At 53.2% G+C, this 283,987-nt stretch overlaps 5 protein-coding genes and 1 long non-coding RNA gene across 7 annotated transcripts; 2 read left to right on the top strand and 4 right to left on the bottom strand.

Moving 5' to 3' along the window:
* The first annotated feature begins 530 nt into the window (after window positions 1-530).
* On the top strand, window positions 531-12,620 carry LRP3 (LDL receptor related protein 3). 2 transcript variants are annotated; one of them, XM_043599081.1, is made up of 7 exons: window positions 531-1,060; window positions 2,977-3,024; window positions 8,215-8,353; window positions 9,659-9,873; window positions 10,262-11,378; window positions 11,596-11,728; window positions 11,951-12,620. In XM_043599081.1, exons 1-7 carry the CDS (start codon window positions 988-990, stop codon window positions 12,443-12,445), a joined length of 2,220 nt encoding a protein of 739 aa, XP_043455016.1. In that variant the 5' UTR covers window positions 531-987; the 3' UTR covers window positions 12,446-12,620. The 2 variants fall into 2 exon arrangements, with proteins under 2 accessions (XP_043455016.1, XP_043455015.1); XM_043599080.1 differs by having other exon boundaries at window positions 534-1,060; window positions 11,970-12,620.
* Window positions 12,621-13,627: 1,007 nt separating this feature from the next.
* On the bottom strand, window positions 13,628-29,647 carry SLC7A10 (solute carrier family 7 member 10). Its single transcript, XM_043599082.1, has 11 exons — window positions 29,363-29,647; window positions 19,659-19,863; window positions 17,562-17,713; window positions 17,220-17,345; window positions 16,996-17,149; window positions 16,127-16,250; window positions 15,943-16,046; window positions 15,503-15,599; window positions 15,137-15,286; window positions 14,269-14,446; window positions 13,628-14,026 (listed from the first exon to the last, which is right to left on the bottom strand). The coding sequence occupies exons 1-11, from the start codon at window positions 29,643-29,645 to the stop codon at window positions 13,896-13,898; spliced, it is 1,704 nt and encodes a 567-aa protein (XP_043455017.1). The 5' UTR covers window positions 29,646-29,647; the 3' UTR covers window positions 13,628-13,895.
* A 6,160-nt stretch (window positions 29,648-35,807) lies between these two features.
* LOC122494137 lies at window positions 35,808-46,061 on the bottom strand. Its single transcript, XR_006300112.1, has 2 exons — window positions 45,795-46,061; window positions 35,808-42,672 (listed from the first exon to the last, which is right to left on the bottom strand). It is a non-coding gene; the product is annotated as an uncharacterized LOC122494137 (long non-coding RNA).
* A 41,804-nt stretch (window positions 46,062-87,865) lies between these two features.
* CEBPA (CCAAT enhancer binding protein alpha) lies at window positions 87,866-90,494 on the bottom strand. Its single transcript, XM_043599079.1, has one exon. The coding sequence runs from the start codon at window positions 90,348-90,350 to the stop codon at window positions 89,277-89,279; it is 1,074 nt and encodes a 357-aa protein (XP_043455014.1). The 5' UTR covers window positions 90,351-90,494; the 3' UTR covers window positions 87,866-89,276.
* A 59,839-nt stretch (window positions 90,495-150,333) lies between these two features.
* CEBPG (CCAAT enhancer binding protein gamma) lies at window positions 150,334-163,162 on the top strand. The gene is made up of 2 exons (XM_043599078.1): window positions 150,334-153,095; window positions 159,576-163,162. The coding sequence occupies exon 2, from the start codon at window positions 159,672-159,674 to the stop codon at window positions 160,113-160,115; it is 444 nt and encodes a 147-aa protein (XP_043455013.1). The 5' UTR covers window positions 150,334-153,095; window positions 159,576-159,671; the 3' UTR covers window positions 160,116-163,162.
* A 3,194-nt stretch (window positions 163,163-166,356) lies between these two features.
* Window positions 166,357-278,442, bottom strand: PEPD (peptidase D). Its single transcript, XM_043599077.1, has 15 exons — window positions 278,342-278,442; window positions 269,694-269,877; window positions 267,581-267,708; window positions 259,342-259,405; window positions 253,471-253,518; window positions 251,851-251,912; window positions 243,897-243,941; window positions 234,841-234,916; window positions 233,859-233,905; window positions 189,727-189,795; window positions 187,980-188,057; window positions 178,122-178,270; window positions 170,401-170,585; window positions 167,225-167,416; window positions 166,357-166,859 (listed from the first exon to the last, which is right to left on the bottom strand). The coding sequence occupies exons 1-15, from the start codon at window positions 278,356-278,358 to the stop codon at window positions 166,722-166,724; spliced, it is 1,482 nt and encodes a 493-aa protein (XP_043455012.1). The 5' UTR covers window positions 278,359-278,442; the 3' UTR covers window positions 166,357-166,721.
* Window positions 278,443-283,987: the final 5,545 nt, after the last annotated feature.

Here is a 283,987-nt window from a genome sequence, read left to right as displayed (position 1 = left end):
CAGCCCCAAGCCTGAGAAGCAAGCCTTCTTTCCATTCCCCAGGGCCTTGACCGGCTGATTAGGTGGTCTCGGGGTCCCCGGAAGGAAGGGGTGGTTTTCCAGAGGCCTGCTTGCTAGATGTTCCCCAGTATCTCTTCCCACGCCTTGCTCTGCACGGAAGGATTCATTGTAGGGACATGCCAGGGCCAGGTGGGCTATAGCAAACGAGGTGGCAGGTCAGAGGGGCAGGAACAGGGACACCTCACCGGGCAGACGGGCCTTAGCCCTGCGCCACCTCGCGCGGTCCTGCCCTCAGGTGCCCTCCCCTCCCCTGCAAGCGGCCCCGCGGGCTCCGGGAGGGACCAGTTCGTGGGCCCCAAGAGCGGGCCAGGCCAGAGCCGACCCGGCCCTGGCTCGAGGGCGGGGGGCGCCGACTGGCCGGGGCGGCCGCGCGGAGCTGTCCAGCACCGAGGCGGGGCGCGCGCCCCCGGCCCGCCCCGCCGCCTCCCCCGCCCGGCCAGCGCCACTGCGGCTCGGCGGGCGCGTCACGTGGCTGGCGCGGCGCGGCCTCCGGGCTCGGAGCGGGCGAGGGGCCGGCCGCGAGGACCCACAGACCCACGGACGCATCAGCGACGGCACCCGGCCGCGTGGGCCGGGGGCGCCGGGGCCGGGTGGGCTGCGCGCCGCGGGGCATGGGCGCGCCGGGGGCCCCCGGGCACAGGCCGGCGGCGGCGCGGCGCCGGGGGCGCGGGGGCAGCGGCGGGCGGGGGTCCTCCCTGGCGGCCGCCGCTGAGCCCCCGCGGGGCCCGTGACGCCGCGGCCGATGTGGCCCCGCGCGCGCTGCGGGCCTGCACCGCCGCCTCACAAAGACGCTGCCGGAGCCGGAGCCGCCGCCCGCACCCGGCCGGCAGCAGCCGCGGGAGCCCGAGCCGGAGCCGGAGCCGCAGCCGGAGCCGGAGCCGCAGCCGGGGGGGCAGGAGGCGGCGCCCGCGGGCGGCCGGCCCCGGCATGGAGAAGCGGGCGACCGCGGGGCCGGAGGGGGCGCCGGGCGCCCGGGCACAGCTCGCCGTCGTCTGCCTGGGTGAGTGGGCCGCGCAGGCCGGGTGGGTCCGCGCCCCCGCCTCGCAGCTCCGCGCCGCGCCCTGGGCGACCCCGGCCCCGCCGCTCCCCCGGGCTCCGGCCGGGGCTTCCCGGACGCGCCCTGCGCGAGCAGACGGCCCCCTGGATCCCCGGCCTGCTGGGGTGTCAGGCCTGGGTGGGGGGGCGACTCTGGCAGCCGAACCCCGGCTCCCGCCCGGCTCGGAACAGCGCGCGGATCCCGGGGCGCGGGGCTCCCGGGTGGTGCGGGCGGCCGGGGTTGGCAGGCAGCGGCTTTCCGCCCGGCCTGCCGGGGCTGGGGCCTCCGGAGCTGCGGACAAAGGCGAGGCGGGCGGGTCTGCGGCCGGTAGTCCCCAGAAGAAGGAACTGTTTCCTGCCGGGACTTGGGGCGGGGGCGGGTGCTAGCGGGAGCCGCGTTGAGGATGCCGGCGGGAGGCAGCTGGGAGAGTGACTCCTGTCTTCCCTTTGTGTCTCTTAGACCCAGCGGGGCAGGCCTGTTCAGCCCCGAGTGGTGTGTCTGGGGAGGACCCGGGGACCTGTCCAGGCCTGGCACCTGAGGGGGGCAGGGAGGGACTCCTGCCCTGTCCGGGAGTTTTTCTGTCCACCTTTCCACCGCCCTGTGTGGGGGAGAGGGAAAGAAAGGAGTTAAATCCTCAACCCACATGGCTCCTTTATTTACCATGAGGAGGAGGGAGGCCATTATCTGAGCTTGGGGTCATCAGGGGACACCCTATGGTGTCACTAGTGAAGATTCTGTAAGCCCTGTAGGTTTGCTGAAGCTACTGAAATGACATAGTAAAAAAGAAACCTGTCAGCGTTCAGCTGCACCCTCCTCTGCCCTTCAATAATCAGGGAGCTCTGAGTCTTCTGGAAGGCCCCTTGCCTCAGCTGTGTGAATGGCTAAGGGCTGGGACCCCACCCCTCCAAAGCGCCCACTCCCCAGTCTGTTAGTACCATGTGCTCTCTGGACTCTGAGCTGCTGGGTGCTGGGCTTCCCCCAGGGGGCCCTCCCTGCCCAGATGTGGCATGGGCTCTGCCTAGCAGAGCCTGGGTGTTTTCAGAGGGGGCATCTATCTGCCCCTGCTTCCTCACCAGTTGGGGGCTGACCTGGGCAGAGATGCTCTCTGCCTCCCTTGGCATCCTTGATGTTGGGGGAAGGGGCCATCCTGAACCCCGGGAAGCTGAGTTTGCCCATATTCCCCTCTTGGTCCTATATGCAACCTCTTGGTCCCCCTTGCAAGAAAGCAGTAGGTGAAAGCAAAGGACAAAGGCCATGCAGGTGGATACTTGAGGGGGTAGGTGGCAGATTTCTTTGCCTCTCTTCTCAAGGTCAGCATGGCACAGTGAGTGGACCGTGAATCCTGCTAACTGTGCATCCCTATAAAATGTGGTAATCAGAACTGCTTCTTCCTGCCCTGACTGCTGGTAGACCCCGTGGCTGGCAAGGCCCCTCAGAGTGAGGAAGCCCTTCCAAGTGGTAGGGGCCCCCTTGCAGGCAGAGCCCTTATCCAGGCTGAACCAGGGTGGTCCAGGCATGAATTCCCAAGCTGGACAGGGGAGACAGAAATACACCCCATCCTACAGGAGTTAGAATTCCCAGGCCTGGGGAGCAGCCAGAGTGCAGCCAACCTTGCACCCCACTCTCTTTGGCTGTGGGAGTGGGGGGTGGGTCCTGAGACCCTCTGTGGTCCTCCCCTCTGCCCATCCGGCAGGACCGGGTGGGAGTGGAAGTCTCTGTGGCAGCAGCACTCTGGGCCTTGCCCTGCGAGATGAAGAGAACCAGCCAGGGGTTTGGCCGTGTTGTCCTGTGCCCATCAAGGGCTGCTGTTGGCTCAGTGCAGGTGTCTGGGTCCCCAAGAGCCACTGCCCCCTACTGACTCCTCCCTGTATTTCCCACAGTGAACATCGTCCTCACTGGGCGGCTCAGCAGCGCAGTCCCTGCCTTAGGTGAGTAAGATGCTTCTCTCTTTCTTCCCTTCCTCCCTGTCCTTCTGGTTTAGTGACCTCTGAGGACAGGCCTTCAGGGCCTGTCCACCCCTGAGGTCAGCTGGCCTCTTTCAGCTTCAGTCCTTGGGCCTTTTTTCTGCATCACAAAGGAGCCGTTTGGCCCTGGGCAAGCTTACACCTCCTTGAGTCTCAGTTTCTCTTTTTAAAATGGATGCGATAACAGGATCTACCTCAGAGCCTGCTTATTAGGGTCAATGGGCAAATGAGGCAAGGTGCTCAGCATAGCAATGACACATGGTGGCTTAATGCCACTAGCAAACTGTCACAGGTCCAGTAGAATCGACAGATTGTGCTTCCTGTAGACTGTGGGGTTCCCTGAGGCCACAAGGCACCATGAGATGCTTGCCTGTTTTACAATTATACCTGGGATTGAATTTATAAAGGTATGAATGGGTGATGGCACAGAGAGGCCAATGCCATTGACAAATTTGTTACCTATGTGTCTTGAGAGGGGGGAAGTCAAGGCAGGGAAGGGGAAACAGCTCAGAATGGGCTAGTTTGAATGACTCTGGCAGGCTTGAGGCTACAGGGGTGGGGTCCAGTTGCCGGGTACCTGGTGCCAGGATCACCCAGAGCAGGGAAAATACTGACTTGGTTGTGAGTTAGAAAAGTAGGTGGCTCAGCCTGGGTTCAGCTGGTCTGTCTGGGCAAGACCAGCTTCAGGCCAGCTGGTGTGCAGGAGAGAGATGAACACTTTGGCTGATGTTTTGGCCCTGGGATTGGTGGTTGCCAAGTAGACCTACCGAACCTATGACACACGGTCAGAACTCCTCCTCCCTGCCTCCTCCTGTCCGAGTGGGTCCAGCCATCCACAGGCCATCTTTGTGCTCTGGCCCAATGCCAGGGCCAGCAAAGACTGTCAGGAGCAGGAGGGGAGACTGAGGCCATCAGGGTGTTTGCTCTTTGCTGAGGGGGCTGCTGCGGGGAAGCCCAGGCCCTCAGGGCCCTGGGGCCACCAGGGGGCATCTGAGGAGGGCCTTAGGGAGCTGGGGAGAATGTGTGGTCTCCAACGTGGGGGGTCGGTGACTCATTTGCTGTCTGCAGGGCTGCATAGTGGTTTGGAGGCACCTGGGATTTCTCGTTCTGCTCAGTGCCTCGTAGCAGAAAGCCACTGAGGCTGGCTCAGGGAGAGGGATCTCTGCTGGCCAGGGTCACTGGGATGGGGAGGCCCAGGGCCCACAGAGGCTGCTTTCAGAGGCCCATCTCTCAGATGTGGCTCCTCAGGATCCCTCCTGGTTCCCCCTGCACATCATCTCCTGCTCCCTGCTGTCTGGCCTCCTCTGCTGACACAGCTGGCCCGGGGCCCTGCCTTACTCAGCACCGAGCCAGCCCCAGTGCTGCCTGGTGTCCTGGCCCTCACCGCTAACTGCCCAGTCTCCCCATCCCAATTTTCCAGAGGAGGCTGACTGGCCCTGCCGGGGTCAGGGGTCTATGACCACGGTAGAGAGTGGGAGGGAGGGGGGGGAGGGGGGCCGGGTCTTACAGATTGTGAGCCCCAGGTGAGGCCTTCTGCTGCTATGGTGGGTGGGCATGTGACCTCAAACACATCTGCCACATGCCCGTGCCCCAGGTTTAGAACAGTGTTGCTATAGGGACAAGGTTCCCTCGTAGTGCCAGGGAGACAAAGACAGCCATCCAGGTCTGCACATTTGGTTGTTTTTAGCCAGGGTCCACATTGTTCTCAGCAGGCCCTCATTCCCCAGTTTCAGGGGCCGCGGTTCGCATCAAGGCGCCTATGCATGGCGCCCTGGGAGCCTGACTGCGTGGCGGCCTAGGTGGCCACAGGTGGCAGTCTGGGGCCCTAGCTCTCCTAGAGTCTAGCTCTGTCCCGCTAGCATTGCTAAGAGCATTGGAGAGCAGCTTCTGGCTGCCTGAGGCGACCACCCAGACACCCCTGAGGGCCCAGCTGGACTGCCTGGAAACCTCACGGGTGTTGGCCTCTCAGCCCCTGTCCTGCCGCAGGTCGTCACCTCCCGCACCCCGGACTCTGGGCTAGGCCGTGTGGCTGCCGTGGCGCCAGCTCCCTGACCTGGACAGCGTGTCCGGGCTGCCTTCCACTCCCCTGGCAGCTTCCCCGAGCACCGGGGTGGGGCCCCCAGCTCTCTGCTGTGCAGTTAGAGCAGGCAGGTTGTCTGGAGTATTGATTGCCTCTGGAAACCAGATCCGCAAATTGTGCTCTATCGGGCCTTGCTCATGCTTCCTCAAGAGCATTTCATGACTCTTTGGACCGGGAAAGAAGGACGCTCGCTGGTCTGAAAGTGCTCATTCATCCCTTGCCCCCCTGAGCAGGGCCACCCGGGCCTGAGGGCCGAGCGGTCTTCTTCCGGAGTGAACACGGGTCACCTCCATTTAAAGCTCAGACAGGCTTCTCTGCCCCGACACCGCACACCCTCTATCCTGCAAACGTACGGTCCTCCTAGCACCTGTCACTACCTGCCCATCATCACACACTCTGTGGGATCCTCACCCACGCAGGGCGTACCCCCACTCACCCCATCACATGAATATCTGCCTAGAGGCTGCCACTTTCCTAGAATTTCCCGACTACCTCTGAGACAAGCAGCACCCATGGGCTCCATTTTACTGATGGACAAGGTGAGGCCTAGGGTGGAATGGAGTGCCTGGCAATGTGGGCCCTGGAACTGGATTTGTGAGGCCTTTCCCCCACCTGTGCCCGGGTCCCGGGGTGGCTTGTTGGGGTGGGAGTGAGGCTGCCGTCATGCAGAGGCCTGGAGTTGGTTGTCTGAGCTGGTGGCAGCCTCCAGGCTCATGGCCAAGCAGCGTCCAGTCAGGAGGCCCTGACCAGAGCTCGCAGCTCCCTCTCTCTTGCTCCACGGTCACTGTGAGTGGGCCAGGCTGATGGCTGCAGAGGACATGAACTCTGTGCCCCCGCTTTGGAGAAGAGCAAACTGAGTGCTTTTGCTGCCGCCTAGGTGGGAATTTCTGGGCAGCCTTGGGGAGTGCTCAGGGGTAAGGCTGTGTGGGGGACATGCTGTCAGGGTCTTTGTTGAGAGGTAGGGCTGGGCTGGCTGCTGTCTAGTCATCTGCTCCTGACTTGACTGGTGGTTCCAGGGATAGGTTGCCTGCCTCTGGAAAGGAGGATAGACGTAGGTCTAGAGGAAGATTCTGGCTGAGGCAGGTGATGCCTGTAGAAGATGCACGGGCCTGGCTTTCTGCAACCACTGTGGGCGAGGACCCTGGCCTGAGTGTTTTGTCCCTGAGGAAGGCCTCCTGGCCAGGGTAGGTACAGACTAGGCCCTGCTTTGCTCCAGGCCCTGTCCCAGGTGCTGAGGGTCAAGGCAACAAAGGGTGGTTCCCACCCTGGCTGACGGAGTCTCCTGACTTCTCGTTAATCATGTGCTTTAGAGATTTGAGCCAGCCATACTAGGCTCTCCCTGCCTGTGAATCTCTTGTCCAGCACCATCCAGGAGGAGAAGCTTCTTCTGGTTTCATAGCCTCACACCTCCCAGGCCCCCTGGTCAGCACCCAGGGTCTCGGTGGGGGGGGGGGGCTCATCTGTCAGAGGGAAGGGGCCCTTGTCCTTCCCCTCCTGGGTGCTCTACCTATTAATCTACCTATTAAGCAGGTGCAATAATGCTCCTGCTTAATAGGTGAGAAATCTGAGGGTCAGGAAGGCTGGCCTTCCGGGCCACAGGTGAGTGCCAAGCAGAGAGGCCTGGCTGGTGCCTTGGTGACCAGGGACTATTGGGGCTCTGACGGCAGCCCAAGGGTGCCCAGCCGTGTTTTAGGGTTAAGTGTGGTGTTTCTCTTCTAGTCCTTTGAGGCTTTTGTGAGCTGTCTGTGGGGGTTTCCACTTCCCTGTCAGTCAGAGTACCAGATGACCTGGACCTCCAGGTCACAGTCCTATGAGCACGGGAGGCGGCTGGAGGCTTCCACTCTCCTTTCTGCAGCCGTGCAGTTTGGGGTCCCAAAGAGTCTTGTTAAGAGCCAGCAGAGAGACCCTGGTTTCTAGGGCGACAGTGGAAGGTGCCAGGCAGTGGGAGAGTGAGGAGGTGGTGTTACTGACCTCAGTTTCTCCATCTGTATAATGGGCCCTGCCTTTGCCACAGGTTTTTGTGAGGATCAGATGAGGTGGTGTGGTGGAGGGCTGCAGGGGCTGGGAGGGGTGGGTGTGGCCAAGTGCAGGGACCTTGCCTGACACCGGGGTCAGCTCTGCAGTCTTTAGGCTAGGCGGGCTCAGCTGGAAGCAGAGGCATGGATAATGAAGAGGGTGAAGTGAGGCTGGCAGGGCTGGGCGTGGTGACACTTTGCTTCATCATACTGGCTGGAATGATAACCCGCACTTGTCCCTGGTGCGTGGGTTTGCGGATGGCAGTGAGAGGCCGATCCTACCAGGGGACCAGGGTCGAGTCTGACTCCGCCACCTACTGCTGTGTGGCCACGGCAAGGTCACTTATCCTCTCTGAGCCTGTCTCCTTGTCTGGTTATGACACCTACCTCCAGTGGCTCCCCACTTACGCTCAGGATGAAACCCCAGTGCCATACAAGGTGTGAGCAGACTCAGCCTGTGTTTCCAGCCACATCTGGACACTGGCCTCCCTGCAGGCCTGTGTTATGATCTTTACTCCACCCAGAGATCAGCATGTCTGCTCTCCCGGCAGCCTCCATGGGGCAGGGCTTTTGACTGTCTTACTCAGCACACCTAGTACTTGTGCCGGGCACTTAGTAGCTACTCAGTAAATATGTGCTGGGTGAGCAAAGCCCCTCCCTTCCCAGGGCTGAGGCCTGTATTTATACCTACACCAGGGAGGGCAGGCAGGGAACCACAGCAGGACTGTCCACGCAGGCTGCACCCTGGAGGTGCCAAGGGGACTGCCGGTGGATTCATTCGCAGCCCTGCCGGGAGTGGGGAATGAGACCTGCACTCTGGTGCACGGGGCAGGGTTGGGAGCTGAGGCTGCCCCGAGTCCTTGTGCGTCCTTGGCCCTCCACACGGAATTCCAATGAAGTCTTGAGGTTGGCCTTGCCCTGGCCATGGCTACCCTCATCTGACTTGATCCCACCCTGGGGCAGGCCTGTGCTCAAGCCATGGGGGGGATCAAGTGGGCCTCCCACCTCACCTCCCACCCAAACGGGAGGCCAGCACTTCTCAGCCTCTTCTCCCGACAGCTGCCTGCAGCGGAAAGCTGGAACAGCACACGGAACGGCGGGGTGTCATCTACAGCCCAGCCTGGCCCCTCAACTACCCGCCGGGCACCAACTGCAGCTGGTACATCCAGGGTGACCGTGGGGATATGATCACCATCAGGTAAGGGGACCTAGGGCATCAGAGGGAGACTCCGTGGGCCTTACACAGGCTGAGTGTGTATGTGAAAGAGTGTGTGGGTGTGTGACGGTACATGCACGTGAGTGCATGTATGAACAGGCGTAGAGGGCATGTATGAGAGCACATGTATGAACAGGTACAGAGGGCAGCTGTGAGCAGATATGTGTGTAAGTTCATGTGTGTGGGCACGTGTGAGCATGTGAGCGTGCCCCGGGCTCTGTGGGTCCCTGCAGCTGGCTGCCTCTCCTGCTGGACTTCTGCGAGAGCCTCTCTCATGAGGAGTGGGGGCTGTCAATCACCTCAGCCTGGCCAGGGAGAGAAGCCCTGGGGACTGGTTGGCGTGGTCCAGCTGTCCCTGAGGTGGCAGAAGTGTCCTGCAGGTGGCTTGAGGCCAGGCTGGCATGGAGCCTAGAGCAGGGTTTTTCCCCCGGAGTCTGGGGGCAGTCTCGGCAGGAGAGGGAGCCAGGCAGGAGCCCGGTGCTGTAGCTGCAGGGATGTGCAGAGGGTGCTGGGATGAGGTGGCTAGACAGTGGAACTGAGGCTGAAACCCCTGGCCTGGGGTGGCCATGGGGTGTCTGGCTGGGGTGTCACTCTCCTACATGCCAAAGCCCAGCAGGCCCGGGTACTCCCTAGCTCCAAAGCACAGGGATGTGATGCGCACGATGGGGGTCTCTCCTGGTGGTCCTGCCAGTTTCCCTGTGGCCGCAGGGCCGTGGCTCTCAGGCACTCTTTCTTCAAAGACTCCACCCTTACTGGCCACTTCTAGGGTACTCCCTGGCCCTGTGGCCTGCTTGCCCTATAGCCTGGGTGGGAGGCCAGCTCCAGCGTTTCTCCCCAGGAGACAAGCTGTCACCCAGATGTAGGCTAGGCCAGCCCTGTGTGCGTGTGCCCCCTCACTGGATAAGCCTGTGAGTTTGTGCTAGGTCTGTCCCAGCAGACCCAGTGTGGGAGGGATCTGGACTCTTGGGTCTTGCCCTTGAAGAGACAGTGTCAGGGGAAGGAACTGACTCCCCCTCCACTTTGGCTTTGGGGTGGGCACTGTGTGTGCTGATGGAGGGCAGAAAGGTGAGGCCCTCCCAGAGCCTCAATGGGGATGTCCACGGTTGTTCTGATTCTTCATGCAGCTGCCCTCAGGCCCCTGGATGGTGGCTGGGGTCCCACTAAGAGGCCCAGCATGAAGGAGTAGAGGGACCAGTGTGGCTGGCCACCCTTGCCGTAAGCTCAGGTCTGTGGGCTCCCTGCCTGCCCGCCCACACCCACGGTCCTCCTTCCTCTCTGCCCCGGCAGTTTCCGCAACTTTGACGTGGAGGAGTCCCACCAGTGCTCCCTGGACTGGCTCATGCTGGGCCCAGCAGCCCCGCCCCGCCAGGAGGCCTTCCGGCTCTGTGGCTCTGCCATCCCGCCTGCCTTCATCTCTGCCCGGGACCACGTCTGGATCTTCTTCCACTCTGACGCCTCCAGCTCCGGCCAAGCCCAGGGCTTCCGTCTCTCGTACATCCGAGGTGATGCTGGCGGCATGGTGGGGCAGGGCACCACAGAGCCCCAGGGCTCCAAGGGCCCAGGCAGTACCCTCTCTTGGCCCACTCCCTGCAGGGTCTTCCCCAGCAGCCCAGTCAGTCGGGGGACTGGGACTGGTCAGCCCCTCGAGCTCCCTGACCCCACTTCATAGACTTGGCTAGAGTGAGTGGCTCACCCCTCACCCTTCGGTCAAGTCAGGGATGAGCCCACTCTGGCATTTGAGGGGTCTCTGCACCTCGGGTGGCCATGGAGAGGCCCTGCCACCCCGGGACAGGGGAACCACCCTACCTGCTCCTGGCGCCCGGTCCCACGCTGGAGGGAGGCTCTGCTCTCCCCTGACTGCCCCCTTCCCCCATGCTCTTCACCCCACAGGGAAGCTGGGCCAGGCGTCCTGCCAGGCAGACGAGTTCCGCTGTGATAACGGCAAGTGCCTGCCCGGGCCGTGGCAATGCAACACTGTGGACGAGTGTGGCGACGGCTCTGACGAGGGCAACTGCTCGGCGCCTGCCTCTGAGCCACCCGGCAGCCTGTGCCCGGGGGGCACCTTCCCCTGCAGCGGGGCGCGCTCCACGCGCTGCCTGCCCGCCGAGCGGCGCTGCGATGGCACCCAGGACTGCGGCGACGGCTCCGACGAGGCCGGCTGCCCCGACCTGGCGTGTGGCCGGCGGCTGGGCAGCTTCTACGGCTCCTTCGCCTCCCCGGACCTGTTTGGCGCAGCCCGTGGGCCCTCGGACCTTCACTGCACGTGGCTGGTGGACACGCAGGACCCGCGGCGCGTGCTGCTGCAGCTGGAGCTGCGGCTGGGCTACGACGACTACGTGCAGGTGTACGAGGGCCTGGGCGAGCGCGGGGACCGCCTGCTGCAGACGCTGTCCTACCGCAGCAACCACCGGCCCGTGAGCCTGGAGGCCGCCCAGGGCCGCCTCACCGTGGCCTACCACGCCCGCGCCCGCAGCGCTGGCCACGGCTTCAACGCCACCTATCAGGTGAAGGGCTACTGCCTCCCATGGGAGCAGCCGTGTGGGAGCAGCAGCGAGGGGGCCGCGGGGGACGCGGGCGAGCAGGGCTGCTTCTCGGAGCCGCAGCGCTGCGACGGCTGGTGGCACTGTGCCAGCGGCCGCGACGAGCAGGGCTGCCCCGCCTGCCCGCCCGACCAGTACCCCTGCGAGGGCGGCAGCGGCCTGTGCTACGCGCCCGCCGACCGCTGCAACAACCAGAAGAGCTGCCCCGACGGCGCCGACGAGAAGAACTGCTTCTCCTGCCAGCCCGGCACCTTCCACTGCGGCACCAACCTGTGCATCTTCGAGACGTGGCGCTGTGACGGCCAGGAGGACTGCCAGGACGGCAGCGACGAGCACGGCTGTCTGGCGGCGGTGCCGCGGAAGGTCATCACCGCCGCCCTCATCGGCAGCCTGGTGTGCGGCCTGCTGCTGGTCATCGCCCTGGGCTGCGCCTTCAAGCTCTACTCGCTGCGCACGCAGGAGTACAGGTGGGCGGGGCCGCGCCGCCGCAGTGGGAAGGGGCGGGGCTCCCTGCGCCGCGCTCCGCCGCGAGGGCTGCATCCCCAGTCTCAGGCCTCCGGCTGGTGGACTTCTCCTGTGCGTCCTGGGAGGTCAGAGTGGAGGGCTGGGGGCCCCGTGTGTGTCTGAAGGAGAGTGTGGTCCTGGCCAGCCCCGCCATGCTGCCCTCCTGCCCGCGACTTTCAGGGCCTTCGAGACCCAGATGACGCGCCTGGAGGCTGAGTTTGTGCGGCGGGAGGCACCCCCGTCCTATGGGCAGCTCATCGCGCAGGGCCTCATTCCGCCCGTGGAGGACTTTCCCGTCTACAGTGCGTCCCAGGTGAGCGCCAGAGGGTGAGATCCCGCCCCGGGCGGGGCTCCTGCTTGGACCTCAGAGAACGCCCAGACCGGGAGACTTAGGGGCCAGGTCGGACAGTGCATGGCCCAGGGGTCGAGGGAGGCGGAAGGTGAGGCCGGGGCAGGGTGATGTGGGGGGCCACCACGGCCACGTTGGGGAGAACGAGTTGGTCTCTTGGGGTCGTGCTGACCTCTGCCCTCTCAGCCACCGCCCCACCCTCCAGGCCTCGGTGCTACAGAACCTTCGCACAGCCATGCGGAGACAGATGCGCAGGCACGCCTCCCGCCGAGGGCCCTCCCGCCGCCGCCTCGGCCGCCTCTGGAACCGGCTCTTTCACCGGCCGCGGGCACCGCGGGGACAGATCCCACTGCTGACCGCTGCGCGCACCTCACAGACGGTGCTGGGGGACGGGCTCCTCCAGCCTGCACCGGGGACCACCCCAGATCCCCCAGCACCCCTCACGGACACAGGCAGTCCTGTAGTGGCTGGGGATGGGCCCCCCAGTGTCCCAGGCCATGCATCAGAGGCGGGATCTGCTGTGCCGCCCCCCTCGGGCCTGCGGGACCCAGAGTGCAGGCTGGGGGACAAGGACAGAAAGGCCTGCAGGGACTCTTTGGTGGACAGCCTGGCCCCTGCCGAAGCGCCTCGGGAGCCCTGCTCGGCCCAGGACCCTCACCCCCTGGCTCCCACTGCCAGTAGCACCCTGGGCCCCCACCCACCAGAGCCATTGGGTGTCTGCAGGAGTCCCCCACCACCCTGCTCCCCAACGTTGGAGGCCAGTGACGATGAGGCCCTGCTGGTCTGCTGACCTGCTGGACATGCTGGTGACCGCCACAGCCCCGCTTTGTAACCAGGGAATACACAGTCGTTTCTACCCTGCCTCCGCGTCCTTCTTTGTTGCAGAGAAGCCACCCAGAGGCCCAGCTAGCCTGCTGCATCGGCACCCCCAGCCCTGGTGGACACAGCGGGCCAGGGCTGTGGGGGTTTGAGCGAGGAGCGGGGTGGAGTGAGGAGCCCCTCTGCAGGCACCCTGGGGTCTCACTCTACCTCTTTCTCCATTCTGGGAATCTATTTCTGAAGAAGCAGGAGAGTTAGGGCAGGGCTCTCTGGAGTGTTCTCTGTGGCTTCTTGCTTCATTTACCCTCTAGGGTGCCAGAGCTGTGCTGGACTGAGCAGGGTTATGGGTGCCACAGACCTAGTCCATGGCGGGGCCCTCTGTCAGTGCTCAGCCCTCCCCATCCTCCCAGCCATCCCTAGAGGAGCAGGCTAGGAGGCTGCTGGCCCCAGCCTCATGCCTGTGGTGTCAGTACAGGCCCGGCCAGGCAGATGCCCTTTGCCCTCTGGCTGAGGGGTTAATCTCCTGGGCATGAGGGCAGGGCTGGGAATGTGGGCACAAGGTAGAGGAAACCCATGGTCTCTTGCAGGCCTTGAGGCCCCTGGGAGATGCTGCTGGATGCTTTCTCAGGTGACAGTGGCTGAGCACCAACTGACAGTGGCTAAATCCATCCCATCCTGCCGCAGGCTCTCAGTTTCCCCTGTAAATCAGGGTGAGGCCATGGGCTCTGAAGTCCTGTCAGTCACTCCACAGAGATTTATGGGGCTGAGGGAAAGGCAGTTCCAGCAGAAACACCCGGACTGACCTCGGCGGTTGAGCCTAGAGCTGGCGTTGCGGGTCCCGGGGAGGGGCGCACAAGGTGTTTCCCAACCCCGGTGTCCCTTTGGGTCAAGGCTGGCTCTGGACCCCACAAGGGAGAAAGGAAGTGCCTGGTTCAAGTGGCAGAGCCATAGGCCCCCTCCAGAGCCTGCTGGGGCACCTTCCTCAGCCAGCACCACACAAGCCTCACCGGGTCATGCCCACCAGGGACTCGCCTAAGACAAGCACACCGCCCACCAACCCTGTTTTATTCATAGACATTTCCAGGAAAGCGAGCAGGGCAGCACTGACAGGGAGCCCAGCCAATATCTCCAGGGCTCTCTCAGCACAGGACTCAAAGGAGTCAGATCTCTCTCTCTCTCTCTCTCTCTCTCTTTTTTTTCAGGACAAAACAAAAAAACAAAAAACAAAAAAAAAACCAACTTATTTTGCAAAAACACCTCCTCAATAAACAACATGTAAACAGAAACAGCTGCTTCAGGCTCCGCAAATGTCTCATTGCGTTTTCAAGGGCTTGTCCCTGGTGGGCAGTGGGGAGGGCTGGCACGGGCCATTTTCCTCTTCCTCAGGGGCTCCCTGGGGGTAGACCACAAAGCACAGCTCCTGGCCCCAGCGTGTCATGGATTCTGAGGACAGAGAGACAAACAAACAGATAGACCTTGGGATCCGACCCTGTGGGGCAGGGGTCCTCAGGGAGCCGCTCCCTTTGGGTGGATCCTGGACCCTGGGGCCACATCTTGGGGAGATGTTGGGTGGCGATTGGACCCCCTGTTGTCACCGCAACTGCTGGGAGGTCCTGCTCCAGGGCGAGTCCCTCACAGGTCACGTTTCCCGGCCCCACCACCTTGGGGAGGCTGCCTTGGCTCACCTGTGAGTCTGTGCACACACTTTGGTTTGCTTCTCCAGAACACTCCCAGGAAGAAAACAGGCACCCCCGTGAGGATGATGATGACGCCGACTCCACACACCATGGGCTCCGAGATGAAGCTGAAGACCAGCAGGAATGCCCAGAAAACCAAGTATGCGATGGGGACCAGGAGGTTCACCTGGGGGAGAGCGACGGGACTGCCAACGGAGGCGCAGGACCTTCCCTGGGCCCTCCTGCCCCACCGCCCCGGCAGGGGTGGGGGGAGGGGATCCCGAGGTGCCGCCCTTTCCTGGGAGCTGAGGCTTGAGGGTCCCCTACTCTGGCAGCAGCCAAACATGCTAGAAACAAACTCATGGGATGGCCGTTTTGCCAAATGGTTGAGGGTTTGTCAAAGTTTCGGTGGCTCTGAGTTCCATGCAGTAACTATGTGTTGCTGGTGTTGCTGGCTGCTTGCATTCGGCTGAAGGTCTCTCTCTCTACTCTCTCTCTCTCTCTCTCTCTCTCTCTCAGTGTTTCATGTTTTTTAGGCACTGAGCACTTCTCCAGCTCCAGGATTTATATGCAAACAGAATATTTGCATTTAGCTTGATTAAGGCTCTTCTGTCTTTGTGTGTGCTCATGGAATTCTGTGTCTTAGCCTCATTTTCCTGTCTGTAAACTGGGAGTATTCAAAGCACCCACCTTGTGGGGCTGTGATGAAGGCTGAATACATCAGCATACTTAAAGCCCTGAGCAGGGTGCAGCATGTGGCCAAAGCCAGAATACCTAATGCTGTCATCACTCCCACCCCCACCCCACACTCCCATGCTCAATGAGTGAAGGGGCGGCTCTGACAGCGCCGGCCAGCCCATCCTCCCCCAGGCCTCACCTTGATGGGCCTGTGGAGCGCTGGCCGCCTCCAGCGCAAAACGAGAAGGCCCAGGATGGTGACACCGTAGCAGAGGTAGTTGATGAAGGACACGTAGTTGATGAGCGTGTACGTGTCTCCCACAAGCATGATGACCGCTGTGGCCCCGCACTGGGAGAGGACCGGGCTGAGGGTGGCCTCCCACCTGCCTCCGTCAGCCCTGTGGGCTGTCCTGGGCCTGCCGGCTCAGGCCAGGAGGTTGGTGAGCCCCGGCCCTCCCCACTCCCTCCGTGGGCTGCCCCCCAGGGCCAGTGGGAATCCCTGCCAGTACCACACTGCTGGGTGGCCCCGGCTCCCCTCCCTGCCAGCCTTGGTCCCACAACTTACACAGACAAGGAGGGCAGGGATGGGTGTGCAGTGTCTGACATGGATCATAGCCAGCAGGCTGGGCAGGTGTCCCTCTCGGGCCCCAGAGAAGCACAGTCTGGGACAGAGATTGGTGGGGGCCATGAGCCCAGCCTAGGGCCCCCTACCAACCAGATCCCAGACCTCAGCTCCACACCTGAGGCCCCTCTTGAGCTGTCACCTCTGACCCCTGCTCTGGGTCCCAGCAGCCCCACTGGCCAGTTCTTCCCTGTCTAGCCCGCCTCCCTTTTGCTTGCTGTAGCTGAGTTGGGATCACATCTGTTACTGGGGAGTTCACTGTCCCAGCTTCAGGTGGGACCCACCTGGCAGGATTTGACTTCCTCTGGCCCCCAGTACTGATCACACACACCAGGGGGACCTGCCTTGCCTCACCTTGACCCCTCCCCACCCAGTCCAGTCACCTGGAGGAGGTGAACAGGTAGCCATTGATCCCTCCGAAAGTAGAAAGTGCCACGGAGACGGGCATGACCCAAGAAAAGTAGCCCAGCAGCTTCTCCCCGAAGGTCTGAGTGGACACAGAAAAGAGGTGGTGTGTGAGGCATGGCGGGACGGGCGGGAGCCGGGTACCAGTGGGACCCCACTCACCACGGCCACTGCGTTCGAGGCCAGCAGCTCCTGGGGGGACATGGCGGTGAAGTAGGCAACATTGGTGAAGGTGTACACAAAGGTCACCAGCGGGATGGAGATGACAATGGCACGAGGTAGGTTCCTGGGGGCAGTGGAGAAGTGTGTCAGCATCAGCCCTGGGGTGGGGGCTGGAAGATGGGGCCCAGGGACCCCAGCGAGGGAGGAGCTTTGAGTCTCCATCTCCTGGGTCTGCTGGGGGACTTGGGACAGATAAGGGGTAGCACTGCTGTCTCCCTGCCACCCCCCAGCCCCAGCTGGGACACGGGCTGGTGGGAGGAAGGGCAGATGGGGGAGGGGACACATCAAACCTTGAGGGGCAGGTCTAATGTCAGGACATAAAGAGAAAAGCGAATACAGGCAAAATCAGCCTTGAAGATCCCCAAATACCCCCGGGGCCCAGTCCCTAGACCTGGGGTCTCCTGGGACTCCCTATCAGCCCCAGCCCCCGCCCCAGCACAAACCCCTCTCTGTTGCCACCCTGGGTGAGTATCGGATGAGCCATGGGCTTTATCAGTAGGGACCGTGTTATGTGCACATGTGTAAGTTTTGGCCAAATGCAAATAGCTGGATCCATTTTCAGTGGGACAGTGATACTCAGTGTTTCTGAGGCCCGGCAAGGGGCCGTGACTCACCCACAGCCATGCAGAGCAGGGCCAGGCTGGAACAGTGTCCCGGCTGTCTTTCCAGAGCCATCCCCGTGGGGCAGCAGCATGGTCAGGCAGGTGACCAGACTGAGCCACAGGTGGCAGCAGGTCCGTGCAGAGAGGCTGCCTCTCCCATCGCCGCACCCCTCCCCTTCCCAGGGCCCGGCTGGGTGTCCTACTCACTTTCGAGGGTCAACCAGCTCCTCAGTGACGTAGTTGAGGAAGTTCCAGCCACTGAAGGCAAAGGAGCCCTGGAGGAAGGCCAGGGCCAGGTGACCCACGGAGGGTGTCATCCAGAAGTCAAAGGCATTGCTGGGTGTCAGCTCCTCAAAGTGTCCTGGGGGGTCCACAGGTCAAGGGTCAGTGTCCTCTCCCCACCCTGGTGCACGGCCCCACCCAGGCCCTACCTTGGAAGATCTGGACGAAGCCCACGCCAATGATGAGGGACAGGGCCAGCAGCTTCCCACCGGTGAAGATGTCCTGGATGCGTGTGGCCCAGCGCACGCTGGAGCTGTTCACCCATGTCAGGAGCACTGAGAGGGAAGGAGAGTGGGTGGGTGGGCCTCAGCCGAGTCCAGCCCAGGCTGTAGGAGGGCGGCATCCCCTGTAGCAGCTGGGGTGCCAGAAGCCCACCCCCTGAGGCTGAGCTCACAGGGGGCTGGAGGCTGGAGGCACCCCCCCCCCCACGCCCCCGTAGTCCTCCCACACACGGGCAGGGAGCATGGTGCGGCCCCAAGGTGGGCGCTCACTCAGGCAGGCCATAGAGAGTGCGCGGGAGGCAGCAGCTGGGGGGATGCAGTTGGGGAACACGGGCTGCAGCACGTAGTTAGAGAAGGTCATGGAGATGACAGCCAGGCTGGTTGGGTACATGATGAGGACCGCACTCCAGAGCAGCAGGAAGCTGGAATGAGTGAGGGCCTGCCTGGCACAGGCATCCCGCACCACCCCGCCTCCCCGCCACCTTGGCCGAGCAGGTGCAGGTGTGGGAGCAGGGCTGCACCCTGGGCCGTGGCACCCAAGGCTGGCACGGGCACTCAATGCCGGCTTCGGTCCAGGAAGGCAGGGCTGGCCCCGCTGGGGTCTCCACTCTATTAATGGACTGCTTCAACAGAGACAGCATTCAGCACAGTTAAACAGCTATGGGCTGCCCTTGGGCAGGTGTCCAAAAGGACTTGGGAACCAACCACCTTTCTAATGGCCATCTAGCCTCTGGTCACAGGCTGTTTTCCTGAGCCGGAGCTGTTCTGGAACCTTTAGTTACGGCTCCAGCTGGAGCTCTCAGCAGAGCCTATGGCTGCAGGTAGCTGGCTCTGAGCTGTGACCCCTGAGGGACCAGACCTTCCGAGGAGCTGTGGCTGGGGGTTGGGAACGATTTATGTCTCTTCTGTCCGAATCTCAGCACCGCAGGGTGCCCACATGGGAGCAGGGACTCTGCCCAGGCTATGAGGCCCAACCTATTCCAGGGGGGTCCTGCCTGCACTCAGGGGAGGGCCTGTCTCTGGGGATGCTCCTGGACCTTGAGGGTGGGGACTGCCTCATCCAGGGACACCACTGACCTCTGGACCACCATGCTCTGTAGATTCGTCTTGGTCCTCACCTTTACTCTGTGGCGTCTGCAACCCTAGAAGCTAGGTGCCCCTGGGGCAGGGTCTTGGGTCCTCCTCTCCCGCCCACCTTCTTCTGCTTTCTCAGGTCCCAGTTGCCTCCAAGAACCCTCTCCCCAGAGCAGAGAACTCATGGGCACACCCACAGGGGTGTGCATGCCCTGCCAGGGCCCCGTCTGCCACTACCCCATTAAAGGCTCTGGACCACATCCCTCAGGACCAAATTTTGCACACTTTAGCCTAGACTTTTCCTCTGGGATCCAGACAACTGCCCCACAAGGCCTGACTACATCATCTCCCCGGATATGCTGCAGACCCCACCAGCATGGCAGCCTACCCCCAACCTCCCCCTCCCGGGAACTGCCGTCAATGGAGCCCACCAGTGGGAAAGCGGGTGTCACCTCTGCCGTACCCACCTCTCCCTCATGCCACACTGGCCACCGCGTCTTCCACATTTAGGCTCCTACAAGGTTCTGGGATCTTCCTATGCCTTTATTCAGGCCCTTGGCATGGTTCAGCTGGACAACTACAATAGCTTTGACCCCCCACCCCACCCCCAGGCTCTCCCAGCGCCTCCAAGCCCCCACACCTACCATGGATCTGACCTGCCTCTGGCCACACCAGATAGTCGAGCACACCCTCCAAGCCTTGGTGCAAATGTGTTTTCCCTGGAAACCTTCTGAGGTGGTGACACCCATTCCCTTAGCTGCTGGGCCCCCCCAAGCACACCCTCAAAGCAAGGATCTAGGTCCTCATCAAGTGTAGAGGGGCTCTTTCCCTTCTGCACTGTGAATAACTTGAGGGCAGGAATGGATCTTTTTCTCTCTGGTCCTCAGCACATAGTAGGTGCTCAGCTAATGCTTACTGGTGCATAAAGGAATGCTGGGGAGCTCTTCAAAGGAGAGCTCTTGCAGGGCATTGATAGGAGTTATCATGCCCCCTGTCCCCCACCACACACATATGGGTTTACTAAAATCTAGGCTGTCCTTGCCTTATTGCTAGCCTCACCCAGGTGCAGAAATATTTGAAAGGAAGCACAGAGAGGTCAGGGGGCCAGCCGGAGTGTCCTGCCCACCCTGGCCTTGGAAGGCTCCCCAACACCCCCACCTCCTTCCCTCCATCCACCCCATGATCTCCCTGAGATGTGAGAAAAAGAGGAAACCAAAGTCCAGGGCCCCACTGGCCATCCATTCCGGATTGTCATGCCCTCCCCCACTGACCCCACGGGTGCCCCAGACTCACCCAGCCAGGCCCCCGAAGATCTCGGTGACATAGGCATAGTCCCCGCCAGACTTGGGGATGGCGACTCCCAGCTCCGCGTAACAGAGGGAACCCAGGGCAGTGACGCCTCCACCCAGGACCCAGACGAAGAGGGCCAGACCCACAGAGCCCGAGTGCTCCAGGACCCCCTTGGGGGAGATGAAAATGCCCGAGCCGATGATGTTCCCTGGGGTCGGGAGAGATGGGGAGGCATCAGGTCTGGGGTCCCCTTATCCCAGCCTTCTCCTCAGGCTTCCAGATGCTACAGTGAGGAAGGGAGCCTGGGCTGCTCCCTGGAGAAGGAGGAGGGGGAAGGTGAGCCTGGAGGCAAATGGATGCCACTGGGCACCTCAGACCTTGCAATCCCCACTCTGGGCTCATTATCCCCCCTTCTCCAGGCCTTGTCCTTGCAATTCAGGAGATGAGTCCTGTTCTGAGTTCCTCTGCACCCCCCACCCCCACCCCATTTACTCCTACCAGGCGGGGAAGCACAGGCGAGGAAGCTCCATCACCTGAGCGGTGGCAGACTGGCAGCCTTCCTGTGCATCCCCACAGGGCCCAGGCTCAGCCCCTTGGCCCTGGCCGAAGCCTCCAGACTTGTCAGCCTCCAACCTGCTGGCTAGAGCTGGCCTCCTAAAGCAAGACCTTGACCATGACACTGTCCTGCTACTTTCCCATTGGCCAAAATCCAAACTCATGGAGTAGCTCAGGGAGTGGCACCACCTCCACGAAGCCCTCCTTGACCATGCCGGTTTGGGGTCCTCCTCCCATGTCACAGTCCTGTCCTTCCCCAGACCTTGTCCCGTACTTTCTTTCTTTATCTTCTCTCTCCCCTTTCCTTAAAGGGAAACCTGCTCCCTGGGCTCGTCCCTGACCTAAGACCCAGACTGCGGACAAAGACTCTGAAGAGACCTTGTTTCCCGGCACTGTTAAAATGTGTCAGGTCCTGGGCAAGGGCCGGTGGGGTGAGGGGGAAGAACTGGTGCACTTTCAGGACCGGGGGTTGGTCAGCAGCCATCGCTGAAGGAATCGGGTGGGCAAGGGCAGGCTGGCAGAGACCCGGCCAGCCTGGGGTCTGGACACAGACCGCCTGTCCCTTGACACAGCCTACTGGTTGCAAAAGGAGTCGCTGCTCTAATCCCAGGGGAAAGCCCAGCTGACACTCAGGTCACCTTTCAAGATCCGTCTGTACAAGAGGCTTCGTGAGGATTCGGCAAGGAATCTAGGAAGCCCTCTGCTCACTTACAGCTGTATCCAGATGTACCTAGCATTTTTGGCGTGGTTCTGTGTACTCTCTGCAGCCGTACCTGCTTGGGTTCACCTCCAACTCCCGGTATGTAGTAAGTGCTCAATACACAGCTGTTGAGTAAACTAATGGATGAGTGAAAGCCCTGATGTCCAAAGTGGCACCAATACCTTGGCCTGAAAGACTGATTTTCTCATCTGTGAAGTGGGGCAGCTTTCTCTACTCGACTCTCCTGGAAGAGGAGGGGAGTGGCCAGCCTCTGAGGCTCAGAGGCCAGTGGAATCTGCCTTGGTCACAGAAGCCTGCCCTGCCCTTGGGGATGACTCTGAGTCTTGCGGAGTGTGGTGGGTGTCAGGGGGTGCTCTGTTGATTCATGGTGTCTGGGAACGCTCAATCAAAATGCTCAGAGGGCCAAGCTGTGGTCTGCAGAGCAGGTTCTCAGGATGAACAAGGCTCTGAATACCCACTGAGCTGTGAGCTCCCTGGCAGTTAGGGCAAAAAGGGCAATGTTCTGGGTGACCTGGGTCTCACCATCTGTGCAAATAAATTAGGTCACATCACTGGTGATTTGCACAAGGGCCTGCCCAAGAGGAAATAATCCCAGAATGCGCAGGCCACAAGAATAAAAAAGCAACCCTGCTAGGAGCTGGGGCTCAGCCCCTCAACAGGATCACCCCCACCTGCCAGGTCCTGTGGGACAGTGCACACCCATCAGGGCAGAGCCTGCCTGTTCCACCTGCCAGGCCCACAGGCGGGTCTGGCCAAGGACACAGCTGTGGCCACCAATCTGCATGCATTCCTTGTCCACGGTGCTACCCCCCACCCCGCCCCCAGCCGACACAGATTTCCAGTCTGGACGGCCACGGTGCCCCACTTGGTTTTCCAGTCACATCCCAGGAGCCCTAAATACATCCAGATAAGGACGAAAGAATTTCTGTCCCCCAGCCCCCAGAGGTAAGCTGTGCCCTCAGCCAGCTTCCAGGGGGAGAGGAGCCGCCTCCCTTATCTACCCGGGGGGCCTGGGGCCTGGGTCAGCTTTCTAAAGGGTCTTTGAGTTCGCTCTATCCGGCAGCAGGGCCTCTGTTCTCAGGACCTGGTGGAGTGGGATTTGCCAAAAGCCAGTGAGGTTGGAAGCCAGCGGGGGCTGGGTGGCCTTGGAAGGAGCTGGGTGCATTCAGGCTGGGGACATCCAGGGACCCGAGCAACCCAGCCCATGGGGACCCCAGCGCTCTATACAGTTCAGCACGGTAGGGTCTCATGGGCATAGCCCTTGGGAAGCTACACCTGGCATCTTGTCCTCCAAGGCTGGGGTCTGAAAAGGGACATATCACTAGCCTATGCTCAGTAGTGGGAGACTCCAATGCTGGCCCTGGGGGATGGGCCAGGGGATCATTTTGTTTGGACACATGGCCTCAGCCTACAGTGCAGGACTTCTTCCCACATGGCTCAACGGAACACGTGTGTCAGCTGGTGCCTCTGAGGTCTTTGCGGGCTTCTCCCTGTGGGCCTGGACAACCTCTAGCACCTTCCCCCGGGTTTGTGCTGGAAGGTGGCAGAAAACCCACTGAAGTCCACTGGCTGCTCTGGGCACCACATGGGCTGGGTGGGGCTCTGCAAGGATCCACAGGGGCTGTGGGCTTGGGTGGGCGGTAGAGGGCAAGGAGGAGGACGCTGGGGGCAGGGGTGGGGCCTCCAGCATCTGAATGATTCCAGGAGGCGTGCCGAAGGGACCACAGAGCTGTGAGGGATATGGCAGGGGTGCCTGCCCAGCCCTCCCAGTGGTGGTGGGTTCAGGCCTCCCTTCTCAGCCCTTGTGTTCAGGCCCAGCAGGATCAGCTTTGCTGGCCTCAGGACACAGTAGTGGACAAGCCCAGACCTTGGGGAAGCCTGCTCTGGAGAAAGAGGCGGAGGGGCAGGAAGCGGGGAGCACGGGCTGGGCAGGGAGAGACTACCATGCGCCTGGTCAGATGTCTGCTGACAGTGGGCTGGAGAAATGCAGCTTCCAGGGTCTCCACAGTCCCACCCACCCAGTGGGTCCTCACAGGGCCACAGCGCCAGCACAGGTGGGTGAGGATGTGAGTCCCCCACCAGGAAGCCCCCCTTCAGTCTCCTCCCGCCCCTCTTCCCTCAGCCCACACCGGGTGGCTTTTATCACATTAAGATGTTTGGCCTGATGGGGCTTACTCGGCTCCGTGGAGGAACGAAGAAAGGGCCATTGTTCTTCTGGCTGTTGCGGTGCGCGCTGACCTATTTTTGGGAGGCAGTGGCCGACCGTGGAGGTCGCAAGGGTGGACGGTGGAGGTCATGTTGGTGGAAAGAGCCAACTGTCCTCGGTGCGTGTGGGTGGAAGGTGCAGAGTCTGATTTGGGGAGGGGGACAGGGAGGTCCGGTCAGGCCAGGCTGCTGGCACCACCCCTCATCCCTAGAAACACTTTCAGGAGTCAGCTGTGTGACCTCAGGCTAGTGCTGCCCTTCTGGGCCTCAGTTTCCCCCTTCACCAGGTCAGGCCACTGAGCTAGGGGGCAGCAGAGGGCTGGCTCAACCCAGACTTTGGCAGAGGCGTTGCTGGGCAGGGTGGACACATCCCGCACATTTGCAAAGGCCTAAGGAAACACAGTCTGCTCGGGGGCCCATGTCCCTCACCGTGTCAGGTGTCTCCTCAGCTCGCTAGTTTCCCAGAAGCTGCAGGAAGCCCTCCCTGACCTTCCACTTTGGCCCCTACAACCTGGATCCTGCTCTACTCCCATGGTACACGGAGGATGGCCAGGAAGTGATTATTGGCTACCCTGCATGGGTCCTGAGTTCCCAGAGGGTAGGGTCTGTGATGAGAAGCCTCAGCCCCTCAAAAGGACAAAGAACCCACAGGGCCTAGGTCATCTTACATACGCCTTGCCTATCTGTGCCTCTTTTAGCGAGCAGGCTGACAATGGGGGTTCTTCCTGTCACACTGGCCTGCTGGCCTGACAGAGAACAGCTCTGGGGCTCCTGGGCCTGATCAGGGGCTGGCCATAGGCCAGACCTCCTTCCCTTGCTCTGGGCAACGAGTCTCAGCACCTCCCCGTTAGGATATGACCCATGAGGCCTCTGGGAAAGAGTTCCAAATTCCCTTCAGTAGGTCCCTGAGGCCACAGGCAGAGGCACTAATTGAGAATCCCCAGATCTGGGTTCGAATCCCAGATCCCTCTTGGTGGGAGGCTGTGGACAAGATACATCACCTCTCCAACCCTTCTTGGCTACAAAGTGGGGAGAAAAGGCAGTGATGCAGGCATGCCCCCACGCTGCTTCGCACATCAGAGGCCCCAGGAAGTGCTTATGGATCTCACTACTGTCATCAACCTTGAAGATACCCCAGGCCACCCAATCTGGCTTTTGGAGACCTGACCCCCATGGGACCTCTGTATGCTGGAGTCCGTAGCCAGAGCTCTGCTTTAGGGACCCTGCTGTCCCCCTGGGTGAAGCCCGTGACTCCAAACACAGGAATGTCCTTAATGAGCATGTGTCAGGCATCCCTCTGAGGAGGCCGAAGTGCCCATTGAGGTTCTTGGCAGAACTCCAGGGAGGTGAGTGGGGATGCCTCCAGGACATGTCTGGAATTGCCAAATGACTGGCGTGTACTTCCGGCCTAACCCACTTTCCTTTTAAGAGAGGGATGAGCAGAAGTGTGGAGCTCTCTCTGCCTGGCTCAGCCCAGCCCAACCCCACCTAAGAAGCCTCGCCTGTGCCCCATCTCCAGGCTGAGTCAAGGTCACCGATGAGCTCCACAACGCCGGATCCAGTCATGCACCCGCAAACCGCATCTTACCTGCCTCATCAGTGGCATCTGGCAAGTTAACCCCTTCCTCCAGCCTCAGCCTCCCGGCCCTCCTCCCACCTTGCTGGCTGCTCCTTCTGGACTCCTCTGCTGGTCCTTCTCTTTCCTGACTTCCAGATTTTGAGTGCCTGTGGCTCAGCCCCGGGGCCTTGGCCCCTTTCCTTCCACACTCCCTCCCTTGGAGACCTCATCCAGTCCCCTAGCTTCTGTTGGCAACTCCCACATTTTATGCCTACCATGGACCTCTTCCCTAAACTAAACCCGCATATCCAACTAATTACTCTACAAATAGGCATCTCAAATTTCCCATGGTCAAAATGAGATTCTGGACTTCCAACCCCTTTCCCTCAAGAACCTACTTCCCTCACAGTCTTTCCAGATCAGTACCTTGCAAACCTGGCTCCCAAAGGCTCAGGCCCGAACCTGATGTCACCCTTGACTCTTCTCCTTCTCCCACACCTCATATCTAGTTCATCCCAAATCCTTTGGCTCCACCTTCCAAACACATCCAGAACTGAACCTCCACTCAGCACCTCATTGCCACCACCCTGCTCTGAGCCACCACTATCTCTTACCCAAGTGACTCAGTACCCTCCTGACCAGGTTTCCTGCTTCTACCCCTGCTGCCCACAGCTTCTCCATAGTGAGCCCCATCTCATCCCATCCCATTCCATCCCATCCCACCCATCCTATCCCACCCCATATCCTATCCCATCCATCCCATCTCTTCCCATCCTCTCCCATATCCTACCCCATCCATCCTATCCCATCCCATCCATCCCACCCCATTCCATCCACCCCACCCCCTCCCATCCATCCCATCCCATATCCTATCACATCTCATCCCATATCTTACCCCATCCATCCCATCCCATCCTTCTCATCCCATTCCATCCTTTCCCATCCCATATCCTACTCCATCCATCCTATCCCATCCCACCCCATGTCATCTCATCCCATCCTGTCTTATCCCATCCCTCATCTGCTCAAAGCCCTCTCCTGTCTCACAAAGAGAAAAAGGCAAAGTTCTCACTGTAGCCGGGAAGGCCCACACAAATTGGGCCCCTCCCACTCCTGACTCATCTCCTACCTACAATCTTCCCCACCCCCTATCTTAACTTTGTCATCTTAGCACTTATCATTATCCCATTGGCCGAACATTCAGCTTGTTTATCATTTGCTCTTTCACTCCCATGCTGGAATGTCAGCTCCAAGAGGACAGGGCTTTTGTCTGTCCTATTCCCTGTTGTATCTCCAGCACCCAGAACAGTGTCTGGCATTGTTCTGTACCTAGATGAATGAGTGTGTCCAGTGCTGGCAGCCCCCCACCCCCCGTTGTAGCTTGAGCTGCCTTGGCCCCCAGTGGTGTCCCGAGCACCAAGAGCATCTGATCTGGGCTGGTTGCAGCCTCAGTCTGTTTCCTCATCTGTAAATCAGGGGTGTGAGACACAGACAAGCTCTTGTGTGGCTTTATGTCTCTTCAGGGTCCCTATGAGGAGGTGCTGGGCCTTTGCAGAGGGCCATCATCTGAGCGTACCAGCCACCACCAGCCCTGGGGACAACAGAAAGGGGCCTGGTCATGGTTGGATGAGCAGGAGATGGGGTTCATGAAGCAGGCCTCTGAGTCCCTGAACACTCCTGAGCCTGACACATAAACATGAGCATGGGCTGGATACCCGAGTCCAAGGGAGAGAGTGGAGGACAAAAAAGCCTGGTGAGCACACCCGAAGTGATTCCCACTCTGCTGGACCTGGGCATGCCCATTCCTTGGGTGTGGATCGGGAGAGGCAGCCGGCCAAGGTTCTTGAGTCAGGACAAGAGATTTTGTACATACAGTCCTGGGTGGGAGTGGGGAGTCCCGGGAGATTCCTTTGTCCATTTGTTCATCCATCCACCCATCCATCCATCCATCCATCCATCCATACATCATAAAGTGGGGGACTCGGGTAAATCCTCGGTAAATCCCGACCTTCTTCCGTCAAGGGCTCTGAATCTGGCTCCAGTTTTGCCCAGCACCAGCACAGTATGAAGAAGGGCACTGGATTAGAAGATTGGGTCCAAATCTGGTTCCAAGTCCCAAGTCTCCTGCCTGCAGAAGTGTCATTTAACTTCCAACCCCATTTCCTACATCTGTAGAATGGGTATAAACACTTTCATCTTGCAAGGTGGGCATGAGAATCAAGTGAGATAAAGGGGGAACACGATTTCATGATGTAGTAAGGGGTGTTTTTCAGGATGGGTATTAGACATGGTGGTGTCTTACATAGCCCCTGCTCCACTGGCTCACTTTCCCCCAGGCTGGCCTGTTCCCCTCCAGGTGTGCTTGCTGGGGCCAGGAGGTACTGTTCTAAACACACTTCGGGCGGAGTCTGACTCCAGCCCAGAGCCCTTCCATATCACTCCATTCCCGAAAGCTCCCACTCCTCAGCCTAGGACAGGGCAGAGGGTACAAGGAACGAGAATTATAGGATCTTCTGGAAGGGGCTATTTGAAGTTTTCGAGATAACAAGTGCAGGATCTGGTAACAAGAAAGACTGTGGAGTAGAATATAAAGGCCTCAAGACTTTTAAAGCTAAAATACGACACTCTGGAGACATTTTTCACTTTGACCAGGTGGCCCAGGGCAGGAAGGTGGGATCAGATGTGTGAGATAGACTCCACAGAACAGCATGGGGAGGGGGAGAGGGTGGGGTCTCCAGGGCATCAAGTGGGAAGAGCAGTGCAGACCCTGACTCAGCCACAGAGGCCACCTCCCTCATGTCCCGTCCCCTTCTGGTTCACATCCATTCTCTCCTCGTCTGTCTCCTGCCTTCTGGGACCCTTCACAGCTCCCCAAGCAGGGTCGTTGGACCACCAATGAGTGTCGCAGGTGGGGGTCAGGTCTTCTGGGTTCTCCTCCCGAGTCGGCCACCCTTGGCCAAGTCACCTCTTACCCCAGCTCAGTCTTCAAGGTCTGGAGACCAAGGGGGCAGTGGACCTGGAACAGCAGGAATGGACTGAAATGGGGTGGGGGGGGGGTGGACACCACAAGGGCAGAGCTGGGGTGCACGGAGCTATTCTTATGGGGTCCGTCCTGCAGAAGACATGTGACAGTGGAGGAGGCCTCCTCTGGTCCCACTGCCACCACCAGGGTCCTCTTTCGAGGAGAGAGGAGCCAGCGGCCTCCACCTGCCCTGAAGTAGATAGGGTGCGGGAGGAGGCAGAGTAGGAATACAGCTCAAGGATGCCTGCTTAGCTGAGGTAGCCCAGGAAGAGCCGTGTCGCGCCCTGCACCTTCCTGGCACTGTAGCTGGCTCCAGACACAGCCAGCCTCTTGACTCCATCATGTGTGGGCCAGGCAAGACTCTACCCAGTATCCCGGCCAAATCCTTGGGACCAACACTTCCTCCCAGCAGCAGACAGTCAGGCAGGGACGTCCTAGGGCAACGAGGTCGCAGGAGCGGCTCCTGGAAGATTCCATTCCAGGGGAAAGGGGGTGAGATGGGGGAACTACCTCGACAGGGGTTACGTTCTGGGGCAACCTTCTGCGTGAGCGTGGGGATGGCCACGAACCAGATCCCAGCCCCAGTTCAGGAGCTCCCAGTGTGGGGGCAGCAGAGGAGGAGGTGAAGACTCCAGTCTGCCCTTCTGAGCCTCCAACTTTCTTCATCTTCAGGGGTCTGAGGATGGGTGGTGGGCAGGGGGGTACACAAGGCCTCCCTGGCTGGCGAGGGGGAGATCTGGCAGGCAGGATGAGGGCAGTCAAGACCCCCGTCATTCATCCCCCCACTCTGTCTCCTGGAACACATGGGATGGAACAGACTACTCCCAGGAGGGTCTCTGAGGCACTTGGTGTGGACACGGGCACAGGTCTAGTTTACCTAGTTCCTGAGCAGTGTTCACGACTTGGGCCTTGTCCCCTGAGCCCTCTGCTGATCCAGAAGTCCCCATGTGGGGGCAAGACACATGGACACATTCTCAGGTGGGATGCCCAGGAAGCAGGTGGCTTTTCTGCAGGCTTGGTATGCCCACCCCATCACTGGCCTTCCCAGTCACTGACTCTCCCCAGGGTCCTGCCACCAAACTCTGCAATAATTACATACTCTGAACCTATTTCCCCACTGGGCTGGCTCTACCTGTCCAGTCTACGCACAGGGAATCCTGCTTTTGAATAAATCACCCACACTGTATGGCACCTGGGTCCCACACACAGTAGGGGCTCAGCTTGAGCCACAGCCCAGAACTTGGGGCCTTAACCTGGGTCAACTTATCCAGTCCCCGTACTTACAAGGCTCCTGCACCCAAGGCAGGATTACAGTCACCTCCATTTCATAGATGAGAAAACTGAGGGCAATTGCCCTTGCTGAAACCACAGCAAATTAAAGGCAGGAGGGGGATTCCCAGGGGTGGATGGGACCTGTACCTCCCTCAGGTGCAAACATTTGGGGCTCCAGGAGAGGTGGGAACAAGAAGTCTTACTGCCACCGTGTGAGGGGTGACACCACAGGTGCTCTGGGCATCTCCTCACGCGTCCCACGGTCGCAGATCATAGGGGCGCCGGGAGCGGGGTGCTCCTTGTTTCGGGCGGCAGTGCGCCCCAAGCCTTTGGCCCTGCCACGCCAGGCACCCGCCCGCCCGGGCCCCGCTCACCGATGATGATGGTGCAGGCGCTCACCAGCCCGATCTCCTTCTTGAGCGCCACCCGCTCCGAGGCGCCGGGGCCCGGGCCCGGGCCGGGGGAGGGCGAGGGTGCAGGGCCGGGGTTCCCGCGCCCGCTCGGCTGCTGCGTGTGGCCGGCCATGTCGCTGTCCCGCCGCGTCCCCGCTCCCCGCGCTGCCCAGTGTGTCCGACCGGCCGCCAGTCCGTCGGTCCGTCCGTCTGTCCGTGCGCTCGCGGCCTTCGCAGCCCGGACAGCGCCCACAGGCGGGCGCATGCGCTGGCGCGGGGCCCGGGCCCTGGGCCCCCGGCTGCGGGGGCCAGGGAGGGGCGGAAGGAGGACCGGTCGGCAGCCCCCTCCCCCACCTTCCTTAAAGGGAACTGCCCCCACCCCCCTGCCTGGGAAGGAAGGAGAGGACTTGGAGCAGACCTGGGAAGAACTTTCCAGTTGAACGAAGGAAGAGGCCCTCCCACTGCCGGAGTTACATCCAGTCGTGGGGTGAGAGTGGCGGAGCAGAGCTCAAAGGCAAGACTGTCCCTGCCCTCAACGAGACTGAGGAAGTTGGCAAAAATAATAGCTGTGTGTTTACTGGGACCCTCTGTGTGCCAGCGCTTCCATACTCCTTGAATCCTGGCACAGACCCCGAGTGCCCGCCTCCAGGGAGAAGGGTGGAGGTTGGGTCCATTCTACAGGTGGAAGTTGAGGCCCAGAGATGCGTGAGAAGCATCACTGAGCAAGTGGCAGGGCCCAGACGCAAAGCCTTTCTGATGCTTCCTTGGCCTCCGGGTGGTGATGGCAGGGTATGAGATACAGCTCTAGGGGGGATGGGGCTGCGTCCAGGAAGCCCTCGGAGGGTCAGGAGACCCTAAGCACCCACCATCAAAAGTCTGGCCTCCAACCCTCATCCAGAGCCTTGAGAGAATCCCGGAAGAGGTTCTGCCCTAACCTCCCCACCTCCCCGCCCCCGCCCCGCCCGGCTGGGCTCTGGGCTGTGTCTGGCAAGTTCCATCTGCAGATTGCTGGTCACAGGTGAGAGTGGAGGCTAGGGGGACTAGAACTCAGGGCTTTGGCGAAGGAAGGGCCCCCGCAGTCCAGGCCCGCTCAAGGAGATGGGGCCACCTCAACTGGCCAGGAGACACGGAGAAGGGGGCTGTGGCTCCTGAGGACGTGGAGGAGGTCGGGCGTGCAGGGTCCCAAAGAGGCTGCCTCCTCCCGGAAGCCGTCAGGGCTGTGCAGCCCCGGACCGCGGGGCAGACGGAAGGGGGGCCGCGTCGGGGGCCACCGGGGCGGCGGGCGGGGCGAGCTTGGCACTGCGCGGCCGGCGGCGGAACAGCTTTTGTCCTTTCCTGGCGGCCGCCGCGCCGCGCCGTCCCCTGCATGTGGATGAGGTCGCGCCGGGCGCCCCGTCCTTCCCCCCGCCCGCGGCTTGCGGGGGCCCCGCCCGAGTCCGACGGCCGCCCGGCGGTCCGGCGGTGGGGCGGGGGCTGGGGCCGGGGTCTGGGCTGCGGGCGGAGCAACGAGGTGCGAGCGTGGCGGTGCAGGGAGTTTGGCCGCCGAGGAGGGACCTTCGAAGTGGGGGGGAGGGGGGGCGGGGATCTGGGAGTAGGGAGCGGGAGGACCCTGGGTGGAGTGCTGGGGGGACGCGGAGGGGGAGGCCACCGGCGAAGCTTCAGCCTTCGCGCTCCCGTCGTCGGAGTCCCGCATTCTTGGCGCCCTCTGCCTCCCGCCCGAGAGACGCGTTCAGCAGCCGGCTTTCTTAAAGGAGCCTCGCGCAGGGGGCGGGACAGGGGTTCAGAGGACTCCTGGATGTAGTGGAGTAGGATGGGAAGCCGGGGTGTCGACCTGCTGGTCTGACCCTCCCCACCCAGTTGCCTTTGCAACACTAGGGTCTGCTGAGAGAGGGTCCAGCCAGGGCTAGTGCACTTAGGGATTGGCCTGAGCCTCACCCGGGAGCCTGGAGCAGGCTCCTGAAACGTGGAATGCATGTGTTTGAAGAGAAGGGGTGACTTTAGGGTACTGGTAGGATGGAATTTGCATGTTACTGTCCAGACCCACAGTTCAAGAGGACATTTTAGTGGAATCGAACTAGAATCGCAAGCCCCAGCGCAAATAAAAAGTTGGCAAGATTGGTCAGTGAGTACTTTCCCACATTAACAGAGAAAAAGAAAGAAAACCATGAGATCCTTTCAATAGATTCGGAAAACAATCATCCATGATTTAAACAAACAAAAAACTCTTAGCAGATTATAAAAAGAAGAGAATGTACTTCATCTGATAAATGTTTCTACCCCAAACCCAAAGCCCTCAAAGGAACAAACAAACAAACAAAACCCCCAACCTGACAGCTAACATCACATTAAATGGTTAAATGTTGAATGCTTTTCCACTGAGACTGGAAATGTGGAAGAATGTTAGCACTCATCAGTTCTGTAGAACACTGCACTAGAGGTCCTAGCCAGTGCAATAAGGCAAGAAAAAGAAGTAAAAAGGCTCACCTTTTAGTTAACCACAATTTAGAACAATGATAACGCCAAATGCTTGTGAGGATGTGGAACAACAGGAACACTTACTTATTCACTGCTTGTGAGGATGGAAAATGATATAGCCACTTTGGAAGACAGTCTGGCAGTTTTTCAAAAAAAAGATTCTTTAAATTAACATTTATTCATTTTTGAGTGTGAGAGAGACAGAGTGTGAGCAGGGGAGGGGCAGAGAGAGGGGGAGACACAGAATCTGAAGCAGCCTCCAGGCTCTGAGCTGTCAGCACAGAGCCTGACGTGGGGATCGAACTCACAGACCGCGAGATCATGACCTGAGCCGAAGTTGGACTCTCAACTGACCGAAACACCCAGGTGCCTTGGCGGTTTCTTACAAAACATATTCTTAGCATAGAACCCAGCAATCATACGCCTTGGTATTTACCCAAAGGAATTACAAACTTATATCCCCACAAAAACCTGTGCATAGATGTTTATAACAGCTTTTTTCCTAAGTGGCAAAACTTGGAAGTAACCAGGATGTCCTTCAGTAGGTGAATGGATCAATAAATTGTGGTACATCCACCCAGTAAAATAATACTCAGAGCTAAGAAGAAATGAGCTATGAAACTATGAAAAAACAGAAAAAAACATAAATGCATGTTACTAAGTGAAAGAAGCTAATCCAGAAAGAAATAAAAAGGTATGAAGATAGGAAAGGAATACATAAAATATATGATACAGTGGGTAATATATACATATATATGTGTGTGTGTGTGTGTGTGTGTGTGTGTATATATATGTAAAGCTAGTTAATTTAGTAAAGTTGCTGGATACTAGTCCAATATATAAAAACTAATTGTATTTCTGTGTACCAGCAACAATTAGAAAATAAACTCATAATAGCGTAAAGACCAAATACCTAAATCTAGTGCGTCATGTGTGCAATTTCTATACAGAAAACTATAAAACATTACTGAGAGAAATTGTAAAAGAGATAAATTAATTGAGGAGTATACTCTGTTCATGGATTAGAATTTAAGATGTTGGTTTTCTTCGTGTTGATCTATAGAGTTGATATATAGATCCAAAACACATTAACCCCAATGGTTTGTTTTTTTGTTTTGTTTTTGTTTGCTTGGATTTTTTTGAGGGGGTGGGTGGAGGTGAAATTTGACAGGCTGATTCTAAAATATATACTAAGGAGGGGCACCTGGGTGGCTCAGTCAATTGAGTGTCCAACTTCAGCTCGGGTCATGATCTCACAGTTTGTGAGTTCGAGCCCCGCATCAGGCTCGTTGCTGTCAGCTCAGAGCCTGCTTAGGATCCTCTGTTCCCCTCTTTCTGCCTCTCCCCCATTTATTCTCTGTCTCTCAAAACTGAATAAACATTTATAATAAGATAAACTAAAATATAAGATAAAATAAAATATATATGAAGAAGAACAATGTGGAAGGATTTGCTACAGTTGAAAACAAGGATAAACAAATCAACCAGTGGAACAAAACAGGAACTGCTGAGATAAACCCATCCATCTATGGGCCCCTGGTGTATCACCACAAAGTTGACATCCCAGAGCAGTGGAGAAAGCACAGACTTTTCAATAAATGGTGCTGGGTCAATTGAGTATCCATAGTGAAAAAAATACTCTTCATCGCTACGTTATACCATATCCTAAAACCAAGTCCATGGATGTGCATGTGAAATGTATGTGTGAGAGATAAAACAACAAAGCACCTAGAAGAAGACTCAGGAGAGAATAGATTCACTTTCCTAAACAGGACACAGAAAGCACTATTGGTAAAAAAAAAAAAAAAAAAAAAAAAAAAGTGACAAATTGGACTCCATTAGAATTAGAAACTTCTGTTAATCAAAAGGCATGATTAAGGGGGGGGCCTAGGTCAGTTAAGCGTCTGACTCTCGATTTCGGCTCAGGTCATGATCTCAGGGTTGTGAGATCCAGCGGGCTCTGTGCTGGGCACAGAGCCTGCTTAAGATTCTGTCTCTCTCGGGGCTCCTGGGTGGCTCTGTGGGTTGAGCATTCGACTTCAGCTCAGGTCATGATCTCGTGGCCCATGAGTTCGAGCCCCACGTCAGGCTCTGGGCTGACAGCTCGGAGCCTGGAGCCCGCTTCGGATTCTGTGTCTCCCTTTCTCTCTGCCCCTCCCCTGCTCACGCTCTGTCTCTCTCTCTTTCTCTCTCTTTCAAAAATAAACATTAAAAAAAAAAAAAAAAGATTCTGTCTCTCTCTATCTGCCCCTCCCCCTGCCCCCTACTATCCCCACTTACACAAGTGCAAATGCACTCTCTCTCTCAAAAAGGCATGATTAAGAGAAGGGATAAGTAAGCCACATGTGAGAGGAGTCATTTCAATACACACATCTGATAAAGAGGTTTTATCTAAAAGAAATATGAAAGCTACTACAAATCAGTAGGAAGACTTTGAATAGGAGCTTCACAAGAGGATATCCGATTGGTTGGTAAACTCCTGAACAGGTGTGCAACCTTATTAGTCATCAGGGAAATGCCACCTAAAACCGGAACGAGGTACCACGGCACATTCACCGGAGCGTTTAAAATTGAACACCAGTGTTGGTGAGGGTGGGAGCAATGTCGGGGGGCTCCTGTGCAGGGCTGGAGGGAATGTGCACTGGTAATTTCCATCTGACCCCCCCCCCCCCCCGGCTGTATCTCCAAGTGCCCCTGGCCCAGCATCTTCATTTTGTATCAGATGCCTGTTGGGAACCACCTCAGACCCTCTAGCCTCACCTTGCTTGCTTTTTTTTCCCACTTCAAGTGCAACCTTCTGGCTCTTCCCATTACCCCCCCGGGGCTTCTCTGCTCCCCCTGAAGTGTGAGGTAATGAAGGACCAACCTGGCACCCACAGACTTGTAACCAAAGTGTTGGGCTTCCTTTTTGATGATGACAGATGGGAGCCAGTGGACAAATTCTTCCCATCCCTCATCCCAGATGGACAAATCATATCCTAAAGCCTCTTGTAAGAGGGTCCCATGGGCCCAGCAATCAGATGCTTCTGGTGCCGAGTGGTGGCCAACCCGGAAACTCATCCTCATGTTGGCCCTCTTGCCTTCCTCTCTCCTTTCCCCCCTCTCCCTTGACTCCCTGTGACTGCACCCCCTAATTAAGAAGTACCACCTGGGGTGCCTGGGTGGCTCGGTCGGTTGAATGTCCAACTTCAGCTCAGGTCATGATCTCACAGTTCGTGAGTTTGAGCCCCGCGTCGGGCTCGGTGCTGACAGCTCAGAGCCTGGAGCCTGCTTCGGATTCTGTGTCTCCCCCCTCTCTGTGCCCTCCCCACCCCTGCTCATGCTCTGTCTCTCTCTCTCTCAAAAATAAATAAACATTAAAAATTAAAAAAAAAAGATGTTTAAAAAAAAGAAGTACTACCTAAGCTTTGGCCTCAGACTCTGTTTCTGGAGGGCCTGGGCTGAGATGCACTCCCGGGTATATACCCAACAGAAATGATGTATAAATGCACTAAAAGACATCTACAATATTGTGGTCTCCATGGTAGCCCCAAACTGGAAACCCATATAACCATTGTCTGTAGAATGAATACATCAGAGTGTATTCAGATCCTGGAGGCAATGAACAAAGGAAGTGGGCACTGAACAAATGAACAAATAAACGAATTGCTACCATGCCACAACGTACAGAAATCTCATCAACATAACACTGAGCAAAAGAAGCTGAATGTGGTATTATGTTCTGGGGTGATTCCATTTACCTGAAGTTCTAAAACAGGCAAAATTAACGTACGCTGCTAAAAGTTAAGAGAGAGGTTACCCTTGGAGGTAAGGAGTGGAGGGGGGTAGGAGGGGGACCCTGGGGTGCTGGTCATGTTCTCCCGGTTTTGGATGCTGATCATAGAAGTATGTTCAGTTAGTGAAAACTTGTCAAGCGGAATACTTACGATTTCTGTGATTTTTTTTTTTTTTCTGTATGTAGGTTCCATTCACTTTAACAAGAGTAGGACATTAAACATGTGCTGGGCAGGTCCCCGGGTGGGACAGGATTTGCTTGGTGGGGCATGTGTTGCCTTGTAGGGTCCTTACCCACTCCCTCCTGTCTCCACTCCCAGAGCTCAGACTGTCCCCACAAGGGGGGGGGGATGTCTTCACCACCCCAGGCACCTGATGCTTTCCACCACCCACCCTTTCCTTAGGGCTGATGACAGCTTCTTTGCTACCCCAGGATTGCTCTAGAGTGCAAACCTAATCCCCTTCCCTATCCTCAACTGTCCCGGCTCAGTGCAGCCACGGTGGGGGTGGGAGGGTGGGGGTGGGGTGGGTGAGGGCCAACCCTTCCCAGTGATATCTCGGCAGGGAGACCATTTAACTAATGAGTCATGAGTCATTTAACATCCGTGAGGTTGAGGGAGGGGAGTGGCTCATGAGCCCTCAGTGCCCACAGCTGTATTGGGGGGCAGCATTGTCCAGACCCTGGGGTTCCTGGGCCCACTGGTCAGGAGAGAGAAATGGAGGCGAGGGGTGACTTTTGGGGGAGTCTGGGACTTTTGTGCCTTCCTGAGTCACCCTGTGTCCTTCCCTGGCCCCTTTACAAGCATGGCCTTGTGTACCTCCTGTTGGTGGTGGTGGGGGCGCTGTGGGAACCAGGAACGTTTGGAAACATGAAAAGTTGGGGTTTGGGCCTCTGCTCTGGAACTGGGCTCTCCTCTCCCTCCTGACGGTCCCAGACCTATCTTGCTGGCCAGCCAGGAGGCTGGGCACCCCTCTGGCCCTGGCCTTCACTCAAGGACACCTGCTATTCCAAAAGACGCCACCAGAGGGCAGCTTCCCTATCCCTGGTTTGAACCCCGGTGGCCTGCCTCTTTCTGATGTCAAGTGATCTACGCCTCTGCTGGACTGCGTCCTACGGGGTTGGAGAGGGCAGAACAGGCTTCCTCAGACCAGGACCAACCTCCTGGGACCACTGGAGTCATCTGGGAGGTAGAGAGTCCTTCCCAAGGGCTGCCCAGGCTCCCTCCTGCTGCTGCCTGAGTGGAGAAGCTTGCCTCCTGGCCTGAGAGACACAGGGGAGGCCCCCGGGCCTGTGGGTGCTGGCCTGGGTCAGGAAACTCATAGTGAAACCAGAGAGATCTTGTAGTGAAATTCATTCCGCGCAGCACACCTGCCTGGGGCGGGCCTGGGGAGGGACTGGAAGGCAGGAGAGCCGCCTGTGGTGGCGGTGTCGTGGGGAGGGCCCAGAGCCTTATCTGATGGGCCCCAGCCTTTCTCACAGCTCAGTGGAGCCGCCCTGACAGGCCGACCATGGCCCGGTGGGCAGGGGCTCTGCAGGCCCCGCGGGCCCAGGCGCCCCACCTGCCCAGTAGGCAGGGAGGCAGTGTGCCTGGGAAAGGCGCGGGCGGTGGAGTGGGTGCCACTGGAGTGGAGCGGGTGCCCAGGACGGCCCCTCGAGGCCCCGGTGTCTCAAAACACCAAGAAATGTCAATACCAGTTGCAAAAAAATTGGGGCAATCTAGGCGTGCCCTTCGAACAAACTCACACTTTTGATGTAAAAATGTGACTGCACGTCGCCTGGTACTGCTTGCATTTGAGAATGCATCAGCTCCTGGGACACGGCAGGAGGTCATTCCATGGGTGTGGACTGTCTTTAGTCCTGTGGGTGGCTTGGGGGCCATGTGTGGAACATCACTGGGGGACCACACAGATCTGAACGTGACGCCCTGGACAGGATGGCTCTTTGGCTGCCCCCCCGCCGCGCCGGACACACACACCTAGATCCCCCTCCTGTGGGGGTGCCCCCTGCGCTGACTGATGCCAGGGACGGTGGGGAGAACAGGGGGATCTGACTGCCTGGGGTTGTGGATGTGAGCTGCTCTGGAGAAATGGGGTCCCACTTCTCCAGGGATCCTGTCTGATAGGGCCTGCAGGGTCCCGGGTGTCCCCCAAAGGGTCTGAAGAGAAGCAATCTCAATGTCAGAGGGGTCTGCCCACCCTCAGCCCCTGGGCGCCCTCCTGAGACCGCCTCTGGGCACAAGGCACCAGCCACTCTGGGTGGGCTGGGCTGAGATCTGTCTCTGCTGCCCTGCTGCTCCCGAGCTGACAGCTGACGTGAGTCACGGGGTGGGGGGGGAGATGGGGGGGCGGGGGGGGTTGCTGGGAGCCTCCAGTCTACCCAGCACCATTGCCAAGGGCCCTTACATCTGTTGGAACTCTTTCCGAAGATGAAGATGGTGTGTTTTCTTGGGGTTCATCTTACAGAAGAGAGGAGTATAAAGTGAGGATTCTCAGGGCCTCAGTTTGCTCCAGCCTGACCTTGGGTGGGGGCACAGTTAGCCTAGCTAAGCCTGCCCAGGCTGTGGGAAAGGAACGGGCTGTTGTTTGGGGGAGATGTGGCAGGGCTGAGGGTCCCATGGGCAGCTTCCAAGTGGATCTTCCTTCACACCTGGGCCTCCTTCCCTTCCCTTATCCAGAGGACACCCTCCCTCTTCCGCTGAGGCAAAAACCTGGGGGGTCTCACCTCAACTCCTCCCTATGCCCTGCCTCCCGTGAGCACCTAAATCTGGTCAATCCAATCAGACCCATGGCCCCAATCTTATAATGTCTTCTTGCGAAAATAAACTTCACAGCCGATATAACTTACCTTCATAAGTTAAAAAATCGATACCGTGTTCTAACTTCGAAACCAGGGAGAAATAAAAGGAAAGTAATGAATAACTTCATAATGTGTATTCGATTATGAAAAATGCTTGGGTATGATCTCCAGAGGACTCAGACGCTGCTGGTGATGCAGGAGCTTCGCAGCTAGAGCTGCTGCAGACACAGACAGGGATTGGCACAGCCTCCCAGGCTCGGATGCCCGCGGAGGCCACTGCATCTTGGGGACGTGATTTTACAAACCGGGGAGCAACGCTTGGTAAATTTCCAAATGAAACAAGGTTCCATCTCCGCTAGGTTTTCATGCGTGTTGCATCCCTAAGAACTTCTGTGTTGGAAAGTGGAAGTAGCTTCCAGACTCCGATCAATACTAACAGAGTTTTCACCTACAGCAGGATTCCTCAGCCACGACGCTAGGGACAGGCTGCTGCACTGTAAGATGTTGGGCAGCGTCCCTGGCCTCCACCTGCTACATGCTGGTAGCACCCCCACCCAGGTTGTGACCATCAGAAACGTCCCCACACGTTGCCAAAGTTCCCCCAAGTGGCAAAATCACTCCCCCGTTAGGAACCCCTGACCCATCTGAGTGTCCAGTGGAATATTTGCACGCTGTGTGGGATGCGGGTCATCTTGCCGCGGGGCAGAACACTGCTCACATCCCAGGTCCCCACCGCCAATGCCTACAGCACCACCCCATTACCGCAGCACTCAGCGATTTCCCCTCCGTTTCTGAAATGCCTATGGGAGCAGCAAGCCACTGCTGAGAGCTTCTCACCTACCTGGTTCTCGAATCCAAGGCGGGGCGGGCGGGCAGCCATGCCCAGAAGCCCCTTCCTAGCACACTCTTAATACCTACTGTTCTGAATTCTCCCTGGGGCCCTGTCACCGCCCCTCGCTGGCCCCTGCAGGGCCATCTGGCCCATCCCCACCACAGCCCCCATTGTCTCCAGGCTCCAGCCTCTCCCGCCTCACCCCTGCTGCTGCTCCCTAATTCCAGCCTCCCCCTTCTCGTCTTTTCCTCACTCTTTTGCTCTGGGTTACCCTGGAGCTCCATTCAAGTCTGGAGGAGGTTTCTCTTCCAGAAGGAGGTGTCCTTCCTGGGGAGCCCTTCCTGAGCTGTCCCCTCCCCCGCATGGGCTGGGCCAGCATTTCCTTCCAGGTGTCCCAGTGCCCATGGGAGTATCCGGCCAGGCCACGTTTCTCCTCCGTCCCCCGCCCCCTCTCCACCACCTTCATCAGAGTCTGGCTCCAAGAAGGTGGCACGACTGAATCTGTGGTTCAGTTCAATTCTATTTTCATTCACGGAGGACTCCTGTACCCCCCCCCCCCCACAAATCTGAAGGGGGTTATGCTAAGGGGTAACCTCTCCTGGGCTACACCATTGAAGCAGAGCAGCTTGGGAGCGACCTGGAATCTCGTCCCCCTGCCCAGAGCTTCTGCCCCTTCTCCTGTAGAAATAGGGGGAGGGGCAGTAGGTGGACATTGGAATTTCTCCGGCCAAAAGTGCCAGGGAAAGACCTGCTCCAATCCAAGTGGAGCTGGGGCTGAGGGAAAGCACTAGGGAGGCAGAGGGGCACCCTGATTCCTACCAGGGAGGAGCCTTTAAGAGGCTGGCCTCCAGTCCAGCCTCTGGCATCTACCCTTTGTGGAGCCTGAACTCCCAGCTCCGGAGGTATTCTTGGGGCACAGAGCGTGGGCATGGGCAGTAGTCACAGGGACCTGGACTGGACTTTGCCTCATTTGTCCCTCCCCCCCACAACTCTGCATGCCCCTGACCCAGGTTCACACCACTCCTCAGCCCTGGGTCGCGACTCCATCCTGTCCTGTGGGTGTCCTGGCTGTTGGCACGCTTCCTCAGTGCCGTGCAGGGACGGGAGGCCAGGTTGGGGCGGGGGGGGCGGATCAGGGAGGGGTGCACAGGTGGACAAGGCCCCCTCCAAGCTGTCAGGGTTGCATGCATAGTGGTGAGCGACGTCTGGGTCCTGGGAGGAGGGAGGGAGAGACCCTGATCCCCAGAAGACTGGGAAGTGAACTCCTGTCTCTGTTAGCGTTTGCCAGGTCTCAGTGCCCCCAGCTGCGAAATGGGGAAAGTGACCCTTGTCCTCCTGTCCTGGTTGCTATTGGAGAAGACGGAGGGCATACCTGAAGTTGGTCTTTTCAGGCCCAGGGGGCTCTGGAGTCCCAGGCCCCAGGCAATGCCCTGTGCTCTGGGTCATGAGTGCCCCATGCCTCAGTTGGTTGGGCTGCCTACCAGGCCTTTCCCCCAGTTCCTCAGGCTCCTCTTGGTGACGCAGGCAGCTTGGCCCTGGCTTAGCTGAGGTTGCTTTTGGCTGATGTGGATGTACCCATTCCTGGGCCTGGCCTGGCTCCCACACCCCTTTCCCCTGCCCACTGTCCTCAAGAGTCTCCCCCCTCCCCCCACCGCCCGCCGCCTCATTCATGTGGGCTTTGCCTGTGAGCTGGCTCTTCCTAGGCTTCTAGCTAGGGTGCCAACCTCCTGGGTGCCAACCTCCTGGGTCCTTGCTGGTCCTCGACCTTGGTCTTGCGCTTCTGGTCCAGGTTTGTGAGGCCCAGTGGGAGGAGATGGGCAGAGAATCCAAGGTGTCATTGAGCCCTGCCCTCCACGCCTCCCTCCCCAGGGTGGACCAGCTGGTCATGACGCACCTGGGGGTGGGGGTGGGGCTGGCTGGCAGGAGCTGGTCTTGGCGGGCACTGGAGAAGGCCCTCTGCCCAGAGGGTCTCAAGGACACCCCCTTGGGCCCCTCGTAGCATTATCACCATGTGTGGGAGGGATGAGCCTTGAGAGAGGGTGTGAGAGTGACTGTGTGGGCGGGAGCCCCAGAGAGCCCGCTGGGGGGACGGGTCCGTGAGAATGTGAGTAGGTGGAGACCAAGGCCAGCGGTGCCCTTGCTATTTGGGACAGGTCCAGGGAAGGAGTTTTGGGATTGGGGACACAGTGCATCAGGAATACTGGCCACTAGGTGTCACCAGGAGCCCATGGGACAGAAGAAGCCTCCTGGTGAGTGGCCTGAGCCCTTGTCTTCCCAGGTGTGCCCACTCCCACCGGCAGGGGCACTCCCTGGTCTGTCTGAGCATCCACCAGCAGCACTGAGCTGGTGGGGAGGCGGTGCCCCATCCAAAAGGAGACATTTTGCACGGAGGCGGCCCGTCCTACCTCCCACCCACACAGACCCTGGCTGAGGACACAGCTGAGGGGGTGGGAAACAGCTCCTGGCCACCGGGCCCCCTCCTGGCCCTGCTGCTTTCTGCCGGCACCTCCAGGGGAGCCCTTTGACCTGCACCCTGGGCCTGCCTGCTTGCCTGGGGAAGGAGGAGGGTAGAGTCCCACTGGCACCTGCCCACCTCTGTCCCCACCCAGGCCCAGCTTGGCAACTGGATTCCCAAGGCCCCATTCAGCCTCCTTCAGACCCAGCCCCCACCCCCTTCCATGCACTCACCAATGCCCTTGCCCATGCATTCATGCAACGTCCAACAAGGACCTACTGTGTGCCCAGCTCTGGGGATCCAGCCACAAACAGGACAACTGGACTCCACCCTATGGAGCTTGCGAGCTGTAGAATATTAAAGTCGCCAAATAAATTAACCAGAGAATGTGTGATGGAGATGCTGTCACGTAGAAAATAAACCATGAAGTAACTGGGAGGGCTACTTTGGGGGGGGGGGTTATGAACAGGTAAAAAGGAGAATCAGTCATGTGAACATTCAGGACAGGCAGCTGGAACAGCATGTGCAAAGACCCTGAGGCAGGAAAAAGCCAAACCTGTTATCAGTGAAACACTGAGGCCTTGTGTAGGGAGGGTGCAAGGATAGAGATTGGAGGGTGGGAGGAAACAGACCAGAAAGAGCTTCAGACCACATTGCCTTCTTCTCCCCAAGGACACTCAATGGGGAGAGGTCTCAGGGGCTCTCCCTTCTGCAGGGTGGTGGAGCCTTCCTGCTGGAATGTGGCTGACGGGCCTGTTCTATTCAGAGCTCATGATGGCCACTGAAGAATAGGAGGGCCCTCATGGGGGACCTGAGAGGACCTGGCCCTCACATCCCCGTGGGCTGGGAAGCAGGTAAAACCCCAAGAGGGCCTTTCCCCATTGGTCGAGGGCTCCCCAGAGCAGGGCAGGGCAGGGCTGCTCTGTCTCAGTTCCCAGGCTCCTGGACACTCTTCTTGGCTGAGAACAAAAGGAGGGGGTAGGTCAGTCAGAGGGAAGGGCGCAGAGTTCCTGTCCTGAGTCTCTCCACCGCTCAACACCCTGTAGCGTCTCTGCACCCTTCGGAATAAATCCAAAGACCTTCCCATGGCAATAGCCTTATATGCGGTCCCCTAATCCGGCTTACCTCATCAACTGTTCTTGTCCCCTGCTTGGCTCCAGACCCATTGCTCCTTAAGCAGGCACACTGCTGCCTCGGGGCCCCTGTCCTTATTGTTCTCTCCGCTCGGAATGCTCTTCCCAAATATCCTTAGGGCTCATTTCCTCACCTCCCTCAGATGTGCTCACATATCACCTTCTCAGGAAGTTCTCTCTGTTCACGCCTTTGCAGAGCACATCCCCAACCCCCTCTGTACTTTCTGCCCACGATGTCTTGCTTCTCTCTCCCTGACCACCATCGGAAAGTCTGTATGTTTAACTTCTTTCCTTTTATTGCTGCCTCCCCCACTACCTGCACTAAACCGTAAGTAAGCTCAGTGATCTGTTTTGTTCACTGGATCCAGCCCACCCAGCACAGTGGCAGCACACGGCAATAAATACTTATCGAGGGAGTGAAGGAAGGAAGGAAGGAATGGATGAGATGAGTGGGACAAGCCTATCCCCATCCCTCCTGGCCGCCACCGGACATCCTTGGGTCTTACCCCCCATCCACCTCCAGCAGAGCCCCGAGGTCCCCAGGCTTTGTCATGCTGCCATGTCCTGCCATCAGCCCTGGAGGGAATTTTAGGGAGGTGGCCCCCATGAGGGGCTTCCAAGGACCAATCTAAGCTGGAAGTGGTGGGCCGGACTGGGGGCCGCAGTGGCAGAGCCACTGACCACGGCACATCTGTTTCTGCTTTATGCTCCTGTGAACCGCAAACCCCATTCAAGGGCTTCAGGCCCCCCTGCCTGGTGTGGACTGTGGGCGTCGTGATGTGCCCGACAGGTTGCATGGAGCCACCGGGGCACGTGGGAGGAGGCGGGAAACTTCACGGCGGGGAGGGACAGGCCACAGCTGTCCCGCGGGCTCTGGGGGTGGAGGCGGTGGACTCTCAGGGGGAGAAGCGCTTGTATCAGGGTCTCTCCAGGGCAAGGCCCCTGGGAGCTCCTCATACTCACGCCCTCTTACTGGAGGCTGTGAGTAAAAGGGCCCCACCAAAGGGCCAGGCCTCAGGGCACCCCAAGGCTGCTCAGCTCTGAGGTGGATGCCGTCCCTGTATAGGGCCTCTTTTGGTTTCCAAGAGGTATTGAAACCAGAACCAGCCCCCCCCCCCCCCAAAGTAATATTGAACGCCTAGCAGGAGATGATGGGTTGAAACTCAATGAATTGTTCTAAAAGAAGATCTGACTCCGGTACCTTCATAAACAGACTCCTAGAGCTGAAGGGTCAACATCTGGCCTAGGGATTTAAATATCTTTTTGGAGAAATGTCTTCACAAGCCCAATACTGAAAAACAATGCTCTTTTGGGGAGGAAGATGAGGCAGCACCAACTTTTGGGAACCCTTGGAGGGACCTGCGGGAACCCCAGGGGTTCCCTGGAACGTGGTTTGAAAATCAGATACACCCACCTACTGCTCACTGCGGTGAAGGGGGCCCTTCCCCCCCCCCACCCCCCCCACAATGGCTTGTAAAGCCAGTCTGCCGTGCCTCATGTTCCCAGTAGGGGTCACTGCTCGGAGGTGGTCCCAGCCAGGCCTGGTGGCAGCAAGGACAGCTCCAGACCCCAGTGGGCCACGGGCCTCAGCCTCGGTGCCAGTGACCTCTAGCCTAGGTATGCTCTGAGCCAGGGGCCACCACATGCCTTCCCAGCGGACAGAGCTGCCCTCTGGCCCTGCAGCCAGCTTGGCCAGGGCTGATCAGGAGCCCTCAGCTGTAGGACAGCCGCCAGGGCCGGGGCCATAGGGACTGGTAAGGGTTTCTGGCTAAGGCCGGACGAAGCCATTCCAAGGGACAGCTGGAGTGTCTCTCCAGTCAGCACCTGGAAGGAGGCCAGGCCAGCCTCGGGCTCGGGCCAGACACATGTGAGTACACTCACACACACACAGAATGTGCCCACATGTGCCCACAGTCGCATGGTTCACACATGGATGCCAGTGCACGTTCACACACATACTTGGTGCACGTAAACGCACCCACCCATAACATGGATACACACGAGCGTGGACTAACAAGCACGTGGATGTACGCACGTGCGGATACACATGCACGTGGACACAGGTGTGCCCGCCTCACTCTCTCCCCCCCCCCCCCCCACCGGGGCACGGATGGAGGAAACCCATTTGGGTCCAGTGTGTTCGGGGCGAGTTCAGCTGGGGGAGGTGGCCTTTCTCCCTCCAAGTCACGGCAGCGCCTCCTCTCCAGGCCAGCCTTGTCCCAGCCTGGACCCGTGGGTGGATGTGTGTGGGAGGAGTAAGGGGCAGCTGGGGTGTCTGGCGGCCTCTGGGACATCTCTCTGGGGTGGGAGGGAGCAGGAATTGCGCCTGTATCCCGGGGAAGTGAGCTGGGCATAGGGCCTGAGGCGGGAGTGGGGGGGGGGCGCTGCCTGACTCTGGAGGAGCTGTGCTCGCTGTCATTTTGGAGCATTCCAAACCCACTCCCTAGGGCAGGTAAGATGTGGGAGGCTTTGCGGTTCACTGGGTTACAACCCCCTCCTTTGGGAAATCAGCCCAGCCCTCAGCCGCCATCCTCTCCAAGGGGAGGTTGGGCTTATTGACTGTCATCTCAAATCTGAGAGGGCTTTGGGGGCTGGAGCACATGACCTCCTAGTCCTTGCTCTTCCCGGCCACACAGGCCTAGGCATGCTGGGCCATCAGCCCAAGGGCCATAACTGAAATCACCTATGGCATGACAATTGGTTCCCCCGCCCGTCGAGGGACCTAGAGCCATGAGATGGCGCTCTGTAGCCCCCCAGCCCCTCATCCCAAGGAGCCCACTCTGGGGTGGGCTCTCTTGAGTCCAGCTCGCTGAGCAGCAGCCCATGCCCACAGCCCTGGGCAGGGGACACAGTTCTGTCACCTCCCCCACCAGATCAATACCTCCGAGCCTGCTGTCAGCAAATCTTTGACCTCTGACCTGGCCACACAGTGTGACCCCTGAACCTACCGGTCTTTCCACCAATCCTTGTTCTGGTCTCTGGGGTGGCTGAGGAGAGGTGACTCTCGGCTACGGCCCCGGCTGTGAGGGGAAGGGAGTGTGTGGCTGTCAGCCTCCAAGGTCCAGCCTCTTCTCTTCACTCCACACTCAGGGCCCAAGTCAGCGGCCGCCCCTGGGGCCCTCCCTGGTAGGACCTCCCTGGCCGGCTAATAGGCTGGGCCTCGGAGCTGAATATGCCAGGCAGCCAAGGGCTGTGAATGAAGGATTTGGAGTCCCTTCTGGGTACCTTCTGGGGCTCAGGGCCCCTGGGAGGTCAGGGGAGGGACTCCGGGCATCCTATCTCCTATCTGAGGCCGGCAAAGGTGTCCCTCCCTACCGCCTCCCCCAAATTGCAATGCACCAGGCCAAGGGCCTGAGCCTCGGAACCTTATAGCATGGGTCTGGCTGAGAAGAACCTCCAGGATAGGGAGAGTGCAGCTGGGGATAGCATGTAGTTCCCATAACTCCCACAGCCGGGACACCAGCCACAAGTCTCTGGGGGACTGGAGGGCCCCTGTCTTCCTATACAGGGGTCCCCCTTCCTGCAGCCAGTCTCCCAGACCAATCTGGGTCCCAGCAGCCCTGACCTGAGAATGAGGAAGAAGCTGATCAGAGGCCCCCAAAGTGCTCCCTAGCCCCATCCCCTTCAGCTGGGCCAGGAGGGTCACTGCTCTGGCCTCCCTGTCCTGCCCGTCCAGCCTGTTCCAGCCCGTTGCCCCATTGAAATCCCCTGAACGACCCTGCAAAGCGATTTGGGGAATCCTGGGCTCCTACGTGGACACCAGTACCTGAGACTCTGGCCTCAGGAGGTCTGGCCAGGACAACAGGACCACCAGGTCACGCACCATGTCACCCTTACCTGGGTGCCTGTCTTTGGACCCGTGGGTGCCTCCACGCCGGCTCCTGCTTCTAAGAAGAGACCTCTCCCCCACACAGGTGTTCCGAGAGCCACGGGGCCCAGCACCCCTCTGTCCTGGGTCCGTCTGTGTCTGCAGCAGGGGGAGGGGGAACGGCCCAGAAGCTCCAGTGATGAGACGCCTCCCCCGTGCCTCCCCCCCACATACGCCAAGGTGAGGAAGAAGGTGGGTGAGGCAGAATGGACAGGGGCTCCCCACCAAGACGGGAAGGCAGCTGAGGAGTACTTGGAGGCATGAAGACATGCTGCCGATGAGGAAACCGAGGCTCAGAGAGACCGGAAGGGGAGTAGCCAGGAAGCGGGCTCAGGGTCAGGGAGTCCTCGTTTCTCCCCTGACTCCACTGGCCTCCCCCAAGACCCCCAGCAGGTGCCCTGGAGGAGGAATCCTGACCCACTGCAGGGCCCCCTCAGGCCCTGCCTATCTGCCTCCCTGGGCCACGTTCAGGAGCCGCAAGGGGCAGGCGTGTGGTCAGCAAGCCCTGAGGTCAGCGGGCGGGACAGGGGCATCCATAAGGCCCCAGCACGGCATTCTGAGGCCCTTAGCCACCCTGCTGCCCCATCCAGGCAGTTTTCTGAGCTGTCTGGGAGCCTCATTTCTTCTTTACTTGGGACCTGGGCCAGGCAGGTGGGAACAGCCATGGGGTCCGGGACTAGTGGCCGGGAAAAACAGCAGTGGAGGTCACCTGTGCCGAGCGGTCCCTCTTTGCCCGCCTTGGGCTAAGCCTGCTGCCCGGTGATCCCACCCAGGCCCAGGGAACTAAGTCTCAGAAAAAGGAGTGACAGCCCCCCTGGGAGATGGAGCTAGACTTGACCCCAAGGCTGGGAGTCGCAGGCCTGTGAATAAGAAATCCTGCCAGAAGTGCAGACTGAGCGATGAGGGTCGAGGGTCACAGGCTACTCTTCTCCCTGCTGGGGGCCCAGGACCTGCCTGGCCTGCAGAGAGGGGACACGCGCCCCAGCTTGCTGGGCCTTTGCGGCTTTGGACAATGTGTAGACAGAAGAAGAGTGGGGTGCAGGTAGTTCCAGAGCCCTGGTCCCTGAGGCATGCCCGGCCTGCCCTGCACCCCCGTGGGGACATAAGGACCGGGGACTCGGTGACCGCACAGGGGAGCCCAGGCTCTTCCTCATTCTAATGATCACCCCTGGGGCCCCTGCTGCTCCCTGCGGGGTCCCAGTGTTGGCACATGACATCCAGCCCAGAAGGTCAAACCCACACTCTGACATATCCACACAGACCCACACCTGTGGGGAGGGCCCCACACACACCACACATAGATACACATGTCACACTGACATGACCCGCAGACACACACAGACCAAGCTCTGACTCTGCCCACGTTTGTCACACACACACACAGGCTCACAGCAGCCAAGTCACCCTGCGGGATCCCTGGGGCCACACAGGTCCCCGTCCCAGAAGTTCCCAGCCCCCACTGGGCAGAACGTGGAGGTCAGAAAGGATGGGGTGTCCTGAGCTGAATGCCTGATGGGAGAAATTCAGAGGGAAAATGGGGGCTTCCGGGGGACCATGTCCCACAGGGTGTGGAGGAGGGGTGTCAGGGGCTTAAGGTGCCCTTTTGGGCGGGAGGCCTGGGGCTGTATCCCCCCCACAGCCTTCAGTCCCCCTACCTCCTGGGGACTGCCTTGAGGGGCCTCTCACCCCCTCCAGGGCCAAATACCTCTCCCTCCCCCGCGGGGGTGGGTGCGCACCACAAAGGCCGGTCTTTGATTCCACACGGACCCTTTCATGGCTGATCTGAGGTGACGTGGCTGACCAACCGGGCTCAGATGGAGGGGCCTGTATCTCGTGCGCGGAACAAGAGGCCTGGGCAAACACCCACCGTCTGCTTCTGGGCATGAAGAAAGCCTTTCCCAGACTCTGTGGCCAGGCCAGCCTTGGGTCCCGACCCTAAATTGGTGGAGATAGAGGTCCCTCTTGGAAGTCAGGGCCCCAGAGACCTCTGACCCACTGTCTCTGTCTGACATTCCATCCCTGGAGCCAGATTCTTCTGCTGTTAGTTACCCAAGGCTCCATTAAAATGTGAACGCCTCAAGGGCCATTCGGGAAGGGATTGAAGAGGGTGGGGGCGCTGAAGGCCAGTGGGGCCTGGTGTGGGCTGGTTCCCAGGAGGCGCTGGTTTTCATCAGTCCTCTGGGGGTCTTCCCAGAAGTCAGGCCTGGTGGGCAGTGGGATTCTGAAGCCTCAAGCCTGCTGTCCTCTCCTTGGCTGGGGCCCAGAATGGCAGTGACAGGTTTGCAGAAGGTGAAGCAGGAACTGGGCTCCAGCTAATGCGATATTTCCTGGGGTGGCCTCCCTGCCCCCCCCCAGCAGAGTAGGGCAGTTACTGCCCATTGAGGGTCACCACTGCCCGTGTCAGTCACTGCCAGCAGAGGGTCAGCAATGGCAATGGGGGCAGCCACTAGGTCTTTGGAGCAGGGAGCTGGACACACAAAGACAGCAAAGGCCTTCAGGGTTCCTGAGAGGAGACCCCTGCCGGGTCCAGGGTCCAGCCCTAAGGGATGCTGAAGGTGAGGGGGCCCTTCTCTTAAGAAGCCCCCAAGCCTGGGTCAGATCGGCCCCCAGCCCTCTTCCTGGCCAGCTGCCCCAAACTCTGGCCCTTCTAGAGGGTGGCGGGCCAGCTTGCCTGCATGGGAGTTATGTTCGCAGGCAGGATGGGATGAAAATAGGATGTGGTCTCCAGTGCCAGGTGGGTGCCGCCTGCCATTCTCCCCGGGTATGGGGGTGCCTGCTCCCACAGGGCCTGAGTCACCCACCAACGGCTGCTGGGGACCCTGTGTCCAGCCTCTGAGAAACATTGTGGGTTCTCCAGCCGGACGCCCCCAAGGCCGACTCAAAGGTCCACACGCTCTGGCCTTGGGTCCCAGTTGGTCTGCAGTCACCTCTTGAACCTTTCCTCTTTGGGGCACCCATTAGGAACCAGACTGTGCCAAAGGCACCTGCTACTGTTCCAGTTCATCTCCCCAGGATCCTTGCCAGGCAGGCCTGTGTTACAGGGGAGGAAGCCAAGGCCAGAGGTCGGCTCAGGGTCCCAGAGCCAATAACTGGCAGTTCCAGGACTCGAATGTAAGACCGTCTCAGCCAAGGATCCAATTGTTAGGAGGTTGAGGCCCAGCCCTGAGGGGTGATTCTTGAGCCAAGACTTGAATGACTGGAAGGAACCCACCAAGTCAATAGAAGGGGGCAGTGTGTACCAGGCAGAGGGAACAGCTGGGGCAAAGGCCCTGTGGCAGGGACAGGTTTGGAGTGTTTGAGGAATAGACAGGAGCCAGGTAACAGTGGTTCTAAGATGTAGGCCACATCTGCCAGATGACCTGAGTCATCTGAGTCCCTAGATCGAAGTGAGGTGGGTGTCTGTCCTCAACGCTGTGTTGTCACTTCCAGGTGCAGTCAGGAAAGATGTGCTGGACCTCACAGTGAGAGGACACTTCCTGCATCCAAAGATTGGTATGTCTTAGGATGAGGACATTTCCCCCACGTCTTCCCAGAGGACAGGCTGGAGACAACAGGAAGTGACGACAGGGGGACCAGACCACAATAGATGGCTGGCCCGTCATCCTCTGTGCTCCAGGCCAACCCACGGGACCCTCTGGCCCCCCGTCTCAGGCACTGAGATGAGAGCTTCTCAGAGCGGTTGGAACAATGGTAGGCGTTCTGGTTCTCCGGAGCCATCGGAACCTTTCTCTGACCAAGTGCAGCTGGAATGTGGCTGATCCCATGGACAGCCTCGGATACTGAGCAGTTCACACTTCCTGCCTGCCCACCAGGGAAAGGGAGCCATAGAGCTGGTGTGGGAAGCACAGGTGAGTTTCCACTAACCCAGGGTGGGTGTCTCATAGGGGAAGAGAACGTAGAAGTCCAGACAGAAATGACCTAAGATAGTTTATAAGGGAGTTCACAGGGAGAGAAGTTGTATCTGGTGAGGGGCTGGGGAAAACACACCAAAGAGGTAGCATCTGAGAGGGGAGCCTAAAGAATGGGTCAGGTGGAATTGAGGGAAAGGGTGGCTCTCCCCAGAAGCCAGCATGTCTCCAGGGATCAAAGGGTCATTTTGTAGCTTTTGACCCTACTAGCATGATCTTATCAGATCCCAGACACAGAGAGGCTTCTCGGGCTTCTCTTGGCCACTTTACCTAGTTCTTCTCTGGACTGTATCTCAGTCTCTGACCTTGGCTTTCACCACTTTCCTGTCTAAAGGATCCAAAGTGAAGCTACCCTGCAAAAGACCAGTCTGGCCCGGCCTGCACCACCACCCATGACTTGGTTTGAAGACTCCTGATCTAATGAAAGCTACTTTCTCACCACAGATCCTGAGTCATGCCCAATTCTTTATGCCACTCTAGTTTAGTAGAGTACAGGATTCTTGGTGGGAAGTTATTTCCCTGAGCACCTGGAAGACATAGTTCTCTAGTTCTCTGGTATCCATTGCCGCGGACGAGAAGTCTGTTGTCAGTCGAAATGTCACTCCTTTGTCATAATCCCTCATTTCTTCCTCATCCACAAACATACCTCGTTTTATTATCCCTCACTTTATTGCCCTTTGGAGATACTGGTTTTTTGTTTTTTGTTTTTTGTTTTTTGTTTTTTGTTTTTTTTTTTTTTTATAAACTGAAGGTTTGTAACAACCCTTCATTGAGTGGGTCTAACCGCCATTTTTCCAACAGCACTTGCTTACTTTGCATCTTTGTGTCACATTTTGGTAATTTTTGCAATGTTTCAAACTTTTTCATTATTATTATATTTGTTATGGTGATCAATGATTATGACTTCCTGAAAGGTCAGACGATAGTACACATTTTTTTTTAGTAATAAGGTATTTTTCTTAATTAAGGTATGTTCATTATTTTTTATTAAAAGTTTCTTTAGGTTTATTTATTTATTTTGAGAGACAGCAAGTGGAGGAGGGGCAGAGAGAGAGGGGAGAGAGAGAGAATCCCAAGAAGGCTCCGCACTTCCAGTGCAGAGCCCAATGAGGGGCTCGAACCCACAAAACTGCAAGACTATGACCTGAGCCGAAGTCAGACACTTATTTTTTAATTTTATTTTTAATTTTTAAAAATTTACATCCAAATTAGTTAGCATATAGTGCAACAATGATTTCAGGAGGAGATTCCTTAGTGCCCCTGACCCATTTAGCCCATCCCCCCCTCCCACAGCCCCTCCCGCAACCCTCAGTTTGTTCTCCATATTTATGAGTCTCTTCTGTTTTGTCCCCCTCCCTGTTTTTATATTATTTTTGTTTCCCTTCCCTTATGTTCCTCTGTTTTGTCTCTTAAAGTCCTCATATGAGTGAAGTCATATGATTTTTGTCTTTCTCTGATTTCACCTGGCATAATACCCTCTAGTTCCATCCACGTAGTTGCAAATGGCAAGATTTCATTCTTTTTGATTGCCGGGTAATACTCCATTGTATAGATATACCACATCTTCTTTATCCATTCATCCGTCGATGGACATTTGGGCTCCTTTCATACTTTGGCTATTGTCGATAGTGCTGCTATAAACATGGGGGTGCATGTGTCCCTTCGAAACAGCACACCTGTATCCCTTGGATAAATGCCTAGTAGTGCAATTGCTGGGTCATAGGGTAGTTCTATTTTTAGTTTTTTGAGGAACCTCCGTACTGTTTTCCAGCGTGGTTGCACCAGCTTGCATTCCCACGAAGTCAGACACTTAACCAACTGAATCACCAGGCACCCAGGTATGCACGTTTTTTAAAGACACAATACTATTGCACACTTAAGAGGCTATGCTACAGTAAAAACATACTATTATATACACACTGGGAAACCAAAACATTCATTTGACTGGCTTATTGCAATATTTGCTTTATTGCAGTATACTGCCATATCTCTGAGGTATGCTGTACTTTTAAGATTGTCCTTTTGTCTTTTGCGTTTTGTAGTTTTACTATGGTGTGAATTAATTTTTACTTATCATTCTTAGGACCCAATGTGAGGACTCATTCCTTAGTTCTGGAAATTTCTCAATCATTACATCTTGATTCTTTCCTGTTTTCACCCTGTGGAATTCTTATGATATGTATGTTAAATCTTCTTGGACCATTTTACTTTGTCCTCCAAGAAACTTTCAGTCTCATATTTTTTTATTTTTATATCTCTGTGCTGCATTTCATGAACTTTTCTTAGATGTGTTTTTTAATCCTCTCATCCACCACAACTAATTTGCTATGAATCCATCCACTGAGTATTTTACGTGGCAATGACTATTTTATTTCCTTAGAAATCTGTTTTTTATGTTTAGATAATATTTTGATTATGTTTTCTCCTCCCTCTTCTATCTCCTTGATAACTTAAAATATATATATTGTGTAGTCTTTTTCAAGTTGTTCTAATGCCTCTAAATCTAAGATCTCCTGCTGACATAGTGGCTTGCTTTTGGGGGTCATTCATAACCTCTTTTTATTGTGAGCTCATCTTCATTGGCAATCATTTCTTCCCGCTGTGGTAATTATTGGTAATTATCCTGGGCTGTGGAAGTGCCCATACGAGGTGAGTGGGAAGTAAGTTTCTTTCATGGTCCTGTATCTGCTTTTGTGTTATTTTCTAGGTTTGGGGTTCTAGAACCCCTGGATTGCATAATTTGAATCCTACATTTATTCATGGCTCTGGCTAGGGTTTTGCTTTCTCCAAGGTGGCTACTTTTTCCCACTCCAGAGGATGAAAAGCTTCATTGCACTGTCTTGGGTCAGCTTTGCAAGTCCCATTTGCATGGGACAGTCTTTCCAGGCCTGGAGCTTCATGGAAGGGCTCAGTTCCAGCTCACCACCGCAGGGAGTCCCAGGCACATATCCTATTCTTGTCTCCTGCCCCGATTCTGAGGTCTCTCCCAGTCTCTCTGTCCTATGACCCTAACTCAGTGCCTCCATGGTCCTAAGGTGACTCAGTTCATACCCCACGGTAGTACATCTTGACCTTCTCTTCAGTGAAACCTCCCAGCTTCACCAGGGGCTCCTCTCTCTGGCCCCGGTTTCTGTGGCACAGTTATGCCCAGAACCTCAGAGGGAGTCCTACAGCACAGATTCCTCAGACACACCCTCTCACTTCCAAGAACCCCAGACTCTGACCAGCTACCGTCACTTCAGTCCATGACCTTCTAGCACAAAACTGTAAAACAGGCCAGTTGAGCCCTTGAACTTTCTAGCCATGGCAGCCAGGGCCTTCCATTGTTCCTTTCTCAATGGTTCTTGACGTGAGACAATTTTGTCCTCCCAGGGAATATCTGGCAATATCTGAAGACGGTCTTGACTGTTGCGGCTGGTGGGGAAATGTTACTGGCATCTAGCGAAGAGAGGCCGGGGTTGCCGCTAAAGATTCTAGAAGGCACAGAACAGCCCCAACACATAGGCTCGGCCTAGAATGTCAATAGTGCTGCTGCTGAGGAACTTTGAAAGCTGCTTCTGCCCTTTCTTACAAGTGGGTCCTGAATCCTCAGGGCGGGAGCCCTATGTTCACTAAGGGATGAAGGCGGAGGGGAGCAGCCCGAGACCCTGGCCCCAGGGTATTCCCACCTTGGGGTTCAGAGGTGCCTCAGGACCTGCCGCAGGCTGAGAGTGCATCTATGGGAGGGTGAGTCTTATGGGAGCAGATGTGCGGACCGCTCCTGGCTGGCACACAGAGCCCCCTCTGGGCCGGGAGCTAGGGTGCGTCACACACACTCTGCCCTACCTGCCCACGAGGCCTCCTGCTTGGCTCCCTCCCCAGTGCAGCCTGCACGCGCTGGCCACACTTCCCTGTGTGATGTGGGGAGCAGGCATGCGGTCGTTGGAGCAGGCTAGGCCCTCCTGGGGCGGGTGAGGACATATCTCTGGTGCCATCTTTCCTGTTCTGATAAATAACTGATCTGTGGTTGAGGCAAGAAGGTCACCTCTGCCCAGGGAAGCTCAGGAACAAGCCACTTGTGACTGGTGGGAAGAACGTAGGGGTGGGGGCAGCGGGAAGTCTGCCTTCCCTGGCCACCAGGCTGCTGGGGGCAGATTTCAGAAAAGGGAAGTGCTGAGCTGGGGCAGCGCTTCCTGTGGTCGCCGGCAGTCAGGGCATCGGGGCGGGCATGGCAAATCAGAGGGGTGTCTGCCCTGCCCCAAGAGGAGGCGAGGTGAACCTTGCCTGGTCAGCAGGCCTGGGCCAGGAGGCCCCGGGCTGGGCACAGTCTGCTGCTGTCCTTCGCTTGTCCAGACTGGACGTCCTGGGGAGGGAGGGACTTACTGAAACACCATGGGCCCCGCAGGACCCCTGTTTGGGAGCCTCCCAGAGCTCCCCCAGGACTTGGTCATTTGCTCCCTCCCTCTCCTGATCTCTAGACACCGCCTGTCCTGTTCACACACCTATTCTTTCTGCCCATCTCTAGACACTTGAGGGAAGGTTCCCTGACCCCCTTCCCTCCTGGGAAGCTCTCAGCGCCTGGCCTGGCTGCTCTGGGGAACCCCCTTCTTCCCAGAAGGGACGCCCGAGCCCAGGAACCTGCACTGTGCCTCCGGTGCCCCGCAAATGGGCAGCTATCTGTACTTTCTGTCCCTTGTACAGATGGGAGGGGGTTAGAGCAGGGGCCTAGTTGCAAGGGAGGTGGTGGCCAGGCCTCCAGAGTTCCCGGAGCCCATCTTCCCTCTCCTGAGCATCACAGAGCAGGAGCCCAGGTGCTGAGCCCGGAGCAGCGCCTGGCCTGGGAAGGGAACAGGGGGAGACTGGCTGCCCTCCACGCCCAGCAGGGAGGGCTGCCGGCCCCCTGCTCACTGGTCCCTGACACCTTCCTCTGGCTTGAGTCCCAACCCGCCCCACCTTGGCTTTCCAGCCTCACTCTGGCCCCACCAGACCCCATCAGGATATAGATAAACCCAGGGGGTGGGAGCTACCCAGCCCCTTTGGCCCTGACTGAGCCCCGTGGGCAGGGAGCATGGCTCCCTCAGCCACCCCCTGGACCGTGCAGCCCACAGACCCAGCTGCCCCTCCTCTCCTCCTGAGGGTCTGAGAGCCGGGGCTCCCTGGGAGGTGAGAGTGGGGGTGTGGTGGGGTGTAGGGGATGGAGCTGCCACTCCTGCCTCCCAGGTCCTGGCAGGGTCGAGTCCACAAGACCAGCACCCTGCCCCACCCTGCTGTGCTCCGCCTCAGTCTCCCTCATGTGCTGTGCTCTGGGAGGACCAGGTCAGCCCTGCCCCCACGCCCTTGCTCTACCTTTGCCCCCCCTTTTCACCCTCCCCCTCTCTCTTGACCTCAGGTCACCTCTTCTCCCTTTCTCTGTCTCTCACACTGTCTCTTCTGTTTTCTCTTTAGTAAGTTCCTCCTGCCCCCGGGACCCCCAGCCCCACTCTGTATATATTTATACATCCGTCAGTCTGTCTGCCTGTTGCTTTCTGTGTTTCTCTCCCTCCTTATCTCTCTTTCCCATCACCCCACCCTGACCCTGGCTCTTCTGTGTCTGTCTCTATCTCCCTGTCTCCCTGTCTCTCCTCTCCCCCTGCCCTCTCTCCCTCCACACTCACCCTGTCCCTGATCTTCCTCAGTCTCTATTGTCCAGGGCCCCCCGCCCCCGATGCTCCCCCCCCCCCCCCCCCCCCCCCCCGTGGGCAGCTCGGCTCCAGGCTTGGCAGGACCTGCCAGGGCATTTCTTAGCTGCCCATGGGCCCTTATCCTGTTATCAGTTGGAAATGAATCAGAGATTAGGAAACGGGGGAGTGGGGGTGTTATCGCCCGGTACACACGGGGTTCTCAGCTAATCTCTGGCGGCCCCGGGTTCGAGAGGAAATGCAGTTGCAACACCGAGCCCTTCTTACCGTCACTGTCATGTCCGCTGCAAGGCTGTGGGGACATGAGGTTGGAGAGGGGAGAGGGAAAGGGCTGGGGCTCTAGCCCGCTGCAGGCGTGTGCACACTCACACCTGTGCATGTGTGCACACACACTCACAGGCAGGCACGCACAGGGGAGCCTCTTGGACCTTCGCACGCCTCACCCGTCACCAAGCCTTACACCTCACCCTCCCGTCGCCTCTGCAAGCCCATCCCGGGGCCCCGGCCGCTGTCACTGCTCACTGGGTGGCTGCTCAGGCCTTGTCCCTTACGCCCCAACCCCCTCTCCTCCTAGCAGGTGGAATGGCCCTATTATTAAACAGCCACGGCCCTATTATTAAACAGCCCTCTGGTGGTTCTCAGGATCAGTCGGCCGTTGTCACTGTGGCCTCCAGACGTGTGTGTCTAGCTCTTGCCCCCACTCTGTCCTCCCCCTGCCCCCACCCCTCCGCGCTTCAGCTGCCATTGTGCTGCCACCGCAGTCCCCTTACCACTCCTCAGCGCCCTGGCTTTTGTGCATGCTGTTCCCTCTGCCTGGAAAACTTTCTGCCACCTTCCACCAGCTGACACGCCCACAGCCGAGCCCACTCAGGTTTCGTGTGGCTTCCTTAGAGCACCGCAGGTCCCCATCAGGTCCCTTATCTCCGGGGCTCTGGCCCCTCACGCTCTGCCCTCATGGCATGGGTCTCCCTGTCCTCACTGAGACCAGCTCCTCCAGCTGGGATTCCTTGTTTCCTGTCCGCCTCCCTCCTGACTGTGGACAACGAGGCAGAGACCAAGTCCTCTGTCACCTGTCCAGTATCTGGCTTGGACCTGGCCCCACTAGGCGGTAGTGTGGACGGATGTGTAAACACACCCACCCAGAGACACGGACGCCCAGGCCTACACACAGAAACACACAAGCCTGTCCACACACGATGCACAGAGACTCCCACACAGATACTCGGGCAGACTCACAGACGGAAAGACGCACCACACGCCTGCTCTCCTCCAGGGGCTCAGCGCATCTCACCAGCTGGAGGGCATCCCTGTGACACGGCTCCTGTGTGCCCCTGCCCCTGCCCCTCGGGTACGACCCCCTGTCAGTGCAGACCTCCTGGACTCTGTTGCCCCTGGCCTTGGCTTCAGGGAACTCTTCCCGGGGTCCCAGGCTCCCTGGGGGCAGGATTCTCTGGGCCTTGGCAGAAGTCTAGCAGTGTAACTACTCATGACAAGTGGCTTTCAGGCCCAGTGCATGGTGTCCTGGCCAGCATTAGCTAGCACTGTGGTTAACGCAGCGGCACAGCATTAAGCACCTCTTGGATGGCATTTTAAAGAAAAGTTACAGCGCAGGGAAAGGATTGGATGAGCGCACACGAAGTTGAAGCTCGGTGTTCTTCCCACAACGTTTTGCTTTTGGATTCAGCGCTGAAGTTAGTGTGAGTCAGGGTGTCTCTCCCAGCCTCAGGGAGGTTCCAGCTGGAAACAGGCAGCTACGGTGGCAGGTGAGGGTGAGGAACCAGGCCTGGGAGAGGGACAGCGGGCTATGGAGGGGGCAGGCCCGCAGACAGAGTGGCTGGTGAGGACAGAAGGCAGCCCGGCCCAGAGGCGGCGCACCGAGGGACCTCACCTGTCTCCAGCTGGGGGCGGAGGTGGATGGGCTTCTGGCCGGGAGAAGCCAGACCAAGGGGTCTGCATTTCCTACAGAGGAACGGGGCTTTGAAGCTCCGAGGCAGCTTGTCATCCAAAGCACCTACGAGCAGCTTCTCTTGTTCAAAGATGGCTTTGGCCATCATCGCCACCCAGCTGAGAAAAGTGGTGAGTCCCTCCTCCGGGTTCTGCTCATCTCTGAGGGTCCCCTTATCAGGCCTCACTTGACGAGACCTTGCATTTCTGTTGTCACCAGGCCCTGAAAGAGGCGAACCAGAGACAGGTGCTCTGTCCACTGAGTCGGGGAGGCACGAGGGGACCCCTCTTTGACCTTTTTTAAAACTGAAAGGCATTTCCCCAGTTACTGACTCTCACCCCCTGCCAGCCACATACCGTCTTCCCCTGCAAAGGGTGTTCTCAAACGTTCCTTCCAAGGCAGCCCTAGCAGCTTCTGGGTCCCTCTATCCTGATTTCCAGTTTTCTTTATCAGGCCCACGCCTTGCCCTTCTCCCAGACCCCACATTTACAGACGCATTGGTGAGCACGGCGTGTTTTGGGTGAACGCGGGAGGGGTTGCCACGGCACCCAAGTCTCCTTGCACCATTTTCGTGTCCCCCTCGGGGGGCTGGTGGCTGGCCTGGCGTCTCTTGGATGGAAATACTGAAGAGTCCTCGGCTGATCTGAGAAACGTGAGAACAGGGCTGGGAAAATCGGCCGTTTTTGTGGTTTGGGGGTTTGAAGCAAGTTTCACAACTGATCTCCCAAGAACATGGTCCAGTCAGATGCTCTCCCCGCCCGGGGGCCCATTTCCCCGCTGGCTCCGGTGCTGACCGCCCGCCTGGCTGGGTCCAGAGGGGAGGGCCGGGGCAGAGGCAAGGGGCTTTGCCCGCCTGCCCACCCACTCCCCGCTTTCCTTCTTTGGAGGTTGAGCTCAAGGAGCTAGAAGATGGAGCCATTTTGGGGGTTCTTGTGGTTTCTGCCTCGTGCTTTGGCATCGGATGAGGTATCTACTCGGCACCCCCCACTTTCATCCTGGAAATATTTCTCAGGTGCCCCGGGGGCAGCTGTACCCTTAAAGCCTTCATTTGCGGGGACAAAAAGGCCAAGAAATTCTTCTGTTGCCATGCTCTTGGGCTTGAGCTGACGAACGGTGGTACTGGAGGAACCTACCATGGGGGTGCAGGGAGAGAGGCCCACTCGCCACGGGTTCCGATGCCTCCCCTGCAGAGCACCCAGCTGGGCCAGGGAAGGGGTCCTCAAGGCCTGGCCCTGCCTCCAAGCGGCCTGGCCCCCGGATTGTCCTTCCCCACTCTGGGAAGTCCCCAGCTCCCTCAGGCCAGCTGGGGCAGAACTGAAATTGGTGACATCTGCCGCTCTGGCCCCTTGGCTCCAGCCCCCGCCCACTCACCCCAGAGTCTCCCTGCAGGAGCCTCTGGACCCGGGAGGAACAACATGCCGAGCCCTCCCTGAGTGAGCACGGCTTCCTTGCCTTCCACAGCCCCCGCCCCAGCCTGGGCCCTGCGTGGGCAGGACGCTCCCCACTGCTGGTGGTTGGGGTGAGATTCTGTACTCACCATCCCCCTGTTCAGGGGCACAGTGGCCAGGGCCCCTGCATGTTTCTCAGACACCCCATTTCCCATGCCACATAGCAGAGGGGGAGACTAAGGCACCAGGTGGGGACGTTTCTGTTCCAGGACACAGTGGGAGGCAGTGGTGTGTAGGCGACAGAGCCCCGACATCCTGGCTCTGTCGAGGGGGCTGGGACCGTCCTGTGTGTAGTGACCAAGTCAGGGTGGGGCTGGCGATAGGGAAGCTGGGAAAACAGAGCCGGGGCTAGGAGTCACCAGACTTGCGGCCAGGGAGACAGGCCGTCGCGTGCTCCATCAGGGGAGTGGTCGGGTGGTCACGCGGACATGGTGGGTGGAGAAGAGTCAGGCCAGCCCCGTAGGGAGTCCTTCCTATATGACAACCCTCAGGGGCCAGGGAGAGGTGCATGGGCAGACACAAATGCCTGGATGAATGGGAAGTTTCCAGCGGACGCATGGAGCCCTCTCAACAGAACCAGATAAGCTGGGACAATTGAACACACCCAGAAGGACAATTAGCCAGCATCTGAGAAACCCTCAGCGAGTCTGTCCTTCGGGGGGGTGTGGCTATGCACAGACAAGGACCACAGTGCCGGGGTCAGGCAGAGATACGTAGCCACGGCTGCGTGTGGCAGGCCCAGGAAGGCTGGGGTGTTCTGGGTACATCTGCTGGGTGCCTGTGTCCCCTTCCCGTTCCCTATCCATATAGCCCCTCCCAGCTTCCTGTTTCTGTTTTGGGGCCACAGGAACTTCCTCTTCTCATCATGGTTCAAAATGGCTTGCTGGTCTCAGTTGGAGGCCCAGTAGGGGGGCTGGTCACCCCAACCCGAGACAGCTGCAGAGGGAGGGAGAGAGGGGCTCTGCACCCCTGTATGAGGCAGGGCCGTGGAGGTGTGAACTGGGTCTCTGACCAAGCCTCTTCAGCTCCTTGGATGGATGGAGCCTCTGGTGTGAGTGCTGCTCAAGGCCAAGGTGGGCTGGATCCCACTGGAGTGACCTTGAACAGTTGCTGTATCCCCTTCTTGCCTCAGACAGAGGACCTAGAGGATCTCATGCCCTTCCCTTCTCCCTGCTTCCTCCCGGGCGTACCGGAACTTGACCTGGGCACTCACGGGCGGTACCACACTGGTCCACAGTGCACCTGTACACCCACGTGCACGTGTGGCCCCACCAGGAGCCGAGCTGTGGTGGGAGCGTGGCCTGAGAGTGCCCCTGTGTGTGACTACCTTGGTGAGTGTGTGGGGGGTCCTGTGGAATACGCACGTGTGTGTGAGTGTGCAAGTCTCCCTGGGTGAGTTCGCCTTTGTGCACGTCTAGAGGGCACCGTCTCCTTCCTCCCAACCGGTGCCCTGAGCAGAGCTTGTCCCCTAAATGAAGCTGAGCTTTGTCCTGCCAAGTCACCGAGCCCACCCTGGGGGGGGGAGGGGGACAGGATGAGGGAGTGAGCTTTCCTGACCCTGGGGACTCCTTAGTCTGAGTCTAAGGTGGGTGTGGGGCCCAGTTCTGCACAGGGCCCAGGGCTTGGGAGGCAGCCACGAGGTGAGCCATGGGTGGGATGTGCTAGGGATGTGCCAGGGAGGGGCCACAGGGCAGTCCTCAAGCTGCTATTTTGATCCCCCAGGGACAGAGGAGCAGCCCCAGGCAGGCCTGGGTACTTGTGAACACCCAGGGTCTGCGGATGGGGGCAAATGTGAACAAGGCTGCTGAGAACCTACACTCACACCAACCTCCCTGCTCATCTAGCTGGTCCGGGATGAACCTGAGGATCCGTATGCTTCCTCCCAGAGGTGGGGGCCAGGGTCAAGGTCAGGACAGTGCTGCCTCCCCAGCACTGCTGTCCAGCATTTCCCGAGCATTCTCTAAGTGCCGGACACCTCCTTTAATGCCGGATGGCCATCATCGTCCCTCACAGGCGAGCAGCATGTTGCCAGGAGTCTGCGGTGTGGGGACCCAGAGCTGGGCAGCCACACACCAAACTCTGGGCCTGGCTGCCTTCCTCCCACAGGGAGGGGAACCCAAGAATCCGGGGTCACCGAGTCCCACTACTCAGCACCTGGTTTGCGCTCCCCATTAGCACTGAGGGGCAGCGGTAGAACAAACACTCACCGATTGTTTACACGGAGGGCTTGGGGCCATAATTAAGTCTCCACGAATCTGCCCTTTATCAGCCAGGTATCTCGAGCGCCTCCAAAGGGGAAACATCCCGGAGCATCTAACAAAAGAAAGTTGGATGGGTTTTCAGACTTTTTTAAACCCTGAAGAATAGGCCTTTGTTGCCAACTCCCCTCCTGTGGCAGCCTGCCTGGTCCCTGGAATCCCCTGGGCTGGGGGCAGGACCAGGTGGCCCCAGCCTCAGCAACCCCCACCCTGCTGAGCTGAGCCCCCAGACCTCACCCACCGGCGGTCTCCTCCAATTGCAGTGGTCCCCACGCTGGCTGTGGGCAGGGCGCCAGGAGTGGGATCCTGGGTTTGTCCCATCCTCTGCCCTCAGTGCCCCACCTCACCCTGCCAGATCCTGACATCCTTCCCTTGGCAGGCACCCTTGCCAGCCTGGAGCCACAGCCAGGCTGGTGATGAGGGGTGACCTCTGATGGCCCAAAGCCCCTGAGTTCCTGGCTCCCCACTACCCCCACTGGGTCTAGGCCTGTCATTCTCACCTTTGTTAAAGCTGTTTCCTCCACCTATAATCCTTTTTCCTGTTCCTGGCTTCCTAGCAAATTTCTATGGAAATTTTAAGACTTCGCTGGGGGTGGGGGGGGGGTGTGTGGGCGGCGGGGCGTGCCTGGGTGTCTCAGTCGGTTAAGCGTCTGACCTCAGCTCAGGTCCTGATCTCACGGTTTGTGGGTTTGAGCCCCGCATCGGGCTCTGTGCTGACAGCTCAGAGCCTGGAACCTGCTTCGGATTCTGTGTCTCCCTCTCTCTCTGCCCTCCCCCATTCACACTCTGTCTCTCTCTCCTTCAAAAATAAATACACATTAAAAAAAATTTAAAAAAAAAACTTAGCTGGGGCTTCATTCCTCCCAGGGAAGCTTCCATGCACTCCAGGCCAAGTTTCCTGTCCCTCCTCTGGGCTCCCTGTACTCTGCCCCTCACCCCCAAACAGTCTCATGCCCCTGGGTTCGTGTCCTTTGAGGGCAGATCCTGGGGCAGCCCCACGCCTGGCACAGAATAAGTGCTCAGTTCCTACTTACTGGAGCAAAGGAAGGACGGGCGAGAAGGGACAGCCACCTCACCCAGTGATGGACTGTCACCCTTGGAATCCTCTGAGGGCAGCGCTGTTCACCCCACTTCACAAAGTGGGAAACAGAGCGCTGGGAGCAGAGACGACTTTGCCCTCAGCCAGTTGGATGGTGGGTGAGAGTCCAGGCAGTGAGCAGGGAGCCTTTTCCGTAAAGGTCACATGGTAAATACTTCAGGCCTTTCAGTCACTGCTGTGGCTGTTCACCTGCCACTGCAGGGCGGGTTCAGCGAGACGGTACCTAAGTGGCCAGGTGTGGCTGTGTTCCAATAAAACTTTATTTATGAATTTCATATCATTTTTACGTGTCATGAGATACCCATTCTTCTTTTGACTTTTTCTAACCATTAGAAAATGTCAAAGTCAACCTTATCTCAGGCTGTGCAAAACCCGGTGGCAAGCCTGATTTGGTCTGGGACCCGTGGTCGGCTAATAATCCACGTTTCCCGGGTGAGGACCAAGGGTGCTTTTCCCAGCCTGTCTGAGACGGGCCTGGTCAGTCCTACTTGGGGCCCCCAGCTCAAACATGGTGTGTGCACAACAAATGGAGTGAACAAACAAATGAGTGAGCTAACTAACCTGCTATCTAACCAACTAACCAGTTAACTAAAGCTTTATCTCTTGGGCTCAGAGTTACTCCTTCCCATCTCTGGGCTTCTGTAGACCTGACTGACCCCTGTCCTCTGACCTATCTCATTGACCTCTTGCCCAACCCCACCTTTCCGACCTCTGGTCAGGCCCTCGTCAACCCTCAAGTAGTCCACGGTGGTGAGAACCTCAAGAGAAGCCCAGGGAGCGCCTAGAAGCTGGGAATGGGCACTCATTACTGCTGGGCTAAGGGTGTGGTCTCGGGGTCGTGTGTGCTGTGGGGGCTTTGAGGCTGGGACGGTGGGCCTTGTACCTTAGGGGAGTGGAAACATTGTCAGGGCAGACAGGACACATTCCAGGCATCAGAATGTTCTGGACAACGGTGCAGACATAGGAGCTGCCAGAGTATGGGACCACAGTAAATCCAGGAGACTAGATACAAGGGGTCCTCTCTGCACAGGCTGACGACAGTCAGTGCCAAGCCTAATCCCACCAGGAGCAAAGAGTGTGGGTCCAAATTCTAACTTTAGCCCTAACCCACTCAGCTGAGCCTGCCTGTCTGGTGTGAGTGAACCAGGAGGCTCCAGGAGGCCCCAGCACGCCTGGAACAGGCCTGCCCCCACATCTGACACGTGGCCATTCCTATCTCAGATTCAGGCATTTGAGTTCAGGATTACCCTCCATTCACTCACGCAACAAACACTGGTCACAACCACCACCAACCTGTCAGTCAGGCCCCTTCAGGTTGTGGATGATACAGGCAAGGTTCTCACCTCGTGGAACTAACAGGGAAGATACGTGATGAACAAGCAAGCAAGGCCAAGAGCAGGGCCATTTTGAAGAGCGTAAGGAGCCGGTAATGTAGCATGGGGCAATGTACCTGGGCAGTGACAGGGGATGCTTCAGGAGAGCCTCCCTGGGGAGGTAGCCGTAGGGCCTGGACCCAAAAGAGGCAAAGAGCCAGCCCAACAAAGATCCAGAGGGAACCACGGTGCAAAGTTCTGGAACAGGAGCAAGCTGCTTGAGCCACAGCCCCCAAGAAAGGGGCAGAGCAAAGAGCATGGTGGCGGGGGTGGGGGTGGGGGTGGGGGGGTAGTCAGGCCACATAGGACCTTCCGGGTTGCTGAGGGACGGGCAGCAGATCTAAAAGCCTGGAGAGCCTTTGAAGGGCTGGGCCAGCCTGGGAATGTGATCAGATTGATGTTTGCAAAGATTCCTGGATGTTGCCACTGTTGTATGAGGAGCTGAGGATGGGGACGCCAGGGCAAGACTCCTGTCCCCAAACGCAGCAGGAGGCTGGTGCGTGGATAGGAGTCTGGGTCCCTGAAGGGGAGTCAAGGGCCAGGTCTCCTGCTGGAGCAGGCGCAGAAGGCTGGGCAGGCCGTGGGCGGTGGGCAGGCCCTGAGACTGCTGCTCTTGGCCTGACTCTGGCGTTGGCTTGGCGTGCAGCCGCGGGGGAGCCGTGTGTGGGCACGTCCCGGGGCTGCCTGCCCGCCGCTCAGAGATAGGAGCCACAGGCAGACTGGCTCACCTGGGCCCGGCTCTCAGCACCAAGGAGGTGAGGTGGGTGCGGGGTGGAGGGGGCCTCCCTGGGCCCAGAAACCAGTCCAGAGGACGGAGAGCCCCTCCACCCTCACCAGGCCTTTGCTCTCCCATCCAAACACTCCGTATTGAGGGCCCACCATGCACCAGCCCCCGCCCCCGTCACAGGGCCCATCTAGCCTCACAGACCTACAGGAAGTGGGTATCTGCATCTGGTCCAAGGCCAGTCTGAGATGGGCACCCCTCACCCCCACAGCAGGGCCACAGGGACCTCCAACCCCGGCCCAGTCCTGGCCAGGCTGAGGGATGTCAGCAACTCCCTCTCCTCTTCCCAGTGCCTATCTTCCAGGGGCACCAGGACAACCTGGGCAGCATCTGGCCCCAAAGACAGAACCGGGTTTGAGGTTGGAGGACCCAGTCTTGGTCTCAGACTTCTGGGGGTGCCAGGAGTAGGCTCCGGGGTGCTGTGTGGATGGTGTCTACAACAGAGGGCACCAAGCAACGTGAAGGCCACAGCCTGGCAGAGCAAAGTATGCGCGTAGGTGGGTCCGTGTCTGCGTGCATGCGTGAGGGCACGGCTCAGGCAGTTCTGGGCCTCCCAGTGGTTCCTGGGAGCAGGAAGGCCTGTGTGTGCATGTGTCTGTGTGCATACGTGTGACTGTGAATGTGTACATGTGGGTACATGTGACGATGTGGGCGCTCGTGTGTGCGTGCCCCTCTGTGCCTGCGTGCGTGTGGGGGGCCAATGAGTATGCGTGCGTGCATACGTCCGTGTGTGCGCGTGTGACAACGGGTGTGCGATGAGCGTGCACACCTGTGTGCACATCTGTGCTTGTGAGCGTGTGTGCGTGTGGCCTGCTCTCCTGGGGCTGGGGTGGCCCCTCCGCTCCAAGAGCTCCGAGAGTTCCGGGGCCTGTTTTCCAGCTCCCTCACCCTCCTTCTCTGTGAGTGTTGACTCAGGGAGGGACAGGCAGCCTTCTTTCAGGATTTCCTGGTTGGGTAGAAGTGGTGCCTTGAAAAGGGAACAATTGTGTCCTGAGTGGACGTTGAAGGGTCTGGGTCGTGCAGTGCTCTGCGGTGCCCAAGGCCACGGGGCCGTGTGCCCACCTAGGCCGGGTTTCCAAAGGCGGCTACAGAAAGGCTTTCGCATGAGCAAGCCCACGGGACACGCTTCAAGCCTTTCGCTAATGCTCCCTGACCTGGGCCTCGTAGCTTGAGGGGGTCTGGGTCCGGAGGCCCCCGTTACAGCTGTGAAGGGGAGGCCAGCGCTCCCTGCGGACAGAAAGGCGTAAGCAAAAGAGGACCCTCCTACCTCCCCAGGCACTGGCTGCCCTGGTTCCCCCACCAGCCTCGGCCAGGTTATTCGGACCCTCTTGCCCTGCACGGGCCCCATCCCCCAAAGCCTCGGCAGATAACATGAAAATCTTTCCAGGCTGCTGGTGTCACTCTAAGAGTGAGTGAAAAGTCCAAGGAAGGCTCTGTCATGAGGAGGCCATCTGAAACACTGGCTCTTCCAGGAGGACCTGGAGCCTTGGCTCAACCGGGCGCTTGTGAGAAATGCAGAGTCCTGGGCTCTGTGGACCTGCTGAGCCAGCACCGGGGCTTCAACACGGTGCCCTGAGGAGCTGTGGAGCCCAACATTCCTAGTGTCCCCCCTCCAACCTCCTTCCCCCCCCCCCATCTTGGGTCAGGCTGAGGGCAAGGCTGCCCTGGGGCCGGGAAGCATTAGGGGTGGGGCTCCAGACCCGGAAGGGAACTGGAGAAGGTGGGCAGCCAGCCTGCCAGTGAGCCAGCCCTGGGAGAAGGCCTAATCTTCAGGACAAAGTGGGGATTTGCAGCCCAAAGGCTGCTAATAAGTTACAGCTCTTCTGTCAGCACCTGCTCTCTGGAGAGGGAAGAAACTGTCCCCAGGGCACAGGGAGCCGCCTGCCCTGCTCCTCTGGGAGGTGGTGGGAACCGGCGGATGGCTTGGAGTTCAGCTGTCCCTGAGCAGGGTCAGCACAAGCAATGGTCCCCATGGGGGGTCCCCAGAGAACTCGCAGTCCGGGCCCCCATGAGCTCAGGCCTGCGGTGCCCGTCCCCAACAGCACTGCCACCAAATCTCTCCCCTGCCAGCAAAACAGGCTTCCCCCTGACCCCTCGCATTCTCCTTCTGAAAGAGGTTTCCTCTGCCCTCTCCCACCGCAGCTGTGTGTGATAACCCAGACGCCGGGCTGTGGGAGGTGAACAGGAACCTGCCCCCCCGCCACCTTTGCCCGCCTTGGTGCCCCCAGGATCCGGGCACAGGCCTGCCCTGAGCTGGGAAGGAGGGCACAAGAGTCCCTGGGGGCTGCAGAGACTCAGTGCCTTGTGAGGCTGAGGCCAGGGGAGGGTTCCAGGGCTCTCCCTGCGCTGGGCAGCAGCGGGGATGGGGGTGGGGGTGGTGCCGGTCTCTGGCCCACACCACACTGAGCAGCCACGAGTTGGGAGGCCGTTAATAATTAACCCTGGGCCTGGGCCTTGACCTCGTGGGCCTCTGAGTAAACAGGACTTTCTGGCCAAGCGTCCGCAGCCTGCTGGAGCCTGCTGGGCCCCTCATGGCCTCTCTGCCCCTTGACCTTTTCGGGCTTTGTGGTCTAGGCCTCCTTCCCCCTCCTCAGTTGCCGAACTGGAGCAGTCTGCACGCGTGGGCCTCTCTGACCCTGCCCCAGGTCAACCTCCCACCTGTGCCCACCCCAGCACCTTTTCTGTCTGTACCCACCTCCCACCCCCAGCCTTGAAGGCCAGCATCTCTTCTTGGATGGAAATTTGCCAACAGAGTGTCTCAGCCAAGGTCTCGGCACAGCCCATCAATGCCGAACCTCTGTGGCCGGAGCGGGACTTGACGTCACTCTTATGGACTCTGATGTCTGGGCTATGCGTGATGTGTCAGACTCTGGGGCGGGGGGGGGGGGGGGGGCGGTGGGCAGGCCAGGTAAGTGGTTCCAGCTGCATGGAGCAGTCCTGGTGACAGTCAGGATCATCTGTCAAAGGCTCACATTCTAGCTCCAGTTTTACCCGAACTGGCTGTGTGACCCTTGGCCAGTGCCCTGACTCTCTGGGCCTCGGTTTCTCCATCTGTATAAGAAAAAAATGGACAGGTATCCCAGGGCTTGTCAGCTCCAGGATTCTGGACCGCATTTGGGCTTGGAGTGACTGAGGACAGGAACGGTGCATGTCCCATCCCACCCCAGGGACTCATGGACAGTCATCCGGTGGGCTCCTGCATTCCTGGCTGCCCAGCATCCACTTCCTGCCTCTAGGAAAGCCCCGGTGTTCCTTGGGGGAACCAGCCCTCGCCCTTTGTCAGGTCACATGGTTTGTTTAGGCAGGGCCACTATAGCCCGGGGCTCCAGAAGGGGGTCATGTGCCCTGCTCATGGCCAATGGGTGTCAGCCCTGAGACTTTTCCTGGAAATCCTGGGAAAAATTGTTTCCTTTGTCCAAAGTGGCAAAACGGGGGAATGTGAGCCAGTGGCTATGTCGCTGGGAGCCTGCCGGAAGGCAAAGGGACAGAAAGGGGGGCAGAGCTCATGCACGAGCACGGATTTCCACAGATGGACTCTTGCTGTGCTTGAAGCTGGTACCACCCTGGGCTTTGCCTTTACGAGACCTGTTAAGTCCTTTTCTGCTCAAACCAGCACTATACGGGTTTTCTTCTTCATTCACATATTCTCACACCCTGCTCAGACCACGCAGGGAAGGTGCCACAGACACACAATAGCCACAGGTACACGCACCGCTCACGTCTGCACGGAAAGTGTGAGTGAAGAACAGGGCCGGTGGGGAAGACAGCCTGGCTGCTGTGAGGGGCTTGAGGGGAGAATGAGTGAGCATGGAGAAGGGCTGGGCCAGGCCAGGTAGTGACCGGCAGAGGACTTGGGCCCCGGGGAGCCATTGAGAATTTTGGATGAGGGGATGGTGGGTAAATGGTTGTGGCTCACCGACAAGGGAACGGATGTGTTTGTGCTTATGTGCACACACACACACATGCACGCACACACACACACACACACTGACTTTTACAGGCAAGAAACATTCTGTGGTCCACCGTGGGAGCCCTTTGGGTCTGCTACTGCAGGGGCCTGGATCTGGTTCTGCACACGTGTGGATCAGGGGCCTCTGGTCAGTCGGGCTCTCCATCTACCTGGGACGATGTGGTTTCCGGGAAGCCAAGGAGAAGGGGGTGCCTCCTCTGCTCCACCATAGGGTAGGGGGCCATTGGGCCTCTGGAGGAGCAGAGGCTCAGCCCCACTGAAGCTCCTCAGGGCCCTCAAGGAGAGCTGGCCTCCTGGGCCTCCTGGGCCTCCTGGGCCTGGGCTCAGGGAGAGACCTCATCCTGGTGACCAGCCTGTCTCTACAACTGGCCAGTTGTGAGTCCCAGAGGCAGAGGGCTTCAGACGCACGTGCACACCATGCTTACCCGAGGACACACACACACATGAACACATAGGGCATAAAGATGATGCACTCTCGGATCACTACGGCTGTGAGCCCTGGGGTGGAGAGGTAGGGACCCTCTGGGTGGATGGGGAGTAGGGGCAATAAGCAGGGAACCCCCACCTGCAAGGCCTTGCCTGGCCCCTGGGGCTCCGGCCTGGGGAAAGCCTTCTTCACCAGCGGTGGGACCAGCTGGATCGGGGCTCTCGCCAAGCTGCTCTGCTGGCGCTTTCTCTGTTCCTCTTCCTTTCCCTGCCTTGGCCGTGGACTGTTTCAGCCCCTTCCCCATTTCTGCCTCCCGGCCCCTCCTCTCTCCAATGCTTTCATTTTGTCTCCTGGAAGGGGCCCCCAAGAGAGAGCGGCCAGGCTCAGAGCTCGAGCCCCGCGGTCATCTGCCCAGCCCTCCTCTTCAGCTGCTCCCTGCCCTGCTTCCCCACTCTGGACACAGCCCTCTCGTCCTTTGCCCTAGAACTGCCAGCACTCTGGTGGGGGGGCAGTGGCTGCAGGCCTGGCTCCTCCCCCAGCTGCTACAGCCCCTCTGCCCCCCTGGAGGCTGGCCATGGGGGCTGGGCCGTGGGGAGGCTGCAGAGCCAGGACACGTGTCCTGGCCCCACGCGGAACCCTTGCCCTGGCCACAGAGTCACACTGGTCAGGCCCAGCTCTGTCCCCTGAAATCCCTGGAGACGCAGGCAGCCATGGACTCCCCCCTACCTCCAGGTTAGGAAACTGAGCCTGGCTCGGAGCAGGAGGCGGGAGGAAGCAGGATGTGGAGGAACCCCCAGGAGAAGCAAGGTCCAGCCAGCCGTGAAGTGGGAAGATGTGCCCCACACCCTGTCATCCCTTCAGTGAGGCCTCAAGGAAGACCCGGCCCTGTAAGGGGGAGCAAGGGACCGTTTCATGGCTGTGGATCTTGCCAGAGTGAAAGCAGACACAGGGGCCTCCGTCAGGTGCAATGGGAAAAGCACCTTCCGCCCTGGGAGTCACTGTGCTCATTGCTGCCATCCTGGCCAGAGCTTGCTGGGGCCTGCCTCCAGGAAGCTCTCCTGGTCTGGACTAGAAGTGAGAAGAGCCCAAAGCAGCCGGTCTTCATTCTCCTTATGTTGAAAGTTGCAGGGACAGGACTGGGCCATCCATTCTGTCACCCAGCCTACCTGGGTCCCCGGGCTGGGCTGCCCAGTGGGGGCCAGGGCTGCGGTGGAGATGCCCTGACCGCACATCTCAAAACCTGGGGCAAGGCCCAGCTTGTGATCACTGATGGGCTGGCGTTTGAGCAAGTCCCCCAGAAAGAAGTCCTTGGGTCTAGGGCTGCCAGTGGCTATAGCAGACGACCCTGGGCAGTGTCAGGAGATGCCAGGAGCTGGAGAAAGGGTGGGTGGGGGCAGCGATCACTCTAACGTGGTGTCAAGCTGCCTGGGTTCACATCTGGCTGGGTGTCTGCTGGGTATTTTTCCCTCTTGAGTCTCAGCGGAAAATCTGGAGTGGGACTCTCCTCCCCAGATTGTGGGGTAATGTGGATAATACCCAGCGTGGCACACGCTTAGCCCTCGATCAACGTAGCCCATAGGCGGTTCAGGCCGACAGCCCTGGAGGACGGCGGAATCCAGGTCGTTTTGGACAAGGCCTGCCAACAGGCAAAGGGAAACACTCCTGACTAAATCTGCCTTCCTGGGCCCCAGCATCCTCAAGGCACAAATATGCATACACACACACATGCGCACACACACACAACTGGCTTCCCTCCCCAGGACCCAACCACCTGCTGGAAAACCAAGAGCTGCCTTTTCAAAATAATGATTAAGAATCAGCATTGACTATTCAAATTGAAACTCCCCAAACCCTTCTCTGGGGTACCCAGCTCCTCTGGAGCCTGTGGGTAAAAAGCTCTTACCATAGTGGAAAAAGTAGTCTGCCGAAACGGAAATCTTCCTCAATTTAGCTGAGTCATTTTCTCGTGGTTAAGGAAGTCCAGATCACCTCTGGCCCTTCCCCTGATGCCCATGGCCCAACCAGCCTAAAGGACCCCAATCCACACCCCCACCACATCTGTGCCTAGCTAACCCCAGGGCCCTCCCAGCAGAGCCCCTGGCAGGAAGATACCCCAGCCCTCCTGCTGCTTCCTGCAGCTACTTCCTGCTTCTGGGTGGGCGTCCGGAGCCCTGGAGAACCAGGAACCAGGGGGGCACCCCAGAGAGGACTGTGGGCCACAGTGGGGGAGAAGGGGGCAGACCCATGGCCTGGGCGGCTCCCAGGGGGCCGCGCTCTGGGTGCCCCCGGACCCACTGTCTTGGGCTTCAGTGGGGCTCCCTACAGCCAGGGATGGGGGTCTCATCCCGGATCTGAGGAGCCTGAGTCCAGGGGCTGACAGGTACCCAGTCAGGGTTTCCAGTTCAATGGAAGCTGGTGTTGGTTGGTGCCCCTGCCTGGCTGCAGGCTGTTGCCCCTCCCTTGGAGACTCCTAGGAAGCTTCCAGAGGCTGTTCTCTGGGAAGATGGAGGGTTGACGTGGGGGGGGGGCACCTTGGCGCAGCGGGGAAGGCCTTGAATGCACCAAACTGCGGTAGTTGTGCAGCAGGAAGAGGAGGCCAGCTCTGCGGATGATGTTTCCTCCTCGTGGCAGAAACCAGGGACCTCCTGGGATGGCCCTCTAGCTGAGCCCTGGGCTTCCCATCTGGGTGCTCTTCCTGGACCGACAGGGAGTCAGCAGGAACCTTGAGGCTGCCCACTTGTCTGCACCCAGCCTTCCCTCAGCTGACATGTGTCATGTGCCGTCTGGTGGCCGTCTGGTGCTCTGTGTCCTGCCTGAGAAGCGGGGACAGATATCCCTGGCCCAGGATTTCTGGGAAATTAAAGGAATGGTAGTAGGCAGTAGCCAGGAGGCCAAGCCCCAGTGTAGATGGCAGGCAGTGGACAATCCTGATGTATTTGGGGGATCAGAGGGTCCCAGGCGTAGTGAGACTAGGTGCCACTTCTTACCAACCTGGGGAGGAGCAGTGTAGCAGCAAGGACTGGGGGTCCATCCCAGCTGGGTGTCCGAGGTCACCCGGTGGAGGTCCCCTTAGGCGCGAGTGTCAGGGTGGATGGAGGGCAACCAGCTGACGTTACCTGCATTCTGGAAGCTGTGGGAAGGGACCCAGGCCTGGAAAGACTAGAAGGCCTGGAGTGGATGGTGGTGTTATTGGGGTCCACATGGGACCCCAAAACTGAAGGGCCAGGAGCACTGCAGCAGATACCAGGGAGGCCCCCCTCCCTAGAGGGCCCCTCGGTCCATCTCAGTGCCCAGCAGGCATCTGCTGGCCCGGCCCTGGGGGCTGTGTTGCCCAAAGTCACCTCACACCCACTTGGACCGGGTCCTCCCCCAGGGCTCTGGGAGCCAGTGTTTGGGAAATTAGGTGAGGGGGGCCTGGGACTAGGGTGAGGAAGGGAACTATTTATGGCTAAAAGTCATCTTGAAATTTTCAACATATTTTTTATTTTTCAAAACAAAAGCTGTACACGTGGGGTGGGAGGGGGGGTGAACCTAGCTTTGTGGGAAATGAGTCAGACAGCCATAAAATTGTGTTTTTCTGAGCCGAGGGGATTATTTTACATCTTGTGGCATGAACACACTGAAAGGAAGCCCTCGTCCTGGTCCCTGGCAGGCTTCCCTGCTTGCCAGCCTGGGCCTCCGCAGCTCCCTCCTCTCGTGAGCTGGGGACTGTCATCCTCCCAGAAGAGGTGAATGCTGTAGCTGCTTCCGAAGGCCTCGCTTCTCACCTCCTAAGCCTCTCCCTTCTCCCTCCCTAACCTACCCCCCATTCTTTTAGGCAGGAGCGAGGCCGTGAAGGGTGGTGGCCTCACAGTAGGTCCTGTCTTCACCATTTACAGTCTGAGAATCTGGCTAAGTCCAAAGGTCCTCGGAGAGCCTCCCACCCCTCATCTGGTGGCTGGCTGGTGTGGGACCACCTTCGGAGCAGCTGACAGGATACAAAGAGAGACTTAAGAGAGCACCTGCATACCATAGGTGCTCAGTAAAAGGCTTTCCTTCCCCACCGTCAAGCAGCATCCTTGAGCACAGGTGATGAGGGGCACCAGAGACAATCTGTTCCTTTGGGGGACTTTCCCAAGGCCAGAAGGACAGGAGTCCTTCCCTGTCACCAGCGTGCCCCACCCCCCACCCAGAGTCACTCCCCCCACCCCGGCTCTGGTCCCAGGCAGGGATCAGGAGGCAGAATCTCCATCCCAGGGGCTGGAGGATTCAGAAAGGTTAGGACCATAGAGTTCTGGGGACCCACTGGGGACAGGACCCTGGCTTCAGGTTATAGCTTTCAACCCCTTATCTCCTCCCAGGCAGGTGATGGTTGGGACTCGTCAGGAGAGGCTCTCCCTGGAGTCCCTCTGAAGTCTCTCACCTGTCCCTCGCAGCCCTGCCTCCACCGGCTGGAGCCACAGATCCCATGGACAGCCTGGGGCCCAGGAGACAGATGTCGTCCATGGGGAGAGACTGCTGGCAGCCTGGGGCAGGGCCAAAGTCAGGGAAAACAATGTGGGATCTGAATCACATTGACTGATTCCAGAAACCTACCACCTTCCTCCACCAGGATGGTGTGAGCCTGCTTTTTCTCCAGAAGCAATGGGAAAGAAGGTTCACTCTGTATAGATTCCATTTCTTCCCAGGCCAATGGCCAGTACATCAGACACCAGTTGTTTTGCCTGTCTCGTTTTCCCCAATTCCAGCCACGACACCCAGATTTTCCTTGGAGAACCTCCCCTCCACTCTCATTCTATGTGGTGGGCATACAGCTGACCCTCCTCTAAATTGCCTGCTGGGGAAGGAGGGCGGTGAGAACGGGACGCAGGATCGGCCTGTTGGCATCTTCCACCCTCCCAGGCACACTGGCTGGTTCAGTGATGAGCCTATCGTCCAACAGAATCCAATTCCAGGACTTTAGACGGAACCGTTCAGAAACAGAAGCTCCGTTCTGGGTTGCTGGGTGTCAGTTTGGAGGCCTTGAGTTACTGGGAACCTCCAGGCACTGGAGACTCAGAGACCGAGCCGGCACAAAGGATGGCTAAACAAGGAGTTGGAGTGACAGAGAATTCTCCATGACGGTGTCTGGCGGATGGATCCAGCCATGCCTGAAGCCACATCCCCTCGTGGTTTGTTTTGCTGATGGCACTCGGATCTATGCCTGAGTCCCGGGCACAGAGGCGGGAGCTTTGGTGAGATGTGCCAATATCATTTGTTTCTTTCTACTTAGGCCACTCAGGCTGGGATTCTGCAAGTGTGGGTAAGCCAGTTACCTAGGGCTGAGGCCTAACACACAGCTGGGCTCACTGACCACGGAAGCCTGGATATGTGGGTGAGAAGGGAGTCTGGGGGTGACCCACACTGACTGCAACCCCCTGAGGAGACCACCCTCAAGGGTGAATTTGGGAGCAGACTTCACGGGAAGGAGCTGATGATTTTCCAGTGACTAAATTAAGAGAAAGAACCAGCAGCACATTCTTTTGCCTTCATCTTTCCATCTGTATGATGGGCACCCTGAGCCATAGGGAATCGATTGGTTAATTTTGTGAGATGTTTGTCAGCATTTCTAATGCTGGAATGGAAGCTCCAGGAGGGCAGAAGTTTTGCCGAGTGTGGCTCAGCGCTGTGCCCTAGAGCTGAGGAGACCCCTGCTCCGGAAATATTTGGTGAACGAAGAAAAAGTCTGGTATTCTCACACTCCCCTGCTTGAAATCCTCCAATGCCTTCCCACTGTAGTTAGAGTGTATGAAATCTAGATTTCTTCCTGTGTCCTATGAGAAGGGTAACTGTGTCATTTATTAAGCCATCAGGGATGCTTTTTGTGAGTCAAAGGAATGCTATAAATGGTTATTCTGGAACAGTGGGAGTAAACGGAGCTTCTCGAGCAAACGGAGAAGCAAAGCTACCCCACTCCGAGGCCCCCAGGAGCTGGTCTCTGCCCCTCCCCCTCATCCAGCCACTCTGACCTTCCCCTGGGACTTTGCTCTGTTTCTCTGCCTGGAGAAGCCCTTCGGGTGCCTGGATCTTTCTCGTCACCTTGGTCTCCACCGGACACTGTCTCCTTAGGGGCCTTGCCTGACCACCCACCCGCCCAGGCAACCTCGCCAGGGGATCTGGGTTCATTTTCCTCCCTCGCAGCTCCTGTCTCCAAAGCGAAAGTGAAGGGAAGCAAACTTCCTCTCAAGAGGTGGGGAAGCGAAAGGCAGAAGAGAGGGAGGGAATGGAGCTTGGCAGACCAGCCGGGCCGGGGTCCTTCCCAGAACCACCCACAGCACGGGGCATCCCAGAAATCAGATGCTCTCTGACCTTAGTCACTCAGACACTTCTTTTAAGATGTGTTTGGAACTGGAGTTTGAATGTGGATGCTGGGGCAGGACCCCAGCAGACACACACCCGGATTGCGTGGCCAGACAGAAGACACCAGCTCTGTTTATAATGTTCCTAATTACCTCTGTCCTCCCTGATACTGGGGTTCTATAAAATTGTCACAGCCGTGTTTGTCATTTGGCTCTGGCTCGCTGTGCACACACGCGGGTGTTTGTTTACGGAACACAGACGGCAGCCGGGCCTTCATGTGGGCTCTGACACCACCCCTTTGGCTGCCACGAGGGACTGGCCCCCCTCCAGAGTTCCCAGACAGATTTGCTTCTCCGGATTCTTTAAAGCCAAAAAAAAAAAAAAAAAAAAAAAAAAAAAAAAGCCCTGAGTTTGATGATCAGGGTCCTGGCAGAAAACCAAACTTACCCCTGATGGCTCCAGTGAAGGGATGTTGACAAAGGAACTGTTTGTGGGGGTATGAGCAGGGTTGAGGGAATCGAGAAGAGATGCTGGGGTCCCTAGAGACTAGCCACAGCAGCAGCTGTCACCACTGAGGGGCTCAAGGGCAAAGTGAGAGCTAGTGCCACCAGAACCCCGTGAGAACTGGGCCCATGGAGGTCAGAGGGTAGGCTACCCAGCAGAGCCCGGAGCCCTGGGGGCATGTAGATGGGGCGCTGAAGCAAGCAGAGAGCAGGGAAGAAACGCCCAACCTCTCTCTTCTCCTCCCTCTGATCTGCTGGTGTCTACCATTGGCCAAAACCAACAGGGAGCCAGAGGCCTGGGAGGCCCTCGGTGTGGCCCACACGAGCCAGACTCCCAGGGCAGAGAAGAGGTATGGTGTGGATCCAGGGGCAAACAAAAAATAATCAGTATGGTTGGGTAACGCATTCTGGAATGCTTCTAGGGTGCAAAATCTTATCCTGTAAACATCTCTTGAGTCCCTCCACCTCTGTGCCACTAAGCCCCCTCACTGGCCTGACAAGTGCCCCGCTGCCCACTGTAACCCACCTGCCACACTTCAGCATAGTGATCCTAATGAGCAAACCCAACCGCAATGCTCTCTGTGACTACTGTTGCCCTTGGAATGTTGACCAAAGTCTGAAACCCTGCTCGTGAGAGCCTGACAGTCTGGCCCAGCTGACCTCCAGCATCACCTCTTGTCCTCCATCCCCGACCTTGCTTCACGCACTGTGGCCACACTGGACACTTAGCAACACCTAGAATGTCATGATCCTTCCCACTTCTGAGGTCTGTGTATGCTGCTCCCTCTGCCTGGCTTCCCTACTTACAAATCCCTTCAGGTCCTTCAGAGCTCAGCTTAGAAGTCATATTCCTAAGGACAACTTCCGTGAGTCCACAAAGTGGGCGAAGGCTCTTTCTCATCACCCCTGAACATCCTTGCTTCACAATATGCGTCCCAGCTGTAATTAACTAATCAATTGAGTAATTGTCTGTTTGTTGTCTGTCTCCTCAGAGAGCCCGAGAGTGCCCCAAGAGTCCACTTTGTCTGTCTGGTTTCCTTGTCTGCTTCAGCACCGTGCCTGGCACATAGTAGGTGTTCCACAAATACTCGCTGAGTGACTGAAGGGAGAACTTCCAGCTCCCAGTGATGGCAGGCTAGATTACTTGCACCTATCTTGCACTGAAATCAACTAAAAATGCTGCATAAATTTTTTAAAAATACGGTCAAAGCACAAAAGTGTTGCAGTATAAAAGGAATTTCCAGGCCAAAACCGAGGGGAAAAGGAATACAGACAGGTAAGCAAGAGGAAAAGCCACTTTTTTTCTTGAGGTATTTTCTGATCCCAGTGAAACTGAGTTCTATTTTGACAGCCTCATGGAATGAGAGAGATAGAAATCAAACCCCAGGGCACATACAGGTGGGGCATATAATAAGATACCATCCCACATTGATGTGGGACTCTAAAGGGTTACACCCTCGGGGTAAGGGTGAACCAGAAGTAGACCAGCTCTCACAGGATCTTGCAATCTAAATTCTCATCTGGATGGGTTAGGGAAACTCAAGCCGTAAGGTTGATTGAGGTGGTCCTCAATCAAAAAACCAGTATTCTTTAACATTTGGCAGGAGCAAGTAAAAATGCTCTCCAAGTAGGTGCTTTTGTCCTAAATTTCAAATTTTTCTTTCAGATAATTTTTTTTTCTAAAACAATGACCAGCACACAGTCAAATATGATCAGACACACAAGAAATATAAGACACTAAGAGTAAACATTAGAAGAATCAACAGAACACTGAAATAGACCCTTATGACTTCAAATTATTGACTATAAAAGAACTGTGCATCTAATGTTTAAAGAAATAAGACATGCTTAAAAATAACTGCTGGGGGTCCACCTGGGTGGCTCAGTCAGTTAAACATCTGACTCTTGATTTCAGCTCAGGTCATGATCTTGCAGTTTGTGGGTTCAAGCCCTGCACTGGGGCTCTCTGCTGGTGGTGCAGAGCTTGCTTCAGATCCTGTCTCCCTCTCTCTGCCCCTTCCCTGTTCATGCTCACCCTCTCCCTCTCAAAAATAAAATAAACATTACAAAAATAACTGCAGAGAATGGGAATTTATAAAAAGTGACATTGCAGTTCTGAAAAAAAGAATCAAGATGAATCTCTAGAAATGAGAACTACAATAACCACCATCAAAAACCCAATGAATGGATGTAACAGCAGAGTAAACACAGCTAAGAAGGGAATTGGGGAATGAGAAATGTCAGAAGAAATGATTACAAATACAGTGCATAGAGACAAAAAGAGAATATGGAAGAGACAGCATGAGATAAAGAGGAAGAGAAGGTCTAACATACGTTTAATGTTATCCCCAAGAGAGTAGAGAAAAGAATTGGAACGGAGGCAGTGGTTTAAGTGTTAACAGGTAAGAATGTTTTGGAACCGATGAATGGGATGCATTGAACCACTTAACGATCAGCTATGGCTTGGTGATAGAACTCCATGTTTCAGACAACCCAGAGCTCAAAAGATACTGATAGGAGATTCTAGACCCAGTCTGTTCTTGGCCAAGGGCCATGATGTCATACAATACCAAGATCAATGTAGCAAAGGACACAAGAATAGGGTGAAAACTCAACCCTTGCCTGTCTCTGCCTCTGCAGCTCACCCCCAGCAGCATCCTCCTGTTCTTTCTTCCTCCTGCAGGCCTTACTGCCCAGTTACTGGGAGAGAGCAGAATGCCATTCCCTAGGGTCCCTTCACGGTCAATTGGGGGTGCAGTGGCATGGCTAGGTGAGGTGATGGAGGCCTCTGTCCCACGCTGATTCAGTACTGATGGTGCCATCCTCCTCCCAGATACTGTGATTCTTCTCTCCTCTGTCCCTAGTCTCCTTGTTCTGTGGATGGGCTCCAGTCTTAGGTCTCGGGGAGACTTGGGAGAGACTTATTGACCAGATGGCTGATATAGTCTGGCCCTGGCTGGGGTGCCAGGATCTGAAAGAGGAGGGGATGCTAGAATGTCCCTTTGCAGCAGCTGAAGAAGGTTCAATGATGCCAGCACCACCTTAGTCCTCCAACATGGGCCGAGGAACACTAATGTTCCTGATTATCCAGCCCACCAGCACCACCTATGACCTGGATGGCAAGTTTCTAGAAGCTGGGCTCCAGAGACAGGAAAGGAATCACCCACGCCTGGGTCCTACAGCCCTCTGGCTTCTACCCCTGAGCTCTCTTGGGCAGGAGAGTGACCTGGCTGGCAGGCGGGTAGTTTGTTTCTGACTCACACTCCCCTCTTGGCTTCCAGGAGGCCTGGTCCAGGTCCTCCTCAGTGTGACTCGTCCTGGGATCAGGTTCTTGTGGTTGCTCTGTTCTGGAGGGACAGCCATTCATCATCTTGCCTCTGGGAATCCCGGCACACCTCTCAGACATGCTCAAACAGAGAGGCTGCCAAACCTGCGCCGGGTCACACAGCAGGTGTGTGGCGAGGCTGGGACACACACGGTCTCACGCCCCCGGTGGGTGGGAATGCAGGCCAAGCCCTTGTGTAACTAGCATCGGGACCTGAGTTCTGTGAGCAGCTCCACAGTGAAGGCTCACTGAGGCCCTGGTCCCGCCCTCGTCCCGCCCTCGTCCCGCCCTGGCCCTCTGGCATGTGCCAGACTCCCCCACCCCCAGCAGCAGGTGCCTCCAAACCTCTGTGCTGGGCAGGGAGGGGGAAGGGGGGTACCGGCCGCAAAGCCCTGAACTGCATCTCTCAGCCCATGACGAGTGAAGATGAGGGGAGTCATGTGGGCCCCCAAACCCGGCTCTGCAACGTCTCTGACACGCCAATCCAATTTCTGGAAATCTCCAAAATGTTCCAAACAATATGCAGCTGATTTAATTTTAAAAATTAAAAAACTAAAGGAAACTAAGTTGAGGAATGTTGGGTGGAGGCGGGGGAGGGGGGAGGGTGTCGTGGAATAAAGCCAAAGATGAGAGTCTTAGGAAAACACGAGGCTTTCACTCCCCTGGGTGGATTTGTGGGTGGAGAGGGTCAAACTATGCCACGGGTCGGGATGTGTAGGAGCCCAGGTGCTGATGTCGGCCCTGCCCTGGTCTTGTCGCTGGTCCTGAGAGTCAGGGCTCCTCAGCAAGCCCGGGGTGCAGCCGGTGAGGTAGGAGACCCGAGCGCGCTGCTCCCCTTTCTAGTTTGGCTCACACCCCCCAGGCAGCACTGCCCCACATAATTACATAAACTGCGCATCACTCAAGATGCTCATCGCGCCTCTGACACATTTCGGGCTGGGAGCCATCATCCCCACCTCCCCTCGGCTCAGGGGCCTGGCCATGACTCACATGCCTCCACCCCTCCCAGGTGAGACCGCTCCTCAAATAGAGGTCCAGCTTTGGTGAACTTGGGAATTGCTCTTGGAAGGACCCTTCTGGGCACAACGAACGCTCCTCCAGCCCAAGGCTCAGAATCAGCCCCAAGTTCAGACGCACACAGCACACCCCTGCAGCCATGCCCGCGCCCACACGGCACCACTCTCCCCGGGGGACGCCCGCGGCCCGTGACTGCCCTCTCTCCTTTCTGCTGCGCCGCACCAAGCCCAGCGGACTGACGACTTACGGCCTCCTGGCCTCCCTCAATACCCACTGCCCTCCCTTGGTTCTGCAAGTGGCATCCAACTGTTTCCTGTGCTTGAGCACGGAGGTGGGGTGCCCGAGAGCTGCCTGCCTTCCTTGCTTGAGGAGTTTGCTCATTAACTTGAGTTACTCTCATGTTGGCGTTCCTGGCAGCGAAGGGAAACGCAAGGCCGGTTTCCAGAGAGCTTTCCTGTTGGTGGCCCCAGCTCTGAGGAAGCTTGGTCAAGGCTGCCTCCCACCTGCCTCTGTGGCCCCTCCTCACCCCTCCAGGATCCCAGTCAGGTCTCCCCACAGGGCTGAGGGCAGCCCCTCTCCTCACTTCCTGGGCTCGAGCTAGTCAGAGCAAATGGGAGCTATTTGGCCCAAGTGCTGAGATGACCGAGTGGGGAAGAGAGGGCGGAAGAGGGGCAGGAGGTGTCTCCCCAACTCACACCACACATCCTTCTGCTCTCCTGCCACCAGCAAGGGGGAGGCAGGGCCACCTTACTCGCCGAGGTCCCAGATTTACAAATACAAGGGAGTTAATGGGGGGGGGGGCGCGCCTGGGTGGCTCAGTTGGTTGAGTGTCGACTCTTGATTTTGGCTCAGGTCATGATCTCATGGTTCGTGAGTTCGAGGTCGGAGCCTGCTAGGGGTTCTCTCTCTCCTTCCTTCTGCCCTTCCCTGCTCATGTTCTCTCTCTCTCTCTCTCAAAATAAACAAATAAACATTAAAAAAAAAAAGAAGGGAGTTAATGGGAGGCCTGTGAGGTTGCGAGGAGGGTTCTCTCACGATTTGGGGGAGGCTGATGCCCCAGTGAGAATGTTTTCACTGACCAGAAGTCCTCACTGAGGATTCTGCACTTGTATCAAGAAGCTTTTCCTAGGACAAGCACATGGGCACCTTTGTTGGCTCCAGAGCTCTCAGTGAAGGCGAATTTGACCACTGGACTCAGCCTTCAAGGTCACTGGCAGGAGGGCTGTGCGCAGTGGAGAAGTTCATTAAGCATTTTCTAAGCAGAGAAAAGGCATGGAGGGAAGGGCGTGGGGGAGGGGAACCGAAGCAACATTAAAATGGTTTCAATAATTTGGTTATTCTGGGTGCAAGGCTTCTGGCCTAATTATTCTGACGACTATCTCCTTCCGCGGGACTTTTCAGGGACCGGGGTGTGCCTTTCCCCACCCCCTCTGCCTCCTGCCCTAACACACAGTAATCTCGTTACCTTGAGCCAAATGTCTCACAAGCTTTGCCTGTTTACCTTTCACAACAACTGGATGACTGACGTGGTACTCGTTTTGCATACATTTTGCATAAAAGGAAACCGAAGCTCGGAGCAACAGACGCCACACAGTCAGTACCAGGCACAGCCAGGGCTCGGTGGGGGCCGGCCCCGCACGGCCCACCTGCCAGGGCCCAGCCTGCTCAGGGGATGGGAGAAAGAGGAAACATTTATCACCCGTGAACAAATGGCTTTCTTCCAGAATCCAGCTCTCTGCATCCCTCAGGCATGTAGCAGGCCAGGACGTCTGGGTCTGATACATCTGCTTTCGCGAAAACTGCTAGCCTACTACGTGCCGAGCTCTGCAGGAGAGCGTCAGAGGCTTTCAGCCCGCGCTCGCCGTCCTTGGTCCCAGGCGGGTGGCGCTTGCAATACTGAATCAGACGTATATTGAAGCATCACAGACACCAGTGTCTTCAAATTGTTCCGCGATAAATCCTTTGTCCCGTGGACTTCTGGGGTAAGGCCAAATTAAACTGCTGCCAGGTAGGGCTCATTCCCTATAAATCAGTGGGAATGTGGTCACACGAATTTTAAATATCAGATTAAAATCAAATTAGTGGGAAAATTTGGAACAAATTGCCTTCAAGTACAGTGAATGAGTCTATTTTTAAAATGTTGCCGCACCAGGCAAAAGAGTGAAGCAAACACATTTCCTAACAGCGAGTCGACACCGTGATGGGAGTGATTTGTCATGCTTAGTCACTGTAATTGCTGCAGCAAAACTGAGGAATCAAATAAAACGTGTTTGCAAATTGTAAATCACTCCGGGAGGCTACTTCAGACGGGTCCTAACCTGATGTTGAAGGTCACAGCACCTCCCTCTGGGGCAGGCAGACATCTCTCTGACACCACCTTGTCCCTATTCTCCGGGCAGGGGCTGCGCCTTGGGTCCAGCCGAGACCATCGCCCAATGTGCTGGAGAGAAGGGCCGCCATAAATCAGCTGTATGTCCTCACCAGCATGGGTTCCTGGGGGGCACCCAGAGAGCGCTTGGGCTGCCTCCAGAGGGAGGTGGGGGGGCTCCCTGAGGCCTCCACGGCTGGGCCGGGAAGTGACAAAGGCCGCTCGAGGAGAGCCTTTCTTTCTGGTGAGAGGTTGGCGGCTATTTGCCAAGGAGGAGAAATATCTTCAGATCTAGAAGGCTTGGGACAGGCTGTGATGGCTCCCTTCAGGCCGTCTGGGTCACTGGGTGACATGCTCTGGCCCTAGACCACCATGTTTGGCCACTGGTGTTCCCATCCTCCGACCAAAGTCCCTCAATATTGACTTTGCCAGTCATCCTGGAGTGGGGACATAAGGGGAGATGCAGAGAAACCCTCTTTGCTCCCCGTGCATCTGAGCAGCTCCGGCAGCCCTGGGACATATTGCCCTGCCTCTCCCCAACCCTCTCCTCTCTTCCAGAAAGCTGACCATCTCTTGGGGGCTGGCTAGTCCCTGCTTCTGGGGCTTAGCTAACCACCCAGAAGTGCTGAGGATTACCTAGAATCGGATAGTTTACCTTTTTTAGGCCTCTCGTTGCCTCCCATAATGGTGAATCCTGGTTCCTCAAGCCACCCAGTGGACTCTTGAATGGAAAGGAGGGGGTGAGGATGTTTGTTAAAGAAGCAGAGAGGTGAGTTGCAGAGAGATCCGTGCATTCAGACGCACGTGTTAAAGACGGGCTGCAGGCCAAACACGGGCCAAATTCAGCAGGAAGCCAAGAGAGGCAGGATCCCAGGCAAGTTCATGTAATTTGGTTTCAGGAGTTCATGGTGACCTTGGAGAGAACAGTTTCCCCGGAGGGTGAGGGTGATGGTGAAGGTAGAGGGTGGGGACAGGGAAGATGAAGGTCAGAGAATGGCTCTCTGGGTATATAAAAACCACAAAGGACTTTTTTTTTTTTTTTTTTTTTTTTTTTTTTTTTAACAAACCAATTTCCATCCCAACTTGATGGGTGTAAGAAAACTAACTACCTCTTTAAGCCCACCTCAGGTGGGCCTCCAACTATGGCCTGGAAAATGGGGATAAGGAAAGGTCCTACTTCTTGGTTCTGCCTAGAAAAGTCTTCAGAACAGCAGAAGATTCTTTTCCTGTGGTCTTTGCCCAGCCTCTCTGGGCTTCTCATGGCAGCTGGGCAGTGTGAACCCCTGTGCCCTGCTCCCCTATCAGTCATGCCTGCTTCTGAGAGTTTAGCTACTCTTCTTGCCCCAAGTGCCCACCCTCTCTGAAATCAAAGGGGAGCTCCCGGGGCTTAGGCCCCACGGGGTTCCTGACACAACCTTCTGCCGTTGTCAGGCATGGGCAGTGGGCTTGGGCGCCGTGAATAAAGAGAAAGGGCATCTTTGGAAGCTGTCACGCAGGGAGTCCTGCTCCTAGTGGGTGGGGCCAGAAGGCTAGAAAAATAATAAATAAAAACAAAAGTGAAGGGAAGCAAAGCTCTTGGGTGCCAGAATGGGGCTGGCTGAGGCTGTGGCTGCCTGAGTAATGGGTTCCACATTTGTCTGGCTCTGTCTGCAGCGACCAGGATTGAGGATGCACAGTGGGCCTTGCAGGGGGCTGGAGGGGATAGCCCAGCCGTGGCCAGATCTAGGCATGCCCTTGTGATGGCCCCATCCCGGGCTGGCCACGACGTGGCTGAAGCATTGCTGCGAGCTCACGCTCTTGAACCCCGGGCCTCCTTCCTACCCCCGCCTGCAGCTCCTGGGTCCCTGCCGGCCTGCACAGATTGTTCGCGTTATTAATGCCGTTTTCCCAGAGATTCCATCTGGCTTTTTAATTGCTCTGGGATGGGGCTAGGATGCTTTGATAGTGAATTGGTATCTTTCCTATGTCTCTGCTTACGTCAAATGCTCCATCCACAGAGAGGGGTTGGGGGAGGGGAGAAGGGGGGGGGCGCGTCAAGAGAAGGGAGATAGCATAATCTCTCACAGAGACCAGAAAGATCTTTCAAAGGTGCTAGCGGTTTAGTTCTATTTAAGGAAAAGAAGAGAAAGCCCTTCCCCCACCCACCAGCATAGGAACTAAACGGACGCAATAGCGCCACCTCCACCGCCAGCGCCGCCGTCCAGGCAAGGGGCCCTACCCCATGTGTGCAGAAAGTCTGCTGAGGAGCGACGTCGGGGTTTCTCCTCTCCCTTGACCGGCCTCCCTCTTTCTCTCCCCCCGGCCCCCCTCTCCTCCCATGAAATCAGCAGCGTCTAGAGGAGGCCTGGCAGGTTTGTGCCTGGGAAGGAGGGGGCGGAAGACCTGGGAGGGGCAGACACTCCTCACCAGTCCCAGTGGCTCATCACAGGTGTCAGGGCCAAACCCCACGTTCACAAATTCCCAGGAGATCCAGGAGATAAGGGTGACATCCACGACAGCCAGAGCTAAACCATTGGGAGGCATCTGGCAGCAAAGAAGGTGTGCCTCCCTCTCTCCCTTCTACCTTTGCTTCCTCCCTGGAGGCTGGTTCCCCTGAACAGTGCTCTCAAGGGGCCACCAGGCTCAGACGGCCCACCGAGGGGTGAGGCCCCTGCTACCTCTCGTGAAAAAGTACAAGGCAGGGGCATCTAGGTGTGTTGGATCGGGTCCATGGCCAGGTCTTAGATCAGACTGCTGCCTCCAGGAAGCCTTCCCTGGTGGCCTCTGTTCACACTCTGAGCTTCTCTTTATTGCACTTGTCACCCTGAAAACCCATCTTGGCGCCACAAGACTGTGAGCTCTGGAGAGCAGGAGCCAAGTCCTCCTGTTCCCAGCTGGGTGACCCATCCTCGGCCCAGGCTCTGGCACACAGCGGGCATCCAGTAATACTTGGGGTGTGTTCAGTGCCAGGCTCTTGGAGTGGCTCTTCAGGAAGGCTGCAGTCAGGAGGGGAACCATGGGGGCCCTGCAGGAAGCAGTGGGTGGCAAAGAGCAGCTCTTCCCCAGGCGCCTCTCTGGCCAGGCCCAGAGTGCATGCTGGGCAAGTTTACCCCACATCACCCCCTCCCCTTGGCTGGCTGCTCTGTCTCCCGGGGGGCCCCACTGGGGGCCCCACTGGCCCCATTCCTTTCCTCGGGTTAGCTTTGGTTGGATCCGTCCTGTCCCAGCAAAGTCTGCCCTGGACCTCAGGATCTACAGTGGGAGGGGTGCCCTTTAGTAGACTGACAGCTTTGAAAGAGGAAACCCCGGGATATGGGGCAGGGAGAGGGGAGAGGGACGAGAGAGCGCAGGAGGGGTGTCCCTCCCCTGCTCATCCTGGGATCTGTTCTGGGGGCAAAGGGGGAGGCTGAGGTTTGGCCCCCTCAAACAAGAAAAACTGGAATTAGCACTGAACTCGGAGAGGGTTTGCTGGGGCCTAGCAAGCTGTGGCCTGCCCTAGGCCTCTAGGCAGGCGGCCGGGCTCTGCCTCCTTGGTTCCCAGGGCGGTGGGGCAGGCAGCCGCCTCCACACTGGGCTCGTGGCCTTTTCTCTGCCAAGGGCGGCCATGGGCGAGGAGGCGGCAAGACACAGGACAGAGAGGGCGGGGGCTGGGGCCGGAAGGGGGCAAATCACCCCTGTTAACCACGCAGGCAGGTAAAGCTGGAGCTTTCAGAATTTAAAGAGAGTGTGTAATTTCTTGAAACTGTCCCAGCCCGCATCGGCATATATGGTGAGCTGCTCAAGTGAAGCCTCTTGGGGTGAAAACAGAAGGTAAAGAGGGTTTGCCTTTTACCCTCAGCGAGAGTAAACTCTGAAAGCTGTGGCTGCCTCCTGTGCTACTTCCTGCCAGGCCCTGTTCTACCAGGCGTGAGGGTGGGCCCTCCTTCTGTTGGCTGTTACTGCTGCTAAGGGGGTGCCAGGGTGCCTGTCCTCACAGGGCAGCCGTCTGAGTAGGGAACTGGCTCCAGGATGGGCACGGTGGGGGGAGGGTGGACACTGGGGCTGGCTCTTTGCCAGGTGGCGTGGGTGAGGGACCACACAGCCACTGCAGGGATGGCGTGGGCCCCCTCCCTGGGGTGGGTTGGGGCAGGGCAGGTATGGAAGAAGGGATGGAGGGGTGCTCGGCCTTCAGGCTGCCCTTCAGGGCCCTGCCGGGGTAGACTGCAGCCGCGTGACCCAGAGCAAGTGGGGAGGGGTAGAGGGGCCTACCCCTCGAGGCCTCTCCCTGCCTTCCCAGGGTCCTGCTGGTGGGCTAGGGCAGGCCAGGCATGAACAGGGCGGCTATAGAGCTAGGGCAGTAGGTGATCGAGAAGCAAATGTGGCCAAAGGACCCCTGGAGCCTGGAGCTACTGGGCCAGGCCTATTCAAGTCCCACAGAGCCTGTGGCAACTTCAGGCAGAAGGACCCTTCTCTGAGCCCCTCTGTTCCTCCCAGGGGCTGATCAGAGGCCACACCAAGGCCCTATGACCTCCCCCTCAACCTCTCCCCACCAGCCCCCAGGGGACTCTCTCTTCAGGCTTTGGGCTTTCTCGGCTTGGAGTCTATCCTCCTTCTGCCCTTTATTTGCCTGGGTTGGGAGAAGTCACCCCCTTAATGTAAAGAAGGGCTCAGGATGGGAGAGCTAATGAAAGGCAGGATCTCAGCCAGAGAATATGCCGTGATTATTTACAAATGTGACCTGGCCCACAGAAAACCTTGGAAGTAGCTTTTCTGGTTTTAAAAAGACACCAACATTTACTTTGATATGTTTATATTATAGATATAATACATAAAACATCTAGCATGAAACTCTGCGTTCTCCCCAAAGAAGAGAACCAAGCTGTCCTTCCCTGCTCCCAGCCCCGCCGATCTGTGCGTGCTGGCTGGAGGCCGCCTCCCTCCAGACCAGGAGCCAGGGCCTCTGGTGGGGGCAAGCCTGTGGGCAGCCCAGGCCAGAGGGGAGCGAGGCCCATAGCCCCACACCCCCTTCATCACCCCCCCCCCTCCCCGGGAAAGAGGAAGCCCACCTCACCTCTTTGGTTCCCTTGGGAGCAAAAGCAATCCCAAAAACCAAAAGGAAAGAGAGCCGCAGACCCTCCCTGCAGCTGCTGACAAAGAGTCTCATTTTGGCAAGTATCTGAGCAAAACCAAAACAAAACAAAAACCAAATAAAATGGTGGTTTAGCATAGACGTGCACATTCACATTGCTCAAGGCACCGCTGGGACACAGAGAGGCCAGATACAAGTGTTGATATCGGCTGATAAAGCAAAATATTTGGAAAGCTTCTCATAACTTCGGTCCCTCTGGGATGGACAGATTGTGCTTCATGTTTGTATGCAATGCTGGCAACATACAGTACAAGGCTGATGGTCCCAGTGTCCCTTCACCCCACCCCCACCCCCGACCAGATCTCTGGGTTTCCCTCTTCCACCAGGCCACCACTCCCATGAACACATGTCCTTACAGCTCACCCATGACCTAGCTTTCTGATCTGACTGGGGGCAGGGGGCTCCCACTGGTCACCTGGTGACCCCCCATCCCAGTGGGTTCTGCCCAGGGAAGCCCAGCCTGTCACAGGCTGGGAGATTAGAGGCAAGGAACTAGGGACCCTCCACCTTCATGTAGGACTAGGGGAACAACGTTCCAAGTCCCAGTATCTCCTCCCCTCCGAGGACAGGCATTGAGGAGCGGCTAGGGCTGGCTTGTTGGGATCCCTGCTCCCTGAACCTTTCTCCTGCCATAGGCCGCACATTGCCTTCTCTCATGGAGGCCTGCAGCCTCAGGAATGAGGCAGGAACCCTCCAAATAAAATGACAAGGCACGTATTTGCTCCACCTACTCGGTAGGAATCGGAGCGGTGAGTTTGCGTTTCCAAGGCACAAGGTTATTCCTTAATACTGGAGCTGCCGGGCTTCCGGCTGAGCCCCATGGCACTTCTCCTCTCCGGCAGGGAGAAACCACTGCCTGACCCCTCATCTTAGACGCACCGAATCTGGCGCAGAGGAAGGCAAGGGGCGCGCGCGGCAGGCCAGGCTTTCTGGCGGCACCGGAATCTCCTAGTCCCGGCCTGCGCCGCTGGGGCAGTCTTGAGATCCGGAGACCCGAAACCACTCCCTGGGTCCCAGCCAGCGGCCGGCCCAGGGCGGTCCCGCCGCCCCGCGTCTCACGCGCAGTTGCCCATGGCCTTGACCAGGGAGCTCTCGGGCAGCTGGCGGAAGATGCCCCGCAGCGTGTCCAGTTCGCGGCTCAGTTGTTCCACCCGCTTGCGCAGGCGGTCATTGTCACTGGTCAGCTCCAGCACCTTCTGCTGTGTCTCTACGTTGCGCTGCTTGGCCTTGTCCCGGCTCTTGCGCACCGCGATGTTGTTGCGCTCGCGCCGCACCCGGTACTCGTTGCTGTTCTTGTCCACCGACTTCTTGACTTTGCCCGCGCCGCCGCCGCCGCCGCCGCCCGCGCGGAGGTCGGGGTGCGCGGCCGCCAGCCCCTTGAGCGCGCCGCCGGGGCCTGGCAAGCCAGCGGCACCGAGAGCCGGTGCCGGGTGAGGGCTGGGCACGGGCGTGGGCGGCGGCGTGGGGTGGCCGGGCTGCAGGTGCATGGTGGTCTGGCCGCAGTGCGCGATCTGGAACTGCAGGTGAGGGGCGGCCAGGTGCGCGGGCGGTGGGTGCGGGTGCGGCGGCGGCGGCGGCGGCGGCGGCTGGTAGGGGAAGAGGCCGGCCAGCGCCAGCTGCTTCGCCTCGTCCTCCTCGCGCGGCTCCTGCTTGATCACCAGCGGTCGCAACGCCGGCGCCCCGACGCGCTCGTACAGGGGCTCCAGCCTGCCGTCCAGGTAGCCGGCCGCGGCGCAGCCGTAGCCAGGAGGGGGGCCGTGCGTCCCTCCCGGCATCGCGGCGCCGCCGGGCCCCCCGGGGGCGCCCGTGTAGTCAAAGTCACCGCCGCCGGCTCCTGCGGGGGCCGCAGCCGCCTTGGCCTTCTCCTGCTGCCGGCTGTGCTGGAACAGGTCGGCCAGGAACTCGTCGTTGAAGGCGGCCGGGTCGATGTAGGCGCTGATGTCGATGGACGTCTCGTGTTCGCAGATGCCGCCCAGCGGCTCTGGGGCGGCAGGTGGGGCGGGGGGCTGCGCGGAGCCCGCGCCCCGGGGAAAGCCGAAGGCGGCGCTGCTGGGCGCGTGCGGGGGACTCTGGAGGTGGCTGCTCATCGGGGGCCGCGGCTCTGCCTCGTAGAAGTCGGCCGACTCCATGGGGGAGCTACAGTCCTCCCGGCATGGCGAGCCTCGGCGGCCTCCAGCCTGCGCGGGGCGCCTATGCTGCTGCCGACCACCCGGAGCCCCGACTCCCTCGCGCCCGCGCAGCTCCCGGTCGCTAATGGCCAGGCGCGCTCGGGACCCGCATTTATACCAGGGCGGCCTTCGCCCTCTAGTGTCCGACGGCGGCGCGGCGCCTCCTGGGTCTTAGCGCCTGCCTTCCGGAGGGGGCGGTGAGTGGGGCCAGAGCGCAGCGCCGGCCAGGAGAGGCCCCGGCTCAACGCCCACTAACCCCCTGCCCCGCCAGCCGAACCCGGACGCGCGCATGATGCCCCACCCTGGGCCGAGTTGTCGCCCCCGCACGCACGTGGTCGGTGACGGGGCCCCCTCCTCTAGCTTCCCCGAGGCACCCACTTGCAGCCAACGGTCGGGGAGCCCGGGAGCACCGAGACGCTGCGCGGAGGAGGGGGGTGGGCTGGTGGAGGGCCACTCTTGGTCTCTGAGTTACTGTGGCGCGGACTCGCTTTAAAAGCTAGAAATCGTCCTTTTCGGGGCCGGAGTCTCTGCTAGGCTGCGGCGTGGAGAAGGGGCCGGGGGTGGGGGGTAGGGAACAGCTTGGGACGTACTGGCCCAGCGCATACAGCGGCATGGAGAGGCGGAGGGCAGCGTCCTGGAGCGTGGTGATTTTGTGTCTCTATCTCTGATCTCCTGATGACCCCACCGATTCCACGCCGAAATGCCTCCCTCCCGCTCCGCCTCTCGAAGCCCTCTGGGGTCCCAAGGGCTCTACCGCGCCGGGCACTAGGACCCCGCGGGGAGCGGAGGGAATGGGAGGCGGCTGCGGCCGCGGAGCCTGGAGGACCCGGCCGGTCCATCCGCTTGGGCTTGGAAAACTTTTTCTTTTTAATTACTTCTCCTAGCCGGAGCGCTAGGGTTGCTAGGCGCGGGGCTGGCGCTGCTACCCGGCTCTCGGCCGCCAATTTTTTTTTTTTTTTTTTTTCCTGCGGGACGGGCCGAGCTGGATTCCAGGGCTGGGGTACCGGGGCGGGGTGGGGCGCATAGAGGGAGGCGGAGAATTTGACTCCGGGACCGGGATCCCAAATCAGGATCAGAATCCACTGCAGCGTACCCCTCCCCATTCGGGTGGGCTCCAGGGCCGGAGCGGGGGTGTCAAAGGAGCCGGGGCCTCGGGAATCTTGGCGTCCGGGAGTCCCATCACCTACCGGGAAAACCCTACCGAGTGGTACGCAGGGCGCTGTGTTCCGGGGATCTTGGGGAACAAGGCGGCCAGGCCCCGGTGCCCCTTGGGCGCCTCCTCCGCATTCACTGCAGCCGAAGGAAGGGGTTTAAGGCAGCGCGTCTTCCAGCCACGTGGCGCCTCGCTGGTTCTATACCGGGATCGCCGGCGGGCCAGGGGCGCAGCCGGACTGCACTGGGAGCCTCCTGGGCCGGCAGTTCGCTCCTGCCTCTACCCCCCACCGCCCCTTAAGATTGTGCGCTGGAGCCCGACACCGTCTGGGTGTTGGTCGGAGGTGTCCCTGTTTGAGAAAAGCGGGGCTGCGCAGGTCAAGACCCCCTCGCAGACGGCGGCCTTCCAGAGCCTGGCAAGGCGCCAGAGCCCTCCCCGGAGCCCTCAAGGAGGCGCCCCACAAAAGCACAGCCGGCCCCGGGAGGCCAAGCTTCCACTGTGGTCACTGTAAAGAAGCAGCTTCGTCTGGGGAACACATACTGTGCTTTAATCAAGTTCCTATTCAACATATTCCCAATGATTAATGGCCCAACTGCTTCATTTTTTTGGTCCAGGGCTCATACACAAGATATTTTAAGCTTTTGGCCTGGGAGTAAAAGTAAATATATTAAATAAATAACCTCTGTGAGCCCGGAGCAGCTCTCTGGGCCAGAGGCAGGACCCATTTCTGCACCAGGCCCCTGAGGAGACCTGGAAGAAACCTGAACACATGCAGTGAGATTTTCAGTTTTTTTTGTTTTTTTTTTTCTGCAGTGAGTGCTAAAAATAACAGCCGGTGGCAGGGTAGCAGCAAAGCACAAGCTCCTGAGAGTGTCCTGTTCCTAGCATGGACACCTGGTCTACTGCGCAGGGTTGCTGTTTCCAGCACAGGCAGCAAGAATGTGACCTCTTAGGATGGGAGGAAACCACAGAGGCTTTCTGGACAGCAGAGGAATAAGGCCTGATCGATAAGGGCGTGTAGGGGTAACGGGGGCACCAAGTGGGGCCCACATCCAGTGCCACGGGTCCTCGCAGCGGAACCAGAATTCTCCCCAGGAGGCCTGCTCTGTGCAAGGTGCTCAGGGCCCCCGGATGAGTGAGAGGCGGCTCCTGCCCTCTCAGAGCTCTGGGCAGGAGATAGGTGGGCTCACAAGGTCTGCTCGGAGACAGTGGCCTTCCCACAGAACAGGTGACTCCAAAACAGCAGGGGATGGGAAAGGGACACCCTCCCCTGGTGAATATGGGGCTCATAGAGAAGCAGCAGCCACCTTTGTCTGGGGAGGTATTCTGGGCTAAATTGTGACCCCCCCCCCCATTCATATGTCGAAGCCCTATCCCCAGTGTGACTGTATTCTGAGATGCAGTTTTTTAGGAGGTAATAAGATTAAATGAAGTAAGGTTGGGGTTCTAATTTGATAGGCCTTATAAGAAAAGAAGGAAATCTCTCTCTCTCTCTCTGTCCCTTCCTGCCTCCCTTCCTCCCTCTGCCATGTGAGGACACAGGGAGAAGGCAGAGTGTGCAAGCCCGGAAGAGAGCTCTCACCAGAGTCCAACCATGGTAGCATCCTTGTCTGCAGCTTCCAGTCTCCAGAACTGTGAGAAAATGAATGGCTGTTGTTTAAGCCACACAGTCTGTGGTATTTTGTTACGGCACTTGTCTTACGAGCCAAGACAGGTGGTGAGAGAGGGTTTCATGCAGGAGTAGACCTTTGAGCTGCACCTTGAAGGATGAGCAGGAATTTGCTGGAAGGATGGGCAGACGGAACGGCAGGTGCAAAGGTGGAGAGGCTGCGAGTGAGTGCCTGGCATGTTCTGATAACAAAGGACAAGATGTGTGGCGGGCTGGAGTGCAGGGATTGCTGGGGAGGGGCCTAGATAAGGCTGGGTCCACAGACAGGGCTGGGTTCATGGCCAAGGCCACTCCCAGTGAAGGAGAGAGCCATCTCAAAGGCTTTGGCTGTCCAGCTTTTAGCAGGCAAGCAGTGTGATCCAATTTGAGTTCCTGAAAGGGCACTGTGGTAGAGGCTGGGCAGGGGAGGGCGGACCAGATGAAAAGCGATGGAGACCTGAGGCCCCAGGTGGGGGTGGAGGACAGGGACGGATTTGAATGTCAGGACTTGGGGTCTGGGTGGGGGCTGAATGCCTGGCTTTTGTCTGGGGGTACCATCCGCCGACATATGTAGCGCAGAGAAAATAGAGGATCTCCTCCAAGCCCCTTGGGGTCAGCTGCAGGACACCCGCCTGCCTGCTTTGTGGCTCTGGAGAAGAGGACAGTCGGCCAGGAACAGCCGCCAGGACCTACCTGCCATATTTTAGTTTTCCCTTTGAGGTCTAAGAGAACATCTAGGGGATGGAAGGAAGCGATTCGGGGGCAGGTAGTGGTCTGTGGGTGTGCGGTGCAGGAGTGTCCCGGAGCTGTCCAAGCCCTGATGCAAGAATGGGCTCTAGATCCTGGGTGAGACCCCGGGGTTGTGGAACCACTTTCCATGGGAGGTGCCCACGGCTGGCAGGGGGGTGTGGCCTGATAGGATGCGTGGGCAGTCAGCATTTGGCTGGACTCACTTGGGAGGGAGATGGCTGTGTGGCTCCCGCTCAACTGACATGGAGCCAGTAATAAGAGAAGCGCATAAATCCTCTCTCTGACCACCTTTACTACCCTTCTTTTTTGTCTTAATTTATGACACTTGGCAGTTCCCGAGGAGAGCCCTGAGGGAGAACTCTCCAAGTGCCTTGGCCTCAATGTGCTCAGCAGGCGGGGCCTCGGGACCGGGACCCACCCCAGGTCCCACAGGCTGCAGGCTCACCAGGGCCTGGCTTCTGCCACTGCAGGGGCCGGGGGAGAGGAGAGGCAGCTCTGGCTCTACTTTTTACAAAGGAGAAAATCAGCAACAGAAGTGAAAATGCATTTCATAGGTGTGAATTGTGCTCCAGCCAGCTCACAAGAGGGGGCTCTTCTGAGCTGGGGGAGGGCTGGTCCGGTGGGGAGAGGAGAGCTCCCACCTCCATGCATTGTGGTGCTGAGGGTTGGGTGCCCTGGGACGGAGCGTGATTCCAGGGTCATCCCCAGGGTTAACCATTCTGAGAAGACAAACGGAGGCCTGGGAAATTTTTTTGTTGTACTTTGATTCAACCTTCCTAATGCAATGCATACAAAAGAATTCGTATATAAGTTTGAGAGTTCATCAAATTCTGAAGAGCAAGACGGGAACCAACTTTAAGTTTTTTAGCTTTATCGAAAGCTTAATGGATAGGAGATTGGTCACTCCAAAGCAGGACTCATTAAGATAATAAATAAGGACTAAGAAAAGACAAAAGACAAGAACGCTACACTTTCCAGACGCGGTTTGTGCTCTGACTAGGGGGCATGGGAATCTCATACAATATGTCTAATACAGTGTTTTAATAAAATGCTCTTAAAGACCTTCCTAAAACTTAGACACACAAAACAGAATGCAAGTTACTTTTTATGATAAATGCACTGGCCGATGAGTTTTATACGAATTCATTTTTATGTTTTAGATATTGGTGGGTACAGCAGATGAACCCAATGAACAGTCGATCAAGAGTCTCGTGTTTCTTACCAATAGCCTCTGGACACTTGGGGAAACCATTTTTATTCCTCGGGTAGATTGTACATCCTAGCTCACCAGGAGGCCAGTTAAAACCTCTCACCCACCATTTGCTAGCTGAGTGATCTTGGGCAAGTTGAATTTCTCTGAGCCTCTGTCTTCTTTTCTGTAGACTGGGGGCAATAATTCACTATAGTGCATTCTCAGCTGGTTCTAGGGCAAAGGCACTTAGAAGTCATACAGAACATTACTGGGCATAATTAATCGCAATACCATGAACTAGAAATTCTTTAACTGTTAGGAAATGTCACTATATTATATGTGTACCATATAAAACCATAACCATGAGTACTCAGATCCATAAAAGGGCCCTACTGTCAGATTCATCAGAATCAACTGTTTCCAGTTTTCCCTGAAGTTTCACTTACTATCATGTACGTATGGATTTTTCCGCCTTGTTTGTTTATCTCAGTTGCTTGCAACTTACCAACAGATAAGCAGTAGCAGGCAGTAAAAAAATTTAGAAAAAGAAAACTGAGTCAAAAATGAAAATTCAGAGAATTCTATCCATTATCTTAATTTTGTTCAGCAAACCAAGGAAAGTCTTATATTCTGTTTTGTTAGAAAACTCCGTTGGTAGCTGATGGACCCCGGAACTCCCCATCCAGTATTTGGAGAACACTGCAGGAAGCAAGCAGTGGATGTGGGCAGGCCCATTGCACATTCTTGTGGGATCTGGGACAAGAATACAAATGGCAGTCCACATGCCATCTGTTTAAATACCAAAAGTTATCAGTCAAACGAACAGACTGGTAGATAAAATATGTTCTACCTTTCTGCCTTGACAAATAAGTCTTTGTCGTGTCCTGGAAGGCCAGGTTTGAATTTAGAAGTTGACTCTGGAACATGGTGCCGGGAGGGCCACCGCCTCCTTCTTCTCTTCCTTCCTGGTGCCATCCTCCACTGGAGGGGTCCTTAGTCAGGTGGGAGTAGGTTCCCAGCACAGGGCTCCAACACTGCCGTCCCCCCCTGAAAATTGCTGCCTTCCTGTCTCCCCTTGATGAGTGTGCCCACTGCTGAATGCCTGGTGAAAGGGCCCACGTAGGCCAAGGCAGCTGGCTCGGGGCTGTCTGGGCCTACTGTCTGCCCAGACAGTAGGCTCCTCACCCTGAGGGAAGGGAGCAGCAAGAGGAGGGCATGAGTGGGAGCCTCGTTCCTGAGTCTAAGAATGGTCCTGGGGGTCTGCCCGGCAGGGTCTCGGCACCGTGGAGGGGGCCACACTCATCCCACATGAGCAGGAGGGCAGTGATGCCCGTGCTCCCGGCCTTGTCTGGAGGCCCCTGGCTCGACTTCTGTGGGAAGACACGTCTGTCAGCAATAATTCCAACCTCGTGTCCCCAGTTCAGCCCTTTTCTCCCTCTCACCACAGACATCCTGGTTCCAGTGGCCCCCCAACCCCACCGCAGCAGCCTCTAACCGGTCTCCCTGCCACCCTCCCTACCTCCTTGACCCCCCAACTCTCCTCACAGAACAGCCGAGTTTCCCATTAGACGTGCACTCAGTCCATGACCCTCACCTCTGTCAACCCCTGTGACCACCCCCCCCCCCCCCCCCCCCCCCCCGCCTTCCAGGAGAAGATGTGCAGTGAATGTCCCAACGTGGCCGTGAGGCCCCGCATGATTCGGCCCTCACCTCTCTTAGGGCCTCGGACTCCTCACTCCTCCCCGCTCCCCAGCCTGCGGTGTGCCGAGCTTAGCATCTCCCAGCCTCCAGGCGCCTTGCGCTTTGCTCTGCCGGCTCCTTGGAAGCTCCTTCCTGATGTTGGAGCAATTCCTTCCCTGTCATCTCAGTCTCACAGTCTCACAGTCTCGCAGAGTCTCTCACATTCTCTCGCATTCCCCAAGAGCTTCCTCTGAGGCCCGAGTGGCACAGTAGCCACCCCTCCCCCATCACTCCTGAGGCCATTGTGCGTTCTATTTTCCTCCTAGCACTCTCTGGAAAATGGTCTTGTTTACTTATTTTACTTGTTCCCTGTCTGGCTTCCCCCAACCAGAATGCCAGCTCCACAAAGACAGGACCTTGTCTGTCCTGTTCTGCCTATTTCCAGAGCTACGACAGGCCTTGGCATATGGTAGAGCCTCAAATATTTGTCGAATGAACACAGAATGGATTCTATTCAAGAAAACTGCTACCCGGCCACCCTCCCAGAACTCAGTTCGTCCCCGAGCCTAGCAGAGCTGCTCAGGGGTGGCCCCGAAAGATGCTCGGGAAGACCCGACCCCCTAAGTTAGGGCTCCCCAAGGGCAGACCCATCCAGAGCCTCCTGAAGCCATGCCAGGCAGGACTGCCAGGGCCTGGAGAGTCCTCACAGTGCTTCTGGGCTAACTCATAAGAAGCCCCTTCAGGCAGATGTGGCCCCCAGGGGCTTGGCTGAGCAGAGAGTGCCTCTGCAGGGAGGAAAAATGGCCCCTTTCTCTGGAGAGATGTAGCCCAGCTAGGACACAAGGCTTGGTGCGGGGAGGCCTCCAGAACTGGGCTCGTTCGGGGAGTGCAAACCCTCAGTCCAGACGGCCTTGAAGCGCCCCTCTGCCTTGGCTGCAGAGAGCCCCTCTGCCTGTGGGGCACTGTTGGGAAGGTGCCCCAGGAGGGCAAGACTTCGTCCTTGGGCATGGCTGGACATCAGATCCACCGGAGAAAACGGGCCTTCCTCCCGGCAGGCTCCCATGGAAGGGAGGGGGTACTTCAGCAGGTGGACCTGCCGGAACCCCACTACTCAGGAGATGGGGTATGTTTCCCTCACACTTCTGTGCACCCACCATATTGGCCCCATTCCGTCTGGCTGATTCCAAGGATTTATGTCTTCGGGTGCATCTTCAAACCGAAACAAACAGTTAAAAAAGAGTTTGCAAACGTTACCATTCTTGACACCCAGGATTCACCCCTACCTGAAAAGAAGCAGGTTGGAGAACAGCATGTAGCTTCCCTTCTCTGGGGGAAAAAAAAAAATTATTAAAATATACATATAGTCAGTGTACAGAGAGAAGTTGGGAGAAATACACACCAAACTGTTAACAGTGGTGTTGCCTTTGTAGGACGAGAGAGAACTTGTTCTTTTTAATTTATACACTTGTGTATATTGGACTTTTTAAGCAGATGAGTATGTATCTATTACGTTTATAGTTTTATAAACTATAAAAATATTTTAAGTCACCTTAATTTTACAGTTTTATAATTTTTATAGTTTTACAAACTATAAAATGTTTTAAAGTCACCTTCATTTACTCTACAAATATATAATGCCACAATGGGTTGCATAGTTTCATAAAAAACTTCAAAATGCTTTTGAATGACCCTATTTTCCATGTTAAAACGTCCGAAAATGTGCCCTGAGAATAAATTGTTGTCTGACTTGTGAATTTGCTCATAGGGAGAATCTTACCTAGTCATAGCCACTGAATCACATTTAGTTCTATGTTTAACAAGTCAGCTTTATTTTAAATGAGAAAAGCTCAAGTATTTGTATATATAAAGAACTTCTACAAGTCAGTGTGAAAAAAAAATACCAATTCAAAAGAAAACGGGCATTTACAGAGAGTTTATAAATAAAAAAACCCAGCAAATGCAAATGAATTTTAAACATGTTTAAAAATGCCTATTCTCTGAATAAAAGATATACAAATTAAAACTACACTGGTCAGGTGGGTAAAGATAAAAACGTCTGATAATTTGCTATACAGATAAATGGCTAGAGCAAACAGGCAGGATTATATATTGATCCAGTCTCTCTGGAGAACAATTTAAAAATACCTATCTAGGGGCGCCTGGGTGGCGCAGTCGGTTAAGCGTCCGACTTCAGCCAGGTCAGGATCTCGCGGTCCGTGAGTTCGAGCCCCGCGTCAGGCTCTGGGCTGATGGCTTAGAGCCTGGAGCCTGTTTCCGATTCTGTGTCTCCCTCTCTCTCTGCCCCTCCCCCATTCATGCTCTGTCTCTCTCTGACCCAAAAATAAATAAACGTTGAAAAAATAAAATTAAAAAAAAAAAACCTATCTAAGTTGAAAGTGTCATTAGCCCTTCTCTTAACAATTCCCCTTACAGAAATGTAATCCCATAAACTCTCACGTGTACAAAAGAGTTACATACATGGGTATTGACCAAAGCACTATTTATAATTGCAAAAGGCTGGCTGAATGTCTGCCTGTTAATAGAAGACCGGATAAATAATCGTGGATAGCTGATTAATTATCCTCTGTGTCTTTGTGAAAAAGGATGAAAATCTATATGAACACATACGGAAAAAGCTCTGATATGTTCATTTACACACACACATATATATAATATATGCATATATAAAAATACATATATGCATACATAATATGTCAATATAAAATACACATACACACGTATATAAGTGTGTACATATGTATATATACAGTGCAGAAAACGTGTATAATATATCTCCATTTGTGTAAAAAGAAGCGGAAGGGCCTATACGTATGCTCATCTCTGTCTAGAACATCTCAGGAAGGGCACTTAGGCAGGAAAACTGGAGAAGGACTTGCAAGCAGGTTAGACATTTTTATTGTACATTAAGATATATAAATGAACTAAACAATAATTACCTCATAAGGAATTGGGGTTACTCCAAAAATTGCAAAACACGATTGCTGAATATTCCCCGAGAACACTAGTCTTGGGATAATATGAAGGGAGTGTAATTTAGTTTTTCTATAACTGAACAGGACCATATGACCATAAAAGCCCAAACTTTTCATTGCTGTCCCCAAGAAAATCTATAAACCGATCAGTTACAGTAAAATTCTTTCCTGCGACATGAACTCATTTACCCCAAATATGGGATTGAGCTTCCTGAGCATATTGATTTAAGCAGTTCAGGGACTGCGGGTGGGGCAGGGTTATCCCTTCCCATCCCTCCAATTGGTTCCGTCTCTGCCATTTTCAGTCAAAATTCCAAAGGTCACTTGGAAAGCACATAACCCACTAAGCTGTCCAGACACTCCCTTTTGGCTAGATAACCCCCCACGGCCCAGATCCCAGCTCAGTCTTGGGAACCAGGGGAGCGCTATTACAAAGCCTTGCTGCTTGGTCAATAACTTGGAGGTGACCCTGAACAAATTGAGAGTTTCAGCGAGTGTATCTTTAGAATCTGATTTTTATTATAATTGATTAGAAAAATCCAGCTTACATTCCAAATGCAGTCATTTTATCATAGTCAAGGTGCAATAACAGTTAAACAAAAGCCAGCGTGAGTCATGCTCCTATAAAACTGTCTGCTAGCAGAGTTTGGCTTTTCTCTAAACGAGGGAAACTCAAAGTCAGGCAGCATAGAAAGGGGTTGTTCTGGCCTCTTACTGGGAGAAATTATTATAAGAAAAGCAGGTCACACAGGATCTGCCCAGTGGCTCACTAACATGGAATGTGCACATTGATTGAATTCTTTGGTTGCCCAGCACCATTTGAACATCCTTCCAACATCCGGGGATGTCCCACCTCCCCACGCAGAAGCCAGAAACGCCCTCCTCCAGCTGGGATGAGGCATGTGAGGAAGAACTGACAACGTACACACTGACAAGAGCCGTTGGCACGACTGAGAGGTGTGTAGGAACAGGTGCTGCTGGCCTTCACTTTGGGAGAATGACCAAGAGTGTTTGGGGTGCTACACGTACGCAGGCTGGCCACACAGCCTCTACTCTGGATCCTCTGGTCTTCCTAGAGACGTTGCCAACTTCCTACCATTTTCTCGAACTCTTCTTTAACTTTATTCTCTTTAACTAGTTAGCATGGATTGTGTTGGTTTTGCCCAGCTGGGATAAGTCTCTGACTTGGATGACTAACGAGACCTGGGCCAAGATCAAAGTCACAGATGCCTCCTTCCACCTTCTCTCTCCAGCTATGGCTTGGTCCTGGTAACTTGCCCTCTTTGCAAGCGGGGTCTCATAGCCAGATGAACGAAAACATGCTGTGGAGTAAGGGGCTGGTTTGAATGCCACTCATGCACAGTGACTTTGACAAGCAGCTTCACCTTTCTTGCTCAGTTCTATCGTCTCTAAAATGGGGGTAATAAAGCCATCTTTGCCCCACAGAGGAGTTGTGAGGATTAAATACAATAACCCATTAATAGCTCTTAAGTGTTGAGGATTAACTTTACCCATAAGGGTACAAAATAAGACTAACATAGGGTGTTAGAAAATTCCCTATTATAAATCTTAAAAATCAAAATCCCTTAACAATGAGATCAGGATTCCTAGCATTTTTTTTTTTTCTGGCCAAAGACTTCTTTAGAATGAATCAACAAAAATAAAATGATGTATCCAACTAGAAGCTCTGGACAAAATCTAAAACTCAACTACCTGAAGATACTGGAGAATGAAAAAAGCAGGCAGATGCTGGGGGAAAGTCGACACTTAGAAGAAAAAACCATCACAGGGTGAATTTCTTTAAAAAGCATTTATTGAGCCTCAGGGCGCCTGGGTGGTTCATTTGGTTAAGTATCCAACTTCGGATCAGGTTGTGATCTCCTGGTTTGTGGGTTCGAGCCCAGTGTCGGGCTTTTTACTGACAGCTTGGAGCCTGCTTCAGATTTTGTGTCTCCCTCTCTCTCTGCGCCTCCCCTGCTCATATTCTCTCTCTCTCTCTCCATCAAAAATAAATAAACATTAAAAAAAAGATTTTTTTTAAAAGCATTTATCCTCGAGGCAGGCCCCAGTCTCTGCAGGCAGGGCAGCTAAAATTCTGATAGGAAATCTATCAGTATTACTGGCTTGATGAAGAACCAGAGGACACAGTTTAGGACAACCGCAGTTACTGGAAAGTGGGGAAAGAGTATCCAAGAAAGGGGAGGTGGTGCCCAAATTCTGTGCACAAATTCTACCCAAATCTCTGGTTGACTCCTAATCTGCACACGCATGGCACAGACACCAAGCAGCAGACAAGGCCACCCACCACAGAGGAGACAAAATTTACAGTGTGAATTCAGTCAAATTTACTGCATGGCAAAATCTGAATCAGCTTTTTTTTCCAGAGGAACATTACAGAATCCAGAGATTCTACAAAGCATCATTCACGATGTCTAGGATATAAAATATAATTTTCTAACCTTCCAGAAAAACAAGAAAACATCACTCATTCCAAGAACCCCCCCCCCCCCCCCCACACACACACAAAACAAAAAACACAACCAATGGAGACCAACCCTAACGTGATTCGGATACTGGAACAGCAGACAAGGATTTTAAAGTATGAACACTATGCCCAAGGATATATATATAGGAGATATGGTTGTCCATTAAGAGAATAATAGAAAATCTCAGCAGAATATAAATCATAAAAAAGAACCAAGTAGAAATCCTAGAAATGAAAAAGTCAGTATTAGAAATGAAAATTGCAATATCAGAAATTTAAAAATTCACTTGATGGCTCTAAAAGCAGAAAAGAGGACAAAATAAAGATTCAGTAAAATTAAAGATAGTTCAATAGAAGTTATCCAGCCTGAAGATCATACATATTTTTTTAAAAGACTGAAAAAAAATGAGCAGTTCCTAAAAGACCTGTGGGGTAATATCAAAAGATTTAACACACATGTAATTGGAGCCCTAGAAGGAGAGGAGAGAAAAAAATGGGACTGAAAATGCTTGAAGAAATAGTTGAAAGAAATGGCTAAGTTTGGCAAAGGCAAACGTTTATAGATTCAAAATGCTCAGGAAACTCCAAAGCAGGATCTTGAAAACAACAACATGCCTAGGGACGTTGTAGTCAAATTGCTGAAAACCGGATGAAAACAAAATCTTGAAAGTAGTCAGATAAGCCAAACCATAAGAGACTCTTAAAAACTGAGAACAAACTGAGGGTTGATGGGGGGTGGGAGGGAGGGGAGGGTGGGTGATGGGTATTGAGGAGGGCACCTTTTGGGATGAGCACTGGGTGTTGTATGGAAACCGATTTGACAATAAATTTCATACATTGAAAAAAAATGAAAAAAGATGACACATTACATTCAGGGAAACAAACACTCAAATGACCTTGGACTTCTATCAGAAACAAAGGAGACTGGAAGGCAGTGGAACAACATCTTTAAAGTACTGGTGGGAAAGAAGAAAAGGTCTACCCAGAAATCTAGATCTAGTGAATATATCCTTCAAGAATAAAGGTGAAATAAAGATATTTTTAGGTTAAAGAAAAGCTAAGAGGATTTGTCAGCAGCCAACCTGTACTGCAAGAAATGCTAAAGAAAGTTTGTCACACTGAAGGAAAGTGAAACCAGATGGAAACCCAGATCTTCAGGATGAAATGAATGTCATTGGGAATGATAAATATGTGGATAAATATAAAAGACGGTTTTTGTCCTTCATTTCTTTAAAATATAAATAATTGTTTAAAGCAAAAAAAACCCCATAACATGGTATTATGAGGTTTATAATGTATGTGGATGTAATAATTACAACAATTATAGCATAAAGTTTAGGGGCTATAAATGGACCTATATGATTGCAAGCTTTCTACATTTTATGTGAAGTGGTGCAATATAAATTCTTAGCAGACTATGAAAAACTGAGGATGTATATTGTAATCCTAGAGCAATAACTAAAAAGTAAAGCAAAAAGACATAGGTACAAAACCCAATAGGCAAGTTAAAATGGAATTCTAAAACATTCAGTTACTCAAAAGGAAGGAAGAGAAACAGAAAAAGAAATGGAAGGGGTGAGCAGAAAACAAATAGTAAAATTATAGGCTTAAATCTAACTATATAAATAATTATATTAAATAAAAAGGACTAGTATTCTAATTAAAAGGCAGAGGTTGTCAGAATGAATAAAAGTGCAAGGCCCAATTATATGCTGCCGAGGAGCAATGCGCTTTAAATATAAAGACTCAAACAGGTTGAAAAATCAATGGATGGGAAAAGATATATCATGTAAACCTTAAACATAAGAAGGTTAGAGTGATTATAAAAACATCAGTAAAATAGTATTAAAGGCAAAGAGTATTACCAGAAAAGGGGATGCTTCATAATGATATAAAGGTCAATACATTATAAAGATATGATTATCATAAATGTGTATGCACCTGATAACGGAGCCTCAAAATACATAAAGTAAAAATTGATAGAACAAAAGAATGTGACTGGAGGTTGAGAATAGGAGAAGATTTTTTAATTTCAATTTTATATACTTCTTATGGCTTAAATTTTAATACCAAATACATGTCTGTTCTATCATCATCATCACCATCATCATAGATTTCCAGATAGATGAAAGGGAAAGGCATTCTAGTAAAGGCCACACGTGTGCCACTGGAGGCATCAGGGTGGCTGGTGTACCTGGGGACTGTAGATTTCTGGCATGCCTGAAATATAGAGTTGGGTTGGTATTGCTGAGGAGGGATAAAAGATAAGCAGCAGATGAGTAGAAGCGAGACTTAGAAGAGCCTTATAAGTATATTAAGGAATTTGAGCTTTATCTTCATGGTCATGGATAGTCACTGAAGTGTTTTTCAAAAGAAGGCGAGAGAATCATGTTTGATTTTTAGACGGCTGATTCTGACTTAAAGTTGGAGGATACGTTAAAGGAGATCAGAGTAAAGGCAGAGTGGCTTCTGGAAGATGCTTCAGTAATGCAGATTAGAAATGCTATAGGCCTAAATTGTTCCACATAGATGGAGAAGGAAGTATTGTTTTGAAAGGTTCCATAGGAAGCAATAGAGTGAGAATTTGGCAATTCTGGATCCAGATGATGACACACACTGACATCTATGAACTCCTGAAGTTGTGTTATGAAGCCACTTGGTGAGTGCTACTTTATTCCCAGTTTCCCATGAAATAATAATAACATAGTAATTAATACACCATTTAAAAGGTTTATTTTATTCAACACAATCCCTATCAGAATCTCTGCTGGCTTCTTTGTAGAAATTGACATACTGATCCTAAAACTTATATGCAACTCAAGGAACCCAGAGTATCCCAAACAATCTTGAAAAGAAAAATAATATTTGGAGGACTTAACGCTGTCTAATTTCAAAATTTATTACAAAGCAAAAGTAATTGAGACAGTGAGGGTACTGGCATAAGGATAGACGGATCAATAGAATAAAATTAAGAGCCCAGAAATAAACCCATGTATCTATGGTAAGTCGATGTTTTGACAAGGGTGGCAAGACTATTCAGTGGGGGAGAGAATAGTCTCTTCAACAAATGGTGCTAGGACAGGTGGCTAATTACATGCAAAAGAATGAAGTCGGACCCCTACTTCATACTATATACAAATATTAACTCAAAACTGATCAAATACCTAAATGGAAGAGCAAAAACTATAAAAGGGAAACAAGAAAACACAGGAGTAAAGCTTGATGACCTTGGATTAGGCAGTGATTTCTCAGGACACTAAAAGCACAAGCAGCAAAAGAAACATTGGTAAATGTCACTTTATCACAATTAAAAACTTGTGTGCTTCAAATGACACTGTTAAGAAAGCACAAAGACAGCCTACACAATGGAGAAAATATGTGCAAATCATATCTCTGATAAGGGACTTATGTCTAGAATGAAAAAACTCTTAGAACTCAACAACAAAATTAATCCATTACAAATGGGCTAGTGATTGGAACAAATATTTCTCTAAAGATGGTATACAAATGGTCAATGTGTACATGAAAATGTGTTAAACATTACTGATGACTAGAGAAATACAAATAAAAACCTCAACAAGAAACCAGCTCACAAAAAAATATTAGGATGGCTATAATCAAAAGTCAGATAACGAGGGCTGGTGAGGATGTGGAGAACTTGGAATTCATACACTGCTGGTGGGGCAGCCACATTAGAAGACAGTCTGGTAGTTCTTCATAAACACAGATCTCCCATTTGACCCAGCAACTCCACACTTTGGTATATACCTAAGAAAAATAAAAACATATGTCCACACAAAACTTGTACATGGATATTCACAGTAGCATTATTTATAATCGCCCAAAGGTGTAACCAACCCAAATGCCCACCACCTGCTGAATGGTATAGACAAAGTGTGGTATATCCACACAATGGAATATTATTTGGCCATGCAAAGGAATGAAGTATTGACACATCTACTACACAGATGAACTTGGAAAATATTATGCTAACTGAAAGAAGCCAGTTACAAAAGACTGCATATTATATGATTCCATTTGTATGAAGTGTGCAGAATGGGGAACTCTATGGAGACACAAATCTATGGTTACCTAGGACTGGGAAGATAGGATGGGGGTAGGGGTGGTAGCCAAAGGGTGCATGGTTTTTTTGAGGCTGAAGAAAATGTTCTGTAATTGTGATGGTAGTTGCACAACTCTGTGAATATACTGGGAATCATCAAGCTGTACATTTTGAATGGGTGAATTGTGCGGTATGGGAATTACATCTCAATAAAGCAGCAATTGGTAAAATTACAGGACAAGAAAAACGTTCATTTTATCTGGAATTCTTAAAATTATGCAGCTAATAAATGTATATTTCACACTTAAGACTTCCAAAATAGAGCAGGATGTAAAGGGACAAAAAACTAAATTGCCATCTATCCCCCAATTCTAATCCTACTGCAGTGTTGAGCGGAAGTCACTGTTATCAGTTTAATGCAAATCCCTCTTCACATTTTTCTTTGTATTTGCATATGTATGAACATAAACAAGATATCGTTCACAATTTCATTCTGGAATTAAAAAATAAGAGCGCCGGGGCACCTGGGTGGCTCAGTCAGTTAAGCCTCTGACTCTTGATTTCCGCTCAGGTCTTGATACAAGGGTTGTGAGTTCAAGCCCCATGCTGGGCTCTGCGCTGGGCATGAAGCCTACTTAAATAAATAAATAAAAATTAAAAAAAAACAAACAAACAAGAGACTTCATGCTGTATTGTATCCATGTATTGTTCTGCTGCTTGCTATTTTCATTTAATGCTGTGTTTTGGGAATCCTTCCATGTCATTACGAATAGATCTTCCTTTTACAAAAATACTGCATAGTTTTTACATAGTATTGCGTCTGTAAAGATGTATGTAGGCTGAACTTCCAATACTTAATAATGGAAGTATTGGGCTGAAGGGTATGGGGTTTAAAATTTGGCAGCTACTGCAAATTATCCTCTAAAAAGCCTGTAAAATTTCCACCCACCCACCCATAGTGATTATATATGCCCTTCTCTACACCTATGCCAACAACGTGGCTATTGTTAGTACTTTCAAATTTTATTTGTTTGATATCTCATTGTTGTTTTCACTTCTGTTTTCCTGATTCCTTGTTTGGGTAAGGAATTTGAATTCCCTAATGTTTTCACCCTGAGTTATTTTTCTAAGATATTTTGTATATATTTTTCACATCCCTTTAAACAAATTTTTTAGCCTTCTTATTTATCCTGAATTTTCTTTTGTAAATAGCAAATGGGTTTTTCTTGACTGTAGTTCTCATCGATTTGCCTGATCTGAGAGCTGGAGAAAAGGAAAATGCAAAACTTCCATTATCAAGTATTCAGCCTACATACATCTTTACGGACGCAATACTATGTAAAAACTAGGCAGTATTTTTGTAAAAGGAAGATCTATTCATAATGACATGGAAGGATTTCCAGGCTTTTCATCAAAGCCAGTAAAAGGTTTTTAAAAATGAAAAAAAAGGGGGGGGGGTCGCCTGGGTGGCTCAGTCAGTTAAGGGTCCAACTCTTGATTTCGGCTCAGGTCATGATCTCACCGTTCGTGAGTTCAAGCCCCACTTGCTTGGAATTCGCTCTCTCCCCTCTCTCTCTGCCCCTACCACGCATGTGATTCTTGATCTCAGGGTAGTGAGTTTGAGACCCACGTTGGGTGCAAAGATGACTTAAATAAACAAAACCTTTTTTTAAAAAGACATTTTTTCTTATCTTTTTTCATTTTCATTTTTATTTTTATTTTTAAAGTTTATTTATTTTGAGAGAGAGAGAGAGAGCGCGCGCGTGGTAGGGGCAGAGAGAGAGGGGAAAGAGCGAATTCCAAGCAAGTGGGGCTTGAACTCACAAATGGTGAGATCATGACCTGAGCCGAAATCAAGAGTTGGACCCTTAACCGACTGAGCCACCCAGGCGACCCCCCCCCCCTTTTTTTTTCATTTTTAAAAACCTTTTACCGGCTTTGATGAAAAGCCTTTTATGTTGCTTTTACTTTTCTTCTCCCATTCTTTGCTCTCTGGGAATTAGAAATATGGAGAGTTTATATGTCATCTCTTCTTCTAGGATTATGATTACATTTTTAAAGTTTGTTTATTTGGGGCGCCTGGGTGGCTCAGTCGGTTGGGCGGCCGACTTCGGCTCAGGTCACGATCTCGCGGTCCGTGAGTTCGAGTCCCGCGTCGGGCTCTGGGCTGACGGCTCAGAGCCTGGAGCCTGCTTCCAATTCTGTGTCTCCCTCTCTCTCTGCCCCTCCCCCGTTCATGCTCTGTCTCTCTCTGTCTCAAAAACGAATAAAACGTTAAAAAAAATTAAAAAAAAAAAAGATAAAGTTTGTTTATTTTGAGAGAGACGGAGACAGTGTGAGTGGGGGAGGGGCAGAGAGAGACGGAGACAAGGAATCCCAAGCAGGCTCTGCACCGTCAGTGCAGAGGAGCCCCACGCGGGGCTGGAACCCAGGAAACCATGAGATCATGACCTGAGCGGAACCCACAAAACTGTGAGATCATGACCTGAGCTGAAACCAAGAGTCAGATGCTTAACCGGCTGAGCCTCCCAGGCGCCCCATGATTACATTTTTTAACACGCGTTTTCTCTCATGGTCTATATCCTCCCCTGAACAAGATGAAGAACTTACTGGGCTTTCACTTCCTTCCGCCCTCTCTTTCCCGCCATCTTTCATGTTTACACGATCTGTGCCTGAGTTTCAACTGTCTTGTAAAAAAACAGCCAGCAATGATTGGCATTTAATTATATGCACACCCTCTGCCCCCGATTCTTCGCTCGTCACTGGTTTTAGTATCTTTCTCGTGGGTTCATTTTCTCACTTGCTGGATTTCGCCTTCTGGCAAATTTTCAGGGTTGTCTGGGAGCGTAAACTTTACGAATCTTGGGATGACTTGAATACGTCTTTATTTTGTGCTCTCCATTTGAGTGCTGCTCAGCCTTGGTAGAGAGCTCTGGGTTCGAAAGCTGAACTCTTTCCAGAACTGCCGACGTGGTGGTTCACTGTCTGATGCCACCGTGTTGCCAGGGAGACACAAGGCTGAGACACGGTCATTCCTTTGTGGGGACTCTGGTAACCCCTCTCCCCCTGTCTCGTGGAGGATTTTCTCATTATTTTCGGTACTCTGAATTTCACGAGATGAGCTCTTTCTTCACTGTTCTTAGCAACCCAAGGACCATTTCCTCTCTTCGGCTCTGTGATTGCTTCTCTCCCAATCTCTCTCTCTCTCTCCATTCCTCTCCTGTTCCCCTTCCTGCGTCTTCACTCGGCCAGTGTCCCACTCTAGTCCCACGGGATGCAACCCTCTCACCTGCCTGCCACCTGATTGGCACCTGTCTTCCCCGTCCTTTGTGAGGACGCAGGTGGCCTCCTCCCGCCCAGGTCAAGGCCTTTCCTCCTGCTCTGGACCCATTGCCCTCTCCCGCTCAGGGGCCCGTCGGTGAGTGTCCAGGCCCAGGCTCATGCCCCCACTAAGGAAACCAAGAGCCTCTCTCTCTCTCTCTCTTTCCACCAGTTCCACGTCCGACCACCTCCCTATTTCTCAACCAAGTTTCTTGACAGCATTGTCTCCGTGAGCCCCCTCTTCTTCTTCATCTTTCATCAGTTTGCTCATGTGGTCAAGTCCACTCCCACAGCCCAGGCGCGTTCCTGAAGCCGGTCTGGGGGAGGTGCCTTCCGCCCCATGGGGCAGTCAGCCCTCCGTCCTCGCTGCGTTTCCTTCCTAGAAACACCTCCACCTTTTCTTGTTGGAACACTTTCTTCCTTCAGCTTCAATCTGCTGCTTCTCAGTCCTCTTTATGGGCTCCTCCTTTCTGAGGTCCCAGCCTCAGCCACCCCCTCTTCTCTCTCTGCACTCTTTTCCTGGGGGACGTCACCCTCTCCCCTGGCGTTAAGTGCCATCTGCGTCCTGTTGAGTTGCAGGTCTGTGTCTCCAGCCCAATGCCAAGTCTGAGCTCCGTCTTCCAGCATCTCACCTGTGCCTCTGGTTGTTTCTCAGGATCTCAGAGTTGACAGGTCTAAGACTGGACCTTGTTTTCTCTCCTTCTCTCCAAATTACTTAAGCCCAAATCCCAGGAGTCAATTCCCACATCTCCTTTTCTCTGACTGCTCCATGTCTGATCTCTTAGCATCATCTGTTGACGGTATTACCCTTCATTATGACTCAACATGTATGTATCAGGCTCTCCTTCTGCCCAAAGCCATTACCCTAGTCCAAACCTCCAGCTCTCACCAGGACCATCATATTCCCCTCGCTGGGCTCCTTGCTTCTGGTCCTGCTTCCCTATAATGCATCTTCCATCCAGCAGCTACAGAGCTCTTTCCAAAACACAATCCAGCTCACCGAGGTTATTTTGCACCTAAAATAAATCCTACAAAGTCTTCCGTAATCTGGCTCCTGCTCCACCTAATGGCATGTTCTGCCATCCCCCAGCCCTGTCCCCACACCTTCATTCACTCACTGTGGCTTTTTTTTTTTTTTACCTCCAGCCTTTCACAGCAGGTGCTGAAGCATCACTCCATTTGGCAGGGAATTTGACAGTTGAGGAGGAGATGGGGCACGGTGACTGAGGATGCGGCAAATTGGATGCATTCTCCCGTGACATGATGAAGGGTATTTAGTTTTCTGACTTAGGACTAAAAGGGGCCTGAGAGATCTATGCCGGAAAAGTCCTTGCAATACACATGGCAGGTGGAAGGTTAAGATCCACCATGTGCAAAGATCCTCAACTTGGGAGGAAAACCACAAACAACCCAATAGAAAAATGGGCAGGGGGCTCAACAAGCTTCTCACGGAAGAGGAATTCAAAGAGTCAGTAAACACGCAAAGAAACTGATGTATGTGTCTGTTTTCTAAGCCCATGAGATTGGCACAAATAACAGAGTGGTTGGCGAGAGTGTGTGAAATCAGACACTCTTGCACAGTGTTGGTAGCAACATGAACTGCAGCAATGCTCTGGGGGAAATAATCTGGCAATGTCTATTAAAATTAAAATGCATGTCCCTCTTGACCCAGAAATGACACTATTCGGAATCTATCGTGTAGGTATAACATTACCAGCCTGGAAGTATATTTACCCCAAGATGGCATTTTGGCAACTGTTTGTAATATCAAAAAATTAAAAGGGAGGTTAGAAAAAAGATTGCAACAAAATGGAAAATTGTTCACGGTATCAGGTTAAGTCAAATGGGAAGATATAAAATTAAGTGGACGTTACCACACATTTGCCAGCATGGACCGAGCATATGGACAAGAATATGTAGAAATATTGATTTAGATAGCCGGTGGGATTGTGGGGGATCTTTGCCCTAAATGTCTGTTGCTATTATACCATTGTTTTGCCAATAATGTAACTTTTTCAAAACACGTATGGTGAGTCCTGGAAGTGATGGTTGTTCGTGGGGTAAAGGTTAATTCGCCTCGAAGGCTGTTTTAAGGTTTTCGAGTTATTCTTTGGGAAGCCGTGAGTGGTGGACAGGGTTGGGGCTTGGGAGTGCTAGAGGTGGGTGTGGAGGCGGAGGGGGAGAAGGTGGAGGTTAGAGGCAGTCCAGGTGCTGGGGGGGTGGGGGGTGGGTGGCTGCCACTCTCTATTGGCTGGGTGAGGATCAGATCTGGGGCAGCAGAGAAGGAAGGCAGGAGGCTGATTCAGAAAGCCATTCAGAAGAAACCAGCCAACCAGGTAAGTGAAGAGAAAGAGAGAAGGCGCGAAGCCTCACGTGGGCAGGGGAAGTTTTTAAAGAGGTAGGGTGGGAGGAGGAACGTAAGAGTTCAATGTCAGACAGGCTGAATTTGAAATTCACGAGTTTTCTGAACTCCTTTTGGAACGGGGAAATGTTTTCTTTGAATGACAAAGTTTAATATATATATACTTTGAATATAAACTTTGAATGACAAAGTTTAATATATATATGCACAAATATATATACATATATATTTTATATAAAAGTTTAATATATATACACAAATATATATACATATATAAATATATATAAATAAATATATACATATATAAATATGTACAAATAAATATATATATTTAAATATATACATATTATATATACATATATATTTTTGTGTATATATATATTAAACTTTGTCATATATATATTTTGTCATATATATATATATATATTTGGGGAGCCAGAGACTTAACATTGTTCAATGATTTGATTGACCTGTAGAAAGATTGAACTTTCCCTCCAATGAGACAAACTACTTTCAGCAGAGAGGTTTCCAAAAATAGCACTTCCTCACTTTCTGGTACAGCTTTATCTTAGTTTTTCGGTCTAATATTGCACCCAGATTCTTCTTTTTGGATCTTTATAATATGACTAGCATATTACCCCTACTTAACACAATTCTTCAAAAAAAGAATTCCCTTGCTGGTGGTGCCCACTGAGTAGCTGTAAACAGTGGACACCAATGACCCAAACTACCCCTTGGAGCTTTCGTCTTTGCTATGGACCAATTCCTCCATTCTTTTAATAACTTTGGTTCCTCTTTACAGTCTGTCAGCCTATTCCCTACATACTTGTGGTAGAAAGTGGCTCTAGCTAAGCACTGTTTTCTGGGTGTGGTTCCTCTGCACTTCCCTCATCTGGGCGCCATGGTTCTTGGCGGCTCTTTCGGGTTCTCTGGCATGAGCGGGTCTGTGACCTTCTCCTGCAGGGCGCTCTTCAATTCCACCCACCAGCTGCGGCTACTTTCCATACCCTCTGCCACGGGTCACAGATTCACACCTTCCAAGTCAGTTGTGAGCGTTAAAGCATCCAAGATTGCCTGCTAGGGTGGCTATAGGAATTTAAAAAAGGAAAAGAGCAAGGGTCATCGAGGATGTAGTGAAATCGGAATGCTCACACATCACACTGCTGGGAATGCCGACGGGGGCAGCTGCGTGAAAGGCAGTGTGACGGTTCCCCAAAACATTAAAAACAGAATTACCGTATGATCCAACGATTCTACTTCCGGGTATATCATCGAAAGAATGGAAAGCAGGTCTCAAAGAGCTACTTCTACACCCGTATTCATAGCGACATTATTCATAATAGCCAAAATGTGGAAGCAAGCCAAGTAACCGTGTGCAGACTGTGGCATAGCCGTACAGTGGATTACTATTCAGCCTTAAAAAAGAAAGGAGATTCTGACACGTGCTGTAACCTGGATGAATCTTGAGGACGTAACGCTAAGCGACATAAGCCGGTCACAGAAAGATGAATGATGTGGGATTCCACCTCTAGGAGGTGCCGAGAGTCGTCGAAATCAGAGACACAGAAAACAGAAGGGTGGCTGTCAGGGGCTACAGGGAGGCTGGAGCGGAGAGTTGTTTAATGGGTATAGAGTTTCCGTTTTGCAAGATGCAAAGAGTTCTGGAGATGGGCTGCACAGCAGTGTGGATGAACTTAATACTACTGAATTCCATACTTCAAAATGGCAAAAATGGTAAATTTTATGTCAAGTGTCTTTTACCACAATCGACAACTTTTTGAAAAATTAACAAAAAAAAAAAAAAAAAAAAAGGAAAGAAGGAGTGGAGGAGCTAGGATCCAAATCCAGGTCACCCGATGACAATGCCTATTCTTAACACTAGGCTATGCTAGCCCTACAGGTAACCGGACCCATGTACCTCGGAAGGCAGGTTACCTGTCACCCACTCTTGTCAGAGCATGCCCTTGGAGGTGTCATTCCCCAACCCAAGCAGCTTATTGATGGATGCCTCCCATGTACATTCAGAGCCCCTTTTTCTTCACGACCCCTGCCCAGAGACGTTCTGGTAAACCCATATCTGTATGTCCATTTACCTTCTCAGGATCAGAGCCCCAGCAGCCAGCCGGCTGGGCCACCCTCAATCAGGATAACACAAGCAGTGCATCTTCTAACATATTAAAGCCTTGTGAGTAGACGACACACAGCCCCAAGACCCACCTCCCAGAATTCACCCACCTTTATTATTTGTGTGTTCATTTAGCTTCCTCGTGCCTGTAAGTTTCTTCTGAGATAATCATCTGTGCCCTGGGGACTCTTACCAGCCCTGTGTTCGTGAAAGCTTTTCTGCATGGGCCAAGAGTATTCTGCGCATTCTTTTTACCTTACGCATTCTTCGAAGGTAGGATCTTGTCTCGTACCTCCCACAATATTGCCACCATGTTTACACACATAACAGGCATCTTTAAGAGAACAACATAGAGATGTTTAAACTTGACAAGAGTAGAGAAAATAGAGAATATACTCATGTGCTCATCACACTGAGCCAACATTTTTATATTCTCGATACCTAACAAACATTTAAGAAACATACGTCATGAGATAATAGCATTGAATGGTTATAGTCCAAAAATTGAGAGTTTGAATTACAAGGAAGAGCTTCTTGGAAAAACTTCTTGGTAGGTACATTCAGCTTCTTGATAGGTGACACTATGGAATACACTATTTCTACATAGGTAGGCCAGATTTTACCTGTCTAAGATCATTTATACCTAATTCTGCCTAATGATAATCTGGAGATGGGCTAACTTACCTCTTAATGTATTTTCCCATTTCTAAGTCCAGAATGCCATAGGTTCTTTGTTTACAAGCAACAGAAACTGAGTCTGGTTAACTTAAACCAAACAATCTACTGAAAAGATTTGGAGAAGCTCATAGAACCCAAGGAAAAAACAGGATAACCTTGTAAAGGACAGCCAGCAGGGCAACTCCAGGGCTCCAGGGAGCAGGAACCCATTGGCAGTCTATCCTGGGTGCTGCTACTGTCCAGATGAATTAGCACCAGCCATTCTCGGCTTGTCACTCCTGTCACCGCTTGAATTCCCAAGAGACAACGTCCCCTTTTGAATTCCCAGCAGAGAATGTCGGTTGCTCTAACCTGGGCATGTGTCCAAGCACACGTTCGGTCAATCACCGTGATTCTCATTTGGCCAGGCCAGGCTGGTTCCCCAAAGAAGAATCTTGTACTGTTATCAAAAGAATCCATGAGAGATAACAAGGGTGATCAAAGTTCACCCAAAGACCCGCTAGCACTTTTCCTTGACCAAACCTTCCAGCTTGATGTCTTGTGAACTTGATTTGTCTTATGTGGCTCCAGATAGGGCTTTACTTTTTAAAATGTTAAGTAGTTTTTAACTAATCCCTAAGATACTATCACCCTCTGTGATATTGTCTCCCAGTCCCCTCCAACCTTTTGCAGAATAGCTAGTGTTCACAAGAGTATAAATCTGCCATTTTTATTTCCATTTCAGTTAATTTCACTTTATGTAATCAATAAATGCTTGGACTCTACACACAAGTAACTTTCTTTTGGCAAATTGCATTATGCTTTCCTAGTTAAAATTTTTTAAATGTGTATTCATTTTCGAAAGACAGAGAGAGACAGAGCACAAGCAGGGGTGGGGCGGAGAGAGAGGGGAACACAGAATCTGAAGCAGGCTCCAGGCTCTGAGCTGTCAGCACAGAGCCCGACGCAGGGCTCGAACTCACGATCATGACCTGAGCCGAAGTCAGACGTTCAACCGACTGAGCCACCCAGGCGCCCCTACATTATGCTTTCCTATTAATTTTTTTCTAATCTCAAAGTTGTCATCCTTATGTTCGACTCTTCTTTAGTAAGTGGTGGTCATGACACTGGGACTCCCCTATGAATTCAGTGATGCTCTGTTCAAAGACTACTACATGCAAGGTCCTAATATGAATACTTAATGAGGAAAAGTTCTGTAAAGTGAAGCATTCTTCTTATGCTTTGTTTCAAAAGGACTTACTCATATTTTATGCATTTTTTAAAGAATACATGAATAGAAATTTTAAGGAAAGGGGGTAGAAGAAATCGAATCGGTAGAATTACTGTAAAAATTTTCCATTTTCCTTTTCTATGTCATTACTATCCTGTACTTAGGTCCTTCAGCTGGTCTTTAAGTCAAAACCTTGTGGACTGGGTTGAATACACACCTTCGGTTATGATAAGCCTGTGTTTACCCCATCAATTAAAATTGGGATTGTCCCAAAGAAGATTCCAGGTTGCTGGTAGAATCTGTTCTTCAGAATCCCTTCCTCTTGTTTCGTTTCCTTTTTATCCCTTTTCTTTTTACTTTGAGAGGGTTTTTTTTTTTTCTCCTTCAAATCTTCTGGTTATAGACGTTCTTAGAAAACACTTGCTATATTTTCCTGGCTTTGGGCAAGGCACCTAAACTCACTCTGATCTTTCATTATTTTATTCAACACACTATGCTCACCATTTTCAGGATGGTCTCGAGTCCACCCGGGGTTCACAGAAATGCACAGCATTCAAGTGTGAGCTCCATGAGGGCTAAGTATACCATGCCATTGGAGAGAAAGATGGTTTCTTTCCTTTTTTACCTGAGAATCTTTTTTTTTTTTACCTGAGAGTCTTTTTTACCTGAGAATCTCTAGACAAATGGATAATTTTCATCAACAAATTATTTTTTTCTGCACATTTTCCAAGAGCCAGCTTCTCCCATTGTGCCGTCTACACCTTGGCTGATAGAGTTCTGTTCCTTAGCTGATGAATGCTTTCAGGAGCACAGGTCTGGGCCACTCTAGACCAGTGCTGTCCTATAGAAACAGAATGTTGCTAAGATAGTTTATAGTGCCCCCCACCAGTCTTACTGAGGTATAATTGACATATAACATTGTATAAGTTTAAACTGTACAACATGGTGATTTGATATGTATATGTTACGAAATTTCAGGTTTTTTTGTACAAAGTATTCAAAATCTGGTGTGCATTTTACACCGAGAACACATCTTAATTTAGACACTAAATTTTTATTGGAAATAACTGATCTGTATTTTAATGTCGTGAAAGTGACAGTTGAAAACAGGTTCACAAACCGACATGTTTAAAATGCCTCCAATCACTGAATCAGGTATTGGTTCTAAATTTTAAACATAAATTAAAGTGAAATAAAATTGAAAATGTGGCTCCTTAGTTTCAACGAGCTACACTTTTTAAAAAAAAGTTTATTTTTGAGAGTAGGGGAGGGGCGGGGGGGGGGGTACAGAGGATCCAAAGCAGGCTCTGCACTGACAGCAGAGGCCCCATGCAGGGCTCAAACTCACCAACTGCGAGGTGACCTGAGCTGAAGTCGGATGCTTAACCAACTGAGCCGCCTACCTGAGGGGGTCCTGAGCACCCCTCAATTAGCCATGCTTAAGTGCTGGTTTGGGGGATACTTATTACTCAAAGTATGGTCCAGGGACCTGCAGAAGTGGCATCACCTGGGACCTTTTTAGAGCTGTAGCCCCACTCTATCTCAGAAGCTAGTTCCCTAGCATTCAACGGCACATTAAAGCTTAAAAAGGTTACTCTAGACCCGGGTCAGTAAAATTTTCCCATGATGGGCCATACATTTGGGCTTTGTATACCACAGATAATCTCTCTTGCTTCTTCTTCTTTGATTGATTGATTTTTACAAACACTAAAAATGTAAAAATTATTCTTAGCCCATGGGCCAAATAAAAACAGGCTATAAGCCACACCTGGCAAAAACAAGCTGTAGGCCACATTTGACCCAATACAGGCCATAGTTTGCTAATCCTTATCTAGACCAAAATGGATAAAAGAACAAAAGAATCAGAAAAGAGTCTATTCTGGTGACCCAGTTACCTGGTATGTTCTCATCATAATAAACAAATGTAATTAAAAGGATATCATGAATTTTATAGAGCACATTTGCCATTCCCTATCCAAACATAAATATGTTACCCTTTGACCCACACATACCACTTTCAGACATCTTTTGTACAGAAAAAAATGCAATTATACACACACACACACACACAGCCACACACAACGTAGCAATTATATATGGTCAAAGATATCCATTGCAGCATTGTTTGTAGAAGCAAAATATTGGAAATATTGTAAATGTCCATCAACAAACATTCTAATAAGTTATGATGTCTCCGTTACCACAATACATGCTACAGTTGTTAGAAGAAATGCAGTTGATCTGCATAAAAGGACACGAGATTTGTCCAGGACATATTGCTAATCGAAAATAAAATTACAGAACAGCGTATTCTCGTCGTAAAAATTGAAGTACACATGTGCAAACCTGCACCCCCACAACCCAAATTAGTTCAGCGATTACCCCCATGGAGAGCTGGGATAAAGGGGCAGAAGGAACAGCGAACTTTCACTCTTTGCTTTATACCTGACTGTATTATATTAATAATTCAATAGGCATGCATTATTTCCGTAATAAAAGTATTTTTAAAAGGTGACTCTGATTTGAGGGCATATGCCACAAATACTTTATATTCTTTGTGGTTCTCCCTGTTTGTAGTAAAGCGTATGAGCATACACCTAAAAAATTAACCACGTCAGTCTTTTTCATTTCTGGTAATGCGGGTCAGACTCCCAGAGAGGAAGGAAGTTGAGATGAGCCCAACAGTCTGCAGCTCTTTTCTCCTTGAAGCATTTCCTGATTCGAAATCAAATGGAAGTGCGTACTGAAGTCACCTAGTCAATGACTAGGAATCTGGGAAACCAAGCGGAACTTTCGGCAGAATTTAAACTTTCCCTTGAAGTCTAGGAGGGGGCTACACTTGACAAAGTCTATACTGGAGACAGACACCCCTCTCAAAAAACTGAACACACACGTAGACATCTTTTAAACCCAAACTAGAGTAAGGTCATTAGCTCTCGCTCCACTTGCCTGCCAGGAGGTAAAATTAAGTCCTCTTGAAGCGTGGTAACATCTACCAGAGGGCCAAATTATCTGCATACTCTGTCATACGTAATAACTTGTGTCCAATCTAATATTGCCAGGATGTCAGGTGACAGTACGAAATGGCCAAAACTGAAAGAAAAATAGAGAGCAGATGGAAAAATAGACAATAATAAATAAAACTTAAAAATAAAAGAAAATAGTAGATGGGAAGTACCGTAAGCAGACCCTGAAGGGATCCATATACTGCAGTGATCAGAAATGGACTTTAAAATACTTGAGGGGCGCCTGGGTGGCGCAGTCGGTTAAGCGTCCGACTTCAGCCAGGTCATGATCTCGCGGTGCGTGAGTTCGAGCCCCGCGTCGGGCTCTGGGCCGATGGCTCAGAGCCTGGAGCCTGTTTCCGATTCTGTGTCTCCCTCTCTCTCTGCCCCTCCCCCGTTCATCCTCTGTCTCTCTCTGTCCCAAAAATAAATAAACGTTGAAAAAAAAAATTTTAAATACCTGATTGAAGGACTAGCTAGAATAAGGGAAAAAAAGGAAATTAAAGGTATAATTATAGAAAAAAAATAAGACTCTCATTATTTATAGACAACATGATGGTGTATGTAGGAAGTCCAAAAGAATATAGAGACAAACTACTAAAATTCGCATGTGAATTTAAAGAAAGTTACTAAATCAAGTTCAATATAAAATTTTTTTGTATGTGTCTCTCAGCAACAAACACATTTAAAATGTCACACGGAAGAGTATCATAACATCAAACTACCTGGAAATAAATCTAATGAAAGAGTCTAAGTGCTATAATATTACCCTAGCAACTACAAAACATTACTGAGAAAAATTTATAAAGGTCTAAATATATGAAAATATATGAGATGTTTATGGATTAGAAGACTCAACATAATAAACACTTAATTCTATCCTGTAGTAATCAATAAATTCAATGTCATGTCAGTTAAAATCCCAGATGTGTTCGTGTGCGTGTTTACTAAAATGGGTAGACTTATTCTAAAATTATATGGAAATCGTAGTCAAGGTAATTCTGAGAAAGAACAAAGCTAAGAACTTACATTATTAAACATCGAAACCTATTTAAAGCTATGTAAGCTGTAATTAAGAGAGTACGGTATTGGCACAAGGATGAATGAGCCGGTGGAAGACTATGTAGAATCCAGAAACAGCCACACATACCATTAACCGATTTATGACAAAGGCCGTATAAGAGTGCAGTGAGGAAACATATGACAACATATGACATTGACATTGAACCAATCAGGTATCTATACAGAAAAATATATATTCCTACTCCCCTGTCATCTTTTATCATGGTCAGTAAACATAGGAAAAGATGCCCAACTTCCTCCAATATCAATGATGACAACTGCCTTGGGAAAATAGCTTGGCAGCATCTGCTACGGTCGAACATACGAATACCTATGGCCCAGCAATTCTACTTCTAGAATTAGAAGAATTAGCAGAAATGCATGCAAATGTTCACCTAAAGGTACGTGCTAAACTATTTCCTAACAGCACTATCTGTAATAATGCCAAGCTGGAAACTACCAAACGCCCCTCGACCACTGCACGGATAAATCCGTGAAATACTCTATAGTGATAAGAATGAATTATGCATGTCTAGATAAACAACAGGGACAAATGTCACAAAAATAATATTGCACAAAAGAAGCCTGACACAAAAGAGGACATATATGATGGGTAGAGGCTAAGGTGGCCCTCAGTCATTTTTCTTTCTGGTATTTATGCCCTTGGTTAACTACTTCTCCCCTTCCCAAGTATGGACTGGACCTTGTGACTCGCTTTTTTTTTTTTTTTTTTTAAGTTTATTTCTTTTAAGAGAGACAAAGACAGTGCAAGTGGGAGAGGGGCAGAGAGAGAGAGACAGAATCCTAATGCAGGATTTGAACTCACGAAACCGTGAGATCACGACCTGGGCTGAAGCCAAGAGTCAGACACTTAACATACAGAGCCACACGGGCGCCCCACTTGTGACTCACTTCTATTGAATAAAATGTGACGAAAGTGATAAAAATGTCACTTTCGACATGAGGTTGCAAAAAACTTTGGCTTCTATCCTGGGCGTTCTCTTCATTTTCTCACTGCGAGGAAAGCTGTTGCCGTGTTGTGGGTTGTCCAGTGGAGAGGCTCATGTGGCAAGGAACTAAGGGGGGGGGTCTCAGTCCAACAGCTGAAGGATCTGAATCCTGTTAAAAATCTGCCACCGGACTTTGATCTTCTCCACGTTGAGCCTCCAGATGAGGCCACAGTCACGGCTGACAATCTGACTGTGAATTCAGGAGAGACCTTGGGTCAGAGCTATCCAGTCAAGCCACGTGTGGTTTTCTGACCCACGGAAACTGTGAAATCATAAGTGTTTGTTGCTTTAAGTGGCAAAATTCGGGGTTAATTTATCATACATGGGCTCAGTGACATGGGTTCCCACTCACCGGGGTCAAACTGGCTATGGCCACCACGGAGTGCCCAATCTGCCAGCAGCAGAAACTAACATGAGTCCCTGCTATGGCATTGTTCCCCAGGGAGGTCAGCCGGATACCTGATAGGTTGTTTTCATTGAAGAACTTCCAACGTGGAATTTTGTTCTTACCGGAGTAGACATTGTCTCTGGGAATCTGGATTTTCCTCCCCTGTGCACAAGGCTCCCACCAAAACTACCATCTGTGCACCAACAGAATTCACCATCACGGTATCCCACACAGAATTTCTTCAGATCTAAGAACTCACTTCACAGCAACAGAAGGGCAGCGGTGGGCCCGCGCTCATGGATGTCGCTGGTCTTAGCACGCTTCCCACCATCTCGAAGTAGCTGGTTTAGTAGATGGTGGAATGGCCTGTTGAAGGCTCAGTTACAACACCAGCTAGGTGGCAAATCTTGCAGGGCTGGGGCGAGGTTCTCAAGAAGAGTTTAAGTAGTGTGAATCAACATCCTATGCATGGTGCTGTTTCCTCTGCAGCCAGGATGCACAGGTCTAGGAATCAAGGGGAGGTGATGGGAGGGGCACCACTTACCTTTATCCCTGGTGACCCACTAGCAAAATGTTTGTTTCCTGCTCTTGCAAATGTACGTGCTGTTGGCCCAGAGGTCTTAGTTCCAAAGGGAGGAATGCTTCCACCAGAAGACACAATGATTCCATTGAACTGGACGTTAAGACTGCCACCTGGCCACTTTGGACTCCTTGTTCCTCTGAATCAACAGGCAAAGAAAGGAGTTACTGTGTTGGCTGGGGTGATTGATCTCGATCACCAGGGGGAAGTTGGACTGTACTCCACCAGGAGGTAAGGAAGAATATGTCTGGAATACAGGAGATCCCTTAGGGCATCTCTTAGTTACCCTGCCCTGTGATGAAGGTCAATGGAAAAGTACAACCCAATCCAGGCAGGATGATTAATGGCCCCGACCCTTCAGAAATGAAGGTTCGGGTCACCCCAGCAGGTAAAGACCCATGACCAGCTGAGGTGCTGAGCTGAAGGCAAAGGTAGGAGAAGGTAGTTATAAACACCAGCTATAACCATATAGCCGGTTACAGAAATGAGGACTGTCATTGTCCTGAGTATTTCCTCCTTATTTTGTTATGAATGTGTGTGTGCATGCATGTGTGTGTGTGTGTATAGAAAATGTCTTTCAAATGCCAAAATGTTTTTCTCCCTGTCTCATTCTCTTTAATGTAACATGAAGTATAGTGACTTTATACTATAGTACTTAAGTGCTGTTCATTTTATATCATAATATTTAAGTTACAGGATATCACAGAGAAGAGTAAACACCACTCAAGGACTTTACCTCCTCTTGTGGGAAAGGTGTTAATGTGTTTTCAGTTGTATGCAGAGTAGTTGCATCCTGTTAAGTGGATTTATGACCTTGTTATTGTCTTTATTCGGAGATTCACTATGGTATAAGATATGCCATAGGTCAGGTGCCAAGTTGACAAGGGGTAGGACCTGTGGTGGTTAATTTCATTGGAGAAGTATGGAGAGAGGGAAAACATAGAAGATGCAGAAAATAACGTGAAAGACATTTTGAAAACGTTTAACATCATATAATGGGGGCCCCAGAACAAGAGGAAAGAGTGGATTTCAAGCTGGCTAGATAAAAAGAAAGCCACGCCTAGGCACATCGTAGTGAAGATTCTAAAATTTACGATAACGAGAAATCTGAAAAGCGTCTGGAGAAAGAAAGACACCTTTGCCTCAAAAGGAACAGTAACATTGACAGCGCAGTTTTTGATAGTAAGAATAAAAGTCAGAAAAAAAAAACCCACGCAAGCATGAGAAAAATAGTTCCAGAGTCAAAGGTAGAAATTCAGGAAAGATTAAGGAGTGACAGAAAGAGAAAACGTGTGTGTATAGCTGAGTGAATGCTGGCTGCATAAAACAAAAATAACAATGACTGATGAGTTTTATATACATGTAGAATAAAAACATATGACAATACCACGAAAGATGGGAGGGGAATTCATCAGAGCAGACCTGAAACAAAGACCTGAATTTATGCAATTCATTCAGGGAACTTAACCCAGATAATATCACTGTGGGCCCGGCGAAGGGAGGTGGGGAAGGGAAGGGAACAAGAAGTGTGCAGAATCCAGCCATTTGTCACTATGAGTAATTGGAGCTGCATCCTGCTTGGACCAGAGGGGAACAGGCACCTCAGGGTTAATCCCACCAGAGGGGCAAAGACGCTATGATATTTGCCCACTGTCTCTGGTCAGTAATTGGTTGAGGGCTACCTCTAAGCACTTTGAACTTTCCTGCCACATGGAGTCTGCCCTGCATCCAGCATCCAAAACAAGCCCTCCAGCCAGGTTAAGTCCCAGAGGCTGGAGGCTGTACATGGAGCCAAGTAGGCATGGTAAGCACCGTGGACGTTTAGGTGGGCAGAGAAAGTTCTACAGGAAAAGAGGAGAGCTCGAAAATTCAAAATTTATTTTTAACCATCCAGGAAAACATAAGCAAACTAATTTACATTAGATTCTAATATAGAAGATGCATATCATAATCTTCAGATTTTTTTTTAATTTTTTTTCAATGTTTATTTATTTTTGGGACAGAGAGAGACAGAGCATGAACGGGGGAGGGGCAGAGAGAGAGGGAGACACAGAATCGGAAACAGGCTCCAGGCTCTGAGCCATCAGCCCAGAGCCTGACGCGGGGCTCGAACTCACAGACCGTGAGATCGTGACCTGGCTGAAGTCGGACTCTTAACTGACTGCGCCACCCAGGCGCCCCATAATCGTCAGATTTTAAAGAGTAAAATTATATGTATTTGGCAATAGACAATTCTGCAATATAGTAGAAGGGAAAATGGGTTGATAAAATGGATTCATCAAAAAGACGATTCTAAAAATTGAAAAGATGAACACGGAAGAATGGAATGATGGGGCGTCTGGGTGGCTCAGTTGGTTGAGTGTTGGACTCTTGATTTCAGCTCAGGTCATGATCCCAGAGTCATGGGATCGAGTCCTGAATCAGGCTCCGCGGTGAGCGTAGAGCCTGCTTAAGATCCTTTCTCTCTCTCTCTCTCTCTCTCCCTGTGTCCCTCATCCACTTGTGTTCTCTCTTTCTAAAAAAAAAAAAAAAAAAAAAAATGAAGAATGATGAATGGAGGGCACATACTTAATGGTAGATTTTAATCTTGATGCATCATGAATTGCAAAAACGTGAAAGGATTAAGTATTTCAATCAAAACACAAAGATGATCAGATTGAAAAATAAGGCACAGTACAACTAAATGCTGCTTACAAGAGACACACTTTCAATATAGAATCCAGAAAAACTGAAAATAAAAAGATGGGAAATACAGACACTGTAAACCTCAACCAAAACAAATTGGGTGCATCTTACTAATAACCCACAAAATAGATGCTAAGACAGGATGTATTTATTACTAGGGCAAAAGAGGGATAATGAGAAAAGAGATAGGACAATTTAAATTTGTGTGCATCGAATCACAAGCCTCAATATGTCTAAAGCAAATGAACCGAACAAAAAGGTGAGTCACATTCATTGTGAGAAAGTTTTAGCACATGTCTATCATTTTTTTATTTTATTTAAAAATTTTCTTTAACATTTATTTATTTTTGAGAGACAGAGAGAGGCAGAGCATGAGCAGGGGAGGGGGAGAGAGAGAGAGATACAGAATCCAAAGCAGGCTCCAGGCTCTGAGCTGTTTGTTAGCACAGAGCCCGATGCGGGGCTTGAACTCACGAACTGTGACACCATGACCTGAGCTGAAGTCGGACGCTCAACCGACTGCGCCACCCAGGCACCCCTAGAACATGTCTATCATTAACTGATAGGCAATACAGAACCAATAAGGACATGTAATATGTAAACAACAAGATTAACAAACTTAATCTAATTAGCACATATAAAATATTGCTTCCGATATCTGAAGCATACACATTCTTTTTTTTTTTTTAACGTTTATTTATTTTTAAGAGACAAAGAAAGACAGAAGGCAAACAAGAGAGGGACAGAGAGAGAGGGAGACACAGAATCTGAAGCAGACTCCAGGCTCTGAAGCGTCAGCACAGAGCCTGACATGGAGCTTGAACTCACGAGCCATGAGATCATGACCTGAGCCGAAGTTGGACATTAACCTAACCAACTGAGCCACCCAGGTGCCCCTGAAAAAATACACATTCTATTCAAGAACACTATAACATTTACCAAAATTAGCCAGACAGGAGATGTTTTCTTACTACAATGGAATTAAGCTAGAACTCAATAATAAGTAAAACAATGTCAAACCCCCACCCCCAAATGTTGGAAAGAAACACTTTTAAAAATTGAGTGCTTCGGGGCACCAGGGTGGCTCAGTCGACTTTGGCTCAGGTCATGACCTTGCGGTTTGTGAATTCCAACCTCATATCGGGTTCTGTGCCGACAACTTGGAGCCTGGAGCCTGCTTCAGATTCTGTGTCTCCCTCTCTCTGCCCCTCCCATGCTCATGCTCTGTCTCTGTCTCTCAAAAATAAATTTTAAAAAAAGTTTAAAAAACTTTTTAACAATCAATGAGTCAAAGAAGAAATTGCAATAAAAATTGGAAAATACTTTAAACAGAATGATGATAAAATTATGATGTAATAAAATGATTGGACAAAGATAAAACTGTGCTTTCTATATATAGCCTTACGTGTTTATGTTAGAAAAGAAGGCTGAAAATTAATGATAGAAGTATCCATTTCAAATGCTAGAAAAAGAACTGTACATAAACTCAAAGAAAGTACATGGAAAGAAATAATAAAGATTAGAATAGAAACAGTGACATTAAAAACACCTGTATATTAAAGAAAGATAAAAATTAGTTCTTTGAAAAGAATATTAAAACCTATAAACTCCTTGCAGGACTAATCAAGAAGAGAGAAAAATCACAAATTACCATCATGACAATGAATTTGGAACGTTAGATGAAGTTTCGGGAAAAAAAAAAACAACAAAAACCTTCCAAGAGTGACAAAGAAGGAAATAGAAAAAATCGGAATAATCTTGTATCTATTTAATAAATCAAATTCATGATTAAAAACCTTCCCACAAAGAAAACTCCAGGTCCAGATGGCTTTACTAGTGAATTCTACTAAACATTCAAGGAGAATAAATGTTATTTTCCAGGGACTACTTAAGGAGAAAGCACTTCCCAACTTGTTTTATGAGACGTCCCTCAGACTGAGGTCCACGGCCGTAACAACAATGGACACTGACCCTTCTCCCACCGAAGCTACTGTCAGCTTCTCAATGAGCTGCCTGCAGAAGGGTCTCACTGTTAAACCCAGCACAGCCTGCATTGCAGCCTGCTTCACCCTCCCCACTCCTGAGAAGGGTAAGCACCAGAGCACATTCACCTGATCAAAGCAAGAGCCACACTGTTAGGAAGACAAACCAGTAACCTTGACTCCAAAACTCACAAGGATATTATAAGAAAAGTATAAGCCAATCTCTTTCATAAGTTTAGGTGTAAAAATCTTGAACAAAATATTATTAAGCTAAATCCAGCAATATAGCAAAAGGATAACGTGTAATGGCCAAGATCTAAAGAAATGTAGGGATATACCATGTTCATGAATTGGAAAACCCAATTTTGTAAATGTTAATTCTCCTCCAGTTCAATGCAATCCAAATTAAAAAAAAAAGGTGTTTAGGGAAGTTGGTAAGCTGATTCTAAATTTACATAATACAAAGCGCTAAAAATAGCAGAGACGGCCTTGAGAAAGAATGAATTTGGAGGATTTATACTGCCAGGTAACAAGACTTACTATAATGATACAATGATATGATGGCATGATATTGACACAAAGATAGACCAACGAACAGGATAGACAGTCTGTAATTCCACACACACATAGATACATACTTCATGATAAACATGACAAATGCAGAGCTGTAAGGAAAGAATGGCTTTTGCAATAAGTGGTGCTAGATCAATTGGATATCTTCATAGGAAAAAAAATGAATCTTGACCATTACCCCAGGTCATATGTAAAAATGATTTCTTGTCATATTGGTGACCTAAATGTGAAAGTTAGAACCAACAATGCGTCTGGAAGAAAATACAGGAGAAGATCTACATTACCATGAGGCAGGCAAAGCTTTCCTAAACAGAACACAAAACATAAAATCGTGTTGGTTGTGTTGATAAATTGGATTATATTAAAACTAGGAACTTATCTTTATCAAAAGACACTCGTAAAAGAATAGTAAGGCAAGCCACAGAATGGGAGAAGATATTTGCTGACTTATGTCTGACAAAGGACTTACAAACAGGACACATACAGACCTCTCACAAATAAAAAAAAAAGACATCCCAGTAGAAAAAGATTTGGGTTGGCAGTTCATCAGAAGCTCTCCAAATGGTCAATAAACATGGAAAAGGTTGCTCTATTCTGTTAGGTGTCAGGGAAACGCAAATTAATAGGATAATGAATTATCACTGATTACCCCACTAAAACAAAAATGACCATACCACATGTTCGTGAAGATGTGGAATGGGGTGTATTCATTGGGTAGGGCTTCTGTAACCAAGTACTGCAGACTGAGTGGCTTAAGCAACAGAAATCTATTTCCTCACGATTTTGGAGTCTAGAAGTCCAAGATCAAGGTGTCAGCTGGTTGGCTTATGAGCACCTCTCTCCTTGGCTTCTAGGAACCATCTTCTCCCTGTGTCTTCACATGGTCTTCTTCAGTGTGTATCTGTGTCCTAATTGCCTTTTCTTATAAGGACAGTTGTCCTGGATCACAGGCCACTCTGATGACTACTTAATTACCTCTTTAAACACCCTGTCTCCAAATACAGTCACATTCTGAAGAACAGGGGAGTTAGGGCTTCAGCGTATGAATTTTAGGAGGATAGGATTCAGCCCAAAACCTGGAGCAGCTGACCCTCTCATGAACCGGGAGTGTGGGTTGATGTAACTTCTTTGGAAAATGGCTGGGCAACATCGACTAAAGCTGAAAGGCATACATATCCTGTTATGGTAAGATCCCCTCCCTAAGGAAAGAAAAAACCCCACAAAACCTCAAGGCAACCTGGCTATACACGTACATGACAACATCCCTCATGACCTTGTAACCTGAGACCACTTAATCAGACTGCATGCCTGTGGGTTACCACATATAGAAGACAGAGAAGTAGAAAATATATAAAAAAAACTACGCCACATGGCATTCGGGGCTCAGTTCTTCGGGTACGAACCCAACTGAACCATGCTGACAAGAATAAAGTTGCTTCCTGGGGGAAAAAAAAAGCCTCGGTGTCATGACTCTGTGTGAGAATCCTGCTACACTGTGTCCAGAGACGATTCCATTTCTAGGTGTACACGCAACAGAAATGCAGACACATGCGTAACAAAAGACATGTACAAGAAGGCTCATGAAGATAGTTGCCCCAAGTGGAGACAAACCAAATACCCAAACCAAATATTTATGAGTACGTAAAATCTGGCATGTTCACACAATAGAATTCTATAGAATAATAAAGATGAACTGTCTGTCGGTACTCCCAACATAGGTGAATCTCCTGAACATAATGTTGAGTGAAGGGAGCCAGACACGAAAGCATACATCCTGCACATTCTAGAGAATTGCGTTTACATCAAGTCCAAAAATAAGCAAAACTACTCCATGGGGTTCCAGGAGGAGGGAAGGAGAGTGACTGGGGGTCAGGAAACAGGAGCGGGCTTCTGTTCCTTGATCTGGGTGCTAACCTGGTACAATGTCATCGAGCTGGCCCTTAGGGTTTGTGCAGTTTTCCTTAGTATATCAGTTCATTAAAAAAGATAAAGCCCCTAACCCAGCCTGATAGTGGTCTGCAACTGATTTTAAAAAGCCATGTCTGGGGGTGCCTGGGTGGCTCAGTTGGTTAAGCACCAAAACTCTTGATTTTGGCTCAGGACATTATCTCAAGGTTTCTAAAGATCGAGCACCCCTGCTCCCACCGTGAGGCTCTGAGCAGACAGCGAGGACCCTGCTTGGAATTCTCTCTCTCCCTCTCTCTCTCTGCCTCTCCCCCATTCACGTGTGTGTGTGTGTGTGCACACGGGCACGTGTGCGTTCTCTCTCAAAATAAATAAATAAATAAATGGGAAAAAATTAAAATAAAATTAAAAGCCACCGTGTCAGAACAATCCCAGGATCCCTGTTTTCTGTCCATGCCAGGTGGAGGCCACCAGGATGGACTGGCATTATTCTCTCCTAGCTGCTGACACCACTTGTAATTCAGGTCCTCAGCAAGTTTGGGAAATTTCTCCCCAAAGACTACACCTCTCATGATCAAAGGAACATTACGTTGACTATTCTTAGAAAGAGGAGCTTAGATGAGGGAATACTTTTTATGATGGCATCGAGGAGGGATTCGGGAAAGAAAAGAGCTTGGGTAAACAAGACAGGAATCGAGTTCAACAAATTTACCCAGACAACGTCTTGATCCCCGAAGGATCTAAAACTCATTTTCAGCTCAGATCCCTCTTAAGGGCTTGGATTCTTTATTCCCAATTGATTATTCAGCTGAATTTGGGCATTAGGTGTCCCAAAGCTGGCTGAGTGTGCCATTTCCAAAGCCCTCTCTTCCCTGCCTCTTTCTGGGGCCACAGGGCGGAGCTGAGCACTGGGAGCTGAGGCTGTTAGTGTCTCTAGTTTTGATGTCACAGGATAAACAACAGCAACAACAACAAACCGAGCTAACTGGAGTTACCTTTAGAACACTTAAGATTTGGCATCTGTGTTCCTCATGTTGATTCTGGGAGGGTTCTATATCAAAACTAGAATTATTTTCATAATAATCTCGGTTTTATGAATATCCCAGTAATTGCAGGTGGGGATTTCCTTCTATGCTGGTGCCTCCTTGGCCCAAGGCCATGACTCTTGCTTTTCCAGGTTAAGGAGAGCAAAATCCTGGCAAGGGTCAAGGGTGCCTTTGGAAATAGGGATGATGGGTCCTAAACCCGTACAAGAGGACAATCTATTCCCAGGTGTATCCCACTCACTCTTGTTTGGACACCCTTTGGATCAACAGGCCCCTTGTAAAACAGAATTCATTACGTATGTAATTTGGGGGGGTTTACTTAAAATTTCAAAATTTTACAAAAATCTCCCCGCAGGAACAAATCTCATGTCAAGAGGCAGGAATGTGCTTTTTTCCTTAGTATAAGTCAGGCGGCCTCTCTGAGCACATATCCATATATAATCCTTGGGAGAGAGGGCTGGGAGGAAGGGGGAAGACATGTCCCCAAAGAATGACTATAATTACATCCACGATACCACGTCCTAAGAGGAAAAAACGAACCTGGCAGCTTTCAGAGTAATGTGACACCTGCAGAAAGCCATTCTAGATCATTGTTTTCTTTCGGCACATTTGGGGGGGGGGGGTTTGATTTTCTTGATTGATCTACACGTCTGCTCCCACATGGCCTTCTCACCCAGGCCCACCTTCACCATGCTACTTAAATGTACTCAGTGCCACAACGTTTCCTCCTTACGCTGTTCCTCTTCCCACCCACAGTATTTACCGCCTTTTACTACAGTGATGAATGTGACCCCAGGAAGGCAAGGGCCTCCTTCCGGATTGTACATACTGGTACATACTAAATGCCTAGGAGTGAGCCTTGCACACAACGAGTGCTCAGTAGATGCTTGCGGACAACTGGAGAATTCAGTACCTTCATTAACCGAGTGCCAAGCCTCCTCGTCTTCTTGCCTCATCTCAGACTGAAAGCTTTGATGAAAAACTCTTTGCTGGAAAGCAGAAATAGACCCATACATACAGAGAGCAAACTGATGGTGGCCAGAGGGGAAGGGCAGGAGGGGGGGGGGTGCGGACATGGGGAAGGGGATAGGAGATACAGGCTTTCCTTAATGAGATGAGTCAGTCACGGAGAACGGAAGGTACAGCATAGGGGACATAGCCAATGGTACTATAATGGTGTGGTGTGGTGACAGACGGTAGCTAGACCTGAGGTGACCATGGCATAACGTATCGATGTGTCCAATCACTATGCTGTATGCCTGAAACTAACATAACATTGTATGTCAATTGTACTTCAATGAAAGAAAGAAGTCTTTGTTGTTATCTAAAGGATATGGATATTTTCCAGATACAGGATCAGGTTGCACTTCCTCCCCTTTTCCAATATCTTTTAAAATATTTTTTTAATGTTTATTTATTTGTGTGTGTGTGTGTGTGTGTGAGAGAGAGAGAGAGAGAGAGAGAGAGAGAGAGAGAGAGGATCCAGAACGGGCTCCATGCTGACAGCAGCAGAGAGCCCAATGTGAGGCTCAAACTCATGAACCACGAGATCATGACCTGTGCTGAAGTCAGACTCTTAACCGGTTGAGCTGCCCAGGCACCCCTAAAATAAATTACTAATAAATGCTAATCTCATATTAAGGTATAAAAATCTGGAAATTAAAAAAAACCTTATGTATGTAATACATACATCCTCTGTGACGTAAAGCAAATTTGGGGTTAAACGAAGATTCTCTAAAGACGAGCTCAAAGACACAACACATTTGTCTTTAATCACGGCATGAAGTGTCTGTTTGAGGAACACCATATGAAACAGCCCATATCCAATTATCATTGTTAAAATTGTGCATTGGATGCCTGGTATGTGCCAGGCCTCACATTTTCCCAACACCCTTCAGGATAGATATTATCATCTATAGGTGAGGAAACTGAGGCCCCCAAAGAAGAAATAACGGGCCCAAGGTCACATGGATTTCAGACGATAATATGGTTTGTTCAACTCCAGGGTTTACCCGCAGACACTGGCTAGCTCTCCAGAAAAGCGCTCAATGCCCTTTCACGTGATATTCACATATGTCATTGGTTTCATATTCTTAGTCAACACATATGTTTTGAGTAATTGTTGTGTTCTCAGCACTGTGCGGGCTTCCTTGGAGATCACTGTAAGAAGCTTGCCATCTCGCTGGGAGGCACTCACGAACCCCGGGGAGACCATGTGAACGGATGGATGAGTGGGACCCACGTGGATGCTATAAGCGTTCTGAAGAGGGAGGAGCCCTCGTGGGCCGGGCTCCCAGCCTTAATCATGGGGTGCCCCTTTGCCATCTCGGCCAGGCAGGGCCATGGGTTGAGTTTGGAGCCCAGCTTCTATCCCCCCTTCACAGTGGCACCTCAATCCTCATGAGAAGTGACCTTTCCCACCGCTTGGTCTCTCCACGGGGGTGACCATAGGTCACTGCCTCCTGCTGAAATCCTTCCTCTCTTGGATACTGGCGGGGTGAGGGGGCATGGGACAGCTGACAGATCTTGAGTGAGTGACACAAGGATGGCAGGCCACCTGTAGGCAGCAATGACTGTGGTGGGTAGAAGTTAAACCCAACCAGCCACACCTTGATTGGCTGCTCCGGGGATGAAACAGTGACGCAGGCAACCCCTCTCCCCCGCCCCGCCTGAGAACAGGTTCATCCCCTATCAAGTCTGGGAGTCCACGAGATCTTCCCGCCAACCCCTTTGCAGTTGTCCTAAATTTATTGTCCATTCGTTACTGGAAAGGAGTATTTTTCCATTATCCTTTATCCTGAACTTAACATTGATGGATATGGTTCATGAAAAAGAACATTCTAGGGACGCCCATCACTGAATCAGAGGGTGAAGCCTGCTTTTAGGAAATTGTTGGTCACGTACTCAGATGCTTTCTCCATCAGTTGAAGTGTGTCCGATTCTTACTGAATAAAGCTGAGAAATTTCAGTGTTTTCTTTATTCCCCTGAAGTTACCTGAAGCTTGGTGAGCACGGAAGAAGCCACCAGGAGTCATGGAGTCATGAGGGCCCTCAGGCCCTCCAAGCGGACCGGGGCACTGGCTGAGGCGGCAAGGAAGGTAATGCCAGGGCCAGGGTGCAGGGGGGTGGGTGCTGCTCATCTTGCCCTGTCCGATGGTGCAGGGAGAGGCTTTCCTCTATTTTGGGCCCAGATCACAAGATCTTATCTGCAAAACCATGGCACTCTGCCTGGTCTTGAAACCATCAAAGAACTAAGCCCGGAATGACCCACTTACTGGGTGAATGAAGGCTGCTTGCCCTGGCACTGTTCATTACCTTCCACGGTGTGATGTGTTCATTCACAGAGTATATTTTCAGAGCACATCTGCCCCTTTAAACGCTCTGCACCCGTAACTACAGCGTGGAACTATAATTTGAATTCATCAAAGCCAATTATTCCAGTTCCTTTTTTTCAACTCAGAGTTTTTTCTTTTTTATTTTAAGTTGTCATGGGAAAATAATTCTTAATAAATCCCTTTAAGCACAGGCAACTAGGGCAATTACTGACATTTTAAGAATTATTGAAACATTTTAAGGTTTTATGATTTATGTTCCAAAAGACATAAGCAATCCTTTCTTCTTCTTCTTCTTCTTCTTTTTGGAAGAGCTTCAGTTAATTTCAAGGACAGACACTGGGCACACAGACTGTTCAAATCTAATTAATTATCTGGCTTTGCCCACAACAGTCACACCTTCAAAACATTGAGGTTGTAGCTAATCATCTGAAATTCTCCCACACTGAAATAATTGCACACACCCTTTTGGGTCATGACAGATATATGTACTGGGTGAATTACAAGAAGGAAAGGCACACCCCCAGAGAGAAATCAAGTTTTGTTTGTTAGTGACTCATCAATTTAGTCATGTATTAAATATTTAATATCTGATGTAAAACATTTAAATCCTGAGGTAGTACCTGGAAGCAAAAATATACAAGTCTGGGGGTGCCTGGGTGGCTCAGTCGGTTGAGCATCCAGCTCTTGATTTCAGCTCCAGTCATGATCCCAGGGTCATGGGATAGAGCCCTGCATTGGGGGTCCGTGCTGAGCATGGAGACTGCTTGGGATTCTCTCTCTCTCTCTCTCTCTCTCTCTCTCTCCTCTTCCTCCCCCTCTTCTGCCCTTCCCCCTGCTTGCATGCAGGTGCACGCAGGTTCTCTCTCTCTAAAATAAAAGGAAGAAAAAGAATACATAAGTTGGGTTATCCAACTGCATTAGTTTTTTATACCCTAAATTAGATTAGAAAATCCCACATCTGGGGAAAGCAATGCTGGAAAGGTCCCACGGATGGCATGACTCAGAAATCCATGGGTGACCAAACCCGGTGAGGCTGGATGGTGGGTTCCTTTCAGTTTCTGATCAACAGGAAGCTGAAGGCCAGTGACCATTGACCATCGAAGATATCTACCCTATGCCCAAATGGCATTCGCTTGGCGTTAATTTACTGCATTAGAATGTGCATCGAGAAACGAACAGTTTATGACTCATACTTGCATTTAACCTAAAAAATACTTTATTTTTCCATGCATCGAGACATTTTAGAAATAGAATAAGAGAAAAACAAAATTGACCGTGAAACCTAAAAACTAGAATGTGGCAGCCATACGTTAATCACTGGTGACAGCCAAGCCCTTCCAGTCTACCCTGTGAAAAGACAGTACACCAGGCTAAAAAATAATACCATAAATTCTGTCAGAGTCACAGCTGAGTGGTGGTATGTAGGTCTGGAGTACAAATACAAAAGTAAGTGCTAGAACAGGCCATGACATGCCACGTGCACTATCAGAGGCCTCTTTTCTTTGGCACAGAAGTTTGGAATCCACTGCTCCACGGAAAAAAAATGCCTGTCAATCCAAACTCTGGACACGGATACTGGATGCCAACTCAGTGATAACTTTCATGTGCGAATCAAGTGGTTTCTAAAAGTCAAGAGAGCTGTCCCTGTGAGGCTTAGATACTGCTGCCAAGGGGGCATCGTCCAGCCCTGTTTCCTACACCTGTCAGCTAGAATCAAGAGAAGCTGGTTTCCACTGACGAGGATGGTCAGGCAAGGGAGAGGTGAACAGCTAAGGTTAGGCATATTAATACAAAAGCTGGACATAGCAGGCAAAAGGCTGAGTTCCACCTGATTATCACTGATGATTCAGCAGAAATCAGTGTTTGGGTCCGCATGGCTGAAAATCTGCCATACTGTCTATAGGGCTTGGGACTGCCTAGGGCCCATCTTCCATTTTCCAGTGCATGGTGGGCCAGGAGGCCACCCCAGCACCAAGCCCTTCTGGTGGGGGGCCAGGGCAGTAGTTAACTCCATCTTCGAGTTGTTCCCCTAGTCCCAAAGTGCCCCAGCCTCTTGCCTTCACCTTTACAGCAATCAGAACTTCACACTAAGCAACCAGTTGTTGAAAAAAGGTTCATTTGTGGGAGGTCCTCAGTATCCTAGGATAAATAATACTACATGAACACGAGCGCGCGCGCGTGCGCACAGACACACACACACACACACACACACACAATTGGAGTGAATCTACTTAAGACAGGAACCAATATTTCATAATATAGTGAAAAAAGATATGATGGGGCTTTGCTTTGAAAATTAAACAAGCATTACAAAAGTCAATTTTATTTTACATTTCAGAAAACTTGGGGTATAATTGCAATTATGCACAGTTCTTAAAATGTTGATGGGGGAGGTTCCACTTATGGTGCGTGATGGTACTGTATGGATTTCCCCTTAGACTGTCTCAGCGTGATGACAAAGGGGGCACTTTATTACTTTTTCCCAAGAGCTTCCCTTTGCTTTAAACTCATTCTCTTCCATGCCAGTATTCTTTATCTCTCGGTTTCCCTTCCTCAGTTGGTAACCTGCCTGAATTTTGCCCCATCCACCCCGGTTGTGGACTCTGCTTGTGATACAATCAATATGGCTTTCACAGACTGTGTGAAATCTGGCCCTTTTCTGCAATGTCACATCATGTTAGATTTGTTGTATGTGTATACCAGTCCATTGCCAAGGAGACTGACCCTTCGAAATGGTCACACGAAAAACAAGATCACTCCCCTGCTGGGTCAGGAGATGTGTAAGGGAAAATTCATTTTAACCATGGCAAACTCATCATCCATGGCCATTCATATTTTCATGTCATGATTATCTTGGATTCTCTGAGCAACTTTGTAAATATCGGGCTTCGGATAAAGAAATCCCCCTTTACTTCCCAGAACTGAAAGATGACCCATTTATTCTTTTCCAACAATACAAGCCTAATCTTGAACCAAAGCCTAAAACCATAAATTTTCCTGAGTAACTAAAGCTTTGGCTCTATCATCAAAATTTATTATATACTGTTCTCATAATTATTTTCTAAGCATAACTGAAATTACCATTTTTTTATTATATCCAAAAGACATATTCTACCCAGAAGATTTTTTTAAAGACTATTTTTCTTTTGATTGGTAAGTTATTTGATTATTTTCCTGGTCCTTTTATTTAATATCTAGTTTTATTGCATTGTAGACAATAGAAGTTCTACTTTTTTGGAACATATTCACATTTACTTTATTGCCTAATGTAAATTTTTATGTGTGTGAATGCTTCATGGGTATTTGAAAAGAATGCGTGTTCTTTGACCAGTACAGCACTGATACATTTTATGTGTTAAATCACAGTTATATGTTGTTATTCAGCCTTCCATGTCTTTTTAAAATAACATACTTCTTGAGACACAATTCACATACCATCCCATTCACTGATTTGCGGTATATAATTCAAAGTTTTCTGGCATACTCACAAGGCTGTACAACAACCACCATATCCTAATTTTAACCCAACATCAAAATCTACTTCAGATTTATAATGACTTAGTCCCAATGAAATAGAGACATTTTAATCCTAAAAAGCTTCATTCTGTCCCCTCTTTATGCTATTATTATTGTAAATATTATGTCTTTATATGTTAAAAGCTCAATAATGCATTGTTAAAATTAATGCATTATGTTGTCTCATGCATTTGAAAGAAACAGAGAAGAAAGAAAGCAAGTACAGTTGACCCTTGAACAACTCAGGTTTGAACTGCACGGGTCCACTGATAGGCAGATTTTTTACAGTACAGTCCTGCAAATGTATTTTCTCCTCCTTATGATTTTCTTAATAACATTTTCTTTTCCCTAGCTTACTTTATTGTAAGGATATAGTATATAGAACATATAACATACAAAACATGTGTTAATCGATGGTATATGCTTTCAGTAAGGCTTCCGGGCAACAGTAGGCTATTAGTAGTTAAGTGTGAGAAGAATCCAAAGTTATATGCAGATTTCCAACTGCACTGGGGTCAGTGCCCCTCACCCCTGCATTGTTCAAGGGAAAGCTGTATATATTTGTAGAGTTGTTGTATTACCTTCTTACTTCCCCTTTCTGGTTCTCTTATTACTGTAAGATTTGGATTATCCCCTTGTGTCCTTTCCTTACCCCTATATAGCTTTGCTCCCACTTTCCCTATGTAAAGTTATTGTCAAGTATATTCTATTTCTATATCTTGTAGACCTAACAATACAATTATATACACATTGCTTTACAAATCAGTTTAGGGAAAACAGGAGAAGAAATATACAGTTATATGCTGTCTTTTGCAATTGCTGAGTAATTATCTTTACCAAGGCTCTGTGTGTGTGTGTGTGTGTGTGTGTGTGCACATGTGCACATTCAATTTACTGTGTGAAATCACTTACTTCTGCCTGAATGCTTTTTGTCAGCCAGGTGTGCTATCAACAAATTCTCTCAGGTTTTGTGTATCTGGGAATGTCTTTATTTTGTCTTCATTTTTTAAAGATAATTTTACTGGGTATAAGATTATTGTTTGACAATATTTTACTTTCAGCACTTCGAATATATCATCCCACTTATCTCCAGCTTCCACTCTTTCTGATTAAAACTCTGCTGCTAATCTTCCTAGGGACTCCTTGTACATGATGAGCTGTTTTCTTTTGTTGCTTTAATAATTTTATCTTTGTCTTTGTCCTGCAACTTTTTTACTCTGATGCGTCTGGGTGTGGATATCTTTATCATACTTGGGAGTTTGTTGAGCTTCCTGGCTACATAGATTCATGTCTTTCATCAAATTTGGGAAGTTTTAGCCATTGTTTTTACAAATACTTTTAACGTTTCTTTCTCTCTATTTCAGCAAATTCCTTTATGTGTATGTTGGTGCATATAATGCTGTCTCACATTTTCCCAAGACTCTGTTCATATTTTTGCTTTCTTCTTTATTATTATTATTTTCTTACTCTCTGTGGATAGATATTGATCTATCTTTAATTTTGCTGATTTGCTTCTGCCAGCTCAAATCTTTTGTTGAGCCTGCCTCTCTAGAGAAGTTTTTGTTTTGATGATTGTACTTCTCAACTCCAGAATTTCTGTGTTGCTGCTTAAGTAATTTTCTCTTTATTGCTGTTCTCTATTTGATGAGACATTGCTATCATCCTCTCCTTGAATTCTTTTTTTTAAAATTTTTTTAAATGCTTACTTATTTTTGAGAGAGAGACAGAGTGTGACTGGGGGAGGAGCAGAGACAGAATGGGGGACACAGAATACGAAGCAGGCTTCAGGCTCCGAGCTGTCAGCACGGAGCCCCACTCAGGGCTCGAACTCACAGACTGTGAGATCATGACCTGAGTTGAAGTTGGATGCCTAACCAACTGAGCCTTCCAGGAACCCCTCCTTGAATTCTTTAAGCATGATCTCCTTTAGGTCTTTGAACAGATTTATAATAACTGCTTTTAAGTTTTTGCCTATTTCACCATCTAGGCCCCTTCGTTTCTGTATCTTTTAAAATATTGATCTCCTTGACCTGTCCAAAAAACAAGAGGTGTACTAAAATATCCCACTAAAAATGTAGTTTTGGATTTTCCCCTTATATTTCTAACTTCTAGCTTTACAAATTTTGATCCTGTTACTGGGGGAAGAAAGCTTTTTCTTTTCATTTTGGTGTTTATTATTATTATTTTAATGTTTATTTATTTATTTTTAGAGAGGGGGAAGGGGCAGAGAGAGAGAGGGAAAGAGAGAATCCCAAGCAGGCTCTACACTGTCAGCGCAGAGCCCAGTGTGGGGCTTGAACTCATGAACCATGAGATCATGACCTGAGCTGAAATCAAGAGTCAGATGCTGAGCCAAGACTGAGCCACTCAGGCACCCCTCTATTTTGGTATTTTTAAACACTGAGCAGCTATAAATTAATATTTGACATAATGAATACCAGACTACGTACCCATCAAATTTAAGGAAAAGAACATTTTTTTTTTCTAATTTTTTCACTTTTTATTTGAAAGAACGATTTTGGAAAATTTATAATACCAGGTATAAAAACATTATTATGCTACCATAATATATCATCATGCTATTAGCACAAGCATAGACAAACAGACCGATGGAACACAACAGAGAGTCTGGAAATAAATCCACACATATACGGACACCTCATTAATAATAAAAGCGACACATGCCAAGTAGTAGATTTGATTTATAGAAGCTCATATATTAACAGTCATCCTGTGTGTGTTATATACGTTACAAATATTTTCTCCCGGTTTCTTTTCTTGGTTATACATTGTTTTGTGTTTGGTTTTTTTTAGTTTGTACGTGGTCAAATTTATTGATATTTTCTTTTTGGAATTCTAGGTCTCGTGAATTATTTAGGAGAAACTTCCCCAATCTGTGTACGTAGGAAAATATTTTACTCTATTGACCTGGAAAGTTTTTTCCAACACTTGGATCCTTGATTCGTCCAGAACTTCTTTTCTGAATAATGCGTGATAGGCACCTAACAAATACCAGTTGTCACTTCCACGTCTATTGGCTGATCCTTTTCTCCCCTCAGGAGCTTAAAGGGCCACATTTTTCATCTTCTAAATGCCCACATGTAACTGCTGCTTTGGGGTTTTCTATTCTGTTCCACTGGTCTATCCGTCTAGCCTTGGGCCAATATCACACTGTTTCAGTAGCTACGACTTAATGATATAGTTTGATTTTTTTTAGTAGGGCAATGTCTCTTCAGTACTTTTTCCTAAGCCTGTAGTGAATCCAGAGGGTACCGTCTAAGGTCTCCTGAGTCTAGATACACTGAGGCCAGGCAGAACACGTAGATTAGATTTAAGAGAAGTATCTTTGGTGCTGGCCTTCATAGCGATGTGGTCCCGCGCCCTCCCTTCCCCTCAGGGAACAGCTCCTGTCCGTCCTGTGTTTAAACATGCCTGTCCCTCTCGCTCTCTCACACACACACCCTCTCACTCCAGACTTCCCTGCAGCAATCCTGCCACCACCTCTTGCTCAAAGTCACACTTGTAGAAAAAAGTTGTCCAAACTCATCGTTCCTTCTCCTCCCACTCATTTCTCAGTCTGCTGCAAAAGTCACCTGTCACCTGTTTAATCTTTCCTAATATTCTTGCCTCTGATCTTGCTCTCCTTCGATCTGCTTCTCACTGTAGCAGCCAGAATAATCCTTTTAAGATGCAAATCTGGACACATTATCCCCTTCCTTGAAATGCTTTCATGACTTCTTATTAATCTCAAGATAAGATCCCGGGTGCCTGGGTGGCTCAGTCGTTAAGCGTCGGACTTCAGCTCAGGTCGTGATCTCAAGGTTCGTGGGTTCAAGCCCCACGTCAGGCTCTGTGCTGACAGCTCAGAGCCTGGAGCCTGCTTCGGATTCTGTGCCTCCCTCTCTCTCTGCCCTTTACCCACTCACTCTCTCTCTCTCTCATCTTAAAGATGAATAAGCATTAAAAATAATAATAATAATAAAAGATAAGACCCAAACTCCTTGGCAAGGCCTCCACCATCAGTCTCCTTCATCTCCTCAGCTTTCTCCAGCCCTGGACTCTGATCACATCTTGCTTCTCACTGTCCCTGAGATGCTCCCTGTGCCTCATCTGGTCTTTCATTCTGCACCGGTGCCCAGCTAACCCACACTGACCTCCTGCACTTCAGCGAGAAGATGGGAAGACTTCCCTGATCACCACTCCAAGACCAAGTGACGCCTCCTTTTTTGTGTCTCCCTGGCACCTCGTACTTGTCCCTTGTACTTATCTTTACCGTATCACACTGTTTATTTCTCTCTGCCTGCAGCAAGACTGAAAACTCTAGAGAGCAGGGATCATTTATTTCTTAACCACCATCTAATACCAACAACTAGCAAAGTGTTTAGCACATAGCAGGTGGACTACAGATATCAAAATAAATGAATAAATAACTCCTGTGATAGCTTGGAAGGTCAACATCATCTGTGACCTTTTTTTTTTTAAACTAAAGATGGTTCTGTATTTTTATTGTGGTGAAAAACACATACCATAAAAGTGTACCATCTTAACCATTTTTTTAAAGTTTTTATTTATTTATTTTGAGGGAGAGCAAGCACGAGTGGGGGAGGGGCAGAGAGAGAGAGGGAGAGAGAGAATCCCAAGTAGGCTCCCTGCTGACAATATGGAGCCTGAGGCAGGGCTCGAACCCACAAACCGTGAGATCATGACCTCAGCCAGAATCCAGAGTCGGACACTTAACGGACTGAGCCACCCAGGTGCCCCAGCCATCTTAACCATTTTTAAAGGCACAGTTGAGTGGGGTGAAAGAATATTTACATTGTTGCAGAATAGATCTCCAGAACTTCCTTACACAACAATTACTCTTTTTCCTCTCCTGCCAGCCCCTTGTAACCACTGCATTACAGTCCTGTATCTATGAATTTGACTCCTTTAGATACCTCATGCAGTGGGATTGTTCAGTATTTGTCATTTTGTGACAGACCTATTTCACTTAGCATCATAACTCCAAGTTTCAGCCATGTGGCATGTTTATAGGATTTTCCCTTTCTTTCTTCCTTTCTTTCTTTCTTTCTTTCTTCCTTTCTTTCTTTCTTTCTTTCTTCCTTTCTCTCAAGAGCAAGTGGGGGAGGGGCAAAGGGAGAGGGAGAGAGGGAATCTTAAGCAGGCTCCACACCAAGCACAGAGCCCGACTCAGGGCTTGATCATGACCTGAGCCAAAATCAAGAGCTGTACGCTTAAATGACTGAGCCACCCAGTTGCCCCTGGATTTCAAGGCTGCACAGTATTCTATCGTATAGATATAACACATTTTGTTTATCCATTTATCCCCTGGTGGATATTTGGTTTTCTCCCACCCATTGATGACTTTTTATGATTTTCTGCAGTATTTACAATTCTGTTTTTTAAAATAAGTTTCTGATCCTGCAACATTCAAATATAGTACTTCAGATAATATAAGCATACATATGCCTTCTAGATATACAAAAGGCTTTATTGAATATAATATTTTGTTATTGTTATAAAATTATTCATACTCTTTCTAATAAGAATATTATCATTATAATGCATATATTTTAATATATATTTCACTCTATAAATCCTTGTTAAAAACAAGAACAGTTATATAAGATTAGGTATCAGGGGCGCCTGGGTGGCTCAGTCAGTTGAGCGTCCGACTTCGGCTCAGGTCATGATCTCATGGTCAGTGGGTTCGAGCCCCGCATCAGGCTCTGTGCTGACAGCTCAGAGCCTGGAGCCCATTTCAGATTCTGTGTCTCCCTCTCTCTCTGCCCCTCCCCTGTTCATGCTCTGTCTCTCTCTGTCTCAAAAATAAATAAACGTTAAAAAAAAAAAAAAGATTAGGTATCAATCAGTTAAATTTACATAGAAGAGTGAATCTACAAAGATTTATCTTTATAAGGTCAATCTAACTTCTTAGAAGTATAAAATTCTTACCTGAGAATCTGCAACTATATATATAACTATAATATAAATATATAATATATAAATACGTGTATAGAAAATCATTCAATAATTGGGACATAATATCACATATGATATACAATACATTTGTAGATATCTTCCAAAGCTAAGTGTGTATCTCTTTTTGAAAGAAGGAACACACGTAATTAATCTTGATTTTGTTCAAACAACAGACAGCCCAGAGGAGAACATTTTTAATCAACACCTGAGATCAGGTGGGGAAGGATAGAGTTCCGTGCACTAATGGTCAAATTATAGTGCAATCCATACAAATAGGAATTCGGTTCCTCAAGGGATAAAAAGACAAAAGAAAGAAAGATGACTTAAAAAAAAATCCAGTCACAATCCTGTTCCTTTAAGGCAATTACCCACATTAGGCATATCTCTTTCCAAGCATCACCTTCATTTCTTCTTGTTGATTTTTGAGAATTTGGTCACCACTGGTTGGGGCTAATTCAAATGGACATTTAGATCAGTTCTTTATCTGCTGTTGTAAACAATGATGTAATGTACTTCCTTGTACCTTTGCATGCATGTGTAATGATATTCTTAGAATAAATGGCCAGGTCAAAGGGTATGTGCACCTCTAGGATTTTTATCGCAAATTGCCAAACGGCCTTCCAGAAAGATTTTTAAAAATTACTTTCCCACTGACCATATTTGAAGTGCCAACTTATCTTCTCACTAATGTGATTTATTAATATTCTTTTTGATTATTTATAATCACAGATAGACTATGATATCTCATTGATTTAATTTGCATTTGCTTAATAATAAGATATTTTTTCGTGTCTCAGGCCATCAGTATTTCTTGTGAAATGCTTGTTCATGTCACCTACCTTTGTTAATACCAGGGTGTTCATCTTCTGATGATTGATCTTCAAGTTTCTGGCATGATTAGGAAATTTATACCTTGTTATATGCTGCCAATACTGCTTCAGCTTCTCAGTGGTTACTAATTTTATTTATACTATTTTTTTATATCTGGAAGTTTTAACTATTTTGATAAATTTTGTCAATGGTTTTCTTTGTCTTTTTTTTTTTTTTTTTTTTGAACTGGGAGTCAACGTTAAGCAACCTCCATGTGGCGGGTGCCTGTCCCATAGGGAAGCAACTTGATGGCCTCTAAGAGAGCTTTGGGGCAGGAGCTGGGGGCTAATCAGGGAAATTTTTCTTGCTGTCTTTTGCGCTTTCAGAAAGTCTTACTTCCTGCTGGCTAATTGGCTCCTCTCTGGCAGCGATAACCAGTGATATCTGCCTAACAACGCAGTGGGTGGCACAGGTGGTGAGGGAGGGGTGCCTGTCTCTTCAGTACAATGGCTGCTTCTATTCCCGAACCCCCAGCAAAAGTTGATCTGACCATGGAACAAGGATCAAAATTAGAAAATTAACACTGACAAGGTCATAACTTTGGGCACTTGGTTAAGATAGTATCCTCCAGGTTTCTCCAATGTAAGGTTATTATTTTCCCCATTGTGATTAATAAGTATCTTGTGGGGAGGTACTTTGAGAATTGGCAAACATCTTGTTTCTCATTATATTTTCACCCATTGATTTTAACGTTCATTGATAATTCACTCCCACAATGGTTATTACGGTGGTGTTTGTCTAAAGGTGATTTGCTATTTCAATAATTCTTTCTACATTTACGAATTGGAATTTGCTGTAAGGAAGAGCTGTTTCTTTCCTGTGATTTATTTGGCTATTCAGTTATTTATTTATGTCAGTGTGAACCATAGCTACTTCGTTTACTCTGCAACTTATAATTCATTACTATTATTTATTTTGTTAGTCACGTGCCCCAGATTTGGCCATTGGGAAACTCCTTCAAATCAACTCCTATAATTCTTGTGATATATGTCTCCACCATTTTTTGAGCATTTCTTTACTTCCTGGCACTACAAGATGTTCCAGATTCTTCTTGAGTTTTCCCTGCCCAGTTCTAGAATCAACCACTTTACTGATGAACCCTAGTTCCTCTCCTTGAAGGAAGATATTTAGACACCATGATTTGGTCTCTAGGTGGGATCATTGCTACCAGGGTGTTTTTGTTTTTAGATCCTTTCAGTGGACAAGGCTAGAGAATATACATAACTATATTCTCACATACACCTATACACAACTGTATTTATTTCTAGATCCTTCAATCTGTATATATACTACAAATCATGAATTCATTCTGATAATCTCAGATTCCAGCCCCACACCAACCGGATTCATTCTAGCTTTCCTTTCCCCTTATTAGTAATTTCTTTCTCCAACGGTGAGAAATGTGCTCTTGTTATTCAAATGTATTTACGTGTTTGCTCAGTCCAAGCATGTACATAAAATAGTTTCACAACTGCTACCATGCCCCTTTGAAAAATTTAGCAACTAGTGCATATTATTTGCATACAGTTCTTTTTGTATTTAGCCTTATCCAAACAAAATACTACTTTCTAAAGTTATTCGGGTTAGTTCTTTTCTTTGCCACAGCATAGTTATGTTGTTCATTGGTAGTGCGGTTAGGTTCATTAGTTACCATTTGTATTTTACTTTGGGTTCTTCCCTCACCCTGTTTGGTGTTAACTATCTTTTTATTTCTAGGGCATGTGAAACTTTACCATGGTTCTCAGAATCAGAGCTATACAGAAAGGTACACTTACTCTCCCCCTCATCTATTCTACCCCTTTTCCAATTCCCATCCACCCTTGTAGATAATCCATCTCATTAGTTTCTGGTTTATTCGTCCTGTATTTCAATTGCATAAATGATCCCCTCCCTAATCTTGATGGCAAGTGGACAAATATCGTAGCCAAGGCTTAAAAGGACATGTCATTGAAGAGTACACATTTCTCAAGGTGGAAGGTGTGGGTCAGTTCAACAGGTAAGCTACTTAGACCAGAAGAGGTGCTAGGCAAGGGTGAGGAAACTCTAGGATGGGTGGTAGAGGAGGCAGGTGATGAACATTGATGTAGCTTTGAGGTCATCTGCAGCATTAGGAACTGTAAATCATCTACTACCTCTCTTCTGGAAAATTCTTCCAGAAAATGAGACCATCCAGAATCCTAGAGAAGCTATTCACAGGTGACATTAATATATTATTAGTAATAAGTGGATTCATGCCATGCAACAGGTGGACAATAGCAGGAGTCATGGTGAACTCCCAGGTTTCAGGTTCTCCATTCAAGACAGAGACACTCATTCCCCCGGCTGTGTTTTCTAAAGCCTCCTAAGTACCTGGCAGAGTGTTATGTACATAAAACAGAACCTTCCCTTTCTATAACAACAGAGTATAACAGACAAGACAATAGCTGAAGGCACAAGAGTGTGCATGTTACTATTACATCACATGCCACCGAGAAGAAAAAGGAGGGCCAGCGAGAACTTGAACGGCCAGCACAGTTGAGACGTGGCCTTGGGGCTTGAAGGGTGGGGAGGATTTGGACACATAGGACTGGGAAGGAAGGGCCCACTGGGTGGGAACCAAGATTAGGGGGCATTTCTAGCTCTCCTCCATCATTTTCCACTTCCCTTCCCCTTTGTTCTCTGCCCGAGACACACTCTGACCTCATAATCTGTTCTGGCTGCTGCACCTTTGGTTTCACCTATAGTTTAGCCATGAGAAATCCACAATTTTTTGAAAGGAAATGTACTATTCTGGCTCTCAAGTGTGTCTAGGCCCTCCCAGGTATAGGTTCATTTGGGTCTTTTTAACAGTAATAGAACAAATCTCCAACCTCCATCACCAAGATTTCTTAGCCAGCTCCCGGAACCTCACCATCAACATCTCCTATCATCAAAGTCTCTTGAAGGCAGGCCCTTGAGCACAGCCTCTGCTTCAGCCTCTTCTTTGCAGAGTTGATCCCACAGGCCAAGGGGCCTGAGTCCTGACCTTTACAAGAGCACAAATTCTAGAGGCATCAAAGTAGCTCCACTGGGCTGAAGAAATGGGGTCATTCATAGAGGTGGGGGGAAATGTTCCTCTCTTCATAAGGACTGTGAAATAGTGCTCGCCTTTCCAAATCCCAGATTTCCCCCCAGAAACCTTTGCAAAGAAAAAGGAAATGACAAATCCCGCCTTCCTCTTCCAGCCAAAACCTTGAGATTTGTGTGCATGGATGGATGCTACTGGCTCCACCCACCGAGCCCAGGCAAATCTGAATCCCAGTTTAGGATCACACAGGAACTGATTATTACTACAGGAATCTAAAAGAAAAGTAAAATGAAAATGGAAGAAACAATGACAAAGACCTAGCAGCGGACACAGATTCCTGATTCTAAGCCAAGGAATATGGCCTACAAGCCCACCTAGCCCGGCTTGTGCTTCCTCGACCTTATTCTTGTCTGTTGAGCACCAGCCCCCTGCCTCCCCAGCCCCAGCACCTTGCTCTGTAGGATGGCCAGCACTGGCACAGAGTGGGGACTCTTTATCACTAGAGACAGATGAGAAAGAGGGAGGAACGAGTCAATGAGGGCAACCGCATCCCTCTGTCTGGTGGCTTCTCAGCTCAGCCTTGCGGCTTCCAGTGATCCACCTGGCATCTGGACCTTAGCGTGGGGATGGGGCTTCCTCGCTAGCCCAAAGATGGCTCCCAAGGCTTCAGCATGATCTCGCAGACCGCAGCTGGTCTCCCTCCGCCTTGTCTTCCCTCTTTCCCACTTTCCTCCTCTCCTGGAGGAGCTCCTATAATTCTGTTGACCCTCTGGTTCCATTTCTCTGTACGTCTTGGGTTTGCCAAGCAAAAGCACAGTCACCATTAGTGGTCAAGGTAAGAAGTGGGGCTCAAGGATCTTCCACTGAGCTCAACTTCTTATCCATTTGGCTGAAGTCTGGGCTTAATCTGATGTTAATGTTTTCAAGTGTCCTGTTTTATGTTAATATTAATGCTGCAGTGTACCACAAATGCTTTTTTAAAAATCTAAATATTCTTTTTTTTAGGATAATTTTAGATTTAAAAATATTGAGAAGATAGGACTGAGATTTCCCATTTACTCTGAAGCCAGTTTCCCCTATGATTAACATCTTACATGAGTTTTTGTTATAACGAACCAATTTTGGCAAGTCAGCAAACAAATAAAGTACATACTTATTGGGATTTCCTTAATTTTTACCCAGTAGCCCTTTTTGGTTGCAGGATTCCATCTGGGATATCACGTTACATTTAGTTGTCATGTCTCCTTAGGATTCTCCAGGCGTCCTCTTTCCTTTTTTTTTTTTTTAATTTTTTTTAACGTTTATTTATTTTTGAGACAGAGAGAGACAGAGCATGAACAGGGGAGGAGCAGAGAGAGACGGAGACGCAGAATCTGAAACAGGCTCCAGGCTCTGAGCTGTCAGCACAGAGCCCGACGTGGGGCTCAAACTCACGGACCGTGAGATCATGACCTGAGCCGAAGTCGGACGCTTAACCGACCAAGCCACCCAGGCGCCCCTGACTTTCCTTGTTTTTTTGTGATGTTGGCAGTTTTGAGGAGTATTGCTTAGGTATTCTGTGGAATGCCCTTCTGTTGGAATTTGTCTGGTGTTTTTCTCACAGTTAGACTGAGGTCGTGAGGTCTGGGGAGGAAAATCGAAGAGGTCAAGTGCCATCTTCACCTCATTATACCAACAGAGCTTATGACCATTGATGTTGACCTTGGTCACCTGGCTGTAGTAGTGATTGTCAGCTCTCTTCGCTGTAAAGTTCCTCTTTATTTTTCCCTTTCATGCTCTACTTTCCAGAAGGAAGTCGTTGTGTGTAGCCCACTTAAGGTTTCGGGAGTTACACTCCACCATCTATGGGTGGAGTATTTCTGTAAATTATGTGGAATTCTTCTGCATGGGAGATTTGTCTCTTCTTTGACATTTATTTGCTCAATCACTTATTTATATCAACATAGATATTTATTTTATACTTTGGATTATAATCCAATACCACGTCATTTATTTTGCCACTCAAATTGGCATTGGGTCTCTTTGGGCACCGGGGGGGCCTCTTTCATTTGGCTCCTGTGACCTTTGACATACTATTGTGGAGTCAATGTTTGTGCCCTTCCCCATGCAAATGTTGGAACCCTGCAGATGTGATGGCATTTAGAAATTAGGAGAATTCCAAGGAGGCTCCATACTCAGTGCAGAGCCCAATGCAGGGCTTGATCCCATGACCATGAGATTGTGACCTGAGCTGAAACCAAGAGATGGCCACTCAACCGAATGAACCCAGGTGCCCCCGGCAGATGACATTCTTAAATGCACAAGTGACATATCTTAACTCACACGATAATGAAATCTGACATGTGGTAAAGTGCTTTATAATGGACATTCATACTATGTACTTACTAACTGTTCAAGTTTAAATTATGTCAGATTTTTCTCTTTTATGAACCAGGCCGGTTATGAAAGTTAGGGTGTCCTAAGGATAGGGAGCATATCACATGGGAAAGAACGTAGCAGTCAGCCTGAGTGACTAAGGCTCCATCAGAGTGACCACAGTTTGATCTGCCATTTGAAGTGGATATTGATGGATTTGTCTGCTCACCACTCCTTTTCCCCAAAGGAAGTGCCTCTTCCACTCCCTCCAGAGCCATCATGTTAGTACATTGTGACCTGTTCCTGGCCATTTGATTATTCCAGGGATAAGCACTAGACCCAGCTGGGCCAATTCCAGAGTCCTTACTTAAGACTTTTGTAACAGGAACTTAAAAAGAGAGTTGGCTTTATTTTAGTGACCAAAACTGTGGACATTGAGGCTGTCAGTGATCAGGTGAAGAAAGCTGGTGTGCAAGCAGGAAGAATAATAAAACCAACAGGCACACACATACACACACACACACACACACACACACAGAAAGACAGAGACAGAAATGAAGACATTTGATTATTTGAGTTCTTGATTCTGATATGGCATGGGTATTTCATGAAGTATGCCCTCAAATCTTTAACCAAGTCCTTCTTTATGCTCAGGCTAGTCAGGGATGGTTTTCAGTTACTTTCAATCAAAAGAGCCCTTACCAATGCGGAATGATTGACAATCACTGTCATATTATTGCTAATATACCATGATAAATATCTACTGAGATGCAACCCGGTGACATTGTTTCAATATTCAAAATACAGATATGACCCAGATCTCCTATCAAAGACGGTTAATTTTGTATATTATTTTTCAGAAAGTTTCCAAATATAAATCTATGATAAGTACTTAAGTATTATCATAACTACTTAAGACACATTTTCGATAAATGCTAAAGTTTACATAGCAAACTTTTATTGATCTGGCTTTCTAAACAATAAGAGATTTGAAATTATTAAAATTGTCCTCACTCTACTTTATGGAAACTAATGAACTAAGATGTGGTAACTAAGGAAAAAAACATTCTAAACAACACCTTTTGGGATACACTATAGAGTCAACATCAGCACCTTTGATAGTATGTGTATGTCAGTGACTGAATCATCAAAGCTGTAATAAGCACAGCTTGACCTTGTTTTGAACTGTATTTTAGTGTACTATAATTCTACACTGTAACTTGATAATTCATCATGGTAATAATAGCTACCCTGTACCAGACAGGCACTGTTCTAGGGGCCAAACACATACTAACTTTTTAACCCCCACAGCAATCTTATTGGGTAGATACTGTTGTTATGCCCATTTACAGGTGATGGAGAGGTTACGTAATTTACCCAAGGTCACACAACCATTAAGAGGGGAAGCACAGGGCGAACCCGTCAGGTAACTAAGATAGTTAATCACAGTCGCTCTCAGGTAAATAGCGTAATCAACTAACAAGACATCCTACTTCTAAGGTCCTTTAGAGGAGATTTTAATGTACTACTTGCTTACAAATTCTTTGGATTTGTAGACTACGACTTGGGTATCAGTGAGGCAGAGCTCTGTGCAGGAGATCTTTTGTTATGAGAGCTTAGGGCTCTGTGACTTGGAAGAAAGCCCCACGGTGGATCTCAAGCCAGAGACAGCCTCCACCAGGCTCTGTTCGTTTCCTCACGGTGAGAGCAAATCTTTCCAAGGCCTTCCATCTCTCCTAGGGTAGAAATCAGAACCTTTCCTGGGCCACAGGCTTTATCAATCTCACCAGTCTCCACTGGGACACTGTGCGTCAGCCACTCTGGCCTCACACTTCTCCCATCATAAAACCTTTAGAGAAGACATTCCCTCTGATTGGTCCATCCTCTTCATCCACACCCCACAGCCAAATCCAACTCGTCTTTCAGGCCTTCCCTGCCCCACAGACCACATTTGGTTCCTTTCTTTTGATCTCACAGCATCTTATTGATGAAAATAGCAACAGAAAAATTGTGTAAGTACTGAATGTCTGTCTCCTTGGCTGTGAGTGGGAACTTCATGTAGGCAAGGGCTATGTTTTGCTTGTTCGTTGCTGAATCCCCATCACTTAGCCCACAGCTTAGCACGTAGTTGGCACCAAATAAATACTTGTAAACTAAGGAGACTTTCCAGCCGCCACCTGAAGAGGAAATAAATATTAGAGTCTCCTTGGCATTGACAAGACCTGCTCTGCTGAGTGTGGAAGAAGGCCTGCCCAGAGAATGCTAGAGCAGCTTGGCCGAGTGGTGAGCAAGCCACAGGAAAATGAGTATATCTATAAAAAAAATTTTCCCTGTGTAACTTGCGATTGACAAATGGTGAGGGTAAAAATTATGATTTTTGTGAGCAATGCAACAATCCAGTGTTCATAGTGCTAACATCTCAATCAAAGAAATTTCAAATCAGAACACTGAGGGTCAAAGTAAAAGAAACAGTGGTTTTGGTGATACTGTGTCTTGCCTACCGAGGATGGTTCTATGGTTATCGCTGTTCACTTTTAGTTGCAGCACTTTTTTTTATCTTTATGTTTTTTTCAAAGGTTTTATCATCTCTTTAACTGATTCCTCGAAACAATCTTGTGCGGAGAGCCGGTGCCATGGCCTGGGCGATGAAGAAATGTTTCCTCTTTCAAAGACTCTTATTTTTTGGACGATAAGAATTGCTAAAGAGGAAGCAATCAAACCTATCGCGCTGGCTCTGCCCTCCGCCCAGCGCGCTGCTTCCTGGTTTTAAAACGCTTTCAGATCCTCCTGTGAAGTGTCTTGGTTACGTTAAACTGGACTGCCCCGCGTTTTTTGAGATCCCGTCTCTCATCCTGTTCACCTGGCACACGGCACACGGGAATCGATCGCGGAAATCGTTCCCTGGTGACAACGAACCTCGGTCTGCCGCGCTGACCAATGTGATATCAGCACTACCCCTACGCTGGGAAAACGCCACTTCACTCGCTTCCCCGGCAAGCTTGCAGCTGCCGTCAGTGCTGCGAAGTCCTGCCCTGTCCTCCAAGCTCCGTCGGGCGCCGGGCGTCCCGGGAGGGCGTCTCGGGGGCCGCTCTGGGGACCGTTCAGGCGAGGGGCGCCCAGAGGGCCTCCCAGAGGACTCGGCGAAACCCAGGCGAACGTCGGTGACTCAAAAACACCTCAGGAAGTCGTGCTTCCCAAAGACAGGTGCTGCCTTCGCAAGGCTACAGCTCCCCAGCGCCTCCAGCTCTCACAGATCTTCTCTCGCCTCTGGTTTCCCACAGCCCGGGGCCGCCGCTCCGCGCGAACAGCGAAGGATGCGGGCGGTGCCAGGAGCTGCTGGCCTACCCCCGCCACACCCTCCGGCCTCGCAGCGGCGCGGCCAACGCCTCCGCCACGTGCCCGCCTCCCGCAGCCAGGACGCCCGCGATTGGCTGGCGGCGCTGCCCGTCGTGAGGGGAGGGCGCGGCGCCCGCAGGCCGGCGCGCCTATTGGTCGTGGCGGCGGCGGCAGCGCGCGCGGTCGGCGTGAGGAGGGGAAGCCGGTGGCGGCGGCGGCGGCGGCGGCGGAACGGGCGGAGGCTGCCGGTTTCGTAACCGTCGCTCCTCCTCGCTGGCTCGCGGGCTGCGAGGCCTGGGTCCGTCGGGCCGCGCCGCGCGGGGCCGCTCGGAGTGGAGGCCGCCTGGGGGCGGGCGGGCTGGAGGCGCAGGTAAGGAGGCCGCGGGCGGGCGGGATGAGGGAAGAGGAGGAGGCCGCAGCGGAGCCGGCCGCTCGCGTGGGCGCCGGCCGGGCCCGAGGAACCTCGGCCCGGCCTGAGGAGGCCGGCTCGCCGGGAAGGCCCCGCGCGGCCCGCGGCGCGGGCGGCGGCCCCGCGCGGCGTCTGATGCAACCTGCCGGCAACACCCGGCGGGGCCGCTGAGCTCATCCCTGGCCGTGGCCCAGGGCCGCGGCGCCGCCCGCCGACCCCCGCGCTCCTCCCGGGCGCCCCTCGCTGCCGGCCCGGGACAGGACGGGGCGGGGGACGAGGTGTGCCCCCTCCGGAACCCGGCCTCTTTTGGGGAAACGGGCATTGGTGACAAGCTAGGCTCGTATTGGCCCCCGGGGATAAAGGGTGTTCCCAGAATAGCAAGAGGAGGACCGTGCCTTACCGTAGCGCCACTTCGGAAATTGCCCGCCCCTCCAGAACTGCTTGGCGAGGGGTAGACGAGACTTCTGTTCAGAAGTTAGGAGGGTGATAAAGTGGGCAGGGAAGGCGGCTGATTTTTATTGAATACACGACTTTACAGAAATGATCCTGCGCTTACTTAGGGAGCTGTAATTTGAATATCCTGCAGTTCACTGCTGAATATAGGTTAGACGAACGGGCAGCAACCACGAGTTGAATAGAATAGAGAAGGGCAAGGAATGAAGCGCTTCATTAGCATGTTGGAGGGAACACAGTAAAGAAAATCGCTAGCAGAGGTGTCTAGATGAACGGAATGGAAATGCATGTTTGGGGGGAAGGATAATCTGTTCTTCCAAGGAGGCTTGTATGTTTTCATTTTTGAGAAGGTTTGTTTCGTTTTCCTTTTGTCTGAGGTTTGTGCTGTAATCTGGCACCTTAAAATGTGTCAGTTTCAGAAAGGTTTTAAGGTTAGTGGGTTACACAAAAATTGGTAGTTTTCTCTCCCGAGCCTGCACTCAGGGAATCCTTACGTGAAGAGATTGTCCTAAATTCAGATAGGATATGCGACTCCCAAATAAATTTTGGAAAGAAAATACTACAGGGGTTTGCTTTCCTAAGAACTTGTGCCTCTAAAAGTTCTTGATATTGAAAAGTTAAAATCTGGTCACTGTTACCACTTGATTAGTATTTGGCATGAGCTATTCTTAAAGTCGGTTCTCTGTTTCTGGAAACACTTACTGTAAACATGGCTAAATAATTACAGGATGCTAGTGAGCTGAAGAATTTCTCAGTTTCTTGATTTCCTGCTTCTGGTGGGTCTACTTGGCTTAATCAGTCGTTTGTAAATACCTGCCTAAAAAACAGGTGAAAACAAAATTTCATTTTTTTCATAATATCCTTTAAATTCTCAAGAGCACATCATTGACTGTCAGCGGTTGTCTGATCTTGGAGAGGTGGGTTCGTCTGCAGGGATCTGAACAGCACATGGTGAGACCCTGGTAAAGACAACTAGGACCTCATGGGGCTGAATTAGGTCTTAGGGTCTAGGATTGCCTCACCTGATCACAGTAATGTAAATATAGGTAGCCACAATTCCAAATTTATTGGGTATTCTTGGGAGGGAGTGCTTCCATGGGTTCTTGTAGGTACATTGGTTTCCTACCTTTTTGGCTTTCCAGCCCTGTTGGTTAACAAAAAAATTTTTTTAAGCATGATTTCCTAATAGAGGTATATTTATAAACAATGTGTGTACTTTTTTTTTTGTATGTTGTAAACCATAACAGAAGTAGATTAAAAAGGTAACGTTAAAAAAAAAGACAAGTGAACATACATTTGCTCCATACTCTAGTGGACTGCTTATGTACCCCCAAACGGATGTACCCTCCTTCGTGGACCCTGTTTTGGGTCATGAAGCAAGCAGTGGCAACTAAATAGAAATCCTGCTCCTTTGGGCATGTATGGGCTTCGCTTACCTTTACATCTCTTGCAGTATGGAGTTGTCAGACCCTGGCAACAGATGCCTAAGAACTTGAGATTATTAATTGGAACACATAACTGGGCTAAGTAGAAAAGCAAGTTCTCAACTGAAATAAAGCAAAGACCAGACTAGAAATGATGTTCACTGCATAGACTGGGTACTCAAAGGAGCAAGTGGAATTATATTTTTATTTTCATGTACACCTTTAAGAAAGACCAAGAACCTAAGGAAGTAAGGCCATAATATCTTAACACTCCTGATTTAATTGTGATTGTTTTAAGAGATTCCAGTACTAGAGAACCTATCTCATTTCTGTAGATGATGTTTATAAAATAAATATTTTCTTTTAGCCTCTGAGCCAGTATTTGACAAATGTTTCCCCTTTTTAAAATTATTTTCATTTTATTTTATTCCTTTTTATTATTTAAAAAAACTTTTTTAATGTTTATTTATTTTTGAGAGAGAGAGAGAGAGAGAATCCAAAGCAGGCTCCAGGTTCTGAGCTGTCAGCACAGAGCCCAATGAAGGGCTTGAACTCATGAACTGTGAGATCATGACCTGAGCGGAAGTCGGACGCTTGGTATGGTTTACAACAGACAAAAAAAACCGACTGAGCCACCCAGGCGCCCCTCATCATATTTATTTTAGAGAGAGAGTGAAAGTGGGGGAGTGGGGAGAAGGGAGAGGGAGGGGGGGAGGGAAGGAGAGAGAGAGAATATGAATGAATGAATGAATGAATGAATGAATCTTAAGCAGGCTCTACACTGAGCGTGGAGCCTGATACAGGGCTCGATCCCATGACTCTGGGGTTAAGACCTGAACTGAAATCAAGAGTGGGACGCTCAATCGGCTGAGCCAGCCAGGAGCCCCTCGACAGATATTTCTTGGGCCCCACCACTATATGGCTCACCCTGCACTACTAGATGCTGAGCGTGTGGACACGAAGACAGATCGCTGCCTCTAGCTTAGTCTCCAGGGAGAGCTGGCATTGACAGAGAAACTGGGGGAACCACCTGGACAGCAGTACAAAGAAAAGAGAATGCAGGACCATTTAGGGGGTTGATAGTGGTTCAGTGTTGTTGAGGTGTGAAGTGTAAGGGAGCAAGGGCTGGAGAGAGAGTTGATACCTTCAATCTGATCCTACACACTGGAGCAGGTTGGAGTGTTCGATTGCTCTGGAGGCAGTGGTTGGAGGGATCACAGCTAACCCAGAGGAGACCAGTGCCCCTTGAGAGATGATGTCAGCCTGAGGTAATTAATTCTGTGGTATTCGGATGGAGAAGGTGGTGGGTTGTAAGTTTTTGGGAGCTGGGTGGGTAGCCTTGTCACATACCAGTGATAGTAAAGGTTTGGTGTCAGGGAGAAACATCTATGAGTGTTTTGGAGTGTGGACATTCACTGAGGAGATTGGAGTTAAAAGTTTATTTTGGGGGGCATGGGGAGGAATATCTGGTTGTACGTATGTGAAAAAAGATGACAGGAGGATTAGGAAAATTCTTGATAAGTTTATTTTCCCAAATGAAACTTGAGAGAAATTTGTTTTACTCATTCTGGCTGCTCTGTGTTTTCAGTGTGTTGCTGATTTGAATGAACACTCCTTGAATTAAAAAATTTGAATTAAAAAAAAAATGCACCTCCTCATTGTGAATCTGCAGCAGTGGCTCTCACACTTCATCACTTCAGGGTCCCGTTGAAACAGGATTGCCTGGGCCTATTCCTGAAGCTCCCAATCCTTCTGTCTGGGCAGCCCGAGAATTTGCATTTCTCACAAGTTCCCAAATGCTGCTGCTGCTGGTCCGCACTTTGAGAATAACTGCTCAGTTTTTCTGCTCCTCCCTGCTCGAATGATTCACATGTAAGGAAGTAAGGCGCCGCCCTGCTTCCTGTAGAATGAACTTTGGAATAGTATTTGTCTACGCAGGAGCCAGACTTTCATTTGGGATTGAATATCCAGGTTTGAAATAAACTAGTATTTTTTTGCCCATCGTAGGTGCTCAATAAGTGTTTGTGGAAGGAACAAGAGTGTAAGTGACAGTGTAAACTGGGCAACTTTTGGAGGCAGCTATTTTGCTTGTGTAAAAACAGTTGATACTCTGGAGTCAGCTTTTTTGGACCACTTGGCTCTGACCCCCTTTACTTGATTCATTTTCCTTAATGGATATTTTTTTCACTTAAACTTTCTTGGCTTTGGTTGAGGAACTTTAAAACAACAACATTTTTAAAGTTCTTAATATTTCTAAGTTTCCCTTGCTTACGTTTTTACCAATTTGATAATTACTCTTTGTTTTTCAAGCCAAAGGGCACATTTTCGAAGTCCCCCCTAGTATGTTCAGCCTACTGTGTTCAGCCCCTCTACTGTGAGTCAGACTGAGGTAAAAAGAGCTCTTCTCTATTCCTGTATCTCTGGGTACCAAAATGGACATGAACGTCACTGAATTTGGAACCGGTGTTAAAATCTTTTAGTGATTTGGGCATAAAAAGCCAAGCATAAGGCAGGAAGAAAAGACTTTTTAGTACTGAAGTTCATGGTATGTTTTCAGAGTCCGAAGGCATCTTACCATTCTACATCCCTCATTTGCAGATGGGGAAATCAAGGCCCCAAGAAGGAAAGGATATAGGTTCCGAGCAAAAGAGGGGAGCCAGAGCCAAGACAGTATTGACCTGCTTCCTCCTGGTCTGTACTTCTTTGGATCATTCTTATCTTTGTGTTGTCTATAGATTAGTTTTAAAGATTAAAAACATAATCGGCATATGAAAAGTTAAAAAGTTAAAGAAGATGACCATGATTATGATAGTTGAAACAATCCCAGGAGAAGTGTTAAACACGTTTTTAAAAATTGACTAAAATATTATGCCCACTTTACATCAAATAAGCAATAATGTTGATGGCCACTAACACTTTTAGTGCTAAGGTGGCTCAAATTAATACTGAACTGCCACTGTTTAACTGGAAGAAAAATAGGCAACATAGTAAATTATCAAAGGAGATTGTGAAATGTCCACTACTGAAGATAGACTTGGAGTAGATATCGTCCATGGTTTGGAAGGAAGCTTTCTTTTTTGCCTTATATTGGAGTGAGAACAGATGGCTCACTAGCTCAGGGCTGCCTGCATGGCTTTGGAGACCATTGAAAGTAAGGATATAGCGACTTTCTAAAAGGAAAGATTTTTAAAAAGCAGGCCAGTAAACAGTGTTTTATACGGAAATGCCCAGCTAAAAGTTTGGGTGAAGCTTCTGGTGTTTACTAACTGAGCTTAAGAACTATGAGATGTACTCATTTGAGGCATTTCAGAATTCTGGCCCCAGGTTTTTTCCACTGATGTAGTTTTGGCAGTTTTGTGAAAAGAAGACAGGATAGTTTTATGGTTCATAACATCGCTTTCTGAATTTCCAAGAGTAATTCGATTTCTTGCTGGACGTGGCTCAGCAGCTTAGTCAGTTTGTCTTGAAGTGGCCTCAGGATAGGATAGGTATCCTTTTGACACCTCTTGAGGCAATTGTAGAGGCCTAGTTGGACTCACAGTCATCCACACACGACCAGTTTCCGAAACTGTGGCTTCATTTCTACGGGCGGCACTGCCGTGGCACTTGGAGTCGGCGTTTCCCCTGAGCCCCTTCTTCAGTGGGCCGTGGGTGTGGGCACTGCCGCTGCTCGGCCTCTGTCTGGCCTCAGCCCCAGGCTTGCTCTGCCTTGGATGCATCTTTAAGGCTTTTATGTCTCTCGTTGCGGTTCAGGTTGCCCATGTTTAGATGTGTTTATTACGTCAAGAAGAAAAAAAGCACTGTTAGAAGAAGCATGGTGGGGTGGGACAGCAGACTGGGTGTCTCAGAGCTCCTAAGTCTAGGATCCAAGAAACAAACTTAGGAAATCTATGTAAACTACTTCTCTTTGAGGCACTAAATAAATAAATAAATAAATAAATAAATAAATAAATAAATAAATAAAAACAAGCCAACACCGCCCGCCCCCGCTTTTCAGAATATCCCATAAAGATGTACTCTGGGAGGAGAGGCAAGTCCTCGATGACTCCGTCCCTGTATGTCGGCATCAGGAGTGTGCAGCGACCCTGATGAGTAGTGGGGACCGGGCGCTGCGCTGCAGTACGCTCGTTTGACGTGAGCGGACAATCGAAACTTTTCTCCCCTTCTTTGCAGGTGTCTCTTCTATCATAATTGAAGTCAGGTTTTCCATGTTTAACCCAAACATCTCATTTCTCTCTGGCAGATTGCCAAGTGCTATTAGTTCATATGTGCTACCTAATTAGCGGTATTCTTTTGTTTTTCCTTCCATTTTTGATAACAGTCACAGATGGGTAGTACCCTCAGGGGTTCAGGTGGGCTGGATTTGGCCTTATGGTGCTTCTGTACTAACTCACCTTTCTAAATTAAATGATTTAGACTTCTGAAACATTGGAACAGTTGGCAGTTGCTGTAGACTTTTCTCAGCATAATCAATTAATGTTGGCCTGCTGTTAGGTACTTGCAAGTTTAATCTCATTTGATCTTGTCATTTCAAACATTTTAATGCAATTTATTTTTTAACTAGGTACATGTGAAGATTTCTTGGCAGCTTAGTGTGGAAACCGTTGATCACCTTGCCCTCATTTCTACCTGTTCCGTGTCAGCAAGAGAGCGTGCCCAAATGAGCAAGATAGCACAGCAGAACAGCACTCCTGGAATAAGTGTTATTCATACTCAGGCTCATGCCAGCGGCTTACAGCAGGTTCCTCAGCTGGTGCCTGCCGGCTCTGGGGGAGGGGGCAAAGCCGCGCCTCCGAGCAAGCAAAGCAAAAAGAGCTCGCCCATGGATCGAAACAGTGATGAGTATCGGCAGCGCAGAGAGAGGAACAACATGGCTGTGAAAAAGAGCCGGTTGAAAAGCAAGCAGAAGGCACAGGATACACTGCAGAGGGTGAATCAGCTCAAAGAAGAGAATGAACGGTTGGAAGCAAAAATTAAATTGCTGACTAAGGAATTAAGCGTACTGAAAGACTTGTTTCTTGAGCACGCACACAACCTTGCAGATAACGTGCAACCCGGTGGCACTGAAAATACAACAACAACTCCTGATAATGCAGGACAGTAGACCTCACCCCTTCCAAGTTCACGGTTTGTGGCTTGAACGTTAAAGGTGTGACTACCTACACCACTCGTATCAATGGCCGAACGTTGTCTTGTTCCATTATTCAAAGATCCATTGAAGGTTGTTTTCTAGGATCAGCACTGAAGAGTTGATTAGCTAAAAATGTTAGCCATGTAATTTGAATATCTAGTTTTAAATGATACGGATTTTTTTGTGGGGATAAAACAAAGTTTTAAGGTATATGGTAAAAAAAAAAAAAAAAAATCCTGGACCTCGATGTTCTTAATAAATCCTCACTTCCCAAGAAATGCTTCTTTTCTAGGTTGATAAAAGGAACAGGGAACCGGCAGGTCCTGCAGGAGGTTCTTGGTTTTATTGGAGATGGTTAATTGGACTAAGAAAGTTGAATGCCATTTGGTTGATCTATTTGTGATTTTTTTTTTTTTTCTAAATTATGTACTAAAATTCCTTAGGGCTATAGAAATCAATCACTTTGTGATTTGGAGTGATTCTATGTATAGCATAACCCTCGTTTTAGCAGAATTAGTATTGTTTCCCCAACAAGTACAAGTTTCTGAATAGCAATGCCATGTTAAATAAGCCCCATTGTGTTTTAAAGGCAGTATACAGCCAGTTGGCTTAAAAATACAAATAATTAGGAGGTGAATAGGTTTTTTAAAAATAAGAGTAAAGCATATTAGAATTATGCTTTTGGGACACCTTTGGGTCATTGGATTGGTGTTATTTTGTTTTCTAACAACAACAATAAACCAAAAGACAGCTCTGGTTTAGAGAAACTTGTGCACCAAAATTTTTGTTTCTGTAGATGCTAGTCAAGTAAGCATTTTTAAGTTACCATTTTGACAGCCAGGTTAGTAGACAGAATGCCTTGTTTACCGATTGAGATTTAGGTAGTTTCTTTTATGTCCAAATATCTGCAATAGGGCCATGATTTTTAAAGGCAGAAATGTCTTGGTAAGGATCATTTGGCATTTGATCCTAACCAGGTGATTATCAGAAAAATACATCATCAACTCTAGGCCATCTCCCCAAATAGTATAGTCTAAGAAAACTTGAAAATGTAAGGTTTAACCTTTAATTTATTTCACATAAATACATCTTTTTATATTGTTCTTGTGACATTTCTTTTTCTAGTTAGTGGGCTATTCTAGACTTTTTGTACCACTGCTTCTGTTTGTTTATTTGTATGCTTTGTGTCCCATAAATTATTTTAGAAAGAAAATACTGATAAAACTCAGGATATTGACATTTTTGTCGAGACTAAAAAATGGCGATTACTAAAGTTGGGGAATCTTTAGAGTTTGGTTTGTATCAGTGTTGGTAGTTTTGATCGTCCGTGTTGATTTCTCTTCTTTTTTCTTTCTTTTTTTTTTTTAGCACAATTCTAGCTCAGATTTGTTGGTGTGTGTGTGTCGGTGTGTGTGTGTCAGTATCAGTCTAGGCTGGTGACAAGAGTCTGAGTCACCTCTGAGTCACCTCTGGTTAAAACATTTGTGTTACCAGGTATCTCATTTGAACATGGTCACCTTTTGGCCACATTGTTGTTTTGCGCTAGGACTTGGAACAGTTTAACCAGGATGTAATTCAGGTCGCACCCTTAGGTTGGTCTGTGCTCTTTTGGGCAGGCGAAGATAGCATGGTGACCTGCGATTCAACAGAGCCATCACTGTGTCCATGGAGCCTCTTCCGCATGTGACTAGGACCCAGTGCTGTTCCAGGAGAGCCACCGTCCCCGGAGGCTTCACTCCCTGGACAGCCAGGAGACAGGATCGGGGTTTCTATTAGGGTCCAACCCCAATGTACTTTGGCTGGAGTATCAGTGTACTTACAGGTTGATGGATTTTTTTTTTTTTTTTTTTTTGCCTAACTAGGAGATAGCCCCAGAATCCTACTGAATCTTTAATAGCTGACCCACGTTCTATAATTAACCTTATTAGAGGTACAGTTAGGCCACTTGAATCTTTAAGCACCTAGAAAGGTGTTACATTAAATCTCTTGTTTACTAAAAACTGTGTTTCAGAAGTTGATGTCCCTATGGAATTTATGGTTACCAATTATATGGATTGAGTTAACTTGGAAAAAGAAGTTGTAGGGAAATCATCAGGGGTGTGCACTTGATATTTCAAATCAGAACACAAGATTGAAACTTTTGGAAAAATTGACTCAAGCTTTCCTGTTACCTATGCAAACAAGAACTTTAGCACAAACAGTCATTTATTCGTAGAACAAAAATGTTAACCGTTGTCTTGACTGTCTTACTGAAGTGTTTGGGATTGAAAGTTTTTAGTTTGATAGATTCCTTAGTGTAAAATTGAGGGAAACCAAGTATGGGGAATGGGTACGTTTAGAGCTTTGGGAATTGTAAAATGACTTTTGTAACTTTTGTTCTGTAGGCTACATATGAACCGTTAGGATTTGATCTGCCTTTGCAGGCGGGTCCAGTGGTTTAGGAATTAGGCTTTCGTGTAAATTTCTAGCTGCGTCTGAGTCTCCGGAGATAGGCGCTCTCTGGCCGGTGTTGGCTGCAGGTGGGGAGATCGGAGCTCTTCTGCTGTCTGGCCCCTTTCAGTTATTGGGATGTGAGCTTAGATACTTAGGATTCTTACTAAGAAGTGGTAAGACGTTAACAGCATATGACCAGATTTTTGAAATTCGGGTCATGAGTGTGAAATTCTGAAATTTATGTTTAAAAAAAGGTAGTATGTGCAATTTAATAATTGGTATTAAAAGAAATCAGCTTTTGATGTTTCTTAATCCTCATTAGAGGCTTGAAACTTTGTACCTGAACCACCCAGTTAGCACTCAGAGTGCTTTTTGATGCCTTAGAAATAGGAAGCAATTTTTTGTTTGACAAAAGCTAGGGAGGAGAAAGTTCATTCTATAGCTGTTAGATCTGCCTCTCAGGAAAAAGCCCTTAACTTGTTCTTTTGTTCCTGGCTTTCCTCAGTTTGTGAGATTACTCTATTTTTTTAAATATAATTTTATTTCTTTCAATGAATATGAAATAAAAACACACTTTGGAATAATGACTGCATTTCACTGTGGGTTTCTTTATGTTCGATACCAGGGAAGTAGTCCAGGTGTTGGCTCTTCAGAGCAGGCGGAGCCGTCTCTCCCGTTTCCAGCCCAGGGCAGGGGTGAAGGCAGGGGAGCGTGGGGGACAAGCAGGGGTGCTTCTGTCCAAGCCTAGATTTCCCTGAATGGCCAGGAACATCATCTCCTGCGAAGATGGAGCGCCTCTCTAGTCACATGCTTTGTCGCGTGGTCTAATCCCCGCGAGTCTGCTAGACTAGGGGAGGCCGAGCTGGCGTTTCCTGCGCAGACACCTGGTGTCTCGGTGTGTGGTTCCCATTCACACGGTGGTAGGAGGTTCGTTCTTCAGGCTCTGAGGTGGACGGGGATGTCTTTCCCCTAACAGTGCAATTTGTGGTACGTACACCATCTTCATTTACTGGTGCCAGCGTCTACAAAAGTGAATAAATACTGAATCCGTGCTGACTTGAGTGTCTCAAGGGAAGATGTCATTTAGATACGTCTGTGATCCTTCAGCTATTCTCAGGTCTTGGGAAATAGGTTTCCACTCGCTGCCTCTTAATGAAAATTGTAGTGCAGTAATTATTTCTGTGGGTAGGACGTCCTGTCTTGAGGAGTTTTATATAGAGGTGATCTGTTTTTTAATAAAAGCACTTTTGGACCTGCTCGGTCAGTGTGTAGAGTCCATATGGCTTTTACTTGTCTTCAGACCACCAATCCTGAATGTTCTTTCACTGCCACACCCACTCCTCGAAGAGCTCTAGGCCTGCAAGGTAGGCAGGGGTGCCCCGGGGGGCTGGGGTTGCAGAACTGGGCTTCGAGGCAAAGGGGGTTGTGCTGGTTTGTAGCTCAGATAACTGGGTCTGGCCACACCCTCTGAAGCAGCTGTTAGAGCCAGGTGCCTTCCCACATCCCCGCCTCTCAGTCCTACCCCCTAAATGTGCCTCTTGAACCTGTCTGCTCCCCTCCCCTCCCCCGCCTTCTGCAGAGCCATCATCCGCTCCTGTCTGAACTTTGTCTCCTTGGACCATTGCATGCTCTCCAGAACCTTCTGTCATTCCCCACTGCACCCAGTGAGGCCCGGTCTCCCTGCGACGTGGCTCCATTTGGTCTTGTTGACTTAACATCCCTCCATTTTCTAGCCCTCGTTTCTTTGCTGCGGCTGCAGGGCTTTTCCAAGCTCTCTTTACTCCTTGGGACAGCTCAGGTCTGGATGCCTCCTCTTTGCCTTGCTTTTCAGTTTGAACCCTTCCTATCTCAGCCCCATCCTGGCTTTCTAGACAAGGTCAGTCCTGTTACTTCCCTTCATGGCACTTTTCAGTGTATAAGGTCATGTATTTGCAGCCTCCTTGGGATTCTCTCTCCCTCTCTGCCCCTCCCCCGCTCGTGCGTACTCTCTCAAAATAAACTTAAAAAAAAAAAGATAATATATTTGTGCTTGTTTGTTCAAGGCGGCGAAGTTTCTCAGTAAACTACAGGCTCGGAGAGCAGGGAATCATGTTTTTATACTACACTGGCACATAGTGGATGTTCAATTATTTATTGAATGAATACCTAGACCCTTCCAGGGTTTCAGAAAGCCTTGTTTAGTGCTGTTCAGCTTTCTGGAAGGGTCTCTAATGTATTTCTGAAGCTGTATGGATTTTTGCAGAGGTTTGGAGACTTGAGTTGGGTGCTCCCTCCAGAACACGGGGTGGAGGGGAGATCTGTTGCCGCCCCCACCCTCCCCCCTGAGCCCTGCACCAGCAGAGAATGCCCTTTGCCTTACTGACCTGGGCAAAAGCAGTCATACTATGCTCCCAGTGCCCCTCTTGGACAAAGAACATTCAGTGACTGAGATTTTTCTTTATGCTTTTTACCTTCTTGAGAATCATGGGAAATGGGCAGTTTGGAGAGGAGATGTCCCAAGGAAAGGAAGGACAAAGATATATAATACACTCAGCTATGTTTTTTAATGAACACCAACTAAACTATCCATTTTCAGTTTCCACCTAACTGCCACTGATTCTGTCCTGGCGGTGGGCAAATTGAAACCCTGTATGCCACAATGTGTCACAGGTACAGCTGGGCTGGAGAAACGTTTGGTGAACTCAAACTCCTGACACTCAAGACTGTCGTTACTCAAACCGCTCAGCGTCACCAAGAACTTAGGGGCTGTCTGTGCACCAGCAGAAAACCTGAAAAAATGGTGGTTACAGATCTGAGAAGCAGGGTGCCTGGGTGGCTCAGTCGGCTAAGCATCTGACTCTCGGTTTTGGCTCAGGTCACGGTTGGTGAGTTCGAGCCCCACATTGGGCTCTGCGCGGATAGCATGGGGCCTGCTTGGGACTCCCTCTCCCTCCCTCTCTGCTCCTCTCCAGCTCACACACAAGATAAACTTAAGAAAAAAAAAAACCTCTGAGAAGCAAACAGGAAAAATGGTTTCGTTTTAACTTGGTCACTTCACGAGCACTTTTGCGTGCCTGTCGCAGGAAGAAATCATCTGTACTAAACGCTTCAGTGACTTTTCAAGGCATCTAGCTTGGGCCACAGAGTTTTCCACCCCATGGTGGTTTCACCTCTGGTGTCCTGTCTTCTCATGTGCCCTTCATCTTGGCTTGGAAACTCCTGGATGACGGCACCGTGAGGAGACAAACCTGGACCGGTTTGGCACAGAATCCCCCAGCCCCGGGTTCTGCGGGAGTGCGGAGCTGGGCCAGCAGAGGTAAGGACAGGCATTCTGCCCTCGGCAGGGACCAGGCCCCGCCGGCCTTGAAGTCTCCTTGCCGGAGAGGAATCTGGCCCGTGGGTTTACGCTTAGGGAAGACGTGGTCTCAGCAAACACGGAGGCCACGAGAAAGCTCACCTCTGCCGTGGAGCTGAGCTGGGGGGCAGTGTCTCTCGGGCAGATGCCGGCTTGGCCAGCACGTCCGGTGTGAAAAGGAAGTCAAAGCAGGGAATCTCTGCAAGTCTCAAGTTTTAACTATGCCTTAAGTGCCCCCTTCAGAAACGCAGCTTTGAGGCCGTAGCCGTATCAGAAAGGCTTCTTCCTCTACCGCTTCACCTTCTCCCGTGCAAAGGCACGTGGAGGCCGGCTCCAGCTACGCGCCCAGCACCCGGCGCTCTGCACCGTCAGCGCCCACGTCCTAGGTCCGGCCACGCGTGCTCATCTGCAAAGGGAGAAAGGACAGAGGGAGCCGCGCACAAAGGCCCATTTTTGGAAACTTTTTATTGCAAGTTCCATTCTGCATATTGATTTTTGAGAGAAAACACTGGAAATGGATCTTCCCTGAGCAGAGGAATACAAACGACAGCAAGACACATTTTAGTTGCTATTAAAGAACAGAACTGTTTTCCATTAGCATTTCAAAAGCCACTGTCATTCAAGCAAAGTAATAGCAGACTGAGGTGTGATCTTGCAGAAGGTTAAGAAAGATTTTCCCCCGAGGAAACAGCATGATCAAACACGGACCCAGCCACGTGATTTCCTAGCGCCCATCTGGCCGCCGGAGGGCCCGTCGTGAAGAAAGGTTGCCAGGCTGGGTCCCTGGTCCCACTGGGTGCTCCCAGCTGGCTCTATTTGGGGCCAGAGAAGGGAATAAAGGCCTTGTCGCTGCCTGCCATGCACGCTTCGATCTCCTCCACTGTGCGGGGCACACAGGTCAGCAGTTCCATGCCGCTGTCGGTCACCACGACGTCCTCCTCGATACGGACCTGGCTCGGAACGGCAGACACTCAGTATTCCTGAGCTTGGCCTCGTGCACCAGATTAGAGGGTCAGAGGGGCCCCTTCTCAGGAGCGGTCTGTCCTGCCCCTGACGGAAGGGGCTGGCCTCCGGGCTTCCGGGGGAGGCCGCGGAGGGGAAGGCTCCTCCCATAGGGCCATCTGCTCCTGCCACCTGCCCACCCCGTCTGCGACAGACCAGGAGAAAGGACGGGCCCGGGTCCTTGTCAAGTGAGGAAGCGAAGATCATCCCTCCTCCCGCTAGGGCTCCTGTGTCAGGACAAAGAGGTGACCCGCGGCAGCGTGCGCTAGGGGCATGTTCTGGAATCAGAGACCCGGGGCCTGTGGGCACTCACCCCGCCAAATCCGCGGAAGCGCTGCAGGACCTCACGGTTGAAGAAGCAGGCGCGGGCCGGGTCCGCCAGGGCCTCGTCCAGGAGGTGGTCAATGAAGTAGATGCCCGGCTCCACGGTGAGCACCATGCCGGGCTCCAGGTGCCGAGTGGTGCGCAGGCTGCGCAGGCCGGGCTCATCGATGCGCTCCACGCCCTGCGCGGACAGGAAGGCCACGGGGGCCTGAGGAGGGCTGGCTCCACCCCGAGCGTCTGCGCTCCCCGGAGCTGCGAGGGAGGCTTTGTGCTCCGGAGGGGCTCTGGCCCAGGCTGCCCCTTGCTGGGCCGTGCCCCGAGCGCTTCGGTAAGACCCTCTACTCCCCGCAGACTCTGCCCGCCCCCCCCCCCCCAATACCCCCGGAAGCGCCTGCGGGAGCCCCGGGGACAACCGGCGCGCACACACCCAGGGCCGCCCGCCCGTGCTGGCCGTTCGGCCGCCTGGGGTCCGGCTGCCCTCACGCAGGCCTCTCCTCGCCAGAGGAACGGCAGAAGCCAAACTCCTGAAGCCAAAAAAGCTCTTAGGGAGGCTGCGAGGCTTCCCGTGCCACATCTTTTCCTTCCAGGCGGCTCACTTGGAAAGCGGCCCCGGCGGTGCTGGGCGCTGCTCCCCCAGGCCCAGGTCTCCCGTGTGGCCTTCCAGGAGGGGGGCCAGGTGCCGTCAGCAGGACGGCCCCACGCACATGCTCAGATGCACGTGGAGGAGGCCACGTGGGCGCCCCTAAGGAACGGCTGCCCGCCTCCCTGCAGAGGCACCCTCTCCCCACAAACGCACACCTGGCCCGGGCCTCTCGACTCTCACGGCGTAGCCAACACCCGTGTCCCTGGGTCCCTGAGGCCAGGGCCAGGGAGCAAGCGGGCAGCGAGCAAGCTCTGGGGCCGGGCTGTGGGCTTGCCCCGCCCCGCCTGCGGCTCTTCCCTGGAAGCCCAGCTGCTGGACACGGAGCTGTCATTTCTGACTGTTTAGGGGCCAAGAACATCAGACTTCAATTAGCGGTTCATGTAAGGTAACCAGAAACAGGCTGGCTCGGCCTCCACAGCTGGGCACAGCAGGGAAGGCTGTGACCGGGATTCCACGAGGGTGGGGACAGAAATGCGTGTGCAGCCACTCTGGCATGAGCTGGGCTGGGGCGGAGGTGATGAGGGGACGTTAAGGCACTGTGACCCCTGATGAGTCATGCTTTGGGTACAGATGCCTATCTGGTGTGGTACCGGGTCCCGTGACACTTTTTGCCCGGATGGGCTGGCGACACGGAAGGGCCCAGCCTGGAATGTCGGTCCCCGTGCTCAGGTGAGAGGTGCTTGCAGGGCAGGGCCTTCTGCCACCTGAAGTCTGTGGCTGCCCCCGGGCACCCTCTCCGTCCCTCACCTTTGTGCCACCCGAGCACCTATCCCTTTCCCTCCACTCCAAGGGCGGCAAAGCCAGGGCCCTGGCAGAGGCAGAAACCTGGCCAGGTCGTGTCTCCCCGTCCTCCTTTGGTCACTGTGTGCCCGCACCGAGCCACTCTGTGGGTGTGCCCAGGGGAGGGGCCGTCTACGCAGGCCTCCGGAAAATTCCAGGACCACCACCCAGACTGCAGGTGAGGGGGGGAAGGGACCCTGGGGGCAGGAGACTATGCTGGCCCCGACCTCTACCCCTTCAGAGCACTGGCTCTCAGGAGTCTCTCCACAAGAACGCCCGTCCGAGCGGGGCCGGGAGAAGCATGGGGGCTGGGCAGGGGAGAGCAGGCCCCACGAAGGGGAGAGGCCGAAGCCCCGGCCCCTCCAGCCCAGGGACCCGAGCCTTGTGGGGAGCGGGGGCGCCTGCCCGTGCCGCACCCACACCGGCTTCCGCTGGGGCAGAGGGCTGGATGGGGCCTCCGCTTTGACTGGGCTCTGAGCAGAGGGGACCCAGATGTGTCTGCAGGCCTGAAATAAAACAAATGACTTTTATAGGAAAAGCCATATTTTTTCTACAATGTTTATCTGTCAAAAGAATAGACTCTGTGAGCACAAAGGGCTGCTTACTGGAAAAGATAAAAGCAGTTTGCTGCCAATTTTCTCTGGTGGAAAAAAAGAGTCCTGGCGACTAATGAATAACGAACCTCAGTTAACAATGTCTGGAAGGCTCTGCTCTTGGCTCCCTGTACACAGTGTGATGGATAGAAATTAGGAAATTAAAACTGATTTTGTTTCTCCAAATTTAACTGTTTACACTTGAGGAAAAAATAATTGAATAATAATGCTTCTCTTGAGCAATTTTTCCCCCCAAAAATCGTTCTTGGTGCTTTCAAAATACCCTGCAGCCAACAGGCCAAGCCTAGTCTTGGCTAACTGGCTGGTGGGCCCCAGGGTGTGCACCGATTGCATAATCAGCCCCCTGCACCTTGGGCACCGGGCCAGGCGGCAGGGCCGGGCTCACCCCCACCCACCCGGGGCCCGGAAAGACCGCAGCCACCTGCCGGGCAGGGCCTCCCCAAGGCTGGCTGCAGGCACCCTCTGGGTGGTCCTTTCGAGACTCGGTTGGTAGGAGGGGGAGGGGAAAGCCTCGTCTGGAAATGCCCACGGAAGCCTCCCTCCCCTGCCAAGGGTGCCTCGAGCGCCTGCAGATGAGGAGGCCACGGGGTGTGCTGGCCCAGGGGCTGGGTCTGCTGCTGGGCTTGTGAGGGGTGCTGGGCTCTGCTAGTCCCTGGAAGGCCCAGGGCCAGCCATGGTGCCTCACCACCCCCACCGAAAGAAGCCAGAGGCAGGGGACAAAAGGGCCGCAGCACCAGCCCCATCACTAAGAGCCAGCTCTGGGGTGCCCACTGCTCTCTGGGGACCCCGCGTGCTGCACACTGGCCACCTCCCACCCTTCGGGGCAACTGTCACCCCCAAGCGCACAGCCTGGGGCTCACCAGGCAGGGCACACCCACCTGGCACTAGGTCCTGAGGTGGCAGCCACCAGGGGAGGCACACTCCGGGAAATACCCCACAGGGCCTGAACCAGGACCAACCAATGGGTGGAGGGACAGGAGGGGTGGGGGGCCTTGTGGGACCCCATTCCTCCTTCTCTAGCCGGTCCCACTACACCGCAGCTGATCCCAGAGCCCCGACCCACTGTGGGCAAGGGCCAGCTCAGCTACCGCTCACGGGCAGGCCCCTGGCTGACGTGTCCACACTGACCTCGGGGTAGCCTCCCACGTCGTGCACGTCAATGCCCAGGAAGTGGCCGAGCCCGTGAGGCATGAACACAGCTCCCAGGTGGGCCTGGACCATGGCGTCGACGCTACCGCTCAGGACTCCGATGCGGGCCAGCTCCTCCAGGTGGATGCGGTCAGCCAGGCGGTGCATGTCAGGCCACCAGACCCCTGCGGTTCCAAAGGAGGCTGCAATGAGCTGCGGGGACTGGCGGTCTGGCTGGGGCTCCCCAAGGGAAAGTTTGGGGGACACGTGGAGCCCTTGCACTGGCTGAGGCAAGAAGGCCGGAAGTGAGTGGTGAGGGTGCCGCAGCTGGGGACCCCGAGACCCTTCCTCTGTCTCCGTTGTGCCCTCAGGGGCAGGCTCCTGTCACCCGTGGCCGGGCGTCCAGCTTAGGTCTACTCCCCAGCCCGTGGCGTGTCTGCCCGCGGCCAGTGCCTGCTTCCGGGGCCAGCGAGTCCAGGAAGGTTCCTGAGCATCAGGAGGAGAAAAGCACATGTCCCCCACAGATGTGGGGCTGCCTCAGTGAGCCCCAAATCAAAGCTCAGGGCCTCAGGCTGCGGGGCGAGGGCATGGCTGCACACCCCCAGGCGGGGCTGAATCACCCCTGGAGCCACTGTGGGGAGCAAAGGTTTTGGGGTGAAGGTGCAGCTAGCACGAGCTAGCACGGCCTCGTGGGCTGGCCGGCAGGGGTCTGTGGCTCCGCCTGCCATGAGCCAGGGTTGTCCGTCTCCACGGCAGCCCAGACATCCAGGCCCCAGACTGCTAATCCAACTCATCTTTGCCCCACGCTTCTGGGGCAAAGGTCACCGGGGAGAGCATGTCCCCAGGCACTGAGTTTCGAGGCAAGCAAGCTCAGGGGCTCTGTCCAAGGTTCTCAGGCAGCCACCCTCAAACGGCCTTGGCCATCGCGGGGGTACGCCGGCCCTCCCCACTGGGCTGGCGGGGTCCCACTCCAACCTCACTCCAGGGCACTGGGCACTCCACCTAAGTACCACACAAGGACTGAGATTGGTGAAGCTCCCTGCCCCACGCCACAGGGCTGATTTGGGGGCAGGCCACATGCTGGCTGAGGCCGTGGGCCAGGCAGACGTGGGGGCGTACACCCCTGAGCAGTGATCCAGCCAGAGGGGGCCAGTGCCAACCCTTGCGGCCTCCTCCCTGTGGGGAGCGACACTGGCTCCCAAGTGGCACCCCCATGATGCCCTGCCCTCCACATCCACCAGCACGGATGATGGCAGCTGCAGAGGGGCGCCCTGGCATCCCGCACCATTGGGAACCTGCATGGGCCCCGCGCCCACAAGGGCTGGACCTCAGGGCTCCGAACCTCTGTGGCTGGCAGAAGGTAGCCCAAGGGCTCAATCCAGGGGTAGAGAGGGGGGCCCACTCTGGGACACAGGGCATCACCCTTCAGGCACTTGATGGGCACCAGTCCTCCACCTGGGCCCCCTTCCCCGCCAGGGATGGAGACCCCACAGTTCGGGTCTTGGGCTGGCTGGAGGCACAGCGCTGACCCATCCTCCTGGATCCCTGCGGGCCAGGCTCTGAGCAGGTGGCGAGGGCTGCACCCCGGCCAGTTCGTGGGGCGGGAGTCGGCCCAGGGCCCAAGGTGCAGGGAGGCCGAGGGGGGAAGCCCCGTCTCTAGAGACAGACAGCCTCCTTGGAGTCCAGCTCCTGAGGCCTGACCTGCCTCGGCCCACAGAGTGCCAGGGTAGTGGCGGCATCCTAGGGTCTGGCTTTACCCACTCAAGCAGTGGGGAGAGCCCGGTTCAAAGCCCTGACGGCCGAGTCAAGGTGGGCGGCTTTCCTCCGAAAGTTGGACATCCTGAAATGGAGGGCTGGGTACTGGATCCCAGCTCAGCTGCTAATGCACTCCTGGGAGCCTCAGATGCCTCCCTTTGTCAAACAGCTGCAATGCTGGCCCTAGAAGACCGGCCACAGAGACTCTGGCATCTACTGGGGGACCGGGTCAGTAACCCCCGCAAAACTGTCGGCCAATATTCGTCTGTTGCTTATGGCCCAGCCAGACCCTACTTCAACGCTGGATGGCCGCCGTGCTCCTGGGGTACCAGCCAAGCCTGCCCCGGCCTCGGCTCCCCGCTCCCCCGAGGCCGACGCACCCCACCTCGCCCTCCCCAGGCCGGGCCACCTGTTACAGCCGCACACAGGCCGCTGGGAGTGAGACCCACTGCTCAGGTCTCGACATACGTGGGCCCTGCCCTGGAGGGACCTTCCCGAGCACTCTCTCCACCGTCCTGGTTATTGCCCTCCTAGCACCTTGTTCCCTGGACGGGTCTGCCTGCTGGTTCCTCGCACCTCAGGACCAGAGGGCTTGCTGGTTCAGGGGCAAAAACACCGCAGCTCTTCCGCAAGTTGTGCTTCCGCCCAGATCCCCTGGGCCTGAAAGTGCGCCCAGGCAGCTCTGCAAACTCCCCCGGCCCGCCTGGCCCTGGGGCCGAGGAAGGGCATCCTGCATCCCTCCAGAGCAGCTCCGTTTCTCTTGGAAAGGGGCCTTTTCCGGTGGCCAAAGGGAAGCCCCAGGAAGCGGCCTGACGTCAAGCCTGGCTGGCTTCCAAGTGGGCTGCGGCCTCGGCAGAGGGGAGTCAGGTATAAATCATGCTCGGCCGGCAGCTCGGCTCCTCTCCTGTCCTCTTGGGGCCAGAGGCGAGGGCCCAGGCGGTCCCCACGGCGCCTCCAGTCTTCTTCGCCTGTGTCCTCGGGGCCGGCCCTGCACACGCTCTCGTGGCTGGCAGTGGGGCTGCTGCCTGTGTGTGGTTAGGGTTGTGACAGTGATCCAACCTCCAGCAACTTGGCCTCAGCGTCTGGCCCGGATGGTGGTTACGACACCCTCCGCCAGGACAGGGGCCCTGAAGTGTGTGAAGGTTGCCGTCCTTGGGCTGGGTCGGAGGAGTGGATGCAAACCCGGGGACCTCAGGCTCCCCCACAACCTCAGCAGCTCACAGGCACCTCGGGGCCCATGTGGCCAGCTCGAAGCTCAGCGGTCCCCTAAGTCTGCTCGGGTTGGGGATGCCACACGGGACCACACTGCAGACTGGGCGTCGGTGGCCCTGCCCGCCCTCCCACCTCCGGCAAGCCCCAAAGCTTTGTCCCACCTTCCCTGAAACATCTCTGGAATCTAGACCCTGACCTTTCCTGGACTCCTGCCTGTTTCCTCCCCAACCCTTGCAAGGCCTCATTTCCCTGCATCCTGCTTAGAACGCGGGAGCGTCCTGCCCTGAGGACAGAGCCACGTACGTGTACCTCAGCCTGGCCTTCTCCAGGCTCACTGCCCTCTACCCCTGGGCCCACGACCCTCGTGCCAGCGCTTCCCTGTGCTTTCCACCTGCTGGCCCCTCAGCTGGTACCACCTCTCCAAAGTCCTCACCTTCTCACTCTCTCCTGTGAGCCTCTGTGTTAAGGCCTTCTCCAGGAAGCCCTCCCTGACTGCCCCTTCCTGTGCTGTCAGAGCTCTTCCCACCAGTGGACAGCATGCTGGCCACCTGTGGCTTGGTCAAAGCCTCTGAGCCCTGGGAGGAGGGCCCTGTGTCCTGTTCCATGCCTGGCAAATGTGTGGCCTGAGCAGGAGCCCCGGCCCCCCTCATGGCTTTCTCCTGCAGCCAGTGCTGTGACCTCATGGGCCCAGGATCCAGGTGTGACCCCCCTCACCCTGCTCCTCTGTGCACTCAGACCCTGGGGTGCCAGGGTAGCATCTAGGTTTGTGCCCGTAATCCGGCCGTTGGCTCAGAGAGACCAGAGAGCCCTGGTGCCCGGGCCCCAGGTCACAGGCTGATCTGTGCCCACCTGGCCCCCTTCCCCCACACCTTTCCCCAACGGGCCAGGGTCCAGGTTGGCCCCTGGGAGCCTCAGCGGCATCCCTCACCGCCTGAGGCCTCCCGTCCAGAGTGCGGCAGCCCCAGGGGCTCGGCCAGAGCTCAGCCAGGAGGGCCCGGAGAGCTGAATCCTCACTGCTACTTCCAGACAAAGAGCTCACTTCATCCAAAGACAATGGCCCTCGGGAGACCACGTGTGCGCCAGACCCTGGGGGTGCCGCAAGGAAGGCGCAGGGCCTGGTCCCAGGGCAGGCCCCGTGGGCTGCAGGGACCGTCTGGTGGGCCAAACTGGCGCAGGGCTGAGGGCCTCCGGCCCACCCCACCGCAGACCCGGCTGCTGCCAGGACCTCGGGGGACCCATTCACCCTGCGGAAGGGCAGGGGGCGGCATGCGCCCTGGGGCTGCAGGCGCCTCCATGCTGAGTGGAGCGCGGTTGCCTCTCAAAGTCTCCGCACGCTCCCCCTCCCCGCACCCCCCAACCTTGGCCAACAGCCTGAGGGAGTAAATGAGGCCAGGGAGGGTGGGAACTTGTCCACCATCCTCCAGCCAGCAGGGGGGCCTCTCAGGGCGCTCCCCAGACAGCCTCCTCTGTCCCGGCTCTTGCCACAGAGGGCGCCCGCAGACCGGGAGGCACACTGTCCCCGCACCCTTCCGCTCCTAGCCATCTCCAAGAAGGGGCCTGAGGGGAGCCCAGCCACTCCTGTCCCTGTTCCCGCCCGGCAGGGAGGCAGAGCTGGCAAAGGCATCCCGACCACAGGCCACAGCCGACAAGCGTTGTGCCACGCGGGCCGGCACAGCTCCGGGTGCCCTCCTCCTGCTTGGTCACCTGGTGGCTCCACAGCGTCCTCTCTTGCCGCCTGGGCTGCTCTGGGGGCAGTCTGCTTCTGACTCTGTGCTGGCTGCACCGGCCCTCGCCCCCAGGTGGCCAGAGCCCGGACACCACCGGGCCAGGAGCTGCTCACAACTGCACGGGCGCAACGATGAAGGGCTTGTTCATACAGACCCGCCGCTTTCACAGCCGTGGGCAGCGGGGCCCAGAGCCGAGCGAGCAGTCTACACTGCCTCTGTGGGGCCCTGTGGCGGTGCGGGCTCAGGAGGGCGGACCTGTAGCTTAAGCGGGGGAGGCCAGGGCGGGCAGGTGAGCACAGAGGGACACGGAGGGGAATCGAGTGCTGGAAGCGGCAAGAAGTGCCCTCAGTGCTCCATGGTGGCCGGAGGGACGAGGGACGGAGAATGCACGATGGACAGCAGTCTTTGGGGCGCTCCTGCTTGGGTTCACCCCAGGCCTCCCTCACGGGCACCCATGGAGACTCCCTGGTACCCACGGAGACAGGGTGGTCTGCACGGGGTGGGCCGCTTGCCCCAACACAGGAGCCAGGGAGAGCTTCAGTTCCACCCAGCCATGGCGGCCAGGCCCCTGCCGTAGGACTGGCGTGGGGGGCACCTTCCCAGGTACGGCCCCTCTGAGTGGGCTCAGCCACCCTCCCCTGGCTGTCTGGGTGACAGGGAGGGAGGCCCCGACGCTGACCCGGGGTTCTGTGTGTTCTGACACACAGAACGCCTTCGGGGTTCTGGTCCTTCTGCGCTTCTCCTCTGGGCATCTCACTGCCACTCTGGTGTCTTTATTTCCGCTTCCCTGGAAGGTCGTCAGAAGCAGCCGTGCAGTCTCAGCGGGTGTGTGTCTTGGCCCAGCAGCCGGACCCACAAACCAGGGGCATTTCCGCTAGGACAGGACATGGGGCTGACCTGGCCACGGCCTCCTCGCAGCTCTGGGGAGATGAGCTGTCCCCACGTGAGCAGCTCTGTGGGCACAGCTCGGCCTGCCTGGCGTGGGAGCCGACAGAGTCGGCCCTCGGGCACTGTCAGTTGTGTCGCGATCCCCAGTATCCGTGGGAGAGGTGGGGGCTACAGCAGGGATCCGTTCCCACCCCGCACCCAAGGGAACCTCCAGGCCCCAGCACAGGCCCAGCCCGTGCCCCACTGTGCGCTGGGGGAGGACCACCCCGCCCAGTCTGTGCAGACCAGCTCCGCCGAGCCCAGCCTTCTGCCTGCCCCCAGAGGGACGTGGCCAGGCACGTCCAGGGCACAGAGCACCAGGCCTTTCTCAGTGCAACTGGCCGGGGGCCCTGGGGACAGCGGGCCCGACTACTTTCTGGGCAGAATGAGGACCGCTTTGTCAGCCGTCGGCCAGGACGCCCACCTGGGAAGCGCTACCCAGGTGTGAGCAGACTCTCCCGAGGGTGGGGGTGCTGCCAGGTAGGCCGGGCTGGAGGCACAGTGTGGGGAGCACAGCGGAGGGAGCCCCTGGCCCAGTCCTGGAGGTATGTCCGGGGGCTGCGGGCGGCTGTGCTCACAGACGCCAGGGAGCACGCCACAGCCCACGGCTAGTGGTGTTCAAAACTGAACAAACCCTTCTCATTGTGGTGTCGAGGGAGCAGGAAGGGGCATGCCCCTCGGGGTGATGGCTGACCGCTTCTCGAGGCTGGACCTCACTGGGAATAGGGGATGTGTTCCCTGGTTTAAACGTCAGAAACACCCCGTGCCCACCAGCACGCTCTTCTGCTGCCCGGCTTCCAGCAACCCTCCTACGCCTCCTCCGTGGATTTGCAGGCACTTTTACACTCCCTTTTACACCCCCTTACACAAAAGGGGGCCATCGGCCACTCCATCCTCCACTTTTCTGACAACTCAACAACCATCCTGGAGGTTCCCATGTTAATACTCAGTGGCCGCCAAGGCTTAAAAAAAAATTTTTTTTAAGTAGGCATCATGCCCAGCGTGTGTGGGGCTCGAACTCACGACCCTGAGATCAAGACCTGAGCCAAGATCAAGAGTTGGACACTCAACCGACTGAGTCACCTAGGTGCCCCGTGACCTTGGCTTTTTCAAAAATTAACAGAAGATGCTGCTTCCTTCTGCAGCTGCTGAAACATGCAGGTCCCATCACCTCGTCACCCCAGCAGGGGCTTAACTTTTAAGCTTTCCTTTCGGGTTGAGCTCCCCGTATTGGGACCACCGAGCTCTGTTCTTGCTGGATGAGTGAGGGGGCCGGGCTGGGGTCTGGCAGTGTCCCTCTGTGGTTCCCTAACCTCTGGTGGGGTTAGGTGGGGGGGCTCTGTAGCCAGACGGGGGGCATCCGGAAAGGCCCGCTCAGTTTGCCTCAGAAAGTGACAGTTGCTGAGGAACCCTCAAAAGCAGCTCTTGGCCTGATGACCGAGGCTGTAACTCATCCCAACAACGGGCAGTGGGGGCCCTGGGGCTGTTTAGCCAACACAGAGCCATCAGCCTCAAGAGGCCACATCCTGGGGATTTTATAGTTTGGGGATCTTTTCTTTTCCTGAATAAAGGCTCCATGGAGGGATGCCAGTCTGACTGCCATAGTCCCTCTGAGTTCAGAATGAGCTTAGAGTCCAGCCTTCGAGGGTGTCATGGCCAGGTCCCCAGAGGGCTCTGTGGCAGCCACTCACCATTCCCCAGACACTGGGGAGACACTCGGCCCACGCCAGAGCCAGCTGCGGCCTGAACAGAAGGGCGCCCTGACGTCCAACCAAATGCCAGTGTTGGCATTTGCTGATCAAGCCCTCTCTGGAGTGGACCCTGCTCCAGGAGAGGACAGCGGACATGCTGATATTCCAGTGGCCACTGCGACCAGGGGTTCTTGCTGGTGGAGAGTAGCAGGTGGGACTTGGGGTGACCTTGGGCTGAGCTCCCCGATTCCCAGCTCTGTCTCTCCTTGCTGGCCGGCCCCCTTTCCTAGGACTGCTCCTGGGGATCTGACACCGCCTGGAGTCTTGGCCAGCTGAGCTCCTCCGGTGACGGGGGACCGAGTCAGGCTGTGCAGTGCAGGACCTGCCCCACAACCACCAGTGCCCTCACCTGGCTTCATGGCGCTCATGACAGCGCGACAGCTCCGCAGCACCGCCTCATAGATGGCCTTCTGGTCTGCGGTGAACTTGCCGTTGGCAGGGAAGGAGCAGGTGATGTCGGAAGAGAAGCAGTAATACTCCCCACCCATGTCGAACAGGCTGCAGGGAGAGGAAGGTGTGAGGTAGGGGGTGTCCTCCCCCCCTCCAACTCTCCACCGCGCGGCTCAAGGGCAGCCTGTCGGACCCTGGAGGCGCCGGGCGCTGAGACCGAGCCATCTTGCTGGGTCACCAGCACAGGAAGCAGTATGGGGCCTCCCACCCCAGTGCATCCTCACGGTGCCATCAGCAGAGACCTCTGACCCCAGAGCAGGGAAGCCTGGAGTGGGGCCGATCCCACACACATACCCCTGCCCTCCAAGGCCTATGGACGCCCAGCTGTGGGGACTGACTTGGAGAATGAGGAAGGGGCAGACAGGTCCCCAGGCCCTGACGCAGCATCTGGCCTCCATGCACTGCTCATGGGAGCCGTGCAGGGGCCGTGGGGAGGAATGCCCCCATCCAACAGACAAGTGGGATAAGGAGCACCACCCAGCTCTCCTGGGCCTTCGTGTCTGAGTGAAAGCTCAGCCAGTGTCTCTGTCCCAGCACGGAGGTCCCCCGACCGGAGGACCCTGCTGGGATAGCACAGATGTGCTCTTCCGGGGCCTGAGGGAAGAGCAGGGAGGACCTGGCAGAGGACGGTCCTCACACGCAGCAGGGTGCCCTGGCATCCCAGTGGCAGGGGAGGGACCAGCGGGCACAGGCAGAGGTGGAGAGCAGGAAGGCTGCAGAGGCCCTGAGCCGGGGTCTGTGAGCCAGCGAGCAGGACGGCGCCAGAGTCCGGAGGACAGGCCGGCTGGGCCTGCCCTCTGGACCCCCTGTGACAGGGCTCAGTGTGGCAGGGCTAGGAGGGGGTGGGGTGGGCCACTCCACCACCCTTGCTGCCTGCCCGGGCCTCAGGGCCCTCGCGGGTCACGGGCAGGAAGGAATCCTGCCCTGCACCCCCATGGCGGAACGCAGCAGGTCATGCGAAGGGCTGCTGGGTCACCACGCCAGAGGGGCCCCGGATGAGAGCAGTGAGGGGGGCACAGACCGAGCCCCCCTCCACATCCCATCCCACCCGAGCACCTCGGCAGGGTGTTTGGCAGCAGGCACACAGGGGGCCCCACCAGCACCCCCAGCCACTTCATCAGCCAAGCCATGACGCTCATGGTGACAAAACCGATTGAGGGCCACTGGTCTAGCCCCAGGCCCAGCATTCTGCTGAGTCTTCAGTGCCAGGTGGCCACAGAGTCGGGAGGAGCTGAGGGGTGGTGGGGCTGCCCTCTGCGACGGTGCCCGGCTCTGTCCTCAGCTTCTCCTGGGGGTTGGTCTGCAGCTGCACAGGTCCTGGCAAACCTGAGCCAGGGGCAGAGCTGTGCCTTCCACCGGGGCCTCTCCCCCAAACCCAAATCCTCGGGGTGAACACCACCATCCACAAACATTCCAGGGGCTGCCTGCGAGCCTGCCTTTGGGGCCCTGACCCCAAATGACAGAGCAGGGGGTCCCTGGCCCTGCTGGTGGAGCAGGGGGGGTCGGGTCATGTGGCCTGACAGGAGGCACCAGCTACTCCAAAGAAACAGATCTTTGGAGAAGAAAAACTTGAATGCTCAGGATCCCTGGACACTTTGCCGGAATCCAAAGTCCCCAGCCAGGCACTTTTTAATCTCCTGTCTTTTTCCTATTGCAAAACACCATAAACAGTGTCAACAGTGCAAAAAGCAGGAGATAACACCTCAGGTGATTCTCCGGGAGTGGGGGGAGCCCCAACCAGGATGGCACAGGAACTTCAGGCTGGGTCAAAGTCATAGACTCCAGCAGACTCTGCCTGGGGCAGGCTGACGGGGAGGACCTGGGCCTCACTAGAGGTGACTTGAAGATGAAACAGAGAGGCCTTGAGCAGACGCGCCCAGGCATCTGCTCCCTGGGAAGCTCCAGATGCAACAGGGTGTTTGGGCCAACAGCTGCCTGTAGCTTTACTCCTGCCAGGGGCACACTCACAGAGCTGGGTGGGAGGGCGGCTTAGCCCCAACCTGCTGGGAAAGTGAGGCTCTGAACACTGATCCAGCAAAGTCCCATGTCGGGGTCAGAAGCTCAGAGCCCAGGGATGGGCTCTCTTGTCCTGGCTCCAGCACTGGGTCTCAGGGCCTCAGCTTTGCTTCCTTTAAGATGAAGATGCCTCCACGGCTGCAGGTTTGTGTCCTTTTAGGGCCGATGTATAGAAAGGCGTGGGGAGCAGGTCTGTGTGGGGCCATGGTCCAGTTTCACTCGGGGAGCAGAGCATTTTCATTGGGGCCCCTCAGAGGCAAGAAAAGAAAAATCGTTTGTGGTTTGTGGATTCAGAACGTCCAAGAATGGCCTGAGCAGACAGGACAGAGCCGGGAGCTTGGGGGACACAGACTCCTGGGGGCCACCACATCGGCAGCAGCCCCCCCCCCCACCTCCGCCGGCAGAGGGCTCTATTGGTCCGTCTGGTCTCAAACAAAAACAGAAATTGAACTATTTAAAAAACGAGGAAGCCCACAAAAGCGCATGGAACACTGGAGTCATCTAGAGCAGCAAAAACAAGACGCTTCTCCTCGGCAGACAAGACTCCTGACCAAGTTTTCCAAAAACTCTCCTCAAAAACACAGAACATGGGACAGTGGGTGCTGGGAGCTCCTCAGCCAGCCTGGCCTTACTGTTCAGATTCTAGCAGACTTTGCTTGTATTTTTTGTTTGAAAATCATCTGCTTACTGTAGAAGGAAGTATACGCCCAGTCGGCCAGCTCCATCCTGCCCAGCGACGCGCGGGGCACGGGGCTGGAGTCTATTTTCGTGTTCTCAGTTCCCTATCTTTCTCTGCCCCCCCCCTTTTTTTTTCTAAACCCCCCTCAGAGTTCCTACACACATAAGTTATTCACATTCAAGCTGCTCTGGAATCCAGGGACGAAAGCTATCTCTTTCATAAATCATCTCCCTCCAGCTCCTCTGTGTCCATTTCATCCGCCCTCTGAGCGCAAAATGACAATGGGGAATTCGGTCATACTTTGGCTCCACCAAGCGCTCAGGATCCCTCCTCCCCGGCTGCCTGGGGACACCCACCAGGGCCGCTACCTTCTTTGGCCGAGTGAACGCGTATGATAATCTAAGACATCTGGGGAGATATTACACATCTCTAAGCAATACGCTGGCGTCTCTTTCCTCACATGTGTTTATCTGGTTCTATTTCTGGCCGGGATGAGAGGTTCTGTCTGCCCTTGGCTCCTCCCCAGCAGCCTCATGCCCGGGCTACCCGCCACCATTGGCTCAGCCAGACCCTCCCTAAGCCCCTACCTCAGCTCCCCTGGCCCCACCGCAGAGGCCGGCCGGCCTACAGGCAGAAGGCCTCTGAGATGGTTCGGCCAGCTTGGGCCGCATCTTGGGGAAACGCTGCTGTGCACGGACAAGGCTCCCTGCGCTCGGTAGGCAGCTTCCCTTCAACCTCCCGAGCTGTGGCCTAGCCCTCGGCCACCTCTCACTCAGGACCGGCACGGTGCATGCACACAGGCCTCTGTGCGGTGGCAGGAGCATTTCAGATGGCAATTTGCAGTTGCCCCAGCCTGCGTTCCAGGCGAGGCCAGGGGATTTCTGAGAAGTCGGAAACTCCTGCTTCCCTCCAGGCCTCGGGGTGAGAGAGGAAGACGTACTAGTCGCTTTCCCGCTGATGTACTCCAGCGGGCAGCCCCTCCAGATGAAGCGCACGGGCTGCCTGCCCGCCTCCAGCCCAACCTTCTGTGGAGCGCCAAGGCCCTGATGGGACCAGCGGGGCAAAGGCCGTCACTGGGAGGCCGCGGGCTGACTCATCAAGCAGACCTCTCCCCACACCTCCTAGGCATCCATGCTCCACACCCTGCTCCACGGGGCGACTGCTCCCATGGGGCCCAGGCAGACAGGAAAGCTGCCCAAGCAACCACCCCCAGGAACCCAGAGCTGGTGATCCCTGGTACCCATGGTAACAAAAGCAGGCACAGGCCGGGGGCGTCCTGTGTGTCTGGAGAGAACTGCTATTCCCATTCTACGGATGACGTGGAGAGAAGCAGAGCACCGGTGAGGGGTCAAGTCCCCAGGAAGGACACCGCATGGCGCCAGGCCTGATGTGTGGGCGGGACACAGCGCCCACCCAAGCCCTTGCCACCACCGAAGCACCGTGGACAAAGCCTGGGCGTCAGGGCAGCGGCCTCCGCCAAGGAGGGACTCAGTCGGTGTCACGAGCACAGCACATGGTTCATTTCACTTTTTTGGAGTGCAGTGTCCCATGATGTGCGTGAGCACCCAGGCTGTCTGGACCAGTGCTTTTCAAACTGTGGGTGGTGAAGTCAACAGGGTGTGGGGTACAGGCCAGGATGTAACAGACAGAAAGCATGTGGTAGGGGGATCTGATTATAACTGGGGCTGGGTTAGAACATCAAGGATACATCTAACTGGGCGGAAGGCTGAAGGTTACAGCCACCGGTCTGGCTGTCTAGGCTAGCAGGGCCTGTGCCCTCCTGACAGTGTTCTCTTGCCCTGAGGCCTGGGCACGTCCGTAAGACCATCAAAAACTCAGGATGGGGCTGCCGGGTGAAAATCAAGTGTTCCCCTGTGCAAACAGCAAGGGGAGAGGGGTCTGGGCTGGGCCTGGCACCAGGGAGTAGGCCCTGGAGGTGACACTTGTTCTCTGAGGTCAGCCAGGGCATCAGGCACCAGGACAAGCGGGGCCTAGAGCCCAGCCCAGACGTTCCACCAGCTGGGGAGGAGCCCCCAGGCACAGACTCACCCCTCCCTGTGGCCGCAGAACCGTCCTGTCAGCCTGTGGGATGCTAAGGGGGCTTCTGGGGCCCTGAATGAGCGGCATCCCCCCTCCCCCATGGCCTGCAGGGTGTCCCATGGATGCAGGCTGCTGCCCATGGCACGGTGGCCCAGGATAGAGGGAGCGAGGTAGGGTCACTTCCCCAAGCAGTTTCACGCCTAGCCCACATCTAACCTGTGGGATTGACTGGTTGGGAAGGAAGGAGTTGGCGGTAATGGTGCTGGTGGCAGGAAAGGGTGGCCAGGTAGGGAAAGAGCCTGCCTGGGCTATGGCCCCTCACAGGCCAGTCCCCTCATCTATGGAAGGAAAGGACGGGGCAGCTTGAGGCTGTGACATGGGCAGCAGGAGCAGTAGCATGTGTCACTGACATGCCAGCAATAGGTCAGAGGTCTCCAGGGGCTTCCCTGTGAGGAAAACCCTGGTTTCTCCAGGCAAATAGAAGGGGGCTTTGGCCACTGTGTGCTGTGTCCCCACCTCTGCGTTAGCAGGGTAAGGCAAGAGAGAACCGGGGCTTCAGGCTGACCATCATCAGGGCGAAGAGAAATAGGGGTCCCTGTCTGCTGACAGGAGAGGAGAGGAGAGGAGAGGCAGGGAGAGGATACTGCATGGGGCCGGACAGGCCTCTCTCCTGGAAAGTGGGCTGGCTCCCATGCCCCAGGGGCACACAGGAGAACTGCCGGCAGGGAGGAGGCCCGCCCATACATCCTGAGACAACACTGCCCTCTTCTGGCCAGTGCTGGGAGATCCGGCTCGGCACCCACATGCTGCCTGCAGCTGGGCCACCCAGGCCTGGTGATCCTTAGGTGTTCTAGAAGGTTCTCAGAGGGAACACAGGGCATGCTACCTCAGGAACCATTGCTCCGCTCCCTGATCAAATGGATGGAAGCAGCAGCTGAGGAGGGGTGTCCTGGCCGTTTTCCAAATCAGAACCCACTGGAGGCACAGCCTGCCCCCTCCTGCTGAGGTGGGCAGGCTGCCAGGCCAGCCTCAGACCCAGGAGTTCAGCACAAGAGAGGTCCAACCCTGGGTGTACTGCTTCCGGGTGGACTTGAACATGGACAGTGGTGCTCCCTGGGTGCACCTCCATCCACTTTGGGACTTTGGTTTCTGGGAAGCCAGTGCAGTACATGGGAGCTATGTCTCCCCTCACACCCACCTGGCAGGGGCTGATTTGGTGAGGAGGGGTCTTCTGGGGATCCCCCCCAGGATGGGTGTCCAATGACAGTAGCCACCACCCCTTGTGTGAGCATGTGAAGAGCATTAATCAGCAAGTTTCCCACACTCCTGCCACCCTGGTTTACAAGGTCTGCCACTTGCCTCAAACTCCAAAACAGAAAGCAGCTAATGGCTCCTCTGGGATAGTGACGGGGAGATGGGGTTCCTGGTGAAAGGGCTCTAAGCCCAGGGCAAAGCCCCAAGAGGTCCCACAAGAGGCCTCACGGTCCTGAGTGAGCTGAGTACTAGGGCCCCAGCGATCTGAAGCCACATCAAGGTCACGCAGAGCAAGCAGGACAGCATCTAGCAGAGAGAAATGGGAAGGGGCCCACGGAGTTGGCAGGCCCTTACTTCTCTGCTCTGGGTGACAAAGCTGATGTGCAGGGAGAAGCAGCATGCCTAACCTATGAGCCCCAATTCACAGGGAGACAACGGAGGCCAACAGCGGTCATGGCCCAGCTCCTAGGAAGGTGCTGGTACTGGAGGGACAGAGGCATGGGCGGTGGGCCGGGCCCGGCTGGCTTCATGCTCTACTTGGCACACACCTTGAGGACAGGGCTGGGGCTGAAAACATACAACAGGCCTTGAGACTCGAGAGCTGTCTGGCTCAGAGTCTGCCGGTGGCTCTCACCGCCAGTCTGTCATGGAGCCAGCTGCTGGAAAATGGGCCTCAGGGCCCCGGAGCACAGGTACGAGCCCCAGACTGCTGGCTCTGAGGATGGCCACCATCGCAGCTCTCACCTGCCAAGGCCATGCTGTGCCAGGCTCCCCACTCAACACTGTGTATTCTCCCAGAGATAGGTGCCCTATCACCCCGTGACCGATGGAGAAGCTGAGGCTCAGAGTACCAGCCACTCAGCTGGGGAGGGGGAGGGCAGGGGCAGCATCACACAGCCCGGGCTCTCTAAGGCTCCCTGTAGGGGTGCGGGGGCACGTGTGGGACTGTGAGAAGGATGGAAAGGCTGGCTGCCTCAGCCCTACCCCCACCTTCTCCAGTACAGCCTGACTGCCCCGGCCCAGCTCTGACCCCAAACAGCCCCTCACTAAACGTTCGAACATCTCTGGGGCATTTTCCCCTGACTTCAGGGGACTGAAGCACCCAGAGCGTGCCAGCCGGTGGGCACCTGGAATAGCCGTGGCTCTGGGAGACACTCAGCTTCAGGAGAAACTCTGTGCTATGCTCATATTTTGGTTTCATACCTTATGATAAAGTATTGTGGCTTTTATGTTGGGATAACAGAGTGATTTATTATTTACCGAACACAGTAGGCACTCGGCAGATCAATTTCAATAAAACAATGGATTATAAACGCCGCCAGCAATCTGGCAGCAGCAGTAATCAACAAAACATGTTGTTCTAAATGCTGCATAATAAATTGACTATAATAAACTCATAATTATTCTACTGGCTACATTTCAAAGTTAGTACGAGAAAAATAAAATCACCAATTTGGACTTGGCATTAACATCCGTGGGATTCCTGGATCGCTCTCCTCTCTTAGCTGCAAGCGGCAGATGCAGGTGCCATGTGCTCCCACGAGGGCCAAGGCCACATCTGGGCCGTGTGGAAACCTGATCTATGCTGTGCCCCGGTCAGCCGGGCCCCACCCCAGCAGTGGCCACCCCAGGAACACAGCCGTGACCAGCCTCTCCTGGGGTGAGGATCGTACTGGGGGCAGATAAAGAGGAGAGCAGAGAAGCAGACAGTTCTCTGGGGTATGCCAAACTCACAGAGGAGAAAAACTCATGGCCACATGATGCTGCCACAGGGCCCTCCGGCAGGCCAGAACTGGTCCAATGACAGCTGAAACCTGCTGGTAGGGCTAGGTCTCTGCCTCTGCCCGAGGACCGATTCCCACATCCTGGCCTCCAGGCCCAGCCAGAATGGGCTGCACAAAGAGCATTAGGAAATGTTGCAGGAGGCAAGAGTGCCTAGGGATGCCAGGTGGTTTCTTGGGGCCACGAGTGGCTCAGCCATGGCCCGGAGGGCAGAGCCCTCCCCTGTCTTTCCTTTGTCTCCAGCTGAGCCAAGTCTGAAGCAGCCAACTCCCTCCCCAAATCCTTCTGGCTCTGCACCTGGACCCTCCTTGTGTCTCAGTGACCTCACCTACACATGGAGATGGGCAGTGGGACACAGGGTGGGGACAGGGTGAGAAAATCTACCCAAAGGGGTGTCCCTGGTGCCAGGCACTGGGGAGACTCCTGTCAGGGTTTTTGCATGCCCTTGGCCCCTATGCCTAGAATGACTCGGGAAGGGTGCAGCCACTTTGGGTGCCCCCCTCTGTATGTTCTGGTCCCTGCCCTGCCGGCCCAGGCCCCTGGGAAAGGGCACATGAGCTCAGCACCTGCGTTTCTGACATGTCTCTTCTACCCCTCCATGTAGTCTTGAGAGGCATGTGCCACCTCCACCAACAGAGAAGTAAACTGAGGCTCTGGGAGGGAGCTAAGTGACTCTGTTTCCTCCCAGAAGGCTGAGCTGGGCTCTTGCCAACAGTGGCCCTACCCAGAACATCCCGTCCAGCCGCTGACCCGGGTGAGCGCAGCTAGTCACGGAGCCTGCAGTGCCCCTGGCAAGGACACCCTGGGATTGGGTGGGCTTCTGCAAACACATAGCGACAGCTCAGAACATGGCTCATGCCCCCCAGTGGATGTGGACCAGGGACCCCTGCGTGCAGGCTCCCCTCCGCCCCAATGCAGGGCTGAGCTACACGCGGTTCAGGTTCAGGCCAGCGTGCAGGCATCGCCAGAGCTCTAGCTCGGGAACTGAGCCCAGCAGGACAACGCCCACACTCTGAGAAGCAGCAGGATACCGACTGGAAGCAGGCTTGCTGAAATCTTGCTCAGGTGTCCTGGCAACCAGGAGGCGAAGGCACCAGAGAACCAGGTGGGACAGTCCGTGTCCCCCACTCCGCCCATGTGTCAGTGACCACAGCAAAGATGCCTGCAGGTTAAGGCAGGGTGGCGACGCGGGGCTTGCAGCTTTAACTGGTTCTCAGTAGCCCTGTGGCAGCCTGGGCTGACCCTGCCTGATATGTGGGTGCTGGAGAGGAGAAGCAGGGAATGCCCAGCGCCCATGAGCTGAAGAGAGAGCTGGTCCAGGTCAGCAAGGTCACAGACCCCTCCCGAGGCCTGGAGCAGCTGTCTGAAGAGGAGCGGCATATGCTCAGCATGAGCCCTACAGACCAGGGTCGTGGGCAAGATGTATGATTCTGCCAACAGGGGCCAGTCCATCGGAGGGGTGGGGGCTGCAGATCCCGCCCACGCCTGCTTAGTCAGGGCTCCACGGGGTGCTGTGAGCACTGTAAGCTGTGCTCAGAAAAGCCCTGCAGTCTTGAAGGTCAAGCACTGCCTCTGACCTCCTGGGCTAATGGCCATTTATGGATGGCTGAGGCTGGCAGGATTCAGAGGGGGCGAGGCTCCCTCCGGGTCTTCCCTGATCCAGACTAGGTGCCCACCCTCCTGGTACCAAGACAGAGGTGTGAGTGTGGCAGTTACGGGGCAGGGGCTGGGGGCCACCTTGGGCCCCCAGCACAGGGCCCTCCACATCCTCTTTCCCTGATGATGGACAGAAGGTGCCATGTAGGTGGGGGGCCCTGGCAAAGAAGTTTGGGCCCAGGGCAGGCCTGGGGGCCTCACTGTCCTCAGCCCTCCCAGGGTGGGGACCAAGAGATCCCAGTCTGTTCCCCTTGAGGTAGAGCCCCACTGCGGCCGTGCGGGTCACATGCAGAGCGAGGGCAGGGGTGCCTCAGGGCTGGCCTCACTCACCACATGTCTCCGTCCTGGATGGTCCGGTCGTTGGGGGCCCCGGCATGTCCATAGTGCAGCACGGCCGAATTCTCACCACTGCACAGCAACCAGGGAAGGTCAACAGTCCATCTTCGCCCAGCAGGCCCCGGAGGGGGCACCCCACCCTGTCCCGTGGGCACTACCGCCCACCCTCCAGCAGAGGTCCAGCGGGGGCTGTATCAGGCCCACAGTCTGAGGTGTGGGCGGGGAGCACACCGGCCCCGGCACCTGTAGCCATACAGCTGGTGGAAGCCTCTGAGTGCACGGTTCACAGCGCTGCCACCGTCAGGGCTTCCCCAGGTGAGTGCTGTTTGGGCAGATGCCCTTGGGCCCGGGGATGTGGGGCTGGTGGGGGGGACAAGGGTCTGAAACCCAGGGAAGGGAGTTTGAGGAAGCCCTCTTGTCCTGGCGGAGGGAGAGGGGAGACCCATGTCAGGGGCCACCATGCTGCAAGGCTGGCTCCTCTGCTCGAAACTGCTTCCCTAATGAGCGATGCCTTTAAGAAAAAAAGGACTTTTAAGTCTGTCCAAAGGAAAAAAAAAAAAAACCCACCTGGGTGTAATATTTATGGCCCTGTTCGGGAGTCTCAGGAATCATAAAAGTAGAAATAATGATTTTTCTCTCTATCCACCAGAGAAGAACATTTCCAAAGACTGAGATGTTCACATGTATTATTCATGTGCCGAGGACGTGCACATCAGCAGAGCTGCAGGCTCCGTCCTGGCTGGGCAGAGGCCAGACCCTCTGACCCAGGGGGGCAGAGCAGGGGGAGACTGGCTGGGGCGAGCCTGGGAGAGGAGGGGCCACCCGCAGCCAGGTTGTGCCCCTCAAAGACACACACCTAGGGTGACACATGCAGACACACAGACACGCAACACTGCACACTCGGGAAGCCTGGGTGGCTCGGTTGGTTAAGTGTCCAGCTTCGGCTCAGGTCATGATCTCATGGTTTGTGAGTGTGAGACCCGTGTCGGGCTCTGTGCTGACAGCTCAGAGCCTGGAGCCTGCTTCCCATTCTGTGTCTCCCTCTCTCTCTGCCCCTTTCCCGCTCACACTGTGTCTCTCTCTCAAAAATAAATAAACATTTAAAAAAATATATAAAAAAAAAATAGTACACACTAACAACCATGAGCCGCCCCATACTCATGGTCATTTGTACCCCATGCCTCCAGCCACCGTGCAGGTGACACACACACAGAGACTCAGAGCTCCCTGCCTCAGCCACAATGTGCCACATGCAGAGGTACCTAGAGTGACACCCCCTACCGCAGAGACCCAGACTCAACCACAGTGGTGATGTTCCTTACACAGTCACACTGACAACCATGCATGTGCGCGTGCGCGCGCACACACACACACACACACACACACACACACACACACACAACCACGGCCTCCTGCACTGACAGAGCTCCTTCCAGCTCTGCTGCACACAAAAGCCATCACAGGGTAAAGCCACGTCCTGGCCCCCACACGCTGGGTGTGTGCTTGTGTGGAGGGACGAGGAAGGCCAGCCAGCAGCCCCAGGGGAGCGGCCACCCTAGAGGAGGCCAGGAAGGGCACGGCAGTGAGGGGGCCACCCCGGCTGGGGGCCTCAGGAGAACAATTTCCAAGCATAAGCGGGCACTCATGTGGGCACGGTAGTGAGCAGGCGTGCCTGAGCTCAGGGGGGCGGCGGGGTCTCCTCGCCTTCTCACGACCTCCTTCCTCCATTGTTCCCACTTACCTGCCGCAGATGCAGGTGTAGGAGCTGTGGCGCATGCCGCCCCGGGAGTAGCAGTAGTGCTCGAAGAGGCTGCAGGGGAAGGAAGGAAGGAAGTCAGGGTGCGGTGGCCAGAGCGTGCACAGCCCCCACCCCAGGAAAACCTTCAGCCCAAGCCTTGCTTGGCTGCACCCGCAGGAAGGCCTGAGTGACCCTGCATGGGTCCACGGGGCTCATAGCCTAGAGCCCAGGGTTGGCCACAGGCCACAAGAGCACAGAGGCCAGTGAGGACAGGGAGCAAAACTAGAGAAGCCACCCCACCTCCTGGGCCCACTGGGAAGCGGGGGCTACCGCTGTTTCTGCGGGTCTCCCTGTGACTCCCAGGTCCAGTGGCCACGACCCACCCCACCAGGAGGGGCTGGACACATGGCCAGGGAGGGACATGAACTCTCCAGGCCCCAAGCTGGACTCACATGGCCCTGGGCCTGATCCTGGGGAGGGGCACAGGGAAAAGAGAGCAGGAACCACTGGGCACTGCCCTGGGGGACAGGATTGAGGGTCAGGCCTTCATGCAGACCGAGCAGGGCAGAGCTGTCTCTGGTCACAGGTAGAAGGGGTGGAGAGAGGCAGGGTCTGAGGACAGGCCCTGTTTCCCGTCCTCAGGCCAAGCAGCAAACAGGCTGGCCTCGTGGACCAGCTCCTAGCCTGGGAAGGGGAGGCCAGAAACAAAGTCTGGAGGAAAAGATGAGACCCTAGAGGGGGCAGCCAGCCCCCAGGCCGAGCCCAGAACCAGAGCCTGGGGAGGCCTCCGGGCGTGCAGGATGTCTGCAGACCCCTGAAAGCCCAGGAATGTAACAAAGGTCAGAGGGTAAGCCACCCTTGGCAAAGGTCTGGGCCCTGCCCCTGTCCCCCTGCCCCCACCCAAGGGGCAGATCCTGGAGATGACTGCAGGGGCTACTGGACCCGACCAGCCACATCAACACCACATTAGGAGCAATGAACCCCAGGGGACCACGCTGCCAAGAGCTCTGGGGAGGCCACGACCCTGCCCATACCCCCACCATAAGCCCCAGGATCTGGGGTAGGAGCTCGTCTTGGCATGGGACGCTGTGCTCCAAGAGCTCAGTGTCTCCAGGCCTCGCCCCCTTCCTCAGGTCCAGCCCTCCCGCATCCCTGGCAGAGAAGCAGGTCCGGGGCGGGGGGGGCACCCCTACCCCACCCACCAGCCACCAGGGCAGGGGACCAAGCACGGGGCTGTGCCGCTGTCCCTGTCCTCAGCACACCGAGGCCGCCCATGGGCACGCTAAGCAGCAATCCTGCCCTGTGCATTCTAGGCCTGTTTTGGAGAATGTCTGTATGGAGGAGTCTAATCTTCCAGGCACTGTAAACACCAATTATGTATAATTGTGATGACTGGGTATTAAGTAGTTGTCATGCAGGAGTGGTTCTGCTACATTCAGTCGGCTTTCAGACTTGCTTTACAAACCTCCCGGGATAATTGGGTATCTGCGAGCGAACTATTTCCTCAACATAAAGGATTTCAGGAACTGCCAGGGAGGCGAGGAAGGGCGCACACGTCCCCTTATCGGTGCCCTGTATTCACCAGAGAAAGCACTCTGGTGGCTCTGGTGGCCGCCACCGACTCCCACCTCCGTCCCAGAGACCACGGGGGGCGGGAAGACGGAGTCACAGCCCGGCCCGTTCCTCCATGGGGCAGGCAAGCCTGCCCCGGGCAGCCTTGGACACCAGCGGTGCACCACCTCTGCTCCCAGCCTAGAGACCAGGGCCTCGGACGCCAGGCTTCCACACAGCGAGCCCACAGTGAGTGGAGAAGGCCCAAGCCACCACGGAGCTGCAATGCTCCCGTAGCTTTGGAAGACACAACCGTGCCTGGTCAGAAGCAGACCTTGGGGCTGCACGGCCATTCTCCAGGTGATGGGAACAGGGGGCCTCTCCTGGGGTCAAGGGACAGGCAGACAAGTGCAGGCTGTGGGAGCCACCAGCGTCAGGAAGGACAGGCAGAGGGACAGCTGTGCCACCTGCACGTGCAGGTGACTAAACAGGAACATTCTGCGGCAGCCTGAGGACGAGGGGTGGGTGGCTTGTCTCCCTCCTCTGCAGCCAGACTCAGCGGCCTGCCATGTAATCTGCTCAGTGGAAGCAGCCCTCGTGGCACACCCCTGGCCTCCATTTAAGAAAAAAGGACTTTCGGGGGCACCTGCGTGGCTCAGTAGGTTAAGCGTCCGGCTTCAGCTCAGGTCATGATCTCACGGTTTGTGGGTTCAGGCCCTGCATCAAGCTCTATGCTGACAGCTCGGAGCCTGGAGCATGCTTTGGATTCTGTATTTCCCTCTCTCTCTGCCCGTCCCCTGCTCATGCTCTGTCTCTCTGAGTCTCTCAAAAATAAACAAACATTAAAAAAAAGAAAAAAAGAAAAAGAAAAAGAAAAAAGGACTTTTGGGTAAAAGGCGTAGCTTACAGAAGCACCAAACTAAGCAATGGCTGACCCAGTTTTCACCCGCAGATTGCAGCCCGGCTCTGGGTCATTCTCCAGACACGGGGACAATCCCACACAGCGATAAGGAAGAGGAGAACTGCCACAAGCTGAAAAGTCGCTCTAGCTGAAAATGATTTGAAGTTCTTCAAACTGGACTTCAGCACCTAATTTAACTTTTCTGATATGATGTGAGGACCAACTGGTGACGATAACAGGTGAATGCAACAGGCCCACATTTTCTGCTCCCACACCTCGGAGGCCCCTCTCTCTGGGACCTCGGGTGTTCAAGTTCTGGGACAAGTGCAATGGCTCAGGGGGCTCATGGAGAGATGTGAGTCCGACATATTTCTGATTTTCAAGGGGTAGGGGTGAGCAGTGGGTGCTCCAAGCTGGGGCCACATCGGTGACACGAAGTTCCTGCAGAGCGTGGTAAGCATCAGCCACGAGGACGGACCACAGCAGAGCCACCTGTTCCCACTGCACAGTTCACAGACCAAGCGGCAATAGAAGGGCAATTACTAAAGATCCTTCTAGAACCTTACGGAAAATATGGCAAACTGTGAACCGGATGAGGGTCCAGGTGACTTATAACCATAGGAGCTTAACTACGGACTGACGCAAGTCTACAGCCAAATTCGGCCATAGGCTACCAATTAGCCCCTCTGGAGCCACAAGGAGATGACAGCAGAGTCCGCGGCTGGAAATCCTCCTCTCCCACACTCAGAGGTGCTACGTAAAAGAGAATACGCAGAGCCACGTTCATAGGACAGGAAGGAAGGTGGGGCCAGAAGGAAGAGGGAGCTGTCAATCTCGGGAAGCTGGAGGCCTTGGCCTTGCACTGCCATGTGGGGCTGGCGACAAGGCCTCAGGGACATAAGAAGCAGTGGAACAGAACTGAGACCCCGCCCCCACATGCGGCTGTGGCCCGGGGCAGAGATGCACCCTCAGCAGAAGGGCAGGCTTGGAGAATACTCGCCAGCGTCATAACAGGCAGTCAGGAAGCCTGCCTGGGCTTTGGGAATAAAACAAAATACATGCCCTCTCTCAGAATTCATAGTGTAGGCCTGTCCTCCATGGGGTTCAGGTTCCTGGTTTTGGAAACTCCCACCCCCACCCCAAGCCAAGAAATGAGCAGAAAGCTATGTTCCTGACTGGTGATGCCTGGAGCACCTGCACCCGGCAGGGGCAGACACAGAACCAACTGGGCCGTCACACCCTCGACCCAGGCCAGCCAAGATCTGTGCACACAGACACGTACATGCACATGTGCACACACACACACACACACACACTGAGGATGAACTCACAATCCGAAAATAGTCCATAAGAGTTGTCTTCTGCTAACAGAACCGTCAGATGGCGACTGTACACATCGTTTAAAATAACTGGCGCCTAAACCTGGAGCATGCAGACAGAACAGGCAGGGCTTGTGAACAACCACAGCGAAACTCCTGGAGGAGTCCATAAGGAGACGGGGGCAAGAGGCCAGGCAGTGGTGCTGGAGGCCCAGAGATCACCTCTGCTTGCTCTTTCCATCTGTGGCTCTCCCGTGTGTCACAGTGTCCTGCTGGGCCTGACTGCCCTGCTCCCTCCTGCTCTACCTGCACAGAGCACCTGACCAGGCACCGGGCATGTGGCCCAGCCACCACTGCCTCCCCCACCCCACCCCGCCTCCCGCAGCAGGAGGGCTTCCTGAGGAGCAGAGGGAAGCAGGGGTCTCTCACACACCTGCCACTCTGTGGCCCCTGAAGCTCCCCCAGCATGGCCATTCCCCAAACTGTAAATTTATACTCCTTGCCTATAAATACCTCCCAAGAAAGACACAAGTGGAAAATGCTTTGTATCCGGGCATCAATGAGAACCTTTCAGTAACCTGGGAGAGTCTGTGCTGTGAATAACGAGGTGGATGGAGCCACCACAGCGACAGAGGGGCAGGCCCATTTGTCAGTGCCTAGAGTGACGAATGGGGCAGGGAGAGCAGATGGCCTCGGCCGAATCTGCAGGAAAGGTGTCTCCAGGGACAGCACTGTGGGTCTCCGCCGGGGCCTGCAAATCCAGCCCATGGAACCTTCCTGGGCACACGGCCCAGCTCCTGCCCCCTGAGGTTTATCACCTGATGAGGAGATAGGCACAGCCCTATAAAAATGCATGAGCTGCCCAAGATAATGGCAGAAGGGCTGCCCCGGGCAGCCGGTGTCAGTGAGCTATCAGTGCAAGCGTGAGCACTGGCAGGCCAGCCAGGGAGGTCAGCGGGGGCCACATCAGCCCCCTCCCAGGCGGGGCCCTGATGCACGTCGGTTCCCGGGAGACCAAGCCAGGAACAGGAGAGTGGAAGGGAAGCTGAGCAGGCTGGTGCAGGCCGCTCGTCTGAGCTGCGGGTCTAGGAGAGTGAGCAGTGAGGACACAGGGTTATTGTGTGTGGGCCGAGGCACTCCGAGCTAAATGCGGGGTCCTCCTGGGCCAGGGTGCACCCCACACCCACTGTTACTGCGGTCTCAGGCGGGTGCCCCACGTTTTCTCCTGGCAGAGGCAGGTTCCAGTTGCTCAGGCCTGTTGGGTTCCTCACCCGTAGTCCTCGCTCTGGGCCACATGCCTCCCGGGGCACTGTTCCGTACTGACGCTGAAGTCAAATCCTAGCTCTCTGCCACTTACCAGCTGTATGGCTGTTCTGTGACTCAGTTTCCTTATCTGTAAAATAGCATAAGAGTACCTCCCACAGAGTTGTTGTATCACTTAGGTGACATTATACATATAAAGTACATAACACACCAAGCCCTATGTACAGGACGCATTAGCTGTCACTGTTGTCATGGTTCAGGGGCCTCAAAGGGAGTCACACAGCAAGGATCCCTGGCTGAAGGAAAAGAGGCTGGGTTTGGACCGTCTCTTGCCTACTCCTTTAAAGCCAAACAGAATCCCTCCATGGCCGGACACTGGCGCCCGCATATTCCAGAGCAGCCAGGGTCTCCATGGGCGCCCACCAGCCCCACATGCATGCAGGTGGACACGTGCAGCATCCCTATGACCAACATGCACACGGGGCTTCCCCTGACACGGGGCATCTCAGCCGCCTCTGTCCTGCTCACACATCCTGAAGTCTCCCCTCCTTGGGGAAGAACCAGGGCCTCGAGGGATAAGAAGAGAGAGGAGTGGGGGTGTCTCATGATGTCTGGGGCCAATGACTATGCTCTGTGCAGTTATCACAGCGCTGAGTTACTTTTCATTCACATTTCTTCTGTTTAATTACTCTTAGTTTTGGGGTAGAAATGACCACAGCTGTGTAATGAATGTGATATTGCCTTTTGCAGACCTAGCTACTAAAAGAAAATTCTTGATAAGTAAGGAAACCACAGTCCCACAGAGAGGAGTCATGACATCCACCCGGAGGCGACTGGAGGGTTTTCCTGTTTTCCCAAAGTGGAGGCAGCAGCCAAAGAGGATCCAGACCCAGAGGAGAGGTTTCTAGTAGGACGAGAACAGCTTTCCCGGGGAGCCGGAAGCACAGACCACATTGTTTTTGAATTTCCGGGGAAGGGTGGATGCTGCTTGGCTCACTTCTTCCGGGGGTGATCAGATGTCATCAGAACGCACCCAGCAGGAGGGCCCCCATCCCACCCTCATAATTGTTGCCACGCAGCGTGGTTCCAGCCACCCATCCAGGGCACGGCCCAAATTCCCGGGGGGATCCCAGCTTCCGTGGCGGAGTTCTCTGTGGGCCTTCTGAGGGGTGGGTTCCGGGCTCGGTGGTGGTGAACTGAGAGGCTGTCCTGTCCGTCTCCCTCCCCAGAACCCCAGTGAAGAAGGGCACAGGGCAAGCTAGGGAGCCACCGCCGAGGGGTTTTAAATGAGCGAGGAGCATCCACACAGTCTGTCACCAAGAAGGGACTGCCTTCAAGCCTTGGACTGAACCCAGACATGCGTTAGTAATAAAACCAGAGCTCAAGGCACAGCTTGTGAGACTTGGCACCACCAGAGACACAGACCATGTGTAACGGCTGTGGTGGCTGTCTCTGTCAGCAGCAGTTCTTTCTGCCTGATGCTCCCCGAATCCCTTCCTGCTGCCCCACCTGGGTCCCGGACTGGGGACAGCGACACCCTCCCGGCCAGGACCTCCCACGGCCCGTAACAGAAACCGAACAGTCACCAGCAGCCTTCAGTTTTCCACAGTTGTTGGTGGGAAGGAGCGATGTTCCTACTTTGTGGATGGAAGAATCTGTGGCTCAGACAGGTGGCGTGCTGTGGTCAGGGAACCCACCGCATCTGTGTCTGAGCTTGGCGTCTCGGCAGGGTTTCTAACCCCGATGTGCCTGAAGCCTCAGGCCTGTTAGTGGTACACGTGCGGGAACAGCACCTGCCTCGGCGGGGCGAGGCGACCCGCTCTGCAAATGCTGGTGGTGGATGGTGCCACACTGCGCCTTCCAGGGCCCTGGCCTCACACGTGTGCACAGGGCCCCACCCGATCCCGGGCCAAGGCCGGCCACCCTGGGACAGTGCCCCAGGCAGGACGGTGCAACATACGAGCTGGTGCTCCAGGAGAGGCCCCTGGGATGCAGAGGCCCCGCAAGGGAAGATTCCACCAACCAGAGGCAAGGGCAGCAGCAAAGACAGGGTCACGGCGGGAAGATGAGGAGCACCAGAGAGAAGCCACTCACTCTCTCCCCGAGAGCAGCGTTATCAAGGTACGAGATAATTAGCATTTTAATTGGATAATTGGGAATTCTAAATTGCCTATCTTGTATTAAGCATAACTGAGGACATAACATGACATTCAATTAACAAATATTCCTCTTTATTCTTGACATGCTTGATTAGGTTGAATTTCTGAGTTCTTCGGTATCAGTTATTGGATAAAGCCCTGGCCACGTCAGACTGCTAATAAACGCAAATCATATATATACATATATGTATATATATATATATATATATATATGAATATATGTGTATATATATATATATATATATGAATATATGTGTATATATATATATATGAATATACATATACATGTAAATATGGAAAAGATTTTAGAAATTCTCTACACAAAGAAAAAATTCACCCATAATCTTATGCCCCAGAGATAACCTCTATCAGATATTTTGTTGACCATCCTTCCAGGCATTTTTTTAATGCAATAAACACAGATTTAAATTTTTTTTACATTTTATATTTCTAAAGCTTATTATTAATTTATTTTGAGAGAGAGAATGCACGTGTGAGTGGGGGAAGGGCAGAGAGAGAGAGAGAGAGAGAGAGAGAGAGAGAGAGAGAATCCCAAGCAGTCTCCACGATGTTGCAGGGCTCGAACTCACAAACTATGAGATCATGACCTGAGCCAAAATCAAGAATTGGACGCTTACTGACCAAGCCACCCAGGCACCCCTTAAACACAGATTTTCAAAAATAATAACTCTATACTAAAATAGTAAAACTGTTTTTTAAGTCACTTTTTGATGTCTGATCTGACATGCATACAGAAAAGGACTACAATCGGGGCACCTGGGTGGTTCAGTAGGTTGAGCGTCTGACTCCTGATTTTGGCTCAGGTCATGATCCCAGGGTTGTGGGATCGAGCCCCACATCTGGCTTTGCGCTGAGTGTGGAGCCTGCTTAAGATATTCTCTCTCTCTCTCTCTCTTTCTCTCTCTCTCTCTCCCTCTCTCCCTCCTTCCCTCTCTCTCTCCCTCCCTCCGCCCCTGTCCCCCACTTGTGCACTCTCTCTCTCTCTCTCTCTAAAGAAAATGACTACAGTCCTAAGGACCCAGCACGGTGACCTGTCACGAAGTGAGCACGCCCATCCAATGTGCCCAGCACCCAGGGGCCCCTCCCAGTCAGACCTCACTCCCAGGGGGGTGGCCTGACTTCCAACACTGCAGGTTAATTTCGCCTGTTTTTGAACTTTATGTAAGTGGAATCAAACAGCATGACCTCTCTGTCGGCTTCCTCCGCTGCTCCCCAGTAATGCTAGGTGGTGCCAGGTGGTGGGTACTTGTCGTCGTGCGTTCTCATTGTCGGTAGCGTTCCACTGGTTCCGCTCTGCTGCTGCTGAACATTTTGGCCGTTTCCAGACTGCAGCTCTCACAGGTGGTGCTGCTGTGGACATTCTGGATCGGTCTTTGGGGGGCAGGGCACGTGCACCTCCACCGAGCACACTCCGGGGCGGACACGCTGTCACCGGATTTTGTGTGGGCTCAGGGTTAGCGGGTAACACCAGTCTCTCCAGGTACTGTATCAATTTATTCACCGGCTCATAACTTCCTCCTGTGCACGGGGCCCTGTGCGCGGGGCCCAAAAGAGTGGAGAATGGCCCCACCCAGTCCTGGACGAAGGCTGGGATATTTCGGGGAAGGTTCTTGCTAAAGCAAGAATGTTTTCCCCTGTCAATAGATACATGTCTATACTATTTTTATTTTTAGGGCTGTCCCTCTGTCCAGAATCGGACTACTTCTCTCCACTAATGCTGGTGCGGGCCACGTTCTTCTCTCACAGGTTGATGGTGACATTGGTGTGGCTGGTCTCCCTGCTTCAGCCCTTGTCCTCTACAGAGGGCTCCTTCTTCATGGAGTCCTGGCTTCCCAGGAGCTGCCCACCTTCCTCTCACTTCCCGGTCTCCCCTCATCTTCTCCATCTGTCTCCTTGCTATTCCTGGGACCGCTGGGCAAGCTCCCACCTCAGCACCACTAGATGAGCCCCATTCTCTCTGCCTGGAATGTCTGCCCCACAGATCCATAGATTGCTCCCTACTTCAGGACTCTCCTCCAATGTCCCCTTCTCAGGGACGCCTGTCCTGAGCTTCCTGGATAAAGGACTCCCTCCCCTATAGCCCTCACCATCTAACTTTTATCCATCCGGCCTTGCCTCCATTAGGCTAGGGTTCTATTTTACGTTCACTCTGGTATCTCCTGGGCCCAGAATAGTGCCTGGCACACAGGCGCTTCTCGGTACGTTTCTGTTCAGTGACTGAATAGTAAATGCTTGCGTGGGCAATACCACGGCCTATAATTTACTCAACCAATTTCACGCTGTTGGATATCTAGGTTGCTTCCACCTCCGTGTTACGATGGACACCCATGGCCATACGCCTGTCGCTGTCTTTGGACTAAATTCCTAGAAGGAGAATTACATGGGCACATTTGGAGCCTCAGAGCCTGTTGTGCCAAACAGACCCCAAAAGGTTCATAAGGATTTTCAGGGTCCTGGACAGTGCCCCATGGGGCCTGTTTGCCCACTGAACCGTGAATCTGGTGGGCAAAACACAAAAGTATTTTGTTTTTCATTGATTAAGTGGCAAGCTTACATGTTTATTTCCTCATATTTCTTCCTTGCTGAATGGCTCATTTATTTTTTAGGAAGCTAGACGCTCAGTTTTCTCTTATTGATCCTCACGGGATTTATATATGAAGGATACTAGCTAATGGTTTTGACCATCATCTATGTAGCAAGCAGCCGGCCCATGCTGACCCTCTCTAGTGCTTTCTTGGATGATTCCCTGGAAGAAGGGCAGGGCAGCCGGGGCAGGGGCTACACACAAGGGCAGGGATGACTGGTGCCCTGAATGTGACAACATACAGGAAGACAAAACCTGGAGCCTGCAGCGCACGGCTCGAGTGGAAAATTCTATATCTGTGAGCCCCGACCTCTTTGGGGCTGACACCTTGAACAAGTGAGAGGGCCCCAGCTTTGGGAGGCCCCTGGAGAGCTTTGTAAACGTTTACCGGTGCAACTGACAACGATCTGCCTTAATCTGGGATCAGTGTCTGCTCACATCCGACCCAACCTCACCAGCCCTTGCCGATGTCATCAATAACACCCTTTTCGGCCCCAAACGGAAAACTCTCCCTTGAAAAAATGCACCAGGCCATGCTAGGAATCATCCACGGAGGCTTAAAGTATGACCAGGAAGGGGTAGAGGGAGATAATACTTATTCAACACAATCAAGAGGCTACTCTCCCTCCAAAGGATGCTTGCACCCCCACCTCCCCTCCCCAGAAAGGTGCAGGGGAAGGAAGCAGGCACATGGGGCACCTTCAGGAAGAATGATGGGGGGTGGAGGGGCTTCCTGTGAGCTAGTATTTCCCACAGCATGACAAAAGTCCACGAGATGACATTATAGGGTAGACTGACAAACAGGTTTTATGCATTAGGTATTTATTTTAAAGTGTTCCACTCCATTTATGGCAAATTATACTGAGTTTCACTCACGACAGGGATATAAAGCTTTCTTTTAAAGGATATTTAAAGGAAAAAAAAAAAGCAAAGAAACTATTAAGCAAATAGTACTACAAGTGAGACCAGGAATTGGCAGATGGTGAGAGCGTGTCACGTGCCCGATGCTGGGGGTTTCTGCCTCTCTGAGGAAAAGCCCGTTTTTAGTTCTGGGTGGGAATATATTGGTCCAGAAGCTCCCTGCCAGAGAGCACCTGCTGGTCTTTGGAAAACAGCTGGTGGGACGGACTCAAATAGAACCCAGTCTTTCCTGTACCCCCACTTGCTCCTGTCCCTGGCCCAGCAGCCTTGGACCCCGGGCCACTGTGGACCCCATAGGGCAAATGCCACAAGGGCTCCTCTGTCCTTAGCACCTGGGGTGAGGAGAGGTGTCGGGGAACAAGGCCAAGTCCAGCAAATCTGGCCGCCAAGGGCCTCGGATGAGCAGATGCCAAGTTCGTACCACGTTGCTCTGCTCCGCCACTGACTGAAGACGAGGAAGGGCTTCCCCGTGGCCTGAATCCTGGCTGCAGCCTTACTTGGCACTGTTTCTGCCTTCCTTTATTTAATAGCTCCTCATAAAGCCGGGTCATTAGACAGAGGCTGTTCAGGGCAATGACTCTCTCGAACGCCCACGCGGGACCACGGGCGTGAACAGCACCTCGGGTGCCTGGCGGCTCCCACTCGCCTGCGGCTCCCTTTGGAGGCACCACTCGCCAGGAGGTCCCACGCCCCAAATTCCCGCCACCACCAGTGGAAGAAGCAAAACTTGGGCTCTTTCACCACACGGGCGCTTCCTAAATACCAATCCTGCGGAAGACGAGGGTCCGGGATTCCACTCGGTGCACTCAGGACAAGACCCCTCGTCATCCCTTCTAGAGAAAGAGAGGGCTTTGCTCCTCGAATGCCCCCAGGGTGGGTGTCTTGGTTCTACAGAGCCCGGTGCTACTTGATTTCCAAACATCGACTTTCTTTCTCAGTCCCATAATCTTAAAGTATTTCATAAATTTGCCGTTTCCCATGTAACTTTCCTGGAAAGCACCATTTCACGTCAATGCCTTTCTAAAGTGGCGCTCCAAAGTATCAGCTGGCTCTCCCCATCCCGTCTCCAGCTCTGGCCAGCCCTCTGGGGCTCGCTCCCCTCTTCTGAATGAGTCACCCTCTGGGTCTCACTGGTGTCCACATGTTGCCTCCCAAACGCCCTCTGCTCCAGGCTCTGACGCCAGCCGGGCCCAGCTGCGCACACACAGACCATTCGACGTGTTTGAAGCACAGGACACTAAATACAGGGACCTGGCAGGGAGGATCACTGCGCAGCAGAAGGCTGGGGCCACCTTTAGGCGGGAGGACCCAGGAGAGTCCCGTCACTGCAGGATCCTGGTCACCTGCAAGAAGTGAGAAGCATGGCCGCCTCACCAGGTGAGCACTCCCCCAGGGACCTAAGACACAGTGTGCCCTCTTTGAGAACATTCTCCCAAGCTCCCGGGAACCACGAAGCCCAGGTGGGAGCCAAACCGGCAATGGAAGGAGGCCCAGACACCGTCGGGCAGGCCTGGATGGGCCCTTGGTGGAGAGAGCCCTTTCTACTCCAGCATATGGGCTACTCTGCCTGGGCTGCCGAAAACCCTCTTCTAACGAGCCTTCGCGTCCCCGCTCACAACTCCAAACGTTATTTCAGACACACTTGGCTGAAGGAACAACGGCAATGCTATTTATCACTTTGAAAGTCTTTATCCACTTAAGATGATAAATGGGGAAAGCATTCAGGCTGCCCCTGTAGAAAGATCAGCCCTGAAAAGAGGAGGCACTGCCACGGGGGACGCTCCACAAGCACGGGGCTGGGGAGGGGGGTGGACAACGGGGCAGCGGGCTCGACTTTCCCGGGCCCCAGGGCCTCAGCACCAGCTCACGTCACACGGGCAGGTGGTGGCTGGGGGGACGGCCACGGGTGCTCTCCACCTGCTCCCAACCTGTTGCAGGACGTCCACTCTGGGTCCATAGGGAACAGGTGAGGTGACTTAAGAACTCGTTCTCCTACTCTGGGCCTTTCCCCTGCTGAGTTCCTGCAGATGAAGGGCAGGTTCCTGAAAGTACTCCCCCAACCCCCGTGACCTAAAAATTTCTGTAACGTAAACCTATTTATCAATAGCTAATTAATAAGGTCTAAGTCCTATGATGACAGAGTGATTAAAGGGTTTCTGAAATAATCCATTTTTAATTAAAATGCGACCCTCTCTTGGTTTCTGGATAGATTCAAAAGAAAGCCTTAACAGATGTCTTGTTTTTAAATACACATTATATGAAGCCAATAATTAGAAGAATTCATGCTTTTAATTATATTTTAATTATTCTTTGCCTATTGATGCAAAGTTAAATATTCTTTCTTTATGGTACTAATACTGCTAACCAAAGCCAGCAGACAGCTAGCAGGAATTTTTGCAGGTGTGAGTCCCATTTCAGAGAGCTGTGTAGCAAGCAGCAAAGGCACTTTGGAACTCTGCCTTCATCCGGATGGCAATCGACTTCTGGTGAACCGCATGGTCTGGAGGTGCTCTCCTGGCTCCTGGTCTGCAAGAGTCATGCTCCAGGGCAGAAGCACCAGCCACGTGATAGGAGGGTCTGGGTCTCCCCTTCTCCTGTCCAGCCACGAGGCAGAAAAGTCCCGTGGCTTCTCCATCCCCTTCCTGCACATACCGTGAAGCACCTCACCAGGGCAACCCACACAAGCAACCAAATCACCCACCAAAAGTCAAAAAGCTTACAAAATGCGATGAGAACTTGGAGGAGGGGGCAGAGGGAGTCACAGTGTCATGGTGTGCTTCCCCGTCTGCCATGCTGGCCACTGTGGGGAGCATCCATACAGCCCAGCGTGCCCTGAGCACTCTGTTCCAGGGTCTTCCTGACTCCAGCACAAGCCCCGCCCCCACTGCAGCACGCTGTTGGCTCCCCTCCCACCAGGATTGCTGCAGCCCCACCTCACTGGTCCCTTGAGTCCAACTGGCTGCTCTGCTGGCCTTGAACCAGGTCCCCTCATGGCCCACCTGCCTGCCCAAGAGGTGGTGGCTAGGGGGAGTTCTCAGTGGCCTCTCCCCCCTTTCACCATCAAAAGCCCTTCCTAGGTCAGCCTCCTTCTCTTCCCTCACCACACACCCTTCATGGCTTTCACTTTTGCATATGGCTATGCCATGGCACCTGTCCTTTTTCCTTACTGGTCTCGAAGGGAACCCCTAGACGTAGGCCCAAGGCACCCTATACCTGAGGCTGGGCACACAGTAGGTCCTCAGTAAACATCTGAGCAAAGGGTAACAGATGGCAGGGACAGCTGGCCTGAACATACCTAATGGTCAAAACAGAACACACACACACACACACACACACACAGACACGAGCACATGCACGTGTACACACACATACACGTGGCATTAACCCCCAGCTTCTCAGGAGGTGCCCTGGGCAGAGACTTGGCTGTGTAGCTCACTGTCTTCCTGTAGTCAGTGGGACCACGTGATGGGCTCTCACCAAAGGGAGTATGAGCGGAAGTGACGTGTGCCGCATCCGGGCAAGGCTCCTAAGAGTGGATATAAGCTCTCCATGCTTTCTCTCTCCCCTCTCAACAGGGGCAGAGTTGGGCAACGGAAGCAGCCCTGACACTGGTGAAGGACAGCCGTGGGGCCTGCTTCAGGCTACAGCATGGCCGGGAATAAACAGTCACTGAGCTGATCCAGTGAGATTTGGGTTTTTGTTGTTAGTGCAGCAAAGGCTATCCTATGCTGACTAACACATGTAGTGGGCTTACCTGCCAATTCACAGGGGGCAAAAATGTCAGCATCCTTCTAACTTGTTACTTTTAAATGCACTGTAGGTAGACTAAAGAGTATAAGTATAAAAAACAAAACCATGTGGATGCATGGATTTGTCATACTATCCACAGCAGTGTTGAAATATTTCATAACTGTAAAGTTTCTAAAGAAACTCATAAAATCATAAGGATAGGAGAAGGCATATGCAAATAGTTGAATTGTTTAGAGGCAGCAGAAGAGGCCTACGTACTCATGCAAAAGACACCAACTCTACAGGAAAGGATGAATTTAACCATTTATCAAATGGTCAAAGCTATGTAACAAACTAGGAAAAATATTTTGACAAATAAAACTGAACATGAAGAGCACATGAAGTGCTCTTACAGATCAGTAAGTCAACCACGAATGTCCCAATAGCAAATTGTGCCAAGGACAGACAAGCCACAAAGACAAATGCCAAAGAAATACCCGCAAGAGAAGTGTCACCTCTCTGGTAATCATGGTTTCCCTTATCAGATTGGTAAAGATGAAAAACAATAAAAACAGCAAAGTTAACTTTGAGGGCCAAGTGCACTCGTGTGTGTGTGTGTGTGTGTGTGTGTGTGCACCCGGCTCAGTGGTAGAGAGCATGGGTTCTACAAAGAGGCTGCCTGGCTCCTCCAAGACCCATCTGGCCGCTGTGGGATCGTGGGCCAGTTGCTGAAAGCCTTGGCCCTTACAGGCTTGGTGTCCGATCAAGTGCAGAAGGTAGGTCTCCTCACCTCAGGGGATTAGATGAGAAAATTTCTCGGAAGCACACAGTATGTGCTCACCGGACATGAATGTCATTGACAGCTATAAGGGAGAACAAGTTCCAGAGGACCAGATGGGCTCCGTGCATCAAAATTTCCCCCAGAACCTACCCCGAAGACACGACCGGCTGAGATGGAGAAGAGATGGAGAGATAAGGTCGATCGCTGCAGTGTCGTTCACACGGGGAAGCCACTGCTGGTGCAGGACCTGTGTGAGCGGAGATGGCGGGGGCCCCACAGGTGTGCCGTGCCCTGGCTCAGAGACGGAGGAGACAGCCACTTTGCACAGGAGGAAGAACAAACTCTGCCCTAGCGTGATCCCAGAAGATCAAAGTCCGTTTGTTTGTGCCCCTGGTGAGACCCGGAAGCATGTTTGCTAGAGCAACAGGGGTTAGCGAGCCTCTGCATCACAGGGTTTTCTCGTATCTTGTTCATAATGTTCTGTACTGACTAATTTTCCTACTGGAACAGGTGATATCCTTTTGTCAGACAAAGCCATTTCACTTTGAAAATATTGTTTTGGAAGAAACGGAAGCTCCCTGTTAAAGACCAGCTGGCCTACACCCAGCCTTGCCCTGCTGGCCTGCCCAGGACTGGCGAGGTGCTGGCCCAGCGGACACAACCCACGCAGCCGCGATCCGGGACGACTCCGCGAAGCTGCCACAAGGGGTCGCCAATGCACACCGCCTGCCACCACTGGCACAGAGCATCTGGAGAAACCTTCAGCCAGGCTTGAGGGCCTGCAACACAGAAACTAACTCTGTAGGCAAGACTCTCTGGTATGGGGTGTGGAGAATCCGAGCCACAAGAAGGTCTTGCCAGTGAGCCCTGCTTCAAAAGCGCACTCAACTTCCTTTCTTCTCTGGAGTCAGATTCTGTGGCCAAACCCCTGTCTGCGCAGAGGTCTCCCTCCTGCAGGGGGACACTTGGGGATGTCAGAGACTGGCTGGAAAACAGTGCTGCCTGCTTCTGCTGGCTGCCCACTGCACAAATGCTGCCCACCCCTCAGGGAAACACGTAGGGCTTGGGGCCCCCCTGGAGTGAAGAGAGCAAGAGACAGGATGGGGCCAAACGTGCAGCCCCAGCCCGGAAGGACAGAATTAAGACGCAAATCTGCCTCCCGTGCTCTCCATCTCCCCTAGGGGCAGAAGGAAGCTTCCCTGCCCAGGGGGACTATGCTGCTCCACAGAAGCAAGCCTGCCATTGTAAACAGATTCAGCAGGCACAGGGCAAATCACCTAGAACACACACAACATGACATTCACCAAATGCTCCTGGAAAGAACTCGGATTCAGCAAACAGCTCAGATCTGAGTGGACTTCCATTCGCAGCTTCGGAATCCCCTAATGGGATGCACTGGGGCCTGGCAAAGGTGGGATGCCGGGGCTCCCTGCACAGGCAGCCCGGAGACAGTGGCCCTAACGTTGCCCGAGTCACAGGCACACATCCCCCAGAGGCGCCCTGCCCCCGCCCCCCTGCCGTACTGACCCACAGCCACGCAGGGTGAGGGGTGTCAGCCCCCCAGCGCCTGCAGCAGTGTGCTGTGGGGGCAAACACTTGAAGGGAATTGTTTCTACCCCACTAGTTCTGGAACGACCAGGGATCCCCAGGGCCCTGGGAGCTACACAAACACTTCTATCCCGTGTGAACTGGCTTGCCTTTCCTGGCCTTCCTCGCCTCGGGCACAGAACAAACTCGGCGATGCCTCAAAGCGCCAGCCTGCCCAGAAACTTCAATAACTAGGGAAGGAGAGTTCTTTATGAAATTTTTGTAGTCTGGCTGCTAGTTCTCACCTCTTTCAGTGTGAGCAGGTGTTTTATCCTTAAACTACAGAGCCAGAGCTCTCCCTCCCTACTAAGGGGGCATTCCCACTGAACAAACACAGGGCACACCAAGGCCCTTGAGACTGTCTTAGAATAATGATGCCCATTTTGTACCTCCAGGGGACTTAACTAATTTAACAGGCAATTTTAATAATAAGTATATATTAATTCTACATTCCCTTTTTACCTATTTCTGTGACTATGAACTGTTAGGAATTAGGCAATATATTACAATAGGCTTCTAGGGACTTTTTATTAACTAATGCCCCATATTTAAAAACCTTCCTGTCAAATGAGAAACATTAAGAAATGCGGTCCCTTTTATAATTGCTTCTAATAGACTCAATATTCAGGTCCTGGCCTTAACAGACAGCCGGGGAGGTACTTCCCTAAATTGCATTTAACTTTTCATTTTCTTTCTGTCACTGGCCAACGGAATAATTCTGAAAGCACACAAATGGTCATTTTACTATGTCAGCCTGTAGCTCTCAAGAGGCCTATAAATTTGCAGAGTATGAGGACGGCTCACGATAAGGGACAGACAGCAGCCTTCCTACCCAGACTGTCACTGCAGTCACCCTGCTTTGTAGGTTTGCTCTTTGCTTTTTGGTTTCTTTGGTAAACCTATTTATTGAAATAGAACACCTACAGAAGAGTACAGACATCTTAGGTGTCCCAGACTGATGACAGTTCACAAACAGATCCCTTTGATCAAGATCCAGAACATTCCCGGTCTGGCAGGTGCCAACCCCGCCTCTTCCCCCTGCCCCTCTGCTCCTCCACCACACTGAAGTTTTGCCTGTTGGGGAGCTTCATGTAAGTGGGGTGATACAGCAGAGGCCCTTGAGTTTGGCTTCTCGTGCCAGACACGGCCCGCATGAGAGCTGTCCGCCCGTGGTCTTGTGCACAGCGACAACCTGGCTGTCCCCACCACTCAGCAGTACTCGTCGAATGAACACGCCACAGTTTATTCATCTCTGCGGGAAGGCTTTGGGTGCCCCCGGTGTTAGAGTACGCCCCGTCCGTGCACGGAACGTTCTCGCACACATCTCTGGCTGTGTCTGCTGTGTACTAAGCGGAAACGCTGGTTGCCAGGCATGGAGTGCTCAGCTTTGGTGATGCTGCTGGCTCTCTCCCAGTGATGGTTCCGGCACCTCTGCTCTTTATGTTCACTATTCTTCCTTAACAGGGAAGAAGGTTTCAAGCCCGTGCCTTTATGAACCAGAGGTTTGAACCTGAGTGTGAGGCACCGGAGTCCCTGGGAGCTGCAGGGACCCTCCTGCCTTCGTTGACCATCTTTCCCGTGGCAAGACCTTTCCCATAGGACAACAGCGCAGTGGCCTGCCCTCCACCCCAGGGCAGGACCACACATTTGTAAGAAACACAGAGCTGTGGATGGCTTCTGATGCCCCCTCGGAGGTACCTGTCTTTCCACCAGTAGACGCCTCAGCAGAAATGGAAACTTAATCAGGAATAAGGAAGGGGGAGTGAAACACACAAACCAGTTCAACTACAGAAGAAAGCTGCCAGCTGAGGGCACCCAGAAGTGGCTGGGAAAGGTCACGCCTCAGGAACAGGGTCAGGAAGGAGCCAGGTGGAGGAAGAGGATGTCCAGCAGGCAGCAAGTGAGGCCCAGTCCTCTCAGGCCTGCCCTCCCTGCTTCCGGTAAAGGACTGAGATGGGGCAGGCGGGGGCTGTAACACTAGACGGTCATAGACATTTGAGGACAGCAGAGACAAGGAGCCCAGACAGACACCAGCTCCCACGGGGAAGGAGCCCCAGGGCGCGAGTCTGTTGCACCATGAGGGACAGGGAGGGATGCTCAGGGGTGGGGTGGGACAAAGGAGGTGTTGGGGCAGCCAAGTTCGGGCAGCTGAGGTGACGGCTCCCTTGTCTAGTCTGCACTTTCAGGCAGAGGAGAGAAAAGGCCCAGCCCCCCAGGACTGTCCCAGTAAAGCCACCAAGCTGAGGAGCATCCTTTGTTTTCATTTCCAAATTCAAAGGGCCCTGGGCTAGGCTAAGCCAGCGTCTGATCCTGACTCAAAGCCATAAGGGACCCTGGTGAGCCCAACACAGAGGAGCCTCAGCTGCGGCAGCCCAGGGGGCTGGGAAAATTGAGGCCCCAGAAGCCAGTTTCAGAAGTTTATGAATAATAAATGCAATTAATGTGATGGAAAACAGAATCTGGAAGCTAAGCTGAGGCCCCAGGGCGGGTGACTCACCAGGTCACCCTCCCTTGTCACATCTCTGCCCAAGACTCTCAGAATAGACAGGTGGTATGGAGGCGGGGCATCAATCCCTCATCTGGCTATAGCCCAGAACAAAGGACAATTGAGGCCTGGGTCTGGCTAGAGGACAAAGGCTAGAGGACCACCCCCCCTTCTCTAGCCCCGGGCACAGTGCACCAGGTGGTAGGCTCCTAGCCCGAATATGTCTCTCTGGCCTCAGTTCCCTTCACTGTCAAAGGGGGATGACAAACATACTTTGGATGTTGTCCCGTAAGTGCTGACCTCAGAATCTCCAAAGGCTGCAAGCAGAGGACTGCCCCGGGCCCTCACACGACATTCCCATGGTGTCCCCCACTTGGGCTCTGACACCAGCTCCACATTGAGGGCCTCCTGCTAGTCTGAGGCCCATTCGCATGGCGGTGTCCCCTTCCGGCTCTCAGTAGGTCCTCTGCCTGCCTCGTGCAGGAGGAGGGGAGCGGGTGTGGAGGAAGGTGCTGGCCTCCAGGAAGCAGTGAGGAAGAAGACAGGTGGGAAGAGCAGGGGGAGGAGAGGAAGAACCTGATGTTCAACCGGCCCAGAGCTCCCCCTGACTTCCCAACCCCAGGCTGATTTCAGGGTTCTGCTCTGGCCTAGGGGAAGTGGGGGAGAAAGATGGGGTGGGGGGAGGGATGGGCTCTAAGTGCCTCACTTGAGGCTGGCACGAGCTTTCTTCCATGTCTCCCACTGGCCCAGGGCAGGGTGCTCCTGCTTGACAGGCTGGGCACAGCCACAAGCTCCAGGCGGCCTGAGGCTGAGGAGACACCTACCCCACCACGGGCCACAAGCCTGGTGCCCCCTGGAGGCCTCGGCAGATGCCGCAGACCCTCCTCACTCTCCCCACGAGGGCGCCAGGGCCGTCCATGAAGATGGGTGAGGTATTACCAGGAAGGCTCTCTCACTTACTACAAATTGCGCCTTTATGGGAAAATCAATGACACTGCCTCCTTGGTCTTCCACACTTGTTGCTGGTCTAAAGTAATTACTCGGCAGGGCGACAGGCCGGAACTGGGCTGGCCCCCAGCCCTGCAGCCTGGGGAGCCCAGGAAGGGAAGCTGTCTGGAGAGCTCCATCCATCACACCCGGCTCTCTGTGCTTGCTCCTCGGGTCTGCTGGAAACACACATACTGTGTGCCAGCCACGAGGTGCCGTGATCGCGGGGTGAGCAGGGTGGATCCAGGCCCTCTGTCCAGAGAGAGACAGAGGTTCCCTGAGTGAAGGTGCACAAGGCAGAAACCATGAGGGGAGGGGACCTGTGGGAAGACTCCCTGGAGGAGGAGGTCAGCAGAGAGGGCAGAGCAAATGGGAAATCCAGAGGCAGAGAGATGTAGGGCATGTGAAAGGAACAGCAGCAAGGCCCGAGGAGACAGCCGGAGCTCGGGGGGTGGCACAGAAAGCAAAGAGGCGGGGGACCCGAGGATGTGGCCTGGGAGGCCAGAGAAAAAAAAAACCCTTCCGCCTCCGACCCTCAGAATGGCCGTGGCAACCCTTCCCGGCCAGGCCACTCTGAACGCTAACTTCTCGCTATAGTCTACCTCTTTCTTCCAAGATTTCTTTAAATGATAGCTTGTTTAACTACCAACATCAATTGGCCAGCAATTCCACGAACAAATGCTTCTCTGCTTGTCTCCAAGTTCAGCCACTTTTATTTGTCCCCGAGTATTTGGCAGGAACCAGTTACATCAATAAAGAAACGTCAATTTTTAACAGCCACATGAGATGCAAAAGCTTCAGATGGATTTTTCGTCAGCAAACAGGGCGCCTGGAGGAACAGTTATTAACAGCCATTGGAGACACACGGGCAGGCCCGGGAGACAGGGCTCCAGATTTAGCCTGGATTAAGGAGCCACTGCAGGCACCGGACCTCTCGACATCATAAATAATGCTGAAATTTTACACTGTGGTTGAACTCCTCGTTGTCACATCGTTTAGTCGCGGGGTGTGTGACGCTCTATAGCAAAATGACAAATCTCTTTCTCAACTGCTAAGTGGATAGAGCCCATCGGAATAAATCCAACCAAATTGCCCGCTACAGGTGAGCAGGCAGCGACACGAGGGAGAGAATGTGCAGAGGGTGGTGGCATCAGAAACGGCTTGGACAGTGATTTCCGGAGGCACCTGGACTGTGCGGTGAGGGGCCTGTCTTCTCGGTGCCCCTTGCCACTTACTGCCACATTGCCTCATGGTTGGAAGAGGTGGGGTTGCAAACCCTCAATAAGACAGGAGTCTGATGCCCAGGCTCTCCCCCAAAACAACCAGGTCACAGCTGAGCTAATGACAGGGCAGAGAAAAGTAATATAGGCAGAATAATGTAGTGATGTGTCTCACCGTGAAATATGAGGATGGGGAAGTGTGTTCATATAACGGGTGATCCTCCTGGAGAGCCGGAAATAACCCTCTGAGTCCTACAGGCTGGACCGCTGCCCAGACGGAAGTCCCACGGACATCACTGACCAAAGAGACTTCAGGAAGCATTGGGGGAACTGAGGCAGGATCTCAGAGGGCAGCCCCTGGGCACTGGGTTTCTGGTACACACACTCAGCTGAGCACGGGGTAAAGAGACCCATCTGCTCCCTGGGACTGGAGAAGCGTCCCAGCGGCAGGGATGCTACACCCCAATGGGGCACCCCCTCTGCCAGGCCCACACTGTGCCTGTTCGGCGGGAGAAAGAGTGCCCGTCTTATGATCCCACCCTGGCTCAGAGCCCCAACCAACACAGCGGGGTGCTTCCTCTCTTGGGCCAGACTGGCCTGACTTTGTGGTCATCAGACAATGGAACCTGCAGGGCACCAAGAGGCAGATCAAAGGGTTCCACTGGCCCTGCAGCCTGATAACATGAAAAGGCCAGACCACACTGACAGCCCAGCTCTGGCAGGGCAGCTGTCCTGGAGGAAAATGTTCTTCCTGCACTGGTTGCTCTCCTCAGAGTGGTAGAGTGGAGCCTCATAATGGCAGATCTCTGGGACTGACGGGTGGTGGTCCCTCCCCATTCTTTAACAGGAACACAGGAAACAAGCAGAATGCTTTCCAGCAAAAAGGGATCTGTTCTCCAGGACAAGCTGGTGGCACCATTCTCCTCCCTGAAGTGCAAAAGTGTCTGTTCTTGGAAGGGACCTGGAGTAGAGGTTTGGGGTCACGGCCCAAGGAGGAAAAAGTGTGGTGTTGCTGGGGCCCCCATAACCTGGCATGTCTCACATGCACTCACAGCCCCCAGAGTATTTGGGCTGGGGCTGGGTCCTGCACTTCCTGGCCGCGCACCTGCCCTGGGCTGGGCTCTTAAGCTTTCGGGGGCCATGACCTCTGCCTGGATTGGGAGCCTCCAAATCCTCTCCCAGAGGGGCCAAACCTCAGGCAAAGTTGGGTCAGCACCAAGGCTTTCTCCCCTGTGCACAAGGGCAGTGGGAAGGGGGGCCCAGGCACGGGCAGGCTGGCCTCTGTGCAGACTGGTTGGAATGCCTATTGAACCCCCCCGGGCATCTGGGTCTACTGCGGGACCCAAGCCATTGGTCTTAGCTTCTGAGAGCTCTCTGCAAAGGAGACGCTCAAGGTAAAAGGGACCTGGAGCAAACATGACCGCTACAGCTGGTTCCTCCTCTGTCTGCAGTCACGGAGCGCATCAGTGTCCTCCTGAAGGGTGGCTGGCGCCCCCGACGGTCAGCCTGCTCTGTGACTACATCGGCTCACTTCCTCTCAGGTGCTACGACCCTCGGGCTTCGATTAATGCCTCGTATAAACTCTCCAGGGCCAATGCCAAACTTTACAAGATGAGGTTCCAAGAAGTGTCCTTAATGATTTTATGCTGGCTTTTCCTCAAGCACAGCAATGGTCCATTTATAACGACTCTAAATGACATCCAGCGGGACCTGTCGTAAGATGGGTGACCTGGGCTGGAAAGGAACTTGCCCCACATGCTCCTCTGATCTTCCACTGCTGCCTCAACTTCCCCAGTCACAGGTGGTCTGGACTCTTCATTCAGCGTTCCTCACCTCACTTAGCAACTCTATCTTTCCATGTGCTCAAGTCAAAAACCCTGGAGTCACCCTTGATGTGACAGCAAATGCTGCTGGCTCTACCCGGTCCGGAGTGGATTTCCTGAGCATCGCTGGGCCACCAGGTTCACCAGGCCTGGCGTAAAATATGCCCAGAACTTGCCCGCTTCTCCCCTCCGACACTCTGACCCCGGGCCGGTGCCCTGTCACCTGTCAGCCCTTAGGGGCCTCCTCACTGGCCCCCCCTGCAGTCAGCTCTCCGGTGACCACCAGACCAAGTCCCTCCTCTACTCGACCTCCAGCCCCAGCCCCGGTCCCTCTTCTCTGCCACTCAGGCCTCTCCTGACACCCCAGGGCTCAGCCCCCCAGCACCTCCAGGTCTTGCTGGACCTCTACGCAAGGCCTTCAATGCCACCCTACTCAAAACCGCAAATCACTCCCAGGACTCCCTCTGTTATCTTTCCTGGTTTTATTCTTCCCTGGTATTTGCTACCACCAAAAATGCTGTACATTTTACTTATTTATTTTGTTTATCTCCCCTCTGGAGCTTCACAGACAGGTTTTCCTCTGTTCTGTCTCCCTGCTCCTAGAACAGTGCCTGGCAGCTGTAGTTACCCAATAAATTTTTATAACCCAACGAACTGGCACAGGCAGGCTGGGAATGAGCCAGTACTCACTGGCCCACACGTGACCTGCTTGCCAAGAACAGAGGTGTGTGGCAGGGGGTGGGGGGGGAGGGCATGTGTCAGCCTGCTCGGCCGAGAGCTACAAGAAAGTCAAGAGAGCTTCTGCTGTGCTCCAGGCAAGCCATCTGCATGATCGAATCGGAGCTCCCTGAGCTGGACAACCCTAGGTGCAATTCCTAGCAAGGTTCGGCTGCACCGACTACATCTGGAAATGTTTTGGAAAATCCTGGTTTTGTAGGGACAATGAGTCCGGTTTATGCAGGTTCCATCAAGCCCGCAGAGATGAGCTCTGGCTTTCCCAGACCTCCTGAGATGGCATCGTAAATCTGCCTTCAAAAATGCCCTGGCATTTCACCTCTTGCTCGTCAGCCTGGCCAGCCCTGGGGCCACCTGTGAGCGATTGCCACACGTGCCACATTGCAACACCAGCACACGCCCCTTATCTGCCAGCGCAGGGGCACAGATCCAATTCCCCGATAACCACTGGGCCGTCGGGTTCACCAGGGCCAGTGACCACATCCACAGGAAGGGAGGCTGCCTGGAAGGGTGCACGGCCAGGGGTGAGGTGGGGGATGGGACACGACCTTGTTCTGACACACATGACTTTGGCCCCAGTCGGGTGGACGCTACTTGGACCCTGAGTCCTCCGAGGGGTGAGTGAGGAGCCATCCTTCCCTACCACCAGAGGAGGAACAGGAACGTTTATTGAGCATCTGCTCTGTGCCAGGCCACCCTAGGCCCTGGGGCCCTGACTGCAGCCTGGAACCTGCTGGGCCTGGGCTCCTGGGACACCATCCATCCCTGCCAGTGACCTCTGCCTACCCCTCCAACTGCTTTGTTCCAGACCCGTTACCTGTGCAGGGTCACAGACAAGAGGCTGCAGCAACCTCTGAAGGCCACACCTGGCTCTCAGGCAACGGCTCCTGGGCTTTCTGGCTGAGGCTGACCCTGGCCGGGGTGGGGGCGGGGTGAGCTAAGCCTCCTACCCCTTCCTAGGCAGGGGTGGAAACTTCTACCTTAGGTCGAGGTGGCCAGATTCTGCCCCGATTCTGGCTTTAGGTTATATGTCACCATAATTCAGACCGTCAACATTTTGTCCTTTCTAATTTTTACAGGTGTTTTAAAAACCAGGACCCCTTCCCCTCCCCCCCACCCCCCCAAACGAGACAACTGGGCCTCTGTGGTGCCCTGCGCCCTACAGTGGGAGCTGCTAGGCTTTGAATCCTGGCTTATCTGCCTTTCAAAGGTATGACCTCATCAAGTGACTCGGCCTCTTTGTCCCGCACTTTCCTGGCCCACGGAAGGGACTGAACAGTAGTCCCTACCCTTGAGCAGAGAAGAGCAAGGGGCCCAGACCAGGCTGCCGTGTGATCAGACCTCAGAAAATGCTGCCACCACTGCCGCTGTCCCCGGAACTGCACCCCACGGAAGCAGGGCCATCCCTTTGCGTTGTGTCCCCAGAGCTCAGGACAATGGCAAACGCTTGTGAGAGAGGAGTGGTCTGACCGAGGGGACAGGCCCCGGCCTCATGGGTTTTGCGTCTTACATGCTGGTCCAAGAACTCCTCCCCAACTTCCCCTTGCCTCTCCTGGAAATCACCATCTTCCTGTCCCCACATGTCACCACTGTGTCACTTCTAAGACCCCAGAACTACTGCCCCTGGCTCCTCCCTGCTCTTCTACCTGGATGGCGACCCCAGATTTGTACCCTGTCCCTGGGAAAGTGGTTGAGTGTTGTCAAAAGACCCACCTACTGCCTGCCCTGGTTCCTGTGCCTCTTGCCCAGGGCCAAGGGGGACCTCCAAGGGCCAAGCCTGTGCACACACACACACACACACACACACACACACATGCCTGTGGCCCCAGGCAGGGAGTGTGAGGAGGTGTGCTTAGTGGGTATGCACACCACACACACACTTGTTGGAGGCTGGAGCACTGAAATACAGCCAGGCCCTGACTGAAAGTACAGCACCAGGGCCCGGGGGATCTCTCTCCCGTCCAAATCCAAGAGCCTCATAAAAGCACAGCCCGAAGGCAGAGTCTCTGCCATTTTAGGCAGGAAATACGACTGGGAGGCAGGAGGCAGGACAGAAACCAGACAATGGGCGCCAGGGGGAGCAAAACCAGGTCTGCGGAGCACGGCCTGAAGCCACCAGGCAGCCAAGCAAGAAGTGGGGGACTCACTGCCATTCCTCCTCTCCCCTCTCCCCACCGTCTGTGAGTCCTCAGCTCCAGCTCCAAACTCACCCCCCACCCGCCCTCTCCTCCCACAGCAGCCTCCCTGCTGCCCTCCTGCTGCCCTCTGTCTACTTGCCACCCAAAGCCACAGTTTCAGCTGGTCAGGTCCCTCCCCAGTCACAGAAACCTCTGAGGGGCATCTCACTGAGACCTCGCCCCGCCACCAACTCCTCTCTTAGCTGCCAGGCCCCACCCACTGTGCCCTCTGACCACCCGGCAAGTGCCGGCTAGCTCCTCGCCCCCTCTCAGTCTCAGCTTGAGGGTCATGCTGGGCCAAGACAGCTCCCTGTTCTTTCCTGGACTCCAACTTCCCACCATGTGTAATTCTCCTGCTTGTCTGTCTCCCCCTCTGGAATATCAGCTGGGAATCTGCCCCCCACCACCCGCCCACCCCGGGCCAGCCCAAGCCCTTCAGAATGCCAGTACTGCTGAGTTACCTAATGAACCAGCAGACAGGAAACCAGGCCTGATTTCTCCAGGAAGCAAAGGTAGTTATGTATGGGCTGAGTTGTGTCCCCAAGAATTCTTATGTGGAAGTCCTAACCCCACTCCATCGGAATGTGACCGTATTGGGAGATGGGCCTTTAAGGAGGGGATTAAGTTAAACTGAAATCTTTAGTAGGGCCCTAATCCAGTCTGACTGGTGTCCTTATAAGAAGAGGAAATTAACACAGAGACACCAGGATGTGTGCCCACGGAGGAAAGGCCACGTGAGGACACCAAGAGAAGGCAGCCTTCTGCTGGCCAGGGGGATAGGCCTCAGAAGAAATCAAATCGACTGACACCTTGATCTGAAACTTCTAGCCTCCAGGACTACAGGAAAATAAATTTCTGTTGTTTAAGCCCCTCCGTCTATGGTACGTTGTAATGGTAACCCTAGCAAACAAGGTACCTTCGGGACAGAGGGATCAGAATGGGCTCCAGAGGGAGGGAGGCTGTGGCCACAAACCACCAGGCCTGAAATCACCCATGACCTGAAAGCTGAACTAGAGTCCTGCCAGGGTCAAAGCCAAGACCTTGGAGGAGCGGGGAGGAGGGGGAAGGGGAGGAGGAGGGAGAGGAGGGGGAGGGGGAGGCAGAGGGGGAGGAGGAGGGAGAGGAAGAAGAGGAGGGGGAGGAGGGAGAGGAGGGGGAGGTGGAGAAGGAGGAGGAGGAGGGGGGAGGGAGAGGGAGAAGAGGAGGGGGAAGGGAGGGGGAGGGAGAGGCAGAGGGGGAGGGAGGGAGGAGGAGGGAGAGGCAGAGGGGGAGGGAGGGGGGAGGAGGGAGAGGAGGGGGAGGGAGGGAGGAGGAGGGAGAGGAGGGGAGGGAGGGGGGAGGAGGGAGAGGAGGGGGAGGGAGGGGGAGGAGGGAGAGGAGGGGGAGGGGGAGGCGGCGGGGAGACGGAGGATGTGAGGAGCCCTTCCCTCAGGCCAGCTCCAGCCACAGCTGTGTGGCCTGCAAGGAGGGGCCGGGATCTCTGTGGCAGAAAAGTGAAGTGGACCCACCGCCAGCCCGTCCCCAGCCCCACAAGGAAGGACTGCCAGTGCGGAGCGTGCAGACCGTAACCTCTTGGAGATTCATTTCTTGCCTCTTCAAAGCATTATAGATTGATTGCCAAGTCTTGCCGTAAATCAAAAGAAAGTCACTACTCATTACCTACTTAGAATTCCCTGAGTTCTTCCTGGGAAACCATTTCTCAGCTGTTTGATCTCTGAGCCACCAGCACTATCTCTAGGCATGCCACCCATCACGGCAGCCACCAGACACTTTCTTCTTCCAGGCTCCTTTCTCAGCACCTAGATGAATTTCCACCTTTCTCAGTTTCAAGAAGAGCTGCCAAGACAAATGATTCAAAGACTCCAGGACTCCAGCTCACGCTGAAAATATATGGACTGCGTACAGCCTGTTCGGAAACACCCCACGCCGGAGGGAAAGGCACGAACCACACTCGTGTCGGACAGGTCCTGCTGGCAGCCAGGCCCCAGACTCACCAGGACACCAGGACACTCTCTTGTGTCCTTTTGCTTGTGGGACAGTGACACTTGTCCAGCTTCAGCTAGCAGCAGCTGCCCTTTCCCTGGTCAAGACCCTCCTACCCCTGAGCAGAATGTCCCCAAGGGCCCCAGGAACTCACTAGCTGGCCGGGGCTAGTAGGAGCAAGGAAGTGCCTCACTGGACACTGTGCATCCAGGAGGGGCCTCCTTCCCAGTCCTGCAGCTGGTACCATCTTCCCAAGGAACCCCTGCCCCAAAAGGGCTCCTTCACCCCTCAAGAGAGCAAGTGGTGCTCGGCCGACATCAGCTTCCTCCGCCCAGAGTGTCTGTCTCTACAGCCACCGGCCCGGCTCCAGCAAGAGCAGTCAAACCCCACTTCTCTTGCTGGGATGAACAGCAAGACAAAGTAACACAGCAAAAACCAAGTCCGGCCGGGCCCTGACCCCTAACAGCCACCAGGCGTGTGCTGTGGCGGGGGCCTGGACGGGCAGGGCCTTCCACCAATGAGCCCCAGTCACCCCTGGCTGAGGGCAGGGGACAGTGCACCTGGATCTTGCCAGGAAACCTGGAAGACCCACCCGGGCAGCCCACAGTGCTGTTCCTGAAGGTCATGAAATGGGGGCAGCCCCAGCCCAGGCCCAGACACAGGTCAACAACCACCACTCACGAACAGGGGAGCCAAAGTGCTGTCACACGCGCAATCCATTCAGCTGGCGAGGGTGTGTGGCACACTCACAGAGGGCGGCCCCAGGGGAAGGCACAACGCAAGAGCAGAGGGGGCGGGGGAGGTGCGGGCGCTTGTGCTGCGCCACCAGAGCACCGTCTTTTCTAACAAAACCGTAGAATAAACATGAACGCGGCCGGCTGGGCCCGTGAGGAGTGGTGCCGGAGCTGGGAGAAGCCAGCCTTCACGGCCGGGGTCTTGCCCAAGGGCAGTGGCTGCCATCGCATTCCGCTCGGAGAAGCAGGGAGCAGGAGAAGACCTTGGAGCGCGGCAGCCCCAGAGGCCCGGGAGGAGCCTGCGATGTTCCACGGTGACAACGTGGAAGCCCAGACCCCCTGGCCTGCCACCACCAGCAGCCATCAGCGGCCTGGCTTGCAGACGCCTGCATCTCTCCTGGACCCAAGTACCACGTGTGGGGTCCCACATCGGCGAGGGCTGCGGGAGAACAGCAGTAGAGTGGGGCAGAGCTGCCCCAGCCCCTCTGACCGGCCACCCCGACCCCACACCCTCCTCTGGGGCGGCCGCAAGTGGAGGCAGCCGGGGTGAGGACGGCAGCCTGGCCTTCGACGACCACTGGAGGAAGCCGGAAGGCTCGCACTGACTGCACGCACCATCTAGCCTGCACACCAGAGACCGAGGGGAGCCGCGACGCAGGCCACAGCCGGTCTGGCCCGGGGCTGGGGGCCTTGGGCGACTTGTGTGGGACACGAGCCTGGCTTCACAGAGAACCCAGCACCCAGAGCCTGTTGTTGGGGCCTCTAAGTAGAAAATCCCTCTCTGTGGTTTCATCAAAAACTACCTCCAGGTTTCAAGAGCAGACATGCCTGCTGGCAGATAGGGAAACGGGCTTTCTGAGTTCCTGGATTCAACCCTTCATGACATCTACAGAATTCTGAGTTAGGAGGGGAAAACTCCCAGCCCAGAATAATTGCTCCCACAGGGAGCATCTTTCTGCACCAGCATGTAATAGGCCTGGATGAGAATTTTCTAAAGACCGGCACCAAACCTCACCATATGATCACAACTGTCTGCCTACTCTGGGCGCGACACCCGGACAAAGGCTCCTACTGGACAGCTCTGCGCTGACGCTCCTGGGACTTGGGAGCCCTGCTCTCTGGTGGTCAGAACTGAACAGGACTACTCCCCCTCCCCGATGGACACGGGTCCACAGGCCGCATCCCCACCCCTCCTGCCTGCCACTGGGCTCCTTCAAGGGGTGCAGGGAAAGAAAGGCTCTTCCGGGGTGGGGGTGAGGGCTGGGGGCACCTGGCAGGTAACCTGTAAAAGACTGAAGCCAACCAGAAATTTACACACGAAACATGAGAAACAGTCTTTTTTTCCCCCTACAGCTCTCCCATTTTTCTTAAAATACATGACCCTTTGGCTCTTATTTTTCCTGCTTTTGATAGAGACGTTGGTATGAGAAATCTTTCTTGACTCTGAAAGCAGCTGCGGCCTCAGAGTGATGAAAAGGGTGATGGAAGAGGGCCGCCTGGCGCTGGGGGGAGTGGGGAGTGACAGGGTGGGGTGGGGTCTGTGGTGGGTGCCTGTAGCTACTCAGTGCCCACTGGGTTGCTACTCCTTGGGAACTTCAGCCCAAGGTTACCATCCATTTCAATTTCTAGGAAAAGCCAGAAAAGTCTCCTGAGTTTTCATTATTGAGGCTAAACAACCAGAACAAACCCAAAAACCCCACTGTGTGAGCCCAAGGAAAGCTGCCTATGTCCTAGAGTCTAGCCCAGAGGCTACCAGTTTACAAACTCTGGCCTTTGTCTTGCTAGAAAATTCCTCCTTGGGAGTGAGAAGTGGGGACACCCAGGGTCTTCCCACCAGGACCCTAACCTGACAGAAGCTTCTGGAAGCCCACGGGAGCTACAGGCAAGTCTCACATGGGCCCCAGAGGGGAAGGCAGGCCAGCTAATGGGGTGTGGCCAAAGCCAACTCAGCCAACTCAATGATCCGCTACAGAGAAGAAGAGGTCTCCTGCGGCCACCAAGAGAAGGCTCAGCATTGCTACAGCCAGACCAAAGTCGTGGTAGCCAAGTCATAAACAAGGATAATTAGTGAGCAGTAGAGCTGGTGTATGCCGGTTACCATAAGTGAATGGGAAGAGAAGGAGAACTTTCTACTGGTGCAGAAGTGGGAATCATGACAGAAAAGATAAGGGCCAGAGGAGGCATCCAGGGGACCCCATGCAGAGCAGGAATTTAAAAGGAAGATCCTGAAGTGAGGAAAGGTTTCATTGTTCAGATTAAAGAACCAGATCTTGGGGCGCCTGGGTGGCTCAGTTGGTTAAGCATCGCACTCTTGATTTCGGCTCAGGTCATGATCCTAGGGTCGTGGGATTGAGCTCCATGTCGGGCACCGTGCTCAGCATGGAGCCTGCTTGGGTTTCTTTCTTTCTTCTCTGCCCCCATCCCTCATGTTTTCTCTCTCTCAAAATAAATGAACATTAAAAAAAAAAAAAAAAAAAAAAAAGAAAAAGAACCAGATCCTAGGCTCACAGGGACAACTCTAATCCTGTCTGCATGGCTTCTGGCCCCTAAACAGGTCACCACATTAGCTTCTGTAACTGAGAAGGAAGCCACAGAGAAACTGGGGAGTGACGTCTGTCAGAGTGACATGATAAATGATAGTATCCCAGGTCTCGGATAACGTGACCCAAGAGGATAAATGCCCCTGGGGAGTGACCACGGAGATAACAGGAAACACACAGGCGTGATATTCCCACTTGAGTGTGCAAACAGCCACCACTGCTGGCCTGTCCTGCATGGACAGACCAGCCTCGCTTGTGGCCAAGCTGCTCCTAACTCCACAGGGCTGTTGCTGACATCACAGGACCTATCACCTAGATCACAGTCAACCTGCTGTGTCCTCTACCCCATCTGGTCTGTGTGTGACGTATGATGCTCTACCCGCCACTGGCCTAAGTCAGAACACACCTGATCTATGTCTCGACACTTGAACCGTGTGGCCCTCCGTACCCCCCAAGACCCTTGCTGACCACTGGCTGCAGAACTGTATGCTAATGCAAAGAACTCACACCTCTTCTCAAGGGGACGCCTTTGCCTGGGCCTTCAGGCCAGCTGGCAAGGCCGGTGGGATTCTGACACCCTAAGTACGGCTGGAGCCCAGACCAGCACCAAGAAACAGCACCAATCCTTGGGAAATCCCGTCACCCTCAGAATAAAGAAAGACTCCTATAAGCATCAAGGCAAGAAAATTACAAAGTTCCCTAGAAAGGAGAAAGAAGATGATTTGCCTAAGATCTCTGGCAACAATGGAGGGTATGGTTTCATGGAATGAAGATTCAATACCCAGTGAAACCATCCTTCACAGAGGAGGCAGCAGAAAAACTCTCCGATGTGCAAGGTCAAAGCGAAAGCATTCAAGGAAAGGAAAACCATGGTACAAAACAGGGGTCCACACTGGATTCAGTGAGACAGTGCTAATTCTGAACTGTTAGAAACATGATTATAAAACAACACAAATGTTGACAATAACTGCTGGAAAGAGAAGTCAGATCGTAAAAAACTGGAAGGCAGAGGTGGTGGGGGAGGATGAAGAGTAAAACCATGCTGAATGTCTCATGTTTCAAAGTGAAGAATCGATATTTTTCACAGAGGTAGAGACTATAGAGAAACACAGGGCCTTTCTTCTTAATTTAAAAGTAACTCTACACCAAAGGTGGAATGTGTAGAACAAAGAAAACTTCAGCAACTTTCCAGGATGACAAAAAAATTTAAAATCCTGAAAGGCGGTACAGAGCCAGAAAGCACCAAAGCGCATGAGAGAGGAAACCTTCTGGTCATCAAGACGGATGCAAATGGCTCTCCTAACACCTAGGGGCCCTCCATCTGGAACACAAAAACTGCAGCTGAGAAAGTTAAAAGCAAGAGTAAGCAAAGATACACCAGGAAAATGCAAACACACACACACACACACACACACACACACACACACACACACACTTATCGAAACCAGTATCAGATAAAGTCAAATTCAAGACAAAAAAGATTAATTAGGTCAACAGGGGTTCCTCGAAGCTGTACAAAGGTAAAATACACAATAAAAAACATAACGACCATGGGAATGAATAAAACACAAAAATCTGTTAAGAACCACAGAGGAATTCATAAAACCACCTCTCTTAATCCTAGAGAAAATGCACAAGATTAAGGGACGAGGCAGAAAACTGGAATAAGATGAGAAACCGTACATCAAAGCATGCACTCTAAAAATAAAAAATTAACATTTTCCAATAAATGTTTAATGTTTGATTTTATCCCACAAAATACTGACAAAAATAATTTTAAATAGGTCACAAAGAAAAATCTCAAAATTAAGAAAAATAAAATTTACATAGACTACACTTTTTTTTTCTTAATTTTTTTTAACATTTATTTGTCTTCAAGAGATGGAAAGAGACAGAGTGTGAGTGGGGGAGGGGCAGAGAGAGAAGGAGACATCGAATCCGAAGCAGGCTCCAGGCTCTGAGCTGTCAGTGCAGAGCCCAATATGGGGCTCGAACCCACTAACCGTGAGATCATGACCTGCGCTTAAGTCGGATGCTTAACCGACTGAGCCACCCAGGTGCCCCTACATTTTCTAACTCCAGTGGAAACCAGTAACCAAAAGTTAACCAAGAAAATTAACCAACCACATCTATCTGGAAACGAGAAGAAATGCTCTTAGTCCATTTCTTAGGTCAAAAATCAAATCAGCTAAAACTTCATAGGATATGGTAAAGGCAGCATCAAAAATATATGAGCCAAAATTCATTTATTACTCAACAAGAAGAAGATTGGGAAAAAATGAAGTTTCAACTGAAGAAGTTTAAAGACAGATGTTCATAACGAGGTCAGGAAGGGAGGAGAAAGGAACAAGCATAAAACTGGGGATCTAGGAGGCAGATCAGCAGTGGAGCTGATAATTACATCTGGAAGCTGATTGTATGAAGATACCATCAAAGTGGCCACACAAAGCTTCCCCACACAGAAAGAGCAGACAGTCAGGAACAGGAAAGGAAACGTAACTAACAGACACAGAGCAGGTTTTCACATTTAACATAATAAAATAACCCGGTTCTAATAAGTTCAAAATTCTTGATGAGAATAAAAACGTTCCAAGAACTAGTTTAATATTACACGTCAACTATACTTCAGTTTAGAAAAATAGATAAGGGGCGCCTGGGCAGCTCAGTCGGTTAAACGTCCGACTTCAGCTCAGGTCACAATCTCGCAGTTTGTGGGTTCGAGCCCTGCATCGGGCTCTGTGCTGACAGCTCGGAGCCTGGAACCTGCTTAGGATTCTGTCTCTCTCTCTCTCTCTCTCTCTCTCTCTCTCTCTCTCTGCCCCTCCCCGACTCATGCTCTGTCTCTCTTGCTCTCAAAAATAAATTTAAAAAAAAAATTAAAAATAAATAAATAAAAAGATGGGGCCGCCAGGGTGGCTCAGTCAGTTAAGCATCTGACTTCAGCTCAGGTCATGATCTCACAGTTCGTGGGTCAAGCCCCACATTGGACTCTGCTGTCAGCACAGAGCTCACTTCAGATTCTCTGTCCCCCTCTCTCTGCCCCTTCCTCATTCATTCTTTCTTAAAATAAATTTGAAAGAAAGAAACAAAGAAACAAAGAAACAAAGAAACAAAGAAAATGATAAAAAAGAAAAACACCCTTCCAGGAAAATGTACTATACTAACTCTAAGAGGAATAAAAGATAAAGTCAGACTGAAACAATGCCTTAGGAAAACCTGAAAAAGTTGTCCAAGAAATCCTCCCCCCAAGAAAAATAAGTTCTGATTTCTTTAAACGTTCAAGGAATAGACATGCCTCTTTGCCTTCTTTTTCTTTAATTTTAATTTTAATTCCAATACAGACAGCATACAATATTATATGAGTTTCAGGCGTACAATAAAGTGATCCAACAGTCCTATACATGCCTCAGTCCTCGTCACCACAAGCGTACTCCTTAATCCCCATCATCTATTTCATCCCCCTCTGGAACCATCAGTTTCTTCTCTATAGTTAAGAGTCTCCTGGGGCGCCTGGGTGGCTCAGTCGGTTGAGCAGCCGACTTCGGCTCAGGTCACTATCTCGCACTCTGTGAGTTCGAGCCCCGCGTCGGGCTCTGTGCTGACAGCTCGGAGCCTGGAGCCTGTTTCGGATTCTGTGTCTCCCCCTCTCTGACCCTCCCCCGTTCATGCTCTGTCTCTCTCTGTCTCAAAAATAAATAAGCATTAAAAAAAAAAAAAAAAAAAAAAAAAAAAAAAAAGTCTCTTGGTTTCTCTCTCTCTCTCTCTCTCTCTCTCTCTCTCTCTCTTCCCTTTGTTTGCTTGCTTTGCTTCTTAAATTCCACAGGGGTGAAATCATATGGTATTTGTCTTTCCCCGACTGACTTATTTCACTTAGCATAATACTCTCCAACTCTATCCATGTTGTTGCAAAGCCCCTCTGCTTTCTAAACTGTTCTAGAAAACAGAAAAATGTGAAGAACTTCCCAAATCACAGTCTCAAAAACCCTGTTCTCAAAATATGGCAAAGGGAGTTAAACAAAAAAAAATGTGTAGCTCGATCCTCTACTTTGAGCCTTTATAGTAAAAGAGTTAACAACAAAACAGTCCTGGTGATGCAAACTAGATGCCAGGCCTGCTCTACATACTGTCCACATAATGATTCACTGGGTCCTCCGAATCATCCTATGAAATGCTGTTATTACCTTGTTCCCAGATGAGGAAACTGAGGCACAATGAGTGGCAGAACTGGTATTCAGATGCGGGGCGCACCAGTCTCCGGAGGCCGTGCTCTAACCACCACTCTTTACTGCCTCCCCACCTCAGTCATGCGGCTTGTTACAGCAGAAATCCGCCGTGACGAAGCAGTGCGTGACACAGACGCCACACTAGCTCCCCACCAGGAGGTCCCCGCAGAAAATCCACCTAAGGTACACCTAGTGCCCGATCCTGGCGTCTCATGCCCCGCTCCGATAAAAGGAACCGCGGCTCCTCGGAGAAATGGCTGATTCTAGGGCTGAAGCGGGGAACACACAAAAGGAGCCTGGAGCATCCTGCCGAGCCAGAAAGTAAGACAGAGCTCAGAAAGCAAACTGACCGGGGGTGGGTGATGTCAGAGGGACACAGGAGCCTAACTGAAAGAGCCCCCAATGCCCAAAGCTAGAATGATTGGAGCAAGAAAATAAATAACACCAGATTCTAACTCAAAGTAGAAAATAATCGGCTATGAGTCCATATAGATAGAAAATAGTCCATAAATGAGTGATTCAGCAAATACATAAGCGGAGAAGAAGAGACAAATCCCTACACAGAAGAATTACAGACAGCATATGTAGACGCTTCCAAACCAAGAGGACAGAGCACAACGCGGTACGGGAGGGGGGAAAGAGAAGCTTATGGTGGAGAAACTTGACAAACGCTGCCTGTTAGGTGAGGGAGGTCAACACCAGGGATAAGTGAGGTTGACAGCACGGAGCCCTGATACGACACGATGCCAAGAGGCACTCTGCTTCTGTGGTCTTCCTCCCAGTGACCCATGACCCCAGTGTAACCCTGAGAAAGACATCAGAAAAACGAAAACTGAAGGATCTTGTACAAAGTATCTGACCAGCATGCCTCAAAACTGTCAAGGTCATCAAAAGTAAGGGCGTCTGGGAAACTGTCACAGCCAAGAGGAGCCTAAGGAGACCGGACAACCAAAGGCAGTGGGTGTCCTGGGTGGGATCCTGGAACAGGAAAGGAATATCAGGTAAAAGGTAAGGAAAACGGAATAAAGTGTGGACTTCAGATAGTAATAATGTGTCAACGTTGTCCACGAGCTGGACGAATGTGCCAATCATGTTAACGACAGGGGGAAATGGGTATGGGGTATGCCTGAACTAGCTAATATACTTGTAACTTTTCTGTGATCCAAAACTATCATAAAATTCAAAGTTTATCAATTCCTCGAAACACATATACACAAAAAGGCCAAGGGAGATGCCAAAAAGGCATCTGACAAAATTCAACATCTTTTCCTGATAAAATCTTCTCATAAGTCAGGAAGAAAATACTACTTCCTTAAGCTGATGATATCTATTTATGAGAAGTCAACGGTCAGAATCGGGTTCAATGGTGAAATACTACAGGAAAATCCATACAGATGCCTGCGGGCACCGCTGTTACTTACCAGGATTCTCAGGGGGCAATTTCCCCGGCATTTGAAGAGTAAATGCCTATTTCTATTGGCTTTGTCCCCAAAAGCTCTAACTAGGGCTGCATCAACCAGGCTGCTTATTTGCAGGAAGCCTTTCTCTCTGGTTCTTTGTCCACATTTTCCGGCCGAATATCAGACCTGTTTGCACCCTAAATGCACCCATTTTCCAGTTACTCTTGTGGGCAAAACGCACTACCTTGCTTTAAGCCTCAGAGGCCCACAGCCCCTCCACCACCAAGGTCCCAGCTACACTTTCAGACATGGGGTCTGCTGAACCTCACAGAGAGAGCTACTCCCCTCCCTCATGTCTGGTCGTGCGGACACAGAAGGCTGGTGGGCACGCGGGACCTGCCCTGCCCAGTACGGGATGGCCCAGGATGAGGCAAAGCCTGTTCTGAACACTGAGGAATTGTCTCCCCAAGGTGGGCCTGCCTCTTAGAAAGGGCTCGCTCAGCTCATTGAGGTACAGCCAGCTGGGTGCAGTTTCGTGGGCTGCCTTCCTGAAGGGTGTACCAAACAGATGGGGGTTTCCTGACCCCTCTCGTGGTAGGCCGAGTGTGGCCTGCCTCCAACAGCCAAGGAAGTGCTGGCAGGAAACCTGCATCAGCCTCACAACACAAGGCAAAGAACGGGTTCCGCCACACCCAGACCTGGGGTCTCAGCAGGCCCTTTATGAGCCAGCCGTGCCGTGGCTTCGTCCCTCAAGGTGGCCAGTGGAGAGAGGATGTGCCTGCCATGGAGGGGACAGGACATGCCCACGACAGTGACCAGGCCCACAGAGAAGGCCTGTCACATCCGTTCTCACCCAGGGGGGCTCAGGGTCAGAGGCTGACTGGACCCACACCTGCCCCAAAGGCCCCGAGCAAAACTCTAGCACCTTCATGGAGGAAAGTAAACTGCGGGTGGCCTTACTGACACCCAGGCTTGCCTAGAGGGAGACCACATTAGATGGTCCACTCCCAGGGGACTGAAAGCTATACATCTCCACAGCCTCCAAGGAGGAGGAGAATACGGGCTTCCTGGTAACATCCATCACCAGTGAAACCTGGATCCTCTGCACGACCCATAAGGGGCACGGCCAGAGCCATACAGGGCCATGTCTGACCACCACATCCAGCACGGAGAGCCCCCGGCAAGACCCAGAGCCAGAGTGGGGCACGCGGGTCCAGGCACCTGAGAGATGGTCCTTCGGGGATTACAGTGCACCGGGAGGGCTGGACAAAGAGGGAGCTAATCTGAGAAAGCCCGGCGGTCTCAGGACACCTGGAAATGCAGCCCCTGCAGATATAACAGAGAAGCCGGGGAGTCTGTGGGTCCTGTGGGGGAGCTGGGAGTGAGGGATGAGCTGGGGGGTCACCTGTGCCTGGTGAGGCCTAGGGCTCGGGTCAGGGGGCAGGACAGGGAAAAGCAGCTTGTCTGCGCCAGCTGCCTGTGTTTCTACAGCCATAATCGCCGCGAGTTAGTAGACTTGTGGTTGTGGCGTTTTCCTGAAAACTCTCCCATCTTCCAATTATCCTCACTGCAGTTAAGCGTTCTAGTCCTCAAAAAAAGAAAAAAAAAAACGGACTTATTGTACAACAACACAGCAAGGGTTCTGCAACCTGCTCCCTGGGGTGGGTGAACTGAAAGACCCAGCACCGCACAGCTTACGTGGAGAGAGAGAGAGAGAGAGAGAGAGAGAGAGAGAGTGTGTGTGTGTGTGTGTGTGTGTGGTGTATATGTGGGTGCAGGTGTGAGTGTACATGGTGTGTGAGCAGTGTGGTGTACAAGGTGGTGCACGATGTGGGGGGGGTGTGTGCACAGTACTTTGTAACTGTGTGTGTGATACGTGCGTCTGTGTGGTGTGAGTGATGGGGCGTGTAGTGTGCGTATGTGTGGCATATGTATGCGTGGTATAGGTGGATGGTGTGGGGGGTGTATAGGTCTGTGGGGAGTGTGTGTGGTGTCAGTGGGTGATGTCTGTGTGCGTGCACACACGGGCGCACAGCGTCAGGGGAGGAGACCCTTCCGCTTGGCCCCCATCTCCCATGCCCGGTCTGCACTCAGAGGGCACACCAAGCGCACAGAATCGTGACTCGCTCGGTCCTGCCGGAGGGCAGGGGAGGTAAGACGACCTCAGAGTGGCCAGCACAGCGGAGCGAGTTCTTTAGCAACCAAGGAGGCTACTGGTGTGGGCTGCTGTGGGGACACAACAGCAGGGGAAAACCCAGGCCTTGTCAAGAGTCCCCAGGCAGGGTCGGGGGCGTCTGCCAAGAAGGACCCCAACCCGGGGAGGAGGACGGACAGCCACGCAGTCCCCCAGCACACCTCACAGACCTTCTGCCTTTAAATCCCTCCCACGACCCCCACGGAAGTGGTCACGGGAGAGCCCCAAATGCCCCATTCACAGCCTGGAGAGAAAGCATAATTTCAATTAAGGTCCCAGGCTGTCCAAAACATCGTTATTAATCTCCTTGTGGCAAACGTGAGCCGGGACCTGCTTACGCAGCCAATTGAGCCTGCTCTAAATTAGCGTTTGCAGGTAACTGGTTCTGCCGCCAGCCCCACACCAGCCGGCTACAAGCTGGTTACGCCTCTTAACGTGAAATAATATGAGGCGGTAAAATGGACAGCCTGGTTGGGCCTGCACTCAGGTGCCCTTGGCGCCCGATTTACCCACACATTAACGTCTTCTCGCTTTAACACAATTTACTATACCTCAACTGCAGAAAATGATGTTCGTTCCCTCTGAAAACCCTACTCACAGGCACAGCCCAGAGGAGAGGGGGATCCTAATAAACGCCATCAGCTCACTTTTCCTTTTAACATGCCCTCAAGATTTTATAACAAACCTTTGATTATAAAACAGACAAACAAAGATGAGGACCGGGTTTCCAGGCCAGCATCTCTTTGGCCTGAGTCTGGGCACCACTGCCCTGATGGTCTGCCCTCTTCTGAGAAAATCAGCCCGTCTCAACCCCCCATCCCCTGGGCAGGCTCCCACCCTGCCCCCAAGTCCTGACACACAGGAGTCCTTGCTCGTCTTGCCCTGTGTCCCTCTGTGGGGCTGGTCAGGCTCCTGGCACAATGTCCAGCAGGTTCCAGGGATGCTGTTTTGGGCCCGTGGGTCAGCAGCCTGCACAGGAACCTGGGCTCCCTGGGCCTTCCCGGGCATCGGTCCATCCTGGCATTAAAAGGGCCACACCCCATGGGGAAACAATACCTGCTTTAGAGAGGATTTTATACTCCCCACCTAGTTAAGAAAAGAATTCTCAAAGTTCATGGTGGCATAGAGGACAGCAAAAAATAGCTCAGGACATTTTCTTCTCTCTCGCATCCATCCATCCAACTCACCCACACATATCTCCTGACACCAACTGTGGGGCAGACACTGGGGATAAAGGAGACAGGACTTCAAGAAGCCTCCAGCCTCCCAAGGACACCAACCACAAAACTGTGTCACAGAGTCACCCGGGCAATGACAGAGAAACGTGCCTGTGGGGAGGAAGCTTGAGGCAGAGAGAAATCAGCCCATCTCACCACAGCACGTGTCCCCAGGGGCTTCAGCTGGCACTGGCCTCCTCAAATCTGGCCTGGGACATCCCAAAGGTTAACAATGACAACCATCTTCCCACTGCCTTCGGGGGTGACACCCTCAGCCCCCAAAGGTCACCCTGCTCACCTGTCCTCCAGGAACAGATTCCGCCTGGTTCTCATCGTCTCTGCCTCAGCTTTTCCCCAGCACAGTCCCAATCCCCCAGTGCTGTGCCCCAGGAACGTCCCTGTTCTCAGCTTCCCATGTGCACCTCCTGCAGCCAGCCGTAGCGTGTGCAAGGCATACAGTAGGTGCACGATAGCATGCACACCTGGTGCATCCAGTCAAGCTGAATTAATGCCACTTGGCATCCTCAGGACAGCTGCTCTGCTGTGAGCTTCAGGCTCATGTTTCTGATCCACAGAGGAGGCGGCCGTGGGGCCAAGGGACTGGAGGGCGGGGGCACTGAGCAGTTTGAAGACGAAGGTATGGTGTCCCCAGAGCTCAGCTTAACCAAGACCCCTTCAAAGAACAGCCAAACTCAACGTGGAGACTCCGGATCTTGATGCAAACAGACCAGCGTGGACTAGGTATTAGTAAGATTAAGGAATTACTGTTAATTTGGTTAGATGTGGTAATGATGTGGTGGTTACATAAAGGGAAAAAAACCCTCATCAGCTGAGACACCTACTGCTGTATGTACAGGTGAAATGACATCATGTCTGGAGTTGGTTTTAACTTTTTTTAATGTCTATTTATATTTGGGGGGGGGGGAGGGGCAGAGAGACAGGGAGACACAGAATCCGAAGCACGCTCCAGGCTCCAATCTGTCAGCACAGAGCCTGACGCGGGGCTCGAACCCACAAACCGTGAGATCATGACCTGAGCCGAAGTGGAACGCTTAACTGAGTGAGCCACCCAGGTGCCCCGTGGGGGTTGGTTTTAAATATAACTATAGCAAAACAAAAGGAAACACAAACTCTGCTGGGGACTTTCAGGCTCATTATATTATTCTTTTCTCTTTTTGCATAGGGTGGTGGATTTCTGAACTTTCTCATGAAAAGAGAAAAAAAAAAACCCTGCACTGCCTTGGGTCGGGGAGCAAGGAGCTGGGGGAAGCATTCCGAGGGCCGCTGGCCAGAGCTCACACACAGGCCCACCTGGGCTGCAGCGGCCTCAGGCTCTGGACAGTGGGTGGGAGGGCAGCTCATGTCCCTCCCAGGAGCCAGCTTTGGAGCTGGACTTCCGGCAGCTTAGGACTCGGGGCTGCCACCGCACAGTAGACGTTAGGGCTCCACCCTGGGGCAAGCTAGTCCTGCTCTAATTTCTGGGTTATTTTTATTTGAGGCATCAGCTATGGGCCGATTCAGCGGGGAACAGATTTGTGGGGGCAGTGCCAATCTGGGGGACCGCTGCCTGGCCCACCTCCCAGGTAGCCCTGTAGAACCCCTCCTGGCCCTGATCCTGGCGGGGGGGCAGGGGCCGCGGGACTACCAGAGCAGATACCGCACTGCAGCAGACCACGTGGAGGCAAAAGCTGGGACAGCTCTGCGTGCCTGTCCCTGTCCTCCTCCAGCGTGACAGAGCTGGGTCCTTGATGAAGCACTTGTTCCGTGCCCCCTCCTGGGACTGCACAGCAACAAGGGCTCTCAAGGCCATGTTAACCTCTCACTACTCGGGGTAAGAGGAGAGAAACACAGAGGCCCTCTGTTCTGGACTTCTTTCAGGGTTAGACTTTGAAAATGATGCTGATCCCCAAGCCACACGAGGTGAACAGAAATGCCCACAGCGTCCACTGCTGATTCTGTCTGCACTTCAGCCTCACCCCACACTGACAAAGCAGGCAGGCCACAAAGGCTGAGAGAGGGACGTGGAGGCACAGCGGGCCCCGAGAGCACCCGGGTGGACTCAGCAAAGTGGGGAAGGGGTGACAGTACCAAACCCGTACAAGGGGCACCCCGCCATGGGGCAGGCAGCATAAAGGTGAAACTCTTTTCTGTATGTATACTTCTGACACCAAATGTGAGTGACAGCGAGCAATCTTCCAATTCTCTGTGGTCACCAAATGGACGTCCTACAATTTAATTCTGACATGAACGGCCAGAGTGAGTACAGACCTTCCAGTCCCACAAGCCTGCCCCCACTCCAGACACCAATCACAAGTCCAGGCCTCTGGTACTTCTGGCTGACTGGCTATAAACTGGGGGTTTCTGTGACCCCCTCCCTTGGGTTTGATAATTTGCTAGAATGGCTCACAGAACCCAGGAAAGTGTTTTACTTACTATCACCACTTTATTAGAAAGGATACGACTCAAGAAGAGCCAAACAGAAGAGGGAGGCACAGAGCAAAGTATGGGGGAAGGGCAAGGAGCTTCCATGCCCCCTCCAGGTCGCCACCCTTCCAGCACCCCCCCCCACGTGTCCACCAACCCCACTGTGTAAGGTTTCTATGCACGTTCCCTTCTGCAGGCACGACTGAGTAAATCACTGGTCAGAAGTCCACCTCCAGCCGCTCTCCCCCTCCCTGGAGTTTGAGGGGGGGCTGCAAGTTCCAACCCCCTAATCTCAGCAGTGGTTCCTCCAGCAACCAGCGCCCACCTTCCACAAGTCACCATATTAGCATAAACTCAGGTGCCCTTGAAAGGGGCTTATTATGAATAATTCAAGAATTCCAAGGGTTCTAGAAGCTCTGTGCCAGGAGATGGGGGCAGAGACCAAATATGTGTTTCTTATTATATCACAGGGGGTGTCCTCTCCCCAGTGGAGCTTCTAGACGGTACTGTCACTGGCGGGAGACCCGGGACTGGGGGCCTCCTGCCCCAGGACCTGGGTGGGAGGAGAGCCACAGGAGCAGTTTGGGTCTGACCCAAGGGCTTCCTCATGCCATGGGCAGCAACCTGCTGACCCCTGGGTCTTGAAGAGGGGCTGAGGCGCTGGCCAGGCCACACCCCTCATGCTGGGCAGCCCCGGGAAGCGCTCCAGTGGGGCGCTATAGCCTAATTGGAGCCCAAGGTCAATGGAGTTCTCCAGAATGCTTTACGAGCCACTTAACCATTCCTCGACCCAGTCATCCAAGCACAGCAGACATAATGGCAGTGTTTACACATAAAAATGGCAAGCTTTCTTTACTAGCGGCTTTCAGAGTCACAATAGCAGCTATTTGGTAAAGTTTCCTGCAAATTGCAGAAACAAAGTCCAAGAGTGGAATGATGGGGCACTAAACCATCCTGAAAAGTAATCAGAGACCATTACCATCAAACACTCCGCCGAGAGCCGGGGAGGTGGCCACAGTCGGAAGACAAATCCTCTGCCCACGATGCCAAAGCCCTGCTCACGATCCCCACTCAATCTGTGCGCGGGGCTGTGGCGCCTCATCTGTTACTTGCTCAGGGAACATAAATTACTGTTTTTTACATTTTAATCTTTACCCAGAGAAACACGGCAGCTTACCTTTCCATCTCATATTCTTTCATTCCCACTTTTACAGCCTTCATTACCTGGAGGATGGATATTAAGCAAAGACATTTGTATTAAGGAGATAAGTAACACTGCCTTATAAATAATGTATAGCACTTTTTCAAAAGAATCTCTTCTTTGAAAAAAAAAAAAGAGTGATATGTGCACACAGTGGTGCAGAAATGTAACAAATTAGAACTTTTTTAAAGCTCCGAAAGCCGCACAGTTTATTTAAACCACTCTGGAGCACTTCCATTTGGAAGCCAGTGGGCATCCAGTACCCAGCTCTACGGCACAGGCAGCGGCAGACCGAGGGCGGCAAAGATTTAATCCAGATGCCTGGTGAATACTTGATGCTCAGAGAGCGACAGTGACCGTCCTAAAAGGTTTCCTTTGTTTAGCCGTCATAGAACGTGCAGAAAATGAAACGCATACAAGAGGCTGTGGCTCACAAACGCACAAAGCCACGACCACCACTAAGCAGGCACCAGGCCACCCGTCACCCTGACCGTCCTGCAAGAAATGCGCCTCCTTACTTGCTCTGGCTCCTCAGGTAAAGTGGGAAGGTTTGGGAAGGAGGACAGTTTTTGGAAAATGGAGGACAGTAATCCATGTGCTTGAATCATGGGTGAGGATGAGAGAGTCTTGAAAAGCAGCTGGAACCTGCCGGAGTGCTGGGAAGGAGAGCCCTGCCCTCTTGGAAGTGGGGGACTTGTGGCTGGGAGATGCCCTGAGGGTGGGTGCCTTAATGTGAGGAAGAGGGGCAGAGCCTCTGTTGTCCCTGCCCCCATGGGGGAAGAGAGAAGAGCCATCACGAGTCTCTGCTGGAAGGGACACCTGCTGCCTGTTCATGGGGCACTTGGGACTAAAGCTCCCCAAGACCACCCATCCCAATGGGGCCCTCCTGCCCTGCTCAGAGCAACACCACTCACCCACCCCAGCTACCAGCACCCCAACGAGCCTGTGCCCAACTTACCTCCCGGTGGGCCTCACTGGAGATTCTGTTGGTGTAACGCAAAACCTCCAGCTCCATGTCCGTTTTAAAGACTCGGCTTCAGAGAGAACAAAGCGGCAGGTCAGTGACTCCCAGCAGGGGCTGGCTGAACGAGCCCCTCCACCACTGCCTCCACCCCACGCACCCCCGCCAGGGAGACCTCGGGGCCCGTCACACCTTGCACAGCCTGGGAAGGACCACAGGGCCGGCTCGCGCCCAGCCAGGCTGCAGATGGACCGCGAAGGCCCAGGACGGATACGCTGCGCTAAGTACTGCCCATCCTGATTTAATGCCAGCCTTGGGCGTGCAGGCTGTTTCCAGTTTCAAGATCTGGAACCCACCGTGGGTGGTGGAAGAGGCCCAGATTCTGTAGCCAGACACGCCCTGCCTCACTGAGACTCAGTTTCCCCATCCATAAGAGGGATAAAATCTACCTGGCAAGGCTCTTAGACCTGAATCAACTGTGCTGACTCCGGGGCTCTGCCCAGTTCGCTGAAGAGGTCTCCCGTTTCCTCCCTACCCCACCCGCCTGACCTCGGGGCAGCCCAGGAATACCCCCTGACTCTGAGCCAGGGGTGGGAGTGGGGAGAGCAGGTGGTGCAGCCACTTCCAGCTGTGAGTGCAGGTAAGAATTGTGGAAACAGCTGGTCTGCAGAGAGGAGACCAGGAAGACACGAGAAGAGAGGGGGTGCTGTGTGGGGCAGGCAGGCACAACCCAGAGACCCTCCTGTCCTTCTGACACTTAGCTGTGCCTCCTGCCACTGGACTCCAGGGGGTCCTGGGGTCCTCATAGTAAATTCATGCTAGTTTTCCCAGATCTGCTTAGGTCTTTTTGTAATCGATCTCATTGCCAAGTAAGACTCAACCAGAGAAGCTACAGAAATACTGGTTGTCTACCCCTCCACTTCGAATAAGCAACTCTAGGCCATGGGCAGTGGTGGCCGCGACCAGTCACTAACAGCCCAGCATCCTCGGTGCATCCCCCATGGCCGGCTTCACCAAAGCTCCCCTCCCTCTCACGAAGGGGACACATTCGAGCAACCTCTGGATCAGCAAAGCCAGAGTGTCTGACGATGGCCCGCCCCTCTGTTCACAGTGTATCTGTCTCTCGTCCGGCCGCCATCTGTGCCCTGAAGCCCGACCCGGGCCAAGGATGGTGCGAAGGTGCCCCCACCTCCATCAGGGGCAGCAAACCTCTGGAGACTGCACAGAAGTAGCCGCAGTCAGCCACTGACTCATGCCGTCTGCATGGTGCCATCCAGCTGGGACAGCCAGCCATCTGCCACGGGGAAGTGACAAAGGTATCCTGGAGCACCGAGACGCCCTCCTAAGACTGTAAGCTTTCTGGGGGATGTGGAAAATACAAACCCCTGAGCCCAGTGAGACTTTTCCCAAATGAACATCCTTTCTTTCTTGAGAAGGAGTCCCTGAAGGCTGACATTTGGCTCTTTATCATCATAAGGTGTCTCTGATTCTCCACCAGGACACTGGGAGCAGCCCACCTGGGGACCAGAGAGCTGCTTCCTGTGCCCTGGAGGTGAGGGCCCAAAGCCAGAGCAGGACTCAGGTGAGCGGCTCAGGCTCCTCAGGCCCAAATCCACTCACAGGATAACCTAGCAGCCTGATGCTTTGCTCCCCACTGCCGCCTGCCGGGTTCTAGCCTGAGCGACTGGTAAGCAAGGAGCGGGCCTCTCTGTTCTCAAATGCGGTGATGACCAAAGTAACAACGCAGGTGGGAACCGGGCCCAGGCTGTGCCCGCCTCCAACCCTCTGACCCTCTGTTGGGCTTAGACCTCTGGTCCAACCTGCCAGCTACCACTCCTGCCAAAATTCCAGACCCCCAGGCCCTGTTCCCACCCATCCGCGTGGCCTTGACCAAACCCTCACGAGGGATGAGCCAGAGCCCGTGCCTGCTGCCCCCATGTTCCAGGGCCATGAAGGCCTTGGGAAAATCCGCGGCCGGGCGGATGGCACAGCAAAAGCTCCCAGTCACCAGCCCCACCGGTCTCGCCACGGCCCCAGTTCTGCTGTGAGTTGCGCGGGGGCGTGCAGGGCGGGAGGGCTCCTCTTAACTTTATCTCCCCAAGATCTCTCCCTTCCCCTCCTTGGGCCCCCTCCCCAGCTCAGTGCATAAATGCACTCCTCTCTCTCCCCTCCTCTCCAAATTCTCAAGCCTTCCCCTCCCCACTCACGTCCTCCTCCCCACCCACTTACAAGGGAAGGGGTGGATCAGGCTCAGCACCCCAACACACACCTGGGTTCGGAGCCCACGTGGCCCCTATTACCGGGAGCTCTACGACCACCCACCTTCCTCCTCACCCCCCCACCCCCCCGTCCTCCTCCTCCAGCCAAGCTCTATCCTCCACTACTCCGCCATGTTTCTGGAAGGGAAACCACAACTGTCCTTGCTTTAGGCGGGGAGCAAGAGGAGCTTTCGTGTTTGATCTCAGAGCTCTCCCCCATCCCCTTCCCTCCTCTTTCCCCTCTCCTCTTCTCCCTTCAGCCCACCCCTACCCCCTGCCAGCCCCCCTCTCACAATGTGTGGGAGGACCCCAGGCTGCCAAATTCAGAGGCCTTCCCTGAGTGTGGAGAGGAAGCAGCACAGTGACCCCCGCCTCCCCTGGCACCACTGGGTTGCTCCCATCTCCCAATAAGGCCTCCCTCCCTCCCCCTCTCCACTCTGCCCCTGCACCTGCTCCCAAATGGCTGTCTGTGGCACAGGCCTCTCAGCCGCTCCTCCACCCGCAGGTCCCCCAGGCACCTCCAGCTCGGCGGGACGCCACCTCCCCCACCTCACCCCACAGCTGCAGCGCCCCCCTGCCACTTACAACAGAGACCTGCGTGCCATCCCAGATCCCTTCCTGTCCCCTATCCATTGCTCCCACATCCAAGTGATGACCAAGGGCTGCAATTCCACCTCTATACCCTCTCTCAGACCCTCTGTTTCTCTCCATCCAGACCCCACTGCCTCCGGCCTGGACAACCTCTCTGGCCTCTTCGTGCCTCCAGGCCCATGTGCTCAGGGACAGCAGCTGCGGATCTTTAGTAAATGCAAATGTGATCGTGCTTTTCCTTGCTTAAAAGCTTTGGTGGCCATTGGCTTCTCCTCCAAGGGGACCTGGACCGGAACCACATTCTCTTCTCATCAGAGACGCAAGCACTTCCAGCCATGGAGGCCACGTCCTGTTTTCTGGCCCAATTTGAGTTTGTGGAAGATGACACATGAGTCTTCTAGCTGCTTTACTCAGAACTTACTTGTAAGTCATGTTTGAAAAAAAGGGGGCTTCCTGAGTGGCTCAGTCAGTTGAGCATCTGACTTCGGCTCAGGTCATGATCTCACGGTTTGGCTCATGAGTTCAAGCCCTGCGTCAGGCTCTGGGCTGACACCTTGGAGCCTGGAGCCTGCTTTGGGTGTCTCCCTCTCTCTCTGCCCCTCCCCTGCTTGCACTCTGTCTCTTTCTCAAAAACAAACACAGGAAGGAAGGAAGGAAGGAAGGAAGGAAGGAAGGAAGGAAAGAAAGGAGGAAAAGAAAGAGAAAAGAAAAGAAAAAAGAAAGAAATCAAACTGAATCAGGACAAACTATGCCACAAAGGCAGTTCTCCAATGAAACCGGCCTGGCCCAAATGAATCCAAGCTTTAAAGACCCCGAGAACAGATGCCTGTGTGCTGGCTCACCTGATTATCCACAGGGCACTCTGGGCCTAAGTCTTGTCCAGGTGCCGGGCGTTCAGCCTGGCCCCCTTATCTCCAGGACACAAGCACCAGAAACGGTTTTTAAGATTACTGTAAAAAATAACAAGACTTTCCAGCATCTGGCAATTTCTCGCTATCTTCGGGAAGGACTGACTACCCTGAGCCTGAGGAGGCTATTTCCATTACTCGTGGGCAGGAAAAGATAAGGAAAAAGGGATTCCACCATGGCCCCGCCTCTGTTGTCCCAGTGGCCTCCGGGGTGAGGGATGCCTAGTGTCACACTCGGCCCCAGCCTTGTTTGGCCCCAGGATGTGTGGGGTGGCAACAAGCAATATAATCTGCAAGTTTTCTATCCCCAGGAAGGGACCGAGGCTGCCTCCTCCACGAGGCATCAGAGGACCCAGGCTTAGGACAGGACAAGATGCAGTTAACAAGTCTGCGCTGGAAACAGCTCAGGCTCCTCGACTAGCAAGAGGAGGTGGCTGATGTGTGCAGGCGATGTGGCACTCGTGCAGAGTCCCCAGGCCTGCGGCCACACCCGTGAGCATCATCACAGCCAGCGGGCCACTCAGGGGGAAGGCAGCGCTATGGGCAGGGGAGCAGGAGTGGGGAGAAAGTCCCTTCACTACGCCAGGCCCAGAGTCCCCTGCAACAGGCCGGAAATGACAAAAACCGGACTAGGTTGAGATTTTTTTTGTGCAATCTGTTTTTTTTCCCCTTAAATATGCATAGGTCACAAAACTGCCTCTGGGCATTAAACCCAGGATTAAGGCATTAATGAACTGAGGTATGAATGCTCCGCTAATTAAAATAGTAGCAAGACAGAATGAAGTATTTCCAAAATCAGTGTCTAAGTGTCAAAGTGCCACCGTGTTGAACAAAACCCATCTGAAGGGACAAGTATTCCATCCCTCCTAGAGATGAATGTGCAGGGGATGGGTCTGTGGGAGCAGGCGGGCAGAGTTCAATGCCACAGGACCCCACATCCATTCCCTCTATACCCCATGACCTGGTGTTGCAAAGGATAAAATCCCAGAACAACAGGAGGGACAGAAAGGAAAGAGCTAGTTGGAATTACATATCTTCAGGAGGCTCAATCAATAAGCCCTCTCAAAGAAATCAGAGCCATGAAGAAAATTGCGGTTTCGCTCAGCAGTGAGCTGAGTGTGCTTGAGACGTGGCGTGGGCCGCGTGCAGGGGAGGCACGGGAGGGTCCACCTCTGCGTTTGCTGACTGGGGCCCGGCCACGCCTTCCCCTCTGCCTGATGTGCCCACACCCCATCTGCTGCCTTCTGGAGCACAGTCACTCTGCCCTAGGATCCCCACTGTCCACTTGGCTTTCCTGTTAACGTAGGGTTAAATGCCTCTTCCTCAGGAGACAAAGGCAGCAACCCTACTGGAAGACTTTTCACGTACACACCAAGAATCTAGGTCATCATCTACGTATCTTTTCTAATTCGGGACGTGTTACCAGGATGCAGGGTCCTGCTGTGCCATCCACACCTCACCATCTCCTGCGCACAGAAAGCCAGGGGAAGGAGAAACAGGTATGTTATTCCACTGCCGGATTAAAACACGCAGGACACCTTCACTCTGTGTAATTAACAGTTCTAAAATCGGCGTGTGACTCAATTTAACACAGTCTCTCTTAAAACCCAAGAAGGCACACGGCAATTGCTGACATGCTTGCTCTTCTGTGACGCTTCCAGTGGTACTTAACTGAAATCCAAGGCGCCGAGCTATTAAGACTGCACAAAAGTATCTCCTTTTATTTCCTAACCTGCCTTCAGATCAATTTAATCATCTGCAGAACAGGAAAGGAGAACCACAGCCTAAATTATGGAAGTGAGACGCCTGCTCTTAAGTTTCAACTTTTGACCTCCACATCCAAACTGCAATACCCAGCACAAGAAAAGAAATTATCAGTTATGATCTTGTGTTTCTGGGGAAGAGTATGATGATAGAGGAATTTACAGGAAATCAAAAAGGCACTGCTTGAGAGAATGGAAAACAATAAAGCAGTCACAGAAAGGAAATGAATGACGCCCAAATAAACACTAGGAAGGAAGCGTCCTCTGTGCTAGCAGAGGCTGCTCCTTGCCTATCAGATAGGCTCTGGGAGGAATCCCAGATCCCCAGCCCAGCAGCTAACCAGGAGCCGGGGTGCATGAGTGGCAGGGGGCATGGTGCTGAAGGAGGCTTAGCCACACAGTCCTGGGCACCTACCTGCACACGCTGACCTCACACAAGACCCATGCCGGGGCCTCTGAGCACCCCTGCATCTGCAGTGGCCTAGAGGGGACTTCGAAATGGCTGAAACTCAGGCGCCCCCCCCCCCCACTCCTCCAGGGTGCCCCTCAGATATACAAGGGGCAGCACAAGATCCGGGAACTACCGACCTGGGCTCAGCCCCTGGCTTTTCCTCAGGCAAATCATCTCCCTGTGCCTCAGTTTCCTTACCTGTAGAATGGGGATAATCGGAGCACCTAGCTTAAAGCATAAGCAAAATATCTCTTTGAATGAGGCGACATATGTCAAGTGCTTAGCACAGTGCCTTGCACACAAGAAGTCTCAAAAGGTGACATTTTATTAAGCTGAGTTAGCACTTGACTTCTACTCTCATTCAAGCCTTGAGCCATCATCCACCAAGGGAGACCACTTCTGTTTTGCAGGTGAGGAAACTGAGGCTCCATGCTATAGGCTGAATATCTGTCTCCCCCCACAAAACTGATATGTTGAAACCTAATCTCCAACGTGTCGGCATGCAGAGGTGGGGCCTTTGGGAGGTGATGAGGCCATGAGGGCAGAGCTCTTGTGATTGGGATTGGTGCTCTGATAAAAGAGACCCCAGAGAGCTCCCTGTCTCTCCTGCCATGTGAGGGCACTGCAAGAAAATGGCCACCTCGGGACCAGAAAGTCTGTTCCCGCCAGACACGGAGTGTGCTAGCACTTGGATTTCCAAGGTTCTAGAACTGTGAGAAATACATTTCTGTTGTTTATAAGCCACTCATGATGGTAAATGTTATGGCAGCCAGCATAGTCTAAGACGCTTGGTGAATCTTCACAAGTTAGGTATTACTACAAGCTCACTGACAGATGTAGCTGAGGCTCAGAAAAGTTAAGTGGCTTCCCAAGGGGTGCAAGCTGGGGTGAGAGTTTGGATTTGCCTGCGTGGAGGGTTTTTGTGTCACCCCAGGCAGTCCTTCTCCATGGGGCCTAGACAGAGGGGGTGACGAAAGCATTCAGGACGCAGGGGCCCAAAGATGTACCAGTGAGTCATAATTTAACATCACAGAAAACCCTCTCCTATAAATGAGGGGCCAGCCTGCCATTGCACCCAGAATCCTTCCTTCGCTTACTTGAAGAGGGCAGTGATCAAGACCACCATGGATCTCACCCGAGAATGATTGCAGTCACTACAGAGGCCAGAACCCATGCTATTAAAACACACCCTTGAGGCAGGAAGGACAGTGTGACATTTCTAAAATAGTTCTACTGCCATCAAATGCCAAATAAGTCCTTTCTGCTGCTGGCTTTGATAAAGTTGGGAAGTATTCTTATGAATGCAGAATCCACCTCAGAGCCTTGGAAGTGTCACTAGAATTAAAGTGTGCTTGTTCCAAAGTAACGAGCTAATGGCTGATCCCTCAGGAGATGCCGGAGCGGATAACCCAGCCCGGTCTCCAAAGCACCCGAACTGTTAGCAGCCGTGAGGGAATGTCATCTGCGGGGTGTAAGCGGGTGCGGGCCCATTCCTGGGTATCCAGGATTTAGTCTTCTGTCCACTGGGAGCTACAGATGGGCCACGCGTCTGTTACTTTACAAAAACAAGAAAAGGAGGCTGTGAACGAGAAGGACCCACGCCCTATCCTCAGAGGGCGCATGGCTGCTGACAGAGCTGGGCTGGCCGGCCTGCCCTCCGGTGAGCGCTCCCAAGGGGTCAGTCCCGATGCCAGTCCCGACGGCCCTCGGATTTCCACCTCTGGCCCAGCTTCTCTCCCACTGGAACCTGCTTCAAACTCAACATGCCCCAAACAAGTCCCCGATCTGTCACGGCACCTGCTCTTCCCAGCCATCCTCATTTCAGTGACACACCACCCAGCTGTTTAGGACAAAAAAAGGAGTCACCTTCAACTCCATCCTTCAGTTGTGTCATAGCTGGCTCCTCCCAGGGGCATTCCCCTGGACTGCCACGCCACTCTCAGCTCTGTCACACCACCTTTCCCCTGCCACCTGGGCCCTGAAGCAGCCTCCCAGCTGGCAGCCTGTGCCCTCTCTTGCCCTAGAATTGAGTCTCCAGACCGAGGCCAAAGCGGTCGTTTAAAACACAAGCACAATCCTACCATTCTCCTGCTTAAATTCATCAAAGGTTTCCCACGGTTCCCGTTTCTCTCAAGATCAAGTCCAAACGGACACCGTAGCCAACCCGGCCCCCTGCCCATCTCTCTGACTGCCCTCAAGGCCTCGGAACACACGGCCCCTGGACCTGCATCATCTTCTCCCTCTTCCTGATGGAGCTTCCCCTAGTCGGAAGGTACCCAAACTCCAAGACTAGGTGAGCAAGATCTCCCAACCAGATGGGGAAACACGACCACAAGGTCATAGCATCAGACATGAAAGGTCCGCGCACCTCCCCGCTGTCAGGTGATGAGGTGCCAAAGGCCCCACCTCGCCACTCTTCTACATTCAGAGTAAGTGCAGCCTTAGAACCAATAAAACACGTTTTATTGCTGAGCAACTCGATGGCTTAGGAAGAAAACTGGCGGCACGTCAGAGCCAGAGGGCCACTTCCAGGGCCCACGGAGGGGATGCCCAACCCGAGAAGGTTTGCCTTGCTGTGACCTAACAGAAACCAGTCGTGCTGCAGGACCGGGCTGCCGGTATCAGCAAGGGAGGAAACTAGGCAACACAAGAACACATACAAAAGGATGGCAACTTGTCAGGACACAGATGCCACAGGAGGAAAACACGTTTACCTTTCTGGTAATAGCATTACGGATGATGTCTGTTTTTACTCTTTTCATTATCTACTTTAAGTGCGCTATGTAAGTGTGGCTCGCTTAGGGTAGGAGTTTTTAAAAGACTGCTTAACAAAGGAAAAGATAAATTTAATTGACATTCAAGTGATTTATGCCCTTTCAGAAAAACAGACCAACTGGTGCACACACACGCACACACGCACACACACACACACACACACACACACAACCAGAGAAGAGAGCTGTTCTGGGGACTGTCTTGTCTGAGGGGCTCTCTGAGATGGAGCAGGTGGCGACAGCCGGGTCTCTGAGCTTCCTGAGCGGAAGCACAACAAACAGCCAAAGCAGCCACAGGCAATACTCACCACTCCACGATCTCTGGATGAAGAATGGTGTTGTTGACGTTAAACCTGCAGAGGAAACACAAAGCAAACCTATTAGTTCAATGGTCCATCATCTCCCAGCAAGAAATAGCTCTTTCAAGACATACCAAGAGAGGACATGACCCAAAGAGGGCCGCAAACTATAACTCCACGACCCTCTGGCCCACAGAAGACCTGCCGCCTGCTGCTTGCAGCAGACATGCGGCCGCACCGAGCCCCTTAAGTGCTGTCACTTGGGAGAGCAAGCTGCTCGGCTGCAAAACTACCCTCCACTCTTGCCAGGCAGACCTAGCCTCCTCTGTCAAGTGTACCAACACACTTACAACAGGAGTCCCAGAAGAAAAGGAGAGATGAAGGAGAAGAATATTTGAAAAAATAATAGCCCAAAACGTCATCGATTTAATGAAAAACATTAATCTACACATCCATAAGGCCCAATAAACTCCAAACAGGATAAGTCCCAAGAGATCCACACTCAGACATATTATAATCAAACTTTCAAAGGACAAAGAGAAAATCCTGAAAGCAGTAAGAGGGGAAGAGAAAAAAAAAGAAAAAAAAAAAAACCATGACATACAAGGAACCCTCAATAAGATTAATGGCTGATTTCTCATCAGAAACTATAAAGGCCAGAAGACAGTGGGATGAAAGAAAAAAAAAAAGTGTCAACCAACATTCTATATCCAGCAAAGCTGTGTTTCAAAGATGAAAGAAAAATCAAAACAGTCCCAGATAAACACCCTGAGAGAATTCATCGCTAGAAGACCTATCCTACCAGAAATACTAAAGGGAATCTTTCAGACTATAGTGAAAGAACCCTAGACTCACTCAAATCCATGTGAAGAAAATGAAGGCATTGAAAAAAGTAATTACATAGGCAAGTACAGAGACAGTGTAAATGTATTTTGTGTAACTCCTTTTTTCTCCTGACTTAAAAGACAACTGCAACAAGCAACAATCATAAATCTGTGTGGACCAACAGAACATATGAAGATGCAATCTGTATGCAACAACAGCACAAAGGAGGGGACAAAACAAAGCTATATAGAAGCAAATTTGTTGTAGACTACTGAAATCGACATTAACGCAAACTAGACTGTTATCAGTTTAAGAGGTCATTTGTAATCCCCCAGGTAACAACTAAAAATATAATTAAAACAAGGGCACCTGGGTGGCTCAGTTGGTTAAGCCTCCAAATTGGGATCAGGTCACAATCTCATAGTTCGTGAGTTCAAGTCCCACATCAGGCTCTGTGCTGTCAGTGCAGAGCCTGATTTGATTCTCTGTCTCCCTCTGTCTCTGCCCCTCCCCAACTTGCTTGCTCGCGCGCGCACTCTCTCTCTCTCAAAATTAAAAAAAAAAATAGCTTAAAGAACTGAGCTCATCAGCATATAAAAAGGATACACACCATGATCAAGTCCAATTTAGCTCAGGAATATAAGGTTACTCTGACAGACAAAAATAATCAGTGTAATATGCTCTAATCTATTAATTATATTAGTAATTTATATCAACAGAATACAGAACAAAACCACATAGATACAGAAAAAGGATCTTACAAAATCCAACAACCTTTTGTGATAAAAAAAAAAAAAAACTCAGTAAACTAGGAAGAGAAGGAAACTGCCTCAACCTGATAAAGATATCTACAAGAAACCCACAGCCTACATCATAGTTAGCGGTCAAAGACGAAAAGCTTTCCCCTAAGATGAGAAGCAAGACAAGGATTTCCTTTCTCTCCACTCCTGTTCAATACTGTACACAAGAAACATCTGTCACAGTGATCATACACTGGAAGTCTCAAGAAATTTCAAAGCACTGAGATACAGAAAATGTACACTGATTACAGTAGAATTAAACTAGAAATCAGTAACAGAAAGAAAACTATAAAATCCCGAATTGTTTGGAAGTTAAGCAACAAACTTCTAAAGACCCACTGTTCAAAAAAGAAATAACAAAATTAGAACCTAAAAGCATGAAAAATCAGAACTGGTGAAATGCAGCTAAAACAGCACCCAGAGGAAAACTGATAGCTCTAAAATGTACTTAGTGGAAAAGAACACTGAAAACAATGATCTAAGCTCCCATCCCAAGAATGTCCCTTTCTTCTCTCTCAAGAAGCTAGAGAAAGAACAAACAAACCTGAAGAAATTAAAGGGAAATGAAAATGTACAGAAATCAATGAAATAAAAGGCAGACATAAAAATAAAGAAAAATCTACAAAGTCAAAATGTGTTCTTTGATAAGATAAACATAACTGACAAGGGGACTCCAGAAGACAAAAAGATCAGGTCGGGGTACATCATGCGTGACCCAGAGCCCAAGCTGTCAGTGGGAAAGCTGGGGAAGCCTGGCATGGCCCAGCACACAGCACAGGCCTCAGCAGAGAAGCTCCAGCAAGCCTTCAACCCTTTGGATTCTGAGCCCTGCTCCATCTCAGGTCAGGATATTACACACAGGGCATGCTGGCTTGTGATCAGGCAAGAACTCTCCATGGCCCCATTACCAGGGTTTGAAAAACACCTATCTAATGCCGTGGTTGTGCAGCTGGTACCCCCACTGCTGGCTGAGCCCATCGAAGAAGGAGGGACAGAGGAGAGAAGGGAGAAGGGGGCATTAGCAGGCCGGGAGGATTCCAGCTCTCCAAAGCTGTCGGGAATCCTAGCTACACAAATTCAAAGTCACCTGACTAATTCAAAGTCACCTGAAATGCTGTAGAATCAAAGCCCTACTTGTGAAATATCAAAGAGACCTCAGGCAGCCAACATGGTTTGGAGTCAAGAGCAGAGCAGCAAATGACATAAATCAAGACGACAACACAGGCTCTGCCTCCCATTTCCCCAAATGTCACTTTGACATTAGGAAAAGCAATGGCCTATCTACTCAGCAGGCAAACACAGCAGTAAAATCTCACTTCATAAAATGTACATACGTATGCACACGTGCACCCATGCACACACAAGCAGCAGAGTGACCCAGCGCACAGGTAACATGGATATAAAGAGACAAGTAAGATGAACACACACACAGGCAGGCATGCGCTTAGGAAGAGATGCACGTAGACACACACAGATGTGTATGCAACACACACACACACACACACACACACACACACACAGGCATGTAGACGCACCCAGACTAATACACAAAGATCCACCCCTAAATATACACACATAAACCCACAGATGCACACAAATGCATACTCAGATACAAAAACACTCAAGACAGGGGCACCTGGGTGGTTCAGTCGGTTAAGCGTCTGACTTCGGCTCAGGTCATGATCTCACAGTTTGTGGGTTCGAGCCCCACATTGGGCTCTGTGCTGACAGCTCAGAGCCTGGAGTCTGCTTTGGATTCTGTCTCTCCCTCCCTCTCTGCCCCTCCCCTGCTCACGCTCTGTGTGTGTGTGTGTCTCTCTCTCAAAAATAAACAGTAAAAAAAAATAAAAATAAAAATTTAAAAAACCCCACAAAAACCAAAACACTCAAGACACACACAGAAGAGTCCAAAAGACATTCACCGCAGCATTGGTGGGGTTTAACTTGGGGTGATGAAATTTGGGTATTACCTCTGTGTAGTCAGCATTTTCTATGATGAGCATGTATCAACTGGTAAAAACAACAACAAACCCATCAGTGCCTATGAGGGTGGGGAGCGCGTATCCTAGAAGCAGAGGGTAATTCCCTGATGGGCTCTGCCTGAGGGACGGGTGACAAAGGGTGAGCAGTATGGGCCCAACCGTCCCTGTCCCTGTCCCTGTCCTCCTCCCTGCAGTTTCTAACCCAAGGAGGGAGGCGAGGCTTGCTGGAGAACAGGCCCTAGAAGGGCCCCCCACTGCCCACCCTTGCTAGGGGCTGGGGTGGGTTCCTATCTCCTCATGGAGACTCCATGGGCCATAATGAGAAGCCCACACCTCACATTGATACACAGTTAACAGTAACCACAATGCCAAGTCCCCATGCCACAGACCGGCATTTTGTTGCGATCATCAGGTTTTAATAAAGTCCCTCTATTTCCTGGGTTTAAAAATTCACATCTTTGAATATTAATACTCCTACATTAGCAACCCCCAAATTCAGCAATTTCATATTTAACTGCTTATTTAAATGGAATTCATTTGTAACCAATTGTCTTCAAATATGCAAGGCAATTTAAGTAAATGCCAGAAGATAAGAGATATGCTTGTCCCGAATAACCAGCTGATGTGAAATATCGACCATATTTCTCTCTCAGACAATGGCATGACACTGAGCCCTCAGTAACTCACTGCCCTGGCCTAGGGCTCCTGGGCAGTCTGCCTACTTTGAAGGGAACTATTTCATGCCAAGAAGGCACCCCCATGGGCCACTTGGCCCCCACAGATCATCTTCTCCTTCATGGTCAGTCTCTCTCTTTCTCTCTCAGGAAAATCTGCTCTAAAATCTACCTCCTCAGATGCTAACAAAGATTTATCACGCCTGCCTCTGCTCCCAGGCTACAGGAACCAACCTCTCCAGGCAGCTGTGGGAGGGAGCCCACGGGGAGACCTCACAGCCCCCCACTCCTGCACAACCAACGTCTTCACCTCAGCTCTGGCTCACCCCAGCCACAGAACAGTCCTGGCCATGCCCTCCCCAGGACCTGGCAAGAAGTACCCGACCCCACTCTCCAGCCAGAGCCCATGGGGTGTCTGATCCTTCCACATCTTCTGTGGGACTTATCCCTGCACCAGTGTGGCCACACGTGGAGCCGTGGCCTGTGCCAGAGCCCAAACTCAGCACAAAGCCCAGCAGACTCTCCCCACCTGTTCCCATCATCCCAGAGAGAATAGACACACTTCTCAGTGACCCCAGGGGCTCCAGGCCATCAGGAGGCCCCGGTGCACGTCTACCCTTCCCACCTCACCCTTGTCTTCCTGTTCCCTCTGCTCCTGTTCTCTACCATCACCACCACTGGGAGACTAGACACATTCCCCGACGTGGGTAGCAAGCAGCCTGACCCTGATCTGAGAAGGCTGAGATAGGTCTGAGGTCTCCCAGAACCAAACCCACAGCCCCACCAAGGTCACGGACCCAGAGGCAGCCAGCCCCGAGGAGCCATACTTGGAGAGAAGGTCGCAGGCCAACTGTCCACCTGGATCAGTGTCCAGGGGGTCTGGACTGGGTGGACATGTTGAGGCCACATTCTACTACAAGCTCCTTCCTCCCCTCAGGCCAAGGGATAAAGATGGCCTGGGATGGCCCGTCAGCATAAACCAAGAAGCGAAACCGGAACTTCTGCCACAGCAGATCAATCAAAAATCCAAGATGCAAGGTGTTTCAGAGAAGTTCAAAAGGGTCAAAACCAAAACCTCCGGGAATAAGGTGCTTTATTATAACCGATGATAGAAGCTGATGGAAAGTAGGACAATAGCAAGATTCACCTTGCTTAGGAAACAGGCTATTATTAGCCCCAGCAAACAGCTGGAGACAAGGCAGGCAGGTGAACGTGGTGGCTGAGCCGCAGCAGCCCTCAAGGACAATGGCAGAAGTCAGGAGGAGGTAGAGTCAAGGCGCTGGCAGCCAGGATGGTGGGAGGCAGGGGTCTGAGCTGCACCCAGAGCCCAGGAATACAGACACGACTTTCTGTACGGAAGCCACTGGCGGGCAGCTGGAGGCAGAGACTGGGGCCCAAGGTCATACCCGTGGCGTGTGGGGTGGGGGCACCTACCACAGGCTCCTCCCCAACAGAACCCCTGAGGGTGGAGCTGCTCAAAGGGTGCCCCAGTGGGATGAGAGGCCCAGAGGGAAGGGAGGGAGTACCACGGGCAGGCCAGGGGACTCCAAGGCAGAGAAGCCCAGGGGAGGCCTCTCACCAGCAGTGCGTCAGCCAAGGCACACGGGTACAGAAGCCAATCCCTCAGCACCAGCATGCAGGAGCAGGCTCTTAGCCCGGTAGGGAGGGAGTATCCCAGAGTCAGCCCCGCCTGGACTGGACTACAGATTAGAGAGGGCCCAGTCCAGTGCCTGGGGAGAACATGCAACATTAAGGCAGTCCTGGCTCTCCAAAAAAGCTTCCAGATGCTGACCGGGTGGGGTGGGGGTTTGGCAGAGCAGAGGCTCCTCTGGGCTCTTGGCAGGGGCTAAGGAGTCCCAGGGAGCAAAAGGGGACAGAGGCTGAGGTCTGCCTACTGAAGGGAGGTCATGTTCACAGCAGGACTCCTCCTAGCAGGGGAGGGGAAAAGGTCTCGGCTTCCACTGCCCCCTGACTGTGATGTCCCTGGAATCTCCCCATGCCTCTTCTCTGGGAAAACTTGGGGAACAGCCAGCAGAGCTCTGCTCTCAGGGGCCATATCGTGAGCTGCCTCTCAGGAACCATACCTGCCACAGCACCTGCCAGACCCGTTCCTGGGGTGCTAAGGAGGTTCTCGGCATCAGAAACTCTGGAGGGGGCAAAGAACCCACAGCTCACTGGTACTGGGAACCTTATAATCAGTGATCCTGAAGTCCACCTGGCTCACTACATAGATGGGGAGACCAAGGCTCAGGAGGCAACGGGGTTGGGGGGGCTTGATGGGGGTGTGCTTGTGAACAACTGTTTACTGAGCGCCAGCTCCGTGCCAGGCTCTGGGGGAGCAGGATCCCGTTTCACCCCCAGGGCAAGCCCAGGCAACACCACGCTACACGTGGGGGAGCTGAGGCTCAGAGGGCAAGCTCTGTTTAGGTCATAGCACCGGTCAGTGAGGTGATCACCAGGGCTCCCTGCTCCCACTCAGGGCCTTCCCCACCAGGCAGAGACCGATGAGAAGCTGGAGGGGCCAGCCCACGGGAACACAGACGTTGGTGTTGGTCAAGATGGGTGAGCAGGGCAGCGGCACGTCCACAGTGCTGGGGGACCGGGGGAGGCTGGGCCCAGGACAGGCCACGGTGGGCTGGGCCCCACACCTCCCCCTCCGGGGCCTGGGGAGAAATGGCGGTTCCACAGCCAGCATTTCAGAGAGCGAGCGCGTGGCGTGGCCGTTCTGAGGAAATTCCCAGGAGGACGCAGGGATTTGAGCAATGAGAAGCAAACCTGATACCCGCCCCCGTCCCATTGCTCTGATCATTGGGGGAGTGATACATATTTATGAGCTCATAATCCTTCCTAATCACCCCTATATCACACAGCCGCACAAACTCCCTGTGGCTCAGGCTCATACATAATTATAAGGCACTTCCTCTGTCACCGCCTCAGTCCACCAAATGACGACAGGACGCGGTGGCAGTGGTGCAGAGTTAGGCGCCAGTGGGGGAGGAGCTAGGAATGGAGGCCCAGGAGCAAGGCTGGGAGCTGTCCACACTCAGCAGCCTGTAGGAACAGGTGCCTCCATTCAAGGGCTCCTCTGCTGCAGCCTGGGGCCCCACAGACGCCCCAGGGCCAGGCACGAGCCGGCCCAGGGACACAGCACAGCTAGCAGGCGGCACTCTCCAGGGGCCTTGGCGTGAAGGGGACAAGGAGGGCAAAGTGCTCTCTCTGGGCCCCACATCTGCCTTCCTGCCCGGAGAGGTCCAGGAGGGGAAGCAGGGATTGAAGACTCTTCCTGGAGCTAAATGGGGGAGTAAGGGCAGGTAAGGGGGTCCCTGAGACTGGGGCAGCAGGGGACTCAGTCTGGGAGAGGTTAGCAGCCAAGAATAAGAAGGGGCTGAGAAGAGCAAAGACCACAGAGCTCAGAGCAGGTGTCCAGAGGGAGAGCAGGCCCCCGCCTGTGTGTGCTCCCCAAGCCTGGGCAGGTCTGCACTTGCATTATGGAGCTCAACAGAGAAGAAGTTGAAGTGATTTTAGGCAGATTGTTTTCTAAACATTTCCTCAAAATGCCCAACTAACTCCTTAGCCTCTTCCTGTTCACGTACTTTACGTCTGGTTTGTAGACAGGGCAAGGCCTGCTGGTGAGATGTGAGGGGGGCAGGACGGGGACCATTGCGGGGGCCCCAGGACTCACCTGCTGATGCCCTCGAAGGAGGCCTCCCTGCAGACACTGCCGCTGTCGGTGTTGACACCACGCTGCAGAGACAGAGGGAGCGTTAAGGGTAGACTCGTCACACGGGGCCACGGCGCAGGTCCCCACAGCCTGCATGGGAGTGCCTGCCTCCTCCATCCAGCCTTAGGACTGGGGAAGAACCTAGAGCCCCCACCCCTGCCCGGCAAACATATCCATCCCTTCCTGCCTGTCAGGTAGCTCCCAGCCAACCTCCCCCTCCCCACAAAGGCAGGCAGTTCCTTTCTCTGCCGCAGCTTGAAAAAGGAGGAAGGGGCCACACAAACAGTGTCCCCGGGGCACAGGAGCCTCCTCTATCAGATCACTTTGCCGAAACCAGCTCAGGCTGTGCAGGCACAGATGGGGGCGACAGGACCAGGCTCCACCACCGATCTGCTCTCCCGGGCCGGCCTCATCTCCCTCCCACACATACGTGTACACACGCTCCCCACTGACGGGGTCCAAACAGCATTGTCAGATCCAGCCCTCCCGAGATGCAGGTAGGACCCAACTCAGGCATGACGGGCCCTCCCCGGTGACACGAGGAAGCTGCACTACATCCCTCTTCTTTCTCTAGCTGTAAGGAGACTCCAGGTGGAAAGGACAGGAGACAGACCAAGGGACTCAGACAAGAGTGTGCCATCCCCACAGAGACAAGGCCTTCTGATCCACCCTCTGCCCTCAGGAACCGCAGGCCGATGTTTAATAACGGCCCCCAGAGAAAACACACCGGACCGTCTCTGACCACAACCATCTCACGGAATCTTCCTTCTTGGCCATCAAAAGAGCAGAGCGGAACAAAGAGAACATGTGAAGGGCTCAGGTAAATAAATAAATAAGCAAGAAGAACCATTTCTGAAGAAGGATCGATTAACAAGGGAGAGAAAGGTCACTTTGGGAGGGAAGAGGGGTTGTACACTCTCCGTATCTGAAACTCCCCAAGGTCAAAAAAGCGCAAGACAGCAGGCTTCTTCTCTGAGCCACTCCGCAGCCCCAGTGCCCCCACAGCCCTGTTTAAGGCACCACAGGCCCATCGCGCACCCCAGCCAGCCCCAGGTGGCACCAGGGACCCACCACACACCCCACCCCACGTGGTACCAGGGGCCAGCCGTGCACCCCACCCCACCCTCAGGCTGTGGCAGGCCCTCGGCCATTCAGTGTACCCGATTCTAAATCTGATGCCACAAGCCCAGCACCCTCGTGGGCAGATGCCACAGGTGCGTCTTTAAAATCCTATTAACAACGGAGGAGACACAGGGTGGAAGCACATTGATATTCTACATCCATGGACTCCAGGAGCTCAGCCTGACACAAATACATTCTCCGGCTGGGTTTTATTTTAACCCTTAGAGTAGGTATCTTGTCACAGCGGCCTTCTGCCAGAACACAGCACATCCCAGGGACACGGGAGAATCGAGGTCGTGACCTTGGACACGTTCAGCCACCCCGGATGAGAAGGTGTCGCTCTGTGTCACCGATGACCATTCCTCTAGGTTCTCAATCCTCCCCTATGCCTCTGCTGGGACAGGCAGCTCCCCGAAACCCTTCCTCGTGGTGTCCGGTCCCTGGATACCAGCCACTTACCAAAGTGAGGAGCACGGAGGGGCCTTGTGATGTTAGGACACTGGCAATCTGAAAGGTCAGAAAGAAAAATCCACTTTTGAGCAATCGTGAAGACGTTCGATGGAGATGATACACCATCATTACTTAATCATGGCGGCTCACATTTACGGAGCACAGTGTTAAAACGGGCAGTGACGTTGCTGTCCCCATCCTGCCGCTGAGGACGCCGAAGCTCACAGAGGCCAAGGGACTTCTGAAAGCCACGCGGCTATCAACTGGCAGGGATTCAAACCCAAACATGGCACACCTTCCCACATGCTGCCCTACCTCGAGGCCCCACACACATCCCAGGCTCAAAACCACCAGACCTGCCCACCCTGCGAGGCCAGCACCTCTGTCCATCTGCCGGTCCCGCCTAAAAGACCTGTTCGTAAGAGCTCTTAGGCACTGATCCCAACAGCCTCCTGTCCCCAGGGCAGACACTTTCCTCCCTGTCCCCTATTCATCTCCTAGACCCTGTCTACCCTCTGTCCCCCATCCTACATCCCTACTCTCCATCCCTGCTCCCCCTTGACCTATGCAGGCCTCTTGCCCCTGCATATTGGTTGCTTTGCACCCTGACGCCATGAAGGAGCGTGTCCTGCAACCCCATCTCTCCACGCCTTTGCCTGGGCTCTCACCTCTGCCTGGCGCGCCTCCTCCCCACCTCATCAGTGTATACTGAGAACCGAGGCCCTCTGGCCCCCCAAGACAGGCTCGCTCATTCTCTCCTCTTCTGCCCCATTCCTTCAGCAAAGCACCTACCACCCTGCATTAGCCATGACATCTGTACCCCAAGAACGCCAACCACCCCAGTGGGTGCACTTTCTCCCTCTCCTGGCCCCCACTCCTCAGTCTGCCCTGCATCTTGGCTACTGTAGCTCCTACTGCATTTGAGCCACCCCCCCCACCCTAAACTCCTTCACACCCCGACACAGGGCGAGAGTGAGGAAGATTTGTTTGTGTCTTAAACAGCCTTACTGAGCTACCACTGACATACTGTATAATGCACATATTTAAAGTGCACATTTTGATAAGTTTTGACATATGTATATCTATACATGATTTTTTAATACTGAGAGGCTCCCAGAGAAAACCTGGAATATACTGAAAAGTATAAGAAGATAAAATACACCTACAATCCCATCCCCAGAGACTTTTTTTTTTTTTTACCTCTGCACATAAAAACAGAGATCTGTAATGACATTTGGATCATAAGGAGTTACACACTTCACTTATTTCCTGAGATTAAGTACTCTTCAGCCACGTGACTCCCACCAGTCACTACGGCCGGGGATGGTAAACAGCCAATGAGCCCCTGATCACGGCCTGCGCCAGTCCTCCAGACATCATCTCATTTCGCCACCCGTGAAGCTGGTGCTACAAATGTCCAGATTTCACATATGAGAAAGACTATGGGTTCGCTCATTTGTTGAGGTTCACAGTTCAAAAAGAGCGAGCCTCGGAGCTGAACATACGGCTGCATGGCCCTCTCTCAATAGACATGGCACACGATTTACTTACTCATTCCTCCACTGGACACTTAAGTAATCTCTCATGGTTAACCAGTATAAGTAATGCCTGAGGAACATTCTTCTACACGTGTTTATTTCCTTAACATAAATTCCTTCAAAAATTTATTTCCTTAAAAACAAAATTAGACCCAGTGAGACTGCTAGGTGAAACGCCATATACGTTGACCTTTTTGATGCCACTGGCCAGGTTACTCTCCACATGTGCACCAACCGTCTTCCCACCATGGTGCACAAGGCTCCCTCCCCACCCGGACCCCCCCTCTGACTCGGAACCGCTCTGAAGACTGAATCCCCCACCTCTGTGCTGCACAAACCAACGGCTTGGCTGAATCCCCGCCACTCCCGCAGGCCCTCCTGGAGGAGTGGGGGGCGGGGGGGGGGGGACTCATTAAAAGAACAAGAGCTGTGCATGTCAGGCCCCTGGGTGTGTTGTCACGTCGATGTGAAGGGTCTACATTCATCAGCACAGAATGATTCCGTCAATTACGGCAGCAGCACCGGAGAGCAAGCAGGCACTTGGGGATTGTATGTGCTACTGTCCTTGGGAGAGGGGAGCCACATAACAAATGTGTGGTCTGACGGTTTTTCTCTCGGCAACGGCTCAGGACGTGCCGGTTAGGAATAATGCAGAAAGCAGTCCTCTCTGCACCGCCTGATGCGCAGGCGGGTCGAGCCCCGACACCGAGCAGGCTGGGCGTCTGCTACTTCTGGCAGGGCAGCGTCTTTCATCGATCACGGCTGCTTGAGCGGGCCCTGGTTACCTTTGCGGTTGCAAAACCTCCCCCAGCCTGGCAGCTCCACCAGCCCTTCCCCACGGACACCCATTAGCAGTACATTCTCATCAGCAGACCCTGATTCCAGGCCTGGCGATGAAGGAGACGGGACGCGCCTGTGTGTCGCCAGCTCAAAATGCAGCTCCAGCACACGGGACGGCACGGCTCTGACAGCACAGGGCTTCATTTCCACGGAGCAGTGGTCACTGGGGACCCATCAGCTCTCACAAACCAGTGCCATTAAATGCCCCTGACTTGCTTCGTACCACGGCCAGCATCGATTTCCCAGGCAGCCAGGCCTCTCTGGCAGGTCGAGGTAGATGGCACACACAGAATTTAGCAGGGCCTTGTGCACAGGGACCCTCCCCACCTTGGGGACAATCAGAGGCTTCCCGAGGACATCTCATGCGCCTTCATGCCCAGGGCCCCAACCAGGCCTGAAGGCTACTCTTCATGGGTGATGATCCAGAGAAAGGGGCAGGACAGTCCTTAAATGGTACTGGTAAGAAAGCCTGCGCTGCTCTAGGGAGCTGGACCCTGCAAGCATCTGAACGTTTAAAAATGAACTCTTTTCCATGGCAGTCAAAAACAGGGGTGCAACTTGGTGGCTGGGAATGCATTTAAAAATATGAACTTGCTTCTAAAATTTAAGTATCAGGGAAGATCACATACTACATGGATTTGCAGGCACTCCTCCTGACAAAATGAAGTTTCCAGCAACTCTGGACCAGCAGTCCAGATGTAGCAGCCATCCCCACAGGGCCCCCCACACCCCTGCCCTCAGACCCCGCCATTCCCTGATGCCTCTCCACACCGAGGCCGAGAGGCAGGCAGCATCTGTCTCTGTGCCGCCACAATGGTATCTCTTTCATCCATCCTGCCCGCATCTGAGCCAGTGACCCTGGCACCTCCCAACATGTGCCCGGCACCACAAAGGAGAGCAAGGGCACGAAACGTGCCCTCCACCCTGCAGCTGCCCTCCCATGAGGAATGCCAGCCTCTGCACCGCACTTGAGTGAGATGTCTTGAAGCACCTGCCAAGGTTCTCCTGAGCACCCCGTTCTCAGGGAGGCACCATTTGCTCTACCTTCCTAATAATTCACATCAGGTCGTCTATGGGGATGAAAGGAACCAGGCAGCCATGTTTCCTATATCAGACACCTGCATTTTATACATGACGTCAAGTGACCAGCCACAGCCTGGGGTGCGGGCCTTCCTGCCTTCTTTCAGAAAAGACAAGTGAGCTGCTTCCAATCTGTGATTTGTCACAAATAACCAAGACTGCCCAAAGCCAGTTGGGGCTCGGCACCATAGAAGTGGCCTGAGGAGTCCTTTCCTGATCCAAGGGGCTTCCTGTCACCGTCTATGATGGAGCAGGTCCCAAGCACCTCAAGGGCCCCCCAGCACAGGTGTCTTAATCCAGTAGTCTATATCATCAGGCTCCATTTCGAGCCACAGAAAATCGAAGTCACTTGGGAGTCTATGTCATCCCCTTTGTCTGACAGAGCAAATGCAGAAGTGGAGGGTCTCTGGGGTCCAAAGGTCCTGGGGTTGCCCCCTAACTCTGCTGCTTCCCCGGCTAAGGGCCCACAGTTAGGGCCTTTCACCTTGGCCTTGGCTTCCTCTGCAATGGGGCAGGGGCTGTGGCCTGCATGGGATAGGGCACAAGGGATGTTGCTGGAACCAGCAGGTGCCACCCCAAGGTGAAGCATTTGACCAACTGTTAACAGTGAGCCTCGTGTCCAGTAAGAACCTCAGTGGCAACAGTGATGAGAGTACTGATTAACGATGACAGCAGCGATGATAGGACACAGAAAAAGCTCCTGGACCTGACATCCTGTCCTCTGAACTCCTCTGAAGACCTCATTTAATACTCTGCTTTGTACATACAGACTCAGAGTGAGCTGTTCTCTGGGGCTGTAATTCTACACTATCACTACCGGCTCTCCTGTCCCGCCACTCCAGACTCTGTTTCACTGCATTTGGAGGCCAGTTCTACTCTTCTCCCCCCAGATCACAGTACAAACGGAGTTGAGTTTCCCCCAGCCATAAAAGCAAAAATGTCAGAATGCAGCCGGGGAGGCTGCAGTGAAGAGATGCTCTGACTTGGTGAGTCCCAGGCTGCCCCCTCCAAATTTCTGGAAAGGTCAAGGTCCCCAAGGACGATAATGTTAAAATGCAGTTTATAGAGGCAGGAAGGATGCACTTGCCAAGGAGAGGGTCAGGAACAAAATCGGAACGAAGGATGAGCGAGTCCCTCGCTCCCTGGTACTTAGAGATGCAAGGTAAGTAGCAAATGACCTCATTAGGAGCACGTGAGTAAATGTTCAGGCTATTTGAGATCCTATACCCAAAGAAATCAATACAACAGGTCACAAGTGTATTAACCGACTCTTTAGATGCTATGAGTTGCCCCCCCAGTAACTCAGTATTGAAATCCAAGGACAAAAAGAAAGATCAAAAGCCACCCTCTCTCCACAACCCAACCAGGCAGAAGGTGCTGCAGAAACAGGTGCCCATGGCCCTGGGCATATGGGTGCAAGCCGCACTCCTTCACCAAGGCCCCCCTGACCAGGCACCGAGGGCCACAGTCACCCTCTGCACCAGACCGTGTCCTGGCTACGGAGTTCAGCCCTGGGTCCCAGCAAGCTCTGATGCCCACACACCCCTGGAACATTTACTCAAGCTGGCTGGCTGGCTCCTCTGCTGCTTCCACAATGACCCCCAGCACTTAATGTATGTCCACGTGCCACCTTGGTCTGGGGAAATTGGCATGCGAGGGCCCCATCCCGCCAATCCTGCCAGGCTGGCGGTAGGCCTGGAGCAGCAGGCACTGACGTGCTTGGGGCACGGGGCCTGTAATACAGGCCTCCCTGTGTACCTGGCAGTGGCTGCAGTGTTGGAGGCCTTGGTCCCCTAAGGAGACCATGGGGGTGTATGGCTCTGCGCTCACCTCTGCCCCAGTCCTGCCCCATCAGCAATGAAAGTCAGGGGAAGCCCCTTGTGACTGTCTGGATTCGGGACAGATGCAGAGTCCCAGAAGGACAGTCATTCACCTACCCAGGCCACATGACACCCCTGGGCACCCACGTTGGGAAGTAGATTAAATCCGGGGGCCTCCAACTGCACCCCACCCACAGGTCTCTCAAAGTCTGGGGTTTTTCTGACAGCAGCATCTGCAGCCGGCAATGGTCTGTGGGGGAGCACCTCCCCACACGTGAAGGCCCGGGCTGAGCCCGAGGGGCGCTTAGATCAGACCTCCCAGAGCTGTCCTCCCACTGGGAAGCTCAGCAGCCACAACCCAGGTACAGAGGCCTCCAGCTGCCGAGTCAGGGCACCGCCCAGGCACCTCCCCTTCAGGGAGGTCTGAGGTACACACTTCCCATCTGCTCTCTGCAAACGTGGGCACTGCCGAGGTGGCTGGCAGCTGGGCGGTGGCATCCCACAACACACAGCCAGGCTATGGCAGCTAGAGGAAGGGGATGCTGGAACGGAGGGGTGACGGAAGCCCTGACCTGCACAGAGAGGAGCCGGCTGCTACTGACCTCGTCTGCATACTGGACGTCATCCACGGCATACTTCTCCTTGAAGTACTCCTTGGAGTGGATCCTCAAAGGGAAGCACAAAGAACACCAGGGTCAGGGTTTGGCCACACTCGGCACGGGCTGCCTTCCCGCTCTCAAGCCCAGACCATAAAGCCCCGGGGCCCATTCCCGCCCCGACACAGAGCAGGCACAGACTCGGATGGCAAGGGGCACTGGGCCACAGATTTAATGCTGAACCGTCTGCCTCTCCTGATCTCCCCAGCTGACCTCCACTCGTCCTTGGAGCCCGTGACCCTGGCCGCCTGCAGCAAGCATCTGCAGACCAAACTTCACTCTCCACCACCAGCAAGAGCTCACCAGGCAGCCAGCCAGTATACCCTTTGGGGCATGAAATAAGCTGCCTCCCAGGAGCTGCCCCCCATGGAGCCTCTTTAAAGGAAAGTTTTAAAATTAACATTTTAAAGAAGTCAATATCAGTATTACTCATTGTGATGAGAACATTCAAGCTTACTCATCATCTCTGAAAAACCAGCCATGAGAAGACAGACAAAGGAAGGAGGAGGTTGGGCCACCTCCCGGAGGGCTCCCAGTCATGGTCATGGTCACAGTCAATGGTCCAGCCAGCACCCCCCCATCCCCCCGCCTCCCGGCAGGTGGGTGAGTTGATGTCACTGCTGGTGACAGAACTCACATGAAGTGGAGCACTAGCCACACGAGGGGAGGGTGTCACAAGCCAAGTCTATTGACGCACACACGCCATCCTGCGCCATCCCACGCCTGGGCACCACATCAGCACAGGGGATATACCCCCCAGCCTGCCTGTGATCACATGGTATTCTAGTCATCGAGTGTTAGATCCGAAAGCGGCCTCGGGAGAAAACAGCAGATGGTTTTCAGACTGTGCTTCCTGGACTCGCAAGGGTGAGCAGATGACAGGGGGGTGAGGGTGCCAAGGGCAGTGTGCCTGGGGACGCCCAGAGGGGGCAGGGGAGCGAGCACACTTCCAGACTTGGAGATGGCCACCTCCAAGAGCAAGCTCCATGTGCCTTTAAGACATCAGTGACCAGGGTCACTGCCCGGGAAACAGAAGCCCACTACCCTCCCTGAGCCCTGCACGGCTTCCCTCTCCACTCAAGCATGCGCCAGACAGATCATGGCCAGGAAGCAGAGAGCATGGACCTGGGGGGCAGATGGGTGGGCCTCAGGGATCAGCAAGGAGCTCACAGCCACACACGGCGAGCAGGGCTGAAGAGATGACGGTCTCACTGCAGCGAGCCGCTCGGTGCCCCAGAACGCTCTTTGCTTTATCTCTCTTTTGGCTTCTCTGAAGTGGGCACTGGGTGTCAAGCTCTTGCTGTTAATTAAATTTGCACAATCCAGTCACATTAGCTTCCACGCCGGAGTCAGGACTCAAACGTCAAATGGCCAAAGTCTGGCACCACGAGCAGTACCACCTGAAGGAGCTACGGGGCAGGAACAGATGACAGGCACCTGGATGCGGGAGGCCCCGGTTCTCCGCTTACTGCGGACAGCTCACTGACCCTCGGCTACTAAGCGGTGACACTCTCAGCCATGCGCAAAAGCACATGCCAGAAGGGAGGGGTGGGGCCATCAGTGTCATCACCACGTCCACCCTCGACTGCACCAGCTTCGGTCTCAGCTCCAGGACGGATGCCCTGCATCCTCAGCAGGTCCCCAGTCCACCTCTGGTCCCCAGCCACTTCATCGCTTGCAGCTGTGGCAGGCACCCAACGCCAACTCCCAGCAGATTTGGGAAGTGCAAAGGGCCTGCTTTCAGGGGATGCTCCCTACAGGTGGGCATCTCAGCCATTACCCCAGGGAATGTGTGCCTGCCGGCCTGCCTGCCCTGCCTGGGAGTCTCGGTGGTCAGGCTTCAGCACAGACCTAGATTGGAGACCTGAGAACATCTCCACACACTCAGCCTGAGGTCAAGGTCTTCGCGATACGGAACCAGGGGAGATGGGAGGAGGAGGCATAATGGCGAGGCAAACACGAGGTAGCTGTGACCTGTGGGTGGCCCCAGGGCTGTGCGCTCACCTGTCCACCCCTCGCCTACCAGCCATAAGCCGCTCCACTTGCCACAGGGGCTGAGGAGCAGCCAGGGCCAGCCAGCCCACACGAGAGCCTGCTGCCGCCACCCTGATTATCCGGGAGGAAAGCAGGGCAGGAGTCAGTCCCACCACGTGCCCCTTGCCCTCCTCAAAGAAGTCGAATGACACAGTCCTGAGCACCCACTGGGCCTCAAGGGTCAAAACCACTGACTAGCCACAGGCCTGGTTTGTAACAGGAACGATCACTTCACAGATACAATGTGAAAAGCATCTTTTCTGGCACTTTGCCTGCCATTCTTTCCTAAAGGGCACAGATAATTAAGTTTGAATACTACTTGTTTTTCATGTTTTGAGGCTAATTATAGTAAAAATAATTTAAATGTCACCCTAAGGGAGATGTGTGCCAGGCCACCGCATCAAGCCAGCCACCAGAGACTCAGCCGTGATGACTTGGTGGGGTCGACCAGGGAAGGAGCGGCTGCTCCAAGAGCCCCGCTGGACAGGCAAGAGAGGTCAGCGGGCAGCTACAGGACCCACTGGGGGCCAGGCTGGCGGCAGCCACATGGAGGGCCTGCACTCTGCCCTGTCTGGGGTTCGGGGTCCAGCGGGGCAGCTCATGCCAGATCCCATCACATGGCAGATCCAGAAAAAACCACTGGACCAGGGGAGAGTGGGTCAGCAGAGAAGCTGACCTCACCCTAGAAACTATCCCTTCAAAGGGAAGGGACGGCTTTGGCAGGAGAGAAGAGAGAGCACCCCACTCAAAGCAGTTTGTGACTTCACCACCAGCAGCCGGGGCCAGCATGAGTTAGAGGTGGCCTTTCCCAGAACTCAAGGTCAGGGTTGACACTGTGAGTACCCACGCCCCGTGCAGGGCCTCCTGTGGGAAGGAGACATTAAGTGAATGCCTGTGGTGTAGACACAATGGAACCCTTCAGAATATGAAATTTCCAAGCACAGGTCTTGCCAGCTAGCTGCCCACCTGTGTGCGGTTAATGAATAAATAACAGGACCAAATTACAGCAGTCACCATCAATTTCAGCGGCCAGAGTCTGCCTTCAGCTACACGCAACGCTGCTGCCTCTCATCCTGCTCACAGCACAGCACTGGCACTCGCTCCCAACGTGGGTCGGCAACCACTGCAACATTCCAGTGGCTCGTCAGAGAACAGGTCTCTCCAAAGCAGTGCAGGTTCCTGATCCTGGGGATCACAGCCGGGAGGCGGTGCTGGGCATCGGGGGAGCCAGGGCTCCGGAGGTGATCAAAAGGAGGCCCGTGATCAGCAGAGCCAGAGCCCCGGGAAAGGTGCCCAAGGGTTCTGGCAAACGCTTAGCCAGGCCTCGGGCTGCCTGAGATCAGGCTCCCCCAACCCCGGACTGCCTGGGGTAAGAGCCAAAGGGGCTCCCTCAGCCTCCTCGGGAAGGCCTGCACCTCCATCAGTGCCCCTCCCTGAAGACAGAAGGAGGGACAGGGTGAGGCCACCAGGTGGGCTGAGGCGGCCTCAGTCCTCCTGACCCAGGTGTGTGTACAGGGTGCGGAACAGTAGCTGTGAGAAACCACTCACAACATACACAACCCGCAATATGCACACATACCACATCACACCCTACCACACGCCCCCGCACACCCCATCCCACACGTGCACATACACACCGCATACCGCATACACCCAAACCACACCCACCCACAACCACTCCCCTGGCACCCACACACACATCACAGCACATGCGCATCAGCTCCCATACCAGAAAGAGCAGGGCTCAGGCCCTGAGGCCCTGAGCCCGGGGGGAAACTCCCCCTCACCACTCCTGGTCAGGGCCCTCAGTAGGATAAGCACCCTCCTCCCTGCAAACCCCACACCAGGCCCACTGTCTCCCATACCAAGCCACAGTCTCAGCCAGGAGACAACAGGAGCAGAACACGGTCAAGCTGCAAAGGTTCTAGTAGGGCCCCCGAGACCCCGCAGGCCCAAAGTCACTCACCCTCTCTGGGCGCTGAGGCTGCCCGGTATTGAGTTATGGAGACAATTTTAAATTTTTTTTTTTTAATTTTTTTTCAACGTTTATTTATTTTTTGGGGACAGAGAGAGACAGAGCATGAACGGGGGAGGGGCAGAGAGAGAGGGAGACACAGAATCAGAAACAGGCTGCAGGCTCTGAGCCATCAGCCCAGAGCCTGACGCAGGGCTCGAACTCACGGACCGCGAGATCGTGACCTGGCTGAAGTCGGACGCTTAACCGACTGCGCCACCCAGGCGCCCCGGAGACAATTTTAGAGGACCCCAGACACCCCGGCAGCCAAAGCTGCCATCAGCTAAGCCTGATTCTGACAAGACATGATGGGAAACACTCTCACGTCCAAAGGCCCCGGACTTTTGTCAGCAAAGATTCCAAATGAAAACAAATGAGAAGCTACCCTACCCCTGTACCCAAAAAGGCCCGGGGTGAGGAACAGGCCGGGCAGCAGGCAGACCCCTCGGCGTCTGCTGCCCTGACAACGGGACAGGCCCTCTGTGCAGGAAGTGGCAGACCCGCAGATGGGGGTGTTGTTTCCCTGGACGACTGTGGATTGCAGGATCTGCCAGATGGATTTTCAAAAGCCATCGGAGACTGAAAAGGAAGCTGAGGAGCTGAAGGTCAAATGTTCAGGCTGGTGGGTTTTGATTGCAAAGGCCAGGTAATCCCGCAGCCTTGCTCCTGAGCCCTATTGATTATGAGTGTCTGGAAATAGCCACATGCAATCAGATCCGGCCATTCCCCAGCTCCAGCCCCAAACAACCAACTCATTTACCACTGCCCCACTATAACTGAGCCTTCTCTCCCAAAGGCTGGGGACATGGGGACCGGGAAAGGGCCACGCCAGAACAGAGGAAGGGTAAGGCCTGCCCAGGTGGCCACAGTGGGGAGCCAGGTCTGTAGGAAACCGGAGTCTAGCTCTCTGCTGTGGAGCCAGAAGGCCCCTGGGGACCAACCTGCTCATTCCGGCCCACCCAGCATAGAGCCTTTCCAACTGGGAGACCCACATTGCAGACCCATTTCTATACTCAAAGGCCGCACAAGCAGCTGTGTCTGCACCAGACAATCAGCTGGCTTGGCAAAGCAGGGACAGACTGAAGGAGAACTTTTAACAGTGGTCCTGAAAGTCAGCCATGACCAAAGCACAGAATATTATTCCTGTATTATTGAAGATTATGCTTCAGAATAGCCAACTGCTAACAGCTGTTCCCTGACCAATCAGGTCCTGGGTTTTAAACCCTCCAGTCAAGTGCCATGTGGCTCCCCAGATGGTGGCTGTGGGGAAACATAGTGAGATTTGCTCAGATTTTCCCACTGGATGGTAGAGTCCCTAAGGCAGGGACAGGCCTTTCCTCCCACTGCCCCAAAAGACATCCACCCTCCAGGACAGGCACTCCCCAATTTCACACAAGAGTCAGCCCTACATAAAAAGCAAGCAGACAGAAGAGAAAATGCACTCAGAGGCTCCCCTACATTTCCAGACAGAAACTCCAGTGAGGCCCTGCTCACACCCTCCCCTAGCCCTCCCACCCAGGCCCACGTCTCCGACTGCAGGACCGGCACTCCTGGAGACAGTAGGGAGCCACAGGGAGGATCACAGACAGCCAGCTCACAACCCCAGGTGCTGCAGAGGGGCCCCGGCTCTTTGTGGGGTATGCCACTGGCAGCTAAGTGACCGCCTAGAGTGCAGGAAGGGTCTGGAAGGAATACTCTTACCAAGACCAGACCTACACTCTCACTAGGAACCTTCTCACCACAGCTGAACCAGTCACCAGGGTTTTGTAGCAAACCATACTGACACTCTTCACTTTCACGGACCCTGAAGGTCTGGGCTTGCGACAGAGCCCAGAGTGGACAGCTTATCTCTGCTCCACAAGGTCTGGGACCTCACCAGCAGGACCCAAGGGCTGGGACTTGGGAGTCACCTGTTCTGATGGGTGGTCTGGCTGTCAGCTGGGCCTCTGCTCCTCTCCATGAGGTCCCTCCTACATGGGCCCCCTCACGGCATGGCAGCCGGGTTCAAGGGCCAGTGTCCCTGAGTAGGACCAAGTACAAACCACAGTGCACTTTATCGTCTGTCTACAAGATGACCCTGCCACACTCACACATCGAGGCAGTTACCAGGTCCTGACCTGAGTCAAGCAGGAGGGGACTGATTCCACCTCTGCATAGGGAATGGCCACAAATATTGCTGTGGTCATTTTGGGACATTACAAGCTGCCTGTCCCTGCCATCTACCACCTCACTTCAGTGCCACAAACATAACCGTCCCCACAGTGACCATCACTCTGACGACAGCCCTGGCGGTGCCTCACGAGCAGCACTGTCACTGTTCCCCAGATAAGGAATCAGAGGCCCCAGCAGTGGCGAGACCTGCTCCACAAAGGGGCCGTGCTGAGCCGTCCGGCAAGCTTCCAGCAAGACGGGCCCACAGGACCTGCACAGGCCACACCACCACACTGCTGTTTCCTTTCAAAGCAGGGAAGTTGTACGGATTCAACCAGGAATTTGATGAAGACTGACTATAAAGGCTACAACAGGATGGAGAGGTGGAACCCACCCTCCCAGGAGTACCCATGTCTCCAGGCCCAGATATGCTGATCTAACAGGAGGAGGCGTCCAGGAAGAATGGACTGAGGAAGGCCTGCCCCAGGCCAAACCCGAGGCCAGTTTCTCTGCAGGTACAAGACACTGTGGCAAGGCAGGCAGGGAGGTCCAGAGGACAGAGCAGACATCTGCCTCTGCACTCCCCCACACACCCCCACCCAGGCCTGGGCAGTGTAGAGCCTCTGGGGGCTGTCACTGGGCCTGGCTCACCTTGACCAAGGTGCCGCCCCATCCCTCTGGGAAGAAGACGGTACAACCTTCCGTGTCCACCCTGACCCAGGTATGGAGGCCAGTGGGAACCTGCTCGTTACAGCAGGGACACATTTACGCCATCTGCCCTGAGGCCTCTGAGAGGGCCAGAACCTACGTGGCTGCTCAGTCACGCACTCCAGAGGCCAAGTGGATCAGGCATGGCCACTTCCCACCCTCCTCCCCCAGAGGCAAGCAGGAGAATGTCCTCCAGGGAAGCACAGCCCACTTCCCTTCTGCCGTGAGTGCTGCCTAAAGCTGTCTTTACGGCAAAGCTGAAGGCCTGGGGTCAGGAAGCCCCAAAGGAGAAACGTTACCAACCTGTGAGCCTGGATCCCTTGCCCCAAGATGACAGAAGAGGGATCTCTCAGGCCAACCAAAGAAGCTATGGAGTCTGCACTGAAGGGCCGGTGGAGAAGGGTGCTGCATGAGGCACAGGAGGCCCTGTCCTGGGGTCTGCACAGAGCAGCTCCCTGTAGCAGCCACAGGCCCGCCAGCCCACCTGGTAATGAGTGATCGAGGACACGAGGCAGCGAGGGCTGCAATTCAGACGTTTGCCCAGAATGACCACCCTCCAGGCAGGAACGACATGCTGAAGGTGATGAGCATTTTCCAGGATCCCCTGAGCACCTCAAGCACCCACAGTGAAGTACAGCGTCTGACTCAGCACCTCTGTGCAGGCAGGATGGCTCCCAAGGTCGGTGGACATGGCCAAGGGCCCTGGAGCTGGTAGAGGCCGTGGATGATGGGGAGGAGGCCTCTGAGCACAGCCCAGCCCTGGTCCCACACTCTTCACACAGCACAAGCCTACGGCCACTGACCTGTCTCATGGGTGAGCCAACTGAGGCAGGGCCTCCATCTGAGCCAGAGACGGGCACACGACAGGCATCCCGCAATGCCACATTAGCGATGGGCCTCAGAGAATGGTCCCAGGCTGCCCTCTCTGACCCGAGCCAACCCCCATGACACCCAAGGTGGGGCCGCCTCCCACTGATGCCATGCGGGAGTGATGGTTCACTGGGGCCACAGCCTCTGACATTTTAACAAAGCTGAGAATCCAGAATTTCAAGATTAATAAATAGTACCTCCAAACAAACATGACCACAGTCTGTGGCTCTGACACCCCTTCCCAACCAAGGCCGCAGGCTATGGCCCTGAGCAGACAGTCAATGGGCCTGACCTCTGACACCCCGCCCCCCCATCCCCAGCTACTCTTTCCCTCCTTGTCACCACAGGCCAGACCCTTCCCCCTGCCCCAACCCCAGCGGTGGTCAGCAGGCCCAGACTGCTCCTTACTTTCCCATCCAGGTGGCATAGCTGGCAGGAAGCCTGGGCACAAATAGGGTTGACTTCCCGGTGCCGACATCAATTGTGCCGTAGCAGCCTGGATCCGTGACGCCAAACGCCCAGTGAAAGAAGGACTCCTGTGGTGAGAACAAGGACCCTGGTTACCCGGTCAGCAGGACAAAAACATGAGGCACAGGGAGAGGTGTGGGGTGTCGGAGCGAGCACCGAGCACCCTGGAAAGTCAGCTCGGGGCCCCCCAGCCCCACACAGTTGTCCATCTATCCACTCTGTCCCCTGACAGCTGCGGGCTGTCTCCCACTTCCGGGATTTGGCATGGGGCAGCCCGGCTGGCTCCTCCCATCCTGCTTTCAGCTTTCTCTGATGATGCACATTTCACGACATGCCCCAGCCCCACCTGCACCCCTCCCCGGCAACACCCTCATGCCCCCCCGCAGGGCACCCTAGGGCACGCCAGGACACGGGTGCCCATGAGCACCACGGGTCCGGCTCAGCCCTGCCCGCGCCTCTCTGCTGCCCCCATGCCCGAAGGTGGGCAAGATGCCACTCTGACTTAGACACCGAGGCCAGACATCTGCACGGAAAGGAGTCCTCCATTTAGGACTTCTTACTTCCTTCTCCCACCCCCGGGGCAGCTGATGACTTCAGTGTTTAGCAATAAACATTGAGCTAAAATAATGTTCGAAAGGTATGAAGTGGAGGAGGATCTCTTCTAAAATTAACCTTGCATAACAGCAGTCAGGGAGCCAAAGGCTGAATTTAGGAGATCGATTTTTAAACCACAAAATACGTAAACCTCAGGAAGCCTCAAGACTAGGCAGAAGAGCCTTACTGAGACCTCCACGTCTCTAGCAACCAGGGGACTGCAGGCTTGCAGCTGCAAGAACAATGTGGCATGGGAAATGTGCAGCGGGAGCCACTTGCGGCATAAAAACACCCCAATGGCTCTCAGCAGCCGACAGCCCATCTGTGTCCTGTGCAGGGGACGCAGCCCAGCTGGGGAGGCCACCACTTGCCGCGCCTCCACACTCAGGTCCCCTTCACATTTCCCTGACTCCTCCTGGCCTGGATGCTGGACAGCCATGTCCCCAGGGAGGTTCCGGAGTTCCCAGGGTGCCAGGCCCCAGATCTGCAAGTGGCAGGGAGGAGAAGAGAGCCTTATACTTGGAGTCCAGAGATGCGACTCTAATTAGTCCCAGCTCCCCCTCTGCCAAGTCATTTCCTCTCGGAGCCTCGGTTGCATCATCTATAGAGTGAGTGCGATGCTAAGATCGATGAGTGGGGCTGGCTCAGGGCGTCTCCGGCTTTCTGGGTGAGCCTCTCTGCTCAGTGCCTTTGCTCCTGTTCCTGGGAACTGAGTGATGCCAGCGATTCCCAGCCAAGGCCGCCACATCCAGGCTGCAGCTAGGCTGCCCCTACTACCCTCCCCCGCACAGGGCTCCAGATCCTTAAGGAGTCCCTAGTCTACTTCCCAGGTCAGGAAACTGAAGCCCGGTGAGGGTCAGTGAGTCAGCAATGGCCAAACCATGATGAATGTCTGGGCCTCCTACTCCTGCTCAGCACCCTGTTCACACACCCCCTCCCGGATGTCTGCAGCCCCCTGCAGCCCCCGTCTTCCCTAGCACAGGAAGAATCTGGCCCCAGGAAGTCAGACCTCCCCATCTGCACCTCTGCCCAGCCCACCCTCTTACCACCCACTCCTGTGGACACTACCCTCCTCCCCAGCCTGGAACACCCACACCCAACTGCACTTGTCAGAATTCACCCTGGCCTTCAAGGGCCCACACCGAATACTGCCTCTTCCGTGAGGCCTTCTTGCCTACTTGCTCCCCCAAGAATGTCATCTTTCTGTATTCTGACCTAAGAGCTGAGACTGGCTGGCATCAGCTCTGCCTTCGACCACAGCTAGGAGGGATCTGCCCCTCCAGACTATTGGGTATGGGCTTCCTGGGTGCCCACGCCTCGACCTGCCCTCAGAGAGCCTCTGCAGGGTCCCCTTGGGGGTAAAGCTGCCCAGGGCCTACCAGGCCCGATGGTGGAGGAGGGCGGGCAGCCCACAGAAGGCCGGGTGCACGCTTACAGGAAGCTACCAGGGCGGGCTCACCTGGCGGAAGAGGACCCCGGTGTCGGTGCAGTAGCGCTGTGTCTCCTCCCCGCCCTGCAGCAGCACCACAGAGCCCGCCTGCACAGCCGGGTTCTTCCGCAGCCGCTCACACAGGCGCCGCCTGTTCAGGGCAAAGAGTGCCAACGGCACCTTCAAGGTTTCATTCCCCAGCCAAAAGGAAGGTCTGCAAGACACGAACACACATTGCCACATAGGCTCTGTTAGCGCCACCAAGCACATCCGCCACCCGTGGCCTCAGGTGACTGGAGGGCCGAGCCTGCTGTGGGACCCCCATTAGCATGGGGCAAGCTGGTCTAACCTCAATCTGCCTGACCTAGAGACAGCCCCTCGCTGGGCTGCCGAAGACCACAGGGCCCCCTCAGCCGCACCCTCCCCTGCTGTCCCCGAGCGCCGGGCCCCGAGAGCAGATGAGGGAAAACAGCATCTGTTTAACCAGCTGGCAGGTGAGGCCCATGGAGGGAAGCCTACAATGGCTTGGAGACGCACTCAACTTCTGCCCTCAAGGATCCTACTATCCATGCAAGAATGAGCTGTAATCTGGCCCAGACAACACTGGATCCCTGCCCAGTGCCTTCATAATGCTGTCTTCTCAAGTCACAGACCCAGCATCCTGGGCCGGGACACCCACCTGGCCCCAGCACACACACACACAGGACACCCAGTACCAGGGCCTGAAGTGAGTCTGTGCCGAGGGGATCATGGTGAGATGGACTGGGCAGTGGCAGCCCTCAGGGTGCTCTCCTGAAGGACCCACATCACAGGAGAGCAGGTGGATGTCTCTCCCCACCCCCACCCCAATCCCCTCTACACTGAGAAAATAGCTCACCCTCCCAGCACCTACCCCCCAAAGCCCACCTGCCTCCAGACCCTGCATCCCATGTCTATTCCCCGGTTGCTCCAGCATCAAGTTTTCCCTCTCAGGATCGCTCTTTGTAACCAGTGTACAGGAACCTCACCCTTGTAAAAAATAAATAAGGAAAAACACTTACTTCCCTTGACCGCAACGCCCCTCCAACAGTTGATGTCTCTGTCCCCTTTGCAGGAAATATCCTCTGCAGTCACTCAAGTCCACTGTTCTACTGCCCATGCTCTCCTCGATCCCCTCCCTGGCCTTGGCCGGGTCACAGTGACCCCTGCTCCTGAACCTGCACCCAAAATCCTCATGTGGCTTCCCAGTCCTCGCCTAGCTTCTAGGTTCCTAGGCACCTGGGGGCCACTCTTTCCACAGCCCCCCATCAGGCTCAGGCTCGCTCCCCCCTCAGCGCCACCTCCAGCTGGAGGAACCCCTCTCCTGCCTGGACAACCACAGGGAACTCTCCAGGCTCTCTCAGTCCCAGCTTCCTCCAACCAGAGGGACACTTTACAATGCAAATCGGAGCAGGCCCTCCCCTGCCCACCCCCTCTGCTACCTAGTGCACTTGGCCCAGAGCTACCAGGCACTGAGGGGATGCAGCCCCACTCTGCCTGCACTGGGACTCCAGTTCTTCCCCAAACAACAAGAACACTCCCCAGGGGCCTGGATGGCTCCCGTTCTCACTGTATCCGGGCCTCTGCAGAAACGGCCACACTTTCCAGAAGCTTTCCAATACTCTGTCCAAGACTTATCCCCTACTCTCCTCACTCCTCTCTAGAGCACAGGGCACTGGCTGACATCATTTATTTACTTGCTCATGGTCTCCCCAGGTAAAACGTAAGCTCTAGGAGGGCAGGAATCTCACCTTCGTTCCGAAAGAATGACCAAACGGAGGACAGGGGACAGAAGACAGAGGTAACATCCTAGCAAGTGTGCTGGGGGCTAGGAAGGCTGCCGGGCCAGGCCCAGGGGGCGGCGGGGGAGTCAGGCAAGTGCATGTGGTGTGTGCCCCAGGGAAGGGGGCAGTAGGTGAGACACGCAGGCCCAAGAGGGCAGAAACAGCCCAGAGCTGGTTGAGAAAGAAGGCTCTGCCAGGGACCAGAATGAGAGCCAGGCACCGCACTCACCTGGCCATGGGCCCCTCAGAGACGGGGACACATGAGCAGGTGACACCCCCATGCACATCATGGCTTAAAAGCCACCGCATTCTGGTCTTCCCCGGCTTTCCTCTTTACACGCACAGCTCTCTCCTCTCTCCCCCCACTTAGCACCCTCCAGATCCACTTTCCCTGCTCCGCCCAGGTCCCCCTAGCACTTCAGTAAGGCTCCAGGTGGATTTAGCCGCTGGGAGGCAGGGCAGGAGACTAAAGGGTGGAGGGAGGACACAGAATCCATTCCCTGCTCTCCCTGGTGAGCTGGAACCTGATGGCTGGTTGTCCCGCCCTGCAGGACCACAGCTTGGCTTCCCTGGCTCCTGACCAGCTTCCCTCCTCTTCTCTCCCAGGTCCCCTTAACCTGCCCACAGCTCTGTAAACTGACCCTGCATGAAACTCTCTTCATCACCCCTTTGAGTGAGGCCCTGCCAGGTCCCTGGCTGAAATGACACATCTACCTTCTTTTTTTTTTATTTTAATTTTTTAATGTGTATTTATTTTTGAGAGAGAGAGAGAGTGTGTGTGTGTGAAAGAGAGAGACAGACAGAGAGAGAGAGAGAGAGCGCGCAGGGGAGAGGCAGACAGAGACAGAGAGACAGAATCCGAAGCAGGTTCCAGGCTCTGAGCTGTCAGCACAGAGCCCAACGCAGGGATTGAACCTGTGAACCACGAGATCATGACCTGAGCCGAAATCAGGTGCTTAACCGACTGAGCCACCCAGGTGCCCCGACACATCCACCTTCTGACACATAGGCAATCTGTATGTACTGGTGCTCACTGGGGAGGTCCACCTCCACGCACAAGAAAGTAATCCCATGGAGACAGATCTGGGCCTGCTCTGGTCGCTGCCACCCCAGTGCCTGGCACTCCGCTTGGCACACAGCAAGTACTCAATAAATATCTGCTGAGTAAACAACGGTCACAATGTGGGGCCACCCACACAGCTGTGCAGATCAGAAGTTGCCACGTCGGCTCCAGTGGGGCAGGAAGCAGGACCCTTGGGCCCACCCTGGCCCAGAAAGGGAGGAAGGGTCACGCACACCCCACACGTGTCGACAGGGCTAGAGCTCCCCACCCCAGTCCCTGGGCCTCGCCCTTACAGAAGGGTTGTACAGGGGCCAGGACTTCCTCTGAGCTGGGCTGCTTTTCTGCTGTGCTCAGCCACAAGGATCAAAGGGCAGAGGTGACAGCTCGTGAACATGCCTGCATCCCAGCTGGCCATGCAGTCAGGAACCAAAAGTGCAGCCACCAGCACCCGCACGGCCCCCCACACTCTTTCCCCTCACTCAGCAAATCCCAGGGAGGGGATGGCACAGGGAAGAACCTCATCTCTACAGACTCCCCAGTGGCCCAGCGGGAGCATCACTAAGACACTGCTGCAGGTGGCCTCGGCCAAAGTTGCCCAGATGCACGAAGACTCCATAGCGCAACTGGCTGAAAATGCCCAGTTGCAGCCAGCACCCATCCCCTCGCCCGGCCCACCTCATCCCCCACCACTCCTCACCCCTCTCCCTGACCCTCTCTCCTTAAACACACCAGACACTAGGTCCACCTGGCCTGCCACCATGCCCCCACCAGGAAGGCTCTCAGAAGAAGAGCTGGGCTTCCTCTTGTCCAGACCCTTCTGAGAGGCCTACATGTTTCAGAGCATCTGGACTGGGACCTTCTGGCCCAAGGGCCAAGCAGCCCAGAACAAGACAGGTAACTTGTTAAGAATCCTCTCTAGGATCATCAGCTGTTATTGTGAAGAAAACGTGCAATACTCCCTAAGTCTCCATGGGTCTCAGCCCGAACGGAAAAGGGCAGCCCAGGCCAGCCCAGGAGCTGCATTACTGCAGGGCACCCCCAGAATCAAGGTTTATAGAGACGCGCCCTTTAATTTCTCCTGACGTAAACCAACCCTCTCCCCCCATCCCCAACAGAACATGGGGCCCAGAGCCAGTGCAGGTGACTTCCCGCAAGCTCAGCAAAAGCAGCACCAATAAAACGCCTCCACCTAGTTTCCACTGGCGCTTTCACAGATCCCCAGAATTGAAAAGGCAAAAGACAGGTCATCCCCAAGTGCCAGTGTAAATAAGCCAGCAGAGGCTGGCACACCAGCTCTGGGGCACGGGAGAGACCCAGAGAACAAGCTCCGGTCCCCACAGGCCAGCCCACCCCTACCAACTGCCAGGGCCCAGGAAGCAGCCAGTGACCAGGAGTGGGGCCAGCCTTGGGGAGAGTGTGACGCTGCTGTCCCTGCAACCCTATCCCCCCAAACCATACTGAGCCACCCCCTCCTTTGCCTCAGTGGCCACCTGCAGGGTTCTCACCCACGGGGGATTCACCCATGAGGATTCACACACAGAACTTAGGGATTCCATCTTCTTGGGTGGGGAAAAAGTAGATCTTTCTTGCCTTTAACCTCTCATCCAACTGTACATTTTCTTCAGTTATTATTAATGTAAGGAACTAACCACGGCAGTATCAGCAGTGTATGAATCTGTCACCAGCAACAATCATATGTGTTTTCCTATCATATTACTGATGCCACGGGATCTCAAAATATCACTCTTGTTCGTCGCTACTTCATAATTAGGGTGGTCATTAGGCCTGCTGTTTTTATGACTTAATGTGTTAATAAAGAAGCATATATTACTATACAGCAAATTTATTAACATTTTGATAACTATTTCAGTGTAATTAGTTTTCCTTGTAATTCTCTGTATTTTATTTTATGCATTTAAAAAAATTTTTTTCATGTTTATTTATTTTTGAGAGACAGAGAAAGAGAGCAAGCGGGCATGAGCGGGGGTGGGGGGGAGGGGGGCAGGGAGACAGTGAGACACAGGATCTGAAGCAGGCTCCAGGCTCTAAGCTGTCAGCACAGAGCCCGACTCGGGGCTCGAAACCACAAACTGCGGGATCATGGCCTGAGCCGAAGTAGGACACTTAACCGACTGAGCCACCCAGGAGCCCCTATTTCATGCATTTAAAAACATGTTGAGAAGGGTGCACAGGCCTCACCAATGGGCATGGGGTCCACGGCACAGACAAGGACAAGATCCCCGCACTAGAGTGTAATGCCACTTCTAGATGGGGCCCACACTGCTAAGTTCCCAGCAAGAAAGACCAGCCATGGGCCTCTGCTTCCTCACCCTCAGCCTCCGGCTCGGGCTGGGCCCCAAGCCCACTGGCTGGCTGTCAGCAAGGGCAACCCACTCACCCTAGGAGGGTGCCTAGAGGCAGCTGACCAACACTCCCCCACCCTGCCTCCCTCTTTCCCGGGAAGGGTCAGGGGGGTCTAAGCATACACAGAGACCAAGAGAGAGAGAGCTATGGAGTCAGGACCAGGCCTGGAAAAGGGCCAGAGGAGGGCAAAGGAGCACTCAAAGGCCAGCCTGCCTCCCACAGACCCACCCCTACCCACCCACCAGCGTCAGCCTGACACCTCTTCTCCAGGAGCAAAAGGTTCGTATCAGGGTGGGGACAGGCTTTGATCCAGAACCTGACTCCTCTAGTTACTTTCTCTCCCTAAAAATGCTGACTCCGGCATGACCTATGACCCAACACGTACACACCGAGGGCAGCTCATCTGCTTTTCCACACTGGCAAAGGCTCCCTGGGAAGCAGCTCCCTGGGAGCCCCTCGGTTAAAGAATTAAAGGTATTTCTTGGGGCGCCTGGGTAGCTCAGTTGACTAAGTGTCCGACTTCAGCTCAGGTCAGGATCTGGCTGGCTGGGAGTTCCAGCCCTGCGTTGGGCTCTGTGCTGACAGCTCGGAGCCTGGAACCCGCTTCGGATTCTGTGTCCCCCTCTCTCTCCGCCCCACTCCTTCTCGTGCTCTCTCTCTGTCTTTCAAAAATGAATAAACATTAAAAAAAAAATTTTTTTAAGGTATTTCTTCATCTTACTTGGAATTCTGTCTCCCCCCCCCCCCGCCCCGCCACATTTCCTTTCCTCAATCACTGAGAGCCTCCTTGCAAAGCAGGACAGCACACTGGATTAAAGTTCCCCTTTTATTCATTAGGCATCACGTCACCCAGCACCAATCACAGGGTGGCCAAATGGCCCTGAAGGTACAAAATGACCTGGTCCCTGGGATCCAAGGATGCCAGAAGAGGCATAAAGGGAAGCAACATCTCAACCACAACTGGCAGGTGTGCTGACACAGAAAAGCATCCTGCCAGTGGAGAAAACTGGGAATCTCTGGAGTTCTGAGCAGGAAGCTTGTATCAGAGGTCAGGAGGGAGGGCAGTCAGGAAAGGTTTCTAGGAGGAGGAATCATCATCTAAGCTGGGCCTGCACGTATGTGAATAGTTACATCGGAGGCCAAGGGCACTCCAGGGCCAGCAGGTGAGTGGGCACAGCCAAGAAGAGAAAGGAAAAAGCCAGGTGAGGGAGGAGATGTAGGCAGCTCTGGGTGCAGCCAAGTCTCATCTCTGACCACGGAAGGCTCAGGCATGGCTCAAAGAGGGGGCACCAAGTGCTATGGGATGAGAGGTCGAGCGGTGAGGGAGGGCTTCAGAGCAGACCCTCTGGGGGCTATGGGACCCTCCATCTCATACATGACATCCTTGCCCAAGCTGGTAGGACAGAGCGGGGTCAGCCCTGAAACACTCCCCAGGGGAGCTTCTTATTGCACCTGGTCTTCTAGTTGAATCTGAGATGCTAGTTTAGGGCTTCCAGTGCTCCCCAAATCACACGCAGCACACTCCAGTCCCTGAGACTCTCACAGCCTCCCCTGGCCCAGGCTCTGGAGGACCCTGCAGGCAACCAAATCTGACCCCCAGAGGAGCCCATGACCGTGACTTGATGGCATAGTGCCTCATTACGTCTGACACCCTGATCTGTCCTGTGTGTGCAGATGGGCAGAATTTTGCTGGAAACACACTCAGAACCTACCCCCCTTAAAGAAGCTGCTAGGGTTTGACCTCAGATTCAAAGTGTCCGGCAGGATAGTCCCACACCACGGCCTGGGATGGCTCCTGCCAAGGAGGCCCTGTCAAGCTCCGGAAGCTCCCTGCACTTCCAGTGGTGCACCTCTCCAAGAACCCTGTCATTTTGTGTCACCTCCCTCACCATCCAGCCCAACCCCCCCCTCCCCCCCGCCAAGGCCCAGAGGATCAGCTTTGCTGTAAGAGCCCTCCTTCCAGGATTCGGCCAGCTCCAGGCTCACGCCCATCCAAACAAGGAGTCTGGCTTCTCTGTACCTTCTCTGTCAATGCAGCCCCTGGAACTCGCTGTGGCCACCTAACTAGCCCAGATATAAAGACAACAGACCCACATCTGGACACTGGCCTTCACTTGCTCACTCTGCTCCTTCAGACAGGGTCATACGCTGGGTTCAAGGATCTGACCCTGGGTTTTTTAACACTCATCTGGGATTGTGCATGCACAGTTCTCTGCCTGAGGGGCACCCAGAGACTGGTACACACGTCATCCATTAAAGGTCGGCCCAGTACTGTCCCCAGAATACAGCAAGTGACCAATAAATGTTTGATTTGTATGTCCCAAGCTCTCTCAACCTTGGGGGCTACTTGAGGGGGCCATTTTCTGTTGCCATTCTCCCCGCCTTCCAAAAAGAGAAATGCAGTCAGTCCCCACTCTGATCTCAGTTCCTAGCAGGGCATTTGGGGCAGTGCCCCCTAGCTATGACTTCCTCTCCTAGCCCCCAGCACCACCGGGCCCATTTGCCCTACCCATTACTGGGCCTCCCCTTGAACTCACACACAGTCCAGGGTAGCAATCGTCTAAAGAGCACATATGATTAGATTAAACACTTGGATAGCTCCAGCCCCTCGGGACAAAGTCTGGAGAAGTCAACTGGGACACCACGCCCTCCAGCACAAGGATGCACCCCATTCTCCCCTGTCCCCAGCAGTCTTAACTCTCAACCTTTGTCACTCGCCCTTTGTTCAGATGTTCCCTCCTCTGGTACACTCCTCCCAACGCTGCAATGAACCCATCTGTTCACACTTCCTCCCAGCAGGACCACTCACCCATTTTTTCCTGCAGAATTTAGGAAGCACCTACTGCATGCAAGGCACTTACTAGTAAGATCCAGGAGTGAACCAGCGAGAGGCCCTGACCTTACTTTCAAATGAGAAGACGAGAAACAAGTAAAATAAATGTACTATATAGTTTATCAGGAGGTGATAAGGGCTGCAGAAGTAAGATAAGTGCTGAGGGAAAGCGTCTCCGAGGTGACGTTTGGGCCCCGAAGGAAGCGGGAAAGTGGCCCTCTCCGGAGCGAATTCCAAGCCCTTTTCAAACACCGCCTCCTCCCGGGAGCACTGCGTCCCGGACGCCGGGGCAACGCCGCCTTCCCATCTGAGGGTCGTGGCAGTGAACGCGCCTGCAGACGTGAGCCCCTGCCTCGGCCACACAGCCGGGCCGCCACGCGCGCGGGTGTGTCTGAGCGCCAGGGTGATCCCGAGGACCACCCTGCAGCGGGCAGGGGAGCTCGGCTGCCCCTGACTCGGAGCGCGCAGCCAGCCCCCCGCGCGAAGAAGCGCGCTGTCCACGGCCACACAACTCAACCAGCGGGGCCCTCGCCCGGCGGCGGGGGCTATTGACCGGGAGACCCAGGCCCCCTCTCTGCGCCGCCTGCCCACGGCCAGGGACAGGAGCAGCACTCACCCGGTGGCCGCCGCCATGTTCGCTCGGCACCAGCGTCACGTGAAGTGAGGCATCAGCTGAGCCCGGCCAGGTCCCACGGCCGGAGGCAGGGCCGGGGCGGGGCCGGGGCGGGGCCGGGGCGGGGCCGGTTGTCCACGCCCCGCCCCCTCCAGCGTCTAGCTCCTGGAGACCCAGAGGAACTGAGCCTGCAAGAGAGGAGGATCCATCTACTCACCGGCAACCCGCTGTACTCGAGGGGCAGGGCCGGAGTAGGGGGCAGGGGTCTTTCCAGGGTAGGAGGGAGTGTCCCCAGGCCACGGATACCTTGATTCAACCCCCCACCGGGCGTCTCAGCGCCCACCGGGGGAGGACACCCTGGGAGAGAGAGAGACCTTGACCCAATCTAGGGACAGGGAAGAGGTGATAACTGTAGCTTAAGAAGGGAAATGACCTGAGCAGAGACCAGGACTACTGGAGTAACCAAAAAGTTCAGGGTCCAGGAGAGGGGATGTGGGAGTGAGAGGTAAGACCTCAGAGGTAAGCAAGGGTCAGATCCTGTAGGGCCTTGGAGATGGGGCTGGGAAGTTAGGTCTGGTAGGACCTTTTCAAGCTCCCTCAACTGCAGGATGGAGAAGGGCCCAGAGGCAGGGAAGCCAGTGAGGAGGGCTGGGGAGAAGTGGACAGAAGGAGGGCACAGTTCAGGAGGGAGAATCTACCAGAAGGTATCTCCCTTTGCTCTGCTGGGCACTGCTGTTGGGTGCAGGGTCCCCCAAAGAGTTGGAGGAAGGGGTGCCAAGGAGGGAGATGGGAAGCAGATGTTCTAAGGGAGCAACCTAAGCTGCAGGTGTTCTGGAATAACAGTAATCCTAACAACTACTGCCAACAGGTACAGAGCACTTACTGTAACCCAATGCTTTGCAGAGTTAGCTCACTGAGTCCTCACAAGAGCTCTGCACAGCAGTCTCTGTTCTTAATGCCTTTTAACAGATGAGGAAACTGAGGCCTGGAGAGGCAAGTAACTCTCTCGAGCTTACGCAGGAGGCGAGTTTATGCAGCCACACCCCTGACTAGTTACCCATGCTGGCTCTGTCAAGGAAAGGGACCCAGGGCTGGGGTGGGGTGCCCCTGGGATCCTGGGCCACATGAGGGTGTGCATATGTGTGAGGTCAGGAAGTAGAGCCCAGCACAGGCCCACGGGGATCCTGACCCGAGCCCCCAACTGTCTCAAAGCTGGAAGTAGCTTCTGGTTGAAAGGCTTGGGTTTGGGGTACCTCTTGTTTCTTTGACAAGGATGTGGGTCACTGTGGCCAGGCTGGGGGGCCCCAGAGGCTATGAGATGGAGAGGGAGAGAGAGCTACTATGTGTTCCCACAAAGCTGGGAAGAGAAGAGGGGGAAGAACCAAGCCAGACCATAAGCAGAGTGGGTGACACAGCATGGCCACTTTGGATCCCATCACCACCCCCGGTTGCCTCATCTGTCAGGTGAGATCTAATGGTACCACCTTGCAGGGCTGTTGTAGGGTTTCATAAGCAAACCTCCAGGCATCATTAGCCTGTGGCACAGCCGAAGAGGTCAAAGCCGTGAGGAGGAAGGCGGCACCTCCAAACAGCTCTTCACACCTCCCTGACCCAGTTAAGAAAGACGAGAATTGACGGAAGAGGGGGGCCCCATCCCCCCCTCCCCCTTCCTAGTACCTATATAGCAGTTCTCAGGGGTCTCTGTCCCCCAGGTAGGACTCCCCCAGAGAGGGTCTATCAGCCCCCTTGTGAGTTTCCAGGGAGAAGAGCAGAGGTACCAGGCTCTATAGCTTACCACCTGGCCCTGGGCCCCCGAAATCTTGAACCCCTCCTTTAGCAGTTCCTCCACCTCCAGCCAAGGAAACTCAGTTCCCTAAAAAGAGACACTTGTTAAAATTAACAAAGGGTGAGCAGAATGAGCTTTTCATGTTCCTTTGTAGAAGGAACACCTGCCCCTGAGCTAATTACAACCCCTCCACCATTTCTTTTGACGTAAACTATGTCAAAATTAAGCCAACTGTCAGCTCAGAGTGTTTATTAATATGAAAAAGAAGCAATTATCCTAAACATCCACACAATAATAGAGGGAGGGCACCTATCAACTCAGTGAAGCTCCCTGGTGTGTGGGCAGTAATAGGAGGGCCCTGCCCGTGACTCCTGTACACCCAGGCCCGTCTGGACCGAGGCCTCCCCTGCCAGTGTCACAGGAGCCTGGCCTAGGGGACTACCCGTCACCACTCACCCCTCCCTCCCCATCAGAGGCTCTGGGAGGGCTATTCCCCACCCCACCTCCACCCCCCCACCATCTGAGCTCCGGCAGGGCTGGTCCCCACCCCCACCCTTCCCCATCAGGAGCCGGGGCTCCAGGAGATGCAGCCCTGGGAGTGGGAGAAGATTGCATAGTTACTCATGCAGGGCAGATCCGGACGCTGTTGGGAGCCAGGAGGCAATTGGAGAAAGATTGATTTTAGGGAGTTGGAGCAGGAGTGTGTAAATCAGCAAGGGAGAACACTAGGCAGCACACTCAGGCCTTAAGCGATGTCATGTCCGAGGTCACAGGCCCTTGGCTGAAACAGTCTCCCATAGTTGTGACCTATGGTGTGTGTGTGTGGTGGGGGGGGGGGGGGGGTGGTGTTTGTTCTCGGCCATCTCAGCAGCCAGAGCATCATAACTCTCCAGAAGTGCCCTGCCCCAGCCAGACACTCACCAGAAACCTGGTCCCAGGAAGGCTCCTCCTGGGAGCTTCTGTGGCTCCCTAAGACACTGTGTCCTTCCAGGTTTCCCTGCTCCACCCACCCCTCTCAACTTAGCCACATGTTCTTGCAGCCCCATAGACAGTGATGACAGTTGGCTGCCAGGCGATGGCAGCCCCAGCAGCGTTGGCCAGCCAGATGGACACGTGAGCCACCCTTGGGGCCTTGAAGGGGTGTCCCCTGGCAGAGCTGGGACATGGGCCCCGTCCATCTTCGGCTGCATACTGAGGACACTGGTCTGCTGGAAGGCTCTGTGGGACCATGCTGGAGGTGGCCTGGACGCTGGCTCTGACCCTGGCTACCAAGCTGTCCCCCGTGGTGCCACTCTGTGACTGGTCACACTATGAGGGGTCAAGGCCCAGACCCTGCCCTGGATGTCCCAGGACAGAGGAGGAAGAGGAGCCCACCATCGGGAAGGCTGCTGTTTCCTCCTGCAATCAGTGGGGGGGTTCCTGATTCTGGGCAGGAAAGCAGGGGGGCCAAGCTCATGTGTGGGGCTCGAGCTCAGGAGGGTCACAGGATGGACCCAGAAAGAAGCCAGCAAGAGACCCTGTGCCAACCACATGGGAACACCAGCCTCAGGGTGTGGCATGTGACATGGGGTGTCATTTGGGGTATCCTTGATCGTTTCGCTTCTGCCGAGAACGGAAGACGGGGCTCAGAAAACCAGCACCAAATAGACTGAACAGAAGGAGTAGAGGGGGCGGGAATGGCACGTTGCTACCCGACCTCTCCGCCAGGGAGGAAAGATGGAAATGAAATGCCGGGAGGCTGCCTCTCCATCACCGCGCTGGCAGGTCCCAGCCTTCAGCCTCTGCAAAGTCAGCAGGGGTAGCAGCCGCAGGCCTCCCACCCACCCCACCCCCCGAGGCCCGCGTGGCCAGCTCCTTCCTCCAGGCCCCCATCCGCCAGCCCCCCACAGGAGCCCCCACATCACGGCACACTCCGCCTGCCCTTCCTCCCCACCTGCCCGCCTGCGTATCCGTCTTCCTGCAGAAAAGAGGCGGCAGCGGCTGAGGGGCCCTCCCTAGGAAGCCCGTCACCACGTCAGATGAAGTGGTCCCTGCTGAGTGCTTTGCCAGGGTCTACGAGGCAATTCAAGATGAGAAATGGAATGGTGGCTTCGGAAAGGCAAATCATTCCAACAGCACCTTAAAAACATCGACGGAAACAAGCTCTTTGTGTGTGTGTGAAAATGGGGAATATATTGTTTTTCACTGTTTGGAAGACTGTTTTCTCATCTTGAAATCACAAGCTGTTTTCTTCCAGAGAGACTTATAAATACATCCAATTATCGACATTCAATATAGGAAATAAAGTTCTGGAATGGTTTTCTTCCGTACACGCGGAGTGGGCCGGCCAGGTTGCGCAGGTGATAATGACTTTTATTTCTTGTGAGTTGCATCCGCGCAGAGTGGCTGGTCTCTGCACCTTTTATTGCTTTCACCTTTATTACATTTCCCGTGTTGTGCTGGGCTCTTCATTGGTGTAACCTTATTACCGCTTTCAAGATCTTGATAAAAATGAATGACAGTCCTAATTTCAAAAGTAGGAGTGTGGGGTCCCAGAGCAAGGGGATTTGCTTAGGTGGCTTGTGTCCTGCAGAGAAATCTCCCTGGTGGGGGACGGCTCTCCAGCTGTCCAGCTCCAAGTACTGAACTTGTTCTGCTGACATTCACAATGTCCCTCTCCCATATTCCGGTTGGTGTGGCATTTTAAGGAGGGCACGTTTGGCCCTTCATGAAATCACCCCCAGACTGTGTCCCCAGAGGCCACTAACCTATCCATGCCACCGTTAAGGCTGGGGTCGCCTGTGGCTCTGCCTTTTCCTGACCTCATGCCTATCACCCCTTCCTCTTCAGTGCCTTGTCCCTCCCATGCCTCTTCCTTCCTGAGGGCCTTTGTCACCACACCCCCATGTGACTGCCAAGGCTCCCCGGCTGCCTGCCTGCCTTCAGTCTCTCCCCATTCAGAGCCCCCATGCTCATTAGGATTCTTTGTAGCAAACAGCCCCTGAGTCTGTCTATCTCAAGCAGAAGAGGGATGGAAGGATGTCAGGCAGCACATTTAAAGGAGAGGAAGGCTCAGAAAACAGGCAGGAGCTGGGCGGTTGGTAGCCAGACCAGACCACACCACATGCTGCTGCCCAGGACCCTTGCCATTACCTCTGCCCTTGGACATAAACTTGGACTGACACAGTATCCTGGCTTCCCTGCCCCCCATGGCCAAAGCCCTTGACGGGCAGTTCAGCCCATTACAAAGTCCAAGCCTTGTGCCCACTCTGGCTATCTCATCCCTTTTGGCTTCAGGGCAGGGGGCAGAAGGGGAGTATTGGCTACCTAGCATCTCACCGAGGCCCATTCACCAAACAGGCGGGGGTTAGATCCTGCTATGTATACACAAAGCCTTATGACATACAGTGATGGCTCAGCTTGAGGACTAGAAACTCTTCCTCAATGAAACCTTGAGAAGTCCGCAACTTGGACAGACTAGTCCTGAGTATTGTGAGCCAAAAGCCTAGAATGCAATTATTTCCATTTCAGCACTGTGGGGAATAAGCTTAGAAATTCCCTGGGCTTACACCAATGGGTTAACAAGGCATAAAGAATTACAAAGCCATAGGGTGTTCTCACCCAAGCTTGAGTGAACAAGATAAGACCCCCAGAATGAAGTGGGGGGGGGGGGGGCAAAGGCCCCAGAATATGCCACAAAGGTAATATGCCAAAGCAAGATTAGGCAATTCAGGGCGAAAACGCCCCCCAATTTAGTACTATAGCAGAAAGCTGCTTTCACAGGAAGGAAGGACCAAATTAGGTAAGCTGGTAAATAGGACTATAGACCGCTGCTGCTGTGGGTGATGCTGCCCAGAGCGGAGCTGATTAACAAAGGAGAAGGT

The sequence above is a fragment of the Prionailurus bengalensis genome, chromosome E2 (genome assembly GCF_016509475.1).
Source record: "Prionailurus bengalensis isolate Pbe53 chromosome E2, Fcat_Pben_1.1_paternal_pri, whole genome shotgun sequence".
Classification (NCBI taxonomy): domain Eukaryota; kingdom Metazoa; phylum Chordata; class Mammalia; order Carnivora; family Felidae; genus Prionailurus; species Prionailurus bengalensis.
Note: the sequence above shows the minus strand (reverse complement) of the source record. Positions and strands in the feature narration are given on the sequence as shown.

Bases quoted from the DNA above. Each gene is read 5' to 3' on its own strand.
- PEPD (XM_043599077.1), bottom strand. The intron at 243,942-251,850 runs GTGAGTCCTGGG...TTTCCTCTGCAG, and splicing joins TCCTTCGAGGGCATCAGCAG to GTTTAACGTCAACAACACCA. The intron at 188,058-189,726 runs GTAAGTGGGAAC...GTTGCTGTGCAG, and splicing joins TACACCTGCATCTGCGGCAG to TGGTGAGAATTCGGCCGTGC.
- SLC7A10 (XM_043599082.1), bottom strand. From the start codon at position 29,645: ATGCGCCCGCCTGTGGGCGCTGTCCGGGCTGCGAAGGCCGCGAGCGCA. The intron at 17,346-17,561 runs GTGAGCGCCCAC...CTTCCCTCTCAG, and splicing joins ACTCTCTATGGCCTGCCTGA to TGCTCCTGACATGGGTGAAC. The intron at 16,047-16,126 runs GTGAGTGGGGTC...GTGTCCACTCAG, and splicing joins CCTCGAACGCAGTGGCCGTG to ACCTTCGGGGAGAAGCTGCT.
- LRP3 (XM_043599080.1), top strand. From the start codon at position 988: ATGGAGAAGCGGGCGACCGCGGGGCCGGAGGGGGCGCCGGGCGCCCGG. The intron at 9,874-10,261 runs GTGATGCTGGCG...TTCACCCCACAG, and splicing joins CCGTCTCTCGTACATCCGAG to GGAAGCTGGGCCAGGCGTCC. The intron at 11,729-11,969 runs GTGAGCGCCAGA...CCCACCCTCCAG, and splicing joins CCGTCTACAGTGCGTCCCAG to GCCTCGGTGCTACAGAACCT.
- CEBPA (XM_043599079.1), bottom strand. From the start codon at position 90,350: ATGGAGTCGGCCGACTTCTACGAGGCAGAGCCGCGGCCCCCGATGAGC.
- CEBPG (XM_043599078.1), top strand. From the start codon at position 159,672: ATGAGCAAGATAGCACAGCAGAACAGCACTCCTGGAATAAGTGTTATT.